Source organism: Mirounga leonina, unplaced genomic scaffold (genome assembly GCF_011800145.1).
Source record: "Mirounga leonina isolate KUSES-001 unplaced genomic scaffold, KU_Mleo_1.0 Mir_127, whole genome shotgun sequence".
Classification (NCBI taxonomy): Eukaryota; Metazoa; Chordata; class Mammalia; order Carnivora; family Phocidae; genus Mirounga; species Mirounga leonina.
In genome coordinates, this window is record NW_023270316.1 from 64,839,182 (window position 1) to 65,127,539 (window position 288,358).

At 38.1% G+C, this 288,358-nt stretch overlaps 5 protein-coding genes and 1 long non-coding RNA gene across 27 annotated transcripts; 3 read left to right on the forward strand and 3 right to left on the reverse strand.

Annotated features, from left to right (window-relative positions):
- Positions 1–6,930: 6,930 nt before the first annotated feature.
- Positions 6,931–46,461, forward strand: SUPT20H (SPT20 homolog, SAGA complex component). Of its 17 annotated transcripts, none has more exons than XM_035003510.1 (26): positions 6,931–7,097; positions 9,180–9,276; positions 12,167–12,202; positions 12,873–12,931; positions 13,200–13,266; positions 16,087–16,213; positions 17,185–17,288; positions 20,303–20,419; positions 20,644–20,697; positions 23,649–23,788; positions 25,482–25,638; positions 25,733–25,789; positions 27,641–27,712; positions 28,353–28,510; positions 29,831–29,857; positions 30,414–30,446; positions 30,998–31,115; positions 31,623–31,725; positions 31,872–32,030; positions 33,728–34,034; positions 34,559–34,713; positions 37,585–37,640; positions 40,684–40,803; positions 43,500–43,605; positions 45,073–45,176; positions 45,945–46,461. In XM_035003510.1, the coding sequence occupies exons 2-26, from the start codon at positions 9,274–9,276 to the stop codon at positions 46,080–46,082; spliced, it is 2,577 nt and encodes an 858-aa protein (XP_034859401.1). In that variant the 5' UTR covers positions 6,931–7,097; positions 9,180–9,273; the 3' UTR covers positions 46,083–46,461. The 17 variants fall into 17 exon arrangements, 16 of the variants coding, with proteins under 16 accessions (XP_034859401.1, XP_034859410.1, XP_034859406.1 ...); XM_035003507.1 differs by having other exon boundaries at positions 6,938–7,097; positions 16,084–16,213; XM_035003508.1 differs by lacking the exon at positions 6,931–7,097 and adding an exon at positions 7,133–7,170 and having other exon boundaries at positions 16,084–16,213.
- EXOSC8 (exosome component 8) lies at positions 46,373–53,546 on the reverse strand. The gene is made up of 11 exons (XM_035003533.1): positions 53,444–53,546; positions 52,293–52,329; positions 52,077–52,140; positions 51,442–51,515; positions 50,191–50,236; positions 49,318–49,423; positions 49,191–49,236; positions 48,311–48,407; positions 47,703–47,823; positions 47,156–47,262; positions 46,373–46,586 (listed from the first exon to the last, which is right to left on the reverse strand). Exons 1-11 carry the CDS (start codon positions 53,458–53,460, stop codon positions 46,471–46,473), a joined length of 831 nt encoding a protein of 276 aa, XP_034859424.1. The 5' UTR covers positions 53,461–53,546; the 3' UTR covers positions 46,373–46,470.
- Positions 53,547–54,717: 1,171 nt separating this feature from the next.
- ALG5 (ALG5 dolichyl-phosphate beta-glucosyltransferase) lies at positions 54,718–90,755 on the forward strand. 2 transcript variants are annotated; one of them, XM_035003531.1, is made up of 10 exons: positions 54,718–54,845; positions 58,008–58,179; positions 58,575–58,621; positions 60,130–60,198; positions 61,886–61,978; positions 66,409–66,522; positions 76,950–77,009; positions 82,744–82,895; positions 88,442–88,527; positions 90,565–90,755. In XM_035003531.1, the coding sequence occupies exons 1-10, from the start codon at positions 54,780–54,782 to the stop codon at positions 90,678–90,680; spliced, it is 975 nt and encodes a 324-aa protein (XP_034859422.1). In that variant the 5' UTR covers positions 54,718–54,779; the 3' UTR covers positions 90,681–90,755. The 2 variants fall into 2 exon arrangements, with proteins under 2 accessions (XP_034859422.1, XP_034859423.1); XM_035003532.1 differs by lacking the exon at positions 61,886–61,978 and having other exon boundaries at positions 54,725–54,845.
- Positions 84,889–106,132, reverse strand: LOC118009504. Its single transcript, XR_004678952.1, has 4 exons — positions 105,899–106,132; positions 105,700–105,794; positions 93,335–93,447; positions 84,889–85,555 (listed from the first exon to the last, which is right to left on the reverse strand). It is a non-coding gene; the product is annotated as an uncharacterized LOC118009504 (long non-coding RNA).
- Positions 106,133–106,379: 247 nt separating this feature from the next.
- SMAD9 (SMAD family member 9) lies at positions 106,380–178,658 on the forward strand. 5 transcript variants are annotated; one of them, XM_035003537.1, is made up of 8 exons: positions 106,387–106,443; positions 115,798–116,003; positions 154,989–155,625; positions 160,226–160,489; positions 164,114–164,224; positions 165,951–166,172; positions 172,798–173,054; positions 177,834–178,658. In XM_035003537.1, the coding sequence occupies exons 3-8, from the start codon at positions 155,214–155,216 to the stop codon at positions 177,975–177,977; spliced, it is 1,410 nt and encodes a 469-aa protein (XP_034859428.1). In that variant the 5' UTR covers positions 106,387–106,443; positions 115,798–116,003; positions 154,989–155,213; the 3' UTR covers positions 177,978–178,658. The 5 variants fall into 5 exon arrangements, with proteins under 5 accessions (XP_034859429.1, XP_034859428.1, XP_034859426.1 ...); XM_035003535.1 differs by having other exon boundaries at positions 106,404–106,443; positions 115,791–116,003; XM_035003536.1 differs by lacking the exon at positions 106,387–106,443 and adding an exon at positions 106,778–108,501 and having other exon boundaries at positions 115,791–116,003.
- Positions 178,659–191,920: 13,262 nt separating this feature from the next.
- Positions 191,921–200,898, reverse strand: RFXAP (regulatory factor X associated protein). The gene is made up of 3 exons (XM_035003540.1): positions 200,117–200,898; positions 195,590–195,697; positions 191,921–193,395 (listed from the first exon to the last, which is right to left on the reverse strand). The coding sequence occupies exons 1-3, from the start codon at positions 200,597–200,599 to the stop codon at positions 193,285–193,287; spliced, it is 702 nt and encodes a 233-aa protein (XP_034859431.1). The 5' UTR covers positions 200,600–200,898; the 3' UTR covers positions 191,921–193,284.
- Between the last annotated feature and the right edge of the window lie 87,460 nt (positions 200,899–288,358).

Here is a 288,358-nt window from a genome sequence, read left to right on the forward strand (position 1 = left end):
TAAACCAGCAGTCAGATCTAGAGGCTTCATTAGATTTAGAATCAATTTCTGGTTTTGTGAAAATATTTCAAAGAGAGTAACAATATGAAATGTATCACATCAGGAGGTACACAATACTTGATCATCTCACTTGCAGTACTATTAAGATTGATCAAGTGTTGTCAGTCTGATCCATTTTATAAAGTTCCCTTTCAACCATCCACCGAATGGTTATTTGGCAAACGTTAGTTATTATTTCCTTAGCCATGTCCAGTCTACTAATAGGCCCATCAAAGGCATTCATTTATTTTATATATTTTTTGGTCTCTAACATTTATTTTTGGTTCTTTGTTAGGACTTTCATCTCTATGCTTATATTGTCCATCTACTCTTGAATGCTGTCTACTTCATCCCTTAGAGCCCTCAGCATTTAATCACAGTTTTGTTTTGTTTTGAAGATTTTATTTATTTATTTGACAGAGAGAGAGATAGGGAGAGAGGGAACACAAGCAGGGGGAGTGGGAGAGGGAGAAGCAGGCCTCCCGCGGAGCAGGGAGCCCGATGTGGGGACTCGATCCCAGGACCCTGGGATCATGACCTGAGCCGAAGGCAGACGTTTAACGACTGAGCCACCCAGGCGCCCTAATCACAGTTTTAAAGTACCAATCTGATAATTCCAATATCCATGCAATGTCTGGTTCTGATGCTTGCTTTGTCTCTTCAAACAATGTTTTTTGTCTTTTGGGATGTCTTCTATCTTTTTCTTGATTGCTGGACATATAAAAAGAACTGGTGTAAACAGACCTTTCATAATGTAGTAGTGAGATTTAGGGGAGGTGAAGCATTCTACAGTCCCATGAGTAGGTCTCAGTCTTTCAGTGAGCCTATGCCTCTGAATGTGAACTTCACAAGTGCTTCTCAGTTTTCTGCCCCCATCCTCTCATATGTGGGATAGGATGGCTAGAGTGGGCTAGAGTTGAGTATTTCCTTTCCCCCAGGTTATCTAGGCTCTGATAAAACCCCAACAAGTTAGGCTCTGGTTAACGAGTTTCCTCTGAGGGCAAGCCTTACTAAGAAGAAGAGAGTTCTTGGGCGCCTGGGTGGCTCAGTTGGTTAAGCGACTGCCTTCAGCTCAGGTCATGATCCCAGGGTCCTGGGACTGAGTCCCGCATCGGGCTCCCTGCTCTGCGGGGAGCCTGCTTCTCCCTCTCCCACTCCCCCTGCTTGTGTTCCCTCTCTCGCTATGTCTCTCTCTGTCAAATAAATAAATAAAATCTTAAAAAAAAAAAAAAAGAAGAAGAGAGTTCTCTGGTTTATTTTCAGATGGCTCCTTTTCCTCTCCTTCTGTTGGAGCACAAGATTTTTCTCTGATATTTACTGTGAGAACCTTGTAGAGTTCTTGGAGGTGTAAACTTACAAAAGTGTGAGGGCTGCCTCATGACTCAGTCCCCCTGGAGCTTTTAAGTGTCAGAATTGTCCACACTGAACCTCCAGCAATTCATCAATTGCAATTCAGGTTTCCCTACCCGGGCACTGGTTCCCATGGAGGTTGCTGCTCCAATACACTGTGATTCTATATTCACGTGTCAGTCTCTCTATTTGGCGGGCATTATATGCCCTGTGACCTCACTTCTCTTGCAGATCTAAAAAGAGTTGTTGATTTTTCAGTTTGATCATCTTTTTATTTATTGTTGGGACGGAGTAGCCACTTCTGAGCTCCTTATATGTGGAACTGGACTTGTTATTTCCTAGAAACATTATTTTCTTATGGGTTGCAAAATGGTGATATTATTATCATTCCTCCCTCATTTATTCATTAGACGTTTTCCATAAAAGTTTTTCTTCATCAACAATTTGGTTACTCTGAATTTCAGTTTATGTAGGAAAAGTAGGTTAATTGTTTTGCTTTTTTAACCATTATTTACCAATTTCAGAATAATGAACTGGTGTCCTAGCAATTTTCAATGTGACTAGTGAGCTTTTTTTTTAAGCAATATTAAGAATTCATGTATTTTTAACATATTTAATGAGTTTCAATCCATTGCAAACACTTTTTAATTGTCTTGGTGCTCCAAGTATTTCTTCTTTTGCCAGTAGGAGCCATTTCAAGCTGGACACTATATCACTGCCTGCAGAAACACATACATACAAATACATGCACATACACACAAAGCCAAAGGATTCAGAATATACAGGCCTTCCCCTTCTCTCTAAGACCACATTTAGTTTCCCAACTGGTGGACATATGTTACATCCACTCACATTCCATTGGCCAAAGCAAGTCATACGGCAAAATGCAAAGTCACTAGGGTGGGGGAAGTATATTCTACCCAAACTGAAGCCATGACAAAAGTGAAATTTTTTATTTAAAAAATTGTGAATAAAACTATCTACCACACTGGGTGTGATTATTGGTTTTATGTGTCAGCTTTGCTATCCACCTATTTAATCAAACACTAATCCAGGTGTTACTGTGAAAAGAATTCTGTAGATGTGTTTTTCATCTAAAATTGATTGATTCTAAATAAAGAAGATTACTCTTGATGATATAGGTAGGCCTTTTTCAATCAATCTTCATAATACACAAAGGCCTTTACAGCAAAAACTGAGGTTTTTTTGGAAAAGAACAAAGTCTCTCTCAAGACTGCAACATCAACTCCTGCTTGAGTTTTCAGTCTACCACCCTGCCCTACAAATTTCAGACTTGCCAGCATTAACAACTGCATGAGCCAATTCCTTCAAATGAAAGAATGACCTTAACCAAAGCAATTAGACAAGCGAAAGAAATAAAAGGCATCCAAATTGTAAGGAAAAAGTAAAACTATCTCAATTAATAGATGCTATGATTCTGTCTATAGAAATCCTAAAGAACATACACACGTATACACACACACAATTATTAAAGCTAATAAATAAATTTGGTAAATTTGCAGAGTACAAGATCAACACTCAAAAAATGTGTTTTTTTTTTAAATACACTAACAATGAGTAACCCAAAAAGGAAATTAAGTGATAATTCCACTTGTAATACCATCTGCTATGGACTGAATTGTGTCCCTCCAAAATCCATATGTTGAAGCCCTAATCTCCAATTTGATTGTTTTTGAGATAAGGCCTATAAGAGGGTAATTTAAGGTTAAATGAGGCCATAATGGTAGGGCCCTGATCTGATAGCTTAGTATCCATAAGAATAGACACCAGAGTACACCCTGTCTCCCTTTCTTTCTCTCCTTGCCCACTATCGAAGGACCAAGTGAGAAGGCAGCTATCTACAAGCCAGGAATAAAACTCTCACCAGAAACCATATTGGCCTTGATCTTGGATTCCCAGTCTCCAGAACTGTAAGAAAGAAATTTCTGTTGTTTAAGACACCCAGTATGTAGCATTTTGTTATAGCAACTTAAGCCGATTAAGATAGCAGTCAAAATGATGGAATACCTAAGAATAAATTTAAGGAGATGAAAATTTTGTGTACTGAAAACCACAAAACATTGCTGAAAAAAATTAAAGAAGACCTAAATAAATGGAAAGACATCATGCTGGAAAACTGACTATTTAACACACCAATATTTGTCAAAGTTATCTACCAATTCAATACAATCCCTATCAAAATCCTAGTCGTCTTTTTGCAAAAATGGAAAAGCTGATTCTCAAATTCATATAAAGTTGGAAGGGAGCCAAAACAATATTAGAAAAGAAGAACAAAACTGGAGGACTTACACTTCCCCATTTTAAAACTACTACAAAGCTACAGTAATCAAAACAGTGTGGTACAGATTTCTTCCTGCTATCCAAAAATAGAGTTCCTATGAAACCTTTTATAAACTGAAATGGCATAGAGTGAAGAAGCAATTAACATTAATTTACATGGAAAATTACAATTTTACATGGAAAAACAATCTCTCTCAGGCTTTTCTGATACTTTAGAACACATCTTGCTAAATGGATACACAACATAAATCAAGATTAAGCACAGATGCTCACAGACACTGTGCAAAGCTATGGTGACTTGATACTGAGATGTAGTTGTGCTTGGTTGTGCCACTCTTGCTGCTCAGGGTGCATGCTGCCTCTATAAAGGCTCACTACAAAACAAACGCTGAACGCTTTTTTCTCTTTCAATATTTTGTCATAAAAGCAAAAATTCTTTTCAGATTTCTTTCAATTAATGAAAACAGGTACTAATGTAGGTCTTTTGTAAAAGCAAAGTGGCATAACACAAATTTTGAAAAGATGGGGATACCTACACTGACACAGGATAGGCATAAAGACCAATGGAGTAGAATTAACAGTCCAGAAACAAACCTATACATGTATGGCAAACTGATTTTTGATATGGAGGTCAAGACCATTCACTGGGAGTAAGAATAGGCTTTTCAACAAATGGGTCTGGGACAACATGCAAAAGAATGAAATGAAATCCCTATTACACAACATATACAAAAACTAACTGAAAGCGAATCAATGACTTAAATACATGAGCTAAAATCATAAAACTTTTAAAAGAAATCCTAAGGGTAAATCCTACAAAATCAAAATTAAAATGGAGTCACTTATGATGGGGACAAAATGGTGTTGGTCAATGGAGGCACATTAAAGAAAAACAAAACTTAGCCTTACCTGACAAATTGTAGTTAACTTATGGCTCCTCTCAGAAATCAGCCCAGGACAGTGATACCCCCAAATGCCAAGTCTGTTCATGCCATCTTTGGACTTTCTTTTTTCTCTGACTCAGCTACCCTGACACAAATAAGAAGACCAAGCAACCAATCAACTGAAAAAGTCAAATAACTTCCATGTTTACCCCATAAACACCTTTTAACTTGAAACTCATTGCTCTCTTAGTCTTGAGTTTCCGAGTTTACAGGTCAAAACCACTGCAACAAACTCATCTTTCTGTTTTATTTTACTCAGTGTACAGAGTTTGGTTTTTGACAATCCTTATGAATTTGGATTTGGCAATGGGTTTTTAAGTATGACACCAAAAGCACAAGCCATAAGAGAGAAAAATAAACTAGGCTTCATCAAAAATTTAAGTTTGTACATCAAAGGACATTAGCAAGAAAGTGAAAAGACAACCTACAGAATGGAAGAAAATATTTGCAAATCATATATCTGATTAGGGTCTAGTATCCAGAATACAGAAAGAATTCATAACTTAAACAACAAAGACAATCCAATTAAAAAATAGGCAAAGGACTTGAATAGACAGTTCTCCAAATATACACAAATGGCCAACACGGACATGAAAAGATGTGCAACATCACTAGCCTTAGGAAAACACAAATCAAAACCACAATAAGATACTATTTCCTACCTACTAGGATGAGTATAATTTTTAAAAAAGAAATTTGGTGAGGATGTAGAGAAACTGGAACCACCACATATTGATTGCTATTAGTATGTAAAATGTCTCAGCCATTTTGGAAAACAGTTTTATCAATTTCTCAAATATTTAAGAGTAGAATTACCATATGACCCAGCATTTCCACTCCTAGGTATTTGATAAGCTGTCTCCATGATTCGAGTCTGATTTGTGGGACATGTATCAACCAGTTGTAGCAAGGATCCTAAGTCAGTTTACAAAGAACTGTGTATCTGGATCCCCCTGGATATCTGATCACCTTCAATATCTGATCAAACTCTTAGTCCCCACCCTTGGTGCCTGATCAACCTAATCTGCCTTCAGTCAGAATCCCAACAAGTCAGTTTAGACAGAATGCCCCCTGACCCTTATTATTTCCTGTTAAGAAACTTCCGTCCACTGCTCTCCAACTCTGCTCCTTGGCTATAAATTACTATTTGTTCATGCTGTATATGTGGAATTGAGTCTAGTTCTCTACTGAGGTCTCTTTCCCTCTTTTGCAATAGTTCCCGAATAAAATCTGTTTTTACCACTTGAACTATGTCAGGCTCTGATTTTCTTTTAGGGTGTATTACCCACCCACCCCCAAATTGAAAACAGGACTCAAATACAAAACAAATATTCATAGCAGCACCATACACAATAGTCCAAAGGTGTAAATAACCCAAATGGCCATCAATGGGCCAATGCATAAAACTGTGGCATATACATACAATGGGACAGAATACAAGCCATAAAAAGGAATTAAGTACTGATACTTGCTACAAGGTAGATGGACCTGGAAAACATTATGCTAATTGAAAGAAGACAGACACAAAAAAAAGGTCACATTTTCCATTTTGGGGAAGTATCCAGATTAGGTAAATCTAAAGACTCTGAAAGTAATTGGTGTCTGCTGAGGTCTAAGAGAGGGAAAAATGGAGAGTTAATACTTAATGGGGGTGATGAAAATGTTTTGGAATTAGAGTTGGTGGTTGCACAACATCATGAATGTACTAAATGCTACTGAATTATACTCTTAAAATGTTTCATTTTATGTTCTGTGAATTTCACCTCAATAAGAATAAAGTTTATACCCAACAACCAAAGTTGTTTAGAGGTGCAGAACTGCAATTAGACATTGTAATGTAGGCTGGTTATTTCCTTTATGAATTGTTAGGACTCCTCAGTGAGGTTGCTTCTGTTTGTTTTTTGGAATTTTTTAAACATTAAATTCACTGGCATTTGATATACACTATCGAGGGCTGAATGGCTTGAACTATTAACTGTAGAAATGGTGAAGTTCCCTTTCCGTTTGGATGGGCTGAGAATAAAAGCTCGTTCCAAGACTCTTTCACTCCAGAAATTCAGAAGGGCACCCTATCTTCCAAATAGCCACATCCTACCTCGCATTTTACGGGGCTGGATGCCGGGCCCGCGAAGGAGCTTGTGCCACCCCCCCGCCGGGCCTCAGGCCCCAAGGTCTTTGTGGGGACCCGCCCCGGCGACACCAGACTCTGGCGCACAAGCCTCCTGAGTGCCGCCCGACCCTCCCAACTCCACCTCTTCCGCCTGCGGTCCCCAGCTCGCCCCGCCCAGCGCGCCAATCGGAAGTGCGGGCCCCGGAACAGGCCTATGGCTGAGCTGCGAAGCTCCCGCGAGGGGACCTACGGAACGAACCTGCAGCCTGCAGCGCGCGGCCCTTGCCCGCACGTCGCGTTCCGGCCGAGCCAGACGCGCCGTCATGAGGCCAGCGCGGCGGCGTTCCGCACAGGTGGGCGGTGGCGGGTGGGAGTGGCGGGCCCCCAGCGACGGTTAGGCGCGCGAGATCTTGGCCGGGGTCAAAGGTAAGCGAGCGGCTTCCCGAGTGGCTTTTCGCGGCTTTCCACAGAGCCGGCATCCCGCAGAAGGAAGGTGTTCCCAGAGACGGGGGTGGACTGGGCTGAGCCCTCGCACCCCGGGTAGTCGCCTTAGTTGCTTCTGGCAGTGTTTCCAAGCAACGCTTTTCGCTGTAGTTTGACTTTTGGATTCCAGGTACGGGTATTTCCGGAAATTTCCAAGAATTTCGCGTAGCGCTTTGGGGGAGGGTTTCTTGGTATCCATATTGAATAAAGGCTGTTCGCACTGCTGTTGAGTTGTGGCGATATGTTGGTAAAGCCTAAGTTGTTTCAAAAACAAAAAAAAACCTCGAACAGTTGAAGCGTCAGGTCGATCAGGAAAAGCAGTGGAATCGGTTGCTAGTTTTACAGTTGGATTCATTACTGGTCCTTGCCATGGTTACCGGGAGTTGAGAAATAAAGAGCTAGCTGTTCCTGGAAGCCATCTCCTGTAACCATCGCATCAGGAGGGACTGCGTTTTCCTGAGTACCATACATTAAAGTTCCTGGTAGGAAAATAGTGATTAGCAAGATTTTCCGAGTTAGATTTGAGTATAGTGTACGAAGGTTGGGAACCATGATATGAAGTTAGATCAAAATTAAGGGGGAAAAATGTACATTAGTCTGAGCAGAATCCGATTTAAAATCTAAAAACGGGTGCTGGATTGAATGGTCTGAAGGTCGTGAGCTTTAGTAGAAAGAATCTAAGATTAAAAATTTAGAGGTCTGAATTCCAGTCTGTTGTGTGGTCTTGGGAAATTCCTTCGTTTTGAGTGCCTTATTTTGTAAAATGGAGACGGTAATTACAATGGTTTTTTCACAGGGTCTGGTAAATGCTGTACGCGGTCATAATGTTTGGTTTGTAAATTGTATACGTAGTTAATGGCTTTTGTCTGTAATAAAGTTGGGAAGCCTTTCTCTTCCCATCCTTCTCCCCAATTTAGTGACAGAGATTAGAGTCATCACATCTTGCCTGTACCTGGTGTCCTTCATCTTTAGGTTCAGTGGTCAGAAATTTTCACCTTAACTTAAACTTATATTAAATCCATGAGCTGTTGGAAGGTAGGATTAATGTCTTACTTTTTAAATTATTATTCCTGGAACTTGGATGGTGCCTGTAATTTTTTGGTGTTTTTGGTTTTGTTTTGTTTGTTTCTTAAACCCAAACTGGCAAAACCTAAGCTTTGGGTTTACCAAAAACAAAAATTTCACATGGAAAATACTGTTTTCTGTCACTTGAGGATGTGGTTTTTATAGTTTAGTGGTGTGTAGACACACAAATTAGAGGGAGTTAGGTAAAATTAGCCCTTGCATCACCTGGAGGTTTCAAAAAATTCTGATCCGTAGGCCCTACTCCAGACCAGTTAATCAGAATCACTGCATGAGTAGTGTATACTGCATGAGTATACCACTTGTTAAAGCTCCCCAGGTTATTCTCTTGTGTAGCCAGGGTGAGAACCCATGTGTTAGAGGAATGAGATTCTTCAGCAATGTATCCAGTTTGCTTGAAGAGGGGAAGGGCTAGAGGGACTGGAGCTGTATCTGCCAAATGTAGCTTAGGATATTTGGGGGAATATCTTCAGAGGACTTTTATTAGCAGGTGTGATGAAATGTGTGATTTGTAAAGTGAACTGTACAGTGATGCAGGTTAGTGGATAGATTGTTAGAATAATCCATAGGAACAATGACAGTAGCAACAGTGGTGATGGAGAGGAGAAATTTGAAGACATTTATTCTTTTCTCTCCTGGATGTTAAATTTTTTGAAGAAAGCAAGTAATGATTATAATTTACCTAGTTAAAACTGTACTTTTCAACAGTTGGAAAGACTGTGATATGTGATTTTTATTGTTGCTGATTATTTAAAAATGTGTTCAAAAATTTCTATTTCTCAAGTAATTTTCCTTAATAACGAGATAATCTGATTTTTCTTAATCACTTTATGTTAATGTGGGGGCTTTTGTTGTTTTTGCTTTTTTAGCACTATAAGATTGATATTAAAGACATGGTTTTCACCCCTCTTCATCAACGCACATAAGTTATCTCTTCTTTTTGGACTCCTATTTTATACCACAATGGTAAGCTGTAGCTCATTATGTTCTTATTTGTGTTTTAGAGTGTTCTCTTTATCTCTATAAAAATATCTGTATTACAGGTACAGAAATACTCATGTATGCCTAAGTTACCCTACCTAGGAAATTACTTAGCGCTCACCTGCAAAATCTTCTCTAGAAAATAGGGAGCTCATCTCTCAATTCAATGTTATAATTATGTCTAACTTAAAAAGATAATTTGTCTGTCCTTATGTTTGTGAAGCATTAAAAAATATTACTTCACCTGCCACAGTCAAATCACTGGCAAGGAGGATGGGTATAAATACGAATGACTTGGAGGGGGCACACGTTTCTCATATTTTAAAGTTCCTCTTAATTTAGATTGTTGTTGTTGTTTAAAAACAAATGTAACCTGCTTACCACAAATAGCATTTAAAGCAGCATCAATGTTAGCCTTCTAATGGCACATTTCTGTTCACTGACTTAACAGTCGTTAAGCATACTTGGGGCTGGGCATTTACCTTTTGCCATGAAAATATTTAAAAACAAAGGGGAAAAAAAATCACTTTATTGTGTTTGAAAGAAGCAGCAGCATTTAACAATGAAAAAATAAACACTGACGACAGTCCTGAATAAACCTTTGAAAACGTTTATCCTCTCTTCTGATCTTGCCTATCCACCACTGCCTCTTAGAGAAAAGTAGAGCTGTCAAAATGAGGAGCTGACCTCACTTAAGATCTCGCATCCATATTAGCTATCACTTTCCTCTCAAGTGTTAGAAGGAGGTAGTGAATAAATGATGCTTATAAACATAAGCAGTTATATCTCACTAGAGCGTTTGAAGTTTTGATTTCAGAGGATGAGGCATTTACTTGAGAAGACTAACAATAGGCAGTTGTCCTAGAGTATACATTTGATTGTGTTTATTATAATTTTTTATATGAACTTATTTTAAGATTTTTTTTTTTAAGATTTTATTTATTTATTTGACAGAGAGGGAGAGATAGTGAGAGCAGGAACACAAGCAGGGGGAGTGGGAGAGAGCGAGCAGGCTTCCCGCTGAGCAGGGAGCCCAATGTGGGACTCGATCCCGGGACCGTGGGATCATGACCTGAGCCGAAGGCAGATGCTTAATGACTGAGCCACCCAGGCGCCCTATTTTAAGAGTTTTATGACCAAAAGAATTAAAAGAACCTTATATATTTGTTAAAAGGGCATATTTAGAGTTACAGTTTTGTGCAGGAAAGTGGTTTATACTCGAGAATCTCATCTTGAATCCTGGGAACCAATTTCATTAGGAATCTGCTGCTTATAAGATTATTTTCATAAATTAAATTGGTATAAATTTATTTTAACTGAACTTTTTGAAATGATGGTGTATTTTAGCCTTTTTTCACTTTTACATTTTAGATGTTTGGTAATGTGAGTGGTTTGTTGTTGTTTTTTGGGGGGGGTTTTGTTTTGTTTATTGCAGTCTAAAAAGACCAGCTATTTTTGTCATCATATGAATCCTCCATCCCTAGAGCTAGGGTGGCAGGGTCACTTAAATCCTTCCATGATTTCCAAAGGCTGGCAGTATTTCTTTTTCCCATTGCTTTCTTGGGATTTTGGTGGGTGCTAGTTTTTACCCCATAGAATTTAGTAGGTAGTATTACTGCAGTCTACAAAATAAAATAATTTAGGCCCTTGTTAATAAAAAATGAAAGTTCTCTGCCTCTCAGTGGAATTAAAAATTAAAGACTATCACTGTGAATGAAAAATACTGTAACACTATATGGTACCCAAACCATAAAATTAGAAAGAGATATCATTGGTGTTAAATTTACTTATTTAGGGGGGCCTGGGTGGCTCAGTCAGTTAAGCGACTGCCTTCAGCTCAGGTCATGATCCCAGGGTCCCGGATCAAGTCCCACATCAGGCTCCCTGCTCAGTGGGGAGACTGCTTCTCCCTCTGCCTGCTGCTCCCCCTGCTCTTGCTCTCTGTCGAATAAATAAAATCTTTAAAAAAAAATTTACTTATTTAAAACCTAGTACTCTTTATTCTTAGATATCATTACAAAAGAAAATTTTACAAATGAGGAAAACAGAGTTTACCTTCTTCTTCTCTTGCCTTGATAAAAGGGTCTCAAAGAAATGGATGAAGGGTGGGAATCTGTTCTTTATTTTCAAGCCCGACATGCAGTAATAAAACTATTATTTCATTAATTTTAGATGCATTTTCTTATACATTTTAATATTACTGAGTCAATGAGTCTACAATTAAGGACATCTTGCAGTTGTAATTGGCTGCCATTTTTTCTTAATATTACCTAGGATACTGATGCATACTTACAGTTGATGGTATCTTAAAGTCATTGAAACGTGGTGATGATAGCTATCATTTATTGCATTTCTACTGGGCACTGACCTAGAAACCTTATATTATAGATTCTCTGCATTAAGATAATAGGAATTTCTAAATTGGTGTTAGGTACCAGTATAACAGCGCCCCCGATTTTTAGGATTCCTAGCAAATTGGGAGAGTTAATCTTTGCTTCACTTTAAGTGCATACTTGATGGCTGTATATTTTCCTGAATGGTGTTCTTAGAATGTTGAAGAACTTGGAAGTTTGTAGAATGGTAGTAGTTTCTATATCCAACCATTGGCTATGTATTAGCCTCCATAAACACTAGCCAGAGAAAACCATTTTAGCATTTCTTATATAATTTATTGTCATAATTAGGTGCCCAAGACTGACATGATTTTTCTTTGTAATATATCTTGAACATAAAGTGGGGTGGGTGGATATAAAATAAGGGAAAATATGTTAGACATGTTTTAGAAAATAAAAACATATATAAACATTTAACTAGAAGTGTTATATTATTTTTTGTGAAAATAACTAATACCAAATACACTATTTACTTTTTACAGCAACAAGCTTTAGAACTAGCTTTGGATCGTGCTGAGGTGAGGTGTGACTAAGTTACTAAGTTGAAATAGTGTTGTCTTAATTAACAAAACTCAGTTTTAAGAGATGTTTGTATGTGGTTCTCAAAGGAGTACATTAACGTAATTTTAGGATAAGTATGCATATAATTTTGCTATAAATAAAAATACTTTGTGATGAGGTTTGGGTCATCTCTTATTTGGAATTCTTAGATAATGTAGAATAAAAATTATTGAACAAAGACATAGAATTTCTAAAATTATGTTTTCCTTTTTGTTAAGTTTTCTAATTGCTCAATTAAAGGGGAAAATAATTCAAAAATACATGGAGTTTTTGCAACTGGATATGCTGTGCATATTCTGAACAACCATAAAACATTTTGAAAATAATTCTGACCTGTGAAATCACAGTTCTGAAACTATATGATTTTGCTTATATCATAGCAGTGAAATATTGTGTTAAATTTTAGAACAGTTTAAATTTCACTTGTTTGTAACATAAATTTAGACATTAAGTAGTTTAAGGTATGAGTAGTTAAGGTATATTTTAATATGAATCAGAGACTTGAGTGACTAGTTTTTTGGTTTTAACACATGTTTTAGGTATACTTACAATAGAGCTGTTCATACAATAGAGCTGTTCATGCACTAAGCAAAAGGCAAGCTGTTTACATAAACTTTTCTTTTTTAGTATGTCATTGAAAGTGCCCGACAGAGACCTCCTAAAAGGAAATACCTGTCTAGTGGAAGGTATGAATACTTAATTGATCGATATCTTTGATTATTGAAAATATGATGATAGCTAGCACTTACTGCATTCCCTCTAGGCACTGTGCTAGAAATGTTAGAGGCACTTTACATGTATTAGAAATTTCTAAGTTGATATTAGCTACTATATCCAACCCCACTTCACCCCCAGTTCGGGGGAAATTGGGGAAAATATTAGGGAAAATTTCAAAATAGCATTCATTTTATGATGATTATAATAGTCACATTATTTTGTTTCATTAAATTTTAGAAAATCTGTATTTCAAAAACTTTATGACTTATATATTGAAGAATGTGAAAAAGAGCCTGAAGTTAAGGTAAGTATAAATTTTTTATGTTATTATTGCTTTTGAAATGTAGAGGAAGAGAGACATTCGAAGGAGTTAAATTTGAAGCACATCATGATTTATATTTTTGTGAGTGAACTAACATCTTTTCCAGCCAAGCTAGCCAATTCTGCAGCTGACCCATAACCTTGGCTAATCTGGCACTGGGTAGAGATCACCTGCTTAGGTAAGAGAGGTGAACAGTGTTTGCCAAGTAACGGAAAATATTTCCTTGAGAAGCCCAAAGAAGTGAAGTCACTGTGTATATTATCTTTTGCTTCTTTTCCCCCTGATAAGTGATTTGTAGGCCAAAGGCAGGAGGAAAAAAGTAGCTGTTTCCTCAGGGTGATTTGTACTGGAAAGGTTATAAGGACGTGTAGGAAATTCAGGTATGATAATAAAAGATGAATTTGGTCACAAAAATTAGTTCAGGGCTAGGTTAACTTAACTCATTTTTATTTAGTATAAAAGTATGGGCAATAGAAATGTAACAAGTTGATTTCTTGATATCTTTTGGATTTGGGGGCTATAAGAGCCTTAAAAAGCTCTATGAACTTCTTTAATTTAAAGATGAATACCATTGTGCTCGCTATGGCAGCACATAAGCTAAAAATGAATACCATTTGGGGCTCTTCAGTGGCTCAGTGAATTAAGCATCGGACTCTTGATTTCGGCTCAGGTCATGATCTGAGATTGAGCTCCGTGTAGAGCCTGCTGAAGATTCTCCCTCTGCCCCTTGTGCTCTCTCTCTCTCTTAAAAAGAAAAATACCTTTTTACCTTTTAGGCAAAAAAATTAGTGGAATGCCAATAATATCTAGCCTTTAAAATCTTAACATGGGGAAAAATGATAAGTATTGAATAAATCTTACAGTACGTTTCTCATAAGTTTTGTTGAGGTATAATTGATGTACAATAAATTGAACGTGTTTATTAAAGTATATATTTTGTAAGTTTTGACATGTACACCCATTAAACTATGACCACAGTCAGTATAACGAACATGTCCATCATCTCAGGAACAGAACTAAGGATACATAAAAATTCTAAATTGGGGTTAGCAATCATTATCTGCCAGCTGAATCTAGCTGAAACACTGAATGTTTTTGTAAATGAAGTTTTATTGGAATCCAGCCATAGCCATTCATTTATGTCTTATCTGTGGCTGATTTCAAGGTACAATGGCAGAGTTAAGTATTTGCAACACAGACCATACATAGCCTGCAAGCCTAAAGTACTCTCTAGCCCTTTAAGTAAGAAATTTTCTGACCTCTGATTTTTTGCTCACCCCAGAACTAAGTAGGAACCAACTTGCTGTCTTGAAAGGATACTCAGTCCTGTTACAATTTATCTGTTCTGTCTTATGTCAAATTAGAAGGTTTGCTCTACACTTGAAAATACTTTAAAATTTTAGTCTCTCTCTACTAATCTTTTTCTCTTTTTTAAGTTTTTTTTGTTTTGGGTTTTGTTTTTTTTGTTTGTTTTTTTTTGAGAGAGAGAGTACGCAGTGGGGAGGTGTAAAGGAAGAGGGAGAAAGAATCTTAAGCAGATTCTGCGCTGAGTGCGGAGCCTGACACGGGCCTCGATCTCAGTGATCCTGAGATCATGACCTGAGCTGAAACCACGTCAGAGGCTTAACCAGCTGCACCACCCAGGTGCGCCCCTCTACTGATTCTTTTTTAAATAGTTGTTGATTTGCTCATTTTTAAAAAATTTTCAAAATTCTGGGGGTTTTTGTTCCATGGTTAAAATAAATCAATTTATCATTTGTCTTTGCATGTAATTGTATATATTACATGTTTAATGTAAAATACTTGGGTTTGTTCTTTGAGATCCTGCAAAACTATTCTATTGACTCAATTTTTTATAAATAAAATTTGATGAAATAAATTGTAATATCTATATATGCGGGTTTCATTTTAAAACACATGCATTTCTAAAATAATGGATTTTTAGGTATGTTTATTGTGTTTCCTGATTTTTTTTTTTTTTCTACAAAATAGTTTCTAGGGGTGCCTGGGTGGCTCAGTTGGTTAAGCATCTGCCTTTGGCTCAGGACATGATTCCAGAGTCCCAGGATTGAGCCTCGCATCAGGCTCCCGGCTCAGAGGAGAGTCTGCTTCTCCCTCTCCCTCTGCTCCTCCCTCTGCTCATGCTTTCTCTCTCACTCACTCCCTCTCTCAAGTAAATAAATAAAATCTTAGAAAAAAAATAGTTTCTAAAGAGCTGTTATATTGAATTTATAGGAAATTGCTTAAATTCCTTATTTCTTCTTACCAGCTAGGTGTCTTTGAGCCTAATGTTACAGCTAACTAGAGCTGTTGAATTTGTTTGGATCTAATTTATGCCAGAAAATATTTTAAAAAGTGGACACCGGTAACAGTACAATCAAAGATGATACCCCAGTTTCTTTATGTGTAGACTTATACTTAATAGAAACTAAGTATATGACGTGTATGTTTTATATATTTGCCTTCATGGTTTTGCATTTTATTCATTTAAATATGTTTGTTATATTTTGCTTATATGCAAAGACATGTATTTTATGTATCAGTTTTCGTTTTTATATATCACTTTTTTACTTATGGTATGAACTCATTTGTATAAAATGTAGTAATAGACCAAAATTGAGTTTACATAGATGTGTCTTATATTTGGTGGCTGTAGTGTTTGTGACTCTTACCCATATATTCAGGATCATAATGTGGAAGGAGCACTAAAAGATTAATTCAGGTCTGATTTTGTTAAATCATAGCATTTTTGTTAAGGTTACGCCAGATTATTTTCATGAGCTCTGCCTCTTTTTAAAGCAGAAATTAAGAAGAAATGTGAATTTGTTAGAGAAGCTTGTTATGCAAGAGACATTGTCCTGTTTAGTGGTCAACCTATACCCAGGAAATGAGGGATATTCTCTGATGCTCAGGGGAAAAAATGGATCAGGTAAGAACCTTCAGAGAGCTGCAGCCACAAAAATCCCTTTGCAAGAAAGGATGTGCTGTCTTTTAGAAGTAGTTTTTTAAAGTGCAAAGTGGTCTGTCCCTCAGATCAGTGATGACTTGATAAAGAAGACATGAGCCCAAATTTTCCTCTTTTTGAAGTTTTGTTAGAAAGTATCTGTAAGATGATTACCTTCATGCATATGCACTTGAAGAGAATTCTAATTGAGATAGGTCTTTGAAGTTAAATTATATAAGACCTAACCTTTAAATAATTGACACAATTTTCTTTCTATTGCTATTTACATTTTAAGGTAGCATGAGGTGTTTTTCTACTGTATTTTGAGTATACTCTTGGTTCTGAAACCTTTAAAATAAAGCAGATTTGCTGCCTTTTGAATAACTTTCTTATTTAGTAACATTTATTTCTATTAATGTAAACTTGAAAATAGTTTTGAAATGTAAGCACTCTTAGATTTCACTAAAGAGACATCTAGAAATTTGATATGGTGGTGATGATGTGAGTCCAGTTAAGGATTTTTTTCTTTTGTTGATAATTATAAAACGTAACAGAGAATTTTCTTCTTTAAGTGACCATTTTTCAGATGAGATAGCAAATTATCATACAGATTTTCAGATTAGATTAAGTAGCCTTCAAGGGACTTTCCGTTACCAGTGTTGGAATTTTATCGTATTCTGATTATTGTACTGCTGGCTGTGATTTGCATTATGTTGTTATGCCAGATTTTTTTCCATACTGTGTTGTGGGTTTTCTCCTTTCTGGCCTAAAATTGTATACAGTTCACCAAGTCTTTCAGTAGTATGTGAAGTGATTCATTTATAAGACTTAAATAAAGAAAGACTTTTGAAAAGCCTTTGGGATTTGTTCTTTTTTTTTACGTAAACTCAAATTATGCAACTAAGCTTTGCAGTAAGCCTGAACATTTTTCAGAAACTTTGTGTTTTAATATTAAGATTCTGAGACCATTCGACTGCCTTATGAAGAAGGAGAATTGCTTGAATACTTGGATGCAGAAGAATTACCTCCTATTTTGGTTGATCTCCTAGAAAAATCTCAGGTACAAAATTTTTCTCTTTAAAATGTCGTTAGAGAGGCACCTGGGTAACTCAGCCGGTTAAGTGTCTGTCTTCAGCTCAGGTCATGATCTCAGGATCTTGGGATTGATCCCTGCATTGGGCTTCCTGCTCAGCAGGGAGTCTGCTTCTCCCTCTCCCTCTGCCACTCCCCCCGCAACCCCTCCACCCCACTCATGCTCGTGCGTGCTCTCTCAAATAAATAAAATCTTGGGGAAGAAAATAAATAAAATGCCATTAGATTTGTCAACTCTGTGGCATTTATTATAAATGATACTTAGTTCTTGATGGTGCTTAGAATGTGAAGTGAGACATTAGGCATAGTTATATGGTGTAACCCATTTTATTATGGGATACTCACCTTTTAGGCTGTACTGAAATGTGTAGATTTAGTTAATTCTTCTAAAATTGCTTTAACAGTTAGCTCATTTGTTGGAAATCTGTCTATACCTAAAATCAAGACTATGGGAGAAACTATTTACTCTTTGGTTTCACTCCAGCAATACTATGTACTTAGGAGAAAGAATAGAATTTCCATTTTCTCCTAGTCCTAGTCAACTGCATCCACATCTCTTTTCACACTTTCTGCCTGCCTCTCTGTTCAAGTGGATGAAGTATGCTATACCTAAGAAATCTCCTCTACTTGTATTCTGGTCACTTTTCTGTTCTCATCTTTTTTTTTTTTTTTTTTTAAGATTTTATTTGTCAGAGAGAAAGGGGGGAGCAGCAGGCAGAGGGAGAAGCAGGCTCCCTGCTGAGCAAGGAGTCCAATGTGGGGCTTAATCCCAGGACCCTGATATCATGACCTGAGCCAAAGGTAGCCACTTAACCGATTGAGCCACCCAGGTGTCCCTTCTGTTCTCATCTTAATTGATCTCAACAGAATTCAATGCAATGACTGCTTCCTCCTGGAAACACTCTTCTTTTGTCTTCTGATACATCACATTCTGGCTTTCCTCTTCTCTCTATTCCTTCCATCTTCTTTACTGTCATCTCTGTTCCCTTCATAAATGTGTGAAGGTTTCAGGGTTCAATCCTACACCCTCTATTCTTTAGTAACATTCTGTCCCTGGATGATCTCAACCAGTGTTATGAGTTTTAAAATGACTTTTAATCCCTTTGCTTATATATCTCTCCATGACTATTCCATCAAGCTCCAAACTTATATTTACTAGGATATGTAATAGGTTCCTCAAACTTAACATGATGAGAACAGAAATTTTTATTTCTTACCCCCCAAACCAGTTTCAGTCTTTGTAATCTATGACCCTGCTTTCCCCTTTCACAATCAGTCCATCAGCAAATGTCACCTGTACCTTCAAAATACATATGTTCGTGACCTGCTGTAATTACCTTGCTGAACTTTTTGCTTTCATTCTAAAACCCCAGAAATCAATTCTCCACAGACGGCTAGATTAAGCTTAAAAAACAAAAAAAATTGGAAAAAAAATATTCTCAGCTTAAAATCTTCAGTGTCTTCTCACTGTACAAAACCCCTGCGACCTTGTCTTCATCTCTTGATTCTCATCCCTACTCACTACGCTGCAGCCATCCATTGTTCTTTACATACATAAACATGCTAACCTTATTCCTACCTTAAGACCTTTCATCTGCTGTTCCTTGTGTTTGGAATGATCAGTGCCGGGTGTTTGGCCCTTTTGTAATTCAGGCCTCACCTAAAAAGTCATTCCCTCAGAGAAGTTTTTATCTGAAACCACAATCTAAGTTAGCTCCTCCCTATTTTATTTCCTTTCTAGCATTCATCAGTATCTAAGATTATCTTATTTCTGTATATGTTTATTGCCTGTCTTCCCACACTAAGAGCAAATGTTCTCCCACCACCACTGTATCTGTGAAGCTTCTTGGATAGTGCCTGGCATATAGTTCACATTGTCGTGGCTCAATAAATACTTGTTAAAGAGAATGAGCATAATAACAACTCATAGCAAAGTAAGTCCCCAGTAAAAGTTCTGAAAGGGCGAAAAAACAGTATTATAAGTGCCTATGGCAGGTTGTGATTAGCAAGACTTGAGTGAAAAAGGTTCTTACCTTTGGACTAGAAAACAATATGTTTAGCTGAAAATTATTATTTGAATTTATAGTTAGCTTTCTTCCTTTTATTAATAAAGTCATATTTATTGGAAATCTTAGCAGAGCAAATAGTAGTCGTATCCAGAAACTGAAACTCTGGCAGAGTTGATTGACAATTTGTAACGAAGACAAAATTCATAAAAATGACAAAGTTAGCAAAGTATAGCTGTGAGCCAGTGAGCATCAAGAAGAGCATTTCTAGTGATTTTTAACATTAATAGTATATAAATGCCAAAACTCAATCCATAACTAGAATTCATTAAGTTGATTTTAAACTGCTTTTTTTTTTTTTTTTTTAAGATTTTTTATTTATTTATCTGAGAGAGAGAATGGGAAACAGAGAGCATGAGAGGGGGAGGATCAGAGGGAGAAGCAGACTCCCCACTGAGCAGGGAGTCTGACATGGGACTCGATCCCGGGACTCCAGGATCATGACCTGAGCCGAAGGCAGTTGCTTAACCAACTGAGCCACCCAGGCGCCCCTTAAACTGCTTCTTGAGTCATAGTGATGAACATAAAATAATTCCTTGAAAAGTTTATATAGTGGTAAATCCACCAGTAAGGAAGGCCACTTAAGATTATGTGAGTGGCGGGCGCCTGGGTGGCTCAGTTGGTTAAGTGACTGCCTTCGGCTCAGGTCATGATCCTGGAGTCCCGGGATCGAGTCCTGCATCGGGCTCCCTGCTCAGTGGGGAGTCTGCTTCTCCCTCTGACCCTCCCCCCCTCATGCTCTCTCTCTCTCTCTCTCTCTCTCAAATAAATAAAACCTTTAAAAAAAAAGAGAGAGATTATGTGAGTGGCCAGAAGTATTGCATAAGGATGTAAAGAACCTGAAACATTGAATGTAAGCACTCTTATGTAGGCTTTTAAAAAATGACATTTACTTAAGTGTTTTCACTCAAAACAGGTTAATATTTTTCATTGTGGATGTGTCATAGCAGAAATACGTGACTACAGGCAGTCCAGTAATATGAAGTCTCCTGGTTACCAAAGTAGGCATATTCTCTTACGACCAACAATGCAGGTAAGGAATGTTTAAGTATTTTAGGGGCACCTGGCTGGCTTAGTTGGTGGAGGAGTGGGTGACTCTTGATCTGAGTTGTAAGTTCAAGTTGGGAGTAGAAATTACTTAAAAATAAAATCTTAAATAAAGGAATTTTAGTTTTTATTTAGAGTTTTACTTATTAAATATCTTCATATGTTTCTGTGTCTGTATATTGTATTTTTTTTAATTTTTGTTTTTTGTAGACTTTGATCTGTGATGTACATTCAATAACAAGCGATAACCACAAATGGACCCAGGTTAGTTGTTTTTTAATCCCAAACAGGCAAATAAAGGAACAATACTTAACATTAAGCTAAGCAAAAGATATTTTAGTCGTAATTTTATTCAAGAGTAAATTTGGGGATTCCCCTTTATGAGCTGTAGAAATCGGGGGTCTCTTCATCCACGCGATAATCGCTCAAGGAACTAAGCAGTTCCATCCCATTTGCTTTAGGACCATGGTGAAACAGGGTCAGGCTGACCTGATCTGCCCAACGTGTGAAACTTAGTTTTTTATCCCCTCTCAAATAGAAGAAAAATACTTGTTTTTATACCATGGATACAAATAGATACTGGTTTTCTATAATCTAGGATTCTAAAGCAGGTCTAGCCTGTCTTTGCCGTTCACACCAGTTGTAGCGCTAGAACTTTGAGACTAGCTAGTTAACTCTCCAGTGCTGGCTCAGTATATATTTGGTGCCCACTCACAAGAGTGTTGACTTATTTCTCTGCTACTATAGAGAGGAATAGTTACTAAACCAAAGAAAATATCAGTAATGAAAATTATCTGCAAAATGTGGTTATGAATAAGATGTAGTCATCAGTAACTGTCAAGTGTTGTGTTTTAGTTTGAGCTACAATCTATTCGCATGCAAGGTTAAAAGCTATCGAAAGAATATTCAAAACCCCAAAAAAAAACCCTCATTGGTCACCATAAGAGGTTGCTAGGGTGTTAGTTTCTTATTCTGAATGTTGATGAATAAAGGGAGAGATTGTAGCCTTTTATTCTGCTTTTCCTGTATGAACTGTATGTTAGATAGCCAAATAGTAACTAGGAGGAAATTCTTCAGGAAAATTATCTTGAAAGTTTTCACCACAAGAAAAAAAATTTTTGTTGCTGTGGGTAACTAGACTTACTGTGATGGCCATTTTGCAGTATTTACAAATATCAAATCACTTGTGTACCTGAAAATAATATGTCAGGTATGCCTCAGTAGAAAAGAGGGAGAACAAACAGAATTTTCCTGGTACAAAGTAAATGTTAGTAGAGGACATTTCTTACAGGCAGATGTGTAGTTTCTGTCTTTGAAAAATATCACCTGCATTCTTTGAAAACTACCACCTATATCTTTACACAGTTTATTTTTCTTAATTTCTTTCATATAATCATGGATTTAGAGTTAACTTTTGAGAATATAACACAAATATGCTTAATAATGATTTATTTAAGAAGGTTCCAGTAAGAATCAGGAAGTATAGAAGACAATTTAGCATTAACATTTCTGATATTGGTGAGATTTGAATTTCTTTGGGTGAGATGCATACAAATGGTCTTTGTAATTAAGGATTCCAAATAGCAGAAATTTTTAGTTGTGATTTCACATATTGTAGATACTAATAGTATTTCAACTTAATTTCCCTTCAGTTTTATACCATTAAATGTGGATGTAGGCTCCATAGCATTCCTGCCAGATGGGTAATCTTACTGTGTGGAGTGCACAATTGAAGGTGCACTCCCTGCACATATATAGGAATAATATATAGGAATAATTCCAGCTAATAGGTATAAAAGAAATAAATGATAGATTTTTTAAAAATCAATTTGGAAGTCTTAATGAATCTAGACAGATGTAATTCTTAGGTATAAAAACCATTAGATTGTAGGTTCATAGGAATACTTATGATGCAGAGATATGACTAACCCCACTGATGTAAAAGTGGGATAGTCAGTCATTGTATTCCTCCTGGTATGATGCAAGAGAAAGTACACAATAGTACCAATAAAGAATTCTTGTCTAAAAAAACAGAACCAGAATTAAATTAAGCTTCTAGATCTAACAGTTTACAGGGAATTCGGGGAAATAAAAGAAACTATTAAATGACATAAGTATAAGCTGAGGAAGCAGCCAGTCAGATCCAGTTAAAGTCCGCAAGGAAGTAGTTGCTCAAATCCAACAAACCAGTTGCATGAGAAAAGGGGAAAAAAAGTTGGGAGAGGGAGGTGATAACATTACAGAACAAAAAAAGATGTTTAAAACAGATAAAAACCAGGTATCTTTGGCCTTGTTTGAGTTCAAATTCAAACAAACCAACTAAAAATAGACTCTTGAGATAATGGAAAATTTAAAGCCAGACTCTATGTTAGAACTCCTTATCAGTTAGCAATGCGTGCTGAAGTATTTTCAGACGAAATAATACAACATCAAAGATGTCTTTTAAATTACTCCAGCAAAACAAAAGCGTAAGTTACAGAGACAGTTGTTAATGAAATTGAGTGTTGGTACATGGGTGTCACCACACTTCTGCTTTTGTGTATGTTTGAAAATATCCATAATAAAAAGTTGAAGTATTGAAAGCAGCAGTGTTTTTTTTGCAAAAATCTTACTCAGCAATAGTATTGATTGACTCATTTGACCATAAAAAATGTAGTTGTTGCTACTAAAATATTTCAGTGATTAAGCCAAAAAAAAAAGCAGTATTCCTTACGTGATACCAGTAAAAGACCTGTATACACTTTGGAATTGGGTAAATAGAGTTTACGCAGTATTAGTGTAATCATTTTTATTCTTGTAATGAAGTTAAGCTATGTATAGAATGGGACTGTTAATCTCTGTGTTATTGAAAGTGCTGTGATCTTTCATGATTCTGTAGGCTTTGTGGGAGCGGATGATTTTATCTGTTTTGTTCACGACTTAATCCTCAACTCTTAGAACAGGGCCTAACAGTAGGTGCTCAGCAAATATTTGTTGAATTAATGAATAGGCACTCTTAAAACTTGACCATTTTGAACACTGTACAAATTACTGAATTTCCATTAATGGTTTCATTATGCTGTCAAGTTTTTGAAGTTTACACAAAGGTTGGAACTTGAAATACTGTGTTTTATAGTAGTACATAACAGAATTCCAAGGAATATTTCTAGATTAAGAGATATATGTGATTTGAAAAACTTAAATCTGTTACTGACATATGCTCTTACACATTTTAGGAAGATAAACTTTTGCTTGAGAGCCAGCTGATTCTAGCTACAGCAGAACCATTGTGTCTTGATCCTTCTATAGCAGTAACCTGCACTGCAAACAGACTGCTTTATAACAAGCAAAAGATGAACACACGCCCAATGAAACGGTAATTGCCTTTGTAGATAGGTAAACCGAAAGATGCTCCTAGGCAAGTAGCTTTAAATTTTGCTCTTTATGGTATCTTTCCCCTCTAAAGTATATAAGTGCTCTGACTTCTTTTTAAATAGGATTTTAATGGCTTTATATTACTTTTTTTGTGTATTAGGTTTTTTAATACTGTCTGCCTTATATTGAAGTGGTGCATTCTGTGCATTTTGTGAAAGAACAAACTTCTAAAGTTTAGAGTCTGTTTACCAAAAAGAGGCTGAGAAGGAGACAAGTATAAACAATAATTCCTTTATTAATTACTAATAACCAATAACCTATTTGTTTTGTTAATACTCCTTTTAAAGAAATGATTTGTAATTTATTTTTGAGATATGATAAAACATGTCTGACAAGTCAGTTTATAACCAGATGCCTTTTTATACCATGGTAATTTGTCTTTAAATGTTTTAACTATCTCTTTTACTTAATATTAACTTGGACTACAGTTATAATTGGTTCATCATTAAGTACTTCTGACATAATTGTTTGAATTGCCCAGTTTGGATAATCTTCAAGTTTGGAGGAGTTCAAAACCTATCCATTTTTTAAATTCCTTAATTTACTATGTAAACAACATACGCTGAGAAAAAGGTACAGTTTCAGAAATGATGAAATAAGTCCATATAATATTGTCAGCAGTCCTATAAAATCTCTTTGTATCTCTCTACATCTCCATGCCCACTGATAAATTATAGTTAAAGTCAGCATCATCTTCCTACTTGACCGGTCTTCCTGCTGCTATCTTTGCTCCTTTCTGATCTATTTGCCACGTAAGCAAACTGGAATAATCTTTTAAAAACTTCAAAGGAGATTATGCCACTACTTAAATTTCCCTAAAGCTTCCCATTGTACTCCACATTAAATCTAAACACGTTACCACTGATCTGTAAGGCCCCTTTCTCACTCTCTGACCTCATCTATTATGTGGATCCTCATGTTCTAATCACACCTATTTTCTGGTTTTAAAACAAATTAAGTTTTTAATTCTTTTTTAGTTTTTAAATTCTTCTTTGTGCTTCAAATACTCATTCCCTGATCTTTTTTCTTTTTTTCTTTTTTTTTTTTAAGATTTTATTTATTTGAGAGAGAGGGAGAGAGCACGAGGGGTGGGAGGCAGAGGGAGAGGAAAAAGCAGACTCCCCACCAAGCAGGGAACCCAGCACGGGGCTTGATCCTAAGACCATGAGATCATGACCTGAGCCAAAGGGAGATGCCCAACTATTCAAGCCACCCAGGTGCCCTCCCTGATCTTCTCATAGGCAGTTCCTTCTTGCCGTTCATGGCTCAGCTCACACATCATTTCTTCAGAGTCCAGTCCTTCCTTTCTCTTACCTAATGCTGCCCTCTCTGTCACTGACTCACCACAGGACCCTGTTTTGTTTTGTCTTTTTCCTCCTCCTGATCAGTGCTGTCTGAAATGATCTTACCTGTTTACTTGTAAATGTCTATTTTGCCTTTGGACTATCAGCTCCATGGTAGCAGGAATTGTTTGTCTTGTTCATTTTTGTTTTACCAGTGCCTGGGATTTTGCTTGGCAAGGAATAGTGTTCTACAGATACTTGCGATTTACATATATAATGCTTACTGATTTGAATCCAGATTTATTCTGAGTTTCTTTTATTTTGTTTAGTTCAACTCTCTTAATATTTCAGGTGTTTCAAGAGGTATTCCAGGTCCTCTCTGAACCGGCAACAGGATCTGTCCCATTGTCCACCTCCTCCGCAGCTAAAATTACTTGATTTCTTACAAAAAAGGAAGGAAAGAAAAGCAGGTCAACATTATGACCTCAAGATATCTAAAGCAGGAAATGTAAGTATGTGTTTTTTAAATGAAGCTTATTATTATGCCAAAAGCATTGCTCATTTTGAATTTTCAGCATATTAATACTGTTTTTAATTTTCAGTGTGTAGATATGTGGAAGCGGAGTCCCTGTAATTTGGCCATACCTTCTGAAGTGGATGTAAGTCAGTTCATGAATTGCACTTATTTTCATATAAAGTTCCTAAATTTAACTAGTAGCAGCTTATACTCTGGGAAAACAAAGACTTGTTTTAAAAACAGAGTAATGTTTTTTTTTTAAATCAATTGCTCATTTTTAGAATATTTTAGAATATTCTTTCACATTTACTTGTGTAAGAATATAACACCTTAATACATCTTTGTATTGCTTTAAAAGGTCTGTGTTTAGAGTAGGAATATAATAACCAAAGAATTTTGAAATATGGAAAAAGATGGTACATTATTACATAATATGTATAAAATGTATTCTTTTTTCATAATATTCCATTATAATTTCCTGATAATGCTGCTTTTCTCAAATCAGTGACCAAGATTAGGAACTTTGCCTGTTACTCTCTGCTGATCCATAATATTCATGAGCTATAAATGATCAAAAACATGAAAGAGATCTTTTGATGACTAGTCCCATATTTCTTTTACTTCCCTATTCCTCCTTTGTTCCTTTTTGTTTTTCACTCAACTCTTTATAATTGGCTAGTTATTTTAACTGATGTTTGTTTTTCTTCTGCATCCTTCTTAGGCTAGCACATGTACTATTCTTATTTTCTGAAATTAAGAGAAAAATTTCTGAAAAGCACAAAGCCAAAACCATCAGAAGTACACTATGTATATGACTAAAGGGAATATAAGCCACATTATTTTTTTTATAACTTAATGTGTTTCTGGAGGAATGCAGCTTGAGAAGAGATGTTAGTGTAAATATCAAAGGGTGGGATCTATTAGCTTTGGAGGGTAGACTGTATATCTAAAACAGTGCTTCTTGAACTTTAATGTACATCCTAATCACCTTGGCTTGCTTGTTAAGATGCAGATTCTAATTCAGCAAGTCTGGGCTAGAACCGGAGCTGCTGCAGTTTTGCCAGGCTCTCAGGTTGCATGGTACTGAGGTCCACAGCCTACATCTGAGTAGCAAAACGCTAATACAAAGTTTCTCAGTCTGAGTTGATCAGAAGAATCATCCAGAATACCAGATAAATGTAGATTTCAGGCCCCACTTCAGACCTTTTAATTTAGTCAGATCTCCAGGGAAAGGACATGGAGATCTGAATTTTTTATCAATTTCCCGGGTGAGTCTGCTTTATCGTAAGGTCATGGTTACCAGGAAGATGAGAAAATTTGATTCACACAGACTAGTAGGTGATAATACAGAATGTATGGTCCATGTCCAATTAGAAAAGGGAAAAGGTTCACAAAAATTTTATCAACTTTAATATAACTTCCCTAGTCTTCCTCCGGTTTTGTCCCAACTGTCCATTAAAACCCAGCCATAGGGGGCATCTGGGTGGCTCAGTCGGTTAAGTGTCTGCCTTCAGCTCAGGTCATGATCCTGGGGTCCTGGGATGGAGCCCCATGTCGGGCTCCCTGCTTAGTGGGGAGCCATTTTCTCTCTCTCTCTGTCTCTCAAGTAAATAAATCTTAAAAAAAAAAAAGTGATTTAAAAACCGAGCCAAAGGAAAAGATCTTGGTCCTGATTATGTCTGTATCATTCCAACTTCCCTAAAGGATAAATGTAATATCAGTTTATGGGATAAAAAGAAAAGGCATTGTCCAAAACAGCTGTGTTTATTACGCCTATTTAATGACAAAAGAGATTCTAATCGTGTTTTTAAAACCAATTGGTTGAATTACTGTATCAGGAGAGTTTTAAATTAAGCATAAACAGTTGGTGATACTAGCAATTCAAGAATTTTTGTGCTTGAAACTGTATTGTCTTGAGGAATTACTTAGGTTTTTCTCCTTGGTCACAATACTGATTCCATTACATCTGCTGTCTCTTGATTTGATTGTTTAGGTGGAGAAATATGCTAAAGTGGAAAAGTCCATCAAATCTGATGACTCACAACCAACAGTCTGGCCAGCCCATGTAAGTCCATCATTGCAGTCTTCTTTCTGATGAGGCTGTTTCTGAATTTATTAAACATAAAGTGCCTTTACTTTAGATTTTTTTTTTTTTAATTTAAAGGACATTCTGGGGATTTAGTGAATTAGAGGAAAGAATAGTTGTTTAGTTTTGTTTTTCATAAAGTATGGTTTCCATTTTAAAGGGCAGTTGTAATATATAACTGCATTTTTATTTCTGTTTCAGTTGCATATTGGTAGTTCTGATTTGTTTTCTGTTTCTAATTAGTTATATTCTAAGGATGATTTTAAATGTTCTGTATAATTTTCCCTAAGTGCAGTAATATTTTTTATATGTGACAAATAGATCTGTCTTCAAAAGTTTTACCACTTTAATATTTAGTATTTGCATTCATATGTTCACTATATGCAATTCTGCCATATTTCACTTGGGCTTGGTTAACTACCCCATTGGACTCTCATTCTTAAAGTGCTATGTAAAGAAGAATCCTGGGCTTTATTCTCTTTGATGGTCTTAAACAGGTCTATAGTCAAAATGTGATGTGTCTTCATATTGACAGATACAAGTTAGTGTGTCGTTTATTTTGTTAACTTTGATTATGTATTTACTGAAGAAGGTATTTATCTGGGACACTCTTTTTCAGGATGTAAAAGATGATTATGTATTTGAATGTGAAGCTGGTAATCAGTATCAGAAAACAAAGCTGACCATTTTGCAGTCACTTGGTGATCCACTTTATTATGGTAAAATACAGCCATGTAAAGAAGATGAAGAAAATGACAACCAGGTGTCTCCATCCCAGTGAGTTCTGTTAAATACATGTAATTGACAAAATTAGGCATCAGAATTTATCTAGCAATTACTGATGAACCATTAATGAATAAAAACTTCCCTTTGGGGGTTCATTTGTTATTTAAGTACTCCAATTAGATTTGTCAGTGGACAAAAGTAAACCTAAATTACAATAACCATGTTGTCCAGGAGTTATTTAAAATAATACCTTTTTAAAAACCTATGGTGTAATTATTTTCATACTTGCTTTAAAGGATATATCCTTCTTGTTATATTTATGTGTTGACACTTGTGACTTCAACCTGTGAGCAGGAAGTTGAAGTGTTTCTGAGAAGTAGTTTGTTTAAATGGGTAGCAAGTTTACAATAAACGAAGAAGCTGTTAAATGTACTTGGTATTGCAGCACTGCATGTAAGGACAGAGACTCAGTGCTTAATGTAGTTATTGGCTATAAAAAAAATACACATATTTGATCTTCTAAAACTTATGGACTGTATATTTAGTACAAGGTAACAGTATTTTGTTTTTATTGTTAGTTTGATGATTTTGTTTTTCAATCAAGTTGATGCTGTTTCAAAAAGAAGAAACTACAAAGAGGAGCTCAACAGAAAAAAAAGCAGGGGCCAGGCCTATGTTAAAATTACTTATATAAAGTCTTTACTTAACACAAGATGCTAATTGCAACTATAGCAGAAATGGATTTTAAAGAACAACCTCACCAATATCTAAGTAAAAGTTAATGGGAAGAAATAGTTTCAGTCAGAATCATTTGGTAATTTTTTCACATTAGCAGTTTTTGTTGTTGAATACTACGTAGATCAGATGTTTTGATTACCTGTGTTTTTAAAAATCTCCCCCTTTAAGACGTACATTGGTCATTTTAAATTACAAACTTTTCTCAGACACAAGGAGCTATGTTCTTTTTCTCATTTAAAAAAAATCAGTTCAGGGGTGCCTGGGTGGCTCAGTCATTAGGTGTCTTCCTTTGGCTCAGGTCATGATCCCAGGATCCGCTCCCTGCTCCGCGGGGGGCCTGTTTCTCCCTCTCCCACTCCCCCTGCTTGTGTTCCCTCTCTCGCTATGTCTTTCTGTCAAATAAATAAATAAAATCTTTAAAAAAAATCAGTTCAAAAGCCAACTGATTAGATCTAACAAGAAGAGAATTGAATTTTTTGCCTTTACATCAGGGAGTTGCTGCAAAAATACCGCATGATTTGTTACTTCCAGTCATTCCTCCATATTCATAAATTACTTGAGTTAATAACTATGAAGTTAAAGTTTGAGCTGCATTAACCAAGTTTTTTCTTTTTTTTACATTTTATATTTCAGCTCCTCCACAGATGATCATTCAAATTGGTAATTAAAAAATAAACAAACTCACTATTTTAATCTGTTAAGAAATCATATAAATGTCAAATTCTTTAAAAAGACTTGTTAAAGACATTTTATTGAATTGGCAATAAACTACCTTCCCTGTCTAAAATATATTCTAAGATCTGCTCTGTAGACATTATTAATGACTTCAGAAATCAAAGGTTAAAGTGAGAGGAAGGCCAAAGGCCTTGCACACAGTAGTTCAGTGAATTTTGCTGTAGGGCAGACACTTGCAAGGATGTATAGCACTTGGTAACTTTGAGCCCAGATTTTGTTTTGATACATAAGTTTTATGCCAAAATACATCTCCCTTAAATTAAATCAGCCAAATTATTCACAGGATATTTATAATGCATGCAAAACTTGGTCATTGCTTCATAAGTTTAAATGTATGTAAAAAAAATTTTTGTGATATCTTTGTAATTTGACACATTTTATAAAACTGCAGTCACTAAAATATGGAAGCCTTCAAAAGTAATCCCAAGGTTCCTTAAGACAACTCTTAACATAATACTTTTCTCTCTTTTAAACATTCCAGGTTTATTATTGGATCAAAGACTGATGCTGAGAGGTAAAAATATTTGTGTCTTTATCTTTAATCTGGATGGATATGAAAAACTTCACTTTTATAGGACATAGTACTCCACTAAGAGTCACAATTTTGATTTTATTTATACCTTAGGTATTATTAGAATTTTTTATAGAATTAGGAAAATAACACAATAATGTTTAAAATACAGTGTATTTTAAATAAGAAAGCATAGATATATCTATGGTAGCTAAGGAAAGTAATTTCTAAGTAGTACTTTAATCAGAATGTGAGTGAAAGTCAGTGAGTAATTTCTTTGGCTGCTTATTGGTTAAATAATCCCTGTACTTTCTGTATTAAAAGGAAGATACTGTATGTTTAGCTTGTTTATTAGCAAAATGTTTTGAGCATTAGCTTGTCATTAAAAAGATTAGAAGAATATAATTTTGGCACAAACATTTTAAATTATCTAGTTTGAATTTTTGTGTTAATTTTGATGGAAATTCTTTTATTAACAATTATTATTTATTTCCTATAAATTTTGTGTTTAGAACAGTTAGCTAATCCTTACTCATTTACTCCTAATATTCCAGGGTAGTCAATCAATACCAGGAATTGGTCCAGAATGAAGCCAAATGTCCAGTAAAAATGTCACACAGCTCTAGTGGCTCAGCCAGCTTGAGTCAGCTTTCTCCAGGGAAAGAAACAGAAGTATGTTTGATTACTTTTTTGTGCCTAATTGTTTTTCAGGGAATCTGAGAAATGTTTAAGACTATTTTTTGAGGGATGGGGGTATTGTGTAGTATTTAACTTTCTGTAAACTTTCAAGTATACAGAAAGGTAGAGAAAAGTATAATGAACACCTGTGTATACTAATCACCTGGCTTCAACAATTTACTCTTATCCCTGGAAAGATTTAAGAGTGGAAGCTTTGCCTTCAGTTTACCTTTCTGCTCTTCTCCTTCAAAGTTTTTCCCCATCCTATTACTTAGAAATCTTTCCTTCATCCTTTACATATGTACTGTAATTTGTTTCATGGATCTTCTTATGTGAAATTGTATTTTTTTTGTAACATCTGTCACACCCAACCTCTAACACTAAGAGTACTTTGCAGGGTTTTAAAGTGTGTGTTCTCATCTAGAAGCTATAGTGGTATTAATTTATGAGTTTCTGATTTGAGCTTAAGTTTAACAAGTATATTCAATGTCCGTCTCTTAGCAGCCCGAGACTGTGTCAGTTCAGTCTTCAGTATTGGGAAAGGGAGTAAAACATCGACCTCCACCCATCAAACTTCCTTCAAACTCAGGAAGTAGTTCTTCAGGTATTATATTCTTTGATTTCTGTCATCTGGAGTAAAACACATCATACAGTCATAATCTTTTTTTAAAACTATACTCATATTATGATTTACTTAATTCACGGAATTTTGAATTATAAGTGTAGGAAATAACTTTTATATTCTTCTAGGTAACTATTTTACACCACAGCAGGCCAGCAGCTTTCTTAAATCTCCAACTCCTCCTCCTGCTTCCAAGCCACCAAGTCTTTCTCGGAAGTCATCTGTGGATCTCAATCAAGTTAGCATGCTTTCTCCAGCTGCCCTGTCACCTGCCAGCTCATCACAAAGTGAGTTATAACTTAAATTCTTCATTGGCTTTTTGCATTAGTATTTCTTTAAAAAGCTATTTTTTTTGACCAGTGAAATATTGAAATCTGAATGTACTATGTACCCAAAATGTATAAGTTTTGAGAAGCTTCAGGCGAATCTCTTGTTAATTGTATGTATTATGTGTTTATTGTAATTGTATTTGTTTTTCTGTATCTGTGTATGCACTGTGTGTATACCTTACAGATTTACAACCTACACATCTCCTTAAAAAAATAATCTGTTAGTTGAATGTGGCAATAAGATTCCAAAATATTTTTTATTCCAGTGTTCCCTAGGATCATGTTACATTTTATGTAAACTATGTAGCTGATATGAAAAAAAAGTCATAAGAGTTGTTGCTGCAGTCCTATTTTTGTATATGTAAGAAACCAACTAGTTCCAAGGTGGTGATAAACTGAAAGCTGATTTTTCAAAAACACTCCTACACTCTTAAAAATTGTAATCAGTTACTAAAATGTGGTAATAATCATAAGGCATTATTCTGAAAATATTAAAACGTAATTTTTACTAAATACTTTTTTTTTTAACATCAAGAAAACTTATGCAAGAATTCTAGCATTCGATTGGGATAATTTCTTCAAATTAGAGTTTTCTGAGATATTTAGGTATCAATTTGCAAAAAAGCATTCCAGTTTTTTAGATTTTTTTATAGATAACTAAAGTGTGCTTGAAAGTTTTAGTACACTGCACAGTGATAGGGTGGTCTTCGCCTTAGATATAAACATCTTCATCTTGATAGCTCAAAAGGTGTAATTTTTCTGCCTTCTTGTTTTGCACAAAGAAAAATTTATAAATTTCCTGGAAGTCTTATTCACACTTCTTATGTTGTGGGTATGGATTATGTTAATCTACTGCACACAGTTGTTACTTTAAGTAAGGGTTGAGTGACAGCTTCTGGACATTCACATTTCTTTCCTTTCTTTCTGCAGGACATGAAAGCTAAAAAAGAAAACACCTCAAGAGCTTTTGGTTTTATTTTTTTGGTTTTTGTTTTTTGTTTTTGTTTTTTGTTTTTAAAAAGTTGATAAACTGTGCATACTTCATTCACAACAGATTTTCTATACATTCTTACATTTAAACAGAAGTACACAGTTACTGTTAAAGATGCAGTATTATCTATCAAATATTTGCTTTATTATTGTGTTTTGTAAATTTGTTTGTCAGGATAAACTTGATGTGTTAGGAATTAAACATGTACATTTAGGTGCCAAGTATGATTGTTAACCATATGTAATTAAATATGTTCAGAGTTTATCTCAGACTGTTACAGAAAATAAGCAATATTTTTAAATGAAGTTCTAAATTAGTGAAATCGTAAATAACAAAAATTAATTTGAATTCCTCTTAAACTTTTTAGGCCAAAGGTAGCATGTAGGAAATTAACTTTTAAATGGGTATTGTGGTAGTATACAAATGTATATTTTTACTGTTACTGTAATAGCATCTCTGATGGAATTTTTAGGTGATATACTGCATCCTTAATTGTAATTGAGTGTAGCAACACTCATGTATCATGTGTAGAAATTAACACTTGCAGTTAACTGCTTAAAACTGGAACAAATTGTCAGTGCTAAGTAAGATTCCATTAACCTTATTTTAAAAAGGACTGGCCATTTATAACAAACTAGCAATTTTTATTTTTCTCAATGAGCAGGATCTGGAACTCCTAAGCCATCTACTCCTACACCAACCCCTTCATCGACCCCACACCCTCCTGATGCTCAGAGCTCAACTCCTATTACCCCTTCAGCCACCCCTACTCCCCAAGATTCAGGCTTCACCCCTCAGCCCACTTTGTTAACTCAGTTTGCTCAGCAGCAAAGGTCTCTGAGCCAGGCAATGCCTGTAACGACCATTCCTCTTTCCACCATGGTAACATCCATAACTACAGGAACCACGGCCACCCAGGTCATGGCAAACTCTGCTGGACTTAACTTCATCAATGTAGTGGGCTCTGTTTGGTAAGTTTGCATTGATGCCCTGATTTTGTTTCTTTGTGTGTGTGTTTTTGTTTTTGTTTTTTAAGATATTCTCATTGATCTAAATAAATTCTTATGAAATTAATAAATTGCATATTTCTGAAACTGAAAAACAAATAGTTTAGATATGGATAGAAACTATCTCAACAAGTATGTTTTAATTTTAGGTAATTATGTATTATATGCACTAACCTGATACTACTTCACATTGACAGCAGTATAGATTTTCTTGTTTATCCTCAGCATTACCATATTTTAATCCCTTGATTAATGCTTTTACTCTTTCAAATTATATTTTAAACCTTGATAAATATACAGTACTTAATTTTAGATAATCTTACTGTTACTCTATAGCATAAAAATGAAACAGAGCCCTAAAACTGATGTTTAAGACCAAAATACCTAATTGTTTGTTTAGTAGCTTGTTTTTTAATCCAAGGAATTATTATGTGACTGAAATTTTCTTTTATAGTGCAAGTTTAATGCTTTGTCTTATTCTCCCGCAGTGGAGCTCAGGCTTTGATGAGTGGTTCAAACCCTATGCTGGGCTGTAACACTGGTGCCATAACTCCTGCAGGAATAAACCTGAGTGGCCTTCTACCCTCAGGCGGTCTGCTACCAAATGCATTGCCCGGTGCAATGCAGGCAGCTTCTCAAGCAGGTCAGAATATTGGAAATAATAACCTCTAAAAAATTAAAGTACATGCTAATACAAAAATGTCATTTTAAGCATATTATATACACTTAATGTCCTTATTTCTTGAAGCATTATGTTGCACTATTTCATTTAAAAAGCCCTTGAAGTCCTGATATTTAAATTAAAAACCATTTAGCAATTCAATGAAGAAACTTGGTAAGTTTTTGCAACTTATGTCTGCCTTCCAAACATAAATTAATTTTGATAACCTTGTTGTCAGTGTAGTCCTCCTTTCTCAGGTAAAAGAAATACATTTTAGAAACATAGATTGTATGAGAAAGGCAACATAGAATGGCAATAAAAAGCCTAGACCCTGGAGCCAGACTGCCTAAGTTTGAAATCGCAGTTGTGCAACTTACTGAATAGTATAATCATGGGAAAGTCACCTCACTTTCCTTGTCAGTAAAACGGGGAAAAATAATGCTTTGCCTCATAGTTGTGAAGGTTAAATAAGTAAATACAGATGATGTATTTTAAATTGCCTGAGACATAAGCATTCAAAAAAAATTGCCATCCTCATCATAAACAGTGATAGTTTCAATGCAGTAGTAATTACTATTACATGTACTGGAAAATAGTTCTAACAACTTTATTTTTTAATGTTTAAAATAATGTTTTGTAATATCTTGGAATAATCCAATTTCGTACTGCTGAGAAAAAACTTAGCAGGAAAAACAAACTTGACATAGTAAGAATAATTTATCAGAAAATTTCTGAGTTATGAGAAGTCAAACCTAGGGAGTATAATTTAAGCAGGTAACATTGCTATGACTTCCTAATTCTAGCTGATGATCTCATTTTAATGTTCATAAATGTTAATGGCAGAAGCTCTGGAGATGGAATCAAGTGTTGAATTTAGGGTGCTTATATTTACCAATTAGTTATATGTGGCTCCAGATGTTCACTGTGGGGCCTAAAATAAGTCACTTAGTTTTTCTCCCTTGGCCTCAGTTTCATCTGTTCTAAAGTGGGAGTAAAAATATCTAACTTTAGATGGTACTTAGGAGACATTAATGAAGTGATGTGAAAGTGCCTTTAATAAGCCATAAGCATTAGATAGATGTCATTCATTTTTAAAGGAAGTTATGGGGGTGCCTCAGTTGGTTAAGCTTCTGCCTTTGGCTCAGGTCATGATCTCAGGGAGGATCCTGGGATCAAGCCCCACGTCGGACTCCCTGCTCAGTGGGGAATCTGTTTATCCCCCCCCCCCGCCCCCCAGGCTCCTGCTCTCTCTCTCTCTCAAATAAATAAATAAAATCTTTAAAAATAAATAAATAGAGGAAATTATGTCATATCTTTTCATAAGAATTTTTCCTGATGAGTAATACCAATACTGTAATATTTTAATGTGATTATGCTTTGATACCATCACCTATGAATGTTCTGCCTTTTATCTTTTTTTAATTCAATTATCTGCTGAGAGGACTAGATACATTTTAATTAATGTTCAAGTTGGTATATTTTGTTGGCAGAATATGCACATACTTTGAGACCATGGCCTACAAACTACAAGAATGGTTATATTTTTAAAGGTTTGTTTAAAAAAAGAGACAATGAAGAGGAAGAATATGCCACAGAGGCCATATGTGCCCCACAGGGCCTACTGAAAAAGTTTGCCAACCCCTGCTTTATGTGCTCTGTTGCATCACATATTTTGGGGACTAAGTTCAGGAGTAACAGCATTGTTTCCTGACTTTCACTTTTGACAAAATTCAGTGTTCTTTAACATTGTTAATATTACCATTTGTATTTGAAAAAATAGCAAACAGCACAGGGGTTCTTGGAGATAGGATTATTATCCTATACTACTTAGCACTGAGAAATTTAAGTAGATGTCAATCCCTGAAATGTATTTGCACAACAGTGACAGTTTTATTATATTCATGGTGTCTGCATACTTCCTGATTACTTTCTCTAGCCAAAAGTCAAAATAGTGGTAAAAGACGTTATCATTTCTGAAATAATAGAATACAGCCATACCTTGCTTTATTGCACTTTATTTTTTTTTTTTTAAGATTTATTTATTTATTTGAGAGAGCAAGAATGAGAGAGAGAGAGTACATGAGAGGGGGGAGGGTTAGAGGGAGAAGCAGGCTCCTTGCTGAGCAGGGAGCCCGATGCGGGACTCGATCCAGGGACTCCAGGATCATGACCTGAGCCAAAGGCAGTCGCTTAACCAACTGAGCCACCCAGGCGCCCCGCTTTATTGCACTTTAAAGATACTGCATGTTCTCTTACAAATTGAAGGTTTGTGGCAACCCTGCATCAAACGAGGCTGTTGATGCCATTTTTGCAATAGCTCATTTCATATCTCTGGATCACATTTTGGTAATTCTCATAGTATTTCATATATTTTCATTATTACATTTGTTGTAGTCCTCTATGATCAGTGATTGTGACTCATTGAAAACTCAGTTAATGTATTTTTTAACAAAATATTTTAATTAAGGTACATTGTATTTTTAGACATAATGCTATTGCACATATAATAGACTACAGTGTAGTGTAAACATAACATTCACTGGGAAATCAAAATTCATTTGACTTGTTTTATTGCAGTACTCACTTTATTGTAGTGGTCTGGAATTGAACCCACAATATCTCTGAGGTATGCCTATAAAATGTACATCTGGTGCTCCACATCTTTGAATAAGATCTTAGTGTTAATAGGTATTGATGAATTTTTTTTTGTTTTTTTATTTTAAAAGTACAGAAAAAATAACCACATCTATGCAGAAGGTACTTAAAATGTATTTATAGATACCAAAGTATAAAAATATTTTGAAGTGTAATAAAATTTAATTCCCTCTTATAACCATGAATTTTATTTAACAGGTGTTCCATTTGGTTTAAAAAATACTTCAAATCTCAGGCCCTTAAATCTACTCCAGGTAAATGTGATAAATTGGCTTTTGATTGAAGTTTTTATGTTTGATATCTTTTTTTTGATGTATATCTGATCATATAAGCATTTGAAATGTTGAAATCTGTTCGAAATCTTCTAAGGGTGTGGTTAATTATTGCTTTCTTGTATGATCACGTGGGAAGCGGATAGAGAAAGAATCTGTATCCTACATACCACTCTCATTGGCTCCAGCACTCTGCCTAATCGAGCACTAGCTGTTCCAATGGGGAGAATTGACAACTACCAAGGGGTACACTTGCCTACAATAGCAGTAATAGATATACTTAGAAAATAATTCCTCTTTAAACAGGCATTTTATGTATGTATATGTATTACTGTTTGCTTGAAGAAAAATTTTAAAAACAGGCAGGTGTTCTTTTCCTAAGCAGAATGATTTCTTAGAACAATGCCAGGCACCTTATAGTTGTTCATTAAATGTTCGTTAGGTTACAGTTTGTGTCTAATTATGAGTCTTTACTTACATGTCATCAATGTTAGCATATAAAAAGATTGAAAGTGGAGAATTTAGTACACATTGTGAACTTAACAATATTCTGGGTGTTACGCTAGGTCCTTTAATTTAAGGATGAGGTCCAGTATAAAGCTACCAGGTTGGAAAATGAGTGGGATTGTCTACAGAGAACCTTTAGAAAAGATAGACATGAATGTGTGGACACAAAATGGCAGAGCTTTGGATTATTAGGAAATAATAGTACCAGACAGGTGGTACTGGGTGGCTCAGTCGGTTAAGCATCTGCCTTCGGCTCAGGTCATGATCCCAGGGTCGAGGGATCAAGCCCCAGGTCGGGCTCTGATCATCAGGGGAGCCTGTTTCTCCCTTCTGCCTCCTGCTCTCCCTACTTGTGCCCTCTCTCTCTCTGCCAAATAAATAAAATTAAAAAAAAACAAAAACAAATAAAAAAAAATTAATTGGTCCTTATAAGTCAGTCATTGCAGAATTAATTTCATATAGTACCATGTGGTCTCAGGTTTGTGTTCAACTCTGGGCCACAAGGAAAATGTGAATTGTTTTAGTAAAATATGATAAAGAAACTAAGGTCTTAAAAAAAAAAAAAAAAAACAAGTACCAGACAGATCAACCCAACCTGGTTTTCAGGAATAACAAATCAGGAAATGTATTTTAAGCCAAAACTTAAAAAACATTTGTTACACAAGATGCACACAATGTCTATATTTACAGAATGTAATCGCAGAACAGTCCGCTTGTAATATGGACAGACCACGGATCACATTGGTTTATTTAACCAACTTCCTTGCATATTGGTGTTGGAAATGAGTGGAATTCCTTAATAGCACTAATCATAAGGAGTAAGGCTACAAGTAACAGTTGGCCTATGCTAAGTCCAGATTTATATAACAATGAGGTTTAGAGATACTGATCTGAGGACACCTTTTTTTTTTTTGGCTATGCAGACCTAAGCGTTTTGTAGTTGGGTATTTATTTGCTTGGACTTTCTCTTAAGGACTTCAGAGTGCTTGTACAGTAGTCCCCCGTTATCTGCAGTAGATATATTTTCAAGACCCCCAGTGGGTGCCGAAAACATGGATAGTACCAAAACCCTGTATATACTGTTTTTTTCCTCTACATACGTACTGTTAACCTTAAAAATAAAACTCAGTTATTTTACCAGCAAAATTGGCTTATTTGGGAATAACAGAGAATTGCAATTTGGGCCAAGCAAGCTATGACAAAACCATTGGCAAGTTCAACAAAAGAGAGGAATATTATTTTATGATGGAGGAGGAGGAAAGTGGAGAGGGTTGTTTTGAATGAAGTCCATTGGAGAAAAGCAAGAGTTCAGGCTGACGACAGCTTCTTGTTGGCTGAGTTTCAGGAGTGGTCGATTTCTTGTTGGAGATGCAGTGTACATCTTTCCCTGCTGGGGCCTGTCACTGACGATTTTTTCCTATTGAGGATTCTTTTGCTGGGATCTGTAATTGACAATCTTCCTATAATTGACATTGAGCTTCCGGACTCTAGTTAGTCGTCTCTATTTTCACAATACCTACAATGAAGTTTAATTTGTGAATTAGACACAGTAAGAGATTAACAATAATTAATAAAATTGAACAGTGGTAACAGGTACACTATAATAAAAGTTAAGTAAATAATGGTCTCTTAAAGTAAGTACAGAGTACTGTACACTCTTCTTGTAATGTGAGATGATAAAATGCCTAGGTGATGAGATGAAGTGAGGTGAATGACATAGGTGTTGTGATGTAGTGTTAGGCTACTCTTGACCTGACCATGTCAGGAAGATCATCTGCTTCTGGACTGTAGTTGACTGTAGTAACTGAAATCAGGGAAAGCAAAACTATGCATGAAGGGAGATTACTATAGCTTAAACCCCTATAGGATAAGTGGAAAAACCATTTATTTCCTGATGCATTTGAAAACCATAGTTTTAATTTTTAACATGGAATTTTCTGGATGCTTTAAAAAGTGTTTGGTTTTTTTTTTTTGTTTGGGGGTTTTTGAAGTAATTTAGGTACAGAATGACAGAGCAGCAAGTAGTACTTCTGAACTAAAAATACGGATATCTAATGTACTTCCATTACAGCTTTGGAATTCCTTACTGTGTTATATAAAAATCCATGCATTTCTGGTTTTTGGTAAAGCTAGAACAAATTAGAGAAGTTTTCTTAATATGTATATCTGATTATCACCAGTTTCTTGTTTATACTTTGTAAAGCATTTAATGCTATTTTATACTGATGTGTAAGAAGAGTTAAATAAAAGTAGTATGTACATTTGGATAGCTAACTATTAAGCAGAATCATGGATGTTTGAGATTACTTACATATTTGAGAGCCCGAAGTAATAGCAATTAAAAATTGTTTTTAAGAAGATTTTTTTTTTAAGGGCAGGGATATTGGTTTGGTGTGGTTTTCATCCACCTGTTTCCTCAATCCACAGAAGAATGCCTGACACATAGTGAATGTTCTAAAAGTGTTTATGGAATAAATAAATTTAAATAATGTGAAAAGAGCTAATTCTTCTCTAATAGCTTCCAGGTGGTTCACTCATTTTTAACACTCTGCAGCAGCAACAACAGCAGCTCTCTCAGTTTACGCCACAGCAGCCTCAGCAACCTACAACTTCTAGTCCGCAACAGCCAGGGGAGCAGGTATGTGCCTTCCAGCCTTCCATTTGCTTTGTATTACAGAATTGTAACTTTTTTTTTTTTTCCCAAGCATATTTGGCATGGTTTTAGTTCAGACAGACAATTCCTGTTCTGCTTTTAGTATCAGTAGTAGTGATAGTTATTGGGTGCCTATTTCAAATTCTTTTTCTCTTCCTATAGCCCATGCATTTTTTGCATGTCATCATCCTTCTGTTTGCAGTGTTTTGTCTCTGTTGGAACAGAGATGTCCCTATTATCATGAAGCTTAGGGCAAAGGGAAGATAGACACAAATAAATATTTGTATATTGTTAAACATAATGAAATTGAATAAGAACTGCAGTAAATTAAAGGAGAAGGAGGGCGCCTGGGTGGCTCAGTTGGTTAAGCGTCTGCCTTTGGCTCAGGTGATGATCTCAGGGTCCTGGGATCGAGCCCCGCGTCGGGCTCCCTGCTTAGTGGGGAGTCTGTTTCTCCCTGTCCCACTCCCACTCTCCCTGCTTGTGTTCTCCGTCTCTGTCAAATAAATAAATTAAATAAATAAAGGAGAAGGAACTACAAGTTTTTCTGAACCTTTGCTACACTTTGGGATTATCTGGGAACTGACAATAGTGATTCTTGGGTCTCACTCCCCAGAGTTTCTCAGTTCACAAAGATTCCCCAGTTAAGTCTTGGTTAGGTAAAGCTCATCCTCTAGTAGATTCTCAGGAAGGGCACATGCAAAACAGTTTCTCTTTATTCTTTAACACATGAAGGATTACTTGGCTGGATATAAAATTGTTTTGCACTTTTTTTTTTTTTAATTGTAAAATACACGTTAATACATAATTTGCCATCTTTGGTAAAATACATGTAATATATAATCTGCCATTTTCATCATTTTAAGTGTGCATGTTAAGTATATTTTTATTGTTAGACAACGAGTCTCCACAGCATTTTCATCTTGCAAAACTGAAACTCTACCCATTAAACAGTAATTCCATATTTCCCTCTCTGACTAGCCCTGACAACCGTCATTCTCCTTTCTGTTTCTCTGCATTTGACTACTCTAGGCAGTGCTTGTCTTTTTGTGACTGATTTACTTCACTTAGCATAATGTCCCCAAAGTTTTTCCATGTTCTAGTGTGTGTCAGAATTTCCTTACTTTTTAAGGCTGAATAATATTCCATTGTATGTATATACTACATTTTGTTTATTCATTCATCTTTCGATGGACATTTGGATTGCTTCCATCTTTTGGCTGTGATGAATAATGCTGCTATGAACATGGGTGTACAAACAGCTCTTCAGGTCCCTGCTTTTCAGTTCTTTTGGATAATACCCAGGAGTGGGATTTTTAATTTTTTGAAGGATCTGCGTACTGTTTTCCATATGGGTATACCATTTTACATTCTCCCCAGCAGGGCACAAGGGTTTCTGTTTCTCCATATTCCTGACAAGTTTTGAGACTTGTTATTTTCTGGAGCCTACCATCCGCATGAATGTAAGGTGATAGCTCATTGTGATTTGCGTTTCCCTAATTAATGCTTTTGAACATCTTTTCATAAATTTGCTGTTTGTTTATATATCTTCTTTGGAGAAATGTCTACTCAGGTCCTCTTGCCCATTTTTTAAATCAATATCCAGGGAAATCCTCTCAAGATAAGGGTCTTGTAACTTTTGAAAAATGTTTGACTTATGTTATTTACTAAAATGTTATTTCAAACACTGTTTTAGGTGGTAGCAAAGGATGTCTTTTTCCGAGTGAAAGTTTTTAGTTTTGATGAAGTCTGGGTTATCAATTTTTCTTTTATGTATCATGCCTTATGTGTTGTCTAGGAATGCCTCACCTAGCCCTGTGGCCCAGAGATTTTCTCCTTGTTGTCTTCTAACAATTTTGTAGCTTTTCATTTACATCTGTGATCCATTTCCAGTTAATTTTTGTATAAGGTTAACGTTAAGGCTTAGGTCAAGGTTTATTGGCAGGGGGCGAAAGGGATCGGTGTTAAGTTGCTACAGCACTAGTTGTTGAAAAAGCCAACCTTAATCAGTTGAATTACTTTTGCACCTTTGTCAAGATGTATTTCCATGGCTCTCCGTGTTCTCTATTCTCTTCCACCTATCTGTGTATCTATCCCTGTGTTGGTACCACACTGTCTTGATAAGTGTAGACTATATAGTAAGTCTTAAAATCAGGCAGTGTGATTCCTCCCATTTTAGTTTTCAAAACTGTTTAGCTGTTCTAGATCTTTTTCTTTTCCATCTAAATTTTAGAATCATCTTGTCTATAGATATAGAGGAAAAAAAGAACCTGTTAGGATTTTTAGAGGAATTGAGTTGAACCTGTAGGTCATTTTGAAAGTGACTTTACCATCTTTACTATGTGAAATTTCCAGTCCATGAACACTTTGTTACTTTTTTTTTTTTTAAGATTTTATTTATTTGAGAGAGAGCAGGAGAGGCGGGGGAGGGCCAGAGGGAGAAGCAGGCTCCCCACCGAGCAGGGAGCCTGATGTGGGACCTCATCCTGGGACTCCAGGATCATGACATGAGCCGAAGGCAGTCACTTAACCAACTAGCCACCCAGGGGCCCACTTTGTTACTCTTTTTACAAGACCTAATCTAATGTTGGTATTTTTCCTCATACCAGGGGAAAAAAATTTTCACCAACTCAAAATTGTTTTTCTTTTTGTACAGTCATGTATTTTTTTTTTTTATTCAGGGTTCTGAACAAGGTTCAACCAGTCAAGAACAGGCCTTATCTGCTCAGCACGCTGCTGTTATTAACCTTGCTGGAGTAGGAAGTTTTATGCAATCACAGGCAGCTGGTTGGTATCTTTATACCTTCATATGTTGAATTTACTAAAAATAACTGATCACATAGGGATCTCAATATTTTAATTATTTCTTTTCCTTCTCTTAGGAGCAGTAACTGAGGAAAAAATATGGTTCTATTTAATGCATGAACTATTAAGTTGGTTGATGGCCCTGAGATTTTTTTTGTTAATTTGACAGTTGATTAAAAATGTTTTCACCTACATATATTAATAGCAGTTGGGTTTTCCTCACATTACAGTTGGTAAAATTTTATACAGTTATCCAACTTACTAGGAAGCTACCAAAGCTGTTAAATCTTAGTTCTCCTGGGTTATTGAGACTGCATTTTTCTTGATTGCATGTCTTTGGTCTCATTGTAGTAGCTTGCAATTGCATGAAAATCAAGACTGGTCAGCATAACTTTTATAAGCCACTTTTATCATTTGTCAAAAAAAAATGAGATTATACTAAATGACTGCTCACCACTTCCAGCAGTAAATGGCGAACCAAAGATTTACCATTAATGAAGATACCTTGTCACTTAAAGACAGTAATTATAACTTTACATTTAATTAAAGTCACTAAGCCACATGTATAAGTAAGCTATGATAGAGTTTGAGGATTGAGTGAACACAGTGTCAACATTGTGAATTATCACTGGGCTTACTGTCATAGCTCTACAACTCCCAGTGTCTGAATTTAGAATAATCAGGGTCTTAACATAATGCCGTACTTCGAGCTTGTGAATTTCCAAATGGAAATTTGTGATCATAAACCTTTACACTCAAGTTAAAAATCTTCTAAAGTGGCTGTTGTACATTTTAGTGGAAAGAATTCTAGGCTGAAAAATCATGAGAATGTTTCTAGCTCTAGACCTGTCAATAATTACTTTTGAGTGAATCACTCAGACCATCTTGGCCTGGAATTTTTTCATCTGTACATTGAGAGGGTTAAACTGATTACTCTGGCCCCCCTCAGCTTGAAAAGAAATAGAATATTGAAGTCTCAGTTCACCACCATTGTTGGCTAGTAGTGTAGTCTGAAACTCATTGCAGCATCTTTTGTTTAAAGCATTTGTCCATCAGTTTTGTCATAACGGGAGTTTGGACTTCTCCCCCTCCCTTTCTTACTTCATTGATTAGATTTTAAAACAACATACTGTATTTTACATTTTTGCAAGAAAGCCTTTTCAACAAAACAGCACTAGTATCAAACTTCATTGTGTGGAAGAAAAGGGATACAGTGCTTTGGCACCCGGGCACTCCCTTCCCTTTCATATCCAGGAGGTTCTGTAATCAGTGGTACCCTCAACTAACAGGAGACTATACTAAATTTATTCTGAAATGTCTGTGATTTGATACTTAAGATTAATCATACTGATAACTTTTCTATTATTTCATTTTCTGTGTTGTCCTTTTCTAACCCTGGTAGCTTTCAAACTTTTTGACTGGCCTGCTTTCCCCTTCTCCTCTCTGTAGTGTTGTCTCAGCTTGGCTCTGCCGAGAACAGACCTGAGCAAAGCCTTCCTCAGCAGAGATTCCAGCTCTCCTCTGCCTTTCAACAGCAGCAGCAACAGATACAAGTAATCCAGCAACTTCACTCTGATTACATTTTTAAAGATACTCTGCTCCAAAAGTACTTCAGCATACCTTACTCTAGTTTTATTTTACTGTCTTTTAAGACTATACAATAGTAGGTAAATAATTTAGCAAATTTTACTTAAAAGTCTGACATTTTAGCCAGTCAACTTGGAGCACTGAACAGATCTTGTACATTTAAGCCATACTCTTCCTAATTTAAAATCTTTCATGAAGTGCTGGTGGCACATTAACATACATTTTGTAGTTTCCAGTATTTTTTGCAACAGAGACAGTTGTAAATGCCAATGGTTAACTTTTTGATAATGTACTGCAGAGAAAGGCAAGTATAGCAGTGTTCCTATTAGTAAATGTCCTCTATCTGTTTTAGAAAAATGTTATTCCATGATTGTAGGAAGTCTGCATATTATAGTTGACTATCTTTGGTATGCAGGGTGGTTTTATATTGCTATAAACTATCATACAACAAAATAGTAACTGAAGTTGCTGAGTTACTACAGTATAGACTGGCAGGGCAAAGTAACAAATATTTTTGAAGTTTACCAAGAACCCATTTTTAAAGCCCTCAGCAGCAGGCTTCTGTGCCACTGGTGCTGTTTGACTGTGCATTGTCTCAGTGTGATATAGTCCCTTTTTGTTATCTTGGTGCTTTCTCCCTTTCAGTTTTGTTGTTTTCATCTCTCAGGAAAAGCACCTTTCCATACTTACCTACATTTAACATAACTTGACTTTTTTTCCCCTCCCTTTTGCAGCAGTTGCGATTCTTGCAGCATCAAATGGCTATGGCAGCAGCAGCAGCACAAACAGCTCAGCTACATCGTCATCGGCATACAGGCAGCCAGTCAAAAAGTAAAATGAAGAGAGGCACGCCAACCACTCCAAAATTCTGAGTCTTGCTTTTCTTTTTTTTTTTTCTCTTTTTTAAAAGCATAAGAGCATTGAATCAAAGGATTCTGAGTTTCTACTTCATTTTTTGGTTTTGTTTTTTTAAATGTGTCAGTATTTTACATTGCTAGATGTACAAACTTTATACAAAAGCACAACCCTATGATTTTTCATTAAAAACAGGGAAATGGTTTAACGAACCATTAGGGTTGGTTTGCCTAAGTCATTGCTTTTTAAAAATGGTTTCACTGTACATACTACATCTGGAAGTGACCTAAGAAATACTAGAAACATCTTTCTGAAGAATGTAGTTTGATATTTATTTAGTATAAAAGGTTTGTGCACAGTGTAACAAATACAGTTTTTACAAATCCGTTTTGAAAATGTGGTGGTTTATTTGGGTTTCATACTCTTAATTACTTCATCCATCAGTTTTTTTACTTCTTTGTGTCTGGTAACTGCTCGACTCATACAGTCCTGAAGTTTAGCTCCAGTCAGCCCACTTCCACCTGAAAAATTATTGTGATAACACTTTAAAATGTCTGTTATTTTACTTGTTTAAAAAAAATAAATAAATAAATAAAAAATAAAAATAAAAAAATAAAAAAAAAATCAACATCAAGTTATAATACAAAAAATTCAATAATGTAAGCCAGTGAGACTCTTTCAAGATTTGCAAATTCTGTTTTAACAAGCCCTGCCAAGTGAGTCTGATGCATACCATAAGTTTAAGAACCACTGGCAGACAATATAAAAAAGTGAGGAATTTGAGATAACAAACTGCAGTAAACAGTAAAACCTCTCACATTCCATTTGGCCCTCCCTAATACAAAGAAGCTCACACTAAGTTTTTATTTTACATGTTTAGGGTTAAAATGGAAGAAACAGGGCGCCTGGGTGGCTCAGTTGGTTAAGCGACTGCCTTCAGCTCAGGTCATGATCCTGGAGTCCGGGATCGAGTCCGCATCGGGCTCCCTGCTCGGCAGGGAGTCTGCTTCTCCCTCTGACCCTCCTCCCTCTCATGCTGTCTCTCATTCTCTCTCTCGCAAAAAAAAAAAAAAAAAAAAAAGAAACATGCCTGGTTTGTGAAGACAACATAGCTTGCCTTCCTCATCCATTACTACTGTTAAGGTTCCAGTTGCCAGATGTTCCTCCTCTCCAGTAGGGTCAACTATGAGCAGAGTGCTATTTAAAATACAAGAAAAATATAAATTATCAATCCATGGAACAGTACTGATGTCAGATTTAAGCCCTAGGACAGAACTGGTGGGAAACCAGAAAAGTTAATAGCAACCTAACATTCTACTACTTGTAAGAATCTTTACCTTTCAAATTTATGAATATATTAAAGAAGGCAGCCTAAGGTAAATCTTCTGTGAAATAATTAACATTACACAGGAATAAGAAAACCAAGAAACAGAACACAAAATTCATCATCCAAATCAGGATGGTTTTGAAAGTATGAGGCTTAGCTAATAATTCTGCAGGGACAACAGTTATAAACCTAGGTGTCCAGGGCAAACTAGGATGTACAGTCACTGTGGGCATTTCCTGAAAAGTTAGAAAGCTGAGTAACAATCCATTACCTTAATTACATAATTTTTTTATACATCTGATTAACTTACTCATCAAATACAGCAAAGGAAGTTGCAACTGGATGAGTTCTAATATTCAAATAACTTTTCTTCTTTAAATTAACTTCTGCTAAACCAGTTTCTTCATTTATAGTAACTTCTGGCAGCTGTACTAGAAAAAGGCAAAAATGTGAAGTAAGTCACTGTAACAAATACAGGTTTCTATGCTTTATTAATTCACTTTTCCCTCTTTAAATTTTTTAGAAGTATTTTTTTTTTTAATTAGGACCAATAATTGGGGCGCCTGGGTGGCTCAGTCGGTTAAGTGGCTGCCTTCAGCTCAGGTCGTGATCCCAGGGTCCTGGGATCGAGTCCCACGTCCGGCTCCCTGCTCAGCGGAGAGCCTGCTTCTCCCTCTCCCTCTGCCTGCCACTCTGCCTACTTGTGCTCTCTGTCAAATAAATAAATAAAATATTTTTTAAAAAATAAATATAAAAATTAGGGTAATTAAGGTAAATTTAGTGGAAATAAACTTTAAATTTAGAAACGGATGAATGATCACTTAATATTAACAAAAACCTTTAAAAAGTTTGATACAAAGTTTAACAAAACTGAGTATTCTGACAGAAGGAATGGTGCCTTTTATTAAGGTTGCTTACCATTTTTTAAAGCTGCTAACAAGGCAAATGCACAAGCATCCAGGATGTTCCCATCATAGTCAAGGCAAATGATATCACAGTACAGAACCCAAGAAAGCTAAAACAGAATTTACACAAAGTGTAAATTAAAGGCCTTCTGGTGGGTAGAGCATGGTATTTGTTTCAACTCACAAACCACAGAATCCTTGGTTAGACAAGCATGATGATCTTCAAGGCTCAAAAACTTAAAAAAAACTCTACAAAGTATATAACCAACAAAGTAGACGGGTTTGGTTTAAAAAAAAAAAAAGCTGGCTTTTAACTACCAAGCTGACAAGTGACATCTAGATTTCCATTGAGAGCTACAGATATAGAAGGAATTTGCATTCTTGCTAAGTTAGCAGATCAAAGAAATGCTTTTGGAAGTCCTAAATGAAGTGCAAAACATACTTTCCCACAGAAACCTTAATATATGAAATGGCTAGGCTTTACAATGCTAATAAATCTGTATATAATCGAATAACAAAAGCCTCTAGGTCCTAGTCAACTTAGTTCTAAATTTTAGACTTAAAATGTATAGTGTCGATTTACCCTAAACACATCAGCTGATCAGATACTAATCTATATGGAATAAACAACTGACTGAATTATTTGTTGGAAACCGGAAAAAAGTTACCTCAGCTTAAAAAGTAGCTCCCAATTAGGTAATAAATTACTCAAAACTTTTTTTTATGAAATACACGGTTTATTTAGATAGTTACAGAGTAAGCTAGATTTTTTAAAAAATAAATTCCATCTTAAGACATTCATATTTAAGGCCACTGGTTTAACTTCCCTGTTCTCTTCCCCTAAAAAACAATTCAGAATTAATAAAACCTCATAGTTTCTTTATTCATCTTACCTTTCCTGTAGAAATGCATAAGTCCTCTTTCTGAATTATCTGTGAACTTGATTTAATAATAAAGCACAATAAATTAAATGTCAAAAACTATGAAGATGAATGATAGATGTTATCAGGATGATCTTACTTCTCAATGACATCTGCAATGAACTGGCTAGCCACTTGGGCCTCTTCTCCAGGAGGTCCAGACCGAAATCTCGATGAACACAGAGGTGGTAGATCCACATTAGGAACTGAAAGAAACACTCTGCAGCTATTAACTAAACTTCACATCTGGTTTATGAAAGTTTTATTCTCAATCCACTGCAAAGGTGACTGTAGCCATAGATAGGATTTGCCAAGTGGAAAGCATTGTAATACACCAATTATTTCTTTTCTGGTCTTTGTAATACTCTCAGGCTTAGATAAAATCTATTTCCAACTTTTTTTTTTTCCACACAAATACCAAAAATATAAAAAGCATCTATTAAGGAAGGCTTCAATCCCCAAATCCTTCAGAAAAAAATAAGATTTCTTCCAATATACCCCAATCTAACAGCAGATAGCCTTTGTACTCATACCCAACTGATTTTTTAAAATTTTAAAAAAAACCTTTTTTTTTTAAATGTTGGTACCTACCATACAGAAATTTTTAAAATGTTGGCACCTACCATAAAGAAAAGATGGTCCAAGGCAAGAAGAAAATTGCATAGTGGTATAAATGAATATTTATGGAAACAAAAGTCTGTGATTACAACCCTTTCCTAAGAGATTCTGTTTTCTTGGTTGATGACATCTGAATGCATAAACAACTGATCAAAGCTGAAAATGTTACAAAATTCTCTTTATCTTGCTTATTAGGCTATCTTCTAACTAAACTTTTCAGGAATCTGCTTCATTCCAATATATTTCTGAATCTTTACATTTTCTTCAATTCAGCTACTAGGTCTGGACTACAATATTATCATTAAATGTGTTATTAAAGTATTTGTATTAAAATTAAAAAAACCATTTAACTTACCAACATATCCTTTATCAGGGGCATCTGTGGGTGGTGCTGCAAATTCCTAGAGAAGCAAACAAATGTTTCAAAGAAGCTATTCGATAATTGTGAAGACAGCTTAGCAATCAGTTATAGAAACCTGCAGCAAAGACCATCTTAGCCATCTACTGTGCTTATTAGGGTAGGGAGTCCTACTGGGCTATAAGGACACTGGCACAAATCCTCATATTAGGTCTGCAAGGTTAAAAAGGCAGCATAGCTTAGTTGCCTACATTCTAGTGCTACTAACCAAAATTATATGGGGCTCTTTTAAAAAATATAGTAATTGATTTTCTTCCTCTCATTTAGTAGCAAAGAATCTGAATTTAAACCCAAGGTGATCCTTACACAGCCAGACTTAGGAAGTGATAAAGTGGTAAGAGCAAAAGCCTGGGACTCACTGACCTGGTTTGAATGTCAGACCCACACTTTTTTTTGTCTGAAGGACTTTAGTCAAATCATAGAACCTCTTACCATTCAACTTTCTCATCTGCAAAATGAGAACTTAATATGACCTACTTTTAAGGGATTCTTAATGAGGGTCAAATGAGATACTGTTAATGTCCCCAGCATAAAAGGTGGCACAATTAAGTGCTCAGATCATATTGTCAGATAATCACCCCAGCTTTATCACCCTGAGGAAGAATCTCAACTTAGGTTACTTTAAGTAATTCGCAGTGCAACATAGTGAAAAAAGCACAAGCTTTGGAGTCAAAGTTATATCTAAGTTCTAGTTATGTTCCTGGACAAGTTACTGAACCTCATGTAAAACAGAAGACAGAAATTATACTTCAACTGATTGTTCTCATGATTAAACTGGTAATTCTGTAATAAAGCATCTAATTTAAGGTGCCTGGAACATAAAAGGTACTCAGTAAACAATGGCTCTTATTCCCTCAAGCTTTTCTCGGGAGCAGTCTTAATTTTCTACATTATTTGCACAGATTAAATGCTATCACTGGATAAAAGGATGTCACCAAAAATCTCAATAACAACCAAATTCTTGAAAAATTAAAGGTAGTGAGGATTTTTTAAATGGTTTCATTTCAGCCCATTTGATGCATGTTCATAAATTAAGAGTCACTGGACTTGGGTCATTTTAGGAAATGAAGGATACTAAAAAACTGACACCTGACTGCCTGATCAACAGAAATATAGGCGTAAATTACAATCTAATAAGAACATGAAGCTAATTTGGTAATTCGAATCTCAGTAACATATTAAACCTACCGCCTTAATTCCACAAATTACTGTAGTATTTCCCAGCTTCACTAAAGCGGAACCATCTGCAGTACTAATTGAACCTGAAAAGATAATAAAATGAAAAAGTCCATGGAAAGTTTTCATTTTCTACATAAAATTTTATGTTGCTATATATCTCAGTTGCTTATGAAAATTTATTCCTAGCTCAAGTCTTTTTTAAATGATGTAACTTTTAAAATTAGTGTTTTAGGAATTATTCACCTATTCTTGAATTTGAATCATTTGCATTCGGTCACAGAACTGTCCTACAGAAAAAAATCTCTTGACACAAAATCACTGGATTCCCTTAGGTATGGTAGAATTTGGCTCAAATATTGTTTAAATGGCTCAGGCTAAAACTCAAGAATGTCATACAGGTTAAACTGGAAAATTTTGTGTTTGCAACAGAAAGTTTAGTAAGTGTAAGATATAAGAAAACCATGTCTTGGAGGTTTTGAAGGAAGAAAGGGAGGAAAACACTTTACAGTTACTTTAACATTTAAAAAGAACATGACAACTGAAACAATAGTGAATTTAAAAAACATCGCAAATAAAATACATGAAAAAACGAGAAAGTCTGAAGCAACTTCAGCATTCTATTTTAGAACTCAAAACATCCTTACCTATGTTGACAGTTGTGGTTCTGAATTCACCAAGTTCTCTTCCATCAGGACGGCAGTTCTCTTTCTAAATAAATTTACATGAAAGTAAATTACATCTACATTTATATTTTACACACACCAGGGAAAACACATTAAACCCCGTTAATTCATATAATTTGAAAAGCACATGATACTGTTACCAAAAGGTACAACCTGTACATAACCACCTTTACTCACCAAAAATCTCCTGTAATACTCCAGAGGTTCCACAGTTCTGAAACATGTTAAAAATATATCTGAGGTAAGTTAATGAATCTTAACATAAATCCAAAAACTGGCAAAGATCTTAGGAGTGTGATGATGCAGCATAAATCTCCCCAATTTGAAACTAAGTTTCTTTCATGAATTCTGGACGTTTATGTTGCCACATATAACTACTAAAAAGAGGTACTCTTGCAGCAATAATCACACTCAACTGCTGTCCTTAACTCTACCTTAAACAACTACAGGTTGGAGCCCAAAGCCTTTGGGCATCTTTAAAAGAATTAATCCAGTTGCTAAAATAATAATGTCACTTTCGCTCTGAAGCAGGGATTCTTAAGAGGAAAAAATTACATCTTTATTTTCACTATCCTGTAACTGGAATTTAGCATATTCTTCAATTATGATTGTGGGCAATAAACCTTTATAAAATATTAGTACCTGCAACTTTAACAACCACAGAGATTAAATGTTTCCGTTTTTACTTTATAGTTGTCGAAGCTTACGTGAAGACTCGTACTCGTTAACTTGGAATTCCAGGAGTTTTAACAGTTAGACTCCCCACTAGAGTTTAAGAATGTTGTTCAAAGAGCACGTATATATCACTGTATCAAGAACTCGGCGTCAATACAATTATTTTCCTTTGAAATCTTATGTACTTTATCCATTTAAAAACTTGACTCTGAGAACAAAAATCTACAGGCTTCACCAGAGTGGCACAAAAAAGGCTAAAGTAAAACCTTCCGAAGAAGGCACAATCCTTTTAGAAATAAATCACGGAGGAGAGGAAGCACAAGGTGGCCTGGGGTTCTGACCCAACACTTTTGTAAAAGATTACAACGGTGTCCCCCGGGGCCGCAAGTCCACTACACCAGGCCACAGGCGCTTGCGGCGGGTACTGAACTCTACACAGTCCCTTCCATCTCCCCTCTCACTGCGGAGAAAAAGCCCCCTTTCCTTTCACTCCGACCACCTCCAGGTCCTTCCGCCCGTCGCCTGCTGCCGTGAGGGAAAGAAATGGGACTCTGGCAGGGTGGCCTCCAGGTGAGAAATATCCCAGCGAAGGGTTAAAGGAAGCCTCCAACCACCAGAGTACAAACACGAGCCCGCCCGCCGCCAACACTCACTTGAACCCGGCCGCCATCTTCCCGCCCGCGCGCGTGCGCCTCACGGGCCGCGCGCTTACGCCGCCTCCAAACTTTCGACAGGGACGCCCGCGCCTCTTCCCGCTGCTTCAGACGCAAAGGGCTGGGCGCGGCGGAGGGGGGGGGCGCTGGTTCCCGGCCCGCCTTTGCTCCGAGTGCCTCTAGCCCCGCTCGCGTCTAGGCGTCTTTGCCTTGGATGCGTCTTGACGAATCTGCTATTGGGAAAGAGAGTGTGTCTCTTGAGAAACAGTCTGGTAGTTCAGGAGTTTAAGAGAAAACCGACCTCATTGCCAAGAATTGAGTATTGAGTGTGGAGCATTATTCCAAAGTTTCCGCGTCCTTTTCCCGCCTCCATCTTAGGCTGGGCCCTGGGCTTGCCTCCTCCCAAGTAAAGGACTCCCTGCTCAGTCACTGGAGAATTACGTAAACTTTCTGTGTGCTCATTATCCGCACCAGGTTACACTTTGCAGGCCCCCGGAGCGGGCTCCAAAGGAGCCGCTTGTGTTGTAGGCTGTGTTGTGGCTCAAGGCCTCCCCACCTTCCTCCTAGGTAGGGTTGCCAGACAGAATACAGGACATCCAATTAAATTTGAATGTCAGATAAACAAAGTAATGTTTTTCCCTATGAGTATACGCCAAATAGTACATGTTATTAGTTGTTACCAGGGGCTGGGGGCAGCGAAGAATGTTTTAGACATAGATAATGGTGACGGATGCAGAAAAATGTGAATATAATTAGTACCACTGTGCACTGTACCGTTAAAATGGTTAAAATGGTAAATTTTATGTTGTATCACAGTTTTTAAAAACTCGTGTAATATACCAAAACCTTTTTTTTTTTAATATTTTATTTATTTATTTGACAGAGACACACAGAGAGAGAGGGAGCACAAGCAGGGGGAGTGGGAGAGGGAGAAGCAGGCTCCCCGCCGAGCAGGGAGCCCGATGCGGGGCTCGATCCCAGGACCCTGGGATCATGACCTGAGCGGAAGGCAGACGCTTAACGACTGAGCCACCCAGGCGCCCCCCAAAACCTTTTAAATGGGTGGGTTGTATGGTGTGTGAATTCTATTTTAACAAGGCTGTCAAAAAACTGTCTACTGCTTACCTGAAGTTCGAATTAAGTGGACATTCTGTATTTTTACTTGCGGATTCGGTCAACCCTACAGTGGAACGCAACGCCTTGCCGCGAGGGGGCGGTGTGGGCGGCGGGCGCCAGGCCGGCGCTGCCCCTCTGCCGGCGGGAGGCGGGGCTGCGCGGCCGCGCTTCCGCATGTGTGTAGGTGCTGGGCAGGGCGGCGGCGACCTGGGCATGGAGGATGAGTTGGCTCCTGCTGCAGCTGGCGGTGCTCGGCGTGGCGCTGGCGGCCGCAGCCCTGATACTGGTGAGGAGAGGGATGGGGGACCGACGCGGGCCTGGGCTCCCTGCGGTCTTGGAGATTCGGCCGCCACGCATCCTCCCCTCTGCACAGCTCACTCTTCGACGTATCCCTTCTCCCAAACCTTGACCCCAGGATTTCCTCTCCTAGAATTTCACACCCCCTTTCTTCCCTTTATTTTTATTTCGGAGCTTTACCTCCCTCTGTGCCCAGACCCTTGTACTTTTGTTCACTGTGGGACGTGCTCACCCAGTCTCCACTCGTCGCATGGTCCCCGGACCTCTGTCCACCCGCCCTGTCAGTCCCGGCTTCCTGTCAGTCTCCAAGACTTCCTCCCGGATCTGCAGCCTATGCAGCTCCACCCGGGAAGGTCTTGAGCCCTCAGGATGTGTGTGCTCCCCAGACTCATCCTTTTCCTGATGTGGTTAAGCAGATAGAAGGTGGTGACAGGGCATTGACGAGAACCATCTGTTACCGATCGGAATAAATCAGTGGATCCAGAAGATCAGTAGCGACACAGTAAGACCAAGACACACAGGCCTAGTGTTACCATATGTCGGAGTCGTTACGTCCCCAAATTAAACATCCTATATTCGCTGCCTCTAAAGGAGGCAGTACAGTAGAATTCAAACTCGGATTTTCTTTGCCATTACTCTGGAAGTAGAAACATTGTAAACACTTGCTGATCCATTAGTAATAGACAGTTTGCCAAGTGAGCTTTCTCCCATATAATTTGGAAATAGCCTGCCATCCAGTTCGTACATGGAGAGGTTTCAGCTTCCTCGACACCCAGATGGGCCACCTTGATAGCACTGCTAGGAAGGCCATTCTTCCATCTTGCCAGGTTTGCAAACTCACAGTGTAGAAGCAATTTAATAGAGAAAAACCAGTGTGTCCTGACTTCTTCAGTGATTTGTTTCTGGGTGAGAAAGGGGTTTTTTCAGGTTTTTGAGCAAGTCAGGTTGTTGGTGGGGCAGAATTTTGACAGAATCCTAGATTGAATCTGCTTGTTAAATCTCTGTTAAATCTCTGTTAAATGGATGCATTATGAGGGTGTACTGCAAGTATTTGATCCCACTAGCTTGAAGTGATTATAAGAGCTACCATTTATAGAGGACTTATAATATGCTGGGTGTTGTATTCAGTGTTTAACGGGGGTTATCTTGTGTATCTTTAAAACAATGCTGACATAAATGTTATCATCATTAGCTTCATTTGATGAGGAGACTGAGATTGGAGAGTATGTATGTACATATGAAAATTATATTATGTATATTAAGTATATTATGTATAAAAATGTCACACAGCTAGTGGACCTTCATTTGTTTAAAATGCCAGAGCAGGAAATCATTATTAAAAAGAAAAAAAAACCTAGTTTCATATATATCCACTTTCCATACATACTCTTCCTCACCCCACTTCCTTTCTGAATTATTTTGAAGCAAATCCAAGATCTAACACTTTATCTGTAAACCCTCAACATTTATCTTTAAAGACACCCCTTTTTATATGTAACCATAATAAAGTTATAATGGATTCTTAAAAAATTTTAACCATTATTCAATGATTTCAAACATCCCGTCAGTTCAGATGCCTCATGTATGTTTTAGTATAGTCATTTGTTCGATTAAGCATTCACACACACTTAGCACTGTGTTGATGTCTCAGGTATCTTAATCTGTAACAATTTGTCCTTTTTTTTGTTTTCTTTTTTTCCCTTGTCTTTAATAAGTGGTCATTTGTCCTGTAGAATTTCTCACACTCTGGATTTTATTGATTGCATCCCCTTGGAAACTTTTAACACCTTACTCTGTCCCCTGAATTTCCTATAAACTGGTAGTAACATTTAGAGACTTAATCAAATGCATGTTTGAATTTTTTAATCAAAAAAAGTATGTGACTGAGGCTGAATACTTCCTCTTATATCATATTGGAAGGCTTGTAATATCTGATTTTCTCTGGTGTTAAGATGGATCCAGGGATTCAGGAATTTTGTTAGCCTGACTCACCAATTGTATAGTTTGTCAACCTAAATCCATATTTCTCTGGGGGTTGCAAAGTGCAGATTCTAATTGTATAATTCCTTTTTCATGTATTACCTAGAATTCTGTAATGAAAAAAATTTCATTCTCAGCTATTCAATTACTCTGAAATATCTTTCATATATAAAAGGTAAGTTTTATAAAAGGCAAGTTTTCAAAATAATGAGATGATTCTCTGGCATCTTACAAAGAGCACTGATACCTTTCAGTAGGAAACTGAATTTAGAAATCACAATATCTGGACACTGGGGTGCAGAATAGGAACTCTTAACCACTAGTCAGGATACTGCCTCCATGCTCCTACTAATCAAAGCAAATTCAATTTCAGTATGTACCCGATGGAATATTATAAATGGTCACCACATTAAAAATGAGTAGCATTCCAAAAATTTGTGAATTGACTATTTTAAAAGCAGAAAGTGTACCACTAGAAACAATGTTACAAAGAATGGTTATTTCCAAAGCTAGTTCCCAAATAAATATGGAAGGGGGCTATCTAATGTTAGTAGTGAATGGTGCCAGAGCCTACAAGTTTGATACTTTACTTCAAAAAATAATGTATTCTGAATTCAAATCTGGGATAAGTGTCAAGAATATTCTTAAGCATTACTGGTCCCTACTATGGGGATAGAGGGGTCTTCCTTTCATACCCTGGGTCAGTCTGGTCCTAGATGGGAGGTCCGCCCTCACTCCATACATTCCACCTGCACTGTGAACTTATTCTCTGTCACATATAGGCTCCAAGTAGGAATGGGACCTCACAGTGTGTTTGCCAGGGATTGGGGGTTCAGGGCATCTTAGAGTGGATTGTACTTCTGTAGTGACTATTCCCTATTAGATCTAGGATGACAGAGGCCTGAAGATGACAGGTGGGAAGAGACAGGGAGCCTCCTAAGGCATTAGTTCCTTACCAATGGAAGAAAGGACAATAATGAGTTCCTAAGTAAGGGATTTGAATTTTGGTGTCACCTCCAGACCACTGTTAATGGATTAAAAACTGAGAGTAAATATTCCACCAAAAAAAAAAAAAAAAAAAAAACCACCACAGAAATGATGTATTCTTATGTAACAAATCTTAAAAAAAAAGTGAACATAGCATAATTTCTTGTTAACATCCTGCTTTTAGATTTCCTTTGTTGCATTTATAACTGCTACGAAAATGCCACACCTCCATCAACATGAAGAAGAGAGGTTCTTCTTAAATGCCAGAGGACAGAAGGAAACATTGCCCAGCATCTGGGACTCACCTACCAAACGGCTCTCTGTTGTCGTGCCTTCATACAATGAAGAAAAACGGTGTAAGCCCGATTTCATTTTTTGGGTAAGGGGTCACTGGGAAGAAAAGGAAATTTAAAGTATGGACTTTACTGTCTTTGCCAGAACGTTAATAGATGTGGGCTATGGTGAGTGCATAGTTCATAAGGGGAAATTGTAGTTCATAAGAGGGGAAACAAATACTAGCTGTAAAGGATAGGGTCAGCATCATGAAGTCATAGGCCTGAAGTGTTCTAGAGAAGCAATAAGCCAGATGTGAACAGAAAACAGACCTTCCAGATGGGAAAGGCCACTGAAGGAGAAGTCCCAGAGGGACCTGTTAGACCATTCAGACTTTTTCCATATGTAAACTGCATGCTTGGTGCCTTGGCAAATTGTTTTCAAAAGCAATTTTTCATACATTTTTTTTTTCTTTAAGTGCCTGTAATGATGGATGAAGCTCTGGGCTATCTAGAGGAGAGACAGGTATCGTGTTTTCTCTTTCAATATGGTGTCTCTAATTTAACCTACACTAGATCACCAACTTGTAGATTGCAGGCTAGATCCTCTCTGAGAGGCAGTGCCAGCCAAGCCTGGGTCATCAAGGTCACCGGGCCTCCCATGCTCAGCTTGCTGCCTGCTGTCAGGTGTTAGCAAGCAAGCCCAGCACGTGGCTCCCTGCCTCCAGAAGCAGGTGGGTGAACCCAGAACAAACAGAAAGCTGAAATTTGTTATGGACCCTCCCGCCCACTTTTTATCTTCTTGCCTGGTGATGTATTTAAAATTGAATATGTCTGCAGACTTTGTGTGGTCACACAATGCTCTTTTTACTTTGGTGACTTTTTATTTTTTTTTTAAAGATTTTATTTATTTATTTGAGAGACAGAGAGAGCATGAGAGGAGAGAGGGTCAGAGGGAGAAGCAGACTCCCCACTGAGCAGGGAGCCAGATGTGGGACTCAATCCAGGGACTCTGGGATCATGACCTGAGCCGAAGGCAGTCGCTTAACCAACTGAGCCACCCAGGCGCCCATTTGTGACTTTTTAAAAAGATGTTTATTTGAAAAATACTTAAAATGAGAGTGAAATGATTCTTGTTTTTCTTTATTATTCAGAGGAGTTCCCCTCATTTATTTTCTCTTTCCCCGCATGAGGAGAAGAAAAGTAATATGTGTCCTTGTTTTATATCTAAGCAGCTGCTATTGGAATCTTCTTGGAGAGTTTAAGGAAACAAATGAGCTTTGTGGCTGGTTCTTTTTTTTTTTTTTTAAGAAAATTCCTTGTTTTGATTTACTTTGGTTTTAGGCTTTACATGTAAAAGGAAGATAGAAGATTCATTAAAAGAGAGGGGGCCACATTCAAAACTTGAGTTTAAAGAAAAGAGGGAGAAAGGGGCACCAGGCTGGCTCAGTCAGTGGATCATGTGACTCTTAATCTTTGATTTCTGAGTTCAAGCTCCATGTTGGATGAAGAGATTACTTAAAAATAAAATCTTTAAAAAAGAAAAAGTAAAAGAGGGAGGGAATGGAGCCTTTATTACATATGAGGCTTCTATCTCTTCTATGATGTGTGTTAACCACATGGATGAGAAAACAGGCCAGGAGATCATAAGGCTAAGAAATAGTGTAGCCAGGTTAGAATTACATGTTCTAATCTCCAACCTCACAGACTTTTTTCTCATACACATTTGTAGCGTCTCTCAGAAGTGCTTAGCACCACAAGCACCTGGCTGCTCCCACCGATTTGATGGGGGGTTGGGGGAGAGGTGACGACACACTCACGGATGTTCAGTTCGTGTTTGCCTTCTGCTCCTGTCCAGCATCTTTCCTCCTTTTGGTTCTTGGCCTTTTTATTTTATGTGGTTTGTACACTTACTCATATTCATGTTTATACGTATCACACTAAAACAATTGTTATTTAAACTCCTTGCAATTTTATCAGAATTCTTGATGACATTTATGCCAAATTGTGGTATTTCATTTTTGTTTCTTGCAGAAGCAAGATCCTACATTCACTTATGAGGTGATAGTGGTTGATGATGGCAGCAAAGACCAGACTTCAAAGGTAAGTTGAACTTGCTTTTAGGATTGCCAGTAGGTAGAAAAAATAGAGTACTTTAGCAGATGTAAAGTCTTATTTCCACTCCTCAGAGATTGCCAGAACTGTGCCAGCACACTCTATTCTTACAGCGTGGGTAGTTAGAAAGGCAGAGGGATTTCACCTATGGAAAGCTGGAAAATATACCTGCTGTTCCACCACTCCATAAGACCAGGGAAGCTCTGAAGATCACCAAGTCGGGAGAAAACATGCACAATTCACCATGGCCACTGGGAGCCTTCTTTGCCTACCAATATATGATTCCTTTTTCCTAAGCACAATTTTTTTCTTTATGCTCCACCTTGCCTTACAATTTCTAAAGCAGTCATGCAAATAGAAAGATGCCTTCATATCTGGCACTGGGTATCAGATATGTCCTTTGTCATACCTCCATCTAGATTTACCCATGGGATGTAACAAGTGTCTTAAGAGCATGGTCCCCTCCCAGTCCTGCATTCTTAGACCTATAGCTACTGAGCTGCTAGAAAAAATAAAAGCTCGTCTGCCAGGAGTGAGAATAACTTCACACTCCCTATGGAAATGAGGGTCAAAGGAGAGAGTATTGGGGCGCCTGGCTGGTCAGTCAGTAGAGCATGCGACCCTTGATCTTGGAATTGTGAGTTCAAAGCCCATGTTGGTCATGGAGCCCTACTTAAAAGGGGGGTGGGGGGCGCCTGGATGGCTCAGTTGGTTAAGCATCTAACTCCTGATCTCAGCTCAGGTCTTGCTCTCAGCGACGTGAGTTCAAGCCCCGCATTGGGCTCTACACTGGGCATGGAGCCTATATAAAAAATAAAATAAAATAAAAAATAAAAAAGAGAGAAAGAGGATGCTGTTGATGAGGAGAGATAAGATAGAAAAGCTGTGTGGAAAAGCAAAGGGTTCTTACTTTCCTTAACTTCTCTTACCACAGTGGATTGATGCCTAATCGAGTGATGAAAAGACATACACAGCAAATACAGATCACCGTTTCATGGCTTTGATTATAAATCAAAAAGTAATGGCAAGAGCACTTGGGTGGCTCTGTGGGTTAAGCGTTCAACTCTTGGTTTCAGCTCAGATCATGATCTCAGGGTTGTGAGATCAAGCCCCACATCGGGATACACACTCAGTGGGGAGTTTGCGTCCCCTCTCCCTGACTCACACACACTCTCTCTCTCAAAATAAATAATCTTTAAAAAAAAAAAAAAAAAAAAGTAATGGCAGTTGAGTGGAAAGATTTTGGGGAACATGGTCCAGGATATGAAAAACAACTCTGGGTAGTAAGATCAGTTGCTGACAAGTAAACAAGTCGTTAAGCAGTACGAGGGGGGTGGCAATCACAAGTGTGTACCAGTCGATCAGTGCATCGATTTTATTTTCTCTAGCAGCTCATTAGCATAAATAAAGGAGGCCGAATAAGAAAGAGCCACTGCCTGTTCTGGTGGTACCTCTGCAGGAAAGCAAATTGTGACTTCAACCTAGTAGGTCATTACTGGTTCTTGGCACCAGGAATTCAACAACTCTGGGCCACTAAAATGTACAGTGAGTATAATCTAGTCACAAGAAGAAAGCAACTGGAATAGCAGTATTTAAGCCAAACTCAGAAACGCAGCTTATGTCACTGTCTTGGAATCCAAGTTAATATTATTCTGACTTTTATATAATTTGACAGGTAGCTTTTAAATATTGCCAGAACTACGGAAGTGACAAGGTACGAGTGATAACGCTGGTGAAGAATCGTGGGAAAGGCGGAGCTATTAGGATGGTAATACATAGTTTCAACATTTGTATCTAAAATATAAACATTTTTTTAATGACTTCTTTTGCAGACTATAGTACATTTGCATTTTATAGCTAGCTAGTTGAATACCACCGTTTCAAGATAGTGGTAAATTAGTTTTAGTAAGAACTTAATACAATTTTGTATATATAATGTGATCAAATCTTAAAAATCATGCCATATCTATAACATATTGGGTAATTCAGGAGACTGTGCTTATTTTAATCAAAGTTTAAAATGTTACCATTCTAAGTAATGGCAGTCCGGGCCTTATTGAACACGGTGTCATCAGAAACCCTGCCTCCTAAGTTTGCACTCCCTCTTCCTCATGCTCACAAGGTGACTCCTGGAGCACTAGCCATTACACCCACATTCCGGACAGGAAGGAGAAGGGCAAAGGCAGAAGATATATGCTGGCTGGTTTGCCCCCTTTAGGGAGCTTTCCCAGAAGCTGCACCCAGTGACTTACTTAATGCTCATTAGCCAGAACAGTGTCACAAGGAAAGCTGAGAAATGTTTCTTCTAACATGTTCATTTCTGACCTAATCAGAGATCCATTAGTAAAAAAGAAGGAAAGAATAGATATTGAGTAGGTAACTAGCAATTTCGGGCATGTGTCAAGCAGACTTGACAAAGGAGATGTCACCAAAACCAAGCCTCCCACAGTGATGAACGCTGGCTTCCACTTGGTTATTCCACTTGATTGGTTATTTTGAGTAAATTAACCACTTCAGCATAATTATCACATTTAATCCTCCTCATGTTGTCTCATGAGTTAGGTCCTATTATTTCAATTAGGTAGATGAGGGAAGTGATGCATAGGTAGGTAAAGTAACTTGCTCAAGGTCACATAGTTACTAATAGATAGAATGAAGATTTATTAGGTTAGTACCCTGAAATCCACACTCTTAACCTAACCTCTCTGATAGTGTGTGGGAAAAGTTGAGAGAAGAGCATGCCAGTCAGCAAAGTAAGAAGACAGAAGTCAGAACTCTTAGAATATGTACTGGGAGCAGTGAGTTTGCTCTGACTGGGTCATAGGATATGCAAAAAGGAGAGAAAAGAAAATAGGTGGGGCATGATATATCATGGTGGCCTTTAAATCTATCCATCCACTTATTTATTCAGCCAACACTGGAGTGCCTACTACATGCCTAGTACTTCATTAGAGATACTGAGATGCAGGTCAACCAGGGCCGCCTGGGTGGCTCAGTCGGTTGAGTGCCCGACTCTTGGTTTTAGCTCAGGTTGTGATCTCATGGGTCTGGGATTGAGACCCATGTCAAGCCCTGCATGGGGGCTCCAAACTCAGCGGGGAGTCTGTTTGAAGATCGCCACTCCCTCTGCCCCTCTCCCGACTTGAGTGTGCATGCTCTCTCTCTCTCTCTCTAAAATAAATAATTTAAAAAAAAAACAAAAAACATTGTATCCTTAAGGATATCGTTTAGTAGTGTTGTAAACACTGTAATAGAAGTATATGCAAAATGCTGGCTTCGCCTCCATCTGGGGGAGCAGCAGCAAAGACTTCCCAGAGGAGGTAAATTCTGCACTGAATCTTCAAGGAGGACTAGGAATTATCCAGGCACAAGTTGGGGCAGGGAGCTTGCAGAAGAGGGACATGACCAAAGATATGAAAGAAAGTGTCACAGTAAGGAGCTGCTAGTGGTGCCTTGGGTTGACTTTATAGGGATGAGGTCAGAGGGGGAGATGGGTTCAGACCCTGAACTTTTAGGCTAGGGACGTTCTGACTCTGACCTCAGACAGAGTGACAGTGGCCAGCACGGTAATGTAAGCAAGGTGCAAGGAATTGTTACCTGGATCATGATGGTGACACAGCAGCCAAAGAGGAGAGGACAAATGGGGGGGGAGGGTGTTAAAAATGAGGTAGAATTGTATCAGGTGATCGGGGAGAGGAATAATTTAACTTTGGCCTTGGGTGACTGAGAGGAGGAGGATGTCATTTATAGGAGGAATGAAACACTGGTGGAGGAGCTGGTTTAAAAGACAGTATCATTAATTGAGTTTGAGCCATATTAAGCTTGAGATACCAAGTAGTGGTGTCCAGAAGAGCGTGGTAGAGTGTGAGTACTTCACATGCATCAGATGATAGCTGAACCTGTTAAGGTGACAAGGAAGAAGGTATAGAGAAAAAGGACAACCGGAAACCAAGCCTCGGGGAAACGAAGCATGTAAGGATGAGCCGTCGGAGCAGTGAGAGGGGATAGGGTGGGATTGAATGGAAAAGAATGGGAGGCGCCAACATAGGCTGCTTTTTCAGCAAGTTGGGCAGTGAAGTGAAGGCCATCGTTGGTACAGTGGAGAGTAGCAGTCATTAAAGAACCTCCTTTAAAAATAATAAAGTGGGGGAGGGTATGTGCTATGGTGAACACTGTGAACTGTGCAAGACTGTTGAGTCACAGATCTGTACCTCTGAAACAAACAATGCAATATATGTTAAGAAAAAAAAAAAGAAGAAGATAGCAGGAGGGGAAGAATGAAGCGGGGGAAATCGGAGGGGGAGACGAACCATGAGAGACGATGGACTCTGAAAAACAAACAGGGTTCTAGAGGGGAGGGGGGTGGGAGGATGGGTTAGCCTGGTGATGGGTATTAAAGAGGGCACATTCTGCATGGAGCACTGGGTGTTATGCACAAACAATGAATCATGGAACACTGCATCAAAAACTAATGATGTGATGTATGGTGATTAACATAACAATAAAAAATTTTAAAAAAATAATAAAGTGGCTTAAACAAGATTGAAAGCCAAAGGCATTTTTCCATAATGCTAAATAATTACCCCAGTTCGCTCTTAACGTCTATCTTTGAAAGAATCCTTTGGTTCTTTTTTTTGGGGGGGGTGGCTTTTTGTCTAGATGTTAAATAAAATATTTTTATTCTGCTTTTTTTTTTTAAAGATTTTATTTATTTAATCATGAGAGATAGAGAGAGAGAGAGAGAGAGGCAGAGAGAGAAGCAGGCTCCCACAGAGCAGGGAGCCCCATGTGGGACTTGATCCCAGAACCCTGGGATCATGACCTGAGCCGAAGGCAGACGCTCAACCATCTGAGCCACCCAGGTGCCCTTTATTCTGCTTTTTCACCTGTATTCTAATGGATATGATTTTTTTTTAATTATAGAAATTAGTGGGTTTATCCTGTAGAATAAATGATCAAAATTTTGTCTACATTTCTCTTATCTATATTCATACTGTTAAGTGATATCATAGGCTATATTCTCCTATATCAAACCATACATATATTTATACTTAAGAAACAATGAATTCACTCAAATGGACCATGAATTAAGAGTTTTTATTTCCATGTGAAATATACACTCAGTCATATTCACAAAAAACCAATCAATTCAATATTGAGAGGCATAATTTTGCTAAGTGTCAGATCCCTCAAATAACATAAAATAGTATTTGGATATATCTACATTTCCCAAAATTTAGTGATATTGCATATTTCTTTATTCAGTAATTAATTTAAACTAATTTAGATTCCAGGGGCACCTGGAATAAGGTTGGTTAAGCGTCTGCCTTCACCTCAGGTCATGATCTCATGGTCCTGGAATCAAGCCCCATGTCTGGCTGCCTGATCAGCGGGGAGTCTGTTTCTCCCTCTGCCCCTCCCCCCTACTCGTGCTTGCTCTCTCTCTCTCTCTCTCTCAAATAAATAAAATCTTTAAAAAAAAAAAAAAAACCTTTAGATTCCATAATAAAGAATACTAAAGACCTGTCATCTTAGGATGTGTTTCACAGCAAGTTTATATATATTACATTTGTTCAATCCACCCATAAATATGCTCTTCATATGCTGCCCTAAAATAGCCCGGATACATATACAATACATATATAACATATATGATAGCTATTTTACTTTTTTTGTTTTTATTGATGTAGGACATCTTTTTTTTGTCCAAATCTATTTTCTTACCATATTTTATAAGGTATTAGTGGTATGATCTCACAAAGTTTTTTTTTTTTCTTTTTTTTTTTTAAAGATTTTATTTATTTATTTGAGAGAGAGAGGATGAGAGAGAGCACATGAGAGGGGGGAGGGTCGGAGGGAGAAGCAGACTCCCCGCCGAGCAGGGAGCCCGATGTGGGACTCGATCCCGGGACTCCAGGATCATGACCTGAGCCGAAGGCAGTCGCTTAACCAACTGAGCCACCCAGGCGCCCTCACAAAGTTTTTAAAACCATTAAATAGGCATTAGATATGTTTGGAAGGATCTTATCAATGTAATGTGTTTTCAGGGAACTTTGGCCTCCTGCCATTTCACACCTAATATTAGATATTAGACTATCTAATATTAGCTGTTTTAAGTAAAGCAAAACAAACTGACATGTCATTGAATTTAACCTTAATTTTAAGCAACTTTCTTTTAATTAAAATGTTTAAATACAGGGTATATTCAGTTCTCGAGGAGAAAAGATCCTGATGGCAGATGCTGATGGAGCCACAAAGTTTCCAGATGTTGAGAAATTAGAAAAGGGACTGAATGATCTACAGCCTTGGCCCGTGAGTATAAGAATATAGCTTAAATGATCTTCAATCAAGAAAACAGGTAGTCTAAAGTAACGTTAAAATGGAATTTACATATAAATTTAAAAATTGGTGCTTCTACATTGGGGAGGGTATGTGCTATGGTGAGCGTGTGAATTGTGTAAGACGGATGAATCACAGACCTGTACCTCTGAAACAAGTAATACATTGTATGTTAAAAAAAAAAAAAAAGAAAGAAAGAAAAGAAAATTATCTCTGAAAGCATTCAGAGATCATTTTTAATTTAAGTATTGGAATGACAAAGGCCTTAAGGAGTCCATGGCCACTCGGTTCATGAAATCTTAAATATAAAAGCCTATTAACACTAAAAAAAAAAAAATGGTGCTTCTTCTGGTGTGAAATTCCTGTATACAGCTCCACAGAAAAGCTAATCATTTTATTATAAACATTACCGATGGTCTGAGATTTACTTGACAGTTATTTATTTAATATTTTAGCCATGTCTCTTGATTTTCAATCACCACTACCAGAGTTTTAATATTTATTATATATTCAGCTAAGGCTTTTATTTAAGAGCATAGACTGAGCCTCCCAAGTAAAGATGTGAAACGAAACTGGATCACAGAACGCTTGTTTCTGATGAAACAAACCCAAGCAGCAACTGCTCAGAAAAGATTATGTGCAACTTCATGCCATAAATTTCAAAAAGTGGAGATTGACTTTCACTCAGCATAATGCATTTGAGATTCATCCATATTACTGTCTTTATCAATAGTTTTTTCCTTTTAATTGCTAAGTGATATTCCATTGTATGGCAGTATGACTGTTTATCCATGCAACTGTTGAAGGACATTTGGGTTGTTTCCAGCATTTGGCAATTATGAATAAAACCAGTATCAACATTTTGTTTAAAAAAGAAAGAAAAAGTGGAAGTTAAGGAAAGAAAAATTCTGGTGCCATTTCCACTTTTTAAAGGCCATTTAGAAAAGACAAATTTAACCAAATTCTGAACTTTTTACCAAATAATCCCAATCTGGAGAGAATCAGCCTGAGAGAATGAGTAAGCACCGTTGGACAACATTAAACAGTACACCTACCTACCATCACACAGAATTTCAGCAGAAGCAAGAAAAATTGCTAGAGCTTGCTGTTTTCGGGGCTTCAAGATAAGTTTAGGGCACAGATCCATGTGACTAAATCCATTCCTCAGTGGAGTGTATCTTTGTATAGGACATGACAAAATCTGTCAACAGCAAGGAACCCAAATAACCCAATAAAGCTATATTGAGCTTTAGGGGCACTCCCTCCCTCCCCCAGGTATAATATTCAGGCCTTGAAACTCTAGTTCAGAGGGGACAAACAGGTGCTACACAAGGTAAAATACAAGTCACCCCTGCTATCTCATTCGTGAGCCAAATGGCATAAAGCAAAGAAGCAATTACCATTAATGTATACCACAAAATTTTTTTTAATGTTCCCAGACCCAAAAATAACCTCTCTCAGGCTTTTCTGACACCTTAAGACACATCTTGCTAACAGATACACAAAATAAATCAGGATAAAGCAGCGATGCTCACAGACATAGTTCAAAGCTATGGTGGCTTGATGCTGCGATGCTGAGTGTGGTTCTGGGGCAGGAGCTTGGCGGGGCCCGTCTCACCGCTCAGAGCGAGCGCTGCCTCTGCAGTTTGCCACAACACAAATGTTGAACGCTGTTTGTGCTTTTTGCTTTTTTTTTGTAAAAGCAAAATTCCTCTTCATATTTCTTTCAGTTAGCAAGAACAGCTACTAATGTTGGTCTTTCGTAAAAGCAACATGGCCTAACATGAACTTTTGAAAACGGGGGGATACCTGTATATCAAGGAAAATTCCCTTGTACTGTACGAGAGCTACCCATGTTAGTCATGACAAAACAAAAGAAATGTCAGCTACGCCAGCATGTTACTATAGAAAAAGAATTGAAGTTTCATACAAAAGAAGGATAAACTCCAAATGAAAGCAGGTATAATCCAAGAAAAAGGATAAAATTGCATGAAGGTATTTTTGCTCTAGAAATAATGAAAATAAGAAATCAGCAACACAGGCATTGGAAAGAGAGATGACAAAACAACAGAATGGTATTAAAAGAGAAATTACAGAAATAAGGAAGCAAATTGAGAGCCAAAATAAGATCAATAAATAGAACTATCCATGAATGAAATAGACCTAATTTAGAACTAATTATTATTATTATATACTTGTTAAAATAATCCCTGTTAACTGAATAATAAAAAAAAGCAAAACCCCCAAAAGCAGAACATTTAATAATTAAAAAACCTCATCTCCTTCCTAGAAATAAATATGTATTTATTTGAATTTCATGGATTTTCACAAGTGTTCCATTTCTCCTTTCACCATCACCCACTTCCCTTTTCTATCTAGTAGTTTGTCTTTAAAGACACTAAATGAATTAACTAATATAATTCTTAAAAGAATTATTTCTGAAAATATCCCTTTTACCTGTGCTATTCAAAACAGTAGCTACCTGCCACATATGGCTATTTAAATTTAAATTAATTAAAATTAAATAAAATTTTAGTTCCTCACTAAATTTTAAATTCTAGTTCTCACTGGCCACATTTCATATACTTGTGACCAGTAGCTATCTTATTGGCTAACAGAGATATAGAGCATTTCCATCATCACAGTTTTGTTGGACATTACTGCTTTATACCATACAATATGAAATAATTATTGGATATGTCACATGTTCACTATTACTAAAAAAGTATTTCTTCCACCTCTTAGTGAATCATGATAAGCTAAAAGAAAATCCAACTAGGGCGCCTGGGTGGCTCAGTTGGTTAAGCGACTGCCTTCAGCTCAGGTCATGATCCTGGAGTCCCAGGATCGAGTCCCGCATCGGGCTCCCTCTCAGTGGGTTGTCTGCTTCTCCCTCTGACCCTCTTCCCTCTCCTGCTCTCTGTCTCTCATTCTCTCTCTCAAATAAATAAATAAAACCTTTAAAAAAAAAAAAGAAAAAAAAATCCAACTAGTACAGTTGTTGGGTTTGATTTTCTAGGTCTCCCAAGAGACCCCACAAAGATTTGGTAAATGTTTCTTCTGCATTATGCCTTTAGCTTGGGGGGGCCATGAGTGGGAGGGAGGGTGGAAGGTGTCAAATTATTTGCAGCTGACTTTATGTCATTCTGCAGTAGGGCAAAGAAAAATGATGTAGCTAAAGTTACAGGGTGAACGAAACAATAAACAGGAGAAAAATCTGAACCTTCTGTGAATCCAGTTTCCTTTATACAACTCTGAAAAGGAAAGGAGTTTTGATGCCATCTTTTTTCCTTATCATAATCCAATTTACTGCATTGTTACTGTAAATGTTGAGTTTTAAAGAACTAAAGCATTTGATTATGATTAAGCATTTAATTCACAGCCTTGGTCTACAGCACAGAAGGTATGCCTAATTATTTAAGAGTATCACAACTCACTTAAATGAATTTAAACTCTGTTAAGAATTTTTGTCAGTATGCATCCTATAACTCTTTTTGAAGGAGATGGGAAGGAGGCAGGTAAGTGATAAAGTTTCAAAAAATGATTATTTTTGAATTGGGATCCCTGTCTACTCATCTTTCTGATAAAGCTTATAAGTAGCCAGTCATTGCTCTCAGAAAACTTGCACTCTGAAGCTAACATTCATAGAGGAATTAGAAGGAATCTTCTTAATTATCTAATTCAGGTGTTGACACACTTTTTCTGTAAAGGGCCATAGAGTAAGTATTTTCAGCTTTAAAGCCATATAGTCTCCGTTGCAACTACTCAGACCTGGTGGTAGCACAAAAGCAGACCCAGATAATACATAATTGAATGATCATGCCTGTGTTCCAAGAAAAATTTACTCACAAAACCAAGCAGCAGGCCAGATTTGGGCCATGGGCTATAGATTACAGACCCTTGGTCTAATTCCATCATTTATCCAATATTGGAAACTTTTTATAGCTACCACGTGATCTTTCAGTCTCTGCTTGCATAGCTATAGTGATGCCCAAGCAGCCCATCGATCTCAGCTCAGTTACAGAGTTCCTCTTTACATTAAATGCAAACATGCCTCCTTTTAATCACCCCCTTTAGTTGGTTCTGTTTTTCAGAGCTACACAAAGTAGTCTCTTGTACTTCTTTGTGACAGCCCTTTAGAGAGTTAAAGCTGCTTTTCTTTCTTTTTTTTTTTAAAGATTTTATTTATTTATTTGACAGAGAGAAACACAGCGAGAGAGGGAACACAAGCAGGGGGAGTGGGAGAGGGAGAAGCAGGCCTCCTGCTGAGCAGGGAGCCTGATGCGGGGCTCGATCCCAGGACCCTGGGATCCTGACCTGAGCCGAAGGCAGACGCTTAATGACTGAGCACCCAGGTGCCCCTAAAGCTGCTTTTCATGTGGCTTCTCTATTTTGGGCTGTCAGTAGTTCTTTCAAGTTTTAAAATAGCATTTTTCTTTTTCTTACCATCCTGATCATTTTCCACTGAGGATGCTTCAGTTAGTGTGGATCTGGTTACCACATTTACATAGTTGCCTCGTATCGCCAACTCTTCGGTGTGCATTGCCATTGCACCTTGTCTTCCCATCCTCCAACTGGCACAGATGCATCCTCAAACTGTGTTTGTTTTGCCTTGTTTTATTTAGGAATGTAAATGTGACTGTATTAAACATTAGCATGTTTGATTTCCATTTGTCAGGGTGTAGGGCTTTTTTCCTATCTTTAATGCAATTGCCATTCTGTTCTCAGTTCATTTAAGTCACAAATTTGATAAGCATGACTTGTATATGTTCCCTTAAGACATAATAAAAATTGGCTAGAACAGTTCTGGAAGTAATGAAACAAGAACATGAGTTTCAAAGTAGTCAAATCCTGTAATGACTACATGACTAACTCACTAGATGGCAGTAGTTAACTTAAATATCTTCTACATTAGTGTATTGACTCCAGGATGTTTGTAATGGCTTCTAATGTTTTCTCAGCAGATATTATTTTTAGTTGCAACAAAAAGAAATTTACTACTACTTTGTGCTTGTATTTCCACTTACAGTTCTGCTCAGATTATCCTTAATGAATTTAGAAAAGTTGCTAGCAATTTCTTCTCTCAAGAAGGTCTTTTAAGGTTTTAAACTAGACATAGGTCATTTAAGTAGAGCTTTGTATGACACACAAATAAAATAGGGATTTATATTTAGTTCCAGATATTTTATCTGTGTTATCTTTTTTCTTTAAGTCCCAGCTTCTCAATTTCTTAACCAGTAGTTATGCTACCTCTTTTAATAAAATATGCTTGGTTTTACAGTAATATTTCTAAGCAAAATCTGTGATGATCACTTGTTAGGTGGCTTAACTATAAAAATAGAATCAAAACTCCCTAAACAAAATAGTTGACCGGAAATCTGCACTCCATAACCATATCTGTTGAGTTTGTGTAGATTCATACAATATTTTTATAGAACAAGTTGAAAATAAGAATCAAGGGGCGCCTGGGTGGCTCAGTCATTAAGCGTCTGCCTTCAGCTCAGGTCATGATCCCAGGGTCCTGGGATCAAGCCCCACATCGGGCTCCCTGCTCAGAGGGAAGCCTGCTTCTCCTTCTCCCACTCCCCCTGCTTGTGTTCCCTCTCTCGCTGTGTCTGTCTCTGTCAAATAAATAAATAAAATCTTTAAAAAAAAAAAAGAAGAATCAAAAGGTTTAAATAATTCATATCCATTGATCCAATAATACATATCCCTTGACACAGCTTTGAGAAATTTATCTTAAGGAAATAATTAAGAATGTGTATAAAAATAAATTTTCAAGGATTTTTTGCTTTAAATATATTTATATTTAATATATTTTATTTTTTTAGTTAAAGGAAAAAATTAGAAATGATTTAAAGTGTTAAATATTCATTTACACAGGTTAAGTATTCATTTACACAGGTTAAATTCATTATCATATAGAATGCTATTCATTATACATAATTAAGTGAAAAAATAAATTTTAAACATCTGGAGAGATATATATATGTATATATATCGATAGCTATAGCCATATCTAGTTATCTATCTAATAAATAATGTGCTAACATCAGTTGTCTGTGGATAGTGGGACTGTGGGTATCTTTTCAAATTTTTATTTTCCTTTAGATTAATTTTTTTTAAGTTATCACTACACCCAACATGGGACTCAAACTCACGACCCCGAGATCAAGAGTTGCATGCTCTTCTGACTGAGCCAGCCAGGCACCCCTTATTGTTTGTTTTTAACAACGAATGTTTATTGCTTTTGAGGAAAAAATGGGGATAGGATTTTTTTTAAGTCAAAACATAATTTTTTAATAAATAAAACTTTTTCTTAACTCAGTACTTCACTTTATATGCTATCTACCTCATTTGGAGTCACGTTTGCCTTATGGAGTACCTGTGTCAATTCCCATTTCCACTTCAGTATGTTTAACTTTGGGTGCGGAGTTCAAATTGCCTGTGACCTTGGGCAAGTGAATCCATCCACCTCATTTTCCTCATCACTGACATACGGACAGTGAGCCTGAGTTCATAATTCTGAGGTAATGATTAAAATTTTTTAAAATGTATGGTCGGGGCGCCTGGGTGGCTCAGTTGGTTGAGCGACTGCCTTCGGCTCAGGTCATGATCCCGGAGTCCCGGGATCGAGTCCCGCATCCGGCTCCCTGCTCAGCGAGGAGCCTGCTTCTCCCTCTGTCCCTCCCCCACTCATGTACTCTCTCTCTCTCTCATTCTCGCTCTCTCAAAATAAATAAATAAATCTTTAAAAAAAAAAATGTATGGTCAAGTGTTTAGCATATGTTCAGCACTCAATAACCATTACCTCTAATTATTAACATTAGTCTTCATGCTTGATTTTCAGAGATAATTCTAATGTTACTGTTTATAATTGTTCATATGAATTAGATATACCTAGTTCTTCTAGTCTGTTCCTTTTAGTCTGTTTCCTCACAATTCCTTGCAATGAATTGTGAGGAAATACTTAAATGGAAAAGTACTAGGTAAGAAAGATTCTGATGGAGCATTTCTTTTTTTTTTTTTTTTTTTTTAAGATTTTATTTATTTATTTGACACAGAGAGAGACAGCGAGAGAGGGAACACAAGCAGGGGGAGTGGGAGAGGGAGAAGCAGACCCCCCGCTGAGCAGGGAGCCCGATGTGGGACTCGATCCCAGGACCCTGAGATCATGACCCGAGCCGAAGGCAGACGCTTAACGACTGAGCCACCCAGGCGCCCCTCTAATGGAGCATTTCTTTCTAGAAGACAATATGGTACCACTTTTTACCACTTTTAAAAGTTAGCTGTCATAGTAACTGAAGTATTCATTTTTCAACACCCACAATAAAATTAGTGATATTCTGAAAGAGGCTTAAAAGAAAGATACTTCATGTTTACATACATTTTCTAATATTACCCATTTTAAAAGCAAGAATATCTTTTCCTGAGGAACAGCTAACTGTTCTAAAAGCTGTTTAGATGAATTCCTTTTGACAGTGAGATCAGTCCCAGCGATTCAGTTCTTACATTAGAACCGTAGATATATAAACTTCTCCTAAAAGCCTTTAGGGACTTACACTGAGAGAAAAAGATTTTAAATGAAGGCTTTTCTTTTTTTTGTTTTTAGTTTAATTAAATGACATTTTATTTTTATTTTTTAATTAAGTGACATTTTAATTCTACTCAGTCTCTGAAAGATGGGAGGGGCTCTTTTTTTTTTTCCCATCTAATACTCAGTAACATTACTGCTCTTTTTGGATTTAATGTTGAAGCTTATTTGCCATAAACAGTCTGAACTTTTTACATGGTTCTTCCTTAAGAAAAGCATTCTCTCCCTTCCTGAGCAAAGTATGTCTGCCAGAAAAAGAGAAGAAATTATTCCTACTACTAAGTAGTAGGCAAAGTACGTAACCATAATTTCCAAAAGAAAATATAATGGCCACTAAAATTTCCCCCAAGTTTACCTTTTTATTATAAAGAAAAGGAAATTAGATCACATGTGGTCGTATTTTCCTCTTATAAAATTAGCAAATTTAAAATGAGAATAATTAGAACTGGCAAGCATTTGATGAAGTAGTCAATATTATACCCATTTAGTGGTAATATAAAGAGCCTTTTAAAGAATAATTTGGCTCATAAACATTTAAAACATTCATACTTGCAGTTTAGTATTCTGTTTCTATGACTTTTTCCAAAGAAGGAAATCCAAAATACAAATTGAGTTTTATACTCAAAGATGTTCTTTTGGGCACCGTTCTAAAAGCATGAAATTAGAAATAGTCAACACATAGGCAAACAGTGAAAGTATGGTAAATCTTTATGGTGAAATATAGTATTGCCCTCACCATTGACACAAAAAAGAAAGACAGACATGCAACACTGCTGTAAGTTCTTGAAAAGTAAGCCTGAATTTTATCTTCTAACAACCAGTTTACAGGAAATATAGAGGACAGCGGAACATGATAAATGTCACCAGTGTGGGTACAATCAGCAAAATCCAACATCGAGGAAAGTCTACAAGACAAGTTACATAGTTTCTTCAACAAATAAAGCAAAAGAAAAAAATTAACAGAAGTAGGGGGGAACACACAGGTAAAAGAAACATCAGCCAATTTGTATGAATTTTATTTGGCTCTTGATTCAAATAAAATATTTATGAGATAATTGGACAAATTTGAAAACTGTATCTGATGGTATTAAAGAATTATTAATGTTTTAGTTGTGATAGTGCTATTGTGATTGAAATATACAGCAATTTATAATGTGATGCCTAGAATTTGTTGGGTGGGATAGTGATGAGGGGCTTTAGAGGAAGCAAGATTGGCCATGTATTAGTTTTTTGTTTTGGGGGGTTTTTTTCATTTTATTTTCTTTAAATGTACTGATAATTGTTGAGCCAGGTTATGGGCACCATATTGTAAACACTGATAGGTTTTATTTGTACTGCTTTTGGGATACATGTGATTAAGGATGTTTCCAGGTGTTTAAGAGCTATTTTCACTTCCTCTTTTATGAACACTTTGTTCATAACCTTTGCCTCTTTTCCAACTGAGTTCTCAGAGTACTTTATAATAATTCGTAGGGGCACTTCAGCATTTTGGAAATGATCCTTTTGTCTGTAATATAAATTACAAATATTTACCCCCAATTTATGTGTCTTTTAATTTTGAATATGCTTAGATTTTTGTTTTGCCACAGGTTTTTAAAAATTTATTGTTGAATCAATTTTTCTTCTAGATTTTGTGTACTTATGCTTTCCTTGAGATCATTTTAAAAATTATTCCTGATATTTTACACTTAAATCTTTGATGTATCCAAAATATATCCTACTATTTAGTATGAGGCTCAGGTTCAGCTTAATTTGGTTTCCAAGTAGCTACCCAGATGTCCTACAGCATTTATTGTTCATCTTTTGCCTACTGATTGAAAATGTCATCTTTAGCATATTCTAAGTATCCATATTTGTGTGTGTGTGTGTGTGTGTGTGTGTTTCTGGCCTTTCCATTCTGGTCCATGGATTTATCTATTCACATTCTAGTACCTTAGTTTTAATTATTATAGCTTTATAATATATATTCTAATTCTTAGAATTTTCCTGGCTCTTCTGGTTCTTTATTTTTCAATATTAACTCTAAAAATTAGCTTATCTAGTTTAGTGAAAAATTATTTTGATATATCTATTGGTATGACCTTAAATTTAAAGATTAATTTTAAGGAGAATTGATTTTTGATATTGTCATCACATCTACTCATCTATGATCATGGGATGCCTTTCTATGTGTTGGATTCTTTTGTTTCCCTTGGTAGCTTATATATGTGTTATTTATTTAGGTATTGCCACATTTTTTGTAAAGTTTATTTCCAGAGTTTCCTTTCTTATTGATGTTACAAATACTGTCTTCCATTATATTTTCTGATTAATGTTTATACATATGAAGACTAAAGTATTATATATATCTTCATTTGCGCCCACTCATCTTCTTAAATTCCCTTAATATGTGTAGTAGTTTTTCAGTTGATAATCTTGGATTTTACAGAATGTAATGATTATGTATAATCATACCATTTACAGATACTTTTTTCTAATACCACTATTTTTCCTTCTAACTATGTTAATACAGTATTTTTAATCAGAGGAATCATTTAAAATAAGAATTTTCAAGTCGTACATGCCCCTGCTATTTAGCCCTGAATATTATCCTTTTAGTAAGTATAATTAGGTTTCCTGAAGCTGTATATATTCTGAACACCTGAGTAAACCTTTAAAGATATTTAATGTGACTTTTTAAAAAATCGGTTTCTAAAAAATGAGACACTCTCATTGAAAATAAGTATTTTTATTGATTATATTTAATTATTAATATTCAAATAGAATATTCAAATACTGAAAAATCATTTTATTGCTTTTTCCTCAGGAACAAATGGCTATTGCATGTGGATCTCGAGCTCATTTGGAAAAAGAATCAATTGCTCAGGTGAGGCATTCACTGACAGGCATGATCAGCAGGGTTTTTTTTCCTTTTTTCATACTCATTAGCAAAAAAATAAGCTTTTATGTTTAATCTCATAAAAATGAGCTTCCTTTCAAAGGAAAAAAAAATTTTTTAATATCGGAAGGTTCGTGAAAGATAAGCACATTTAGGAATTGAGTTTTTGTGTTGTTGTTTTTTAATGAGTATACAAAAAGGATGTAGACTTCACTTTGACTTAGGATGCAAGCAGCCCTTTTTTATTTTTTTTAAGATACAAGAGTTCCCATTCAGTTCTGATATAAGGCAAACTTTTCTAAATGATACATTTTTGAACCATTCAACTTGCCTTTAGTGTTTCTCATTTTGGCACACTTTAAGTACTATATTTTGGGTTTCATTTAAAGTTTTTTTGTATTGTTTTGTTTTTTAACTTTATTCCTCTTAGAGAAACACTGCACCTTAAAATTTAACAAGTTGTGACTGCCTTCAATGAAGATGTTAAATTCTTCATTTTGTAATTTGTATATTAGGCTAGAAAAGCTGGAGTAACTTGGGAGGAAAAAAATATATTAAACAATTATTCTGTGCAATTTTTTAAAGTTACTTTATTTTTTCACTTAAAAATCTGGGTCCAGGGTTTCAAGGCCAGTAGTTGTCCATTATATTCTTAATGGTTCATCTACTAGAATGGCCAGATAGATCAAGAATAAAGCAATATTTTTCAATGCAAGGTCAGAATTGCCTGGGGAGTTTTGTTTTGTTTTGTTTTAAACATGCATATTTCTAGGCCAATCCCAGACACACTGAATCCAGACTATAGGGATAGACCAGGAATCTGCATTTTTAACAATTTCCCAGGTCAACTTTATGCATACCAGAGTTTGAGAACCAGTGGAATAAAAGGCTGAATCTTTCCCTCAATAATTCTGAAGTAAGATATAAAGAAATTATATATTTTTTTCAAGATATACTGATGGCAAGGTCATAGAAACCTCTTAAGGATTATGCTCAAGTGTGGAAACCTAGATTCTTCTTTTCTTAAGAAATAAAGTATTTTAATATCTTCAGCGTCTGATCCAGTGTTCTGTGTCTCTGTGGACGCTCAGTGGTATTTGAAAAAGGTAATCTATTAACCATAAAGAATATCATACTATTAGAAATTAAAATTGAAAGACTGCTTAGAGGTTAGCTAGTCCAGCTTCATCACTTTACTAATACACAGGGGATAAGGAAAGGAAAAGTGTATGTCCAAGATGTTTACATTATTTTATAATTACAAAACAATAGAAACTATAAAATACTAAATTCCAACAATAGAAAATATTACAGATATTTCTCCTGGATGGAATATCATGCAGCAAATAAAACAGATGATAATGGAGACTATATAATAACATGGGAAAATACCCAAAGTATTAGGTTGTATGAAAAAAAGAATATGGTATTGTAAATACAGCTTAATTATTTATGTAAAAATATCAGTGCAAACAAAACACTTAAGACTAGGCTAGTATTAATTTAATGGTTTTGTGTATAATTTTTTTCCTTTTAAAAAAATATAGGCAAAAAAGGATAATCTCTTTGGTGAAGGAAAAAATGATATGGCAAAATAGGAAGCAAGAGAGTAATAATTAGGAAGCTAGTGAAGTAATCTCTAGGCAAGAGATATCTGGGACCTGTATCTATTGTTCGTGGCAGGAGAAAGGAACCACGTTTCTGGTTTTGTTTTTAATGGCGTAAATTCTTTTCATTTAGAGCTTCCATTAGTTGAGAACTGAATTTTTCCTACTGATAGTATTTAAATAAGACTGTGCTATGGTCTAAATCTTTGTATCTAGTACTGCTTTTAGTCAGACCTCAAGGGATCTATCCCAAGATCTATGTATTTATCATTTATTTTGTCATCCATTCATCTGTTCCTCTCTCTCTAAAACCTATTGGTTGATTTAGTGCCTTTGAAGCCCACAGAATCAGCTGCCATTCTGTAGAAGGGAAGGATAAACTGATCCACTGGCGAGAAAGCAGCAGTTGTCCACTGCAGATGTTACACATAACTGCTGCTCAGTAGGCTTGTGGTTCGGGTCCTGCTTATTGTCATAGAACCCTGCCTGCCTTATAAAAGGTCATCTCCACCTGCCGCAGGACAGTGCTGTATGGCCTTCCCTTCCTGAGCCACTCCAGTTGTCTCCTAAGGTGCTGTACATAGTCTAACCCCTTGCATGGTCATCAGTCTGTAGACAGAAAATTACAAAAGAATCGATCCATAGTGATAGGGATAGTGAGCAGCAACGTCAACAGCCTAATTGCCTCATTTTCAGATCTCTCTTTCCTGAATACTTTTAGACATATCCTCTGTTAATCCTACCATCTGTTCTGCTGCTCTCTCGGAAGACAAACATGATACAGCACCGCTGGACTCCTTACCATCGTCAGTGTATCCATATGCCCATGTGTGCTGTATAACAGTTATAACAGGAACGTTTCTATTGTCTGGGTATTCTTGCATCTATCATTTTTAAAGGATTCAAAATTGAACCCTTGAGTGTTAATTTGATGTCTTTAGATTTTCTTTGAAGAGTCTTGGCTTATGTCTTGGGACTTTGAATTTATTTTAAGATCATGAAAGTATCAGTCAGCTTTCAATTTCACCTGAATTCCTTGTTTACATTTCATCAACATTAGAGAGATTATTGTTAATATTGAAGTAGTGAATGTCTTTTTCTTCATATTTTTAAATGTCTACTTCAGAAGTTTATATAATGTTACTCTATGACTTTGTTAGTTTCATTGAACTAATTCTGTTCCATAATATATTTTTAGATGTCTTGTAAATTTTAAGATATTTTGCAAGGTTCTAAAAATTAAAGGGACAACCTCTTGTTTGTAGTTTACCTTGTTATGCTTTAAATATGTTAGAAACCAAATAAGGTCTTCGTGTGAACTCCATGTGTTTCTGGTTTTTTAAAAAATAACCATTATCCTAAAGGAAACAAAAGTCTTCTATTAAGATCCAAGCAAAAGTAGTCGTGGGATATTTTCATTTGGTAACCAGTAAGCTCACCTAAGTCACATTAAAAATCATTCAAGGAGAATAGTTTATAGGCATTATTTTTTCTACCTTTTAATTTTAATTTTTCTATCTTTCAATTTCTATTTGTTCCTTTCCTAAGCATAAATGCTCTTTTGGAGATTTAATCAGTCAACCAGTATTTATTGGAAATATTTTATATGGAAGGCACTGAGCAAGCTGTTGTGAGATTACCAAAGTATTTTAAGATGAGGTTTCTGCCCTATCTGCTTAGAGAGGTAAGACCTATTTACATCAGAACATAACTAATGATTCTAGGTGATAAATGAGAAGTGCTAGGTCCTTTCAAAAAGTTTGTTTTACAGTTTATAAACATTTTGCCTAATTGCTCTCCAAAATGGTAACCAATTTATATTCCCAGTAGTGGAGTACTCCCATCGCTCCATATCCTAACAAAAGATTTAATTCTGTGATTCTTTTTAGTGTTTGCCAGTTTGATTGGTATAACATGGTATCATGCTATAGTTAAAATTTGGTTTTATTGGTCACTAATGAGAATGACCATTGTTCTATATGTTTAAAAGTCTCTTTTGTGTCCTTTTCTGTGAGCTGCTCTTAGGCTCTGTCCAATTTGCTTTAGAATTATACTCTTTATTTTTTATTTCTGAAGAGTTCTAAAATGTTATCTTTCTAATGAAGAAAGAATGGATACTGATCATTTTCAATTACATGTACTGCAGATATTTTGTTTTACTGTGTTATTTGACTTTTTCCTTTTTGACACGAAATATAATAAAAACACAGAGAAGTACACACACACACACACGCTTAAAAAGAAATTTGTTTCACATACCTTATAGATAAGTATTTTATTCTTCCTTCCCTTCCTGCCCTATATAATACACAAGTGAAATTGTGGTCAAGAGGTTAAAGGGAGCTCTCAAGCTTTCATCCTTTTTTATTTATTTATTTATTTTATTTATTTATTATTTATTTATTTATTTTTTTTTTTAAGATTTTATTTATTTATTTGACAGAGACAGACACAGCGAGAGAGGGAACACAAGCAGGGGGAGTGGGAGAGGGAGAAGCAGGCTCCCCGCAGAGCAGGGAGCCCGATGCGGGACTCGATCCCAGGACCCTGGGATCATGACCTGAGCCGAAAGCAGTCGCTTAACCAACTGAGCCACCCAGGCGCCCGCTTTCATCCTTTTTTAAAAACATTTATTGAGTTCCTGTTACTGTCTGTGCCAAACACTTGGCTAAAGGCTTAACTGTTATCTCATTTAATCTTTATAATTACTTTGTGAGGTGGGCATTTTCTTTCCCATTTGATAGATGACGAAAGTGGGATGGAGAGAGTCAAAGTAACTTGCTCAAGGTCACCCTCCTAATTATTAATGCAGCCAGGATTCAAATACAGGTCTGCTCAGGTCAGTGGCTTTCTCTGCTTTGTCGTGTTATCACCGCTTAGTCATGGTTCTGTCATCTCTGGATGATGATAGAAAAAGCCAGTAAATGAAGAATGATACTAAAGATTACAGTTCTCAAAAGCAAAATCCAAAAGGAGGAAGGGAAATATTAAATAGTATGAAATAGTAAATGTTCTACATAGACTCTCAGTAGGTTGCCAATGTCCACATATAGTGTATCATTCCATGGATCTATTACGTTATAGAAAAAAAATTTTTTTTTTAGATCCTTTCTTTTAATCCTAAACATGAGAGTCTTGAATACAATGATAATTCATGATCTATTATTCTGATGTTTTAAAGTTTGCAATACTTAATAAATATTGGAATATTATGTCATGTTCTACTAATAAAATTAATTACTAATAATATGAATACTCAGGATTAAAGAATACTTAAGTTGAATATCCAAAGTATTAAGAAACTTGAAAATCATTAAAATATATTTATCAGATATCTGTCATACCTAACTGGAGAGACTATTGTTTCAAATTCCTTCTCAGTCTGTGACTTTTTGACACTTTGCTGTACTTCTTTGATCAATATTCTCATTAACTAGACATAGAACTTTAGGTTTAAATCATAGTGTTTAATATCTCCAAGATATTCCAGTAACTGTCACCTTTTTAATATATATATATATTTTATTTATTTGAGAGAGAGCAAGCAAGCACAGTGGGGGGGGGGGGGGGGGGGGGGGGGTACAAAGGGAGAGGGAGAAGCAGACTTCCCACTGAGCTGGGAGCCCAACCCAGGGCTCAACCCCAGGACCTGGAGATCATGACCTGAATCGAGGGCAGCCGCTTAACTGACAGAGCCACCCAGGAGCCCCAGCTGTCACCTTTTTGAACCTGAAATATATCTGGGCAAAGAGGCACAAAATGTGTAGATGAATGAGGTGCTCTCCTTGCTCACAGCAGCCCAAAAGAGTTATAGTATGCTCCTGGTAGATTAAAGCCCTGACCTCTCACAGGTACTGTGATTCTTGTCTGATTCTTCTTGAACCTGCAGGAAATGAATAATTATTTCCCTGGTACCTCTGCCCTGCTCTAAGCAATAGGCATCCTCAAAGTTTCTGTAATATACTTTGCCAGTGAAACTAATGAAACAATGGTGTTCATATGTAAGATCTACCCAGCCAATTAAATATTGAAATGCAGTTTGTCTACAGCCAGGTGTTTTCAATTGTCCTTTACAGATTAATTGAAAAGTCATTTATATTTTGTCTTTGTTTCAGCGTTCTTACTTCCGTACTCTGCTCATGTATGGGTTCCACTTTCTGGTGTGGTTCCTTTGTGTCAAAGGAATCAGAGACACACAGTGTGGGTTTAAATTATTTACACGAGAAGCAGCTTCACGGACGTTCTCATCTCTACACATTGAACGATGGTGAGTTCCTAACCGGATGTACTGGGCATGTCTTACACGGCTGCTATTCCAGGTCATGAGAAGCAGCCCTATATTCTCAGAATGAACACTGAGGTTTAAAGAGAATTGACATGTATATATGTAAAGGTAATCCATAGCTTTATTCTTTTATGGAGTTGGATCTTATTTTCAAAATCTCAAACTAAACATAAGGCATAGAGTTAATTTATTCACCTTAATTATGGACAGTACAAATCGAAAGGCCTGAAAACATCCTGTTTCCTTAGGCTTCTGTATTTTCCTTTGAAGAAAAAAAAAGCTCAGAAATATCAGAACAGAAGAGGGCACCCATTTTCTTTCCATTCTTTCCTTTTTAGTAGTAAGTTCCCTCTCCTGCCTGTGACCAACCAGTCTTTCGACCTCTGCATCCCCTTCTACCTCCTTAAGAACTTCATCCTGTTCGCTTATTTGTCTTGTCTTTTCCTGTCAACCATATCTTTCCCATCAGTTTTTAAAACAAGTTGAAATTTCTCTTGCCATTAAAAAAAAAACCCTCTCTCCATTGACACCCCCCCTCCAGCTCCAGCCTTCTTTCACAGCCAGTCTTTTCTTGAAAGAGTGCTCTAGGTCTTCTGTTTTCTCTCTTCCCACTCATGCCTCACCCCACCTCAATATGGATTTTCCCCATCCCTCCATCTCAGCATCTAGGGACCTCCTGTCATGAAACCCAGTGGTCAAGTTTGATATGACCACTTAGTGTCTTAATGAACCCATCAGCAGTGTTCCATACTTCTGAGCGCTCTCTCTTGACATATCCTGGTCCTCCGGGTTGTCATTATCCTAGAGCTCACCTCAGCTCTCTGCCTGTTTAGTGAATAACACTGATAGACAGAAGCTGTCCCTTCATTTCTCTTCATCTTCCCACCACCATCCAGGACACCATCATTGCCTTTGCTGTAGCCCAAGGAGTCTTTTCAAAAATTAAAAGTGATCAATCAAATGCACCTCTTTTGCTTAAAATCCTTCAGTGGCTTCCCAGTGCCTTCCTGTGGCCTTTAGAGGTGCTGCATAATCTGTCTCCAAATGGGGACCCTTCCCTTCTCAACTTCTTTTTCAGTTCTTCCTTAGAGCAGCCAACCCTTACTCTCCAGACCAGATCATCAAGCTATAGTTAAAAAACTGGGCAGGCAGGTGCCTGGTGGCTCAGTCGGTTAAGTGTCTGCCTGAAATTCAGCTCAGGTCATGATCCCAGGATCCTGGGACTGAGTCCCACATGGGGCTCCCTGCTCAGTTGGGAGTCTGCTTCTCCCTCTCCCTCTGCTACTCCCCCTGCTTGTGCTATCTCATTCTCTCTCTCTCTCTCAAATAAATAAATAAATAAAATCTTAAAAAAAAAAAATTACAGACCTGAGTATGGGTTATGCTAAACATTAAAGATATACATAATGTTAAATATATAAGTGTATACATAATCTCCATCCTCAGAACTGTATCTCATGTAAATTCTTTACATTTAATATTGAAGTATAATTGGACCCAATTTATGAGTAATTTTAAAAATAGATTCCTTTAGGGGCGCCTGGGTGCTCAGTCAGTTAAGCATCTGCCTTCTTCCACTCAGGTCGTGATCTCAGGGTCCTGGGATCAAGCCCCGTATCAGGCTCCCTGCTCAGCAGAGAGTCTGCTTAAGATTTAATCTCTCTCCCTCTGCCTCTCCCCCTCACCGTGCTCTCTCTCTCTCTCTCTCAAATAAAATCTTTAAAAAAAATGGATTCCTGGAAATGTACTTTCTTCTGATGAATACTTATTTTTTTTTTAAGATTTTATTTATTTATTTGAGAGAGAGTGAGAGAGAGCATGAGAGGGGAGAGGGTGAGAGGAAGAAGCAGACTCCCCACTGAGTGGGGAGCCCGATGTGGGATTCGATCCTGGGACTCCAGGATCCTGACCCGAGCTGAAGGCAGTCGCTTAACCAACTGAGCCACCCAGGCACCCTGATGAATACTTATTTAAAATCAGTGTTATACATGCTAATAATTTAAAGTCAGTTCCATAAGGCTTATACTAAAAAGTCATCATCCCTTGCCCCATCTCCCTCTGTCCCTAATTCCTACTTCCTAACTATAGTCACTCTCAACTCTCTGCTATTTTTTTGTGGTATTTGCTTTCATATTCAAAATAATGGGTTTGCATAGCCCTGTCTCCTTTTTTCAGTTTTAGATACTACTTTCCAAAATAAATCAACAGATAAGTATGTAGTTCTCTTAAACCCCTGTACACCCTCACACGTATCCTCCTAAAGCAGTTTCTACATAATTTGTGGTTAGATCACAACTGATTGGTATAGCTGTGTGAAGATAATTCGTATTTGAGCCATAGTATGCAATATGATTATATTACCTGTCTTGTACTTTCTGTTTTCCTGAGGATAATAAATATCTGGAGTTTCTGTCAGCCACTTTACTATGGACCTGTCACTTAGGCTCACACTCTGTGCGAAGTAGAAAGTATCTCCCTATGTTCCCATGCACCAGATCACGCATCAGTTTCACCTTTTTCTTGGAGACATCTTGTTGGCTCTCACCTTTCTAGTTGTTCTCTGGTCTGCTGCACAGTCCCTGTTCTTCCTTTTCCTTGGTTTGCACCCCGATTGCAGTAGAGCACATCCTCTATTAAACTTCCTAAACATTGGAGAAAGAAACCTTGAGACCCTGCGTGTGAAACATACCTTTAGTCTCCCCTCCCATTTGCCTAATAGCTGGAGAAAGCATTCTAGGTTGGAAGTCATTTTTCCTCAGGATTTTGAAAGCATTGCTCTATTGTCTTTGGCACTCAGTGTTTCTGTGGAGAAGTCCAATTCTGACAGTAATCTGAATCTCAATTCTTTGTCTATGCATGTTGTTCCCAGCTCCTTTTGGAAGCTTTTTCTCCACAGTGTTTTGAAATACCATGATTTCAGGGACTTAGTGTGGCTCTTTTTCATGCATCTTGTCAAGCATGCAGTAGCTACTCCAAATCTGCAAACCCATACCCTTTTTCTCTTCCCTCCTATAAAACAGATGTGGAACCTCTATCCTCACATGTGTCTAGTATGGTCCTGAAAAGCTCATCGGAAGCTGTGTGCATGATCAGAGAACTCTGATCAACTGGTCGATGTCACTACAGATTAAGTAGCAGGGCCACTTGGTGTGGGAAACTCCCAGCTGTCATTATCTTTTGGGCTGGTTGTTTTCACAAAAGCGGGATCTCTGGATTTCCTGCCTGGGAGATAGGAGCCTGGCTGCCAGCATTCACAGAAACAACCTGAGCAAAAGAGAACCTCCTAGAGATTTTCCGTGAGTCCTACCTTTTGAAGCCCCACCTGCACCACTTGCAGACATCATCTGCAGCGAGGCCAGTGATGCCGGAGCCTTTGGGGGACTCTGCGGTACCCATTCGTCTGTTCTAGGCTTCTCCCATTGTCACAGCCTCCGTTTCCTAGTTACCAGTTGTCCAGCTACTTTCTAAGTTTCATATTTTTTTTATTACTTTCATCCCTTCTTTGTTCTTACGTGTTTATTCCATCATTGTTGTTTTAATTTTAGTGGGATTTCAGGAGGGAGCCAGGAGGGTATGTGTGGGTCTGCTGTCTTTAACAGAGCATCAACACGCTCTTTGTTCTTCAGAAATATATCTGTGAGGTCACAGCTTTACCAGGAACTGAGTAACAAAAGAAAACAGTGGTTCTGCCCTCCCTACATCTACAAAAACACATGAAGGCATCTGAGTTGGAGACTAACCCTTATACTGTTTCTGTACAATAGCATAAGGCTCTATCCAGAAATACTTGGTATTTTAATTTTGTTTTCTTTGGTAACAGATTAGTCTCTTATAATATGGTGATGTGAACTACGCATTTTTTTTAAGTAAACATCTTCATGTCTTAAAATGTTAAAAGAGGAAGATAGAGTAAAAGTAATAGTAGAAGACGAATAGCCCTTTCAATTTTTTTAATATAAATTCAATTAATCAGTGCTTTTTTCCCCCACTCCTTCCTACTCATCATTCTCATGTTGTTTTATGTCTTTGATAAGTCACTATATGCTGATATCCTTAGAACAATACTTAATAATCTTGTTCAGATTATTGACTATCATTAAAACTAATTCAGCCTTTTAGGTATTTTTTGTTTTGTTTTGTGTTAAAGGAGAGGATTAAGGGTTAACCAGGCTTAATAGTCAAATAATTTCCTCCTTTCTTGAGTGTCCCAGGCTAGTTAACAGAAGTTTTACACAGTCTTTTTAACAACACAAAGAACGCTTTTGTAGATGGTTTTATCATCTTAAGTAAATATTTTATTAGGATAAGAAAAAGCATTAAGTGTTTTCTAAAAAAAATAGTTTTCATATTGAATTATCCAAATACTTGGGATTTAAACTAGTCACAGAATGGACAGTAGTAGTTTTGTGGCCAAAAAGACAAAGCTCCCAAATTCAAGTTGTCTGGGATCAGGAAAATCAAATAGAAGTGGGTTTTAGGTATTTTTTTGTTTGTGCTAATATTTTAAAACCAACCCCTGGAAGTTTGAAGTGTGTTCCATGCAGTCTAGAAAGTGGGGGGGCAGGGGTTTGCTTAACAGAGCAAGAAGAAAGCAAAACAGTAAAGGCCTCCAGCGCTTTTGGTTACAAGGGCATGAAGAAAGTTTAATAGGTAGTGCTGTTTCTCTCCCTGAGCTCACTGCCACTGAGAGGAAGAAACTGGTTTCAGAGAATTTGTAAGCAGAATCCAAGAAAACTTCTAAGTCAGGGCTCAGAAACTTTAGGGAAAGCAGATTTCACCTAAACCAAGGGGTAACTGAGGAGGAGCTTTCAGAGCCTTTCATAGGGAGAAGGAAGGAGGAACTGGGAATTCAGACTAGAGATGATTTTAACAGTGTAAGTTAAAATGAGACAATATATCTAATTCCCATGTATGTATTTAGTTATACCCAAAGAGCATTTCAGACTACTCTAAAGTGGCTTTTCACTTCAAAGGCTGGTAGTACTGTCTTGCCCAGAATGGCATGGGGAGATGAAAAGGAAAAAACAAGGCCGTAGGCAACCCTGTATTTAAAAAAGAAATTGATCCTTTGGTGGTAGATGAATGTAATCAAGCAACTCTAAAGTGATTGACAACATTTTTCTCCAAGAGCTGCTCAGAGTTCTGTTTTATCAGCTCTCTGAATCAGTTGAAAATGCTATCAGTTCTGTACCTTGAGCTAGTTAAGCCTGGGATTGAAAACCATCAATCTTGAAAATTTGCATGATTAAATTTTCTCTTAGAGCCCAACAGGCCAATTTTACCTCTGAGAGTTTCTGAGTTATGATAGAGACACTATATTTCTCATTTAAATGTTATGCAGTGACACACTATTTACCTTGAAGCTCCTAAACTACTTAACCTTTTATTTGACCTTCTATGAATCTGACTTTCAGTTATATAAGCTATATATCTGCCTTATAAGCTTCTGTAAAACATGCCAAGGTAGAGATTTAATTATACTCTATTTGTCTTTTTAAAAATAAAAATCAATATATTTTCTGTTTCAGGGCATTTGATGTAGAATTACTTTACATAGCACAGTTCTTTAAAATTCCAATAGCAGAAATTGCTGTCAACTGGACTGAAATTGAAGGTGAGCATATTGTTCATGTTACAGCTGATCTTAAGTGGGGTGGGGGGTTGGTGACAATACAGTTGACCAGTAAAGTAAGCTGGCTGCCCCATAGGGCCTACTCAGCTGACCTGACTGAGAGGGGCAGTTCCATAGAGAGTTACCCTCCTAATCCCCTCCACCCTCCAAATGGCTTACTGCCTTCTCCCTGCAATCTCTTCCTGGGTCTTCAGTAGGCCGACTACCTGGCCCAAGAAATTCAGTAAAACTTCTGCAGCAGACAGGATCATGGCAATCTGAGGCTAGACACAAGGTTGATCAGTCTTTTGAGATAAATTTTGTTTGTATCACCTTTTATTTAGTATGGTCTTATTTCATTACTCAGTAGGTATTGAGTACCTACAAGCCACCATGCGGAGCTAAATAAGGAATTATAGTTGTTTTTACTCCAAATGCCCACAGTCCATTCAGAGCCAGTATATATATCCAAAAAAATGTGAAAATCTCTAAGATTTCTAATAATGAGAAATCTGTCGTGATTCTTAATAATTCCTGTTTGAAAAAGCTTAGACTGCTTATAATTTTAGAACTTAAAATATATTCTAGTTTTCTCTTTACTTACATTAGAATGCTCCAAAATTAATTCACAGTGTGGAAGCAGTTAACAATCACCTGGAGACTTTCAGAGTCACCCCGCCCCTGCTGAGCATGGCCTCCTCCCAGAAAGTCTTTGTTGTAATATGCCATTATTGTTCTGTAACTGTGGGTGTTTAGGGACAGGAGAAGGTCTGGGGATCATACAAACTATATAGTCTAGAACAAATTCAAACCTCTTGGAGTCTTGCTGAATCAAATTTAACTACTCTCCATAGTAGCTGCTGAGATCAAAGGGGATTGAGAAGCCGATAAAGGACTGCTCAGACTTAGAAGGATCTGCTGTGTTGATCTGTGTTGATCTATGTCCAGCATAGACTCTGTGGGAAATTGAAGTGGGAGAAAGTAAAAAATGTGTTTCATATTTACATCATTTGCTCATGTGCATTTCAGAGATAGTTATGTATTACTTTTCATTAATGGGCACTCAGTGAATAATTTTGTATTAGTCATTCCCAGAATCCTTGGCCATATACCCTCAGTCCCTCCTCCCTATAATAGGGCCAACTGAAATCTCCACAACTTAGATCCTTCCCAGTTTCATTTAACTTCCAAGATGTTTTGTTTGTGTTATTAGAGAAACGACTCAATTTAGCTTTGAAGATGTTTAATTCTTTTGTAAATGATTCAAATAAAATTAAGGTAGATGTGTTAATTTGACTATGGTAATCATTTTACAGTATGTGTATAGAAATATATACATTGTGTATATATGTATATATATCAAATCCATACATTCTGTACTTTGAATATATTTCAATGTTATTTGTCAGTTATACCTCAATAAGTGGGGGGGGGGGGGGGAAAAGAGGAAGGAGCTAGAGTATTTGGGCTTAAATTTAGAAAATTGTCAGTGATTAGTATTTTGATATTGGCCATGACCCTTCACCATCCAATACCCCAGTTACCTGACCTGCAGTCTACTCGTGACTTAATAAAAAAATTCCATGGGATAAAATCAAGGAAGACAAGCTTTTAAAACATGCTCCAGGAGGCAGACCTCCTATAGTCAGCTGGCTTGGCACGCTGCCATTTGGCAACCACTGGACAAGATGTCCTAGCTAAGACTGTGTTTCTTTTAGCTGATTGAGAATCTTTGGGAGAATTAGAATAAAAGTTGGGTTTTTGTCTTGGATTTCTTATCCCAGATTATTAATTTATATTGTGTGTGGAGACTGAAAAGTAGCGTGTAAAACATGAAAATTTGTCCTAAAAAATCATTTTTAAGTGTGTAGATGGAATTAAATATATACATAAATACATACATGCATACATAATATAAAAAATAAGGTGACTAGAAAGTCACAAAGGTCATTTGACTGACCTAAAATGTAATTTTAAACTGATAAATTTTCTCCAGAGTTTATTTAAGTTAATTCATTTTTAATTATTTTTAAATCGCAGGTTCTAAATTAGTTCCATTTTGGAGCTGGCTACAAATGGGCAAGGACCTACTTTTTATACGACTTCGATATTTGACTGGTGCCTGGAGGCTTGAACAAACCAAGAAGAAGAATTAGGTTATTTGCCATCTTTGTATCCTTATGTATCAGTGTCACACATTTCATTTGAAATTAAAATTTTAAGTAAACCTATGCCATTGTCTGCCTTTTGGTAATTTTAAGAATTAACCGCCATGGGACGCCTGGGTGGCTCAGTTGGTTAAGCGGCTGCCTTCGGCTCAGGTCATGATCCCAGGGTCCTGGGATCGAGTCCCACATCGGGCTCCCTGCTCGGCAGGGAGTCTGCTTCTCCCTCTGCCTGCCTCTCCCCCTGCTTGTGTTCTGTCTCTCTCTCTGACAAATAAATAAATAAAATCTTTAAAAAAAAAAAAAAAAAAGAATTAACTGCCGTAACTAAAAATGCTTATACCTCTTTTGGACCAAAAAAAGTAAGGTATTTGTAACAAAGTCAGATTTTCTTTTGCTTTGGCAATTTTGTTTATTTAGATCAATTATCATTATGATTCTGAGAAATACAACTTTTAAACAGAAGAGAAAATCAATTATTCTTACTTTAAAGTACCTGTATAATTTTCATGAACTTAAATATAACCACAATCATGTATCTATGCTCAGAGATTTAAAAATCAAATTAGCATATGTTTATATATAAATTTATCAGTATTAAGTCCATATTTCAACTTCTTAAACTCTAGAAAATTATGTTAAAGGATGTAGGTTCTGTCACAAAGGCATCTACTTCCTTATATGGTCTTATTTCTCTCCTTCCCAATTTTACTGACGCACACTGCACTTATTCTCTTACCTCTGGGCAACACCTGGCTCTTGAGTTCATGTTATTAGAAACTGGAAATTCTTTATTAAAAAAAGTTTTGAGGGCGCCTGACTGGCTCAATTAGTAGAGCATAGGACTCTTGATCTCGGGGTTGTGAGTTCGAGCCCCACACGGGGTGTGGAGATTACTTAAGAAAAAGAAAGGTGGGGTTTTTTTTGCTGTTTTTTGTTTTTAAGATTTTATTTATTTGAGAGAAAGAGAGTGAGCATGAGAGGGGGGAGGGTCAGAGGAAAAAGCAGACTCCCCACCAAGGAGGGAGCCCGATATGGGACTCAATCCCGGGACTCCAGGATCATGACCTGAGCCAAAGGCAGTCGCTTAACCAACTGAGCCACCCAGGTGCCCAAGAAAAAGAATGTTCTGTAATATTAATAAATATCTACACTTTAACATCAGAAGCCTGTTTTTGATATACTATAAAGACTAATGAATAGCAATTATAATTTACCCCTAAAATTCAGAATCAGACTGTTTCTGATGTTTTAGAAGAACTAATAGCAATATCTAACATTTACTGAGTGCTTACTGTATGCCTGCCACTGTTCTAAGCACTTAGTATATAATGATTCACTCGCTTTTATAATGGAAGAGGAAACTGGCATAAAGTGGTTACTTACCCAAGGTCACATAGCTAAGAAACAGTGTGGAGTCGTGATTCTAGCCCAGGTAGTCTGGGTCCAAAGCCTACACCCTAATGACTATGCTACCTCAGTTTCTGAAGCTATGAAAATTGGAGATAGAAAAGTAGAAAGTTTCAGAAGTACACTAAATAAAACATTTTAAAGACAAGACTTAGGGGCGCCTGGACAGCTCAGTCAGTTAAGCATCTGCCTTCAGCTCAGGTCATGATCCCAGGGTCCCGGGATCAAGCCCCGCATCGGGGCTCTCTCCCTCTGCCTCTCCCCCAGCTTATGCTCTCTCGCTCGCTCACTCTCTCTCTCTCTCCAATAAATAAAATCTTTAAAATAAATAAAGACTTAAGTGAAAAAGTAAATAAGCTGAAAAACGACTCCTCCCTAGTAGTTTCAACAACAGTGATATGATCACATCTGCAGTAGACAATAAGTTCCTTGAAAACAGAAACCATTTCTTACTCACATTAGTATCCCCAGCACAGTGCTTAACCTATAGTAGACACTGCTGATTAAGTGAATAAACAAACTTCATTTACTACCAGATTTTAAGAGCTTAAATTTAAGTCCCTGAAATGAAGAGAACAAAGCAAGGCTTATGCAAGTAGAAATGATAGAAAGCCAATAGTAGAATGATCATGAGCATTTAAAAGCGTTTAAAGTACAAACCTGAACCAAAAATAAGATCCTTCATGAAACTATAATAAAAATAAAATAATTTACAGGCATACCTTGTTTTATTGTGCTTCACAGATATTTCATATTTTTTTTACAAATGAGAAGTTTGGTCACCCTGTGTCAAGCAAGTCTCGGTGCCATTTTTTCAACAGCATTTGTTCAATCCATGTCTGTCACATTTTGGCAATTATCACAACATTTCAAAATTTGTCATTATATTTGTTACGGTGATCTATGATCAGGGATTACGACTCACTGAAAGCTCAGATGATGGTTAGCATTTCTTAGCAATGAAGTAATTTTTAATCAAGGTGTGTATTTTTTTTAGATATAATGCTCTTACACACTTAACAGACTACAGAATAGTGTAAACATAATTATTATATGCACTGGGAAACCAAAAAATTCATTCGACTGACCTTATTGCAGTATGTGCTTTACTGCAGTGGTCTGGAACCACACCCACGATCTATCTGAGGTATGCCTGTATGGCTCTTTGCGAGCTAATGATAAAAATGCATATTTGAAACATATAGGAATTTTAAGAGGGAAGTATCAATACTTACGTGGTTCATCCATGAACACTATTAAGAAAGGGTTCTGATATCCTTGATGCCAATTTACCTTTCTAAGCCCATATTCACCTAGGATAACAGCATAGTGTAGAATCAGAAGCACTCTGTAAGAGAAAATGTAGTTTTTGTTGACATTACAGAGCCTGCTAACAAAAATAAGCAGCCATAGCAAAAGTGAAAATATCAGCTACTATTATTTTACCTATGTATAAGAAAGTTTGATAAGAATTTTAAATGCAGGGCGCCTGGGTGGCTCAGATGGTTAAGCGTCTGCCTTCGGCTCAGGTCATGATCCCAGGGTCCTGGGATCAAGTCCCACATCGGGCTCCCTGCTAGGCGGGGAGCCTGCTTCTCCCTCTGCCTCTGCCTCTCTCTCTCTCTCTGACTCTCATGAATAAATAAATAAAACATTTAAAAAAAAAAAAAGAATTTTACATGCATTAGTCTGATCAAACAAATCTATCATATAGGAATAATTACCCACATTTCAGAAATGAATAAGTAGGCTTAGTCAAGTAATTTGCCCAAGGTCCCACTAGTAGCCAGTAGTTGTACTTCCTCTAAATAAAAAAAACAAATAGGAAATATAAAGGATCATGGGACATGATTAAAACTGAGAGGATAAGCTCATTACTATCAGACAACTTGACCATTTATTTTCTACCTTCTGACTTGTTCTTACAGAATATTTAATATGGAGGTTGACTTAAGGTTACATCTAGATGATAATGTGTTTGTTGGCATCTGTAATTCCATGTCTCTCCATAGTTATGTACTCCACCATTCATGGTTGATTCTCCAGTTCTATTTTCCATTTTCTTTATTGAATTATAATTTCCTTAAGAGAAGAAACCTTGTGGGGCGCCTGGGTGGCTCAGTTGGTTAAGCAACTGCCTTCGGCTCAGGTCATGATCCTGGAGTCCCGGGATCGAGTCCCGCATCGGGCTCCCTGCTCAGCGAAGAGCCTGCTTCTCCCTCTGACCCTCCCCCCTCTCATGTACTCTCTCTCATTCTCGCTCTCTCAAATAAATAAATAAATCTTTAAAAAAAAAGAAGAAACCTTGCCTTTTATGTGTGTGTCTACACAGCATCCTAAATTGTGACTGTTCAATAAGGTTTTCAGAAAGTTAATGCCACCATTTCAATTCATTTGTCAAAAAAAAAAAAAAATTACAGGAATGAGTTTATCCACTTTATTTCAGCTAAATCCCCTGAAGTAGCAGTCTAGGAGGCTGTTTTGTTTTTGTGCAATCTCAAAATCCAGCAAACCCACAAATTAATGATTTTATTGTTAATCCAATAAAGGACTCTATGAAGTGATACATTTGTAATTCACCCATTTTGAATAAAACTCTAGGTAGTATTTTGATCGTCACATAAAAGCAGTATCTTTACAGATTTGATCCCATCTAGATGTTCTTTCTGTACAGAATATAGACGGATAGATACAAATAACAGATATATAGATTTTTTTTAAAAACTCATCCCAGGATCACTTGATACAGTGATCGAGTGCTCTACATGTGCAAGCAAAACAGATCCTATCCTTGCCTTCTGAGGATTTTGCATTTTAAAGACATGATGCCTGCAAATCTTACCTGTAGAACCACACGCCTGTAGGCATTTGCCTGTCTTCAACTTATAAAGCCAAGCCAGCTTAAAAGTCAGTTGTTTGGAACCCATAAGGTGTTTCCCATGAAAATAGTATCAGAAAAGTATGGTTAAGTCCTTGCAGCAGTCTGAAACATATATAAGCCTAGAATATACCTGAACTACCCTGCACTAGTCCGTAGTAATACCTAACCATGCTTTGCAATGCCATTTCTGTGGAGAAACTGTTTCCCATTTTCCAGGTGGGAATGCCAGGGAATTATCTCTACCCACAGCCTCTAGGAACCCCAGTGAAAAGTCAGGCACACCAGCATGGGGTTCAAACCTCACTGCAGCTTCTGCAGAGGCTGTGGGCAACTTCCCCTACCTGGGAGGGTCCGATGGGGAAGGGCAAGGGCTCCTATGGAAATCAGCAGAAGCCTGCTTCCAGTGCTACATCAAAAGGGAGACAGTCCTACAGAAATGACTGAGGGCAGAGAAAGGACCAGGAGTGACAGCAGCGATCCTCATCTGAGAAGTATCACAACGCACCTCAGAAATACAGCTGGGAAATGAAGTTATGTATACTACCTCTCTGACCCATGAATGTTGACATTAACAAGATAATGTGCTCACACATCTGTGTGCGTGTGCGTGTACATGTGTGTATGTGTGTGTCTGTGATGAAGGTAGAGGGCAGGTGATTGTCAATGTAACTCCTTCCACTATGAGAACAGGGACAGTAAAACCTAGGCCCCAAAAGCCATAGTGCCCACAAACATGCTCCAACCGAACAGTGGTATGAATTGAAATTTGAACCCTCCAAAATAAAATTGAAGAGAAAGTACAAGTCCTTAAAGTAACAATATATATACACTGTCAAGTCTTTAGAAAAAAATATCTTTTGGGGCGCTGGATGGCGTAGTTGGCTGAGCATCTGGCTCTTGGTTTTGGCTCAGATAATGATCTCAGGCTCCTGGGATCAGTGAGGAGCCTGATTGGGATTCTCTCTTTCCCTCTCTCTACCCCTCGCACTGTGCTCTCTCTCAAATAAATAAATAAATCTTAAAATATATATATACATTTTATAAATCACTCATTCATTCTATCATTCACTAAGTACATGCATATTGAATGCCTAGCTTCCAAGCATTGTTGGGTAGATTTATTATACAATAAGGAGAAAATCAATTGCAGTGCCACATTTAAAATGTGTCTACCCTCAAATAGTCAACTTGGAAAGAAAATGTGGCATTTATATAGTAATTCAAATAATGTAAAATCAAGGGGCCAGATATGTTCTGAGGAAAACTAAATCTTGCAGTTCAAAATTAGGAGAACTTTCCCTAAATTATTATATTTCTATGGGGCTCTCCATGCACAATGTACAACTTCGATGGAAGTAAAAACACCTCCATCTGGGAAGATAGTTTATATCCTCTCAGTTCCTTTTGCTCTTTGTCATTCTTCTGAAATAAACTTAGAATAGCAGTCCTACTCATTTATTGTTTTCACTGTATTCCTTGAGATCTAAAGAAATATTTTCTCAAAAATTTTAGTGGAAGGGCCAGCTAAATTGGGATAATTATTCTATTGCAAAAAAATTAAAATAAGTACTCCCACTTCTGGAAAGGTGGAGTAAATGACTTTATCTATCTCTCTTGCTAAGTACAAATAAAACCCCTGGACATTATATATAAAAGAAACATAAGTAGACTCTGAATGGTGCAAGAAGAAGGCAGACTGTCTAGGGACCTTGAGACATATGGAAGGACATGGTGGTGACTTCCTTGGGTTTTCTTTCCTTTTCTTTTTTTTTTTAAAGATTTTATTTATTTATTTGACAGAGAGAGACACAGCGAGAGGGTCAACACAAGCAAGGGGAGTAGGAGAGGGAGAAGCAGGCTTCCCGCGGAGCGAGGAGCCCAACGCGGGGATCGATCCCAGCATCCTGGGATCATGAACTGAGCCAAAGGCAGATGCTTAATGACTGAGCCCCTCCTTGGGTTTTCTTTTTGTCTCATATATCCCAGACTTGTAGGTGAAGCAGTCACCTAAAAATGCTGATGGGCACAAACAAAAAAAAAGTCCCTAAAATGCCTCTCTCTCTTGCCAAAAGACCATGAAAGGAGCAAGGTCAGCAAAACAGAAAACCTTCAGACAGTTACTGCTCCATTCCAATCAAACACTACAGAAAAAAATGATGACCCCACCCTTGCTAACAACAGCAAAGGCTGAATGGGGAGCCTAGACTGGTACCCTCATGAGGCTGTAATAAGGCTCCTGAACACCCTTAGCAGGGTGAAGTCAGAGAAGGCCAAGTAGGGAGCAGGACTTTCATTCCCACCAGCCAGTAATGAGTCCTCTACATCATGACATCAGTGGAGATCAGCACGGAGCCTCTCTCACTCCCATCCCCTCCTCACTGAGTAACAAGCTGCTTCACCCCCCAACCCCCACTGAGATGGTGTCAGAGGAGGCCTCAGTTTCTCTGGTGGTCCAGCAGTAATAAAGCCACCCTTACCATAGTCACATTGAAGACCATGTAGCCAGAACTCCCATCCCTCCAACAGTAATAAGTAGCCCCCCTTTCCTTTTGATATCTATAGGGGCCAAGTGGGAAATCTGTACTTACACCTCCACCTGACAATATAACAAGACTCCCCCTTCCCTTGCCAGAGTAGTGTCAGAAAAACCTAGCTAATATGAAAGGTTTAAATGAGAGCCAGAGTCTAAGAAAACATTTTAAAAAAAATGTCCAGGTTTCAAGAGAAAATCACATGTCAAAACAAGAATCAGAAGAATCTCAACTTGAATAAAAATAATCAATAGATGCCAACACTGAGAATACAGAAATGTTAGAATTATCTGACAATGATTTTAAAGCAGCCATCATAAAAATGCTACAATGCAATTATAAGCATGCTTGAAATTAATGAAAAAACAAAAAGCCTTAGCAAAAAAGAAAAAAAGAAAGAAAGAAAGCAAAAGAAAAAAGAAAAGAAAACAAAAGAAAATCTCAGTAAAGGAAAAGAAGATCTCAAAAACTAAATGGAAATTTTAGAACTGAAAAACACAATAACTAAAATAAAAATTTCAGTGGATGGCTCAACAGTAGAATGAAGGTGATGAAGGAAGGAGTCAGTAACCTGAAAGATAAATAGAAATTTCTAATCTGATCAAAAGAAAGAAAATAAAATGAAAAAAAAGAAGCCTCAGGAACCTATGAAACTATAAAAAGATCTAACATTTGTATCATCAGAGTTCCTGCAAGGGCTGAAAAAGTACTTGGGGAAATAATGGCCAAAAATTCAAACCTGGCAAGAAACATAAACCTACAGATTCAGATTCCTTATAGGATAAACTCCCCAAAGACACATCATAATTAAACTTCTGAAAACTACAGACAGAAAACTCTTGAAATCTTGAAAGCCATCAGAAAAAAAATGGCATGTTACCTGTAGTGAGAAAATAATCAGAATTACAGAATTTACCATCAGACACCATGGAGGTCAGAAGAATGTGGCACAATATTTTTTGAGTGCTAAAAGAAAGGAACTATCAACACAGATTCTTATACTTAGGGAAAAAAATCCTTCAAGTATGAAAGGAAAATCAAGACAATCTCAGATGAAGATGAAGGAAAGCTTAGAGAATCTGGTATCCATAGACCTACCAAAACAATAGCTAAACAAAGTTCTCTAAGCAGAAAGAAAATATTAAAAGAACCTTGGAACATTAGGAAGGAAGAAAGCTTATGGTAAGCAAAATATTGGTAAATACAAAGACTTTCCTACTCTCCTAGACTTTTAAAATTATGTTTGATGGTGAAAGCAAATATTGTAACTGTCTGATGTTGTAAATGTATGTAGAGGAATATAAAACACAATTATATAATTATAAATAAGGGAGGGCAGAGGGGTTAAGAACAGAGGTTTCTGTAATTCCTTCTAACTGGTAAAATAATAGTAGACTGTGATAAATTATGTATACATAATGTAATATCTAGAGCAATCACTAAAAAAGCTGTACATAACATAAATTCAAAAAGGTTACAAATAAATCAAAATGGAATTCTAAAAATTGTTCAAGTAACTCACAGGACAGCAGAAAAAGAAAACAGAGAAACAAAAAAACAGAACAACCATACAACAAAAAACATAATAGCAGACAGGCTCTAACATATGAATAATATGTTACATTAAATGCAAATGGTCTAAATTAAACAAATAAAACACAGAGATTGGCAGAGAGGATTTAAAAACATGACCCAGCTATATAGTATCCACAAGATACTCACTACAAATATAACAATATAGACATATCTAAACTAAAATAATAGGAAAATATATATCATATAAACCTGAATCAAAAAGGAAAGCAGAAGTGGCTATCATATCAGATAAAGTGACTTTAACTCGAAAAAATTACAAGGAACATTATATAATAATAATAAAGATTCAACCCACCAAGAAGACCTAGAAATCTTAAATGTGTATGCCACAAACAAAAGAGTAACAAAATATGTGAAGTAAAAATTGATAGAACCGAAAGGGAAAATAGACAAATTATAGTTGGAGGCTTCAATACTCCTCTCTCAAAAAATGATTTAAAAAATACACATAGGGCGCCTGGGTGGCTCAGTCGTTAAGCGGCTGCCTTCGGCTCAGGTCATGATCTCAGAGTCCTGGGATCGAGCCCAGCATCGGGCTCCTCACTCTGCAGGAGGCCTGCTTCTCCCTCTCCCACTCCCCCTGCTTGTGTTCCCTCTCTCGCTGTGTCTATCTCTGTCAAATGAATAAATAAAATCTTTTAAAAAAATAAAAATAAATAAATAAATAAAAATACACATAAAGTCACCAAGAATATAGAAAACAACACCATCAACTAACAGGATCTAATAGACATTTATAGAAAACTTCACCCAGCAGCAGCAGAATATACATTCCCTTCAAATGCTGATTGAAAATATATCAAGATAGATCATATCTTGCACTATAAAACAAACCTCAACAAATGAAAGAATTGAAATCATACAGAGTGTACTCTCCAATACAACAGATGAAACTAAAAGTTAACAGCAGAAACAGAACAGGAAAATCTCCACCTAAACACTTGGAAACTAGGGGCACCTAGGTGGCTCAGTTGTTTAGTGTTTGCCTTCCACTCAGGTCATGGTCTCAGGGTCCTGGGATTGAGCCCCGCATCGGGCTCCCTGCTCCATGGGAAGCCTGCTTCTCCCTCACCCACTCCCCCTGCTTGTGTTCCCTCTCTTGCTGTGTCTCTCTCTGTCAAATAAATAAATAAAATCTTTAAAAAATAAATAAATAAACACTTGGAAACTAAACAGCACACTTCTAAATAATGCATGGACCAAAGAGGAAGTCCCAAGGGAAATTTTAAATATATATATATATTGAACTGAATGAAAATGAAAATAGAACATAACAAAATTTGTGAGACACAGCCAAAGAAGTGCTGAGAGAGAAGTTTATAGCACTCAATGCATACATTAGAAAAGAGGGAAAGTCTCAAGCCAATAATCTAAGTTCCCACCTCAACAACCCAACATAAGAGCAAAATAGACCCATAGTAAGCAGAAGGAAGGAAATGATAAAGATAAGATCAGAAAGCAATGAAATTGAAAACAGAAATAAAAAATAGAGAATAGCAGTGAAACAAAGATCTTCTTTGAAATGATCAGTAGAATTGGCAAACCTCTGGCAAGAATGACAGAGAAAAAAGAGAAGATACAGTTATCAGTATCAGGACTGAAAGAGAAGGTATCACTACAGACCCTACAGACATCAAAAAGATAATAAGGGAATACTATAAACAACTCTAAATTGTTTAAATTTGGCAACTTAGATGAAATAGGCCACCTTCTTGGAAAAACACACAGTACAAGGCAAGTATGAAACAGACCATTTGAATAGCTATAGCCCCACACTATTAAAGAAATTGAATATGAAATTTAAAAAATTCAACTTAAATAATTTCACTAGAAAATTCTACCAAGCATTTAAAGAATTAACACTAATTCTACATACTCTGTTCTAGAAAATAAAGAAGAGGGAAACACTTCCCAACACTTCCCAATTTGTTTCATGAAATACTACCTTGATATCAAAACCAGACAAAGTACCAAAAAAAAAAAAAAACCTACAGAACAATAGCGTCCATGAATATAGACACAAAATCCTTAATAAGATATTAACAAATAAAATTCCTCTTTATGTAAAAAAAATTATACACCATGATCAAGTGTGGTTTATTACAGGGATGCAAGTGTGGATCAATATTTGAAAATTAATATAATAATCATGTATAATAAATAATACATCATAATACATCATAATATATAAAAAAAGAAAAATTATCAATTACTTCAGAAAAAATTTGGAAAGTTCAACATCCAATCATGATAAAAACCCTCAGAAAAATAGGACTAGAAGGGAACTTCCTCAACTTGATAAAGTGAATCTGCATCCACAGATAACATTAAATGTAATAGTGAAAAAAAATTATCATGCTTTGTTCTAAAGTCAGGAACAAGGCAAAGATGCTCACTTTCACCACTCTTATTAAATATAGTTCTGAAAGTTCTTTTTTTTTTTTTTAAAGATTTTATTTATTTATTTGAGAGAGAGAGAATGAGAGACAGAGAGCATGAGAGCGAGGAGGGTCAGAGGGAGAAGCAGACTCCCTGCTGAGCAGGGAGCCCGATGCGGAACTCGATCCTGGGACTCCAGGATCATGACCTGAACCGAAGGCAGTTGCTCAACCAACTGAGCCACCCAGACACCCCTAGTTCTGAAAGTTCTAATCAATGCAGTAAGGCAAGAATGAGGAATAAAAGGATATATTAGGTGGCTGAAGATCGGGAAAAAAAAAAAAAAAGGATATAGGTGAGAAAGTAGAAAATAAAACTGTCCATATTTGTAGATGACGTGATTGATTGTTTACATAAAAAATCCCAGAGAATCTTTAAAAAAGCATCCTAGAACTAATAAAGTGAGTTCAGCAAGGTCACAGGATACAAGACAAACATATAATTATCAATTTATTTATATATACTAGCAGTGAACATATGGACATGGAAAGTAAGACAACAAAAGCAAAATAGACAAATGTGACTACATAGAATTTTAAAATTTCTGTTCATCAAAGGAAATAATCAAGAGTGCAAAGGCAACCTATAGAAAGGGAGAAAATATTTGCAAACCACATATCTGATAAAAGGTTAATATCCAGACTATATAAGGAACCCCCACAACCCATCAAAAAAAAACCCAAACAGCCCTATTAAAAAATGGGCAAAAGACTTGAATAAACAATTCTCCAAAAAAGATATACAAATGGCCAAAAAGCATATGAAAAGATATTCAACATTATTAAAATTAAGAGCAAGACAAATCAAAACCACAATAAGCTATCACATCACTCTCATTAGGATGGCCACTATTAAAAGAAAAGAAAGTAACAAGTGTTGGCAAGGATGCAGAGAAATTGAAACCCTTGTGTATTGTTGGTGGGAATGTAAAACGGTGCAACCATATGGAAAACGATATGGAGTTTCCTCAAAAATTAAAAACAGAATTACGATATGATCCAGCAGTCCCACGTCTGGGTATATACCCAAAAGAATTCAAAGAATTCAAAACAGGATTTCAAAGAGGTATTTGCACACCCATGTTCACTGCAGCATTATCCACATTAACCAAGAGGTGGAAGCCACCCAAATGTCCACTGACTGATGAACTGGGTAAAGAAGATGTGGTATATAAATACAATGGAATATTATGAAGCCTTAAAGAAGAAGGAAATCTTGTCCTACAACATGGATGAAACTCGAGGACATTATGCTAAGTGAATACCACTCACAGAAAGACAAATACAATATAATACCACTCATATGAAGTCTCTGAAATAGTCAAAATCATAGAAATAGAAGGTAGAAAAGTGGTTGCCAAGGGCTGGGTGGGGGGACTGAAGAGGGAAAATTAGTGTTTAATGGCGATGGATCATCAATTCTGCAAAATGAAAAAGTTCTAAAGATCTGTTGTACACAATGTGAATATACTTTACTGAACTGTATACTTAAAATGGTTAAGAAGATTAAAAAAATTTTCAGTCTCATCTAGTCCCTAAAGAACATGTTACTAAACAACAATTTGAATGAATGGATGAATTTGATTTATTCCAATATTCTCCTGTGCCCATATCACATCTGCTCACTTTTCAATTCAACTTCAAGTTGAGGTGTAGTGGTTAAATGTCTGGGTTTTGGAGTCAGGCAGACTGGAGTTTGAATTCTGAGTCGGACACTTGGGAACATTTGGTTATGCCTCAGGTTCTGCAAAATGGGATAATAATTCTCAACCCGAGATGTCACGAGGGTGAAACAAGATGATGTGCATAAAGCCTAACCTGGTCCTGGCAGGAAGAATCTCACAACAGGAGATAGCTTTCACTCTTCACCACCAAATCAAGATGCTTCAGGACTCCCTTGTTGCAATCCCAGAATACGTATTTGGTGATATTCCTACCTACTAACATTATCTTGTCTATGGCCATACCACCCTGAACGCACCCTCTCTCGTCTGACCAAATAACATTATTTTTCCTATTTATCCAACGAGTTTGACTGTTCTCAGGAACACTGGGGTTTTCATACGTAAACCTACTATTCTGCACAGAGCAGGCATTCTGGACTGCCTTTCCAATACAGCTGTCCTCTGCTGCAAAGCCAGCACCCACAGAGCTGCCTCCCCCCAGACTGTGGGTATGGGGGTTCTTTGGCTATGAGGTAGTGGTCATTCATCCTCACTTCTCAAGATGTAGCTGAAATTTTGTTTCTGTGTTGATTCCCTGACACCTCCCTTGTGCCTTCACCCCTAAATGACACACAGAGTTACTGCATGATAATCACTGACATGTGTGTCTTTCCTAGTGAGACCTAGTTTCCTTAGGACCAGTGCTCTGTGTCCACGTGATTAGTCCAGGCACCTGTGCTCAGGAAAGTGTCTAATACTGGTTATGGGCTGAATGAAGGCTTGAAGAGAAGTTCAAGGGAGAGTCAGAAAAAGTGCAGAGTTAGGACAGAATTACAGATGAAACGTACGAAAGAAACCAGAAGTGGAAGGGGTCCGTAGGCAACAATTCCTAGTTACGGCTCCGAGTGGAACCATTATAATGCTAGATCAAACATCAGGTACAGCAGATGCACAGAGCAGAATCTTGGTATCCATGGATTACTACAGCCTTTGTCACAATCAGGTCCTATGCTGAGCATCTAACGAGCGAAAAGGACGGATCCTCTCATGGGTAAGGACACTCCTCCTCCTATCCCTGTTCTATAGGTGGCAGGAGCTCATGTTGCACCAAGTCATTGCAATTCAGAAAAGGGGGAGCTTAGTTTCACCGTGGTTTTCAGGTCTTGAACCAAAATTTTACTGGCTGTTCCACTAAATCACAACCTGTGACTGAGTCTCACCCCTCCTATGATTCCCATTACATAGTTTTCTGGTGAAAGTTCTAGCAAGCCTAAGATTGCAGCTAATCAAGAAGAAAAAAAAATCCAGCAGAGTCTGGATTTCCAGTTACATGGATAGTCAGCTTCTGAAAAATGGAATGTCAACACTGAGCCTTCTTTCCTGGAGTGGGCCTTTTCTTCTTGGAACTCACCAGATCTTATTGTCCTTGTATATAATGGATCTATACTAGGTTTCAGGAATAAATGATAGGAATTGTATAAGTGACAGGCTAACTTCTAGGTGCCAAAATTTCTTGGTATGTAAATGATAATGTACAGAAAAAGCAGACTACACACACTCAAAGAATCTGCAAATCCAGATCCTGCCAAGAGCCAAGGGAATTCTGTGAATTTAAAAAGACTCCATGCCAGAAGCATAATCCAGCATTGCAGAGGTTGTAGTTTCTTGCTCTGCGTTGTGTCCTCAGCATTGTCTAATGCACATACAGAAACTGAAATAGTGACTGGGCCGTTTCTTTTCTCAATAGCATTAAAAACAAAACAAAAAACAATGTGAGCCACAGGGTATTCATTCTGAGGACCTAATTAGTTTACTGTCATAAAGGGCACATCAAGCACAATCTGTAGCTTTTTAGCAGTCCAAATGTTTCCTGGTGTTGCACACCCAGCCTGGAGCAGCGGTGGAGGTAAATGGGCCAGGTGTAGAATGAGGACTTAAATTCGAGTTTAAGGTTCAACCACAAATGCTGTTTTAAACAAGGTCATCGCTCAACCACAAAAGTACGATAATGCAAAACTGGCATCCGCCGGGGAAGAAAGTGCGTGTGAGAACTAGAAACAAGCAGTTAAATTCAAAGCCTTGCATTTACATTTCAGGGGTGTCAAGGCCTTCTGGAGGCCTTTTCCATATATAGGAGCAAAAGGAATACTGTCCTCTTGTCGCTTAATGCTACCTCTGCCTCCGCAGTTAAATGCCTTTTCCGTGAAGAGGTACTGGCTGATGGGGAATCAAAGGCCATCGGTATGTTGGTGGCATTGCCTAAAAGTATTTTGAGTGGGTTCTAGGAGTCCACAGTGACCTCAAAAAACAGGCTACCTAGGGGGTAGCCAGCCCCTGAGGCAAGAAGGTTGTACATTAACGCTGTTCAGTGCATATCTTTATTAGATTAGATAATATTATATTATTATATGCTAGGCTGTTAAGCAAATAAATACACATAAAGAAATGACAATCTACATAATTACACGACTAGTTTTTACCACCACTCACCACTCACAGTGATTAGATTTTCTTCTGCCCATGCCAGTGCAAACCAGTTGCTCTGGTGCTGTTGATGGGTGTAATGATCCCTTTAGTCTGAAAAGCTAGTAAAGAACAAACGGCAAGTAAAAGCAACCATCGGGGCCCAGAAACGTGTCAGAAAAGAGTGGCTGGGTGGGGGGGTGGGGGGGGCAAAGGGGATCCAAACCGATTTGTTGGTCCTGTATCTCTCGCTCTGGTAACAACCCTCCTTGGCCTCAGGCTCCAGGCGGACACAAGAAATGTCAGGGGTGGCGGGAGAGAGAGAGAGAGAGAGAGAGACGCGAGGTGACCCGCTGGCCCGAGCCTCCTCAGCACGGCCCGCCAGCGGGGCTTAGTCACCCACAGACGCTAGCCTGGGGTCCCGCAGGAGGACCAGGGGGGCGGCGCAGGGCCGCGCCGAGGCGCCCCGGCCGCAAGTTTCCGCGCACGTGGCCGCGGGGCGGGCCGCGCTCCCCCCGCCTCGCGGGCTCCGGGAGCGGCCAGGGCGCGCGGCGGCGGGCGGGGGCGGACCCGTGCGCAGGGCTCCTGGCCGCTTTCCAGGTCGGCGCACTAATACGGGCGATGAGGCTTCGCGGCTCCAGTCTGACTGACGCCGGCTGGGGCCGCCGCCGCCGCCGCCGCTGCAGCCGCTGTCTCGGTCCCCGCCGCCGCCGCCGCCGCCGCCGCCGCCGCCGCCGGGCCCTGCAGCCGCTGGGCGCGCGCAGCCACGCAGTGAGTGCGCGGCGCTTGGAGCGGGCGGCTCGGGACCCGCGGCGGGGGTGGGGGGCAGCCAGACCTGGGGTGGGGGAGGGATGAGTGGCATCGTGGGGACAGGTAAGAGATGCCCTCGCCGGCGCGCGCTGGCGAGAGCGTGTGTGTGCTTGTGCGGCTAAGTTGTTCTTCCCCGACGGAAGTCTCCGAGGCCCGTTGGTGTGTGGCTTGGTTCTTTGTACTCTCCAGCCCCGTATTTCTTGGTGGAGCCTGTTTGGGGGTGGGGTGGGGCCGGAGGGGACAGCTCCGGAGAGTTGGCCGCGCGCCCTCCGGCCGCCGCAGCCGCCCGGGCGGCGGGCACCTGGGACCCGGAGGAGGATGCTCGTGCCGCGGCGGGGGCGCCGGGCGAGCGCGGCTGTGGCCCAGGGCGTGGGCAGGGATGCGCGCTAGCTCTGCGGCACCCGGGCTGGGCGCCGCGCGGGGGTCGAGCACCGAGGACAGGCGCCGTGGAGACGCAGACTCAGAGCTGAGTAACCGTTTGTTGTGGCCGAAAGTGGGGGGCTGTGGAGAAATCGGGGTGGAGGGTAGTAATTGTGACTCCGCTGGCCTCCCTGGCCTTCTGTCTCTTAGGCTTTTTTACTCTGCTTACCTTTGAAGCTCGCGAAGTGGGAAGAAAAAAAAAAAAGTTAGGAATGTTGTTCAAGTGTCTCCGGGCTAGCGCTTGGATTGTGTTGGGAGCTGGGATGTTTGTCTTTTCCTTCGCCTGCCATTCGGTGCCAGCTCTCCGCAGAGGGGAGGGGGGCGAGGTGGGGAACAGATACAGGAGACTAACTGACGCCAGCATTGTGATCGGAAGGAGGAGCGCGGGGGAAAACATTTTCATGGATGGCTAATCGCTGACAAGTCTTCCCGTTACTGTTCTTCCTCCTCCCACCCTTGACAGTGGAAATTTCAAATGATAATTTAGAAATACTCCGTTGACTTGTTTCTGGGTTGGAACTGGTACTCCTGAAAAATAGCCTACAAATAACATATCTAGTTTCGGAATCAAGTTGCATGTAAATTATTTACCCAGTAATTAACAGTCGGATGCACACCCACAGGACACTGTGGATTGCTTTTAATGGATCCAATTTACAAGTGTCATTACAGTGGTTTGCCAGATTTCTCGGATGATCTTTTGGAAGTGTGGTCTAGCAGGAATAATAGAGGATAACTGTCAAGTCATGAGGCATTTAATAATGCTACTTCCTTGGCCATAACTGAGCAGAGCTTTTGGGGCATCCTTCTGAGTGAGTGAAATGTTCATGCTACGAACAGATCTTCTGCCTTAGGAGTCCTGTTGGTGTGAGGGAATGCCATTGGATGTTTATATTTTTAAAATAGCGATCTATATTTAAAAAGGAAGTAAAAGTAAACCCCAAACACATTCTCCTAACTCCAAATACACTAAGTGAGTCTTTCTATGCTTGTAGGAAACCATGAACAAGATTTTGGACTGTTTTCAAATTTGTGGTTATCCAAGAAGGACACTGCAGATAAGAAAATGATGTAATAGTTTATAAATAAGGAGCATTTTAAATATAATATGACAAAAGTTTAAAATAATATATCAGAAAAAGAACTTTTAGTGATGATAATTGCCTTCATTGATGGCAAGACAACTGTCTTTAGCAGACAGCCTTCAGCCTCTTAATCTATTCTGACACAACCAACTCCCATTTTTATGCTTGACTGGCTATCTTTGTCCAAGTTGTTTTATGCTTCAGCTCTGTGGTTTTAAGCTATGTTTAAGAGAATGCCAGCATATTCTTGATCTGAACAAACTCATTTTTATCAGTACAGTGTTTACTAAAGATCAAAGGTATAAACAAATTTTAGGTTAAACCCCTAAGTACTTTATAATTCTCACAGCTTTGTCATCAGTATCTTAAAGTCAGCATGAACTATTTGGCTTTTCTCTCTCTAAAATATTTTTCTTTTACTTCTATATCTTCAGTTAATGGCTAATCAGAGAATGTTCACAGATATCAACTACTGCATCCCTGATTGCCCAAGACATGGAATGAGAAAGAAGAGGTTTTTTTTTTTTTTTTTTTAATGAAACCTTGCCAAGGATATATATAAGTAATAAACAACTGGCAAATTTGTTTATCCTTTCTGTGCATGTGGTCTGTTGGAGGAGAAAAAAAATCTGTCAAGAAATTACTTCATAAAGATTAAAATATTCACTTTCAGTGTTACAAATAGTTTAATTCTGATTAATGAGTGCAAATTCCTTTGGAGAGCTGATGTTTCGGGAGGGGTCTGTAGCACTTAGGTAACTAGTTTATATCTAACATTCTCTTTGCAATATTTCATCATATTCTGCTTTATTATGTCAAAAATAATACTTATCCACAGAGTGTACTTTGCTTTAAGGGAAGGTAAAGGTTATGGAAAATGAAGACTTTTTTTTTTATTGCAAAACATACTAATTACATTTTAAGCCTCTAACAAACCTTAGTGCAGATTTTGTTTATTACTTCTAACATTTGGAGAGGAATTCAGAAACAGGGAAGTGTCCAGAATAAAAGAATAAATGTAGCAGTACATTGAAAGCATGAATCTCTTCAAATAGTTGTAATTCTAGGCTGTTTGATTTATATTTCCTTGGTTATTGTTGCTAGTGAGTTGAAAAGTTATTCTAAAGCAAAAAAAAAGGGGGGGGCAAACAGTAAATTCATAAGTAGTTATAACAGTTTGGGCATGCTTTATAGATTTCTTTTTCTGTTAAGCTCATGAATGTTCATGTCATGAGTAGTCACGTAACAAAAATAAACAGTTATCCCTTGGCAACAAACTAACCTTTTAAAATAAATATTCCTATAAATTTTGTCTTAAGAAACGTGTGCTAACTAAAGTTTAAGATTTCACAAAATCTGTTAGCATCAGAAGGTGTTAATCTTGCCAGTGGACTGCATCCTGACACTTCCATCCCAAACCTTCTGGAACACCCTGTACTACTCTACTGTGGTGGCAGCCGCAGGCTGACCCCAGACCACTTTTCCAGGTTTATCATCCCACTCCTTCCAGATTTTATGCTGTCATTAAAATAATGAATTATAATTTCCCGTCATGCCCTGGCTTTTCTCTTCTCTGCATCTTTACGCATGCTAAGGCCTAGAATGCCACCCCCTGCTTCCCAACCTAGCATCAGATCCTCAGATATATCTGCGTCTTCCTCACGTGCTATGGTCCTGACCAGGTGTTGCCTTTACAGGACTTTTTGATGGCCCTTGTCTCAGGTGTGTCCTCCTCTGAGCTGCTACGGCTCTTTGCATTTTCCTTTCCTTGTATTAAGTTACTCATGTGCTAATTTATTTCTTCTAATCAGTCAGTGCTTTCAAAATCTGTGAAGGAATGGACCATGTTTTGTCTATCTTTTTCATTCCCCTAATGCCGACCACAATGACCAGCATAGTGGTCAGTCAATAAATATTAATTAAATGACACATCTATCACTGAACCCATGTTTTTTTCTGAAACAAAATCTGTAAAAGAGTTTCCCCCATACAGTAGGTCTTAGCGGTCCATCTTTCAAGAAGCCAGTGTTGAACTTGAGCTGAGGACTTTGTTCAGAGGCTGTGGAGAGCTAGCCCTGAAATGCCTCTGGTCCAGTTGAGCCTCTTCTCAATATTGTGGCTGAGCATTACAGTCAGGAAAGCTTATGTGATACTCATTGCATTAGCAATTTTCCATATCAGATTCACTAAATACACAATGGAAACCATTTAGGGGGGGAAAAAAAAACCAACAACAACAAAAAAACCAGATTCTAATGTGATATGGCTACCACAATGAAACTCTAATGTGATTCCACAGAAAATCGCTAACATGATATGCTGACCCCTCTCCCCATCCCCCATAGCTACATAAAAATTGATACCATTTTTAGTGTATATGTTTCAAACTATGCTCACAAAAGAAAAAGCAGACTGCTACTGAGATGAGCTTCTGTTTTGGTCAGGTTGGATGTATGAAGGGTCTTCTTATCGGCCTTGTCAGAGAGCTGAATCTCCATTTTGTGCAGTGTTCATTGTATTAATAAGCAATACTAAATCATTTCTTAAAATGCATCATACTCTGTTAAGTGACTCAGAATTAATAGATATAGTGTAATGTAAAAAATATAATTTGTGTATAAATATCGTGCCTCTATAATACATTCAGTTTTACAGTTTTAATTGGGAAGTCTAATTAACTCAAAACCAATTTTCTAAGACTCTAAGAGACACTGACATAAAATTTAAATTCAGAACTTAAGATGAAATGCAGAAATAGTAAGAAACAAATTACAAATGTATGTGTACCGTTCTGTATCATTTTAGAAGTCATAAACACTGAAAAGATTTTGGTTCTTCCCCTTCATTCTCTAACCCATATTTAATTCAAAGATAAAAATTTAACCCAAAAAATAAATGTAAAGGAGTCCTACAAAATCTGATTTTTCCTGTAAAGATAATTTTGATTTTCTTTTTGGGGGGGCGTACTAAATATCAAATTTTCTCTCTCTCTTTTGTATTCAGATTACCGGATATCATTGGTGTCGTTGCTTTAATATATGAATTTCCCTTTGGGGATATGTAATATTTAATATTTGGTCACTTCCTCTTCCCCTTTTTCAAATTTAATTTTGAAGGACTATAAATGGAAAACATGTATTCCTCAGTCATGAAATGGGTTTAATGAAAAGCAGTCTTTGATTTATTAAACACTGAGATCACTAGGGATGATCATTCATCTTAGAATTCCAGTGACCTGGCAAAAACTCCACAGTTTTCGACCACTGGACAAATAATCTGTAAAGTGTACATGTGCTCTGGGGGCCACCCAGACAGGTTGACATTGGAGATTCCTTCTGAAACAGCTTAGAGGGAGGCATTGGGAGTAATGGAGGTGTGAACACTGTGAGTAGCAACAGCTTACTTACATTCACCGCGCCTGAGAGTGCTTCCCCAGGGGGACTGGGCCGTGAGCCCACTGGATCCCAGCCCCGCTTTATCCTGAGGAATATCTTCTTCCAAGTAGCCTAATATTTTTCACTTTAATCTGTTAAATTGCTTGGAAGCTGATCAAATGTAGATTTGCTTTGGTTAGTGTGTATGTTAACTCTATGTTTTGATTTGATTTGATGAAATGCAGAAATTGTGACATGGGTAGGGTAGGAGATAGATCCGGAACTGTCATTTGGGACCGTTTATCAGAAGCCTTGAAGGAGTTTGTCCTAAGTATTAACAGGCTGTGGAAGGTCTGGAGCAGATTTGCAGATTTTTTTTTTTTTTTTTTTTAATGCAGAGTTTGATGGATGGTGAAATTCAACTGAAGTGCTGGGAGTTGCTTTCTGAATTCTTGTATCTAAATTTAACTGACTTGGGAGCCACACATTTCAGAAATTAACTCCTAAAAGGATTCACAGATTCCATCAGAGTTTTCCATCTCATGGTAGAATATTTGACTTCTATTCATGTTTCATTATAAATCCACTAATCCACTAATTCATATTGCTTTTTTTCTTTGCTGGGAATCACACAGGAGAGTACTGGAGTTTGGCTGGCATAGGAAGAGGAGTTCGTTGAAAAGTTTGTACATCGGGACGGTTGTGAGGATCTGAGACACGTTAGCTTGGACAAGCTTACTCATGCCAAAGGCACACATTGCTTACTTGAGTTGGTGTTAGCAGTATTAAAGGTGCCTGTATTAGGAGTTCAGAGGGTCTCAGTGGGCTGGCCAGGGAATCTGTCAGCACTCAGAACACTGTTTCTCTGGGAAAATGAATTCCAGTTTCCAAATGACTACCCAGAAATTGGCACAACTTGTTCATTAAGTGGCACTGCCAAGGATTAATGGTTATGATGAATGATAGGAGATTATTGTTACGGTTATGATTAATGGTTATGATTAATGATATGAGTGACTATTAGAAGCCAGTGAATGTGGAAGATGAGAAAATGTGTTAAAGCTAAAAAGAATTTAGTTCTCCTGTGGTTTTCCTTCACTTGTTGGTGCATTGATACCATTCTTTCCCTGTTTTCTGGTGATAGTAGAATTTCACTTCTAGGAGCAAAATTTAGATTAGGTGTTTGTCATAGGGAAACCTTTGTGTACAGAAATGCTTCCCTTGGGGCTTATTGGTTAATTGTGTTTACACAAAACAGTCATTAGGTGTTGGCCGTGTTTGCAAACAATGGCAAGTTGGTGCCTAGGTGTTACTTCAGAGGAGTGGCACTTCCTTTCTGTTGTCATTGATTTAAATTGCTTGCAAATACACATTTTAAATTTTTTTCAAGATATTGTATGGATTAAGTTTGGGATTTTAAAATGTGATCTTGTGGATGTAGTCATTGCGCTAGAAAGTGGGACTTATAAGTTTGGGGGACTTATATAGGTTATTCATTCAATCATTGTTTACTCTGTGCCTATTGTAATTACACTGCCTACGAGACCCCAAACCCTAGGGACCATATAACAAAATAAAGTACTAAAAGAAAATAAAATCAGGACTTCATAGCCTAATTAGAAAGAGAGAGGTCAGGAAAGCAAATATCAAAATATTTATCCAATAGTTTCTTTATGCAAAAAAAAAAAAAGTAATCTATTTGGATTTCTCTATATTTTTCCATTTTTACTGTGTGTGAATTTTGAGTCACTCTTGACAAAGATACTTACAATGGTCCCATTTGGGGTTTTAGGACTCTAAATAAAAGTGAAATACAAAGTGTAAGGGGAATAGAGATTCTTGCAGTAGGTGCTTGTTTAGAACTGAAGGATGCGGAAGACATCCCTGGGCCTGGAATTGTACTACTGTGTCTGTCAGGAGAAGAGCTTTTGCTTCTCTGGCTTTCCCTCTTACCCTCTACTGGTTCAAGAGTGAGTGTGCATGGCCCCTCCTACAGGAAACCGCCCCTGGCCCTTTTAATAGCAGTTACAATAATGTATCACCTGTCTGGCAATAATGTGTTTAGATTCTTATCTCCCGCTGTAGACTATACTATTGGAGAGGGAAAGGACCAGCGCCTGGCGTAGGTCTCTGGCTCATCCTTGATACTTGTTACATTTAGTTTCTTCCTTCAACCACCGTCCTTTCTCTTCCCTAACATATTTTGGTGTTTTGTAGAATAAGGCAGAAGGAAGGATAAGGCATTTGGATTTTAATCTGTAGGCAAGAGAAAACTATTAAATGTTAACCTGTGGTCAAAAGAGAAATACTAAAGGGCTTGAACAGGAGAATCACATCATCAAAGATGTGTTTGAAAGAGACTGAAGACAAATTGAAGGGGCGTGGTGCTTCTAAATAGCCATATGGACACCTAGCAAAGCTGGTGAGATGGTGTTGACGCATCTCCACTGCTTCATGAATATCTTTGGCAATTAAAAATCTGAACTACCCCAAATGGCAATCCTTAACACAGTTACGAGTGATTCTTCTCCATCAGTTTATAACCTCCACCACTCAGGCAGCCCTTGGCCAGGAAACTCAACCTCCCACAACACACACGCATCAATAAAATGTTAAAAAAATTACCCACATACCATTTAAAAAAACATTTAAAATATTATTTATAGCCATTTAACACTTTGCAGGTATTCACGTCCAGGTTAGTGTGCTATACAACAGCACCTTCAGTAGAAAGACTATTAAATGCACAGGAAGGAGGGAATGCATTATATGCTTCTGCCTGTCCAAGGAATTTGTTATATTACATCAGCAAAGCAATGGGCTGTAGGTCAAAAGGTAGCCTAATTACATGGGCTTAATAATACAGTAGTTAACGTGATTGATAAAGCTGGATTTTACCTTCATTCAAGCAACATTTATTGTAGTGTTAAGACTGTTCAGACCACTCTGTGGCATGGCCTGTGGCCTTGCCAAGGGGCTGGGTGTCTCTGGGGAAAACAAGTAACAAATGTAAGGAAGGGAGCGTCCTCTGTGCTTTCATGAAGGTATATGCCAGGTGCTGGGGAAGCTGGGAGGAGCTGTGGAGAGCTCGTTAATGCTGCTGCCTGGGGCCGTGGGGAAGGTTTCCAGGATGTAGCTGCACACAGGCCTCAGGGCAGAGGGGAGGCAGTGAAGGACAAAAGGAATGAGGAGGATTGATGAGAAGGGAATGTAGTTTGAGGAGAAAGATTGTGAACCAGAGAAGCAGAACCTGGTTTGAAAGTGACGCTAAAAGCATTAAATCTTACCCAGGATACTGTTTTTGTTTTTTCAGATTAAAATATATAAATGCATGCACATAGTAGAAATTTGGAGATGGGGTGCCTGGCTGGTTTCGTCAGTGGAGCATGCAACTCTTGATCCCGGGGTTGTGAGTTGGGGCCCCACGTTGGGGATAGAGATTACTTAAAAGAAAAATAAGATCTTTAGGAAAAAAAAGAAATTTGGTGACAAATTTATATATACACATATATGTTTTTGACAAACATTTTAAAGCACAAATAAAATACTTTTAATCCCAACCCCTGGAAATAGTGTCCCATTCTGCTTCAGTCTCACAGCAGGATATGTCACTAAAGAGTGTGACAGGATCTGCTCTGGACTTGGAGTGACAGGGCATTAGGGGCCCAACAGGGAGGGTAGTCTCTTGGGGGGTGGGTGGATGGGGGAGGCCCAGTAGGACAGAGCTGCCTGCATGGAGCAGACCCATTAGGGACGTCTGGGATGGGGCACAGCTACGAAATATGTAAGAGGGTCCATCCATGAGAGTTAATGACCTATTGAATGTGGGCTTGAGGAAGAAGAGGAATAAGATTTCCATGGGGTTTTTCTGAGTCTGTTTCTCACTTGGGCAAGTTGTTGGGAGTGGTGCTACCAGAAAATATGGAATGCAGGAAGAAAAACTGGTTTAAGAAAGCTAATAGGTTCCATTTCTTTCTCTTTAAAAAAAAAAATAGTAAACTTTATTTTTTCGAGCAGTTTTAGGTTCACAGAAAAAATTGAGCGAAAGGTACAGAGAGTTCCCATATGCCTCCTGCCCCCCCCCCCATGCATAGTCTAAGGTAGTATGATGTCCTCCACCAGAGTGGTTCATTTGTTACGACTGATGAACCTACACTGGCACATCATTATCACTCCAAGTACACGGGGTGTTGTACATTCTGTGGGTTTGTGCAGCTGTGTCATGTGCACATAATACTATCAACCACTATAGTATTATGCGGAATGGCTTTAGTGCCCTAAACGTCCTCCCTGCTCTACCTGTCCATCCCTCCCTCTCCCCAACTCCTGGCATAGAGTCCATTACTACATTGGAACGTATTGCATTTAAGGATCCTGGAGTGTGGAAGTCAGTGGTGGTCAAATTTTAATTAAAAAAATTTTTTTTAAGCCAACAGGGCCCTTTCATCAAAGAAGCCTCACTAAGTAAAGCTGAATGAGGCAGGGCTGCTTTGGTGGATGGTGGCTTCTGCAGAGGGACAGAGTTGAGGCTTTGCCCTTCCCCTGGCATCCAGCTCCGCCCTGCTGCTCTCTTGTCGCTGCCACTGACTGAGTCTCTCTGCTGTCTCCAGAATTCTGAAGAACACTGTTTACAGACTGCACGGTAAGCAAGTCTGGAGTTGGAAGGAAGGGCTGGTCATTCCCAGAGGCAGCGACCTCAAACTCTTGTGCTTCTGAGACCTGCTGTCTGTTGTTTGCTTGTATTCCTCTGTTCGGCTTGTTTTGGTCCCTTTCCTTGGGGTCCAGCTGCCAGCTTTGATTTCACTTTGCTGTCGTGTGCCTCCTTGTAGCTTCTCCTCTTCCTTCTCCCAGTGTGCTCTTCTGGTTTGCTGTAAACTTGGAAATCGTATAAACATGCTTGTTTAAACGTAGCCCAAAATAGCTGCAGGTAGGTCCTGTGTGATCTTTTCTGTACAGACTTGGTAACACCTATTTTGACAGGTGACAAAACACCTTTTTTGTTTTGTCGCTTGTTCTCAATTAAGTTTTGAGATGGAACTGCTGGATAGTCAAATTTTATACAGTGGTCACCTCATTTCTGTTTGGGTCCCTTTATCTTCTCGCCTTCTCCCTCTTCCTGACTGCCTGGAATTATACAGAAGGTCTATATTATGGCCTCAGAAATACCTACCCACCAGCTCTGCTCGGTGAATAGTAGCATTTCTGGGAAGAAAATGTCATAATTTTGATTCCTAACGCGATGCTAATATGTTGAGATAGTTTTTCTTTTTATGTGAACATTTATCCTCTTTTTTTCTCTTTTGCCTCTGATCTTTTTTTCTGAGATTCTTTTACTTTTTCTTTCTTTTTTCTTTTCTTTTTTGGCACTTTTTTCTTCTACAATAAGGCACACAGGAGGAAAAAGCAGAAGTAGAACTACTTGTTAATAATAAAAAATAGTATCGTTACATTAGTTTACAGTTTTCAAACTGCTTTTGTACACTTCCTCTCAGCATGAAAAGTAGTGATTTTTGTTTCAGCTTTGCGGAAGAGGAAACAGGATCCAAGTGGTTAATTACTTAAAGGTCACACTTAGTGATGGAGCTAGCATTCAGACTCAGGTCTTCTTCCTCCAGATAGTAATTATATCATGTTGCATCTTGTTCCTGGAGGCACTAGTTACCTTGTTACATTGACATTCTAGCTGAAAAATCAAACTAGATGAGTGGTCGAGAAACCATATCCCGGGGATTTAGGTGAACGTAAATCAAGACTTTCCCGGTGGCTTATTCGGTATAAATGCGAATGACGCCAGTTTACCTCAGCACCTCATGTCGTGAGCACAAGGCTGCCTATTGTAACCCTGTCTTGGTTTAGGCAACATATATCATTTTTAGTCAGGGCCTTTTGTTTTATGTGAAATTCAGTATTAATATAAAAAGAAATCAAGCTGTTTTTAGAGTTCTGTTTTAAAATGAGAGTGCACGTGTGCTTTATGCACTATGAGGGTTTTGATATATTTGTGGGCTTTTATTGGATGAGCCTCAGGCAGTCATTATGTAGTGACTCTGGGCCACAGTTCACCCAAATCCAGAAATGATGATAAAAATTAACTTCAAATATTCTTGTACTTTGTTATGTACTGTAGAATAAATTTATTAACCCAATAATATTTTCATGCAGCAGGTTCTGTTACATTCCTATTCCGGGAGGGACCGTAAAGTCAGTTTTATGAAAGAATGAATTTCAAAATCTGTGGACCCTCTAATGGATTTGAAGGCATACAGATTTTGGAGTATTAGTAGATTTTAATACAACTTTAAATATCAGATGTGGGGTGCCTGGGTGGCTCGGTTGGTTAAGCATTGGACTTCTGGTTTTGGCTCAGGTCATGATCTCAGAGATCAAGCCCCACTTTAGGCTTCCTGCTCAGTGCAGAGTCTGCTTGTCCTTCTCCCTTTCCCTGCCTCACCTCCACCGCTCCACCCCCACACCCCCCCACCCCACGCACATGCTCTCTCTCTTTCAAATAAATAAATAAAATCTTTAATAAAAATAAAATCTTTAATAAATAAATAAATACCAGATGTATTAGTGCATGAAATGACTTATATTTCTGCTTTCTTTCAGAAGGCTCACGGTTGTTGGATCTATAGGTGTTTGTTGAATGGAATTATTTGCTTTGAAGGAATTTTATAGTTTATAATATAAAAATAACATAAATTCCAAGAAAATAAAGCTCAATAACATTGATTGACAGTTTGTAAAATTGCTGTTGGTTGATTCTGGGATGGAAAATAGATTTCATTTAAAAAAATAATCTTTCTGGACATTGTTCCATAATTTCCCCTTTTTCTTAGTGTAGAAGCAAATGATATTTTAAAAATAGTACTTCCTTTCTCTCCTAAGCTACAACCATCAGAGAAAATTGATATGTTTACATGAATCAGCATTAAGTGGAAGAAAGGATCTGAAAGGCAGGCAGAATGCCAGGGAGTGCACAAAACTATGCGTGTCCTTCAATGAGTATGGGCTGTTGGAAGGAGATTCTCCTATATAATTAGGCCTGGGGAGTGTGGGATTTCCTAGCATTCTATGTTATGGGGGATTCTAATTTCTTTCAAGGCTTCCATGTACCAATGGCACATTATTTTCCATCTCAAAATTAGATTAAAAAAAAACAAAACTTCAGGTTTTGGTAGAGGGAGACTTTATTTGTAAAAATCCCTTGAAGGTAGTGATGAAGCAAATTATTATAACATTTGGAGTGCGATTTTCTTTATTGTGGTAAAAATACAGGAAATTTACCATTTTTACCATTTAAGTACCAAATCAATAGCATTAAATTCATCACAGTGTTGTGCAACTATCACTACCAGCCTTCTCCGGAATTTTTTCATCCTCCCACGTTGTAACTCTGTCTCTATCAAACAGAACTCCCCATTCCCCTTTCTCCCAGTTCCTAGTAACCTCTGTTCTACTTTCTATCTTTACAAATTTGCCTATCCTAATTACCTCCTATAAGTGGGGTCAAACAAAATTTGCTTTTTTGTGTCTAGCTCACTTTATCCGTATAACATCTTCAAGTTTTATTCATTATGTAGCCTGTATGAGAATTTCCTTCCTTTTTAAGGCTGAATAATATTGCATGGTCCACACCTACCACATTTTGTTTATCCAGTCATCTATTGATGGACGCTTAGGTTGTTTCTCTTCTTTTTTTTTTTTTTTAAAGATTTTATTTATTTGACAGATAGAGACATAGTGAGAGAGGGAACACAAGCAGGGGCAGTGGGAGAGGGAGAAGCAGGCCTCCTGCTGAGCAGGGAGCCCGATGCGGGGCTCAATCCCAGGACCCTGGGATCATGACCTGAGCCGAAGGCAGACGCTTAACGACAGAGCCACCCAGGTGCCCCAGGTTGTTTCTCTTCTTCTGGCTGTTGTGAATAATACTACTGTGAATATTGGTGTACAAGTATCTGAGTACCTGTTTTCAATTCCTTTGTGTGTTTCTATCTAGGAGTGCAATTCCTGGGTCATTTGGTAATCCTACATTTAATTTTTGAGGAGCTGCCAAACTGTTTGACACATTGGCTGAGCCATTTTTTATTCTCACCAAGAACGCACCAAGATTGTCCTTTTTCCACATCCTTGTCAACACTTTTAAGTTTCTGTTTTGTTGATAATAGCCATCCTAATGATTGTGAAGTGCTAATCTCATTGTGGTTTGGATTTGCATTTCCCTAGTGACTATTGATGTTATGTTATCATGCAATCATATTGTTGACCGTTTATATATCTTCTTTGGAGAAAAGTCTACTCATAGTGCTTTGTCCACTTTTGAATTGTATTGTTTGTTTTTTGGTTGTTGAGTTATAGGAGTTCTTTATATAGTCAGGATGTGAATCCCTTATCAGCTCCATGAGCTACATGGAATGCTATTTTTAATGGCAAATTTCTAGAAAATCTTGTAAATATTTTTTCCACCTACTTCGGTATGTGATTTTTTACATTTAAGAATTAATTCTGTGGAATTTCATAACATATGGTCATATAAATAAAGGGAATCACATATTTTAAAAAATGTTTTGCTTTTAAAGCCTCCCTGTCTTAGATCACATTAATTTTGAACAAATCAAGGTTAGATGAGAGGATATCTAGCCAGCATAAGAGGTAACAGTTCAGTATGTGGTATAACTTTCAGTGACACAGCATTTAAACTGCAAATGAAATTAGAAGGGAGAGTTGGCCTTTGTAGGTTTAGAAATTTGCATCACTGAAGAAAAGTTAGCTGCCATCTCTTAGAGTCTGTTTTTCCCCCTCAGTGTCCTCCTCATTTAAAAGGGTTCGTGAGAGTTGTAACACCTACATTAAAAATAGGAATTTTTAAGACTTGGTTCCAGTTCCACTTTTGACATATTGATGTATTGATAGCGTTGAAAATCCAGCAGCAACTAAACCAAAAACTAAAGACATGAAAAAACAGTGTAAGACCTTTTGAACAGGAAAAGGATGATAAATATTTTTAGTCTCACTTATATGTGGAATCTAAAAAAAAAACACAACCCAAAACAGATATACAGAATATTTACGTGGTTGCCAGAGGCTGGGGATGTGGTGTGGGCAAAATGGGTGAAGGGGACCAAATGGTACAAATTTCCAGTTATAAAGTAAATCATGGAATGGAATGGAATAGAATGGTGAGATAGTTAATAATACTGTATTGTATATTTGAATGTTGCTAAAAGAGTAGATCTTTTTTTTTTAAGATTTTATTTATTTATTTTAGAGCAAGAGTATATGAGCAAGAGAGAGAGCATGAGCAGGGAGGAGGGGCAGGGGGAGAGAAGAAGCCGATTCTCCGCTGAGCAGGGAGCCCGATGTGGGGCTCCATCCCAGGACCCTGAGATCATGACCTGAGCCAAAGGCAGACGCTTAACCAACTGAGCCACCCAGGCGCCCCAAGAGAGTAGATCTTAAAAGTTTATATCACAAGAAAAAAATGGTGACAGATGTTAACTTGACTTATTGTGGTGATCATTTTGTAATATATACAAATAGTGAATTATTATGTTGTGCATCTGCAATGAATATAATGTTTTATGTCAGTTATATCTCAAAGGAGATTTTAGGAAGAATAGATTAGAGGAAAGAAAGAACAGGATTAGAGGGGAATGACCAGGAGTCAATTTCAAGAAATGAAAATCTAGGAGAAGTGTCTCACCTACTCATACTGGGGGCCGGTTAATTCTTTGTTGTGGGCGCTGTTCTCTGAGTTGTAGGATGTTCAGCAGCATCTCTGGCTTCTATGCCCTAGATGCCAGTGGGACCCACTCCCTCCAGCCAACTTGTAGCAGCTAAAAATGTCTCCAGAAGTTGCCAAGAGACTCGCAGGGAGCAAAGTCATTCCTCATTGAGAACCACTGGTCTAGGGTGATGAGAGCCTGAGCTGAGTTCTAACAGCAGAATGGTGATGAAAAGGAGGTGGGGGGGGGGAGCGAAATTTTGAGTAGAGGAGAGGAAGAATATTTCTGGCAGTTAAAATTTATTAAACATCTACTATTTCCCAGGCACCAGCACTAGGTGACATAGTCATTTAAGATAATTAGTAATAAATATTTATTAAATGCCAATCTGATGCAAAGGGTTGGAACTACAGAGATGAACAAGACAGTCAGGTTCTTAAAGACTTTGTCATTTAGGGGCGCCTGGGTGGCTCAGTCGTTAAGCATCTGCCTTCAGCTCAGGCCATGATCCCAGGGTCCTGGGATCCAACCCCGCATCGAGCTCCCTGCTCAGTGCGGAGTCTGTTTCTCCCTCTCCCGCTCCCCCTGCTTGTGTTCCCTCTCTCACTGTCTCTCTCTGTCAAATAAATAAATAAAATCTTTCAAAAAAAAAAAAAGACTTTGTCATTTAATAGAAAAGAGATATATGAACAAACAAAAAACAAATTATGATCCAAAGTGAAAATAGTCATGTGTATGAGGTACTGACTGAGAAGAGAATTCCATCTGGGGAAGTCACAGAGGCCTCTGAGACCTGAGCTGCATTTGAAGGATAAATAGCAGTTTTGCCTGCTGGAGTGGACTTTGCAGGGGAGGTGGTGAACTGCCCTCTGGTCATTTTTTTAGTCGCTAAGATGAAGACCAAGTTGAGGGAAAGCTCTTTCCAGGCTGTCACCATTGTCCAGGGAATAAAACTCCCAGACCATAATTAAACCTAGGATGACTGCTTGGGGCAATTGTGTATTTTCCCTGAGGCTTGAGTAGAGCAATTAGCACCTGGCAAATCCCAGAGATATGCAGTTTTAGTGCTAGTTTATATATTTCACATATTGTGTTAAATCATCATCAGCGCCAAGAGGATAAGGAGATGCATATCTAAATCCCACAATAAGTCAAACTGCCAAATTATATTGATAACACTTTGTTGATTGTGAACCAGTTAAATAAGAGGCATGTTTGCATCATGTGGTTAACAGTTTCTTTATTAACCAGTAGGTGTACTGTAATGGAACCTAGAAACAGATGGAACCATATGGCTTTATTTGTGGAGTGGCCATATATTGTTTAATCTCATGGCAGCAGTATTTGCTATTATGTAAGAAAAATAACAATTATTCAGTAGAAGTTTATATAATATATATTCAACAGGAATGATCTCTTCATCCTTCCTTAATGATTTACATTTTAAAAATTTTGCAAATTGAGGGGTGCCTGGGTGGCTCAGTTGTTAAGCGTCTGCCTTTGGCTCAGGTCATGATCCCAGGGTCCTGGGATCGAGCCCCGCATCGGGCTCCCTGCTCCGCGGGAAGCCTGCTTCTCCCTCTCCGACTCCCCCTGCTTGTGTTGTCTCTCTCTGTCAAATAAATAAATAAAATCTTTAAAAAAAAAAAAATTTTGCAAATTGAAAAAAAAAAGTAATGAACACTAAAGAAAATTTGCCAATGCATTTATCGTAAGCTGCCCTGCATGTACTCTAGCCCTGCTCTTTCTTCACTGGCTTCGGTCCCATTAGTAACAATAGTGGTCAGACTTGCTGATGTCACTACCCAGTTATTTAATTTGACTAAATGTGATAGATGTATTTATTTAAGATTTTGTTCAGAATTTTTTTTTAAAGGTCAGTATGGTACTTTTGCATTTCAGGGAATGTTGTGTGATACGATTGTAAAATTACATTAACTTATCAGGAATACTTATTTAAATATACTAAAAGCTGTGGAGACTCTTGAGATAAGATGCAAAAGCTATTTGCCCTTCCAATTCACAGAAAACAATTCGTTGTTATTCATTCTGTTTCATCTTATCTGATGGTTTGTTTTTGAAAAATATAAAATGTTCAACATGAGAGTAACTACATGATTTTTAGTTTTAGTACATTTGAATTGCTAAAGACTGACTCACACACCAGAAAGATACTGCTGCTCATGCCCTCCTGCCAATATGGTTTTGAAAGGGTCCCTTGGCACTGGAGCTGAGGCCTTAAATGGCCCCTCCTTCCTGCCCTTTCAACTCTTCTTTGACAGGAATTGCTCAGCCATGGTTATCTCGTCCTCTCCTCACCTCTCCTCCTCCCACTCCCATTCTTTTCTGGGAGCTGTGAATGACTCTGTCTTCTCAAGAGCCCATTCATTCATTTAGCAAAGATTAAACACCTACTATATGCTAGGTTCTATTTTGTGTGCTGGGGTACAGCGGTGGGCAAAAAATTCACATCCTAATAGAGTCTATGTTGTGGGGAGGAAAAAGAGACAATAAATAATAAAAATAAGTAAAATACAAAGCAGTCTTGAAAAGGGGGGACAAAGGTGGAAGGCTCACACTTCCCAGTTCGAAACATCCTAGAAAGGTACAGTCATGAAAACTGTGACATTGGCAAAGGATAGACATAGAGATCAATGGAATAGAATTGAAAGTCCAGAAATAAACCCAAACATTTGTGGCCAATTGATTTTTGACAAAGGTGTTAAAACCATTCAGTAGGGAAAGAATAGTCTCCAACAAATGGTGCTGGGACAACTGGATAGCCACATGCAAAACAATGAAGTTGGACCCCTACCTCACACTATTTCCACAGTTAACTGAAAATGATTAATGACCTAAATATGAGAGCTGAAACCATAAAACTCCTTGAAGAAAACAGAGGGGTAAATCTTCATGACCTTGGATTTGGCAGTGGATTCTTAAATATGATACTAAAGCACAAGTAACAAAAGAAAAAGTAAATAAATTTGACATCATCAAAATTAAAAACTTTTGCGCGTCAAGGAGCATTATCATGAAAGCAAGCAGGCAACATACAGAAAGGGGGAAATATTTGCAAATCACATATCTCAGTATCTATATATCCAGAATATGTTGAAAAAAACCCTCTTATAATGCAACATAAAACAAACAACACAATTTAAAAACGGATAAAGGGGAAGGCCCTGGGTGGCTTAGTCGGTTAAGCAATGAAGCATCTGACACTTGGTCTCAGGGTTGTGAGTTCAAGCCCTGTTTGGGCTCCGTGCTATGCTGTGGAGCCCACTTAAAAAATTAATTAATTAATTAATTAAAATAAAATAGGTAAAGGACTTGAGCTGACATTTCTCCAAAGAAGATATACAAATATACATCAAAAACTAATGATGTAATATATGGTGATTAACGTAACATAATAAAATAAAATTTAAAAAAAAAGAAGATATACAAATGGCCAGTAAAAATGTGAGAAGATGCTCAACACCATTAATCACTAGGGAAATCGAAATTAAAACACAAGGAGATGCCACTTCACACCTACTAGGGTGGCTGGAATAAACAAACAAAAAATGGAAAATAACCAGTGTTGGTGAGGGTGTGGAGAAATTGGAATACATGCATTTCTGTTGGGAATGTAAATGGTTCAGCTGCTGTGGAAGATGGCTTGGCAGTTTCTCAAAATGTTAAGCATAAAATTATGAGCCAGCAATTCTCATATACCCCAAAGAATTGAGAACAGGGGCTCAAATAAATACCTGTACAAAGATGTTCACAGCAGCACTATTTATAATAGCCTGAAAGTAGAAACAATTCAAAGGTTAATTAATGGTTGGATTGATGAACAAATTGTTATATATGTATGTATACACACACACTCAATGAAAAAATATTAGCCATAAAAATGAATGAAATACTGATACTTACTACCTTGTGGATGAACTTTGAAAACATTTCAAGTGAAGGAAGCCAGATACAAAAGGCCAGGTATTGTATGCTTCCATTTATATGCAATATGCAGAATAAGTTAAATCCATAGAAATAGAATGCAAATAGAATATTACCAGGGCCAGGGGCTTGAGGATGGGGGCAGGACCAGGAAATAAGGAGAAATTGTTGAATAGTTATGGGTTTTTACTTTGGGGTGGCGGGAATGACTTGGAATTAGAGGTGGTTGCACAACATTGTAAATGTACTAAATGCCACTGAATAGTTCACTTTAAAATGAATGATTTTATGTAATGTGAACTTCACTTTAACAAAATCTGGAGAAACAAGTAAAATATGTAGTATGTTAATCTTAAGTCTGCTCAGGGAAAAATAAAGCAGAAAAGAGTGAGAGAAAATGAGAGAGAGCTTCAATTTAAAATAGAGGGGACTAGGGGTGCCTGGGTGGCTTGGTTAAGCAACTGCCTTCGGCTCAGGGCATGATCCCGGAGTCCCAGGATGGAGTCCTGCATCGGGCTCCCAGCTCAGCAGGGAGTCTGCTTCTCCCTTTGACCCTCTCCCCTCTCCTGCTCTCTCTCATTCTCTGTCTCAAATAAATAAAATCTTAAAAAAAAAAAAATAGAGGGGACTAATGTAACACTGCATGTTAACTAGCTAGAATTAAAAGAGAAACTGAAAAAGAGGACATTTATCTTGATGAACACAGTAATGTACAGAGTAGTTGAATCATTATTTTGTACACCTGAAGCTAATATAAAACTGTATGTTAATTATACTGAATTAAACATTAAATAAATTAAAAATTAAAAATAAAATAAAGGGGGGAAACAGGGAAGGCTTCTCTGAGATTACAGGAGTAAAATTCTGAAGGAGATGGATGAGGGAGAGAGCCCCGTGATGGAAGAGCATTGTAGAAACAGAAATGCCCTGGGGTAGTTGCAAGGACGGCATGTTCAAGGCAAAGAAAGAGGCAGTTGTGCCAGGAGTAGAGAGAGCAAAGGAGAAAGTAGAAGGAAAAGAGGTCAGGGAAGTAACGGGTGGATGCTCAAGGAAGGGTCATTCCAGCATGTCACCAGGGTTGAGAAGTATAGTGCTGCAGGGTCTTGTAGACCATTGGAAGGACTTCAGCTTTTATTTGGAGTGAATAAAACCTTCAGAGGGTTTTGAGCAGAGAAGGATCATGAAATTGACTTATGTCTTAATAGGGTCAACCAGGCTGTTGTGTTAAGATCAGACTATGAGGGGGCACCTGGGTGGCTCTGTTGGTTAAGCAACTGCCTTCGGCTCAGGTCATGATCCCGGAGTCCTGGGATCGAGTCCCACATCGGGCTCCCGGCTCGGCGGGGAGCCTGCTTCTCCCTCTGACCCTCTCCCCTCTCATGCTGTTTCTCTGTCTCTCTTTCTCTCAAATAAATAAATAAAATCTTAAAAAAAAAAAAAAAAATCAGACTATGAGGACCAAGTGTAAAGGCAAGAAGACCACTTAGAAGGCCATTATTATAATTTAATAAAATGTTGTCCTGACTCTGCTTTTTCCATACTATACAATTTCACCCAAGCTATCATTTCCTTTCCCCCTTAAGTGCTGATAAGTTTGGAACTAAATCCCTTTGGTTCAGCCTTGTCCTCTGAGCTCCAAATCCTGTACCTCACTGCCTACCAAAATCCACTTTGATATAGTGCTTTTTTACTGACCCTTACCCGCCTTACCAGCTCAGATCCAGTATATCCAAAATAGACCTCATTGCATCTATCTGACCCCCAACTTCAGTTCCTCCTGAATTTGTTAATGAATGATATACCATGTGCCCCAGAAATCTGGACTCTTCCTAGTCTCTGAATCCCATCAGTTAAGACTTTTTTTATATTCTAAATTATTTTATTTTTTAAAAAAGATAATAATATGGCATTTTTCTTTTATTCTGATTATATGATGAAGCATGTTGATTTATTTTCAAATGTAATACCAATCTTGCATTTCCTGTGTTAGATCCCACTTGGTCATGAGGTATTAAACTTTTTAATACTGCTGGATGAGATTTCTTATATTTTCTTAAGGATATTTACATCTATGTTCCTGAGTAATATTTGTGTTTTCCTATGATATCCTAATCAGATTTTTGTTTCAGGATTATGCTGGTCTTATTATATGAGTTGGGAAGTTTCCCTCCTCTTCAACACTCTGAAAAATTTGTCTTTCTGTTATTTCTTCTTTAAACGTTTTATAGAATTTGCCAGTGAAGGCATTTAGGCTTGGTGATCTCTTCCAGGGAAAGTTTTTAGTTGTGAATTCAATTTCTTTAACAGATATAAGGCACTTCAAAATTTCAGCTTCTTTCTCTGTAGATCAAAAATTAACTATGTTGTATATGTCCGTGTAGCCCACACCTTTGTTAAGACATAGGACATTTCCATCATCCCCAAATGTTCCCACTAATGAACTTTGGATAAATAAATCTTTGTAATTCAGGTTCTGTATGAATTAAGCAATTATAGCTAAAAATGCAAATGTAATATACCTTTTTTACCAATCACATGTTAGCTTTATTTCATTAACATTTAAAAAAATAGGGGCGCCTGGGTGGCTCAGTCATTAAGCGTCTGCCTTGGGCTCAGGTCATGATTCCAGGGTCCTGGGATCGAGCCCCGCATCGGGCTCCCTGCTCCCTCTCCAACCCCCCCTGCTTGTGTTCCCTCTCTAGCTGTGTTTCTCTCTGTCAAATAAATAAAACCTTTTTTAAAAAAATTATAAAAAATAGGAAAAAATTGAAATTAAAAAAATAGAAATTCTTCTAGATTACCAAAACAGGTTATCAAATTCTGCATTTTTGGGGGGGCAGGTAAACAATTTTTATTGTAACATTATTTAAAATAAAGATAAATGGGAAGTAATCTAAAAACCAAAATTGTGAAGCAATTGCATTAGAAATACAGACGTACTATATACATCTGTTAACATCAAAAATGTGTGATAAGTTTTATTATATATTGTTGTTGTTTTATTTATCTGTGTATTTAAGTTTTTATTTAAATTCTAATGAACGTATAGTGTAATATTGGTTTCGGAGTAGAATTCAGTAATTCATCACTTACATGCAACACCCAGTGCTCATCACAAGTGCCCTCCTTAATGCCCATCCCCATCTAGCCCATCCCCCACCCTCCTCCTCTCCAGCAACCCTCAATTTATTCTCTATAGTTAAGAGTCAAATTTATTTTAGAATTTCTTCTCAGGTTATCCCACATTCCTTAGGTTGATGCCAGTTTTAAAACAGGTATGAATATATTTTAGGTTTATTGCACTGTAGTGGACTTATTTGATTGGCAGGTTGGGCTTAAGCTGAAAATGGCTTTGTCATAAGACAGAATACTATGCAGCAATTAAAAAGAATGAAGTAGGTTTATATAATACTAACATAGAAAATACTCTCAAGCAAATTGCAGAATGATTAAGTATTTTTAAAAATTCAAACTCATGCTATACTTTTTTGTAAGTACCTATCTGTGGATGAATACGCAGAGTAAAACACCTAAAAATAAGTTCAAACTTGTAACAGTAGTCAAATCAAGAAGTACATGAAGATTTGGGAATTGTGGTTGATGATCAGATGAACTTTAACCTTATCTATAATGTTTTAATTTTTGATAGAATAGTAGCTTGATGTGAAACTTACATAATTAGAACTGTAAAGTGACTTAACTGATTTACATATGACTAAAGGCAAAATGCATCTAGGTTTTGGTTTTGTTTTTGTTTCAGCAATTACTCTGAAACTCTAGAAAGCCAGCTTGTAAAATCTGTACAGGGAGGGCCTTAAATGTGTTTTGTTTTGTTTTTCCAAATTATGGCACAAGAAAGTATTACAAATGAAGCAAAAATGCAACTTAGAAATAAAATTAAAAGTTGAATATTACTCTGACTACCAAAAAACTTTAAAACCAAAATATTTAATAATATGAAAATGTTTACAATATATCATTCATTGAAATAGGCAGAATATGAGACATATCTATAAACAAATGCTCTTTTAAAATATGTTTATTTATAAAAAAGATTTAAAAATTCACAAAAATGTTAACAATGATTATTATCTCTGTATGGATGAACAGTGGTTATTTGAGCTTTCTTTTTCCATTTTCAGTTTTTTTTTTATTCGTGAACACAAATTGTTTTTTAAATCAAGGAGAGAAAACTCCCTTTCTATCCCAATTAAGGAAGGAAGGGAGAAAGAAAAGAAGGAAAGGCTAGACAGGACAGGGAAGGTAAGAGAAGATGGGAACTTCTTAGCATTTGCAAACATGCTGCAGAGAGTTCTGGTACATTTTTATTTTTTTAAATTTTTTTTTAAGATTTTATTTATTTATTTGACAGAGAGGACACAGCAAGAGAGGGAACACAAGCAGGGGGAGCAGGAGAGGGAGAAGCAGGCTTCCCGCAGAGCAGGGAGCCCGATGCGGGGCTCGATCCCAGGACTCTGGGATCATGACCTGAGCCAAAGACAGACACTTAACGACTGAGTCACCCAGGTGCCCCAGTTCTGGTACATTTTTAAATGAGAATGTTAGTAGAGATGTGTGTTAGAAACCTGGAGATTTGTAGAAGAGGTTTGGGAGGGATGGAGAGGAAAAGATGGTTTTGAAAGATGTTTAGAAAGTAAACAGTCCACAGGATTGGTAAGAGGGTGGGTGGGATTGGAACAAGAGAATGAGGGAGAGGTCGGTTTTCTCTTTTTTATATTTGTCAATTTAAAACCAAGTCATTTCAAATCTATTTTGTAACTGCATTACTCTTTGATGTGGGTAGAACTCGTGATTCTTCTTTCTGTGGCAAAAACTCATGTCTGAGCCCTTTGGCTTTTGCCAGGGTGGTTCAAAATAACACTAAATCACAGAGTTTCAAGCTGCCCAGGAAAATGCTATTTCTTTCAAGTGGATTAATATCTAAGTACAGAAATCATGATCCAAATCCTTCTATTATCTTCATCCTAAACAACTGCCCTGGGTAACTTAAAAAAATAAATAAATAAATAAAGCACTAAACTTTCTATGCCCAGATTTCAAAACTTAATGTGCAGCCATTAGCAGAGTAAGTTCCCTCCCCCTGATTATTTAAATCCACAGTAAACACATCTTTCTCTGGAATTCGATTTCATTTTCATTTAACAATAATCTAAATCCAAATTTTTAAAGATTCTGTGATTTTTGAGCAGAATTATGATTTATGTTACACCAGTGGTGATTTTTGACACAGAGGGGACACCTGACAATATCTGGAGACATTTTTAGCTGTCACAGCTTGCAGAGGGGTATGCTGCTGGCATATAGCGGACCGGGGATGCTGCCAGACCGGACAGCCCCACACACAAACCGTTAAAATCAAAGGGAGAAAATGCAGTAGTGCTGAGATTGAGAAACCTGTGTTAGACCCTTAGGGGAGCTTAGTAAGGGATATATATCCAGAGAATTGCAATATTGTTTATAGTAGAGGAATAGTTGGTCTATATGGATGTAGAGCATTGAGATGCATTAGAAAAAGGATGACCTGGGAAACCGAGGAAGACGTAGATTTGAGGACTTAAGGTTGATGGAGTGATAGAGGGATCTAGCTGGTTAATCTGACCTAAGGCCAACAGTGCTGGCTGGAAGTGACTGCAGGAGATGGGGTGGGTGGCAGCTAGGCCGCTTGGAGTCCCTCACTCCCAGATCATGCAGAGAACGTTGACAGCCGTCATTGCCACGAATGTGAAAGAGAGAGTGATGTAAATGAGCTGATCATAAATCATAGCCAAGGAGTGTTCTTGGGGTGGTAAATGTATCAGCAAGGGCTTAGATTACTGCCATCTTTTTATTTTTTATTTAGTTATTTATGTATTTTTGAGAGAGAGCTCGCGAGAGTGCACGAGACAGCATGAGCTGGGGGTGGGGGCCACGAGAGACAGAGGGAGAAGGAGAGAGAGATCTTAAGCAAGATCCACACTCAGCACGCTCAGCACAGAACCCCAGGCGGGGCTCAGTCTCAGGACCCTGAGATCATGACCTGAGCCCAAATCAAGAGTTCGACATTTAACCAACTGAGCCACCCAGGCGCCCCTCACTGCCATCTTTTAATGGGTTGGCTCAGGATTTCTAGGGAGACTTCCCGTGGAGGTGAAAGGGATCACAGACTCAGAGGAGGTGGGTTCTCTGCTAGGACCTGAATTAGTGTGAGGTCACACGGGGTGAGGGACATATAGGAAGGATAGAGCATCATGAGCAATGATAGGGATCACATTCAGGTAGGGAATCAGGAAGACTCTATGGATGTGACTGAACTTTGAAGAGGGGAGATTGAGGTCAGGAAGTACAAAAGGCGAGAATGAAGACAGAGGGCCAGAAAGGGCTAATAATCCATAACAAATAATTAACTCTTAGATGCTCACTCAGTGTTCCATGGGTGGCTTGTAAGTTTATAACTTGTGTTTAGTGGATGCTTAAGAGATGCTTGTTCTTAATCTTTTTGTTCATTGCTCTAAGGCTCTTCTGATTGTAGATTAGGATCTTTTCTTTTTCGTAATCTTTGATTGGCCTTTGGTTCTTAAATTTTGATCTGCTGAGAAATATCATTGTTAATTAACAAGAGGGACCATGTTATACATGTCCTCTGAGATTTTGTTTTAAATTAAATACTTTATTATGTAATAGTTGAAACTTTCGAAAGAATATTTGATGCATGTATAAAAATTATGAACACTATGATAATATATGGTAATATAATAACATAAGAATCAACATTACTAATGCTACATCTTCCTGTTGTGCTACTCCTTTGCTTCAAGTATTTACTATCTTGAATTTTGCGTTTTCACTGCTGATAGTTTAGCTATAATTTATTCACATACATATGTGTCCCCATGATATTTAATTTTGTTTTTAAACTTGAGAAAAATGATTCCATGCTCTGTGTAGTCGTCTAGGCTATACTTTCTTTCTCATTTGACATTATGTCTCTAAGATTAATCCTTGCGGGTATAGTTAATATGTTTTTATTACTATATAATATTCTGCTGTGAGATTTTATACCAACCCTTGACATTTCAGACAAAATTAGGTTTTCAACAAGAAGTCTGTTAACTTGGCAAACTAAATGAGGATATATTAATTATTTATATATTTAATTATTTTTACATATGTTCTAATTTTACAACTAAAAGCTTCTTGCTAAATAAAGTGCCAGGACTTCAAGAAGACTGGAGAATACTGAGTTGTCCTATACTCTGTTGAGAGTTTGCCTAAAGATGTCTTCACATTTTCTTTGCTTAAAAGTACATCTTCCTTGTTATTCTCTTCACTTTGCTGCTCAGGTGTGCAACTATTGATCTATCTCAGTTGTGGCCTTGTGCTTGATTATTTTATAGTTAAGCATTACTGAGAAATTATCTGCTAAGTAAACGTTAAGCATACTGAGAAAATAGCAATGTTGTCCCGAGTAGTAGGACACATTTCATTCTAAAACGACTGAAATTTTTATGGACAGTTGATGATGTCAATTTTAAAGCTCAAAGGATTGGTTAAATGTATATAAACAGGCTGTTCAACGAAAAGTTTTGGTTCAGTCTTGTCAAAATATGACCTTATAGTCCCAGCCTTAAATCTAAGACTGCATTAGTAAGAACTTTATTTAGCTCGTTTGTAGGCCTTGCCATCATTTTAAGGTGGAGAATGTCTTTCCTGGTATTTTCCTTACGCTTGTTAAGGTAGTGCTTCTGTATGCTGGTGCATCCCTTCCTGGCTTTTGCTGTGTTTCATGATTCGTTAGCATGTAAAAATCTACCTGTTAGTCTGGATGCAGTAACTAAATCTACATAGGAAGAATTTTTGCTCAGCACAATGATTAACTTCTTTATTCATGGCTATCCTCTTGGTTTATGGGTGCTCAACTGTAACCTTATAAGCACTTTTTTTTTAAGATTTATTTATTTATTTGACAGAGAGAAACACAGCGAGAGAGGGAACACAAGCAGGGGAAGTGGGAGAGGGAGAAGCAGGCTTCCCGCCGAGCAGGGAGCCCGATGCGGGGCTCGATCCCAGGACCCCGGGACCATGACCTGAGCCAAAGGCAGACACTTAACGACTGAGCCACCCAGGCGCCCCTATAAGGCACTTTTCTTATGCTTATCTGATGTAGGTGTCTCCAACTTCCCTACAGCTTAATCTTTCAAGTCACTGGTACAATCAAGCTTCATCATCCAATAATGCCATTTTGTATATATTTCAACAAAATTGTCATCATCATTGACAGAAATTTTTACAGCATGGTCTTGCACTCTGTCATTATTTTGGGTGTTTGTTTTTCTGGCTTGAGAATATACAGAGCTCATTACAATCGATGAGCTTACTTTTTCTCCGGCTCAGATTCAGTTTTTTGTTTTGTGTTTAGTTTCTGGAATTCTTTCTCACAGTGAGAATCCACACTGTACATCTAAAGAAGCACTTGCCTGCACAGTGGGAAAGTGGCAGTTAACACATGGGATGTGGGGTGGAAGGAGAAGATGAATTTCCTTGCAGAAATACTAGGACTCTAGTTGGTGTCCTGTCCTCAGTTACACCATGTCCACATTTGCAGAGCATTCCACCTGGAGAAAGCGTAACAAGTTGGAGCAGCTCAAGTTCATGCTCTAGAATACATCCAGCTCTGCTCTAGGAAACGGGAAACAGTCCTCTGGGTATCAGTTTCAACTGTGGGTCTCACCAGACTGTACAGTGAAGAAAACACATTGCTTCTGGGCTGGGCCAGAGTTTTAGACCCTCTACGATGAAATGACTCTGTTGCCACCTATGTTTAAAATAAAGATAAAATAAAACAACACCCTTCCATAAACCATTTAGTAAAGCCTAAAATAGCCCCACAAGTATCCTTCATTACATTTTTAGGACTCTAAATATTTTGAAGCAGTTTAGTGGCATTGTATCCTGACTTAAATTCTTTTAATTCCTTAGGTAATGAAGATTTTTAATCTGGGAAACTACTGTGTAGTTTTATGACTCACACAACAGTACCCAGTGCACTGTAGAGACTAAATCTAAAAACTTTGAAACTTACTTCAGGATGGCTTCGCAGAGGATATTTTTAAGAGTTGTTTTTTTTTTTTTTATAAATAATTCCTACTTTTTTTAGTGCACCTAAGCACGAGGGAGGGTAGTAAAATGTTTTTGGTAAGTCATTCATTCTTCTGTAGATTGGTATTTCTCAGAGGAAATGGGAAAGAGGAACAGTGAAAGGTCATTTGTTGTGTTTAAAATAATTACAGACTGGACTTATGAAAGTTATTAAGAAAAAATTTTTTTAGTATGCCTCATATGCATTACTTGTGTGTTGACGTATGAGAGGCTCTGAATGAAAAATAGGGAAAATGTAGGAAAAAACATGTTTCGATCATCTGTGTAAGGTGGCTGTGATGTCCTAGTCCTGCTGTGCCACGTGATCACATTCCCCCATATTTGGGCTGAACTGCATTTTTTGAGAGAAAGAGGGAGGAAAGGAAGGGAGATGGGGGGGGCAGGGAGGGAAGAAGAAAGGGAGGGAGAGAGAATATGAGAATGGAAGTTTGTATTTGTTGAAGGGAAGCTCATTTCTGTTGTTCCTAAACACTCCTCAGGGTTAAAAAATAACATCCAAGCTGTCCTGAGGTGACTTTACAACAATGAGAAGGTGGAAATATACCTCGTTACTTACAAAACCAATTTTAAAACATCTATTTTTTAAAAAAAAGGGAAATATACCTTTTCTAGATTTGTGCTAAGCTAGTCTACATGGATATCATCTGATATTTAGAATATCAGAACAGTACAGCTTATCTGTTTTCTGAAGGGATGTGCTGGGAACATTTTTTTAAAAAGTGGCTTATTGACTACATCAGTAAAATAATACTATATTGCTTACAAAAAAGCTGGAACAGTTATAAAATTCTTAAAGTTTTAAGGTTTGGTGTTTTGATAAGCAAAGAGTTTTACTGATTTGTTCCACAGTTTGCTAACAAAGGTATTCTTTAGTGCCCAACAAAAACGCTTAGATAAGGTGGGCAGAATATGTTTTTAAAATTAGAATTATATTTTAGAAGTAGTAAGGTAAAATGAGTTACATTACATTCAGTAATGCAATGATACACATTTAATTCTACTAAAGAGTCTAGATTGTTTCTGACTAAAAAATTAGGTATGTTTAGAAGTAAACTTTGTGAAGTTTAGCAGTTAATTCTAGGAACTGCAACATAAAGAACTTGGTAAATATGTGTGAAATGGAAAGATATTTATTCCTGAAAAGCTGTATAGGAATCAGATTTTTCTAAATTGACTAATACTTTTATATTTATTATGATTCATTTTGTCAGACCAATAGTCTTTCTCAAATTTATATTTGTGGTAAACCCAAATTTTCATGGGTCAGGATTGTTTGGAGTAAGGACACCTTTAAGATGCCTTGTATTGCTTAAGACCTGGTTTATTCTTGCTGAGGTTGCTAAGGGACATAAAGTTTGATTTTTTTTTTTTTTTTAAGCAGCAGTTATTCGCCAGTATATAAACAATTCAGTAAAAATAGATTCCTAAGGATCTTCAATTTGTAATTGATAAATCATTCATGCTGAAATAGTTGGCCTTGATTCTTATTCTCCTTGAGAATGTGGAATGTTTTATAAACACATTAAGAGTTACAAATATAGAGAGAAGAAAGAATTGCGCTATCAGTAATGCAATGATACACATTTGTGCCTAGTGAATTTTTAATCAAAGTACTCTAATGCAAATAATAAAACACATTAGAATTGGGTATAAATTAAGAAGAGGCTCTAGCAATCTGTTTGGGTCCTGCTCGGAGTTAAAAGCTTACTTCGTTTTTATAATCTTGGCTCTCTGCTGAGTTCTGGCTCTGTGGTCCAAGTTTTAGGACAAGTGTGAGTGCTCCTGATGATTGGGTCATCCCTGTTTGGAAGATAGTTGCCACCTACTGTCTACCTGGGAATGCAAGACTGATTTTGGGAGTGAAGGAAACATGGAACCACATTTTAGAGTGATAGTACACCACTTTCTGTATAGATAACAGCAAATCCGGTCTTCCTAAAATTTTAACAGGAGCCGAACCAAAATATGGGAGTCCCTCAGAGAGACTCATTATATGGTACTGTTTACCACATAATACTTCTTTATTAATAAAGAATAAAAAGTTTATACAGAAAGAAATTCAAGTATGAAAAATCAGTGCTCGGAATAACAATGGGCAAAATACTTTCCGCTTTTCTATAGTTCACTTCTGTTTTCTGTTGGGATCTTTCTGACTCTGGAGGTATTTTGCAGTTGACATAAAATGCAAAACAGTACAGAAGTAACCTGTCTTTCACTCTTCTTCCAGCCACCAGTAGTTCTTTCCCCCAAACAATTGATGTCAGTTTCACGAGTAATCAAAGTATTTATCTCCAGCCCCTTCCTCTAAGCTATTATATTAAAGTGTTCAAAAGACAACCAAGTTAATCACATCTTTCGGTAAGGAACACAAATACTGTGTATTATATCTCAGAATTTCTTCTGTCTTCCTGACTGCCAAGGGCTGATGAGTAGCATGCGCATCACACAAAAAAAACCATTTGTAGCTGTCATTTGTTTCCCACCTGAGGGTACTGCCTATTTCAGAAGCAATGTGACCAACTTATATTTTGAGAGTTTATTGTAGTGATATTTTTGTGACCCTTATAGATAAAATGTCCAAGCATGCGCTTGGCTGTCCTGCTTCTTTATCCAGCTCTCGTCACCTCTTGTATCATAAAGGGGAAAGAGCCCAGTGCTTAGAGGAGCCAGGTTTAAGACTGGGCAATGAGCAGTGTTCATTTTCCAAGAGTAGGTCTGTTTTTTTCCCTGAAGTGCTTTGGAGTAGGACCCTAGGAAGTCTTTGTTGTCAGTCATGCTGGCTGACAGGCCTCTATAGGAGCATGACTTTTGTTTTGTTTTCCTTTTTTTTTTTAGAGTTTTTTTTTAAGATTTTATTTTTTGACAGAGACAGCGAGAGAGGGAACACAAGCAGGGGAAGTGGGAGAGGGAGAAGCGGGCTTCCCACGGAGCAGGGAGCTCGATGCGGGGCTCGATCCCAGGACCCTGGGATCATGACCTGAGCCGAAGGCAGACGCTCAAGGACTGAGCCACCCAGGCACCCCATGACTTTTGTTTTCTATCCCATAGTTCAGAACACACTCCTGCCTTCGCATTCTCTCCCTACTTCCCACCTTTTCCTTGCTCCTCAAATCTCTCACCCCTGCTCCTCCCAGTCTTACTCAGACTTCACCAGGACATTAGAATCTTTCAGAGGGAATACCCCCATTCTTCCTGAGACCAGATGGACAGACCTGCACTGTCCTCTTACTCTTCTCTTCCATCCGTGGTCCCACTTCCTCTCTATCTTTTGCAACATGAGTATCTCCTTTTTTCTGATTAATTCTTCATCTGTAAGATACTCTGTAGAAGCCCCGTTTTTAAAACAAAACAAAGCAGCACAGTCGTGATTCTATCTTCCTCCGTAGCTACGACCCCATTAGAGCTCCCACGGTCTCTCACCGGAACTTTACGAAGTCTTCTATTTGGTTTCCCTGCTTTCCCTCCCATCCCATTTGTTCTCCACAGGAACTGCGATTGTGATCATTTAAGAATACGTTAGATAGGGGCGCCGGGGTGGCTCAGTCATTAAGCGTCTGCCTTCGGCTCAGGTCATGGTCCTGCGTCTCGGGAGGCCTGCTTCTCCCTCTCCCACTCCCCCTGCTTGTGTTGCCTCTCTTGCTGTCTCTCTCTCTGTCAAAAAATAACTAAAATCTTAAAAAAACCAAAAAAGAATACATTAGATCAGTAAACTTATTTGTTTTTTAAATCCATTCAAGGCTCCCCTTTGTACTTAAAATAAAACCCATTTTCCATACACTGGCTTCCAGGTCGAGCACAGCTGCCTCGAGCCCTCGGGTCCTGCCTCACCTCTAGCTGTGCACCTCCTTGCCCACTCCTCCCTGGCTACACGGGCCTCCCTTCAGTTTCCCAAGGGTACCGAGTTCTGCCCACGCCTGTGCCATCCTTTTAGATCTTTTGCCTGGAATTCTCACTCCACAGCTTCTAGGGAGGCTGACACTTCCTCTTCCTCTCGGTTTAATTATTGTTTCCTCAGTGAAGTCTTCCCCAGTGGGTCCAAGAAGGGCTCTCGCCCATGCTTTGCTCTCTCCCAACACTATGTGTGTCTCCTGCATTGTACTTTATGGCTTGTTAATATTTGCTTGTTTAATATTCAGACAAGACTCTAAGCTCTGTGAGGACAAGGACCATGTCTGTTTTTTACCATTAGGCACTGCCTGGCACAAAGTAATTGATGGTAGGTATTTTTCTTGAAATATACAAATGAGTGAATGCTGGCTAACAAATGAAGTTTGGCTCTGGTTTATGGTTTAGATACAGAGCTTGTTCTTTTATAACAGAAAGCCAATCCTTCACTTGAACTGCATGTCCTTTTAGAGTCACATTATTCTGGAGACTGAAGAGTCCTTGGAGGGCTTTTATCCTGCCTTCCTATCATGCATGCCTCTTCTGTCATCATCCTCCATTTCAGTAGAGTTCAGACTCAGCTCTGGGTTCCTGTGCTCTCTTGCTCCCAGTCTAAGCATTTGGCAGGGGAGACACCCATTGTTGCTTTCCTCCCATCTCCTTTGGGCACCACTACTTACTAGTTGTGTGATCTTGGAGAAGTTACTTAATTTCAGTGTGCCTCAGTTTTCTGAAATATGAAGTGGGGTTATAATAACCACACACAGCTGCTGCAGTGATTCAGTGAGGAAATGCATGTGAAAACTTATAAGCCCACCATAGCCCACCATAAGCCCACCATAGCCTCTGCTTTGTTTTTATTATTTCCATTAACTCTAGTCTTTAAAAAAATATTCATATTGTAGTAAAAGTACACGTATCGTAAAATTTACCATCTTAGCCATTTTTAAGTGAACAGTTTGGTGGTGTTAAATACATTCATAACATTGTACACCATCATAACGTTCATATTACCGTGCAACCATCACCATTATTCACCTATATAACTCTTTTTATTTTGTAAAACTAAAAATCTATACCCATTTAAATAACTTGCCATCCCTCCCCACCATCTCCCCCCACAGCCTCTGGCAACTATTACTCTACTTTCTCTGTGAATTTGACTACTCTAGATGCCTCAAATAAATGGAATCATATAATATTTGTCCTTTTGTGTCTAGCTTACTTCACTTTGCATGATGTCTTCATATTGTAGCATGTCTTAGAATTTCTTTCCTTTTAAAGCCTGAATAATATTCCATTGTATGTAATATCACATTTGTGTATCCATTCATCCATTGATGGACATTCGGGTTATTTCTCTCTTTTGGTTATTGTGAAAATGCTGTTGTGAATATTGGTTTACAAGTATCTCTTCAGATCTCTGCTTTCCATTTTTGGGGGGTATGTACCCAGAAGTGGAATTGTTGGATCATATGGTAATTCTATTTAAAAATTTTTGAGACATTGCTATACTGTTTTCCACAGTGTCTATACCATTTTACATTCCCACCAGCAGGTGCACAAGGGTTCTGAATTCTCTTCATTCTTGACAACATTTTATCTTTTCCTTTTTTTTTTTTTTTTTGAGAGTAGCCATCCTAATGGGTGTGAGGTGGTATCTCATTGTAATTATGGCTTCCATTTCCCCAGTGATTAGTGATGTTGAGCATCTTTTTTGTTGTTGTTGTTAAGATTTTATTTACTTGAAAGAAAGAGTGCACGAGAGGGGTCTAGGGAGAAGCAGGGAGCCTGATGCAGGGCTCGATCCCAGGACCCCGGGATCATGACCTGAGCCAAAGACAGACGCTTAACTGACTGAGCCACCCATGTGCCCCGAGCATCTTTTTATGTGTTTATTGGGCATCTCTTCTTTGGAAAAATGTCTGTGCAAGTCCTTTGTCCGTTTTTTTAATCAGGTTGTTTGGATTTTTGTTATTGAGTTTTAAAAACTCTTTATTCTGTGTATTAATCCCTTTTCAGACATATGATTTCCAAATATTCTCTCCCATTTTGTGGGTTGCCTTTTTATTTTGATGCACAAGTTTTTAAAATTTTCATGAAGTGCAGTCTATTTTTTTCTTTTGTTGCCTGTGCCTTCGGTGTCATGTTCAAGAAATTGTTGCCAAATCCAGTGTCATGAAGTTTTTGACCTATGTTTTCTTCTAAAAGTTGTTTATAGTTTTAAATCTTATATTTAAGTCATTGATCCATTTCGTGTTGATTTTTGTATATGGTCTGAGATAAAGGTTCAACTTCATTCTTTTGCATGTGGATATTCAGTTTTCCCAGCACCATTTGTTTGCAAGATTGTGCTTTCCCACTGAATGGTCTTGGCACCCTTGTCAAAAATTATTTGACCATATATGCAGTGATTTATTCCTGGACTCTCTGTTCCATTCCGTTGGTCAGTATGTCTGTCTTTATGCCAGTACCACATGTTTTGATTTCTGTAGTTCTGTAGTAAGTTCTGAAATCAGGAAGTGTGAGGCCTCCAGTTTTGTTCCTCTTTTTCAAGATTATTCTGACTATTCAGGGTCCCTTGAGATTCCATATGAATTCGAGGATGAGTTTTTCTGTTTCTACAAAAAACTTCCTTGGGATTTTGGTCAGGATTGCAATGAATCAGTAGATCACTTTACAAAGTATTGACATCTTGACAATATCAAGCCTTCTAATTGATGAACATGGAATGTGTTTCCATTTATTTATGTATTCTTTCATTTCTCTCAACAATGTTTTCTAGTTTTCATTTGTATAAGTCTTCTACTTCCTTGGTTAATTCCTAAGTATTTTATTCTTTTTTTCCTTGAATTTCAAAACTGATCATGTTTTATTAAAAAACAAAACCATGAGAGACGATGGACTCTGAAAAACAAACAGGCTTCTAGAGGGAAGGGGGGTGGGGGATGGATTAGCCTGGTGATGGGTATTGAGGAGGGCACGTTCTGCATGGAGCACTGGGTGTTACACGCAAACAATGAATCATGGATCATTACATCAAAAACTAATGATGTAATGTATGGTGATTAACATAACAATAAAAAAATTTTTAAAAATGGAATGTGTTGTGATACACATTGAATGTGCTTGTATTTTACAAATACAAGGATCTTCCCTACATGTTCAAAAGTAACATATTCTGTTTAGCCCATACTAATACACAGACTTCAAATTCTTCTAAATCCCACTGCATGAATATCTCTCCCCAGTCAGGCTTTGTGTGAAATCAAAAGATTCCTTGGGGTCTATATAATAATGATATTTTTTTTTTAAAGATTTTATTTATTTATTTGACAGAGAGAGACACAGCGAGAGAGGGAACACAAGCAGGGGGAGTGGGAGAGGGAGAAGCAGGCTCCCCGCAGAGCAGGGAGCCCGATGCGGGACTCGATCCCAGGACCCTGGGATCATGACCTGAGCCGAAGGCAGTCGCTTAACCAACTGAGCCACCCAGGCGCCCCTATAATAATGATATTTAGATCAGGGTGGAGAACACAATAAATTCCTAAGAATACACATTCTCTTGTGAGGAATCCATATCTTCATCTGTGACAGTGTTGCTGGAGATCCTCAGATGCTCACATCTCTACATTCTACAGTGGTTATTGATGTACTCACTGAGCCAGGTCCTAGAGGGCCTGTTGGAGGGTGTTATACTCAGCCATGATCCCTTCATGTCCGTCACCACAGGAGGGACCAGAGGGCCATGAGCACCAGGGGGCCGATGATGCCCTCCAGCGTCTCCTCAAGAAAGGGCTGGAACCCGGCCTCACTGAATGTCATGGGGTCCAGGATTATCTTACTACCAAACTCATATATAGCCTCATTCAGCTCACTGAGGCCCCTGTGGCCTTTGGCTTCATCAGTGGGCAAGGTGGCTTGAGCAGCATTGGAGATGCCAGCAGTGGCCTCCTGGACCTTTATAAACACATAATCTCAGTTGGCTCTTTTGGCAGCAACATTTGGGCGGTGGAGAAACTCTTAGGAGGCTCTGTGCCGCATTGTGGTGTTCTTCCACCAGGGCTACCATCTCCTCCCAGCGGTGAGGGTCCTTTTCTTTGTGTCGTCTTCTTGCTGCTACATTAAGTTTCACCTTCTCTTTCCCCAACTCTTTAAAGGGATTGGCAAGGTCTTGCTCATTTGTAGCATTTTTGACAGCTTCCAGGGCCTCCTCCACCTGCTGCACAGCATCTAGCTAAGGGAAGAATATTTTCCTAATGATTTTGAAGAGGAAGGGCTTCATCCTACTCTTGGAAACTCTGCAAACAACCAAGCACTTGGGAAGAATGGAAGCAACACGACAGACAAGATAAGAGCAGCAGGTTTCTGGTGGGGGCTGAGGCCTCTGAGTATTTAGTTCTGTTTGGTACTATTGTAAATGGGATTGTTTTGTAATTTCCTTTTCAGATTGTTCATTGTGAGTGTTTAGAAATTTTGTGTGTTGATTTTGTATCCTTCTACTTCGCTGACTTTAGTTATTCTAACAGGTTCATTTCTTTGTTGATATGTATATGTGAAATCATTGGAGTTTTCCATATAGAAATCAAATCACCTGTGAGCACAGATAATTTTACTTCTTCCTCTCCAATTTGGATGCCTTTTATTTCTTTCTTGCCTGATTGTTCTGGCTAGAACTTTCAGTAGTATGTTGAATAGAAGCGACAAAAGTGGACATCCTTGCCTTGTTCCTAATTTCAGAGGAAGGCTTTCAGTCTTTCTTTCCTTTTTTTTTTAAGATTTTGTTTATTTATTTGATGGAGAGAGACACAGCGAGAGAGGGAACACAAGCAGGGGGAGAGGGAGGAGAAGCAGACTTTTGCCGAGCAGGGTGCCCGATGCAGGGCTCGATCCCAGGACCCTGGGATCATGACCTGAGCCGAAGGCAGATGCTTAACGACTGAGCCACCCAGGCGCCCCGAAGGCTTTCAGTCTTTCACTGTTGAGTATAATGTTTGCTGTGGGTTTTTCATATATAGTTTTTATTGTTTGAAGTAGTTTTTTCTATTCCTAGTTTTTTCAGTGTTTTTTTAATCATGAAAATGTATTGAATGCTTTTGTTGTCAATTGTTGTCAAATGCTTTTTCTGTATCAATTAAGATGATCATGTTTTTTTCCCCCCTTCATTCTGTTAATGTGGTATATTACAGTGCTTGTTTTTTGTATGTTGAATCATCCTTATATTGCAGGAATAAATCCCACTTGGTGATGGTGTATAATCCTTGTAATGTGCTGAATTTAGTTTGTTAGTATTTTGTTAAGGATTTCTACATCAACACTCATAAAGGATATAGTTTTCTTGTAGTGCCTTTGTTTGTCTTTGGTGTCAGGATAATGCTGGCCTTATAGAATGAGTTAGGAAATGTTCCCTTTTCTTCAGTTTTTTGGAAAAGTTTGAGAAGGATTGGTATTAGTTTTTCTTTAATGTTTGATAGAATTCCCCAGCGAAGCCAACAGGTTCTGGGCTCTTCTTTGTTGGGAGATTTCTGAGTATTAATTCAGTCTTCTTATTAGTTATGGATCTGTTCATATTTTTTTTTTTTTAAGATTTTATTTATTTTTTTAGAGAGCGAGAGAGAAACAGCATGAGAGGGGCAAGGGTCAGAGGGAGAAGCAGGCTCCCCGCTGAGCCGGGAGCCCAATGTGGGACTCGATCCCAGGACCCTGGGATCATGACCTGAGCCGAAGGCAGACGCTTAACCATCTGAGCCACCCAGGCGCCCCATCTGTTCATATTTTTTAATTTCTTTGTTAGTCAGTAGATTTTTGTTCCTAGGAATTTGTCCATTTCATCTAGATTATCCAATTTATTGGCATACAGTTGTTCATAGTATTCTTAGACTCTTTTTTATTTTTGTAGAATCAATAGTATGTCTGCCCCTTCATTTCTTTTTATTATTATTATTATGTTATGTTAATCACCATACATTACATCATTAGTTTTTGATGTAGTGTTCCATGATTCATTGTTTGCGTATATCACCTAGTGCTCCATGCAGAGCATGCCCTCTTTGATACCCATCACCAGGCTAACCCATCCCCCCACCCCGTTCCCTCCAGAACCCCCAGTTTGCTTCTCAGAGTCCATAGTCTCATGGTTCGTCTCCCCCTCCGATTTCCCCCCCTTCATTCTTCCCCTCCTGCTATCTTCTTCCTCTTTTTTTTTTTTTTTTTTAACATACACTGTATTATATGTTTCAGAGGTACAGGTCTGTGATTCAACAGTCTTACACAATTCACAGTGCTCACCATAGCACATACCCTCCCCAATGTCTATCACCCAGCCACCCCATCCCTCCCACCCCCCACCACCTGATTTTAGTAGTTTGAGTCTTCTCTTTTTTCTTAGTCCATCTAGCTAAGGGTTTATCAATTTTGTTGATCTTTTCCAAGAACCAACTCTTGGTTTTGTTGATTTTTTTTTCCTATTGGTTTGCTGGTCTCTGTTTTATTCATTTCTACTCTAATCTTTATTATTTCCTTCCTTCTACTAGCTTTGGGTTTAGTTCATTTTTCATTTTCTAGTTCCTTAAATTGTAAAGTTAGATTGTTGATTTTAGATCTTAATTTTTAATGTGTTTTTAGCTATAAATTTCCCTCTTAACACTGCTTTTGTTGCATCTCATAAGTTTTGGTGTTTTGCATTTTCTTTTTCATTTATTTATAAATATTTTCTAATTTACCTTGTGATTTCTTCTCTGATCCATCGCTTGTTTAAGAGTGTATTGTTTAATTTCCACAAATCTGTGAATTTTCCAGTTTTATTTCTGTTGTTGATTTCTTTTTTTTTTTTTTAAGATTTTATTTATTTATTTGAGAGAGAGAATGAGATAGAGCGAGCATGAGAGGGGGGAGGGTCAGAGAGAGAAGCAGACTCCCTGCTGAGCAGGGAGCCCGATGTGGGACTCAATCCCGGGACTCCAGGATCATGATCTGAGCCAAAGGCAGTCGCTTAACCAACTGAGCCACCCAGGCGCCCTCTGTTGTTGATTTCTAACTTCATCCTGTTGGGGTCAGAGAAGATACTTTGTATGAAATCTATCTTTTTATATATATTAAGACTTAATCCGTGGCCTAACATATGGTCTACCATGGAAGATGTCCCATATGCACTTGAGAAGAGTGGGTGTGCTGTTGATGTTGGGTGGACTGTTCTGTAAATGTCTGTTACATCCAGTTGGTTTATTGTGTTAAGTTCTCTGTTTCCTGTGGTTGTTCTATCCATTATTGAGAGTGGGGTATTGATGTCTCCAACTCTTATTCTAGCACTGTCTTGTTCTCCCTTCAGTTCTGTCAGTTTTTACTTTATAAATTTTGCTGGTCTGCCATTATTTGCATAAGTGTTTATAGTTGTTATATCTTCTTGCCATATATAGTCTTTTATTAATTATATAAAGTTCTTGTTTATCTCTTGTAAGCTTTTTTGATTAAAGTCTACTTGGTCTAATATTAGTACAATTAACCCTGCTCTCTTTTGGTTGATGTTTGCATGAAATATCTTTTCTCAACCTTTCATTTTCAGTCTGTTTGTGTCTTTGGATCCAAAGTGGGTCTCCTTGGATCATGTGTTTTTATTCTCTACTCTTGTGCCAATCTCTGTCTTTTGGTTGGCAAGTTTAACCCATTTATAGTTAAAGTAATTAATGATAATGAGAGACTTCCTTCTGCCATTTTGCTATTTATTTTATATATGCCTGATAGCTTTTTTTGGTTCCTCATTTCCTGCATTACTCTCTTCTTTTGTGTTATGTTGATTTTTTTGTTAAGTGAAATATTCCTAATTCCTCTCTAATTTCATTTTGTATATATTCTTTAGCTGTTTTCTTTTTGGTTACCATTGGAATTGCTTTAAACATCCTGAAGTTATGACACTCTAATTTGAATTCATGCCAGGTTTACTTTAATAACATACAAAATTCTGCTTTTTTATTGTTCCAGGCCCATCCTTTTCAGTTGTTCACAAAATTACATCTTTATACATTGTATTCCTCAAAACATAAACTAATACTTAAGTGGATCAGTCTCTTAAATGATACAGAAAGCTACATGTGGAGTTGCAAGACAAAGTTACAGTAGTGCTAGCTTTTAGACTAATATTTTTTAAAAAATATATATTAGTCTCTTAAATCATGTAGAAAACAAAAAGTGGAGTTATAAACCTTTGTTACAGCAATGCTAGCTTTTACAATTGCCCATGTGTTCACCTTTATTTAGATCTTTATTTCTTCATATGGCTTCAAGTTAGTCCTTCATTTCACCTTGCAGGACTCCCTTGATCATTTCTTTTTCTTCCAGGACAGGTCTAGTGGTAATGAACTCCCTTAGCTTTTCTTTATTGGGATGGTCTTAATTTCTCCTTCACCCTCAAAGGACAGTTTTTCCTAATATAAGATTCTTGGTTAATAGTTTTTCCCTTTGAGCACTTTGAATATTACTGGCCCATTTTGCATCCCTTTAGTGAATTTTTCATTTCTGTTATTGTACTTTTCAGCTCCAGAATTTCTTTTTTTCTTTTTTTTTTTTTTAAAGATTTTATTTATTTATTTGAGAGAGAGAGAATGAGAGACAGAGAGCACGAGAGGGAAGAGGGTCAGAGGGAGAAGCAGACCCCCTGCTGAGCAGGGAGCCCGATGCAGGACCCGATCCTGGGACTCCAGGATCATGACCTGAGCCGAAGGCAGTCGCTTAACTGACTGAGCCACCCAGGCGCCCTCAGCTCCAGAATTTCTGACTGGTTTCTTTTTAGGTTTTCTATCTCTATTGATATTTCCATTTGTTCATATGTCATTTTCTTGAATTTCTCTAAATATCCCTTTAGTCTTTTTTTGAGCATCTTTAATATAGTTGAGTCAACATCTTTGTCTAGTAGATCTGCCATTGGGTCTTTCTCCAGAACAGTTTAATTTGAATGGGCCATACTTTCCTATTTCTCTGTATGCCTGTGATTTGTTGTTGTCAAAGCCTGAACATCTGAATCTGATGATGTGGTAAATCTGGAAATCAGATTCTCTTCCTTTGCCAGGGCTTGTGGGTTTTTGTTATTGCTTTTGGTTTTGTTTTGTTTTTTAATATTGTAAGCTGTTTCTGTGCCAAGGATCAGCCTGAGGTATAAATTCAAGGTCTTCTCAAGTCTTCTCTGAGCCTGCTCCTTTCCCTAGATATACATAATCACTTTCTAATTTTCCCCAAATATGCAATTGCTTTTGAATATCCTAGCCTTTAATGTCTGGCTCCTGAAAGAAGAAAAAGAAAAAAGAAGGGGGGGGGGAGTGTGCTGCCCCTATTTAAATGCCCTGGAAGTCACTTTAGCCAGAGGAGGAGAGACTTGCAAGAGTGTGGGGTAAGTACAACTGCAGTGGCTACCCTCCCAAAAAAACAGCAGTCAGTGGTCAGAGCACAGATCCCTGATGTTCGAAGGATAGGGTCCATTTTGCCTTCCCTGGCTCCTACAAAGTGAGTGCAGGGTGCTGCAGGAACACATGCACAGTTGCCTGCCAAGGGGTAGGGTATTGGTCACTGCTACTGAGGTAAGAACTGAAATTAACCCAAATTAGCCACATTTACCATCCAGCCCTTCCTGTGGAAGCTGTAATCCTTCAACTGGTTCTAGAGTTCCAGAATAGTTACATTAATACAGATCTTTCTAGTGTAATAATCATCATCTAGATGGGGAGACAGATTCCTGGTGCTTCATACTCCAGCATCTTTCCAAAACCCTCCGACTCTAGTCTTTTTAGGGCTTTCCTCCATCTTAGAATAGTCAACAACTCTCTTTAGTCCCTTCAGCTTGTTCCCCTTCTCTCTCTTACCTTCTTTTCTTCTTTCTTCTAACTCAGTGCTTTTTTTTTTTTTTTTTAACCTTTCGGAGGTCCCAGGTTCTGTTAAGAATTTGAAGAAATATACTTATGGACTGTCTCTCTAGAAAAATCCATATATGCACAATCACTCAAAATGAGCAGACAATTCAGATGTCCAATAGATGACCTGAAGTCCCACCATGGCCCTCTTGAATAGAGCTTCTTTTATAAAGATACATCTCTGTCGCTTCCTTTGGTACTGTGGTCAGAGGATATTCTCTCCTGCAACAAGAAGCTAACTAGACTGTGAACAGGAATTGCCCTCTCACGGATTTGTAGGAAAACTCTGAATACAGCTAGAAAAGCCTCTTTCCCAGAATATGAAATCATGATACCATTTCCATGTTTACACAACTGATATGTTTATCTGGTGACACTAAACTGGTGCGTGTATGGAGTAGTTATTTATACTTTACAAAGCAAACTTGTAATTGCCATTAAAACACATAGGGATGACAGACTAATTTAAGTGAGGACAAAGTCAAATTAATGAAATAAACATCCAATGTATTTGAGTGTGAGTGTGTTTATTACTATATATATATATAGTTATAACTATATATAGTAATAACTATATATATAGTAATAACTATATATATATGTGTGTCAATAGGGATAATAAAAGCCAACTATTTTCTAGATAGACATTTTTTGGATCTGTTTTTATACTTTTAAAGCACCTGTTATCACCATATTAATTATTAGTATACAAAAAGTGCTTATAAAAGTAGTCAAGGAAACAGTGTTTTCCTGTAAGGAGATTAAATGTTCTTTTGGCATGTGTGTTCTAGTTCTGAATTTGGTTAATACACTGTTTTATAGAAGGGATACCATGGATGAGAGGGTCAAAATTGGTAAGATTAAAAAATGAAGGGTGCCTGGGTGGCTCAGTTGGTTAAGCGACTGCCTTCGGCTCAGGTCATGATCCTGGAGTCCCGGGATCGAGTCCTGCATCGGGCTCCCTGCTCGGCGGGGAGTCTGCTTCTCCCTCTGACCCTCCTCCCTCTCATGCTCTCTGTCTCTCATTCTCTCTGTCTCAAATAAATAAATAAAATCTTTAAAAAAAAATAATAAATAAATAAATAAATGAAAATGAAAAAAGCAAATAATGAAAGAATAACATTTTGTCTTGGTGAGTGTTTCTGGAGTGGGCCCTTGCGGAATGGACAAATGCCTCCTGATCCCCTGGGCTGACTATAGCGTACAACCTGGTAGATGAAGTAGACTTTTCTTGGCCACACTGACCAAGAAGCAGTGCCCATGAAGGATTGTTCAGAGGTTCTTTGTGTACAGTGCATAGGCATGCTCCAGGGCAGATAGCCAACATAATCATCTTAAATGGTAATTTTTTGAATTTTGTTTTCTTCAGAATTAAAATCACCAATTGACTCTTCTAAGGAGGCCAGTAATTAAAAATAATCTTGAGTAACTGCTAGCAAGAGTTTGATTTAAACTGACAGCTTAAAAATGAAAGGTTCGTGTCTCTCAAACTTTTATCCAGCCTGGCAAACTGGATTTTAAGGTAGAATTATGTACAGTTAAATCATGGTGTTTGCATGTGGTCAGTGCTGCTCTTCTTTTAAGTGGTCCTGTTTATTTTAAAAACTTGAAAATGAGAAGTATTTTTGTTCCCTCATTTGGGGTTTATTGTAAAACTCATATGCCCGAAAAAGAAAGTCCTGTTTCATGCTGTGCATGAAGTGGACCACGAGTGAACCAAAAGAGAGATGGGCATGGTTCTTTTGTCCTTCCGTCCACAGAAGGCAAGCTCTAATGGCCAACAGATGGCATTTGTGGAGATCTGGGGTGATGAAGTCCTTGATGAAGGTGCTGCAAGTGATGTCAAACACAGTAATGCCAAGCATACATTTTCACTCATTCCTTCGTGGCAATAAAAACAATGCTAGAAAGAAACAAAAATCTGGAAAGAAAAGTGAAGTTCATGTGGTGTTGGTAGGTGACATTTGCTATAAAAAGGGTCAATTTGACAACTGTGGGGGAAAAAATTGTTGTTTTGCTCTGCTCTATAGAATATAGCTTCATGAGTGAAGGTTTCAGTCTCAGACTGGACTATTCTGGGGGTCGGTGGGGGAGGGGAGTAGCAATGTAGCGTCAATGGCAGCTAAATGAGTCACACTGTCCCACGTGTCAGGTACTGCCAACAGCCATGGAGTCAGCAATTGCACTACTGGGTATTTACCCCAAAGACACAGATGTAGTGAAAAGAAGGGCCATATGCACCCCAATGTTCATAGCAGCAACGTCCACAATAGCCAAACTGTGGAAGGAGCTGAGATGCCCTTCAATAGATGAATGGATAAAGAAGATATGGTCCACATACACAATGGACTATTACTCAGCCATCAGAAAGGATGAATACCCAACTTTTGCATCAACATGGATGGGACTGAAGGAGATTATGCTAAGTGAAATATATCAAGCAGAGAAAGTCAATTATCATATGGTTTCACTTATTTGTGGAACATAAGGAATAGAATGGAGGACATTAGGAGAAGGAAGGGAAAAATGAAGGGGCGGAAATCAGAGGGAGAGATGAACCATGAGAGGCTGTGGACTCCGGGAAACAAACTGAGGGTTTTAGAGGGGAGGAGGGTGGAGGAATGGGTTAGCCCGGTGATGGGTCTTAAGGAGGGCACATATTGCATGGTGCACTGTGTCTTATATGAAAACAATGAATCATGGATCACCACATCAAAAACTAATGAAGTACTGTATGGTGACTAACATAACATAACAAAACAAAACAAAATAGAAAAATTTAAAAAAACAACAACCTTGGAGTCATGGAACTCTTGCCCAGACAGACCCTTACACTGAGGGTGAGCACCCCTTGATCTGCAGATGAGGAAATGAGGGGGCCCAGAGAGACCACATAGTTGGTTTGTGGCAAGGGATAGACAGTTTTCTTAGGAAAGTGAGAATTTAATCACAAAAAGAATTAGTAGAAAATTATCCTAATCTGCTAAGTTAGTTTATTTTTTAACTGTGACCTAAATCCTTCTAAGTGCAACTCAGTTATCATCTCCAAAATCCTTCTAGAAGCCCCAGGCTTGGGCCAAGGACTCTTCCTCGTGTAACCACCTTTAGCATCTCTCTTCCATAGCTCTTGTTAGATTTTGCAGAAATTATCTGGTCAGGTTTTTCTTTATAAATCCTTCACATACATTCATCTTTATAGTCTGTTTTGTTTTTCATTCTTCTTTGTACATTATAGGAATAAAGTAACTATAAGCAATATTAACAAACCCCCTCTTATTTGTGGAACTGTTTTTTAATAACCTCCCTGGGAGTGCTCTCTTTTACTTATTAGGGTGAGCCTGGGCAGTGGTGTTTTCGGGAAGTCATGGTAAGTTTGAGCAGATAGTCTATGGGCATTGAAATTATCTGACAGTGGAAAGCTGTTCTGAGCCAGGTTGACACTACTAAACAAGCTTGCAGGGGGTGCGGGGGTGGGGGGGTGGTTGGCTACACTGTTGATGTCAGTGTGATGGCCAGCTGGAAATAAACAAGGGGCCCTTTGTTCTACTAGTGGCGAAAACTTTATATGAGTGAGAATGGAATAGATTAATGAGCCTTAAGTGGTACCCTGGACAAATAGGAACTGAAACCTTAGTGAGAGTCCAGGTCCGATTCACTCTTTGAATTTACTTTTTCTATTAAAAAATATATCAAACATAGGAGCAAGTGTAGAGAATATTATTTGAACATCTGCATACCCACCCATCAGCTTTACTAAACCTTAACTTTTTGATATTTTCTATCCTCTTTCTTCCATACCCAGAGGCTGTTAAATACTCTGAGATTCTGAATTTGACTCATTGGGGTCTCCCTCCATGCCAGGGCCTCTGTGTAATGCAGCAGGCACTGGGTTTTGTAGCAATAAAAGCATAGTTCTGGAGCCACTTGAGACTATTATGAAGATTCCAAATGTGGCAGTGAGATCAGACTGCAGAGCCAGGGTTCCACAGACCTTACATTCTTGACCAGTCTTGTGTGTTTCCCCAAGGGATGAGGAGAGATGGTGGCCCAGGAAGTCACTCATCAAGGTGAACCTCAAACACACATGGTTTGAGGATCTCTGGTTTAAGGGTAGTGTTTTTCTGTCTTTCTTGATTGTAACCCACAGTAGCAAATTGCATTGCATTGTGCATTGCCAGTTGCACGGTGACCCTCAGCATATGCGCGTGTACGTCCATACACACTCACACAGTGCACATACCTGTGAATGAAGGTGTTAATGAAATAATACCCTTTCTTTGTAAGCTGCACTGTAATATAGTCTATTTTGTTGTACAAAAGCTATTTTGTTTGACCAAGCTGATTTCACGTGTCATTAATAGATAGGAACCCATGGTTTAAAACAACAGTGAACCCCGGTTTAGAGAACCGTTATTTGTCTCACGGAGCAAACATTTTTTTAAAGGGTGTATTTGGTTTAACGTTGCTGAACATTTTATAAAAAGCTTTTATCTATCCCTGACCTAAACTTAAAGCTTTATTTCACAATTTATTCATAAAAGTCCCATGTAAAACTAAGCAGATTCGAAGCTCTTTGGGGGTTCAGGTTATTCTGCATCGTAATCCTAATCCTCTCCTAATCCTCTTCAACCATTGCTTTAAGGCAGCCTTTTTTTTTTTTTTTAAAGATTTTATTTATTTATTCATGAGAGACAGAGGCAGAGGGAGAAGCAGGCTCCCCGCGGAGCAGAGAGCCCGATGCGGGACTCGATCCCAGGACCCTGGGATCATGACCTGAGCCGAAGGCAGACGCTTAACCGACTGAGCCACCCAGGTGTCCCAAGGCAGCCTGTCTTGATTAAATAAACAGAACTTGAACACAGTGACTTAACTATTTTTTATAAATTCGGGATCGTTAAGCCACAAAATCAACCTTTCCAAATAAAACTGAGTATAAGTCAAACTGCCAAGTGAGAAAACCCAGCTCTCAAGTCTCCTTTGCGTCAGAGTTTACCTCTCTATACCATGCTAAATAAAGTCTATGTGAAGAATAAATGCTGCAGGTGTTGCTTTATATTTATCAAACTCATCAATTTGTGTGTAACCCGGCTGACATCCTCCTCCCCTGGGGGTGCCTGGCACCGATCATGACAGCAGGGCTTTATGTAGCACTTTTGTTGGGAGAAGTTTATATAAGATTTTTTATTTACTTATTTGACAGAGAGAGAGCGAGAGAGAGAGGGCACAAGCCGGGGGAACAGCAGAGGGAGAGGGACAAGCAGGCTCTCTGCTGAGGAGGGAGCCTGATGCAGGGCTCCGTCCCAGGACCCTGAGATCGTGGCCTGAGCCAAAGGCAGACACTCAACTGACTGAGCCACCCAGGCGCCCTGGGAGAAGATTAGATAATTGTACTCAGGTACAAATTTCTGTCCAGGGAAGCAGAAGAGAAAATGATACTTACTGCATACTAAGCAAGCAATCGTTAGAGATTTCAAGCTAGATTGATTCTAAAATACTAAAATGAGTTTGCTTGCTCTAAAATGTTACAAACAGGTACTTTAAATGCTAATAAGGTTGCTTGGTTTCCAAAATCTGGAAAGAGAGGGTTTTGTTTCAGCCAACTATTTCACAGAAGAAGTTTAGAAGAATATATATAAGTGGTGAGATTATTAGTGTCCTAATTTTTTTTCTATTCCATTTATATGTATTTGCCAACAGTGAAGATGGATTACTTGTACGGTTCTACCTCAGGAAATTTAAATGGGACTGTTGAATAACTGGGAAAGAATGTCTCCTTTGGATGACAGGGCCAAGAAGCATTCAACTGATTTTCAGGCAGAATAACAAGTGTGACAGCAATACTTTTTTGTGTACATGTTTATGTACCATGACTGTACACACAGAGAACTTCTAAAAAATACAGTTCTCAAACTTTCTGGTCTTATGACGCCTTTCTACTCTTAAGAATTACTGAGAACTTCAAAGAACCTTTGTTTATGCAGTTTAAATCTATCAATCTTTACCATTTTGGGAATTAAGACTGAGAAACTTAAAAATATTTATTGATTCATTAAAAGAGAATGATAAACCCATTGTATATTAACAAAACATTTTTATTTAAAAAACAGTATTTAAAAAGAATTATTGAAAAGACTGTTACAGTTTTATTTTATTTTTTTAAAGATTTTATTTATTTATTTGAGAGAGAGAATGAGAGACAGAGAGCATGAGAGGGAGGAGGGTCAGAGGGAGAAGCAGACTCCCTGCCGAGCAGGGAGCCTACAGTTTTATATCTCTGCAAATCTCTTTAATTTCTGGTCAAGAGATGACACTTGGATTCTCATACCTGTTTTTGCATATCATCTGTTGTGATAAATTTTTTTAAGTTGAAGAAAAGATAGGACCTTGGGGCCCCCAATGAGAACTCTCTGGTCCTTTGAAAACCACTGTCCTATAAAGTAGTTTAGAAGAATATATATAAGTGGTGAGATTATTAGTGTCCTCATTTTTTTTCTATTCCATTTATATATATTTGCCAACAGTGAAGATGGATTACCTGTACAAACTCTAATTGAGAAAGGAAGAAGCCTGCGCATGTTGAGGAAAGATTATAGAGACCCTCAAAATCCAGGCAGAGAAGTTTATACTCGGGAAAGGAAGGAGCCTCTGTAATTTCTTAAATAGGAAAATGACTCGGTAAAAATTGTATTGGGGAGTAAATTGATTAGAATGGGAAGAGAGGAGCTACTTCAGAGGTTGTTGCAGTAATCCAGGAGCATGGTGAGGTGGGCTAGGCCTCACATATTGGTGGAAATGGAGAGGAAATTTCAAAATCTGAAAGACATTTTGAAAGCAGAATTACCAAGACTTGGTAAGGCGATGTAGAAAGGGAAGAGTCAAAGATGACTAAGAGTTTTTAAGTCTAAAACATTTGAAGAGTACTTTCTCCCTTATATCCGACCTTTAATTTTTTCTGAAAATTATCCCAATAAAGCTAATTAGGGTTTTGTCTTGCTTTTTTTTTTTTTTTTTTTTTTTCAGAGTTGGCCAGCCCCTTGTAGAGCCTAAGAGAAAGTCAACCCAGTTCCCAACTGCAATTGGTCAGTTACTTCCAGAAGAAAAGAAAGACCTATGACATCCCTGGAGAGTTCTTACCTATGACATCCCTGGAGTGTTACTTGCTGCAATCATCCCTCAGGCCCTGCAGGCAATAACGGGCTGTCTATCCAGTTCCTGTTTGCCTTGGACACCTGCAGTTCACCTCTTATGCACTCCAGCACCCCCATCAGCTCCCTCTTCTCCTTCACTAGCCCAGCAGTGAAGAGACTGCTAGGCTGGAAGCAAGGAGATGAAGAGGAAAAGTGGGCAGAGAAGGCGGTAGACTCGTTAGTGAAGAAATTAAAGAAGAAGAAAGGAGCCATGGATGAGCTGGAGAGGGCCCTCAGCTGTCCAGGGCAGCCCAGCAAATGCGTGACAATTCCCCGGTCCCTGGACGGGCGGCTGCAGGTGTCCCACCGCAAGGGTTTGCCCCATGTCATTTATTGCCGAGTGTGGCGCTGGCCTGACCTCCAGTCTCACCACGAATTGAAGTCGCTGGAGTGCTGTGAGTTCCCATTTGGCTCCAAGCAGAAAGAGGTGTGCATTAACCCCTATCACTACCGCCGGGTGGAGACTCCAGGTGAGTTTTCTCCCTGATAATCACGGTTTATTTTAAAAATTGAGAAACTGTATCCCAGTTGATGAGGAGTGATGGGGCATCAGCAAGACAAAGACCCCCCACCACCGCCACCAAAAGAAAAGGAAGAGGGAAAGGTTCAGTTTTGAGGAAGTAATCCAGACTTTTATAGTCAGAAAAATCTAGAAAGAAGGTACTTTCAGTATACATGTAAGTTTTGTGTGATTTTGAAAAATGAAGTTTGGATGTATTTCAGAGTTATCATCGTCAATGTTTTTCTAGTTCTTGGGGTCTTCGAAGGTCTTAATACGGCCTTGATATGATTAACTGTAAAAAATAAACATCCTCCTTCCCATCCTCTCTCCCTCAATGAAACCGGACTAAGCTAAAGAAGGGTTTTCGCTGCCACTCTGCGCGAGCTCAGGTACATGGAAGTATTTCTCCCTGGGTCTGCAAACAGCCGATGCAAGAACTGCTGGAAATCCTCCTAGGAAGGAAAGCACCAGGGGCTAGGAGGGATTGGCAATCGTTCTTAAATGTGGCTTTAAATGTAAGAAGGTATCGTTCTGAAACTCTTCACACACCCATATGTGTGTGCGTGGGCACATATTTCCCCCCCTTTTTGAAGTCTGGTGTTACCTTTGTCCTTCACACTGGCTGTAAGAGTTTGACTCCATTTCTATTTGGATTGAGTGTTCTTGTGGCTACAGGAATGCAGGTTTTTTTTTTTTTCTAAAGATTTTATTTATTTATTTGAGAGAGAGAGAATGAGAGCGAGCACATGAGAGGGGGGAGGGTCAGAGGGAGAAGCAGACTCCCCGCCGAGCAGGGAGCCCGATGCGGGACTCGATCCCGGGACTCCAGGATCATGACCTGAGCCGAAGGCAGTCGCTTAACCAACTGAGCCACCCAGGCGCCCCAGAGATGATTTCTTAATGAACATTTTTTTCATTGGGTATATTCTGAATGTTTAATATAACTCAAATCTTTGAAACAAAAATTTCATAGTTTAGGTTTGAGGTTCCAAAATGAAAGATGGGTGGAGATTGTATTAATTTTAAGGTAATATTTAAGCCATCCAGGATTTTTTTATTCCTAACTTTGATTTTTTTATTAGAAAAAGCAAATTTATATTTAACTTTCTGGCCGTGTTTAAAGTAAATATTTTGAGAACAGTGAGGATGCTAATATTAAGTGAGTTTACTGGGTTCCTAGTTACCATAAAGCTTAATTAAGTTTTGCATTTGAAATCCAAATATTTTGACACCCCCACCCCTCATTTTAGGACCATTGAAGGCTGCACTCTGATTTTCTTTTTACTCACACAACCATTTATATCATTTATTTAAGTTCTTTTCTAACTATCTGTAGTGAAGGACAAGTTTTAATTTTTAAATTTTCAATCCTTTAAATATCAATACTTTTGTAATACAAATGAATTACTAGACAAATGAAATTTTAAGAAGACTTACAAATGCAAGTCTAGGTTTGTTTTGTTTTTTTACTATAACAATATATTTTATATCTGCATTTTAACAGATATAAAATTACTCTGTCAAGTTGCTATTAAAGTTTCTAAACGTTCACTCTCAATTTCAATACTGTATCTTCCTTGACTGGTACCTAGCATCTGGTTAAGTGTTACCAGTCCCCAAATCTCACTTTGCATGGCTTGTGTCTTGTAGCTTCTATGCAAAAAGTGTTTTTGTAGTGTGTGATGATTTTACTCTATGTAACTGGAGCTTATTTCAGCAGTATAATTTCTTCTTTACATAAAATACCCATATATAAAAACCACATGACTTTTGAAAGAGATACAAAAGCTTTTTCAGCTCTGCTTTGCACCCCATATGCGGAGTAACTCCTGCCACTGTTCTCCCCCATGTAATGCTTAGTTGTTAAGATAGTGTTATATTTAAAAGGTGGCATAAAATTGAAACCAATGTCTGTAATCTCACTATGTCATATTTGTAAGCAGCAGTTATGATCTAGAAATAGAATTTAATAATTAAGAATAGCTATTGCTATGGATTGAACGTTTATGCCCTCCCCTCCAAATTCATATGTTGAAAACCAAAAATGCTTAAGGTGATGGTACTAGGAAGTGGGGGGCTTTAGGAGGTGATTCAGTCATGAGGACAGATCCTTACGAATGGGGTTAGTGCCTTTCTTAAAGAGGCCCCCATCTTAAAGATCCCTCATCCCTTTCCACCATGTGAGGGCACAAAAGATCACAGTCTGCAGCCTGAAAGAGAGCTTTCCCCAGAACTCCGGCCTCTGGAACTGTGAGAAATACATTTCTATTGTTTATAAGCCACCCACTCTATGGTATTTCTATTATAACAGCCCAGATGGACTAAGACAGCTATGTTTGGAGTGGAAGTATTTAAAAATATGATCAGGGCAAATCTAAGGTAAACTAGCCAGTCAAGCCAAATAACAACCAGGATGATACCATCGGTTTTCTTTACAGAAATCACTGCCTTTGGTTTTACGTGGATGGTAAAAATACGTTATGAAGACATTTATTTCAAACAAAGAAAACTAACCCCCCTTTTTTTTTTTTCTTTTAATGTCTCAGATCTCCGGCCCATGAAGAAATAGAAGTCTCTGCATTCAGAGGGTGTGAGGCATTATGTTTAACAATGTTAGGAATACACTATAGATATTTTACGGTACAACTGAAGTCACAGAGATTATTCCAGTTCTTCTTCATCCAAAAAAGAAAAATGAGTGTTTGTTTGAACCATGTTAGCATTGTGAGGAAGAAGTGTCATTGCAGAAGAAGCCATATACCATTTACTCTGTCGGGCCCTCCTTTTCAGACTATTCATGAAGCAGGTCGTCTTTTTACTCCTCCATATTCATGGAACACATAAAAGGAAATGTGACGGCTTATCATCCAGCTCATTTTTGGATGATGATGTTGAGTGTTCTGTAATGTCATATATTACACACGTAGATGCACATACTGGCTTTTAAAGGGGGAAGAAATAATTTGCTTCTCTGCCACCCTCAACTGTGGTCGTTAGTTTTAAAACTTGTCATTTACCTGTTTGAGTTTATTTTCTACCTGTAGAACAGAAAACTGTTGCTTGTTAAGAAAGAGGTAAATGTATGATGGCGGGGAAGTGGTAGGCTTTGTGACCGATGTTATTGTGATTTTGTCGCTGTCGTTGTCATCTGTTTATTCCAAAACATTTATTTTTTATGAAAGTTTTTACCAGTACTTGCATGTGGTAACAAATCAGTAGTGTTGTTAAAAACAAGAGCTAGCCCATCCATCTCCAGAAACAACCTCTTTTAATCATTCTTGGCTAGTTCTTTTACATGTCCCCTCCATTATCACTAAAAATTACGGAGATAACTCTAGATAACATATTTATACACCTAGACAATATATTTATACATTAATTACTAGAAATTATGGAGGTAATCCTACATAATATGCTTATATATCTGTTTCTAAACTTTTCACCTTGAGATAATTTCACTGACTAATATAAAAGATTTAGCTAACTTATATTAACTTCTTCACTGTTTTTAAATCTCTGATATCTATATTTTAGTTTATGGTTTATGTTATTTTTTGGCTATTGTACTGGTTTCCATCATAGGAGCTGGGGTAAGAATTATTTTCCCTTAGAAGAGCTTTGCAATTGCCTTTGACCACTTCCTCCCTGTTTTCTCTGCTTCTCTTTCTGGAACTTACGTTGGTCACAGGTTGCAATTTATTGATTATCTTCTTTCTGCCAGGCACTGTGACACTTTAAAAGTCAATAGGAACTAGGAAGGCCTGGATAATACTTGCCATTGAGAATTGCATCCATTCCTAACTTTTTGTATATAGATTCAGGATCAAAAACACTTTTTTTTTTTTAAAGTATGGAACCCAGAAGAAACATACATAGGGCTTTATTTACAAGTTTTCTTATTGATGCTTATCTTTTATTTATTCACTTTTATTACGCTCTGTTTATATTTTACTTAATAATTTTTAGGTAACTTTAGATCTTTCTGGTAAAGACAAGTAGATGATTTTTTTTTTTTTTTTTTTTACTTTAGCAGCACTACTGAGCCTGAAATTTAGGCTGGCCGTCTGAATAATTCAACGTGTCTCTGAAAGAAAAATATTCTGGGCATCACTTAGAAACCAATTTTGCCTTAAAAAAAGAACAAACCACTTTATTGGCAGAATCAAAGGAAGACACAAACAATTAGGCCTGCAGAAGGCCAGATAATAGGGCAGCTCTGGTAATTTCTGTGGTAGGAATGAATAGGCAGTCCATTTAGAGTGCTGACATCAGAATGATTCTCCTCTAAACTTTTTACTGTGATACTCTGTTTAATATTCAGTTTGCAAGAAGAGTGTTTAAGAGCTAAACATTGGTGTTTAGCTTGCTTCACCAGCTCACTTTCTGGGAAATGATGGGACCTTAATTGGCAGTTTTACAGTAAGCACAAAGAATAGTGGATGGGCAGTTCCCAGAAAACAGAGTTTTATCATGAAAAAATGGACAGACACAAACAGCAAGCATCCACTGGATTTTGTGCCAACGGGCCAATGCTCAGTTCTAATCCACTGGGTCCTTTCTCATCCTAGTGCTGCCACCTGTCCTCGTGCCAAGGCACAGTGAATATAACCCCCAGCTCAGCCTTCTGGCCAAGTTCCGCAGCGCCTCCCTCCACAGTGAGCCTCTCATGCCGCACAACGCCATCTATCCGGACTCTTTCCAGCAGCCTCCGTGCTCTGCCTTCCCTCCCTCGCCCGGGCCCGGGCACGTGTTCTCACAGTCCCCATGCACCGCCGGCTACCCTCACTCCCCAGGAAGTCCCTCGGAGCCAGAGAGCCCCTATCAACACTCAGGTCAGTAAAAGCCATTGTCCGTCCACATGGGGTATGAGCCAACACGATCAATTACGGTGGGACCATCATAATTACAATCACTCTTACGTTCATACGGAGCTTTGCCGTTTACATGGCCATGTCCTGTGGGCCTTCAGACCCTGCCCTCCTCTAAGATCAGGGCCATCTGGGAGCAGTTATTCTGGAGCTACAACATATCTTTGCTCTGGTTTCTGGTTCTCATCCTCTGGAAGAAGCTAAATGGGTTTGAACAGCGTCTCTGGGAATTTCCAGGGATTTTTTTTTTTTTTAAGGTAGCAGAAATAAGGTTATAAAATACTTCTCTAACCCAAGCAAGAAGACTTGGCCTGAGGGCAAGCAATGTGAGGGGTCCTTGCTTGGCCTTTTTTCTGGCTGTCTCTTTGAATAAACACAGGAAGTCCCTACCTCCAAAAGAAGTATGCCTAACTTCACTGGGGCAGAGTCAGGGCTCCCCTAGCCAGTGCAGTCTCCTTTTGTGTTGTGTGAAGTCAGCACAGCATCCTGAAGATGGAGCTGTTCAGTAAACGCTTGCTGAGCTGAAAAAACCTATGGAAGGGAAATCCTGTGCCAAAGGGAGAACCAAGCACATTGTCACAGTTCCATGTGCTGCGACGCCTGTAAAGTGGGTCTAAGTTAGATCATGAAGAAAAGATTTATATGCACCTCAGGAGTGTGAGCTAAACCATATCCTGAGTGACAAATTCTCCGAGGCATGCATAAGCTCATTTGGTGCTAGATGTTACAATGTGCCTCCTCATTCATGTGTGCATATATTCCTTTATTTAACAGCTATTTATGGAACGTTTATTATATACAAGCATTGCCTTAGGGAGCTGAAAGGAGGATTAAAAGATTGGTAAAAATTGTCCCTGTCCTCACAGAACTTACAAAATGTGGGAAGACAGAAAAGGAGTTGCTGCCTCCTTTCTGAGTTAGTCAGTTCTTCCTTTTGCCCTCTCAGCGATACAGCAACTATATTCATACACATCTACTCTTGTATTTATCACACTGCATTATATAATTCCTCATTGTATATCTCCCCCATTCGACTGCCAGTCATCTTCTCTTTTACATGTGTTGCACAGACCCTAAAACACAGTAGTTGCTCATCAGTTGATTGCCGAGTAAACGAATCCCCACACAGGCATTTGGAACTGGGCTAGAGCTCAGGCTTATAGCTGTTGATGTTACTGAGTCAGTGAGTAATGACTGAGCACCTGCTAAGTGCCAGGCACTGTGCTACTGCAGGGGGTACAATGATGATTGATTCTGACAATAGTTTCTGACCTTCAAGAGGTAATAACTGTTGAGAAGAATCATGTAAGTAAGCAACGAGGCTGTCGCGGTCCGGGCAGGTAACGATAAGGACGTGAGCTAAGGAAGGGATGTGGGGATGGAGAGAAGACAATGAATTTGAGGAGGTAGACTCCTCAGGGGTCATTCCACACGGGGAGAGGGGGAGATGGTTGCCGTCTTACAAGGGGCCGGATTCACCGAGAAAGGGACACAACAGGGAGAGAAGTCATTTGAAGACAGAGCCGTGGCTAAGGGACAGGAGGATAATTATGTCACAGAATACGTATTTACTTGAAACCTATCTGTGCTATAAAGATCACCTGTACTGAGCTTGTCTTCCTGCACTGGTGAAGCTAACAGGTTGATATTGTTCCCTCTTCCCACCCATGAAGGATGGACCCCAACACCCCTGCGGAAGCTGGTTAGTTTTCATGGAGGGAATGGCTCTTTTAATTTCAAAGAAAATAATTCTTTTCTGAACGATTAACAGCAAAATGCAACCTGAATAACAGACCCTTAGATGAGTGAGACTAAAAGGAGATTCTGAAATTAATTGGTTCAGCCCCTTAATTTTTTTTTACCAGCTTTATTGAGATATAATTCATACATCATACAGTCCACACATTTAAAGTGTGCAATGTAGTGGTTTTCATACATTAATTTTTAAAGTTGCAGTAAGATATATATCATATAAAATTTGCCGTTTTAACCATTTTAAGTGTACAATCCAGTGGCATTAAGGACATTCACAGTTCTGTGCAACCATCCCCACCATCTATTTGCAAAATTTTTTCATCCACCTAAACAGAAACTCTGTACCCATTAGCAGTAGCTCCCAATTCTCCCTCTCCCCCCTCCTCCAGCCCCTGGCAACCTCCAGTCCGCTTATTGTCTCTATGAATTTGCTTATTCTGGGTACCTCAAAGTGGAATCATGCAATATATGTCTTTTTGTATCTGGCTCATCTCAGTTAGCATAGTGTTTTCATAGTTCAACTATGTTGTTAGCCTGTGTTATTTACTTCATTTTTGTGATTGAATAATATTCCATTATATAGATATACCACATTTAAAAAAAATCCATTCATTGGTTGATGGATATTTGGGTTATTTCCACCTTTTGGCTAGTGTGGATAATGCTGCTCTAAACACTGGCATGCAAGCACCTGCTTGAGTCCCTGCTTTCAGCTCCTTTGGGCATATGCCTAGGAGCAGATATGGTGATATGGTAACTCTGTGTTCAAACTCTGAGTTTTATAGATAGACATACTCAAGGACCTGCAGAAGAGCCACCTTGCTCTATACCTTTTCCACTAGGCTCGTAGTTTATTTTCTCACAAGGAAATGCCTATCCATGGTCACACAATGTGGTCTGTTTTAGAATTGCCAGCAGTGCCTGGCAAATGTACGTGGCTACACCCAACAATTGATCTCCAGACTCAGAATTTCTGAGGGTGGGACCAGGAATTTGCATCTTTAACAAGTTTCACTGGTGATTTTTATGCACACTTAAGTGTGGGAACTACAAAATTCAATTCAACAAAAGCAGACTGATTCAACTTTTCATGTCACTGAACTCAACCCACTGCTAATGTAACAAGTCGATTCTGAACTGACATTAGGAACGTATACAGGAGGGCTCAGTTATTCTGAGGTTCTCACTAAAGAGTTTTCCCTCTCCTGCAGGAGTTTTTATTGTGTTGCGAATTACTTTCTGATACGAAATTATCTACTGAATGCACAGCATTTGCCTAACCATGATCACTGTCCAATTACAGGAACTGATATTTGGGGAGGGGAGCCCTTCTCCGCATGCTTTGGGCACAAGGTTATAATCAGGTTTCAGCTGTTGTGCATTTTGGGGGTGTATTTGGAACAATCTCAGAGACAGTGCATCCCTGTGGCCGTTGTACAATCCATGACAACGGGAATTTAAAAAACTAAGCTCAAAGAAGGTTTGGCTTTCTGTTTTGAAAGCCAGACAACAGACCCCTGCACTATTGAGAAAGCTAGGAGAATAGCTCCTTGATTTGAAAATCTTATCATGCAGTCACTGGAACTTAAAACTCTGAGATAACTCCTAAGTCAGAGGGAAAACTAATCAACCGTTTAGTGAGGGTGTCAGGACAACCGATAGCTTCTGTGTGACACAATGTCACTGCAGAATAGCCTTATGACATGACTGGCCTCTCTCGAGCAATAACCCTATGTACCAAGCCCAGGAGTTTCACAGCAAGAAAGGTTGGATCTGACTGTCTTTGTGTAGTGTATCAGTTTGACATGCTTCTGTTTTACTGCTTTCTTTTAGTTGACACACCACCCCCGCCTTATCATGCCACAGGAGCCCCAGGGACCCAGAATGGCCGACCCGTAGATGCCACAGCTGATAGTCATTTAGTGCTGTCAGTGCCTAATGGAGGTAAATTTGTAGATGAACAGCTCAATGTAGCTGTTTTCCAAGAGCATTTCCTATTACCCCAAAACAAAACAAATTAAAAAAAAAAAAAATGTGCTAGCCTGCTATTTCACATGTCTTTGAAGGGGCAGATAGCATGGCTTTGCATTTTAACTTTGGCGTTCCTCAGCACCATAGAGTGAATGTTTGTTTATCATCCTGGTTACTAGAATAAGTTAATTTTTTATTCTAACCTAACATTTAGACATTTGTAGTTCTTGATGTTTAGTACAGAAATGGGTATTTGAGTTAGCAATTTTGTCCCAGTTGTGTTTCTACTATAGTTTTGTAGTGGTGTCTTTGATTTAGCTTAGAGGGGTGCTCTTAGAAATATACATAAATATGTAAATAGGGTTTTTACAGAATTGTATCTGTTTCTTAAAATAGGCTAGGTAAATAAATGTTGCTCAGTCTTTTTTTTTTTTTAAAGATTTTATTTATTTACTTGACAAAGAGAGACAGTTAGTGAGAGCAGGAACACAAGCGGGGGAGTGGGAGAGGGAGAAGCAGGCTTCCTGCCGAGCAGGGAGCCCGATGCGGGGCTCCATCCCAGGACCCTGGGATCATGACCTGAGCTGAAGGCGGACGCTTAACGACTGAGCCACCCAGGCGCCCCAAATGTTGCTCAGTCTTAATGTTCATATAAACCACAGGGTGATCTTAGGCAAATGTAGATTTGGAGTCCTTAGATCTGGGGTGGGATCCAAGAATCTGTATTCCTCACAAGCTCCCAGGTGAGGCAGAGCCGTTCAGGAACCACACTGAGTAGAGAGGGTCTAACGGAGCTTACGATTTCAAGTCTGCCGGGGGTGAAGTCTTTTGTAAGTAAAGATCCTTTTGTAAATCAAATAATAACCCCTAAATTTTTCATAAATTTATGTTTTAGTGCACATAGGAACACACTGTAGATACAAATATTACAAGAATATTCAAAGAAAAGAGAGCTAATATAATCAGTCAAAAGACAGAGAAAGAATGTGGGTGGCAAAGAAAGAACTCTGAACTTTGGTTGGTTACTGGCAATTTACTTAGCGTTGAAAAATTTGACGTGAAAACATAACGTTCATGGATTTCCTAATGAAACATAAAGCTGTCTTTAAAATATTTTATGACATAGAAGTATTTATGACATATGTATACAATGGAGAATGTGACTCTATGTGGAAGTTTTTTTTTCTTTCTTAAATAATTTAAAGTCCTGTCCAGTGTTTTTGATTTGGCTTTCATCATATCCAAACTATCATTTTTCATCCTTTGTTAGAAAATGATACTCTTGTCACCGGGATTCCGTTTGGTCCAGTGACAGTAATACCCTCTCTTTCACATGTAGAGAGGAGGTGACCTGCCCCCTTCCTTGGGGCTGTCTCCTCTCGGGGTGATGGGATTTACATTGATCTGTTCATAGCGTTGTTTGTCACACCCTCCCAATACTAATACATATGAGTACAGATGCTCTAGCCATGGGAGAGTCACAGGGATCGGGGCCTCTGTGCCTCACGTGTGGTGACCAGATGAGCTCACCACACAGATCTTTCATCAAGTGACAGGTTTGGAAAGATCACGAAGAGCATCCTCGTCTGGCAGCCACCTCTCCTGGTTAACAGCATGAATGTAAGTGTCCAGGTGGGATCGTGAGATGGGAATCCGGGCATGACGGGAGTGATGTGCTCTCTGGTTCTTTTTCTTCCAGACTTTCGGCCAGTTTGCTATGAGGAACCACAACACTGGTGCTCAGTCGCCTACTATGAACTCAACAACCGGGTTGGGGAGACATTCCAGGCCTCCTCCCGAAGCGTGCTTATCGATGGATTCACAGACCCTTCAAATAACAGGAATCGATTCTGTCTTGGACTTCTTTCTAATGTAAACAGAAACTCAACAATAGAAAACACCAGGAGACACATAGGAAAGGGTAAAGGCAAATATGTCATTCCTTTATGTGTTCTTCGGAGCTAAAACGTGGGGAGAGAAACAAGCCCCGTATTGCCCGCGTAACCTGGCAGGCTGGTGGCAGGGGGTGAGCTGGCAGAAGGTACAGAGGCTTGCAGCCTCGTGGTCTCTCTGCTTCTAGGGTCAGCATAGCATCTTTCGGCGGGTGGCGTAGGATAAGTATTATGAAGACAAACAAGAGGATAAATATGAAAGCAGGATGAAATTATTAAATAGAAGTATCATGAATTAATGTTTGAATTGCCTTAAAGATGCTTAAATAAGGAAACTTCAGAAGAGGAATTCTGGCGGGGTGATTATATATATCAGGTAAAGTACCTTTGGAGATTAGAAGCTAGGTAGTGAAAATCATGACTATTTATGTAGGGAAACCTTTGGTAGTGATTGGGGTTCTCCTGTGGTCAGGCATTGTTAGGAAGCCAGATGGACACAGGTCTCCCTGAGGTCTGGCCAATGAAGTTTTGAAGTCTGTCTCATCGGTGTGATCAACGGTAGCAAATCCCAGCTGAGTGTGAGGTCTCCTTGTGTATCTTTAAATCATCTTCTTTGTATTAGAGTAGCTGGTAGTGTTCGATACCTGGTTGTCCACTATTCTGTCAGACTACCGTGCAATCATAGTTATACAGAACCTTTAGCGTCATTCTATCTTTTCGCTCTCCATCCAGCCCTCAGGCCACCTCAGGAAGGTAGACACAAATCTTTTCTTTTAGATTTCCAGGGCAGATTCATTATTGTACTTGGTGATACATTCTAATATTCTTCCTAACATACCACCTAAATGTCCCCTGTTATAGAAAACCTATAAGCCATTGATTAGAAACAGGCTAAATTTATTCATTGATGTTCTAATGGTGATATTTATGTTTATTTATACCCTGTATTTTTCCATAATGGCTTTGAGGTGGCTTATGGGAAACCTTTGCAGTGAAATGATAAATGAAAAATAGAAAATCAGAAACTGGGGGCTGAGGGCAGCAGGGAAGGAGAACACAACTAAAGGTTAGCATTGTGGTTGCGATTAAAATTGTGCTCTAGGTTTCCTGACAGGGAGGACAAAAAGTGGAAACACAAAGGTAGTGTAATTTTTATCCCAAAGAAGGAAACATAGCCGTTCTTCAAAGGAAATACTTTCCCTTTGACTGAATTCTTAAATAAATTTCTCAGTTCCTACAGGTTTACTTTCAAATGATTTTTATAAGAATCTTCAGGTGAAATCTAAAGGCAGAACATTAAAACATAATATTGTGGGGCTGTGTGCTGACGGGTTTTGTTTTCTAGGTTGGTCTGTGTATGAGACTTTGGCTAATGCCACTTGGTCCAAAGATAGAATTCAAACGCGAAAGGAGTGTTGAGTGCCTTCTGCGAATCTTTCTGCAAGTATCTTGTTAAAAGTTCTGCTGATGCGGACATGGGAGTTGAGGTTCTGTGTGTTACTGGCTGAGAGCTAATCCCCGAGTTAAGAAACCATAGGAACAAGAGCTAGGACTGACGGCCTCTTATGAAAACCAGGACATCCACCTAAGTGCTCACTGGATGAAAGGGCACTCCACCCTCTTGTGGTCCCCACTGCGAAGTCCGTATTCTCAGAATGCTGTTTTGGAAGTGCTTTACTGAGAAAAAAATAAAGTTAGAGGAGCTCTAAGCCATGCCATAAAGCATGGGGAAAAATCAGCTTAGAATATTTTTAAAGGAAGAGCTATCAGTCTTTACGAAGTCAGGGGACTGTTTCTAGGGTGCTCCCTTGGATTATTTGGTTCTGAGCAGCATGGCTTCCTGAATAAGTTTGCAGCAGAATGCCTCCTAGATTAGTGAATAAGTTAACTTGTTCTTTGGAGTTAATTAATCAAGACGCTTAGATTTTGGAGATAGGCATTCATCTCACAAATCTTTGTTGAGCATCTATTCTTAGCCAGACTGTCCCACCATTAGGGATGAAACATTAGGGATGTTTCCTTGGAATCAAAGAAACAAAACAAAAACAAAAACAAAAAAATCTGGCTTTCATGGGTTACACATAAGTAAGGAAAGACAGAGAAGGAAAAATGTTATATATGTCTAAGGATTCGTCTAGAGGAAAACACAGGAGAGGAAGAGATTGGGGAGAGCTTGTTATAAAGTAGAATGGGATAGCCAGGGAAGGCTTTCCTAACAAGGTGACATTTGAGCAGAAAGAGAAAGAGGGAATTAGCCACATGGAGGGGGAGCTTTCGAAGCAGAGGGAGCAGCAGGTGCAAAGGCCCTGAAGCCTGCCTGGTATATACCTTGTAAGAAGAGCAGGGAAGCCAGGGTGAGTGGAATACAATGGGTAAGGAATTGGGGAAGTCGTAGAAGAGGGGATAGGACCAGGTCACAAGAGTTTACAGATCTGAATTTTCACTTTAAAAGGATTCCCTTTTAAAGCTAGTACAGTAAAATTAAACTGTTTAGTGGGGGAAGGGTGAGAGGTTTAAAAACACGCACGAAAGAGAAAACTGAAAGGTTCTATAACAAATGTTAGCTTTGATTATTTCTGGGCTGTGCCTTTGTGGCTGAGTTTTATTCTCTGCATCTCTGTATTTTCTCAGTCGTCTCTCGTGGGCTTTCTTGCTCATGAGAGGATGGGCGGGGTGTGGGCCGTGACCTGTCAGGGCAGGCCTGGATAGCTGCAGCAGTGCTGAGAAGCATCTCCGTGCAGCCCAGCCCAGCAGAGCAGCTGAGTGTGAGTACTGAGGTGGGCCATTCCGTGGAGTTCAGTTGGGCCCCAGTCTGTTTGCTCATCATATTGTACAAAGAGATTTAAAGTTTTCAGGTTCAGATTTGGGGGACTGACCTTGCCTCCAGCCTAGCGATGGCTTTGTATGGCTTTGTACGAGGAGCCTCTTTCTCTAGAGAAGCTACTGCCATCTTCTGGAGAAGCTTTATAATGATGACATAAATCCTGGAAGGCTATGAGGCACACCCTTGGAGTTGTGCAGTGCACAACCGCAGGCATCGTTCTACTGAGGGCCTGTCCTCTGAACCAAAGCCCTGGCATGGATCTGGAAATCTGTGCTTTTATATTATTACTTTTCTCATCATACATTAAAACATTATTTATTTTGGAAAATGTCAAACATATACAGAAGTGGACAGAATCGTGTAATGAATATTCATATCACCCTCTCCAGCTTCAGTAATGATTCACAGTCTGTGCATTCTTTTTTTTTTTTTTTTTTAAAGATCCCATTTATTTATTTGAGAGAGAGAGAATGAGAGAGAGCGAGTACATGAGAGGGGGGAGGGTCAGAGGGAGAAGCAGACCCCCCGCCGAGCAGGGAGCCCGATGTGGGACTCGATCCCGGGACTCCAGGATCATGACCTGAGCCGAAGGCAGTCGCCTAACCAACTGAGCCACCCAGGCGCCCCCAGTCTGTGCGTTCTTATCCTCTATCTCTCCACAGTACTTTTGTGAGAGTATTTTAAAGTAAATCTCAGACTTCATATCCTTTCTTCATAGATTTGAGTATTTATATATTTATATAAGGGATTTCTAAATAAAAGTACCATTATTACACCAAGAAATGGGCACTTCCTTAAAGCTCTGAATGATCCTGATATTCAGCCGTGTTTTTAAAATGGTATGCAGAAGACAGGGCAACAAAGGCAAGGGGGAGATCGATTACAAACTCATGATAAGGTGTTGAGTTTGTGCCAGGAAGTTTGGGATTATTCTAAGGGGAATGATGAGGCACCAGAGTCTGAGCAGGGCGATGGGGTAATGAGACTTACATTCTGTGCTGGTATTTGTCCCTTCCTCCCAGTCAGCATTCCTTCCACTCTGGGACTCTAACTTTATCTTTCTTCTGTTAGAGTCCAGAGCCTCAGAACCGTCTCACCAACCGAAGCAACCCACCTTCCTCCCAGTCTTTCCTGTCATTTCTCTGTCTCATTCAAGACTATGGAAGAGGACCCAAAGGGAACACACTTGCAGTCTGACTTAGCAGACCCAAATGAGAACCACAGTGTCTCTGGCCCTAAGTAACCACAATACAGGACTCCACACTCCCTCATCTTATAGAACACAGGCGGCAGTCACACACAAATGGGAAGGCTGGGTAGAGAGGGATGCAGCCCAAGAGATGTTGGAAGAGCTTGCCTGAGGACCACACTGCCCAGGTCCTCTTTGGCATCTCAGGAAGGGCATTATCCTGTTGCTCACTGTTCTCTATGGAGATTTTGAATCTAAAATACAAGTCGTTTAAAGCCACTGTTTTGGCTTATCAAGTGGATGCAAATAAAATATCTGCCTACTTGACTTTTTTATTTTAAGATTTTATTTATTTATTTGAGAGAGAGAGCCCAAGAGGGGGTAGGGTCAGGGGGAGGAGGAGACTCCCTGCTGATCAGGGAGCCCAACATGAGACTCGATCTTGGGACTCCAGGATCGTGACCTGAGCTGAAGGCAGTCGCTTAACCGACTGAGCCAGCCAGGCACCCTTGACTTTTATTTAGATGCCACTGTCTCTAGCCAAAGCCCAGCCTCCTTCACAATGGGGTTGAATTCCACCCTTGTCCTGCCCTTCAGAGCCGACTCAGGCCTCCATGTGCTCATCCCATTGACTCTGCCCACTCTTTTTGCTCAGGGCACTAAATTCCTGCCTGTCTGCCCAGGCTCTTCTCTGCTTTCCTTATTCTGCCTGTGGTTGCGGATAATACTTTCACAGGGTTGAAAATCATCCCCTAAATAAAGACCAGAGTCAGATAACAAAAATCCTATCGATTCAACTTAGGTTCTGGGAGGATTATAAATTTGAAGGTCCTTCAATTCAAATACATCCTGAACACTGGGCCATCTCATTCTCTGGCTCTTTCCACCTTGGCTCACCCTCTTTTTGAACAACCATAACCACCGCAGGGGCAGACCTTCCCCCCCGGGAGCTCGTGGGGACTGGGAAAGGAAGTCTGCTTGTATTTGCCCCAGCCTCCCCTCCAATGGGTCAGTGCAGCTGGTAGCCATGTCCCAGCTGGTGAGGAGCATCCCGCCTGGACTGAGCATCCAGTGCCGTGCTTCAGCTCTGTGACTCCTGACCAGTCTCCTCAGTGACGTGGCTGGAATACGCAGCGCTGAAAACCATTCTTTTCTAAAATTCTATTAAGGGAAAGGAGATGGGAAACGGAAACAATAAATATGCTGGGAGGCAGTCACAGCTAATGCACTGTCGCCTCGGGTGCTCCTGAGAGCCTGACAGGGGCAGCCGGTGGCTGGCGCTCTCAGTGAGGTTTTCTAAATGCACGGCTATGCAGAAGCCCCCAGAGGTCTGTGAATTCTATTATTTAAAAATGGGTATTTTCAGTTTGAGGGGACCCAAAATCTATCCATGTGCGTGTATTCTGGATCCTTTCTGTGAACCCCTTGTGACCGCATGGCGATTGTATTTGCAATCACGTTGACCCCTAATGCTGGAGAATTTGGTTTCTGCTGAAAGGCTGGAGGAAAACTGCTGGGATTTAATGTTCACTAGACTAGAACATCTTCATTTTATCTAACCCCAGTCCCTTAAGGCTATAAATGTATGTTAAGTCTTAAACCCAGACACTTGGGGGAGAGAGTCAGCTCAGGTTTAATCTGGAGTGAAAGTTAGTATGGGCAGCATCAATCTCAGGGTGGTGTTTTGCTTTTTAGTCCAAAAATGTGAGGTAAAGTTAAAATAAGTGACATTTTGATGATGAGTCTTTATATCTGAAAAGGTGGCAAGAATTTCGTTGTTTCTAAGTAAAATACAGGCATTATTTCTGTGATCTATAATAGCAGGTGACAAGTTCTAAAATGAAATAGATCTCTTTGAGGTATTTATTAAGACAAATGGATCCGTAATTGTTGTTGGAATAAAATGTAAACTTCATTTATTGTTTCCTCTGAAGTGGGTTTAGTGTATGCACGTCAGTGACATTTCCACGATACTATCTGTGCCCAATTTCTATTTTTGGTTGATACATGGACCCAAAGGACTCTGTGATGTTTTCTGCATTGTGTATTTACTTTGCCTCTAATATTGTGAGCCCTTACTCTTGGAGTGAATAAGCGTGAGATTGAGAGTGACAGAAGGAGCAGTACAAGAGAGCCTCAGTAATCATTGTAAACATGGGGTGCAATCCACTTTTAAATGGATTCATGGGAAAAAAAAACCACAGAGTATCATCAGAACAAGTGGGCATTCGATCACACTTCTTTTTTTTTTTTTCTTTTTAAAGATTTTATTTACTTATTTGAGAGAGAGAGAGAGCATGAGAGGGGGACGGTCAGAGGGAGAAGCAGACTCCCTGCCGAGCAGGGAGCCCGATGCGGGACTCGATCCCGGGACTCCAGGATCATGACCTGAGCCGAAGGCAGTCGCTTAACCAACTGAGCCACCCAGGCGCCCTCGATCACACTTCTTACTACGGCTGGTGATACTAAAATTAATTCATAATTCATAATTATAAAGTTATAAAGGCATAAACAAATTGGGATAGAAATTAATTTCTCAATAGATCGTCACAGACCTTGAGGTTGCAATGAGAAGGGAATGGTGTGAATCCTAAACTAAATAGGCTGCTGGTGCTTGAGGCATGCTGTGTTTACCTCGCAGGGGTGCACTTATACTACGTCGGGGGCGAGGTGTACGCGGAGTGTGTGAGCGACAGCAGCATCTTTGTACAGAGCCGGAACTGCAACTATCAGCACGGCTTCCACCCGGCCACCGTCTGCAAGATCCCCAGCGGCTGCAGTCTCAAGATCTTCAACAACCAGCTCTTTGCTCAGCTGCTGGCTCAGTCAGTTCACCACGGATTTGAAGTCGTCTATGAGTTGACTAAGATGTGCACTATCCGCATGAGCTTTGTTAAGGTGAGGCGTGCTTGCTTTCAGATAGTAAGCTGGAAGGTGAAAAACAACATAAAACAACCCCCAAAGCATTCTTTGGGTGCTGTGGCAGCTATTCCACCCGTTCAAGTAGGCAACCGGGTTTTTGTTGTTGTTGTTTTGGCGGGGGTTTCTCTTGGAACTTGGCTCCGTTGTTTCCAAGAAGAGCTCCTCCAGGAGTATCAACTCTCTTGTTTAGCAGTTACAAGGAAATTCTTAAGCGTTTTACTTTTGAAGGAAGAACAAGTTAAGGTAGTAATCGGATTTTTTTTTCATGCAGAAGATGAAGTGACAATGATAATTTTAGAGGATTTGATGCCGTTTTTTTTTCATCTCTCAAATTCCTGAGCACTGCTGTCTCTCAATAAATGTTGTTGAATGTATCTGAATTGAATACAACATTGCCCTTACTCTTAGCATACAGGCCAACAGAGGAGATCATATTTATAAATAAGCTACAAAATAGACAGTGGTGGCTCTAAGACAAGCTAGTGTACATTAAGTGCTGTTATAAAGGCATAAACAAATTGGGATAGAAATATTATGTTGTGTATGATTAACTCTGAGTGAGTAGTAGATGTTCTGTTTATGAATATTTATCGAATTTCTCAAGTTAGATCTTACTAACGTTAATGTGAAGGTTTCGGAGAACTGAGGAAGTTAGTGGGAAGGAAAACCAACTGGATTTGCACGCTGAAGTCTTTGGCTGTTCCATCTCTTGCAAAGCACTTGCAAAAAGTTCTGATATTTCAAATCTGAGCTTGTTTATCAAACTCTGGCATTTCCACGATACTATCTGTGCCCAATTTCTATTTTGTGTTGATACATGGACCCAAAGGACTCTGTGATGTTTTCTGCATTGTGTATTTACTTTGCCTCTAATATTGTGAGCCCTTACTCTTGGAGTGAATAAGCGTGAGATTGAGAGTGACAGAAGGAGCAGTACAAGAGAGCCTCAGTAATTATTGTAAACATGGGGTGCAATCCACTTTTAAATCTGCCGCATATCCATCCAAGAAATCAGTATGGCTTGTTCCAGGTTTTTTTCAAAGTAAAATTTATTAATTCTTTAAGATTACCATGAAAAAGAATTGTCCTATTTTTCTATACTCTAATTTTTATTGTATTTATAATTTTAGTAAATATTTTAAAAATAACATCAAGAATATAGTTTCCAGTTAAGAAAATGGCTTTTTGAAACCATTTCTTTCATGATGACAAAGCAAATTTACTGCTAAGCTTTAAAAGCATTTTTATATTGTAAAGCTATTAGCAATTACCTGGAAATCTTTCCAAATGTTCTGATGCTTTGGGGCCAGCAGAGGGCATTAAATTGCCATTAACGAACAACCATCTGACTCACAGTTATTTTTTCCAGGTCCATGTTTTTAAATTAGGATGAAATGCCAGTACGTCAGGGGTAATTATTTCACTCACATAAGCTTGCATAGACAGCTGATTGTCCTAAGATCAGCTCGATCTATTTCATAAAGCTATACAATTCACAGAAAACAATAATACTGCAAATATCACAACAGACAATCAGTTTAAAAGAAATTTAAAAGTTCTCATCATGGGGAAGAAATGTGTAAGTATGTGAGGGGATAGATGTTAACTAAATGTATAGTGGTGATCATCTTGCATATATCCAATCATTACGTGTACACCTAATACTAACACAGTATATATCAATTATAGCTCAACAAAACCAGGGCGGGGGGGAAGAGAGTACATATAAAAATAATGTAAAATATCTCATTAGTAATTTCATATCAATTATGTATTGATAGGATAATATTTTAGATAGATCAAATTGAATAAAACATTATTAAAATTAAAAAAAAAGAAATAGGACTAAAGACTGGTGGCTACCACTGAGATATGATGGACTAGATCATCTTTGAGGCATCTTTTATCTTTGATTTTTACTGATTCCAGGACTCAGTCGGTCAGTCAATAAGATATTATTGAGCGCCTACCATGGACCACACCAGGTGCCATTCTAGGCATTGGGATACATCACTGATTCCTCAAGATCTCTGCCCTCATGGACTCAGTATTCTATAGGCAGAGACAGGCACTAAACAACAGCTATAATAAAGAATGTGAATGGAAAGAGAAACATAGAGCAGGATATGGGGAATTGGAGTGCTGGGGTAGGGGTGGGTTGCAAGTTTTAAAAAGATGGGCATGGTGGGCCTCCGTGGGGACTTGAAGGAGACAGGGGAGTTAAGTCATAAGGGTATGTGGAGGGGAAGCAGTAGACACAGAGGAAGGGCAAACCACACTGCAAGAGCTTACCCCCTGACATTTGTAGGAGCGGGGAGGCCAGGGTGCCGGAGTCAGGAGCATGAGTCAGGGAGCCGGGGGTGGGGCTTGGGGGTGTGAGATCCACCGCAAGGATTTCAGCTTTTACTCTAACAAGATGGGGAGCCCCTGAAAGGATTTGAGCCGAGAATTTCATAATCGAACTTATATTTTTAAAGGATCACTATAGCTGCTATGTGGGTTGTAGATACTGTGCAGGCAAGGATGGAAGCCAGGAGACCAGCTTGGAGGCCATTGCAGTATTCAAATGAGAGCTGAAGTTTGCGCCCACTAGGAGGAGCATTCTCAGAAGGTGTAAGAAGGGGAAGGATTCTGAGTTGCACAGGTGATTCCATGGGGGTGAGGGGGTAAGTGAAAGGAGGAGTTAGAGAGATGAAGTTGCCTCCACCCAGGAGGGAGAAGATGCAGGTGGGTCAGGTGTAGATTGAAGATTAAGACTTCAGTTTTAGTGAGAATAACTCCGTGATGTTTGACACGCATCCACGCGAAGATGCTGAGTAGACAGATGTATGAGTCTGGATTTAGGGAGAGAGGGCTGGGCTGGAGATGTCAATTGGGGAATTTAAGCGTTTGCACAGTGTTATCCATGAGCCTGGATGGAATTGCCAACAGTGTGAGTTTAACAGAGAAGATCAGGGCTTCTAGGACGGAGCCCTAGGAAGCTTCAACCTTAAAAGATAGGGGAAAAGAGAAAGAACCAGAAAAGAAAACTGAGAAAGAGTAACCAATGTAGTAGTAAAACTAAGTAAAAGTAAGGCGCTCTTTAAACCAAAAGAAGAAAGTATGTTGAGGAGATCACGTACTGCCCAAGGAACAGGAAGACTGAGAGCTGATCATTAATTTTAGCATGTAGAGGTCCTTTTTGATCTTAGCAGGAATAGTTTCATTGAAGGCTGGGGTTTAAATGCTGATCAGAATGGAATTAAGAGAGAATGGAAGGAGAGGAATTGTCCATACAGCCAGTACGGACAACTCGTTTGAGGGTTTTTGCTAGAAAGGGGGTCAAAAATTTGGGCAGTAAGTGGTGGGAGTGTTAGGGCCAAGAGAAGTGTTTTGAAGATGGGAGATATTTCAGCATGTTCCTATGTTGATGGGAATGATCCAGCAGAAAACAAAATATTGCAGGAGACAATGGGGAGATTTGCTGGAATGATGTCCTTGGGAAGGCAGTGGAGCCTTATGCACAACTGGATGGACCGGCTTATTTGGAAGATGGATAATCTGTGGTGAGAAGTAGAAAGGCTGAGTATGTTGGCGCAGGTGCTGTGGAAACTCTTCTGATTGCTTCATGTCTCGTTAAAATAAGATGAAAATTGAGAGGAAGGCAAACCATAAGTGATGCTGAACTCTGAAGAAACAAACTGCTGAGGGTTGCTGGAGGGGAGGTGGGTGGGGGATGAGGTAACTGGGTGGTGGGCATTAAGGAGGGCACTTGATGTAATGAGCACTGGGTGTTATATGCAACTGATGATGAATCACTAAATTTTAGTGATGAATCACTAAATTTGAAACTAATAATACAGTATATGTTAACTAAATTGAATTTAAATAAATATTTTTTTTTAAAAAAGGTTATCATTCACAAACAGACTGGGGAGTAGGTGTTAGACGTTTTAGGGAACAGAAGCAGGAGTGAGCAGTCATTTGGCGTGTGGGGGGAGTGGGAGAGCACAGGGACTGGGGGAGTGTCATTCATTGCAGGTGGCATCAGAGATACACTTGAGGCTTGTGGTCACGAATGTAAAGTGTGACCAGGCAGCATGGTTGTGTTGAAATCCAATTTTTTAAGAACTACAGATAATCACTGTTCCCAATAACAGTGATGTGTTATGTCTCTTCATTTTTAAAATTACTTGTCACTGATGTATAACATACAGAGAAAAAAGATAGACCAATTTATTTTTTTATTTATTTTTACTGTCTCTCCCACGAATGGTAATAAATTAGAAATTGCCAAAAGTGAGCCAAAAAGAGAGAGAGGAGAAACACGCTTTGTTAGCCAACCCTGAATAATCAAGAGCGCCCTCACTTCTGTCTTTACACCTTTCACATCCACTCACTGGTCTGTAGTGAGCATCTGTTTTGTGCAAAACACTGTCTTCAGCAGGAAGGGATTGAACGTAAAGTCAGGCTCCTTCCCTTGTGGAAGAGAAAATGATTTGCCAGTGTTTCCAACGTGCCTAGAGACCAGACCTCTCTAGGTCCGTGTATTGAGCTGTGAGCTCAGAGGGAATCCTTTGATTTGGACTCATCTTCGGGTGTCTGGGTGATGCAAAAATGGTCCTGTACTTACAGGAAGGTGGAGCGCACGCTCTCCCGGCTCTCAGGAGCTGCTCTGGGGTGTGGGCTCTGTGTGCACCCACACCTGTCTCGCACGTCTAGAGGCTGACCTGGAAGTCTGGCCCCATCACTCTTGGCTCTGTTCTTGCTTTCCAGGGTTGGGGAGCTGAGTATCATCGCCAGGATGTCACAAGCACCCCCTGCTGGATTGAGATTCATCTTCATGGACCACTGCAGTGGTTGGACAAGGTTCTGACTCAGATGGGCTCTCCACATAACCCGATTTCTTCAGTGTCTTAACAGCCAGTCATGTCTTAAGCTACATTTCTATAGAATAGATGCTATTGCAGGCAGTGGCTTATATAGCATTTCAGATCTGCAATTAACTGAAGTTTCTAAGTACATAATGTAAATACATATAATATATACTATTCGTATTTTTTATCACCGGTTGTTTTGTGCTAGAATTTCTAGTTAACCTGATGCCAGTACAACATGATTAGAAAAGCAGTTTTTTCGTGCCTATGCTATAAGAAGAAGCGGCTTCTTTTGTGGGGGGAAATAAATGAAAGGCAATTGCGTCAATAGAATTTGAAAAATGTTGGCAGGAAAAAGAGGCAGCATTAGTCAGCCGTGTCATTAAAGGCATCTGTGTGGCCTACCAGAAAAATGTCAAAACTGTTTATATCTTACAAATCAGGGTACTAGCAGCACTAGAGAAAGTGACACTTTCAGACAAAAGAAAGCAGTCAAACCTGTAACATTCAAACAATCTCACTTTTAGTGCTATTGGCAAGAAGAAGAAGAAAAAAAAAGCTTGTAAAATTAATTATGTAAGATAAGTCACGTAAATTATTTTATTTCCCAAGTTGAAATACCTATAACTGGACTGTTGTGCTGATATTAATGGTACATTTGAAACAGATTTAAACTGTGATTGGAAAAGAGACTGTGAAGCTGGGAGTCATGTTGCCTCATGATCTACCACTGTAAAAATAAAAATAATGAGTCCAATACATGGGAAGATTCATATGAAAATAGCATGAAATGAGCTGTATCCCCAAATTGCAAAATAAAACCAGAACTGAGTCCGAGAATCACCCAGGGAGACCTCCACATCGGAAATCGGGCCCCTGTTTTCCTGGTTATTCCAGTCAAGCAATCTGGCTGATGTCCGAGTCTGCATAGTGAGCTAAAGGACCATGTGTGTAAATCCTAGGTGGAGAAAAAGCAGTAAAGTAAGAGGGTTGGACAAAAGCATCGTATGTTTAATCACACCTTCTCACATTCCCACTGGAAGACTTCGTGGCGAGGGCATTCCTTTTGCCTTATTTCCCCTACATGTTGGCACATACTATTTACAGATGACTAAAACAGTGGTGAAGCCTTTGGGAAAATCTGGACACATTGCTGGGGTCAAATTTATGAGTTATATAACTTAGTGTCTCGATCTGCTGGTCACAGCTGGTAGCCTCTTATAAAGCTGAAGCGTCATACCTGGAAATAACTTCCCAAATAAAATAATAATTTCGTAACCCCTATAATTTCTGGGGAGCAGTGGTACTGAAGAGTGGGACATTTAAAATATATATGTACGGTATTAAAAACCTGTTCTTATTTACTCTTGGATGATAAAGAGAGGAGAGGATAATTCCCCACATTTCTAGGTACTTTCATATATAAGTATGTGTGTGTGTGTGTATATATATATATATATATATATATATATATATATATATATATATAGTTCTCACCCACTGAACACTGCAATGCTTCGAAAAATATTTCACACCCTCTTAAAAATGTATAATTTAAGAAGGTAATTATGCTTGTAACAGACGGTACTTCGGTAATCCAAGAGGTTTCTTCATTTATGCATTCTATCTCAACTCTTTTTAGCATTAGAGCACACAATAGTTGCTTCTCATTAAATTGTATTCAAGGTAGACATGATCCTGTGAAAAAGATATATACGAGTGAGCTCCTACTGTCACCTCCTGTAAGGACTAGTGTTACCTAATAGAAACTTTCATATATGCAATAGAAAGTAGTACATTCTACGTTAAAACTAGGTGGTCCATTTAGTGTTTAGAAAACCCCGTAGTTCATTGGTTCCACTATGTATTGTGCCCCTATACAGGCCGGATACAGTGTTAGGTACTGTGGACTCAAATGTAAACCAGAGACAGCCCCAGACTCTGGAGCTGAGAGTCTTGTTAGGAAACCTGTGTAGACATCTTCATGTTTCAGAACTTTTAAAACAAAACAAAACTTAACGATCTTTCTTCCGCTCGAAAAAATGTAACTGATTTCTTAATTATCTCTATTTTGAAACTTATTTCCCTTCTCTTCTGAGCAATCAGGTAAGAGATGAAGTCTTCCTTGGAGAAATTCTACTTTTCTTCAGTGCCCCAAAGTTGTTTGTTTTCTCCCCTTACTTCCCTATTTTCCAGTTTTTTTCCCATTTCCTCTTTTCTTGGAAAAGGCATTAATACGGTGAGTCTTCCTCACATGAGTACAGCTCTGTGAGAGCATAAGTACACATGGTTTTTGCTCCGGAGACCTAACATAGCTTTCTTGATCTCTTCACAAATGCTCAAACTCATCCTCTGATAACCTTATACCTTTACAGAATTAATCATAACTGGTCACTTATAAATTACATTAAAAAAAAAATAACAAACCTGGATGTTCATGCAGGTTTGGTAAAACCAGGACAAAATATTCCAGTGAGCCTGTGTTAATCCTTTGAAAAACAAATGATTAAAGTGGTACATTTGCATCATCACCGGTCCTCTCTCACCAAAAGTCCGAATTAGGATACGAGTGAAATTCAGAAAAGTTAACCCTCCGGTCACTGTAACTAGTCACGTTCTCATCAGGCTTTTAACATTTTTGCTGGCAGGAATTGTCCAAAGTTGTAATGTAGCATTTTCTTTCAGACTTCCACGTTTGCTCATGTAGCATTCATTCCTTTAGATGGACAATCCCCCCAAAATGTAATAGCATTCCTTTATAGGATAACTAGCAAAGTGGACATGCTAAGCCATTTAAAGGCACCAACAATGCCAAACATTTTTAAGGTTGCCATGGACAAGGGTCGTGCAATACAGAACAACATTTTGGCCTGCTCTGAAGACCCAGAACATTTGTTGTGTTGTTCAAGCCTGTTTTCTGTTCTTTTTCTGTTTAAAAATTGAGATGTGAGAAGTTTGCTTTAGTTAGATGATATTTTACTACCTGCCAGTGCTTTGGAACTATAAAGATGTCACTTTTCAACACATTTACCTTATTTTTTTTTTTTTTTACATCCAGTATAAATCAGGAAAAGTTGAACAACAACATAGCACTAGCACTTAGAATCCCCTTTTCATTGTCTTCTAAGGGATTAGAAGCAACAACAAAAGCATTTTCTAAATATCACCTGCTAGACTTTAAGCACCTGCTTAACTTTGAATGTGTCCTGAATATTTGGTATGTATATTCAACAACTAAAGCAAACTATAATGTGCATTCCAAATTTGTCTTCCCCTGTTATGATTTAGCAGTTGAACTGTATGACAAGACTAGGGGATCCTGACATATGTTCAAATTAATGTAACACAAACCAACAAGAAAAGAAACCATTTCTATTTAAGTAATGCTTTTGATGATCATATCTAGGCTTCAATTATCCTTCAAATGCACACTTATACTGTTATGTGATTGTTTATAATAAACAATACTGTACCTATATGGTTCTGGCTCATTTTTCCCTACAAACATCATAGAAAGGTCACTGTATATGGGTCTTTAAAGTGATTTAAACCATCTTATTTTGAAAATGAGATGCTTTTAAAATCCAACATGCTATACAGAAATTAGGTAATGGTTTTGAATTAAACATCTTGGTATCCCTGGCATTAAGTATAGAATCTTGGAGATATTTTGTGGTAATTTTAGAGAGGATATGCATAGAAGCTTTTTTTCTGGATAGTGGTAAATATTAGGTGATATTGCGACATATAAGAAGGAACAATTTTATTATTGTAAACATCTGTTCATTGTACATATATATTAAGTATCAGGAAAAGTGCTAAAGATGACTAGTGAGGAAAAAGTAAGATAAAATCCAGGAGGAAGTTCTCAGTTCCCTCCATTTCCTTTTAGTCTTAAAATGGAGGGGGAAAATATGTAAATATTTCAGGAAAGCTTAGCCTTCTCATTAACTTGATCAAGGTTTTCCTTTTTAATTTTTTTAAGAAATGCTCCCTTTATTCAAAAGAGGTATTTGTCGACTGCCAAACTATAAACAAGCGAAAGGCTATTCTGGTTCAGTTGTAGGTGGCGATTGTGAGACCTCCCGTTCAAGCTGTGAGTTTATGGAGAACAGTGATTATGTCTTGTCTGCTTTTGCATCTTCATGGTTCCCGATCCTGTTCCTGCCTCTGATATTTGGTATTGGCATTTCAAACACTCACTAGTACAGATTTTTTTAATATAGCATGCCATAGACATACAAGAGAGTCTTTAAACAGTAACCTATTTTAGAGAAGAGATATTTTCATCCTAGAAACCTGTGCATATTCATTTATCAGATTGTTCTTACACATCAGCCACTGTAGATAATAGAGCAGGCACTGAAGATGAAATGGCAAATAACACCGTTTCTGCCTTTAAAGGGATTTGCAGGTTTGTGGAGGAAGATGAATGAGTACGCCAGTCAAGGGCAGTGCATCATTGGTTGTGGCAGGTTGCGCTCCATCAGGCCGTAAGGGGCTACCTGGGAAGGCTTCTGGGCCAATCCCGCTTGTCTTCCTTCCCATCAGTTCCCTGAGCAAGTCACCCAAGACCTTCCTGAGCCAGGCTGGGTGCCTACTCTCTGTGCTGCCATCATACTTGTGCTCCTCAGTGGTCAGATATTAATTCCTGCACCGCACTGTTTACTTGTCCAACTGTCTGCCAGACTGGGAGCTCTTTAAGGGACAGGATTGTATCTATTCATGTTCATCGTTTTCCGGCTATTGTTTAGAAAGGCATTTGGGGTTCGTATTGTAAAAGCAGAAATGATATTTGTTTCCAATTCCCCTTTTTAAAAAATCAGCGTATATTTCATTTCTCTCTTTTTTTTTAAAGATTTTATTTATTGGAGAGACAGAGCAAGCACAAGCAGGGGGAAGAGGCAGAGGAAGAAGCAGGACTCCCGCTGAGCAGGGAGCCTGACCTGGGGCTTGATCCCAGGACCCCGGGACCATAATCTGAGCCACCCAGGCGCCCCTCATTTCTCCTCTTTGAAATAAAATAATTGCAAGCCTCCAATTGCATGCTGTAGCTGGTGGGGTTAGAGAAACCTGCTTATGATTTGGTTTGGGAATAGGTTCTCAACTGCACTGCTGTAGCAAAGAAAGGTAGCTTTGACGGTTAAACAGTTACAGTTGTGTTTATGCCAAGCGCTTATTTTCAAAATGTAGATTTCGGTAAAGATTAGGAGGAAGCCTGAGGAATTCTGATGTGGCTCTAGCATTGCGGTGCCAAAGCAGCTGTAAACAGTGTGCAAACAGTGAGCAGGGCCGGGCGCCAGTAAAATGTTATGGACACCGAAATTTGAATCTCACTATTTTTCACATGTCATGAAATGTTTTCCTTTAGATTTTCTTCCACCATTTAAAAATGTAAAAACTATTCTTAGCCTGCGGCAGAACAGAAACAGGCTGTGCTTCAGATTTGGCCCGGGGCAGGGTGTCATAGTTTGCCCAGTCTTGCTTGGAGGACTGAGAGGCCACCCTGAGTTTCCAACCCCAGCTGTGCTCCCCTCTGTAAGCCGCCTCATGAGACACCCCAAGCCCGACCAGCAGAACCCTCAGCTGAGCTTAGCCAGCCCACAGCGTGTGGGCAACAACAACAACAAAAAGGTGCCTATTTTAAGCCACCATGCTTTGAGGTGGTGTGTGTGGTGTGTTGGATAACGGAAACGGTGCTCCTCACCGTCGTTCTTATGTTTGGAATGTTGATGAGACCTTGTCTTTGATTCATCAGGAGGCCTCAGGTGAGAGTTGCTTCTTCTCACAAAGTGCAGCCATGCCTATTTGGGAGCACCTCCCGTGTATTATTGTATGGTTGCTCCTCTGGTTCTGATCAGTATCCTGGCTCGAGATGATTTGCCAGTACATCAGCTATGTAGGAGATGTTCAGAATACTTGCATCTCTCTCCTAGACTACGTGGGAAGGCTTGCTGTTTTGGTTGCTCGAAATAGATCAATCCCTGCTTCTAATTATTAATAGCAGAGGTGAGCTATTCCATTTCCCAGCGAGGGTACAGTGTAGACAGGAAGGCAGCACTGGCTTCTGAGGACCCTGCTGTCCCTTTGCTGATGTGTTGGTGACCCCAGCATCTGACCTTCCACTTGCATCTAGTAGAGTTCAGGGCCAGGTGCTTGTTGGTCAGAAAGCACCCAGCCTTCCTCTCCAAAGTGAGCACCTAAGAGTTGCTCCCTGAGTCTCAGTTTTAAGTTCTCGTACTGGTTTAGGATAGGCAATGCCCATCCTGGGCAGGGGCTGTAGTCATTTTCCAATTGCAGACAAAGCGGAAAGTGTTCGAGAAATAAGATATTGGATGGACTTTGTGCCCTATTTACAGGCAGCAAATGTCTGGGACTAGTGAGTATAGGACAGTTTCAACTGTTGCTGTTCACTGGTGTGAAGGAGAAATAGAAAGACACGGGAAACAGGAACATATCGTTTCAATGTAAGGAAGAGAAAAGGGTACCTCAATATGAGAGGAATGCTTGGCTTTTTCTCACTTTCCTGGACACACGGGTCCACTCACTAGCACAAAAGGCAGGGTGTTCATGCCATGAAGTCTATTTTATTTTATTTTTTAAAGATTTTATTTATTTGAGAGCGAGCACATGAGGGGGGAGGGTCAGAGGGAGAAGCAGACTGCCTGCTGAGCAGGGAGCCCGATGTGGGACTCGATCCTGGGACTCCAGGATCATGACCTGAGCCGAAGGCAGACGCTTAACCGACTGAGCCACCCAGGCACCCCTTATTTTATTTTAAAAAAAAAATTATTTAGAGAGCGGGAGTGCGAGCAGGGGGAAGAACAGAGGGAGAGGGAGAAGGAGGGGGAAGAATCTCAAGCCGACTCCATGCTGAGTGCAGAGCCCGACACCGGCTGGATCTCATGACCCTGAGATCATGATCTGAACTGAAACCAAGAGTAGGTCACTTAACTGACTGAGCCACCCAGGCACCCCCCATGAAGTCTCTTTTAGAAAGAAAAGGCCAGCTTTGTAAGTATAATAGGAGCCTGAAAAAAACGGTCTCTGAGCACTACCCTGCTAAAAACAAACCTGAGTTTTCATAGTAGCAGACAACTTTTGATGATCTTAGAAAAATACTGATTTCTGTAAGACTCCGATTCCCTCACTTTCTGAAGGAAATGATGTTGTTCCAGTTACAATCCCCCCACAGATTATTCTAATCAACATGATGGGGAAGTTCAGGTATGTACGTGTATTTTTATATAATTATAATAAGTAGTAATACCTTTTTGTGCAAATGCTTAATATTAATATAATACTATTAATATATCCTGTTTGTTACTAGATCTTCAAAGGCACCTGGTATAAAATCTTACTAGTGCTGGCTGTGGTCTCCAATTTGAGGACAGTAAATGATACAAGGTGCAGTTATAAGAGAGGAAAACAAAATCTCACTAGTCATAACTTCTCTTCTGGTTGTTTCTCACATCTTAAGAAAGACACAGGGAGCAACTCTCAGGTGCTCACTTTGGAGAGGAAGGCTGGGTGCTTTCTGACCAACAAGCACACATCTTACGTGTTTCTATATCACTTCCCTCTTCATAGCTTTAGAGGGAAGATTTGTTTATTTTGCTGCAGTATACAATAACAAAAAACCATTAATCTCTAATGCTTTAGAATAATACAAATGATTATTTGGAGGGTAAGTAATAAATGTTAGGATAATACAGGAAAGTAGTCCGTGTCCTGAGAAGGAGATGAGATTAACTCATCTAATTATTAAACAGTTCAAATATCTTCACTAAGATAGTTTTAAAAACATGTTAACTTTAAAACTCAATAAAAGCAGCATTTTAATCAGATCTTTTTCTATAGTGGGGCAGTTCAGCCCATTTTAAAATAAATCACTATCTTTTTTTTTTTTAATAAATTGCTATCAAAACAGGTGAATGTATGTGTCATTCAACAGCATCTGTTGTCATGATTATAATATTCATTTTCATAGCTAAAGAAAATGAGCTGAAGGAGTCACAATGATAAAAGAATACTAAATTTTCCATGTCAAATACACAAAAGAAATTAGGACAGTTTGACAATACCTGTACTAATTATGTTTTCTAATTCTAGAAAAAGAAACAGGAAATTATAAAGCAACAATCATTTGAAAGATCCCAAATTGGATCTTTTAAACCAACCCTGGAAACCCAAAAGCCACAAAATAAATATCAGATATGTTAAAATATATAAAAACTAAAACCTTGTATGGCAAAATACCACAAAAGAGGTAAGTAGGCAAATTTTAGATTTGGGAAGCATTGGGTTTCCTGCTCAGCAAAGAGTGTGCTTCTTTCTTTCCCTCTGCTCCTCCCCGCCCCCAACTCGTGCACACACTCTCTCTCTCTCTCTCTCAAAAAAAAAATCTTTTGAAAAAATTACAGGGTTAATTTTTTCAAAAGATTTTATTTGTTTGACAGAGGGAGACACAGCGAGAGAGGGAACACAAACAGGGGGAGTGGGAGAGGGAGAAGCAGGCTCCCCACCGAGCAGGGAGCCCAATGCGGGTCTCAATTCCAGGACCCTGGGATCATGACCTGAGCCGAAGGCAGACGCTTAATGGCTGAGCCACCCAGGCGCCCCAGACAGGGTTAATTTTTATAATATTCACCAGACTTTTGCATACTGAGTAGAAAAAGGAGGCCTAAATATATGACTAGTTGATTCACAGAAGAACAAATCTAAATAATGAACAAGCATGTATGAAGAGGTACTCAAACTTTCCACTATTGAGAGAAATGTTAATAAATGTAACAATTAGCAGTACATATCTATCAAGGAAGAGTTAACAAAGAACAGTAATTCCTGCTGGCAAAGATAGGAGGGAAAGAAATTCTCCCTTGTTGCTAGTAGACATTTGCAGTGCTAGAGCCTTTTTGGGGGGAAAGACATATATCTAAAGAAAACACCTATCTATATATTTCCCTCCACCCAACAATTACAAGAATCTATTCCAAGGCCATTGAACCACCAGTACCTACCAGTACATAAGGATACACTACAGGGAGGCGGCATTGTTCATAGTGGCAGAAAACTGGACACCAAGTGAATGCCATCAACAGTGGAATGATTGAATGTGATGACACATTCCTATCATGAGATGCTCTAGAGCCATCTAAAGGAATGAATCAGAGCTAGAGAAGTGACTTGGGGGGACTTCTATCTACACAGTACTGGAGCACAAAAAAGTAATATGCTGACGTGTAAATATGCCCACATTTTTATGTAACTGACAGCTGCTATATGTGTGCCTATGTGTGTTTAAGATTTGCAAAACAGAAAAAAATAAGGAAGAATACATGCTAGGTTGTTGACATACTGGAAGGTGGGCAGTACGTGGAAGACTGAGGGTGGGAAGCCAAAAAATGAAACAAAAGGGAGAACCTAAACCAGAAATCCTCAGTATACACAATATGATGACATTGATGTATTTATATAAAATTATATGTGTGCGTAGAGAAACTTGAAAAAATTAGCATATATTGAAGTGCCTACCGTGTTTGAAACTAGGCACTTAGAAGTGTTAGCTCCTACTTTAGCAACAATATTCTACTGTGGGCAGAGCATCATTTTTGGAGACAAAATTTAATTCAAGTCTTGGCTCTGCATCCAACAGACCTGTTTTACAAGTCACTTCTCTGAGTTTCTTTCCTCATCCAAAAACAGGGACAATACTTACCATGTTTTGAGGTTCAAATGAATTAGCATATGGAAGTACTTTCTAAAGTAGTATAATTAAGGTGTAAATAATATTTGTCTTTTTTTAACATGTTCCAAAACTCAAGGGTTAGTGTACAAAGGCTTTATTTATTTATGATAGTGCATCTACTGTCAAATGTGAAGTCCATATTAAAACTGCACTGGCCTCTGGACGAACCATGAGAGATGATGGACTCTGAAAAACAAACTGAGGGTTCTAGAGGGGAGGGGGGTGGGAGGATGGGTTAGCCTGGTGGTGGGTATTGAGGAGGGCACATTCTACATGGAGCACTGGGTGTTATGCACAAACAATGAATCGTGGAACACTTCATCTAGAACTAATGATGTAATGTATGGGGATTAACATAAGAATAAAAAAAAAAAGACTAGTAAAAAAAAAAACTGCACTGGCCTCACCATGATTACATACATACACGGCTCACACGACTTACAACAGTGTGCAGTAAGTAACTTAGAGTCAGAAGTCCTGGATTTGAATACAGCTAATTGTGCAATCTTGAGCAAGTGACAACCTCTGCAAGCTTGCTTCCGCATCTACAAAATAACTGTTGTGCATACACTGTGGGATTGTCGGAAGAGTAAGTAGCTGGAATTGTTTTTGAAAATTATAAAATGCTAGAAAGTCATAAAATGCTAGAAAATCATAAAATGCTAGAAAATCATTGTCATGCTGTCTTTAGATTATAATGTATTTCTTTATGCACCTCCTGGAGGGAAGTTTACATTTGGGCCTCAGAATGGATGGTAGGAAACTACAGGGGGAAACTGCACTACAAATAAGTGCTAAATATATGGAAATGAAGATTTATTAGTAAAAACATTTCTTCCTGTAAACTGAAATAGAAAGCAAAGGAAAAAGCATAAACAGAGTACTCTTCTTAATTTGTAATAAGATTTCAGTTTGCAATAAAAACATTTTCGAAAAAGTTATCCATGCACTGGTAAAAATTCAGGCAGTACAAAAGATTATTTTGATAAACGATGGTCTCCTAACCACTGAACTCCCCCATTCTGCTACTCTATATCATCAGTGCCCCAATTTTGCCTTATGGAAGCAACTCCCAGTTTTGTATACAAGCTTGTATGTGTGTATAAATATATTTTTATATATAATTTCTGGTAAGATTGTTAGAACCTTTCACATTTGCCTATTCATAATTAAGTCTGACTATAGACCACTTAAAATTTTTGGCCAATATTGCCTTTGACTATTCTTTTGAGGGCCATCTGGTTGGTCATCTTCTTTTTCTCCACAGTAGTTTGGATTAACTACTTCTGAAGCAAAAGATCTATTTTTTAGTTTTCTTTCTTTTGTTATCACTTTTTAGCAAGTTTTTGCAATACTCTAGAGCTGATGAGCTGATGAGCTGAAGTAAATCACTGGGTTTCTCCCTGAAGTGAGCCCTCCTGGAGTGATGTTTCTGTCATTAAATCCTGCAGGCTTGTTTACCCACCCTTCTGAATCACACTCAAGTAGAAGCCTGGGAATGGTCTTACAAGATTTCAAAGAGCTTGATTTACTGAAACATATGTTATTACGGAGTGTTAATAACATTGGGGCCATCGTTAACCCATTGTGATGAGTACTGCTAGTGTCCTAGCTTAAATATCTCATGCTCCCTCATTCTTCTGACACTTGACTGGCAGTCTCATAGAAAACCCCATTCCTTGTTGGCCTCGTTTCTCCTCTGCTCAGCCTGAACTCTGTTACTGAAAGTACTCTCTCAAAAGCATCCTAATCTCGTCCTCTTCTTCCACTAAATGAACCTGAGATCAAACCTGCAATACATCTTTCCTACTACAATGGCTGGTTGAGCCCCACAAAATAGTGTCACGTAACTGCAGAATGCAGAATTATAGAGTCCTGGCTTCCAGTATGCCAAATCTTTAATGCCATTCGGCAGTATTATTTAGGCTATAGTTTCACCTGCAGTATTATTTAGGCTATAGTTTGGCTGCATGTAACGAAGACATCGTAATAATCAGGGCAGACATAGGATATTCCATTTCCCTTGCAGGTAATCAGTTTCTGGCTAGGATGGTAGCTCTGCTCCTTGAGGCCTTCCAAGGACACAGGTTCCTTCTCTCTTGTTCCCTCATCCTCAGTGAATTACCCACATTTGGCCTACAGGTGATCTGCTGCTTGGTCCACATTCTAAGGAGCTAGATAGAGGGAGGGGGAAAGTGGGCTGCCTGCTTTCTTTTAGAGGGCACTAGCTGGAAGTTGCACACATCATTTCTGCTTCTACCCTACTGGCCATTAACTTACTCACGAGGTCTCACTGAGCTGCAAGGGCAGCCAACAAATAGTCTCAAAAAAAAAAAAAAATTGACATACAAAATATTGAAAAATGTAAAAATCACATGTATATGATGTATAAAATGTTTAGTTTGCTGAACTTTCATTAACAGAATACACATGCATACCCGGCATATAGGACAAGAAGAGTAATACCAAAACCCCAGAAGCATCCTCATGTCTCCTCCTGGACTCTGCCCCCTCCCAAGGCTAACCACGTCCGAATTCTAACAGCAAGCTTCACCTGCATTTGTACTTTGTATAAATGGAATCATCCACACATTGTGTCTGGATTCTTTGGCATGGTATTATATGAGAATCAGCTACGTTGTTGTGTGGCTATGTTCCCAACACAAAATTCTATTACTATGAAAGAAGGGAAAAACAGATTATCAGGGGATTATTGACAGGCTACTAGCTATTAGCCATCTCACTGACTTCATTTATCTTCCTAACTTCTCCCCGTTTCCTAAAGCTTTTTATCAACTCTTCCACTCCCCCTTGGCAGTTGACTTCTGACTTTGTTGGAAAATGTGAATTCCTTTATGCTGTTATTACTACGAATATACCACATCTATATTTATTATATCTCCTTTCCTCTAGCCTCAAACAAACTGGCCCAGCATTACTTCTGCCATATTCTGTTAAAGCAGTCACAGGGCCTGCCCAGATTCAAGGGGGTAGAAAAATAAAATCCCGTTCTTAATGGGCCACATCACATAAGAGCATGTGGAGTGGGAGACCCTGTAGTAGCCATCTTTGGAAAGTACAGTCTAGCACACCTAGCTTGAAAGCATTTGTACAGCTACTAAAAACTATAGTAACCATATCCAGAACTGTGAGATAATAAAAAATTAATAAACCACTAAATTTTGGGGGTCACTTGTTAAGCAGCCATAATTATATAGCTAGGTGTATCAGTTACCCGCTCTCAAGAATGCTGCATAACAAATGACCCCAAAACACTGTGGCTTACTATCATAAACAGTTATTATTGCTCACAAGTCTACAGGTCAGCTGGCTCATTCTGCAAATCTGGGCTAGGTTTGGTTGATTTGGGCTGGGGTCAAATGCATCTGCAGTCAGCTAGCAGGGTGGCTGGGGGAGAGCTAGTCTAGCATGGCCTCACTCACACGTCTGGCTGTTCACCACGGCAGCTGAGTAGGGTTCTAAAAGATCAAGTGGAAGTGTTCAAAATCTTCGGAAATCTACTCAAAGCTGGCATATATTATTTCTTCTGCATTCTATTGGCTAACACAAGTCCCAAGGCCAGTCCTTCAGATTTAAGGGGTAGGTGAATAAAGTCAACTTCCTGGTGGGAGAAGCAGAAAAGTCATATTGTACAAGTCTGGAGTACATGAAGGGATAAACAAGTGGGGATACACTGCAATAAATCTACCCAAAATAAGTAAAAACTGTACTGTTTTAATGAGCTGTCTGTAAGCATAAACTGAGATATTTATATTTACAATTCAATCCCTCTTATTTTAATTCAGCACTCCCTGGCTTATTACTTTCCCTCTTTTCCTATCCCTCCTATTACATTTGAAAGATAATCTGATTTTTTTCTTTTTTCTTTTTTTTAAAGATTTTATTTATTTATTTGCCAGAGAGAGGGAGTGAGAGAGAGCCCAAGCAGGGGGAGCCACAGGCAGGAGATGCAGACTCCCCACTGAGCAGCGAGCCTAATGTGGGCTCGATCCCAGGACCCTGAGATCATGACTTGAGCTGAAGGCAGATGCTTAACTGACTGAGCCACCCCAGCGCCCCTGATTTTTTTTTTACTATAAAAATTAACTTATACTGTAGGGATTCGATAAAGCTCCAACACCATGAGTAAGAGAACTAATAGTTAATAACAAGTGTAAATGAATTCCTTTGCATACAGAATGAAAAAACTAAAGAACAGAATAAGTGAATCAGACAACTGAAAGGTCTACAACTGGACTTTAATGAATAATTTTGGTAAAATCTGTGGTTTTGCACATTTACACAGGTACAAAACACACATAAAAGATGAACAAAAAGATTCTTTCTCTCCTTAAGTACTTCTTAGAACAGCCTTGACTAAGTTTAACTTGATATATATTTCAGGGCTTAAAACCCAAGAAATGAACACATTTTTGCACAGTTAAAGAGACATAAATTTATTATCTAACATTGGAAATACTCTCTTGACATCTGATTTGTTACTCTTATTGGAAGGTATGTCTTTTCAAAGTTTTCCTAGGAGACAATACAAGAAAAAAGTATCCATCCAGATTATCTATCATCATTCTTTGAACATTACTTTAAGAATAACACAATCTTAAATTTGCTCAATTTTTAAAAACATTGACAAAATGTTGGAGCGTTATTGTTACTTTCAGAATCTCTTTTTGAAAAGGAAATTCGTATTAAAAAATTGTTTTTGTCCTGACATTGGTGGAATGAGATACATCTATACTGCTCACAAATTCAACACACAAGTCTGCTTTAAAAGAGAGAACACTAATAGGTAACATGAAATGAGAGGCCAATTTTAGGAGATGCTTTCATTCCAGTGTACTTAGTTAACCCCTCTCCTAGGTTTTACCAGCACATCTCTGAAAAGAAATGCACATCCTAATTTCACAGATAATTAACAATGATCATTTTCCTTATACATTTAAAATTCGCTTACCTCTTTGACAGCTCCAGTCTTAACTGTAAAGAAAAAGTTATTTCAAGAACCCAATTTTAGGTGCCCCAACTACATTTTACCATCACAACTATCAGTGTTTCTTAAGAGGAGGATTATTGACACTGTGGGTGAGATAATTATTAGTTGTGAAAGGCCATTCCAGACACTGTAGAACATTTAGGATTCCTGACCCACTCACTAAAAACCAGGAGTTTTCAAGATCACTGTGACAACCCAAAACATGTTCATCCATTTCTGACTGCCCCTTGATAAGAACCACTGAACTAAATGATCAAAAATTAATATCTATTAACTTTGTGACTTCCACAGAAAGTAACTGCTTCATTACCTTCAGTAACGATGACTGAAGAGGAATACTTTGTTTAAAAAAACAACTGTAATTAAATGTTATTTTGGAAAGGTAAGCTGTTTCTTCAAATTCATGGTAATCTGAAAGGATTAGATGCACAAAGTGCAATACTTATTTATCCCCAAATGCACAAATACATTTACAGGAAAATGACTGTTTATGTTTTACTGGCATATCTAACCCCATTTATCTTTAGTATAAAAATATGTCCATCTTCTATAACAAAATAAAAAACATGTGGATCTTCTTGATAAATTCCTTCACACTGATGTTCCTGGGAACTGCTGCTGTCTTTGCTCCAAAACTTGCTGATTTAATAGTTGTTGCTGTTTCTGTAAAAATTGCACCACTTCTGGACTTCTTAGTAATGACTTGAAAAGAAAAAAGAAAAAATATATTTATTAACATTATGCTTACGGGACTAGATTGTCTTCATGCTATAAAATTACTCTGATATGTCTCTATACAAGGCACAATATGCTTACAAAACAAAACACACCTGAATTGAATTCACACTTGCACCTGATGCACTGTGTTAAAGTGCAAACTAATAATAATAAAATTTGATGTCATACATCAAAATACTAAGACCTAAAGTAATGGGTGAAGCCTAATCTTATCGGTGACTTTGTACACAAAGGAAATGCTTTATGTTACGCCAGCATATATACTATCTCTGAAACATAAGAGCAAACAGCCAAGAATAGCACTGGCCCAGGATGACAGCAAGAAAAACAAGGATATGAAAAGGGGCCACATGTGAAAATAGCAGTTGGATGCCAGTTTGGAAATCCATGTAAGGATTCAATTTCTCCCACTAGCCTATTAAGTCTTTCTGAAGAAATTAAAAAGAATGTGTGTGTGTGTGTATACATATATAGGTATTCATAAAAGTAGTATTAGCACATTACAAAAATTTCAGAAAAGACAGAATATGATCTAAAAAAAAACCAATAGTTTTGTACATGTACCATTTCTAAATACAGTCATATAACAAATATAACAGACTATAGTTAATATGCTTTTACTTTAATAAAATACTTCTATAAATTGATGAGGGGAAAAAAAAAAACCTTGGTCCCCCAAAATTAAAAAAGATAAACCAAGCGAGGTGGAAATACTATCATTAAACACTGATTTTAAAACTTAACATTAGAGCAGGGTACATTTTCTAGTTATTTGTTTAAAACTTATTTATTGTCAACTATACTTCAATAAAAATTATTTGAAAAGATGTACCAATATTCTATTAAGTGAATGCACAATAATCTACTCAGCTTTTATAAAACTGTTGAACATTTAGGTTGTTTTAACTACTATTTTACTATTTGTGATAACTACATTTCTGGCAACATCTTTATGCTTAACTTTATCCATATATAGGGTTTATTTCCTGCTGAGCTAAAGGAATGACCATTTTATTTTATTTTTTATTTATTTATTCATTTTTTTAAGATTTTTTTATTTATTTGACAGAGAGAGAGATAGCGAGAGAGGGAACACAAGCAGGGGGAGCGGGAGAGGGAGAAGCAGGCTTCCGGAGGAGCAGGGAGCCCGATGCGGGGCTCAATCCCAGGACCGAGATCCTGACCTGAGCCGAAGGCAGTTGCTTAACCGACTGAGCCACCCAGGCGCCCCAAAAGGGATGACCATTTTAGAGACTGCTGATACCACTGCCCAACTGCTTTCTAGAAGTCTGATACATATACGATACCACCAACAGAATGAGAGTGCCCATTTCATGAAACCCGCAACATCACTGTGATGTCTTTTAAATAATTTTCATTTGTTGTATTGTTTATTGTGATTTTTACTGATATTGAATACCTTTTCACATCATTTAATGGTAGCATTTCTGCTTTTAGTCCTGTTTATATTTTTTGCAATGTACTTGGAGCCAACATTTTTTCCTCGTCAATTTATATGAATATTTTGTAAACTAAAAATGTCAACCACATTAACTATTAGTGTCTTATATGTGTTGCAAATATTTTTCCTATGTTAGTTTGAAGTTTGCATTTTTACCACCATTTTTGACTACAGTATTCATTTCTTTGTAATTCTATTTCTTTTAAGCTAGAAAAAGATTTTTAAGTCTCAATTCTATTTTTTTATTTTAATTTTAAGTATCTTTATCAGGAATTTAGTTTGATGTGTAGTGATATGATGAGCTAAATTCTCTTTGTCTTAAAATTATTACCCAATTATTTCCTTATTTATTGAAAAATCTCTCCTTTTCTGACCGAAATCTGATGACTTCTAGCAGATTTAGAATAGAGATCCTTATTAAATGTTGGTCTCATTCTACTTCCATACCACTAACGCATTTGTCCATAAACCACAGAATTCAGTACAAAGTCTGTTTTAAAACCCCGTTTTGCTCACATATTCAAGGTTTAGTCAGGAATAAAGGTTTGTCTTGGGAGAGCATTATGAGATTCCAGTGTGTACCGGCAGAGAACAATCAATTCTGATGACCAGCTGAACAAATTTTAAAATCTCAAAAATCTAAATAATTTTAACAACTTCTGATAATAAATTTGTAAGTACTTTACAGATACTTACCAGTCTTTTTTGATTTAACACTTGTTCTAAAAGAGTAGGTCTTGCAGGACGATCCCCAAAGGTTCCTGTTCTTTGTTTAACAATGGAGAGTATATTATCTGTACTTTCCTGGGATAAATGATAAAAATGCAAACAGGGTTAACAATTAACATAATATAATAATCCGTTATTGTACGCTTTCAATGATGTAATGAATGGGTCCTCAGCTTCTCTTCCTTCTTGCCCAGTCCCTGTGAAACTCTGGGAAAATCCCTCATAGATAAAATGTTGGCACTTAATTTTAGAGAACACTCCTCACTCCCTCCCCCTCCAGTTTCCAACCTCAGATCTCCAGTCTCTTGAAGGTCTCAAAATCAATAGTGAGGCAGAGGTGGGAGGAGCAAAGAGTTACTTGGGAGCTATTTTCAATATTACAAAAAGTGCCAAGTGGAAATTGAACATTCTCTTTAGATGCAGCTATCCAGGCCAAAACAAAGTTTGCTTGCCTTTGGATGGAATACATAAACTCAAAGGCAATTTACATATTGCTAGAGACACTTCGATAGTTTTTTGTCCAGTTAACAGCAACAATTAAACAGGGGGGTAGACAGTAAAATATTAAAGAAGCAACTGATAGACAAAGTTTTCAAAATTTGGAAGTCACTAGGAAAAAAATGACAAACTGGCTTTGAAAAGACTGGAAAGCACTGGTATAAATAATCTCCTGCCACTGGTATAGACAAAATAGCTAAGTCCTAAAAAGAAAACCGTACTCTGAGACATCCTTACCCAAATAAACTCAGCAGCCCTAACTACCAAATATGTATCTCCAATTCCTTGACAGAATCTTAAATATTCACAATTTTCCTGGCATAACCAAATACTGTAGTTAACTGAGATATTCTGACTCTTATAAAACCACAATACAATCCTGATCACATCCAAAAATGCTAAGCAAATATAAAACTATAGATGTTTTACCATAAAGCCATGTCATATGTAAATTTACTCTTCTCTCTTTGCTCTTCATTTAGATGATTAGAAGCTGTTTTCTTCTCTCGACCTCTCTCTCTACTGGCCTCTGAGTTCTCTTAGAATATCCACTTTCTCTCTTTCATTATGGGAAGTTTATCAGCCCAATGTGACAAAAATGTTCAATCCCTAAACATTTTAGGCCACGAAATGTAAAAACAAAAACAAAAAAACAAAAACAAACAAAACTGTAAAAAGAGCATTCTGATACCTAAAGGAAACAAAAATAATTTCTTCCTCTCTCCCCATAGGATCAACTATGTGTGGCACTGTTTCATTTTTATTTGCACAAGAAATGGAACCATGAAACTGACTTGATGGCAGAGTACCCTATATTCTCACAACCCCAAATAAAGCACTATGCAGATTCACAATGTTAATGTCACAAAATCACAGAAACTTGTAGTAGAAATAACCTTGAGTCAGCTAGTCCAAACTTCTATCATTTTGGGATTCCCTTTTCAAAAATTTTCAACACCTTTTGCCCTAAGGAGTTTACCAACTTTTGAGGCATCCCGTTTAGTTTTAAATAAATCCAACATTTAGGTAAGCTTTTATTTTGACTGAGCTGAAATATATATCTCTTGTGATTTTTACTTAAAAGTCCTAGTTACATAGAACTATGCAAAATAAACCTACTGCTTCTTCCAAATGATAGCCTTTTAGATATTTAAGGATAATGATCACTCCCATAAGTCTATTCTTTTATCCCTAGTTCCTTTATGTCTCTCCTATAGCATATTTTTTAGATGCATGGACTAAATGTCATATACATTTGTTCCTTATTTAACTTGATTTATGTAAATGATTTTAAATACCTTTATTTCTAATCTTGCTTTTCACACTACAGAAGACCCCTATCACCACTTATCAGTCCTACTATAATGATCTCCTAAAGAATCTCTAAATCTATAGGCCTCAGCTGTAATCCACCCCATTAGAGTATAGCCCCTGTTACTTCCTAATTAGAAACTTCGTTTGAAGACTCCAAACCCAAGTCCTATAGTTTGGTATTCAATACCATACAAAAACTGGCTACAAATTCTCTTTCCGAATTTATTTTCCATGAATTTTCCACCTAAATATTCTGCTTTAGTTAGAATGGTCCCCTTGCTTCTTCCCAAAAGTGTCTTCTGTATTCCCACTTCCTTTTCTTTACTAAGATGTATTTCTCTTTATCTACCAAAATTTTAAAGAAGCAGTATAATATGGGGATAGAGTGAAGGCTCTAGAATCAGATTGCCTGGGTTTGAATACTTGCTGGCTGTATGACGTAGGCCAAGTTACTTAACCTCTCTGTGCCTTAGTTTCCATGCATGTAAAATATAGCATCTATGTACCATTGCTGAAGGGTGCGAGACTCCATTTACAGCTTAGCACAGTGCCTGGCGTATAAGAAACTTAGCTGATTAAGCTTAAACTATTAGCCACCCTTTCTGGCATATACTGAGTTATATTTTCTCTGCAAAACCTTTCCAGAGTATCTCAGCCTATAATGATCTATCCTCCTCTCCACTATTAAAATAATATTATACAGTTGGCCCTTATTATATCCTGATGGTAACTGCTGGTTGTTTTCTTTACACTCAGTTCGACAAAGACAAAGACAGCTCTTGAAATCTCCTCAGAACTGGTCAAGTGTCCCATAACATAAGACAAATGGTATAGCAGGGTATTAATTTTTGCTTATAGCAGTTAATTCTCTTTCCTAAAAATGTCATGCAAATTATTTTAGAATAAGCAAATTATTTTAGAATAGGAAAATCCTTTCTGTGGGAGGGGGAAGGGGAGACTTAATTCAGTATCTATTTGCCTTTTATACATGTTCCTCAAACTGCAGATGTAAAACTGGACAGTTAAAAGAAGGTAGCTATAGATAAAGTACTTCTTTTCTTGAAAAGAAGTATATTCTCCCTCTGTGAAGAATTCTGAAGTGAATTTGGAATGTACAGAGAACAAACAATGACCCTCACTTTCATTCTGTAGTAAGTGAGATGATTATTTCCATAATTACTTGTAATACAAGATTTGATAAAATATATTTTACAAGGATGTGGATACAGGTCTTAAACCTAAGATCCACAGGGGTCCTGAACTCTATAACGTGTATGCAAAATTAAATACCTACCTACCTATGTGTATTTTTCTGGGAAAAGAGTTCATTAGGTTTTATCAGATTCTCAGATAGGGCATTTTACCCTAAACAGATTAAGACTCAATGGGATAAAAGCAGACCCTAATCAGTGTGAATGAAGTGTGACATGCTGATGACTATAAATTTTAAAAATTTAGAACATCACATTTTAACAATTCTAAAGTCTAAAATTTTAGCAATGAGGCAGCTGTTCAAATCCAGCAAAAACTAAGAAATTTAAAGAGTTTTAGAATACATCCTAGGATAGCTTTCAGTTTAAAAAATTTTCTGGATCATTTTTAACAAGATTCAATTTTTCAATGAAAATGTACTGAGGGATTATAGCTTTTATTAAAAGGAGGAAAGCGCACAGGATGAAACATCTGCTTATCTATAACAACTTCAAAGTATACCACTAATAATGACAATAGTAGCTAAGATTTCCTGACTTTTACTATCTGCTAGACACTGTGTGAACACTCAATATGGAATATCTCACATATTCATTGCAACATTATGAACCAGGTACCATTTTAATACCTATTTTACAGATGAAGAAGCTGAGCTTAAGAGTTTAATAACCTGTTCAAGGCCACACAGCCAGCAAATGATGGAATGAAGATTTATAGCCAGAAGTCTAACACCAAAGCACTGGCTTTACCCTTCAACACAGTTCAAATCAAACATTCCAAAAATCTTCCTGAGACTTACACCCCATTATTATTCCATTTTCTTTTCTAGGGGCACTAAGAAAAGGGCTAGTGAGAACAGGGTACTAAGAACAGAGATACTGAGAACAAGGTATTAAAAGTACAGGGTACTAAGCATGAGAGTACTCAGAACAGGTCTATTAAGTATGAGGCTACTGAGAATAGAATTACTGACAACAGAGTACAAAGAATAAGATTAACCAAGAACAGGACACTAAGAACACTGTACTAAGCATGGGGTACTAGTAACAGTTTACTAAGAATAGGGATACTGATAACAGTATGCTGTGAATACGGTAATGAAATCAGGAAGAGATTACCTTCTCCAAATTACAATTTCATGTAGGTTCCTAAGTCTCTTTGCCTCCTCCTTTGGCGATGAACCAGCTCCATCACCTACTATCTGTCCTTCCAGCCTATATCCCAGATCTTTGAAATGACAGATCTGCTGATGTATATCACATCATTTCCACTGACATTTACTCATCTATTACAAGGGTGCAACAGAACTGTTAAGGCTTTGCACATGTGTTTATAAACTTTAATTTAGGACAAGCACTCACTCTCAACCACAAGTCCAGCCCCAGCATCCTGGCCCATATGGTTCGCGGTAAGAGTGGAGTTTCTTCTAACCACCTCCCACTCCCCAAGACCCCAGCTAAGGTCTGATACCTCCAGTCTGACGTTTCCCGCGCTGCCAGGCTGGGCGGACCCACTGCAGTTCAGGGCCTGGTCACTTTTCTTCTTTTTGTACTTGTCCTTGTACATCTTGTTGCGGTGTTTCTTGCACATCCAAGGCTTCCGCTGCTTGGCCACCTGGCTCGTGGTCTCGCTGCAGCCCTCGAAGGTGCAGGTCTTGCTCATGCTGCCCCCGCCGCTGCCCCGTCTCCGGGCTCCCCCGCTGCCACCCTCGCCCCCAGAGTGGGTCTCCTCGTCCTCCAGATCCTCCAAACTAGCGGTGCTCTCGCCTCCCCCCGGGGCGTCGGAAGTGTCCAGCAGGTCGGCTTCGTCCTCTCCTGCCTCCTCCTCGCCAGCCCCCGCCACTTCGCACAGGTACCTAATGGGCTTGCCTGCACCGGCGCCGTCCCCCAGGGCCGGAGCCTGCCTCAGGACGCCCTCGGCCGCAGAGTCGTCCTGCCCTCCGCAGGGGTGCATCACCAGCAGGGTAAACTGCGAGCCCGGGGCCGGGACGGGAGCTGGAGCCGGGGCCTGGCCCAGAGCAGGGGCGGGGGCCCCGGGGCGGAGCGCGCCGCTGGCAGCGCCCGGCCCCGCACCCTCGACAACACCCTGCACCTCCGTGCTGCTGACACCTTATGGGGCTCCACGACCCCAGCCCTTCAGCACCTGTAGGGCCCAACGGCACTTCGCAAACCAAAGACCCAGGACACGCGACAGGAAAAAAATCTCCGGCTCCGCGAAGGCAGCGCGACTGCGCCTGCGCGCGAGCTTTTCCACGCCGGGTGCCTTTCAGGGAACTCGGCGTCTCTGAGGGGCGGGGCTGAGCCTCCAGCGGAGGAACTGACTGCGCATGCGCATGTGCGGCTCTGGCGCTGGCGGGGGGCGTAGCGCTTCGCTAGCGCCGCCGCTGCTGCGGAGGCTGTGTGTGAAGTTGAAGCGGCCGGGGCGCTCGGTAAGGCGGAGCTTTTTTGCTGAAACCTAGTGTGTTTAAAACGTTTCAAAACACTTGTGAACTGGAACTCCACAGGGTAAATTAGGATTGTTCCTGAGCGATTTTGTGACCTGTGGCGTTCGGACGCTAATTATCATAATATTTTGTCCCTAACTGCCTGAAGTGGGAGATGTGACGCTGGGATGTGGTGATGTCACAGCCTGGGACCGCTAGTCAGCAGTCAGGGACGGCAGAGGCGGCCTATTTGAAAATACTGTAGTGGAGAAGGAGTGGGCCAGACTTGGGCCAGAGTTCTGTTTGTGTTGAGAGCCAAGTGATTTGTTCTTGATAGATTTGTCTTTCTCTCCTGGAAACTTACTTATTTGATTTTTAATATTTGTCCTTTGCTATGACCGCTGAGGTAAGTCTTTAATAACGTTTTCATTAAATACAGTGAAAATGTGTGAAAAGCAACAATGAATGACAAACAGAAAAAAAAAACCAATAAATGATCTATCATTTTTACCAGTGGTTGCACAGTTGCTGGTTGCTAAATCTTAAATTAGCCGAATCTCACGGGGGAACCGATCACGCCAGGTCTTGAACGAAACTGTCAAGTGGTTGTGCTCTTTCCGTGTTTTCCTGCCTCCTTGCCTGGTCGGGTTTTGCATTCCACCTGTTGCTAAGGAAAGCAATGACTAGCCAACAAATGATAAATCCACTCACATTAAGGTGTTTGGGTGTTGATGTGTGAGTAGATCGCCAACTGCCTTCAAAGAGAGGCACAGTGGATGGGAGAAAGTTTGGAATTCGACAGACCTGGGTGGCACTGTCCCGTGTGACCAGGCCTAGTTAGTGACAGCCTGTCTGAGCTTTGGCTTTCTCAGGGGTGAAAGGGGCAGTCAGTGGTGTGCTAGACCAGGTCGATGAGAGCCAGTTGTTAAAATATCAGGAGTTTGGGGCGCCTGGGTGGCTCAGTCGTTAAGCGTCTGCCTTCGGCTCAGGTCATGATCCCAGGGTCCTGGGATCGAGCCCCACATCGGGCTCCCTGCTCCGCGAGAAGCCTGCTTCTCCCTCTCCCACTCCCCCTGCTTGCGTTCCCTCTCGCGCTGTCTCTCTCTGTCAAATAAATAAATAAAATCTTAAAAATAAAAAATAAAAAATAAATAAAATAAAACCAGCTGAGGGATGCCTGGGTGGCTCAGTCGTTAAGCGTCTGCCTTCGGCTCAGGTCATGATCCCAGGGTCCTGGGATCGAGTCCCGCATCGGGCTCCCTGCTCTGCGGGGAGCCTGCTTCTCCCTCTCCCACTCCCCCTGCTTGTGTTCCCTCTCTCGCTGTCTCTCTCTCTGTCAAAGAAATAAATAAAATATTTTTTAAAAAAGTATCAGGAGTTTAATGAGCTGGAGGTTAAACAATTTCATTATTAAAAATTAAATTATATCAATTAAATTATTTTAAAAACAGAAGTTAAAAACCTCAAAACTCATCACTTTCTAATTGTTTTCCAATGTTTTACTCTTAGCCACGCTTGTAAGAATATTTATGTCTATTGTATCTGTATGTGGAAATACTATGGAGATCTTGATGTGATACTGCACATCTCTTCTCAACTCTGCATTCGGTGATGTCACATTGGTTGCTTGAAACTAGCCATGGTGAGAGTATTTACACTATGGAAATTGTCAAATGAAACAAAGCAGAGCTTGATTTACTGTCAGTTGTCTTCAGACTTAAAGTGATAGTAAAAGTGTTAATGAAGATTAAACTTAAAATGTTTGATCTGTAGCTGTCACATCGTCAATAGCTTCCCAAAATTGAGGAAATATTCTTTCAGTATTTGAAAACCATCATGATTTCAGCAAAGTAGCTGCTTACATCACTGAAGAACAAGTGAAGTCCTGGCATACATCTCATTGTTTCACTTTTATCTTACTCATTAATATAAATAAAAATATCAGCCAACATTCATGCCAGAACTACACTGTCAGTAATGTGACTAACTTCTTTGCTGATTTGGATAAAAATCAAGCATTTATTTATAGTTTGAATTCATGACACTGCTGTTGGTAAAAACTGACAGTGGATTTTGCAAGTAGCAAGTCACACTGAAGTGTGGGTGTATGGAATTTACAATAGTCTTGTGATTTTTATCATTATTTGTAAATCATGTGCTAAGCATTTTTTCTATCAGTTAACTCTTTTTTAAAAGTTTACCAGCATATCACTGAGGGCAGTGCTATTTAAATCCTAGTACAAATTCCTCTTATGGTATTCAATAAATGACAGCAGGGTTGTTTTTTTTTTTTTAATTTTATTGAGAGATAATTTACATATGAAGCCCACCCATGGTAAGCATACAACGTAATGATATAGGCCAGCAGGGACCAATTGACACCTGTAGTACTGCTTTAATATTCCATTTTTCAATGTTAATGTAATTTAACTCTGACTTAGGCTTCTTCCTTTGCTTAAGAAAATGATGTATGGAGATGGGTATTAAGGAGGGCACTTGTGATGAGCACTGGGTGTTATATGTAAGTGATGAATCACCAAATTTTACACCTGAAACCAATATTACCCTATTTGTTAGCCACCTAGAATTTAAATAAAAACTTGAAATAAAAAAAAGAAATTGATGTATGGTTATTTTTTTTTTTTTAAGATTTTATTTATTTATTTGAGACAGAGAGAATGAGAGAGAGCACATGAGAGGGGGGAGGGCCAGAGGGAGAAGCAGACTCCCCGCCGAGCAGGGAGCCCGATGCGGGACTCGATCCCGGGACTCCAGGATCATGACCTGAGCCGAAGGCAGTCGCTCAACCAACTGAGCCACCCAGGCGCCCATGTATGGTTAATTTTTATGTGATTTGTAATTTAAATAAATTATTTTACACCTAGAACCAGAGTTCCACATCTGTTTTCCTCTATTTCAAACTCTGTAGACTAGTTCACCTTCTCTAGCTTATTTTTTCTTCCTTTCTTGCTTTTAGACAACAGTTTTATGCTTTCCTGAGAAGTAATATATGCTGTGTGTTTGGAGCTTAGGAAAGGAATCATTCTCATTTCCTTTTTTCAGTCACCCTAGGTGTTCTTTCAAACTATGAAACTTGGTGTTCACAGAGTACCAATTTTCACCAGAAGAGAACTTTATCATTGTTATCACAGCATAGTAGAGTGGTCTTAAAAGCAATTATAACCCTCATTTTTATCTAAGAATACTTGTATGGAAATAAATCTTTAGGTCTTGGATTTTATTTTATTATTTCAGAGGAAAATAAGTACTTAACTGTACTGTACATCATGTTTGTGATATTGATTGAATGAATATTATGATCATTACAAAATGATAATTTTCAACTCTACCACTTCCTCTGTATTTATGAGTTGGCATTTTACTGTAAGGAAAAGCCTTCCCTTTTACTTTATATATTTATTGTTTATATACTATCAGTATGGGCTCATGGATTAATGTTTTCTTTAATAGATTGTAATCTCTTACTTACCTTATTGATGTTGCTGCTCAAATTGTTCTGGATTTGGCTGGACTTCCTAGATTTGGCTGGTAGTAGTCCTTCAAGCTGCCTCCTATATCCTTTTGAGCACTCCCTTGCTCTCTGGCACAAGAAGATATTCCAGACGTGTCTTGTACCTTCCCAGCTCCAGTCCATTTCCCTCTCTTAGGATCTCTGGTTCCTTTTCATAGGGGATGATATCTAGACACCAAGATCTGGGTGCTAGATGTGCTCCTTGTTCCTAGGCACTTTTAGCAGTTAGAGATAAAGGGAAAAAATCCAAATATGTATATATTTATACGTATATATCTATATCTAATCATGAATTCATGCTGATTACTGATAACTCCAATTCAGATACTAGCCCCAGTAGTCTTTCTTGCCTTCCCCCATTCCACATTAGTATCTTCTTTCTTCCCAATGAGAACTCTGTTGATGACACGAGTCATCATGACATGAGAAATTTGTTCATGGCAATCTATATTTCATGTTATATTTTATATTACTTTTTTATTTAATGAGTTTTTTAAAAAATAATTTATCCTTTACTTCCAGAAAGGTAAAAGGCATAGTAAGAAAATAAAAATGAGCCCATATTTGTATTTCTTGCATCTACCAGTCCATACATAATGCATGACTACAGCAAAAAACAGACTATGCTTAGACTTCCAGATATATTGTTTGCATTTTGTTTAGGAGAGCCAGGAGATAACCTCCTTTGAAAGATGATTTCAGAGAGTTGCTGGGTAGTACTTTGATAATAACAATATCAGTGTAAGAGTAGAGGACCTTTAAAGGAGGAAATATTCCTGGATATTAGTGGCTGACGTTTTGACTTTAGTCAGAGGTTAAATATCTATGTATTTGATCTTTCATACCCCAAATCACCCTTGAATCTAGTCTAACATAAATGTCACCAAATGTATTACCTAAATATTAATAAAATACAGAACAGCAGGGAAATATCTACAAGATGACCTCCTCTGGTTCCTTTACAACAATGAGAGTTCCTCTATCCCCTGTGATATGTACTCGTAACACTTGTGATGTTATCAGATACACTACCAAGCTGAGTCCTCATTTGAACATATGCAGGGAAACATTTTTAAAATTATTTCTAAGTAATTCAGATAAGTTTGGTGTCGTGCAAATTGTGTGACTGGAAGAACAATGAGAGGCAGGACTTGATCTATGTGAACATAGAGCTAGCAACTGGACCCATATGCTATGGCAGTAAAAGTCTGGATTCCATTGAGAAAGAGGCTATCTTCTCATCCTTCTTGAGCTATGTGTGGAGATGGGGAGGATGTAAAAAACTCCTGGAGGTTTCATGATTTAATTTAAATTATACAACTAAGTTGTTTTTCTAATTCAGATTTTTTAAGATTAACTGAAATAAGGCATTGCACCCCATCAATTTATAGAAACATTACTTTTTCCAGAGATGAGAGATCTTCAGAAGTATGGGTAGGTTACTTTATCAAAGGTCCATTCTAGTAGATAATTTTTAGACAAAACAAACAAACAGCATTCTAATGACAGATTAAAGAGGCTAACTCTGGTAGCACATGTATGAAGTAATGTTTGTTCTGAGACACCTCAATCTGGTGGCATTAAGCTCTATTTTGGAATAAGTCTTAGCATGACAGCTTCATCAAGGGAGTCTGAGGTGATTTGAAAGGACACATGATATATAATAGGGAACTGGGGAAAGAGTCACAGTCACATGATACCTGAAACATGCATTTCACCTGTTGATGTAATTACTGTTGGTAGTACCGCTAAGTTTATGCCTAAAAACACAGCATTCTGGTAAATTCTGTCTTACACAATTCCCATCAAAAAAGGGAAAAAATACATGTTATGTTTATAATTGCATATGCCATATTCATAACAGGAGAGAACTTCTATTTGACTAGCTATTGATGGAAACCAAATCTGTGCTTATGATTTGACACATTTGATAACTAGAATAATTTTCCACAGATTGGTTTCTGGCTCCATACCTTTCAAACCATTTTTCTCCTTCAGTGTCTCATGTTAAGAGCCATAGGATGATGTCCACCAGTATATTGTGAGAAAGCCCCTAAACAAAGAAGGTAAGAAACCTAGAACCAAAGCGCCTAAGATTCAGCGTCTTGTTACTCCACGTGTTCTCTAGCACAAACGTCGGCATATTGCTTTGAAGAAGCAGCGCACTAAGAAAAATAAGGAAGAGGCTGCAGAATACGCTAAACTTTTGGCCAAGAGAATGAAGGAGGCCAAAGAAAAACGCCAGGAACATATTGCCAAGAGACGGAGGCTGTCCTCTCTGAGAGCTTCTACCTCTTGAGTCCAGTCAAAAATGAGATTTTCTATGAGTGACAAATAAATAAGATCAGACATCAAAAAAAAAAAAAAAAAGAGCCATAGGACACATTTGTCACATTTATATTGTACTTCAACCTCTGATCGTACAGGACTTTCTTGATGCCCAGTGAGTCAGTACAGTATAGGCAGTAGGAACATTCCTAAAAACCTCTGCTAAATGGGAGAGTGGGAGAGAGAATGAGTTAGCAGTCCCTTGACTATGAACCACACAAATATATCCCACTAAACCCAAACTAATTGTATCACAACTCAACTTCCCCCACATGTCTAGAACCTCTTCAACACCACCCAGCACAAGAAGAAATGTGACAGGAGGAAGGTCCAAGTAGAAAGAAACAGGGGTCTCAATTAAGATTAAACCAGTTACTTTCTTTTGCAAATTTTACAAAAACATATGCCCATGTCAATACATTGCTGCCTGCCCTCCCAGCCTTACAGGAAGAAAGGGAAAGACTTGGAGCTTAGCCATCATCATTTGCGTGTAAATCCACCTCGACTCATAAGTACTTTGTCCAGATAAGTACTTTGCCTCTCAGAGAAGAAATCTTCTGAGTTTAAGGGTCCACTTAGGAGGATTGGGTTTGGAATTACCTTAGAGAAAGGATTACCTATTATCCAAGCATTTGAAAACATGATTGTGCTGGCTTCTCATCATTGGAGCTCATCTTTACATTTTCTTTCTTTATGAAATCACTTTAAGATTTCTTTTTAATAAGCTCCAAAAGAATATTATTCCTAAATAAGCAGGAGACTGTGAGGACTGTCTTGTCTCATAGATTTACTGTAAGTATTAAATGACATAAGATTCTAGCACTTAGTAAGTGCTCAATTAAGGATAACATCAGGATAAGCAGTTTGTTAAATGAGCTGAATTGGTAGGGTTTGGAAAGTACTAACATGTTCTCTTGCTACTGTCCTTAAACCTGATGTATCTGCTCTTTCCCACCCCTGGACAATGTTTTGGGAATATCCCATTGTTTCTCTGTTCACTAATAAACGGTCTCATTTTCAGATTTTAACAACCCCAGGAAAGTTTAATATCAAAATTTCATTTTTGGGGCATCTGGGTGGCTCAGTCATTAAGCGTCTGCCTTCGGCTCGGGTCATGGTCCCAAGGTCCTGGGATCGAGCCCCGCATCGGGCTCCCTGCTCCGCGGGAAGCCTGCTTCTCCCTCTCCCCCTGCTTGTGTTCCCTCTCTCGCTGTGTCTCTCTCTGTCAAATAAATAAATAAAATCTTTTTAAAATATTTCATTTTTTTCGGGTGCCTGGGTGGCTCAGTTGGTTAAGCGACTGCCTTCAGCTCAGGTCATGATCCTGGAGTCTCTGGATCGAGTCCCGCATCGGGCTCCCTGCTCGGCGGGGAGTCTGCTTCTCCCTCTGACCCTCCCGACCCTCCCCCCTCTCATGTGCTCTCTCTCTCAAATAAATAGATAAAATCTTAAAAAAAAAATTCATTTTTTCCCCATTTAAAGTTTCTCACCTCCTCCATAACTAAAGGTTGACTGAAGTGTGAAACTGATTGGGGGGGGGGCGGAGGTGGGCAGAAGTGTGCTTGGTTTCTTTATTTTCCCACCCTCCACTTTCTCCCCCATTTACAATTGCTATTTCTGACCCCTCCAAGTCAGGCATAGGGATAAAGGGGAACTTTTGAAGAACAAAAGGTTATGTGGCAGGTGTTACTGTAATCCACAGTTATAGCCCTTCACGTAGCAGATGCCCTAATGCTGGCTTTATTTCTGGTGGGTTCTTCAGTGAGTTCTTTTCTCCTGATTTTGGTGATACCATTTTCATTTCTGCTGGTGGATCAGTATACTTCAGCACACAGGACACAGTCCTTTCAGGATAACTCAAGGCCAGCCACCTTGCCCCATCATGGATAGAAGAGTGGCTGGTTTCTGTTGCTCCTAGCTTTTCATTGTGTTAGGAAGGCAGCTTCAGCCATTTTTAAGGAAGAGTCAGTTAACAATCCCTGTCACCCCCTAATCTCTAGGGTATATGTGCAATTTCTCTGAAATGTTCTTTTTAAGCTCAGCACATTCATCTTGAAAGACGCAATGAGGGAAACACATAGTTCACCAGCAACTCCCTTCAAAAAAGTCCTCTTCAATCTTTTTCATTCTTGCCACACCCTTAACTTCTCTTATATGTAAAGTGGGAGGGATGGGTTTCAGGTTACAGAACCAGTTTGGAACCACATTGGTGTCCTGGCCCCTATGTGGGCACTTACCACCTGTTGTTCTCATCTTTGGGGGCTCACTGGGAACTGTGAGACAACAGGAAGGAAAGTAGTTGTAATTTTGGAAGTTGCAGCTTGTGCCACTTAGATTGTCCGTATATTTTTTTCATGGTCTACTGTTATTTTCTCATTCATCCCTGCCATTTTTCATTCAGGAGGGCTCTAATGCTAAGTCATCCCTTCATCAACCCAGTTTGTTGTACCATTCTCCACCAGCAATCCCAGTCCCTTCAGTTTATGCTACTATCATCATTATTGTCAAATCTGTGCAGACAGCTTTGCATGAATTGCACTAAAGGAGGGAGGTAATAGTTTGAGATAATACTGAATTTGAAAGTAATAAAAGGATAATAAAAATATTTTAGGCCCCTCATTGCCCTCAGAGAGTCCCTACCTGCTGAGCCTAGAAACCATACCATAAGAGGACTAATTTCTTCATTAGTTACGTATTAGAGGACTTTAGCAAAGGGACCTTCATCTCTGAGAAGGAAGATACTACCTCTTAGGAAGACACAAAAGCAGTAGGCAATTGGGCGCCTGGGTGGCTCAGTCGTTAAGCGTCTGCCTTCGGCTCGGGTCATGATCCCAGGGTCCTGGGATTGAGCCCCACATCGGGCTCCCTGCTCCGCGGGAAGCCTGCTTCTCTCTCTCCCACTCCCCCTGCTGGTGTTTCCTCTCTCGCTGTGTCTCTCTGTCAAATAAATAAATAAAATCTTTAAAAGCAGTAGGCAATGAATACAATGATTCCAAGAGGAAAGCTGAGAATATGAAGCTAGATTGGAGACACAGCTAGAACAAATTAAACTGGGAATAGGGACCTTCTGACTAAAAATAATGGACTCCCTATGGAAGTAGTGTGACCAAGGAAAAGTTTGAAATGCAATATTCTGAAGGCTTCCAGGAGGTCTGAGCACTAGAGAATAATCTTGTATAGATGAAGGTGATCAAAGGTCAATTACAGAAATATGTCAGGGAGCTGAGAACATACAAATGGTGACCTGGAAAGTATGCAACACATGTAATTTTTACTCTGGAAGACAGAGCAGGGTGGAATCAACCCCTTGAGAGAAATGTCTCTCTGGAGACTGAACTGAACAGGAGAGTTTTCTGGAATCCATCAAACACATAAAATGAATTGGTCTTACAACACCCAAGCCAAAACACTGACTCCATACCACCCACAGACCTGGTTTCAGTCAAAATACAACTCGAATGTTCCTGCAAGGTCAGAGAAACCCCTTTATCCTGTAGATCAATAGGTCTGCCTCCAAAATTATAGGGGACTTTCTGTGAAAAGTAGAGTACCGAAAACCAATCTTGCCTTCTTTTTAAACTTTGTATGGGGTCAGTCTTCAAGCTAAGCAAATGTCACAGCCTCTTTGTGAGGGAAGAAGGACAGGTGAGAGAGACAAACAGGTAGGCAGCACTAGTATGTTTTTGGATGATGAATGGCTGTTAAGTGTCTAAATTTGGGAAATTTTATTTATTTTTATTTTCTTTAATTCCAGTGTAATTACCATACAGTGTTGTATTACTTTCAGCAGTACAGTATACTGATTCATCAATTCTATACATTACTCAGTGCTCGTCATAATAAGTGTACTCTTAATCCCCGTCACTTATTTCACCCATTCCCCCCCTTCCACCTTCCCTCTGGTCTCCATCAGGTTGTTCTTTATTTTTAAGGGTCTGTGTTTTGGTTTGTTTCTTTTTTATTTTGTTCATTATTTTGTTTATTAAATTCCACATATGAGTGAAATCATATATTTGTCTTTCTCTGTCTTATTTCACTTAGCATTATACTCTCTAGATCCATCCATGTTGTTGCAAATGGCCAGATTCCATTCTTTTTATGGCTAAGTAATATTCCATTGTGTGCCACCTATTCTTTATCTATTCATCTATTGATGGACACCTGGGTTGCTTCCATAATTTGGCTATTGTAAATAGTGCTGCAATAAACATAAGATGCATATATCTTTTCCAATTAGTGTTTTTATATTTTTTGGGTAAATACCCGATAGGGTACTGGATCATATGGTAGTTCTATTTTTAATTTTTTGAGGAACCTCCATACTGTTTTCCACAGTGGCTGTCCCAGTTTGCATTCCCACCAACAGTGCAAGAGGGTTCTTTTTTCTCCACATCCTTGTTAACACTTATTCTTTCTTGTGTTTTTGATTTTAGCCATTCTGACTGGTATGAGGTAATATCTCACTGTGGTTTTGATTTGCATTTCCCTGATGCTGAGTGATGTTGAGCATCTTTTCATGTGTCTATTGGCCATCTGTGTTATCTTCTTTGGAGAAATGTCTGTTCATGTCTTCTGCCAATTTTTTAATTGGATTATTCGGTTTTTTGGTGTTTATATATTCATTATTTTGTTTTTTATGTATTTTGGATACTAGTCTTTTTTCAGATATGTCATTTGCAAATATCTTCTCCAATTCAGCAGGTTGTCTTTTATTTTTCTTGACTGTTTCCTTTGCTGTGAAGAAGCTTTTCATTTTGATGAAATCTCAATAGTTTATTTATTTATTTATTTTTTATTTCCCTTGCCTGAGGAAACATATCTAGAAAATTGTTGCTCTGGCCAATGTCAGAGAAATTACTACCTGTGTTCTCTTCTAGGATTTTTATGGTTTCAGATCTTACATTTAGGTTTTTAATCCATTTTGAGTTTATTTTTGTGTAGGGTATAAGAAAGTGGTCCAATTTCATTCTTTTGCATGTGGCCATCCAGTTTTCCCAACACCATTTGTTGAAGAGACTGTCTTTTTCTCATTGCGTATTCTTGCCTCCTTTGTTGCAGATTAATTGACCATATAATTGTGGGTTTATTTCTGGGCTTTCTGTTCTGTTGATCTGTAGGTCTGTTTTTGTGCCAGTATCATACTGTTTTGATTCCTACAGCTTTGTAGTATATCTTGAAATTACTACAGCTTTATAGTATATCTTGAAATTGAGGTATTATCAGTTTAGTTCTTTTTCAAGATTGCTTTGGCTATTCGAGATCTTTTTGGTTCCATACAAACTTTAGGATTATTTTTTTCTAGTTTTGTGAAAAATGCTGTTGGTATTTTGATAGGGATTGCATTAAATCCGTAGATTGCTTTGAGTAGTATGGACATTTTATCAATATTGTTGCAGTCCATGAGCATGGGATATCTTTCCATTTGTTTGTGTCATCTTTAATTTCTTTCATCAGTGGTTTATAGTTTTCAGAGTCAGGTCTTTCACCTCTTTGCTTAAGTTTATTCCTAGATACTTTATTTTTGGTGCAATTATAAATGGGAATATTTTCTTAATTTCTCTTCCTCCTACTTCATTATTAGTGTATAGAAATGAAATGGATTTCAGTATATTGATTTTGTATCCTGTGAGCTTACTGAATTCATTTATCAGTTCTAGTAGTTTTTTGGTGAAGTCTTAGGGTTTTCTATATATAGTATCATGTCATCTGCAAATAGTGAAAGTTTGACTTCTTCCTTACCAATGCGGCTGCGTTTTATTTCTTTTTGTTATCTGATTCCTGTAACCAGGACTTCTAGTACTATACTGAATAAAAGTGGTGAGAGTGGACATCCTTGTGTTGCTCCTGATCTTAGAGAAAAAGTTCTTAGTTTTTTTTTCACCATTGAGTATGATGTTAGCTGTGGGTTTTTCATATATGGCCTTAATTATTTTGAGGTGTAATTCCTCTAAACCTACTTTGTTGAGAGTTTTTATCAATGAATTGATGTTGTACTTGGTCAAATGCTTTTTATGCATATATTGAAATGATCATATGGTTTTTATCCTTTCTCTTATTGATGTGATATCACATTGATTGATTTGCAAATATTGAGCCACCTTTGCTTCCCAGGAATAAATCCTACTTGATTGTGGTAAGTGATTTTTTTTAATGTATTGTTCATTTGTTTTGCTAATATTTTATTGAGGGTTTTTGCATCTATGTTCATCAGAGATATAGACCTATAGTTCTCTTTTTTTGTAGTGTCTTTATCTGATGTTAATATCAGGATAATGCTGGTTTTATAGAATGAATTTGGAAGCTTTCGTTCCTCCTCTGTTTTTTGGAATAGTTGGAGAATAGGTATTAACTCTTCTTTAACTGTTTGGTATGATTCACCTGTGAAACCATCTGGTTCGGGACTTATTTGTTGGGAGTCTTTTGGTTGCTAATTCAATTTCATTTCTGGTAATTGTGTCTTTTCAAATCTTCTATTTCTTCCTGCTTCAGTTTTGGTAGATTATATGTTTCTAGGAATGTATCCATTTCTTCTAGGTTGTCCAATGTGTTGGCATATAATTTTTCATATTTTCTTATAATCCTTTGTATTTCTTTGGTGTCAGTTATTTCTTCTCTTTTGTTTCTGATTTTGTTTATTCGAGTCCTCTCTCTCATTTTTCTTTTCTCTTTTTTTCTTTTTCTTTCTTTCCTTTTTTTTTTTTTTTTTTTTTTAATGAGTCTGGCTGAAGACTGTATTGCTGTACATTTCCCTCTTAGGACAGCTTTTGCTGCATTCCAAAGGTTTGGAACTGTTCTGTTTTCATTTGTCTCAATGTGTGTTTTGATTTCCTCTTTAATTTCTGGGTTGACCCATTCATTGATTAGTAGCATGTTATTTAACCTCCCCGATACTGGGAGAGGGATCCAACCAAGGCCCTTGGGCTATGGGGCTTTAAATTGCAAGTACAGGGCACCGGCTCCTCCCCTGGCATGGTAAGGAACTAAAATCCAATGTAAATGTGACTCAGCAGAATCTTGGCTCCAGCTCAGCTGGGGACACACCCAACTCTCCCAAGGTGATATCAGAGGCAAGGATTTAATCCTTGTGACTGGCCAGTGTTTATTCCTTATGTACTTAGCTATAACAGATTTCTGTGGAGCTCTACCTGCAAGGCATCCACCTTGGACAAGTTATTCCTTACTTCTTAAGTATAATTTTCTTGTTTGAGCTTCATGTAAGTTATTGATATAGGAGGAAAGGACTCCATATTTCCTTTCTCTAGAATGTACATTATGCTGCTGAGTTGGTGCATTGGATAAAGTTTATTCCTAATGGTTAAGTAAAATAAAATTGTAATTTATATTTTGCTTTGGATATAAAATGTATTTGTATATCTTATAATCTGAGAATACCTAACGTTTCAAATGAAATTATAAAATCATAATTGGCCAGACTTTGATAAAGTCCTAGATGACTTGTCAAGGATGGGAACTACAAGTTATACAGTTTATTCAATCAGTCAGAAATTCTTTTTTTAAAAAACTTGGAGATACAATTTACATACCATAAAGTTCACCCATTTTAAGTATATATTTCAACTTTTTTTTAAGTATGTTTAGAGTTATGTAGGCATCACCATAATCTAATTTTAGAACATTTTTGTCAATTTGAAAAGAAACCTAATATCTGTTAGTAGTCACTCCCCATTCTTTCTCTTCTCTTCCCTCTCCCAGGCCCAGGTAACCACTAATCAAATTTTTTATTGATTTTCATATTCTAAACATTTCATTACTTGGTATCATACAAAGTGTGATGTTTTGTGATGGTTTCTTTCACTTAGCATATAAAAAATTAGTTCTTTCAATAAAATTGTTAAATAAAAATTCAACTGATTAAATTTTAAAGCTCTAATTGGCTTTATTAATTGAGTCATGAATTGGGCAGCATCCTATCTAGCAAGTAGAGGGAAGTTCTAAGGGGCTACAGAAGAGGAAAGGTTTTTTAATGATAGGGAGTGGAAATAAAGAAATTATTCGCGAAACAAACAAACAAACAAACAACCCATTGTTTTAGGCAAAGTCACCCTCCTAAGGGGAATCAAAGGGGTCGGTCAGTAAATTTCCTAGTGCTGACCAGGAAATTCCCATGTTGACTGGTTAAAGGTTATATTTCTGGTGGGTTGAAACTACACTTAGATATTAAGTCTTAGATTACTGACTTGGGACCTTGTGATGTCTATCTTTAACCTAAGTGATTCTGTTCAGAGTGTGTGGTTTTGTTTTTAACAACATTTATTGAACTTGTATTATTTACACAGTGCTATAAGCCTTGAAAATACCAAGATAAATAAGACACTCTTCCTTCAAATAGCTTAGAGTAGTGGTCCTTGACCCTCTGTATTAGAGTTCTCGAGATTTATTATAGAAATGGCTCACACAGTTATGGAGGTTGAGAAGTCCCATGATGATCTTTCTGCCAGCTGGAGAACTGGGCAGGCTGGTGGTGTAATTCCATCTAGGTTCTAAGACCTGAGAACCAGGAGCATCAATGTCCTAGAGCAGGAAAAGATGGATGTCCCAGCTCAACAGAGAGCAAATTCACCTTTCCTCAGCCTTTTTTTTATCTGTTCAGGCCCTCAGTGGATTAGATGGTGCCCACCCACATTGGTGAGGGCAATATTCTTTACCTAGTCTACTGATTCAAATGCTAATCTTTTCCAGAAACACCCTCACAGACACACTCAGAAATAATTTTTTACCAGCTATCTGGGTTATCCTTTAGCCCAATCAACTTGATACATAAAATTAACCATCACACCCTGTAAGACCCAAGGTTGGTCTTTCTTCCATTTTTTTTCTTTGTTTGTTTGTTTGTTTGTTTGTTTCTTTCCTTCCTTCCTTCCTTAAAAAAAATAGTTTGTAAAATTCATTCTCTCCCCCAAAAAGGAATTTTAATTTAATTTAATTAACATTTAACATAATTTACTTATGCACATAGTTTAAAAATCAACATTGTCCTCAGGGGCTGGGACAGGGAGGAATGGGGAGATGTTTAAAGGGTATAGAGTTTCAGTTTTGCAAGATCAAAATGTTCTGGAGATTGGTTGGACAACAATATAAATATATTTAATACTATTAAAATGTATGTTTAAAACAGTTAAGATGGAAAATTTATGTTATATACATTTTACGACAATTTTAAAAGAATCAACATTGTCCTAAATCTAATATAAAAGAGACATAAAAAGAAAGTAATATATAATCAAATAATGTGTGTATCCAACATTTTAATTTTCAGGCACAATTAGGCTGGAAAATATAATGATGTAGTCAGATGCTTTCATCTACTAAAATGAAGGTTAGAAGTCTTCCCCTACAAAGGGTACAGCACAAAAAAGAGCAGAGGCATGGGTGGCCCCCAGAATAGGAATAGTTTAGGATAAGCTAAAACAAACCAATTGTTTGTATGTGATAGGAAAGAGGGAGAAACATTTAAATGAAGTGGGGAAAACATGTGAAGAGAAATTATAGGCTGTCAAGCTGTCAAAGGAAGAAGATGACAAAAAATGAGTTGGCATTATTTATAAATGAATGGTGAAATAATTGTCTATATTATGACATGGAGTAATAGTAAGAGTATCTCAGAAAAAAGATTCCATAATTTATTAAGTTATATACCTAGCTTCTAGAAATTAAAAATATGTTGAAGACTATTTTTTAATAAGCAATGAATAAAAATAGACTGGTAAAAGAAGTAGTCATACAGAGGCTATGGAGAGATTATGCCTCTCTCTGGGGCCTCGATATCAGAGTTTGTTTTTGGAAACAAAACAAGTAACCAAAAAATAAACACATAGTTTCAAAATGTAAGTTTATAACATGTATGTCTTATAAGAGTACTTAAAATTTTTTTAACATATGTAAATATGAAATATTTGAAAACTTTCATTGAAATTCAGTGAGATGTCTATGTTTTAATATTTTGTTTACTGAGTCTATTAAAGTTAGCCTAAAATGTCCTGTCACATCTTTGCAGTTGGTTTTCATGACTTGCAGTGAGCATACTGACTGAAACCACTCTCAACTATATAGATAGCAGGAAATGCTGTCATCATTTGGGTTATTTTCAAATAGGTGGGTGTGAAAGTCTTAGCTGGATCCTAAACCTTTTTAATTAGATGATTAAATCATGGTTTGTCCTCAAGTCCTTTTGAAGATCAATTAATTTCTTTTGAAAATGCTAGCTGACATATTTCACATCTGTTTAAAACCACCCAATCTGCTATCATAAAATGTTAACTGTCTTTGAGTCTAATTATCATTGCATCCAAATGAGAGCAATATATTTCTGAGTCAAGTATCTTTTAATCTGTCTTCATGTTAGATTATACTGCAAAGCTGAAAACTAAAAATCTCCAGTAAGCAAGGTTATTTTTAAGTATTTCATTTGTTGAAAAAGCCACCAGAATTCCTTCAGTTTTAATGAGATTGGTCCCCTTTCCTTAAGGTTTAAGAAGGAGCTCACTGATATAAATGTACCTTTCCAATGGGGAGATCTGACTGTTCCTCTTTACCCATGAGATAGCATTAGTTTAATAGGGTAAGAATTGCTCTTTCCTACCTCCTATGTGAGTGAATATGAAGGATAAGCATCACATATGATGTGTTCTGTTAAAAATGTTTAACATGAATCCAATTAAACCTATAGAATGAGTTTCCTATTTACAGGGGAGAGAGGGAGGAATGAGTTAAACCACATCATAAGGAGACAATCAGAAGCATCCAAATGTGGAATTGTAAAACACAAGTGGCCTAGTGGAAAAAACTCAATGTTATTTATTTTTTTTTAAAGATAGGTTCAAGAAATTTTCTAGATTAAAAGAGACTGGAAGAGTTGTATAACAAACAAATGCAAACTGTGAACCTTGATTAGATCCCTGTTAAAAACAACAAAAAAATAATTATAAAAGGTATTTTGGGGACAATTGGAGACATTTGAAAATGACATTAGATAATTATTCCAAATTGTTGTATATGTGATAATGCTGTTGTGGCCATGTAAGAGAATATCCTTATATGTAGGAGATTTATGCTTGAGAATTTAAGCATAAAGTGGCATGATATCTACATTTTACTTTGAAATGTTTTAGCCAAAATATACATACATACATACATATATATAGGACCCAATCATGGCAAAATACTTAAAATTGTTGAATCTGGGTAGTGGGGATATAGGTGTTTATTGTCCTGGCCTTTCAGCTTTTCTGTATATTTAAAAAATATACATATTAAAAAATAAAATGTAAATTAAAATAATTATAAATTGAATAAAGAGAAGGACCTTTTCAAATATGGCTTGGAAGATATACCTCACTCTTTTGCATTATTTCAAATTTGATATTTATTTTTTCATTTATTATATCAAAAATTCCACAGAACTCCATAATGTGAGCCAAATCTTTTTTTTTTTTTTAATTAGTTAGAGAACCATCTTATTTGGATAAGACATTCAGATTCTTCAGTGACATTTGATAGATTTGGGGTAATCTATCATTGAAGGGATTATTTTTGAACATTCATTGATCCGTGGACTTTATCTCAATAATTCTCAGTAATTAAATATTGCTGATGAGTAACAAAATGACTTTTTTTTTTTAAGATTTTATTTATTTATTTGACAGAAAAAGACACAGCGAGAGAAGGAACACAAGCAAGGGGAGTGAGAGAAGGAGAAGCAGGCTTCCTGCTGAGGAGGGACCCTGATGCAGGGCTTGATCCCAGGACCCTGGGATCATGACCTGAGCTGAAGGCAGAGGCTTAACAACTGAGTCACCCAGGCACCCCACAAAATGACTTTTTAAAAACATTTGGTGCTTCTTTCTTCCTGATTTCCTTTAATATTCAGACTTGCAAATATAGTTATCATTTAGTATAAGGTATATATACAAAAAGCATACTTTTATTCTTCTATTTAGGACATACATTTTGTGAAAAATCAGTTCTTCAGTTTAAGTATTAGATATATATGATGCACCTCAGTTATTTGCAAACTGTGATATTTATAGGGAATACTAATGACACATAATAACTCAGATCAGAACACATTAGAAAGTAGAAATATATTTTTGAAATGAATTATTTCTACATGCATTTGTGATACATATATATTTTTTATAGAATTATATATATAATTTTAAAATCTGACATATAATTGCCCTACTAAGTTAAGAATTTTACTATAGTTATATGAGCAGAAATAAGGAACATTTATAAGAAAAACTGTTTAGTTTTGTAGAAAGCTATATTTCAATATATATAGTTTTACTTTTTAATTATGCTGATGATGACATTCAAAATTGGCATTTATTTTAATGTGAATTTACTAGAAAAATGAACAAACTTATAAAACTAATTACCCAAAGTAATATGTCATTTATTTATCATTTCAATCAGTTGGGGTTTTTTTAACCTATATAAGTTTTTTATTTCACTTTATTTTTTTTTAATTTTATTTTATTATGTTATGTTAATCACCATACAATACATCATTAGTTTTTGATGTGGTGATCCACGATTCATTGTTTCCATATAACACCCAGTGCTCCATGCAGTACATGCCCTCCTTAATACCCATCACCGGGCTAACCCATCCCCCCACCCCCTCCCCTCTAAAACCCATAGTTTGTTTCTCAGAGCCCATAGTCTCTCATGGTTCATCTCTCCCTCCGATTTCCCCCCCTTCATTTTTCCCTTCCTTCTCCTAATGTCCTCCATGCTATTCCTTATGTTCCAGAAGTAAGTGAAACCATATGATGATTGACTTTCTCTGCTTGACTTTTTTCACTTAGCATAATCTCCCCCAGTCCCATCCATGTTGATGTAAAAGCTGGGGATCCATCCTTTCTGATGGCTGAGTAATATTCCATTGTATATATGGACCACATCTTCTTTATCCATTCATCTGTTGAAGGGCATCTCGGCTCTTTCCACAGTTTGGCTATTGTGGACATTGCTGCTATGGACCTTGGGGTGCATATGGCCTTTCTTTTCACTACATCTGTGTCTTTGGGGTAAATACCCAGGAGTGCAATTGCTGGGTCATAGGGTAGCTCTATTTTTAATATTTTGAGGAACTGCCACACTGTTTTCCAAAGTGGCTGTACCAACTTGCATTCCCACCAACAGTGTAAGAGGGGTCCCCTTTCTCCACAACCTCTCCAACATTTGTTGTTTCTTTCCCTGTCCATTTTGGCCATTCTAACTGGTGTAAGGTAGTATCTCAGTGTGGTTTTGATTTGAATTTCCCTGATGGCTAATGATGATGAACATTTTTTCATGTGTTTGTTAGCCATTTGTATGTCTTCTTTGGAGAAGTGTCTATTCCTGTCTTCTGCCCATTTTCTGATTTGATTATTTGTTTTTTGGGTGTTGAGTTTGAGAAGTTCTTTATAGATCTTGGATACCAGCCCATTATCTGTAGTGTCATTTGCAAATATCTTCTCCCATTCTGTGGGTTGCCTCTTTGTTTTGTTGACTGTTTCCTTTGCTGTATAGAAGCTTTTTATCTTGATGAAGTCCCAAAAGATCATTTTTGCTTTTGTTTCACTAGCTTTTGGAGATGTATCTTGAAAGAAGTTGCTGTGGCCGATGTCAAAGAGGTTATTGCCTATATTCTCTTCTAGGATTTTGATGGATTCCTGTCTCACATTGAGGTCTTTCATCCATTTTGAGTTTATCTTTGTGTATGGTGTTAGAAAATGGTCGAGTTTCATTCTTCTGCATGTGGCTGTCCAATATTTCCAGCACTATTTATTGAAGAGACTGTCTTTTTTCTATTGCATTTTTTTCCCTGCTTTGTCGAAGATTATTTGACCATAGAGTTGAGGGTCCATATTTGGGCTCTCTATTCTGTTCCATTGGTCTATATGTCTGTTTTTGTGCCAGTACCATGTTGTCTTGGTGATCACTGCTTTGTAATTTATTTTACTTTAATACTAATAGTTTTATTTTGATGAGTAATACAAGTTTAGCACATCAAGTTCATGATCTTATGACTATTGCATTTAACATAAATGCTGAGTTAAACATGAGTGGAATTTAAAAATACTTCCAGGTGGTAGCCCAAGAAGGTATACATTGTGGTAGTGTATGAGAATGACTGAAGATGAGGAAATACCTCAGATATTAAAATCATTTTCAGTTGTATTCCTGACAGGTAGGCAAAGTTCAGCACCATGTTGAGGAAAGTAAGAGTAACAGAACACTTTTTCATATATCATTTTATTTACTCCCAAAGTAAGCACACTGTTTTGTGTTGTTAAGCTCATTTTCTGAACTCATCTTCTCTACAGATAGAGGTTTAGTATAATCATACCTTTTGTTAAGGGTTAAATGTGTGGAGATGGAAAGTAGTACTGTTTTCTAATGAACTAAACGCACACTATTTTAAAACCAATGACATTATAAAGTTTTAGAAGCAAAAGGAAACTTAGGAATGTCTCTGCTATATATTTTTTCCTGTTTTATTGAGAAATAATTGACACACATCACTATATAAAGTTTAAGACATATAGCATAATGGCTTATTTTGCATATATTGTGAAATGATTACCACAAGAGGTTCAGCTAACATTCCTCTTCTCATATAAATACAATAAAAGGGAAAGAAAGAAGAAAAGAATAAAGGAAAGAAATTTTCTCCTTGTGATAAGAACTTACATGATTTATTGTCTTAATAACTTTCCTATGTATCATACAGCAGTGTTAGCTGTAGACACATGTTGTACTCACATTCCTAGTACTTATTTTTTTTTAAAGATTTTATTTATTTATTTATTTGAGAGAGAGAGAGTGAAAGAGAGAGAGAGAGAAGGAGTGGGGGAGGAGCAGAGCGAGAGGGAAAAGCAGGGAGCAGAGAGCCTGATCTGGAGCTCCGTCCCAGGACTCCGGGATCATGACCTGAGCCGAAGGCAGACACTTAACTGACTGAGCCACCCAGGCGCCCCCCTAGTACTTATTTTTTATGATTGAAGTATAGTTGACATACAATGTTATATTAGTTTCAGATGTACAACACAGTAATTTGACAATTCTGTGCATTAATGCTCACCATGATAAGTGTCATCTGTCTGTAATGTTATTACATTATATGTTACCATCTGTCACCATATAATGTTATTACAGTGTTACTTATTGACTATATTTCCTATGCTGTAATTTTCATCTCTGTAATTTAGTTATTTTATAACTGGAAGTTTGTATTTCTCAGTACCTTTCACCTAATTTACCCATTCCCCCATCACCTCCCCTCTGGCAACCACCACTATCTTCTCTGTATTTAAGAGTCTGTTTGTTTTGTTTTTTAGATTCTATCTATAAATGAAATCATATGGTATTTGTCTTTCTCTGTCTGACTTATTTCACTTAGTATAATACCCTCTAGGCCTATCCATGTTGTCACAAATGGCAAGATTTCATTTTTTTATGGCTGTGTGTATGTAGATATAGATATATATCTCTATATAAAAATATATAGATATGTATACTGCCTCTTCTTTATCCATTCATCTATTGATGGACACTTGAGTTGCTTCCATATCTTGGCTATTGTAAATAATGCCATAATAAACAAAGGGGTGCATGCATCTTTTTAAATTAGTGGTTTTGTTTTCTGGTAAATTTCTAGTAGTGGAATTACTGGATCATATGGTATTTCTATTTTTAATTTTTTGAGGAACCTCCATACTGTTTTCCACAGTGGCTGCACCAATGTATATTCCCACCAACACTGCACGAGGGTTCCCTTTTCTCCACATCAGTGCCAGCACTTGTTATTTCTTGTCTTTGTGATACTAGCCATTCTGACAGGTGTAAGGCGAGATCTCGTTGTGATTTTGCATTTCCCTGTTGATGAATGATATTGAGCATCATTTCATGTGTTTGTTGGCCATCTGTATATCTTTTTTGGAAAAATGTCTATTCAGGTTGCCTGCCCATTTTTGATTGTTGATTTTTTTGTTGTTGTTGAGTTGTGTAAGGTTTTTTTTTGTTTTTGTTTTGTTTTGTTTTTAAAGATTTTATTTATTTATTTGACAGAGAGATACACAGCGAGAGAGGGAACACAAGCAGGGGGAGTGGGAGAGGGAGAAGCAGGCTTCCTGCGGAGCAGGGAGCCCATTGCGGGGCTTGATCCCAGGACCCTGGGATCATGACCTGAGCCGAAGGCAGACGCCCAACGGCTGAGCCACCCAGGCGCCCCAAGTTGTGTAAGTTTTTTATATATTTTGGATGTTAACCCCTTATTGGATCTATCAGTGCAGATATTTTCTCACATTCAGTAGGTTGCTGTTTCATTTGGCTGATGATTTCCTTTGCTGTGCAAAAGCTTTTTATTTTGGTATAGTCCCAATAGTTTATTTTTGCTTTTGTTTGTTTTGCCTGAGGAGACATACACATAAATATGTTGCTAAGGCCCATGTCCAAGAGATTACTGCCTGTGTTTTCTTTTAGATCCCTGGTACGTATTTATCTTATAACTAGAAGTTCGTACCTCTGACCACCTTCCTCCAGTTACCCCTCCTCTCATCCCCTGCCTCTGGTAATCACAAGTCCTGATCTTTTCTTCCATGAGGTTTTTGTGTGTATGTGTGCTTCTTTTTAAAATTGGCTCTAAACTATCATTACTACTGCTCTATTTGTTTAAGCAATGATGTTGGAAAAGTGTTTTTTTCTTTTAAGTAATTTTGAGGGTTTCAAAATTGACAATTCTTTTTTATTCACTGTCAGTAATTTTGAAAATAACACTTTCTCTACAGATTCTTCTGTCGTTACAAATTGACATATGCAAATGGTAAAGCCTCTGTGAGACAGGATGCTTTCATCTACTTGTAATAAAGATTTATTATTCAGTTGGTTTCAACTTTTGTAAACTTCTTAAGGCAACAGTGCCCTGGAATAGAGGAAATCATTTAATATGTATTTTTATCATCTTTGTAGTAGTCTTTTACACAGCTGTTAAGATTAATTTTTCTGGAATATTGTGTAGCATACCATATTTTGTGATCATTTACTTTGCTCTGAAGGAAACAATGAGACCTATCTTCTTTTGCATAGAACATTGTCAAACATTCCAGTGATGGTATTGCAGTTTTCAGTATTTTTCAATATATATATGTATGAAATATATACATATCTTTTCCAATTAGATCAACATGTTCCTTTGTAAAATATTCACTTAATCTTGATGGGTTCGTTAGCTTGATTAGGAAAATGAGTTGGCAAAGAAGGCCCATTGGTGACTATTCATTTGTTCAAATAGCTGTAAAACCCAATTTCAAATATTTAACTGAATATTTGCCCATATTTTAAATTTATGTTTGACATTTGAAATAAGATCCAAACAAGAAAATCTGTAAATTTACTTAGAATCACCATGATTCTATAGCTACAAATACGGACTGATCTAGTTGTATTGTTTTGGTGACTCAAATACCCTCATAGTGCTATTGTCAGTGACCTGACTTTCTGAAACTTGGTAAAGTTCTGAACAAAACCCAAGTACATTTTTTTCCTCAATTTATATAGTAGTTATATTCCTGTGAATTCATTATATAACAGCATGCAATCATATTTTTGGTGATATATAAACCAGAGTTTGAATCTCAGCTCAGATAGTTATAAATAAATTTTTCACCTACATGAAAATCTAAAAGAACATTCAAAAGTTGGACATGATGCCTTTTTTTAAATAGAGGACTGTCTGAATACTGCAAGGTGTTTAGCATCCCTGGCACAGCCTATTGTATGTTTATAGTGCTCCTCCAACCCCCCCAATCTTGTGATAACCAAAAATGGCCCTTATAGGAACCTTCTTGTACTGTGGGCGGGAATGCAAACTGGTGCAGCCACTCTGGAGAACAGTATGGAGGTTCCTTGGAAAGTTAAAAATAGAACTACCCTACAACCCAGCAATTGCACTACTAGGCATTTACCCAAAGGGTACAAAAACACAGATTTGAAGGGGTACATGCACCTCTATGTTTATAGCAGCATTATCAACAATAGCCAAACTATGGAGAGAGCCCAAGTGTCCATTGACTGATGAATGGATAAAGATGTGGGGTGTGTGTGTGTGTGTGTGTGTGTGTATACACACATACATTATAAAATATATGTGTATATATATATATATATATATATATATATATATGCAGTAGAATATTACTCAGCCATCAAAAAGAATGAAATCTTGCCATTTGCCATGACATGGATGGAGCTAGAGTGTGTTATGCTAAATGAAATAAGTCAGTCAGAGAAAGACAAATATTGTATGATCTCCCTCATATGTGGAATTTCAGAAAGAAAACAGATGAACATATGGGAAAGGGGGGAAGGGAGAGAGGGAAATAAACCATAAGAGACTCAAGAGACTCTAATGATAGAGAACAAACTGAGGGTTGATGAAGGGAGGTAGGTGGGGGGATGGGATAGATGGGTGAAGGGTATTAAGGAGGACAGTTTTTGTGGTGAGCACTGGGTGTTGTATGTAAGTGATGAATCACTGACTTATACTCCAGAAACCAGTATTGTTGCACTGTGTTAACTGAGTAAAATTTAAATAAATAAATAAATATAAAAATTTTTTAAATAAAAAAAAAGCGTCCCTTATATTTTCAGAATGCCTCTTAGAGGGCTGTATCACATCTTTTGGTAACCACTGGCTTAAAATGTAATGTGACATATTTAAGAAAAATAAAATGTTATAGGTGGTACGAATGCATGGGTAATTCTATCTGGATGAGTAAAGAAGAGCTTCATAGAAATGATACTTAAGTTGAGTCTTGCAAGATCCATGCAGACTAGGATAAAAGGGCCTATCAGACAGAAGGACTACATGATAAAGTTAATAATGCTCGGAGGCCTGCAAATAGTTCGGTGCAACTGGAAACCAGGGTGCAGGGTTGGGATCTATCAAGAAACAATTCAGGGAGGTACATAGAAACCAGGTATTGGAAAGGCTTACCTTCCAAGCTATTTAGTTTGAGTTTTTGTGTGTGCACGTGTGGAGTTCAGAGTAAGGGACTGACACAGTCAGATTCTTAGAAATGAGTGGATAGAGGGGTGTAGAATAGGAAGCAAGAAAATCAATTGATTTTACTATAGATTCTCTGTTAACAATTTTAAGAATCTATTTTTTAATATTTTCCTGGACCCTAGCTCTCTCAAAAGTGTTATTTTAGTGTACTTTTTTTCCCCTCTCAGATTTTGTATTAGTCTGCTAGAGCTATCATAACAAAATATCACAGATTGTGTGGCTTTTATAAAAGAAATTATTTTTTAAAGTTTTAGAGGCTAGGAAGTCCAAGATCAGGGTGCTAGCAAGGTAGATTTCATTCGGAGGCCTTTCCTCTTGGCTTGTAGGTGGCTACCATTTTGCTTTGTGCTCACATAGCCTATTCTTTGTGCACATATGGATAGAGAGAGTGAGAGCTCATGAGTGCTCAGGTGTCTCTTCTCATTGTGTCCTCACATGGCCTTTTCTCTGTGCCTGCATCCCTGGTATCTCTTCCTCTTCTTGTAAGGACACTATTCCTGTTGAATAAGTGACCCTCCCTTATAACCTCATTTAACCTTAATTATCTCTTTAAAGACCTTTTCTCTTAATATAGTCACACTGGAGGTTAGGACTTCAACATACAAATTTTAGAAGGATACAGTTCAGTCCATAATAGATTTTTAGGATAATTTTGAAAACTTTGGACTCATTGGTTTCTGATCTAATAATAACTAAACATCTTCCCTATATCTGATATCCTCTTTAATACCAGTTAGACCTTATTGCATTTTCCTTTCTCTTTTATACCTGACGGCCATTAAGATATCCTTTTCTGTTTTAATTTCTCTTTAATATGTTTCCTAAGATTCAACCTTACTCTAGGGAAATATTTTCTATCTTAACCTGTCTCTTCCTTTTCTTTATTTTAATTTCTCTTCTGCTTTACGGTGGTACTTGTGGTACATGTTCTTTAGAGACAGCATTCTAAAACTGTCAGCATTTTTATTTTCTTTTGATCAGCAGTAATTTCTTTCAGTTATTTCTCTAGTGTAATCTAAGAAGATGACATATTTTTCAATAATGCCCATTTGTTCTTATTGTTTTATTAATAAAATCTGTCATCCTTTTATGGTTGAGTCCATAATTGTAGGGTGAAACCTAAAATTCAAAACCTGGGTTTGAACTCATGGAATTAACAAATTTGGGGCCAACTTGAGTTTGCATAGTTGGGGTGACTCAAGACTGTTGACAAGCCTCATTTAAGATTAATCTTTCTAAAGTATCCTCTTTTGCTCTGAATGTAGAATAGAATTTGGGAAGTAAGATCTGGTAATACCTATTTGAGCCTGACATTAACAATTTAAAGCTGGAAGCTCATATGCCATTATTCTGTGAAATACATGGAACTTTATTATCTTTGCCAACTTAGGTGAAAAACCATAGTAGAAAGAGAGAAATAATGCAGCCAAAACTCTGCCTCTTTCAAGAAAAGACTTTCTTGAGACTCTAAAGCCTCTCTGCTGGTAATAAAAAATATCCCCTCTGGTTTTGCATCTTTGGTTATACCCTGACTGATATAGGAGAAATAATAATTCTAATATGCTAAAAAAAAAAGCAATCAATTTGGAAGAATGGTTCATTATAGTCAAAGAAAATTCTAAATTAATTCTAAATATCCAAAGTAGACATGCCTTGTCAAAAAATTCAAAAAATATTTATAATATTCTGAAAATATCCAACCAGGGAGGAGGAAAAACAGCTTTCCTTAAAAGAGACTAAAATTAAGTTACTTTCTTCAGACTTCTTTGCAATACTGACTTCCTAAAGATAATGGAAGATTTGTAAATATTTTAAAAGGAGGAAATGTAATTAAGAATTCCTTTCTCAGCCAAAGTAGTTGTTGTGCAGAGACAAAGACCTAGTAACTGCTTGTGTATACCCTGCTGACTGAGGGATTCAAAATTAAGAATTAAAGAGTAGAAAAACCAAAATCAATGAAGTACAGGAACTGAGGCATAAATAACTACTGTGAATGTAATCACAAAATTCAATATAAAACAAAACTATTGAAAATAAGAAACACAGGGCTATGAGAATGAATAATTATATATAAGTAAAATGGGTTCATTCTTCTCATTAACCATTTGAAGCCTGGGAAGAAAGGAATGGAAGTAAAAGCAGATGAAATTCTGCTTCTTGTACAAGGCAGGATAAAAATTCCAGCATCTATGCTGAGGCCTGAAAGAACAGTAGGAGCTGGCCAGGAAAATGGTGACTTCTCTGGTGACAACAGCAGAAGCCCACTCTGGCTGAGATTATAGAAAACAGTTTATGGGAAGGATGTTGGGATTTCATAGAAGCAGTGAAAGGGCAGGAGTGCCAGAAAGAAACAGGCAACACTCTCCCCACCTACACTCCCGTGCTGATACCTGGAGTTTTTATCAAAGCCCCCATAGTAGTCATGTACAACAGATTTGGATTGTAATGAGGCCCTCAGATCCTTGAAAGAATCATCTTATTTCTCCTCTAACAAGTGTTCTCTTGGAAGGACCAGAGATATCAACAATCAAGACAGGAGATAAAATGAAGCATCTCAATCCCTTAAAAAAATTAAGATTGCATATTGCAGCTTCCTGATTTTTTTCAAAATTATTTCACATTTGGAACATCTAGATACCTGAAAATTTCTTTTTCTTTTTAATATGTTTATTGGCTATTTAAAAAAATTTTTTTAAATTTTATTATGTTATGTTAGTCACCATACAATACATCATTGTTTTTGATGTAATGATCCACAATTCATTGTTCTCGTATAACACCCAGTACTCCATGCAGTACGTGCCCTCCTTAATACCCATCATCAGGCTAACCCATCCCCTCGCCCCCTTCCCCTCTAAAACCCTCAGATTGTTTCTCAGAGTCCATAGTTTCTCATGGTTCATCTCTCCCCCCGATTCCCCCCCCTTCATTTTCCCCTTCCTTCTCCTAATGTCCTCCATGCTATTCCTTATGTTCCAGAAGTAAGTGAAACTATATGATAATTGACTTTCTCTGCTTGACTTATTTCACTTAGAATAATCTCCCCCAGTCCCATCCATGTTGATGTAAAAGCTGGGGATCCATCCTTTCTGATGGCTGAGTAATATTCCATTGTATATATGGACCACATCTTCTTTATCCATTCATCTGTTGAAGGGCATCTCGGCTCTTTCCACAGTTTGGCTATTGTGGACGTTGCTGCTATGAACGTTGGGGTGCATATGGCCTTTCTTTTCACTACATCTGTGTCTTTGGGGTAAATACCCAGGAGTGCAATTGCTGGGTCATAAGGTAGCTCTATTTTTAAATTTTTGAGGAACCGCCACACTGTTTTCCAAAGTGGCTGTACCAGCTTGCATTCCCACCAACAGTGTAACACATTGAGATACCACCTTACACCAGTTAGAATAGATACCTGAAATTATTGTGGTCATTTGCTTCCTGTCGTGCAAACCCATGATTTTATTGAGTATGATTGACATACAAAAAGCTATATACATTTAGTACATACAACTTGATGAGTTTGGAGTAAGCATAACCCTTGAAACCATTACCTTAATTTATGCCATAAACATAATCATCACTTCCAAAAATTTTCTCCTGCCCTTATTATTTACTATTGTATGTTTTATACGTGTGTATGATAAGAACACTTAAAATGGTGTAAAGGGTTTTAGGACATCAATACATGAAAAAGTTCACTTCTCACAATGACATTTATATGGTTACAATCAAAAGTTCTTTGAGGCTAAGGATATACCATTTTAGCAAATTTTTAAGTATATAATACATTGTATTATTAACTATAGGTACTATATTGTATAGTAGATCTCTAGGACTTACTCATCTTGTGTAACTGAAACTTTGAGTAATACTTCCCTAAATCTTACCCCTCCTCCTAACCTGTGGCAACAATCATTCTACTCTCTGCTTGAGTTTGGCAATTTCATATATATCTTCTGAGGTAATTTTTCAACTTAAAATATGTTACTACAAAGATTTACAGATCTTTAATCAAGCACTATGTTAATACTATAATATCAAAATACTGTGTTGCATTATTTACAATGTTCAAACTGAATACCTTAAAAGGAAGTAAAAAAAAATGATGTAGCCACTGTGGAAAACAGCTTGGTGACTCCTCAAACCCAGAAGGTTGTTGTGAGGATTTGGCAAATTAATAAAGGTATAGTGGCTATAATTACACCTACTACAAAGCAGATAGTCAGTACATGTTAGCAATCGTTTAATTTTAAATAAATGCAAATCCTACATAAGTTCTTTTAAGAATAACGTCTGCTTATCCTTATCTGTGCAGTTCATTTTTACTTCATGCCTCACCATCTTATATTAATGATTTCTCACATAAAGGTGTTTTTAAAGACATTCACATTTTCTGACATTTTTTTTTTTTTGTCTATATTTTTACACCCATGATTCACAAGTATGAATAAGGAGTGCTCTAAGCAATTCAGATAAAATGCCTTTCTTGGACTGGAATCAGTATTATTTTGCAATTTTTTAATGAGGTTGGCTTTTACTCACAAGTGTGAAAACTTGCTGCAATTCAAAAATTATTCATGTATTCAGATTTTTAGAGTCAGAAGGGACTTTACAATGGTGTAAGGGGTTTTAGGATATCAATACATGAAAAAGTTCAGTTCTCACAATGACGTTTATATGGTTACAATCAAAAGTTCTTTGAGGCTAGGGACATATAAGAGTTTCCTGGCTCTATGGGAACTTTTTGGTCTATCTATCCCATGATTCAATAAATGAAGTTATTTATTTGAATCTTGCCTTGATTTAAGCCCTTTACTAGGAATAGAGAATAAGTATTTGTGACTTACAGTTTTAGCTTACAAAATACTATTGAACAAACTGTTGGCCTACTTTACCTGAGAAGAAATTCTGAGACTGTTTACATGGAACTGTGATTTTAGGTCTTTCTGTATCTGTTATAAATAGTAAAAGCATGGGGAACCTGGGTGGCTCAGATGGTTAAGTGTCTGCCTTCGGCTCAGGTCATGATCCCAGGGTCCTGGGATTGAGCCCCACATCGGGCTCCTGGCTCAGTGGGGAGCCTGCTTCTCCCTCTGCCTCTCTCCCTGCTCATCTCTCTCTCCATCTCTGTGTCTCAAATGAATAAATAATATCTTTTAAAATAAATAAATAAATAGTAAAAGCATAAGGAAAGTATCAGCTGTGACATGTAGTGGGGAGTGTGCTCTCTTCTATGAATATCCAAACAATTCTATTTGGACTTTTATTCTTCCACCTACCATACTCCATTGTAGGGGTTTTATAATTTCAAAAGCACATGTCGGGCGCCTGGGTGGCTCAGTTGGTTAAGCGACTGCCTTCGGCTCAGGTCATGATCCCAGGGTCCTGGGATCGAGTCCCACATCAGGCTCCCGGCTCAGCGGGGAGCCTGCTTCTCCCTCTGACCCTCTCCTCTCTCATGCTGTTTCTCTCTTGCTCGCTCTCTAATAAATAAATAAATAAAATCTTAAAAAAAAAAAAAAGCACATGTCATGTAATTGTCATAAAATCCTTCTGAAGTACATATTATTATCTCCATTGGATAAATGAGAAAATTGAAGTAATCCAGTTAGGTATCTTAGCCCAGTCCATAAAGTTACTAAATGGAATAGGAGGACTCACACCTTCCTACTCCATCTCCAGGGCTCTATTTCCCCACTGCCTCTCAGCCATCATTGCCCCCTTTACACTAAGGACATTTTGATATGCTCCCGTCAGCAATGAGCTCAGTGCTATGCTCAGGCAAAAATACCCAGTGAGTATGGAGGTATGCATGAAGGACAGGGGATGGTGGGCGACTGTTGAGGACTCTGGAAGAAAGGGGCTGGATGAGAAAAAGCACATGGGACTCTTAAGAGTAGTGAGAACTCTTTCTTGATCCTTGTTGCAGTAAAATATAAAAAATTTGGAATGAAGGAAAAAACCTTGCACCTCTAATGATGACATCTCCCCATCTAGACCATCCCCTTAGGAATCCACTGACCTTCCCCTCTCCCTCTCCTCTCAATTACTGTTCCTTGGCTTCTGGGCATCGGGGTGGGATGGATACCTGATATATCTTTTATTGACTTCAAAGAAGCCATGTTGGCAAATGAAAACCAGTTTTATGAAAAAGTGTCATGATAATGATTTAAGGAGGAAAAAAGTAACCCTAAGGGAATAGAAAGGATGTGCAAATGCTGAGATGAACTTTTGGTCTCTATTTATACTGTTCTCTACTTAACCATCCTAGAGACAAAACTTGCAATTGTGAAATCTCACTTCTTCTAACCATTTTCTTTCAGGGTCAGAAGCATGGAAATTCAGTTAGGCAACTAGAAGGGGCACACCATCCCTCCCATCCCATCTGAGTCCAGTAGCCATGAGGGATGTCAGGTCCACTTGGACACCCAAACAGCCTGTGTTGGGAGGTTGAGGCCAGTCAGTTCCATCCGTGCTTCCTGTCAAGTTCCTCCACATCTCATCCTTATCACCTATCATCTCTTATATACATATCCACTACTCTTCAGCTCAGTGCCCCATCCCTCTGACTCTCACACTTTAATGGATCACATCCTCCAACTAGCTACTGGGGAATAATATTCTGTTATAAGGAACACCCTCTGTTTCTTTGACATCTTCATAGAACATTCTCTTCACCTGTCATTCCTACAAGATACCGTATCTTTTTCAGCTCCAGTGGAACTGTTATTCTCCCACACCCAAGAAATTTCAGGCTTGCTGCTAGTGGTGGAGGTAGGATTGTTCAGCATCAACCAGGCTCCTCATTTGCTGATTCCCATTATTTTACTGCTGTTCTCATGTCAGTTCCTGTCCTCTTTTAATGTTTAGGCAATGTGACTATAGTACACCCTATCCCTTCCTCCTCACTCTTCTGATAGGTGGGCCAGTTATCTGCAACCTCCACTGGAGACTTTGGCACTTTATTCATCCACTCCCAACTACACAAACAACCATCTTGGGATAGTTCAACAGCACATCTAGTTTTATGTTCTGTGACTTTAACTCTGTTGATTTTACTTACTTTCCATTCTGGAAATGGCACCCTTAGGTACCCTTCTCCCCACTGGATTTATATCATCATTTGAATTTTCCATTTCGAATTTCTTAAACTCCAACATTCCACACTCTATCAATCTGCCCTCAGTAAGTTTCCCAAGAGTTTCTTAATTACTAAATTCAAAGGATTCTTTTCAATGCTTAACAGCCCTTTCTGCTGAATGTGAATTTCTTCTTCTTGAAATGCCCTTTTCCTTTATACTACTTAGTTGCTTTTTCTTCTGTCTCTTAGGCTTCCCCTTATCATTTCTGTTACAGGCCTTTCTATGGTGTTCCCTGGCTTTCACTGTGACCTTCCTCTCTTCTCATGTCACGTACTTTCTGACTTTTCTCCTCTGCTCTCATAGCTCTAATAGGCATGTGGATGCTGGTAACTCCTAAATTATCTTCAGCTCAGTAGACCTTTCCATTAGGTATTCATACATGTTATTGTCAGATCTATATCTTTCCATGGGTATCCTACAGCCACTCACCTTAAGCATATCCCACACTAAATTCTTCATCTTCCTCCCCAAACTCACTTCTACTTGCTATTTCCAGTCTTAGTTGTCAGCACGTACCTAGTCCATGGAACTGAAAATGGGGAAATTGTTCTTTTCCTTTCTCTTTCCTTCTCCCTCCCATAAACAATGAGTCATAAATCTATCCTGTTTAATTCCTCATATATTTTTCTATTTTTTCTTCGATTTTCTTTTCATCAATTTTCTGCACTGTTTTCCCACACTCCACCATCCTCCCAACACCAGCCTAAGTTTTCCTGCACTTTTCCTTCTTTTCTTAATAATTCTTTATTCCATTTTGGTTTGGTTGCTGCCTTCTGTAGGCTTGGTCTGATCTATCCAGGAAAGAAAGCTGTACTCGAGACTTAGCCCATTACTTCAGCACCCACTATTCCCAGAGACCAGGATCAGTCCTTGGATTTGTTTCATTTCAACTTGTTCATTCCTGCAAGTTCAGGAATCTTACCAAGGAAGGGGCCTAGCTTCTTTTAATCTGGGGTTTTATGATGACACTTTATGTAGTTTTTATATCATAGCTTTGATATTTTACCCAAATGTTTACATTTTTCACATTATACAGTAAATAATAAATACCATATGGAATAAAGAAGGAATAAGTGCATTAATTAAGAAATGTTTAATGTAACCAAATAAATTTAGCTCTTTATTCAAATACTAGCATAGGAACCCAACATGTAAAACCAAGAAACAAGTAGCTATCCTGGGTAAAACCCAAACATCGAGTTTCCCCATCTCCATGGATTCCCAAAGGAGTGCTCAGAGGGCAGTTTGAAAGCTGACCTAGCAGAAAGAAAGCCAAGCCAGAGGGCAAAGAGTTTTAGTCTTATCTCTGAACTTAATTCCATGCTCTCTATTGTCTGACCTATGAAGTATAAATTAACACTGCTTTCCCCACCTGCTTTTTTGGGGTCTTGGAGGAGTTTAAAAAGCATCTTTGAATAAATACTTTGTGAAGAAAATTAACTAGGCAAATGTAGGGCTAAAATTAATGCTTTATTAATTAGAAATGAAGATGAGAAGTTTTTGTTTTTGTTTCCTGTATGTCACCCTTTGGAGAAATGGGAAATGGGAATTTAATTAGTTTTTATACATTTCATAAATAAAGGAACTTTAAGAATTAAGAAACATGACCCAGTTTCCATGGATAGCTTCAGGTGGAATTATATGCACAATTTAATCTGTGTATACAATTTGGCAGGGAAGGGATTCATGGCCATCAGAACATTAAGAACCACTGTCTTAGAAACATAGAGACCCTCTCCCTGCACCTTTACCCCCTTTGAGTTTGATGGGCATCCTCTGCTTCTAGTCTACACTCAATCTTAACACCTTGTATGATACTCATCATGGTACCATCTCCATTCTTCCTGTGAACTATGTAATCCTGTTATAGAGCAGTTTTAATATACCATATGTATTAAGGTAGGAAAACAACTAATAGAGTGTAGAAATATGTAAAACAACAAGCATTTAAACAAGGCTTTCTGCTAAAGATTTAATTAGCTGGAAAATACCATAACCAAAGTAATTTATCACCTAAGTGTGTGTTGTTTTTTAATTTGCTCAGTTAGGTCATAGCATATTTTATACTTGTTTCTGCTAAAAGATATATGACTTAATCTCTGATTTTGACTTATAAAAATAAATCTTTACAATTTTGACAATCAGCATTAATTTTTAAAAGATCAAGGATGAACCAGTATTACGTATGATGTCTATTCCTTTTTTCTGTGTGTAGGGGAGCAAGGGGAAGAAGATTCCATATGGAAGTAAGGATCAAGTTTAGACTTGCATAGCCCTTTCACTCATTTACTGTAGGGTTGCACACATGCCCAATCCAGGAAGCTGCCGAGGAGATTTGCAGTTGGAAACCACATAAGTCTGTGATTCTCATGCATTCTCCCAGCACAGCCCACTCCTTAGAGGAACCCTGTAAGTGTATGCACAGTCCAAGGCTTTGCTGTACTCAGGGCAACATCTCATGGAAGTGAGCAACACAAGTATGGAGTGTTTCTCTGCATTTTATTGGAGCAGAGAGGGTGGGATGGAGGATACATTTCTTATAAGTTCTCTGACAAAATGAAAAGTCGTACATTTCCATTCTTGAATGTCTTTAATAACAACCATATCGCAGTGGATCCAGTATGTTTGGTGACTGGTTATAAAGAATATCAAGGTCATAGTTAGGGCTTCATTAATATCCCATTTGACCCATTATGTTTCAAGAATTGGTTGTGAGTCCTAACCCTCACTCTGAGTCTATGAATGTGTGAGTAAAAACTTGAAAATTGATCTCAGCATTCTCTTGCTTTAAAAAATGACAACATGGTACTGGCACAAGAACAGACACATAGACCAATGGAACAGAATAGAGAGCCCAGATATGGACCCTCAACTCTATAGTCAAATAATCTTCGATAAAGCAGGAAGAAATATGCAGTGATAAAAGACAGTGTCTTCAATAAATGGTGCTGGAAAAATTGGACAGCTATATACAGAAGAATGAAACTCGACCATTCTCTAACACCATACACAAAGATAAACTCAAAATGGATGAAAGACCTCAATGTGAGACAGGAATCCATCAAAATCCTAGAAGAGAACATAGGCAGTAACCTCTTCAACATTGGCCACAGCAACTTCTTTCAAATACATCTCCAAAGGCCAGTGAAACAAAAGCAAAAATGATCTTTTGGGACCTCATCAAGATAAAAAGCTTCTGCACAGCAAAGGAAACAGTCAACAAAACAAAGAGGCAACCCACAGAATGGGAGAAGATATTTGCAAATGACACTACAGATAATGGGCTGATTTCCAAGATCTATAAAGAACTTCTCAAACTCAACACCCAAAAAACAAATAAGTCAAGAAATGGGCAGAAGACATGAACAGACACTTCTCCAAAGGAGGCATACAAATGGCTAACAGACACATGAAAAAATGTTCATCATCATTAGCCATCAGGGAAATTCAAATCAAAACCACATTGAGATACCACCTTACACCGTGAGAATGGCAAAAATTGACAGGGTAAGAAACAACAAATGTTGGAGAGGTTGTGGAGAAAGGGGAACCCTCTTACACTGTTGGTGGGAATGCAAGTTGGTACAGCCACTTTGGAAAACAGTGTGGCGGTTCCTCAAAAAATTAAAAATAGAGCTACCCTATGACCCAGCAATTGCACTCCTGGGTATTTACCCTAAAGACACAGATGTAGTGAAAAGAAAGGCCATATGCACCCCAATGTTCATAGCAGCAATGTCTGCAATAGCCAAACTGTGGAAAGAGCCAAGATGCCCTTCAACAGATGAATGGATAAAGAAGATGTGGTCCATATATACAATGGAATATTACTCAGCCATCAGAAAGGATGAATCCCCAACTTTTATATCAACATGGATGGGACTGGAGGATATTATTCTAAGTGAAATAAGTCAAGCAGAGAAAGTCAATTATTGTATGGTTTCACTTATTTGTGGAACATAAGGAATAGCATGGAGGACATTAGGAGAAGGAAGGAAATAATGAAGGGGGGGGAATCGGAGGGGGAGACGAACCATGAGAGACTATGGACTCCGAGAAACAAACTGAGGGTCTTAGAGGGGATGGGTTAGCCCGATGATGGATATTAAGGAGGGTACGTATTGCACGGAGCACTGGGTGTTAAACGAAAACAATGAATCATGGAACACTACATCAAAAACCAATGATGTACTGTATGGTGACTAACATAACATAATAAAAATAAAATTAAAAAAATGAATATAGCACATACAGATTGTTGATTATCTTTTTTTTCAGAAAGTAAAATTTTACCTGCTTTTCAATGCCAGTCAACAAATGGTGTATGCTTGAAGTTACGTTCTTCAGGGTGTGATTTCATCAAGTAATGTAGTGCTATTTGTTCTTCTGACCTTAATGCAGGAGAAAATAGATCATTATTTTGTGAAAGATATGTAATGAGGTATCAGGCTGTACTTTATTTCACTTTGGTATTTGCCCAGATTGCTTTGTGATTATACTTAAAATATTATGGAAAGGGCTAAGAACTGGACTCCTGGCCTCCTTAGTGGTCATTCTGTTCCTTATCATGCTTTATATTCTGTTCTCTCTCTGTTCAGTGTGATGATTTTATAACATGATAAATTATAACATGACAGTGTGATGATATTATAACTCCTGATAAAGGAGTCCTCTCAATTATGGCCTTCAGATATTTGAAGAAATTTTGCTCTTTGGGAAGGAGAGTGATGTCTCTTTATTCCATGATTGCTGTATATCCTTCCTACATTAGATCTTACTGAGAAAGAGATGCACAACCTATATAACATATCTGGCTGATTTCTAAAGCAGTTGTTGCTGAATTACTTTCCCACCTAACTCCTGAGCCCACAACTGCATGGCTACATGTGATTTGCTGGGATTCTCAACAATGGTAATAGTTCTAGGATTGGAATAAGGGATAATCTGTTTTGAAATGTAAAATTTACACTTTTGGGGCACCTGGGTGGCTCAGATGGTTAGGTGTCTGCCTTCAGCTCAGGTCATGATCCCAGGGCCCTGGGATCGAGCCCCACATCAGGCTCCTGACTCAGCGGGGAGCCTGCTTCTCCCCCTCCCTCTGCCTCTCTCCCTGCTCATGCTCTCTCTCTGTATCTCTGCATCTCAAATGAATAAATAAAATCTTTTAAAAAAATAATAAAATTTACACTTTCTTTGGAGCATATCCAGGGAAGAGATAAAGACAAGAGAATTTCTAGTTCTTAATCATAATGAACACCATTTGAGTAAATGCTCTTGGAATCTGGAATCAACGCTTCCATGTGTGCTCAAAAGGAGGTAAATCGGGTGCTTGTAAATCTATATTATATGGGACAATTAGTTTGACCTTTTTTTGTTAGCAAGAGCAGAGGGGGTATGATGCAGTGGATAGAATAGTGGCCCAAAGTTAGGCTCAAGTCTGACCTTCCTAGCTATTAAAGCTTGGGCAAGTCACTTAAAATTGATTGATTGATTGATTGATTCATTCATTCATTCAGGTATCTATTTTGCACCAGCATTATGCTATGACATGGAGACCTTATCTGTGAGATAGGGACAGTAATTTGAAATTAAAATGAGGTAATACATCTGACAACATTGTTTATAATTGAATGCTATTTGTTTTGAATTGTGGTGAAAATAAAATTGAAAAAAATAAAAATACTTTCTAAAAGAAGTAATTGTATACTATAATCCGGCATCATAATATGTCTCATATTATTTATAAAAGATTAATATAGGATAACTTTTTTAAAAAACATTGATTTTTGAGACAATAGCTCTTTTTTTAGAAGTTAGACATATTCATAGGGTAATTCACATTGATGATGCTGGATGCTATTTTCTGAAGTTGTAATGGCTCAACTTTCAGTCCAGGGATAGATACAGATACACGGTCATAACTGATCTTGACTAACATAGGAAATTTGTCTATCATTGGAATCCTAATTTGACTAAGGGGATAACTGTGGGTTCAGAATATTTGAAAATTTACTTCAGGAATTTTAATTGAAGCTCATCAGATTATATAGAGGTAACAGCAGTGTACTTGGTGGGAAAAATTCCAATAGTCTATCATGTTCTGCTACTCTTGGACTGGGTTTGGTCTCATATCAGATTCCAAAATGAGATGGTGTTGTGCACTGACTTAAAAAGTACATTGAACAGAAACAGGAGGTTTTTGATCAATTTAAATGTCATAATTTTGTTTGATGTGAACACCAATGATTCCTTGTTGAACAGTGTTTTTTGTTGTATAGAAGATAAAAATCTGTTTAAAATTACTGTTCTGACTTCCATAATTCTGAAAAATAAGGCTCCAGAACAAAGATTTCAAACTACTCAAAAAAACAAAAAACAAAAAAACCCACCCAGCCTCAGTGTCCCACCCTGAGACACTAGAATGTAAGGACAGGCATGTAGGTAGCAGGGTTGGGCCCTGCATCCATTTACCTTCAAGGGGTCGTCCCGGGTGGTCTTGCTCAAAGGAGGAAGCAGTCCAGGCAGAAGGAAAGGTCTGGTCTACTTTGGAAAGAAAACCAGTGCTCAGGTTGCTTGCCTTTGTTGTCCTACCATAGCAAGTCAAGTCATAAGAATAGATTATAACATGTTCTGTATCAATCATTCCCTTTTATTCACAGCAGCCCCATGTTGTAGATCAGGTGGGTTTTATAAATCTTTCTTTTATAGAGGAATAAATTGAGTTTCTGATTAAGTAATTGATAAACAAGGCTACTAAGTAGCAGGAAAGGGGCTTGCAGTCAGGTCTTCTGAACTCAATTCTGCAGTCAGTTGGCTGCCCAACTGCTTCTCATTCAGCACAGTCATGTGTTGGACATGAAATGGAAGCAACTCCATCCCCTTAGGGAGAATCTCAGAGATGTTTGACATAGAAGCAGGGACTTTGGGAGGAGGTGAGGTAAAAGATCACAAACTAATTTGCCACAATAGAGAATTAATTACCAGTGGTGGGTGAATTGCACATCTTGATAATGATGGATTGGAATGGTATGGACACACCTCTGGAATAATCTGTACACTCTTTCTTCTACAAAGAGCTTTGTAGCACTTTGAATCTAATCAGAGCTATACTAAGGATCTTTTTTGGGAAAAGGAGCTCATCCTAGACATCCTTATATTCAAAAGGAGTGACAAAATACCAAAGACTTGTAACTGAATTAGCCACATGAGCATTTTTTATGAAGAGTAAAGCAATGGAAATGTCCTCCTCCTCATACTGCAGCATTTTAGAGTATGGGAAGATGCTTGTCAATGTTTCTAAGATTTGTGGTGGGAGGTGCAAAATCAATGTACAAACAGACAGCTAGAAATTCTGAATAGGATAGCACAAAAGAATGCATTATACTGAACATGTTGATGGGAAGATGTATCAGATAACATAATACATCTTTTCTTATACCAAATTTCGACAGTCTTCATTATGTGTGCCTATATTTTCTGTTTCTTTAGCTCAGGAGTTGGCAGAATCTATTTCGTCTTAAAAAAATATAACATGTGCAGTCACAACTTTCCATTTAGTGTGTTGTGCTACACATCCAGGGGACAGAGTCAGAAAATACTCAGGGTATTCAAATTAATACCAAATTTTTCCACTTATTAAGACCCCTAAATCTGTCACTCATTTCTTTCTCAGATTTCTCATGTTGAGAAATAACCTTATTAGGTAGCCAAAGGTCTTGAAATTTTCAGTCCAAGTTTGATACTGAGGCGATCTAAAAATCATATTAGAAATTGGTCACATTTTTTCCCTTTCATATATAAATTTCAATGCTTTTTCCATGTCAGCTGACCTTGACCCAGGAAGGAGCACTTCCTGGAACAAGATGACTTATTACTAGTAATAATTTGCTTTTGGAGATGATAGTGCCCTTGAGGGCCCAATCCCTGCCTCTTACTGCATCTTTGTATTTCATACTTGGCCAGCCCTGTGCCTTATATATATTAGATAATATTATAAATGTTGGACATGGCTGAAGTCATCATTTTCTCCAACCCTTTCATACTGGGCAAATAAGTCCCCACAAGGTATCTTTACGTGTGAAGAACTAATTCAGTGAAAAGCTAAATCCAGGACTCCTGTCTCAGGACCTCTAGTCTAGCATCTCATTCACTAGTATGATAAATACCTGTTGGCTCAATAAAGCACTGAAACTGCCTTTGCAAATGTCACAAATGAACTTCTAATTGCCAAACCCAGTTTTTCCATTTCTAATATGCCTCTGTCTATATCCCTGGAACAGAGAGAAAAGAGATATCCCAGGCACAGCCACCCAACTTCCTAATTTCTGATTGGTAAAGTTATTTGTACCATCCCTGTCTGCCTTCTCTTGAGCCAGTGGACATCTATCCAAGATCTATCCTTTTACCTGAGCTCAATTTCATTTCCTCCAGCTTCTTCAGGAACTTCCTCTATCAAGTGTATGCCTTCGTCTGCAGTTACAAATATCTCATCTTTAAATTTGCCTCTGGGCTGGCTATTTACTTTATGGTAGAAACACACCCAAGTTTGATATCCCCTGATCTTGGTGCCCTCCACTTCCACTACTTTTTTCACAATCACCTTCTGAAAAGAGCAGTTTATTCTTCCTGTCCACACCTTCTCCCATCTATGCCCCAGCTCCCTGTTGTGTGGCCTTTCCTTACCTGTCCTGTCACTGACCTTGCTAGCTTTTCTAGTGCTCCAGTCTTTATTTCACTTTTCTTTGACATTTGGCAGTCCTCACTTATTTTGGACAAGTATTATCTGTTTTGGTGGCCCAGCATCTAAATCCATTTCCTTTGGGGAATTTTACACCTTTAGAGGCAGGGCTTGGCTCCCTAATGCTGGATACCTACTCTCTCTGTGCTTTGTCTTCACTGCTTCCTCTCCTATAATGTAGCTATTCCAGATGGATTTGATTTTATACCCCTTGTCTCTCTCTATCAGTGCTTCTCAACCGTTTTTTATATCATGGCCCACACAATAAAATAATAATACAGCACACTGAGAGTAAACAGGAGGGGATTTGGAGGTGGCTGTATGGGAGGTTTAGCAGAAAACAACTTGTATTTTCCTCATATTACATATATATAAGAAAAATAGAATGAAAACCTTCCAAAATAAACATTTTTAACTTCTTATTGAAACATTGGAGTTTGCTTCTGTGACTGTAACTTCTTTACAATAGGTTTTATGCTTGAATGGCTTGCAATTCCTTTTCCCCCCCAAGTTTTTTTTTTTTTAAAGATTTTATTTATTTATTCCCCCCAAGTTTTTATTTAAATTCCAGTTAGTTAACGTACAGTATAATATTAGTTTTAGGTGTAGAATTTAGTGATTCAACACTTACAATGTGTGTTGGTCATTACAAGTGCCCTCCTTAATCCCCCCCACCTCCCCTCTGGTAACCATCAGTTTGTTCTTTATAATTAAGAGTCTGTTTCTTGGCTTTCCTCCCCTTTTCCCCCATGTTTGTTTGTTTTATTTCTTAAATACCACATGTGAGTGAAATCATATGGTATTTATCTTTTCTCTGGCTGACTTATTTCGCTTAGCATCATACTCTCTCACTCCATCCACATCATTGCAAATGACAAGATTTCATTTTTTATGGCTGAGTAATATTCCATTGTATATATACACACCACATCTTCCTTATCCATTCATCAGTTGATGGACATTTGGGCTCTTTCCATAATTTGGCTATTGTTGATAATGCTGTTATGAATATCAGGGTGCATGTATCCCTTGAATTAGTATTTTTGTATCCTTTGGGTAAATAGTGTAATTGCTGGATTATAGGGTAGTTCTATTTTTAACTTTTCGAGGAACCTCCATACTATTTTCCAGAGTGGCTACACCAGTTTGCATTCCCACCAATAATGTAAGAGGTTCCCCTTTCTCCACATCCTCACCAACACCTGTTGTTTCCCATGTTGTTAATTTTAGCCATTCTGACTGGTGTTAGGTGATATCTCATCATAGTTTTTATTTGTATTTCCCTGATAATGAGTGATGTTGAGCATCTTTTCATGTGTCTATTGGCCATCTGTATGTCTTCTTTGGAAAAATGTCTATTCATGTCATCTGCCCATTTTTTAACTGGATTATTTGTTTTTGGGGTGTTGAATTTGATAAGTTCTTTAAGTATTTTGGATACTAACCCTTTATCAGATATGTCATTTGCAAATATCTTCTGCCATTCCGTAGGTTGCCTTTTAGTTTTGTGGATTGTTTTCCTTTGCTGTGCAGAAGCTTTTTATTTTGATGTAGTTGCAATAGTTTATTTTTGCTTTTGTTTCCCTTGCCTCAGGAGACGTATGTAGTAAGAAGTTGCTACAGTCGATGTGAAAGAGTTTACTGCCTGTATTCTTCTCTAGGATTTTAATGGTTTCCTATCTCACACTTAAGTCTTTCATCCATTTTGAATTTGTGTATGTTGTAAGAAAGTGGTCCAGTTTTATTCTTTTGCATGTTGCTATCCAGTTTTCCCAACACCATTTGTTGCAGACACTGTCTTTTTTCCATTGGATATTCTTTCCTGATTTGTCAAAGATTAATTGACCATATAGTTGTGGGTTCATTTCTGGATTTTCTATTCTGTTCTATTGATCTGTGTGTCCATTTTTATGCCAGTACCATACTCTCTTGATCACTACAGCTTTGTTATATAACTTGAAGTCTGGAATTGTGATGCCTCCAGCTTTGCTTTTCTTTTCCAAGATTGCCTTGGCTATTCAGGGTCTTTTGTGGTTCCATATAAATTTGGGGATTGTTTGTTCTAGCTCTGTGAAAAATGCTATTGGTATTTTTATAGTGATTGCATTAAATATGTAGATTGCTTTGGGTAATATAGATATTTTAGCAATGTTTGTTCTTCCAACCATGAGCATGAAATGTTTTTCCATTTCTTGGTGTAATCTTTCTTTCATAAGTGTTCTATAGTTTTCAGAGTATAGATCTTTTTACCTTTGCCTTTTTTATTAGGTTTATTCCTAGGTATCTTATGTTTTTGGTGCAATTGTAAATGGGGTTTATTCCTTCGTTTCTCTTTCTGCTGCTTCATTATTGGTGTTTAGAAATGCAACAGATTCCTGTACGTTGATTTTGTATCCTGCGAATTTACTGAATTTGTATATGAGTTCTAACAGGTTTTGGGTGGAGTCTTTTGGGTTTTTTATATAGAGTATCATGTCATCTGCAAATAGTGAAAGTTTGACTTCTTCCTTGCCGATTTGGATGTCTTTTATTTCTTTGTATCATCTGATTGCTATGACTAGAACTTCTAGTAGTATGTTAAATAATAGTGGTGAGATTGGACATCCCTGTCTTGTTGCTGACCATAGAGGAAAAGCTCTCAGTTTCTCTACACTGAGGATGATATCAGCTGTTGGTTTTTTGTATATGGCCTTTATGATATTGAGGTATGTTCTCTCTATCTCTACTTTGTTGAGGGTTTTTTTTTTTTTATCATGAATGGATGTTGTACTTCGTTAAATACTTTTTCTACACCAATTGAAAGGATCATATGGTTCTTATCCTTTCTTTTATTAATGTGGTGTATCACACTGATTGATTTGTGAATATTGAACCACCCTTGCAGTCCAGGAATAAGTCCCATTTGATTGTGGTGAATGATTCTTTTGATGTACTGTTGGATTTGGTTTGCTAGTATTTTATTGAGAATTTTTGCATCCATGTTCATCAGGGATATTGGCCTGTAGTTCTCTTTTTAGTGGAGTCTTTACCTGATTTTGGTATCAGGGTAATGTTGGCCTCATAGAATGAACTTGGATGGCTTGCAATTCCTCACCAAGACTTTTTTAAATAACTTATTGTATTTAAATTCAATTAATTAACATATAGTGTATAATTAGTCTTAGATGTAGAGTCCAGTAATTCATCAGTTACATATAACACCCAGTGCTCATTACATCATGTGCTCTCCTTAATACCTATTACCCAATTACCCCATCCCCCTCCAGCAGCCCTCAGTTTATTTTCTATAGTGAAGAGTCTCTTATGATTTGTCTCCCTCTAACCAAGACTTTTAAAATGATGATCTCTTCAAATTCTTTATGGCTACCTTGGAAGAGTGAGGGTTCCACAGGGCACATCATCGGATCCTGCTCTGCTTTGGCCACTCTGCAAGGAGTTTCACATTGAAGCTGTTCATGGCTGAAGGAGACAGGAGAACTCTGACCCCTCAAGAATCTACTGGGAAAAAAAATCTGCTAGCCATACTGAAGTTTCTTGCCACAGACCTGCAGCCCATTTAAGGCATAGTGTCATGGACATGCTGATTGGGAAGCTCTGTCTATACCATTTCCTCTCAGCCTTGTTCCTCCTCAGCATACCTGAGGGATGGGTCTGTAACACCTTGACTCACAGTGGCATATCTTTGAAAAACCCAGGGTAATTCTGTTGCATTCCCCAGAGAGACGTTCTCCATACTTCCCTCTCTACTTAAGAATGAGTATTCTACACCCTATCTCTTATAAGTTTTACCCAATCTACTGGCTGTAACAATCACATCTATAGATGATGTTCCCACATACATGTCCAGCCCCAGCCTCTCTCTTGGGCCATTCCACATTTCCTGCTTCCTGAATTTCATTATCATGTACATGTCTTGCCAACATGTTACAGTTAGTGTGTTTCAAACTGAACAGGGTAAGTTTTAGGCACTTATCTAGTATGTTGCCGTAAAACCATACTTTTCAAAGAGATCTTCCTATTGCCAGCTAGAGTTTGTTTTTTTTCCCCCATCTTATATATTTCTACAAGAGTAAACTTCCAAGAATAGCCCTCTGCACTTTCTTCGGGTACTTGTGACTTGCTACTTCATACTGTTGTTATGTATGAACCTGCATTATTGCCCTTCCTTGTCTGTAATTTCTTTTTAGGGAAAACTACACCATAGTTTTCTGTGCCTGCTGCAACAAATTGCCAGAAAGTTGGTGGCTCAACACAACTTAAAACAACTCTGAAATTGTCTCACAGTTCTGGAGGCTAGAAGTCTGAAATCAAAGTGGTAGCAAGACCACACTCCCTCTGGCAGCTCTAGGAAAGAACCCTCCCTTGGCCCTCCTGACTTCTGGTGGCAGCTGGCAGTCCTTAGCTAATGGCCGCATCACTCCAGGATCTGCTCCATTTTCACATTACTTTCTCCTCTGTGTGTCTGTCTCTTGTTTGTTTGTTTCTTTCTTTCTTTTTAGATTATTTATTTATTTATTTTGAGAGAGAGAGAGAGAGCATGACAAAGCACAAGCAGGGGGAATGGCAGAGGGAGAGGGAGAAGCAGGCTCCCCGATCAGTAGGGAGCTTGATGTGGGGCTTGATCTCAGGACCCTGGGATCATGACCTGAGCTGAAGGCAGACACTTAACTGACTGAGCCACCAGGTGCCCCTCTCATATCTTTCTTACAAGGTTACATGTGATGGCATTTAGTGCCAACCCAGATAATCCAGCATAACCTCCCTGTCTCAAGATCTGTAACTTAATCTCATCTGCAAAGACCCTCTTCCCAAATAAGGTAATATTCACAGGTTCCTGGGACTAGGACATGGACATCTTTTGGGAAGCCATTTTTCGATCTACCACAATGTCTTGGAATAAGTGTTTTTAAGAGTCATGAGTAATATTTTCAACTTGAAATATTTTGGTTTGCCTCAGGATTGGTGAAATAGAACTAGTGCTAAATCAGTGTATACAAAGCAAAGATCATACCTAATTCAATGTTCTGTTCAGTAACTAGCACAGAGATATGGTATTGGACAAACCAGCCAGGAATTACCTTATGCTCAGAGCAGAATCAAACCAGACCTGCTTCTTTCAGTGTAGTGGATCTGCATTATCCCAAGATCAGGACATACTCATCCCATAACTCCAAGGGCCATCCTTCTAAGTTACAGTGAATCAAAATTTCTGACACATTTAACACTAATTAATTTTAACATTTTTTTGTAGAAAGATGTTCTGATTTTGCTTCATTTTGTTTTTAAACATTTTTAAATTCTGTCTGTCAAAAACATTGATTTATTCAATTCACCACATAGTTATAGAGTGCTTAGCACTATGATAGATTAAATGGGCAGACAAAAATGAATTATGTACATATGTAATTTAAACAAATTCTGTCACTAAGCAAAACTATGAAGTAGGTAAAGTCTTTAGGGATACATTTCTATTTTCCCAAAACAATTTGACCCTTTAGGTATCTAATGCCTTCATACTTGTGGGACTGTGGGTATATAGAGAGAGGAGTGTCAAACATAATGTTAATATAAAGTATTATATTGCATAAGGCCAAACCCAATAAACTTCTCCAAGAAGGTAGGCCTTTAATATCTTATATTCTAGCTCTCAGTTTTTTAGGCTTTCAGAAGTGGTATTATTTTTGAGAAGGGAAGCACATCGTATAGGTGGTCACACCAAATGGATGGTTACTTCCTCCATGTATAAGTGTAAGCCTGATTCTGATTACCATAATCCATATAAATAATAAGTTAGGAATGTCTTAAATTAGACTTCAGGATTGTATTAAACTGAAGAGGGAAACAAAAGCAACGGGATGAGGAAGTAAAAAGTAAATCCGCTAGTTTATGATTTCAGAAAATTATTGTTCTTTTTCTTTCCTCTTACTAATTGGAAGTTTTAGCACACAACCTTTCTGTTGTACTTGAGCAGAGAAGCAGGAAGATCCATTAGCAATTCGGTAGTGCTGTTAGCAGCCCTGTCAGATTGCAGCTGTTGGCTGCAGCGAGGGAGCTCATAAGGATTTGGAGGCTTCATGCAAGCATGCAGTCAGAGACTTTTGGCCATGTTAGTTCATTTGCATAGGACAGTATCCTAGTTTCTACATCCCGAACCCATTGGGACCTGTGTGTCCTGCTTCATAAGGCATAAATGTACCACTCTACAGTGGTCTGATATTTATTTGGAATCATTATTTTTCCTTTCCCTTTTCTACGATACTGAAAAAAAAAATCAGCTTCTTGCTGATTAGAATCCTCAAATGTCAAGAAAGGGAATCTAGTAGTAATAGAAAAGTAGAATCATAGATGAATGACTCACCAGTGGATGGAAGAATATATGTGTGTAGATTTTATGCTATAGGTTGTTTATATGTCTAATATGGTTAAAAATAAAAGCGAAATTTTCTCTTTACCATAAATGGTTAGGTTTCTGGCCAGTTCCTTAGTGATTTAAATAGGCTACACAATATGCCACATGGAAAACCAAGGGTTTAGCAGCAGAGTGTTCTTTAACAGTCTGTTGACATTAAATCCCTCCCCCCATCCCCATCACTTGTGTTAGGTGAGAACTCTTCATTCACCCACCATTTTAACAAACATTTATCCAGTGCCTATTATGCAGAAGGCATGTGAAAGACAGAAGTGAACAGTCCCTAGAACTGTGGCATGGTCGAAGCACAGGCATGGAAACACAGGCAGGAGGAACCAAGACCAGACTGGGCACAGTGACATCAGCCAGGCCAGGACACCAGGAGGTGCCATTCCCTGGAAGGCAGCTCTTGCAGGCAGTGGAATGACCAAGCGCAGAGACAGCAGGGCACCTTCTAGGGTCTTAACTGGGGGAGGTTAAGGGAGGGAGCTGCAGATTCAGGTACGGGTCAGATTTACAAGCCCAAATCAGGATTTTATGTTATGTTCTTAAATTAACCTGAAGTACTTTAAACTGCTGACATATTTTAAATAGGGAAGTAACATGAGAATTGATTTCCACTAGGAAGTTAAAGCTAAGAATGGCTTAAGGTGCCTTTTCTGACACAGGCAAAGAGAGAAAGACATTTTCTCCCCAAGATGCTTTGAGAAAAAAAAAGGTGCCAAAAAAGTTTGGAAAACAGTTCATATTAGATCCCTTTTTTGGAGATTCTCTATTCACATTAGCCTATTAAGGGACTGTGAAAAGCTGGTAGCAAACAAATCATTCTAATTTTCTTTAAGCCAGGGTCTTTAAAACTTTTGAATAATAATAATAATAATAATTGCAAATTAGAGGAAGAGGGCTTCCCTGGTACCTGAACTCTATGCTTATATTCATGACTGAATTAGGAAATCCTACAGGTGGGTTTGGGTAATGACTGATGAGAAATCTTAGCATTAGCTCTACTAAAACTGAAGAGATGACAGGATAGAGGACAGATATTGCTTTTCTACCATGTACACTGACCAGTGCTTTCTAACTAGATCATCTCTTTTTATAACATATTTAAAAGCAAATGCAATATTCCTATTTTCTTTGGCATCTAAATATTGTCTGTGTTTTACAATTGTTTTTGTTTCCCCGGACATGTTTTTTAATAAAAATGGAAACTTCTATTTTTTTTCAGTAAAGTAGAAATTGTTTAGTCATTTTAGTAAGCCTTGGGAAGTAACTACATCTGTTACCCAAAAAGTTATGTAGTTGGAAAAATAAAATCCTGATTGTATGAAACATTACTTTTGGCCTGGTGTATAGTGGTACATCTCCTTTAGGCTCAATAATATGGTACACTTTTGATGTAGGAAAAAACATTTAGCATTGTAATCAGTTCTTTGATGTTGAAGGCTAGTATTGAGAAGGACCCCAGAGAACATTAATTCAGACCAAATGAAGGGAGTTGTGAAATGATGCTAAATCTTCAGATCTAGTAAGTATGGTTCTTTCTGGTCCTTTCCTCTTCTCCCTTGTTCTTTCAAGATCTACTTCCACTCCTGTTGACATTTTGCTCTCCCCCTTTATTCTTAGTGGTTGAAGAAAACTGGACACTCATCCTTCTGTGTCTCATTTCCTATCTCTGCTGTTGGAGAATAGCTAGAGAAGGGCTGATGTAGCAACATAGAGGGGCAGTCTTCACTTTGCTCCTGTAAGCTGTAGCATAAATTTCTGGGGAAAGGAATGAAGACACTAGTGTAAGTTGAAATTCTGCCACTAACTAGTCATATGCCAATCGTGTCATCCTAGTGAGATGAGGTTTCAGTTCTGTAACTAACCAACTTTTTGGCCTATTTTTGGCAATTTTTTCTTTGAAATACATTTAATGGATGCCTAACTTTGTACTTTTACTTATCCATTTAACAAATATTTATGAAATACCTACTATGTGCTAGCATTGTTGAGAGGATATAGAAATGAGCAAAATGATATGGCTTCTGCCCTCATAGAGTTACTTTCAAATGAGGAGATTTTAAAATAGTGGCAAAGCAAGGGTTCTTCCATCCCATATTCCTGTTTTATTTCCTCCCTTTGCTTTTAAATTTTGTTTCCTAGCCAGCAGAGCTGCCGGCATTAATTTTATTTGAAAAAGAAAATGCATTAATATTAATATAAGAAGTTACTGTCAGAATATCATTTTCCTTTTAAAGGAAGAAAGAATTCCTATAACTCCTGTATCTGGAGATTAGCATGCTTGCTTTAAATATGAAATGACATTTTATTGGTTTTTCAGTGTTTAAACACTAGGATACCATAGATTCTAGCAGCAGCCTTTTGATGTTTCTTTTTCTTTGTAGATTTATCATCAGACATATTAAATATTATCTGTCTTCCAGGTGATCTTTAATAAAAGGAGACTATTGTCTTTGAGGTTTGCCCTAGGCATAGAATAATATTTTAAGTTGAGAGCATTGCAGAGTTTTAAACTTTATTATCTTTTAAAAGAATTACCATATATTGTATATCAATGTTAATAGCATTTAATTCCAAAGATTTCAATTAAAATAAGATCCCAAACATAGAATTTGGGAGGAGAAAAATGAGCAAAGTTTACTTATTTTAATTCATCATGCTTAGGCTCCAGATCATGGCTCAGCAAACTTGAAGATACTTACTACATTGAGCCTGTCTGTGGGTGGTATTAGGCATGTGGGTAGACTTCCCTTTTTTTCTGTACATTATATCAACGGAGTCTTTTGCCTGAATGCAGCTCTTTTTGCAGCTTGGGAAAGGTAGTATGGATTTTCCTACTGTATTCACTGAGGCATGCTTATCAGTTATCAGAAGTTCCACTTAGCATTTACAAATAGGGCAGCTATTGTGAAGTTGAAAACACCATGGGGACAGAATTTGGGAAGATGGAGAAGGGCAGGTTAGATGTCAAGAAAAGTCTCCATGTTCTAGAACATGTTGGTGGTATATTCCAGGGTGCCCAATGTTTGTGTCTTTCAAAGAGATACACAGGACATAATGCCTCCATGTCTTAATTCCAAGGTAGACTTCCTTCCCTCCTTCCTTTCTCCTTTCACAAGCAGTAATTGAACATTTGCAGTTGTGCTGAGGAGGAAGAATGCTCCATCATCTATCCATACCATCTGACATTCAGATGTACAGACATTTTAGTCATATACTCTTTTTTATTATTTTATTATTATTTTTATTGTGGTAAAATAGACATAACATAAAAGTTAACCACTTTAAGGTGCACAGTTCAGTGGCATTAAGTGCATCTACATTGTTGTACAGCCATCTCCAGAACTTTTCATCTTCCCAAACTGAAACTCTATCCATTCAGCAACAGCTTCTCATTCTCCCCTAGCCCCAGCCTCTCCAATCACCATTCTACTTTCTGTCTCTATGAATTTGACTACTCTAGGTACTTAAATATTCAAATAAGTGGAATGATACAATATTTGTCCTTCTGTGTCTGGCTTATCTCACATCACATGTCTTTAAGGTCACTCATATTGTAGCTTGTTCAGAATTTCCTTCCTTTTTAAGGCTGAATAGTGTTCTGGTGTGTGTGTGTGTGTATAAACTCTTGATTTTGGTTCAGGTCATGATCTTGGGGTCGTGGGATTGAACCCCGCATCAGGCTCTGCGCTCAGCGAGGGGTCTGCTTGTCCCTCTCCCTCTGCTAATCACCCTGCTCATGCTCTTATTCTCTCTCCCTCTCTCTCTCAATAATCAAACAAACAAACAAACAAACTCAGTTTCTTTCCATCGTTGTTTCTAATGGTGGTCATAGTAGAAAAATACCTCACAAAGACACATATATCCAAATTGAAGATGTACATTGTTGGTTATGCCTGCTCAATCACAATGCTGATTTTTTAATTCCATTCACCAATTATGCAAAGATTTTAGTTATAATCACCCATGAGATGTCCATCTTCCATGATATCAATCAGTTGTTTATGCAAACTCATTCAAAGGTCCTGAATTTTATGTATTTTTGTAAGTGGGTATAGATTCACTGAAATTCCACATGTGGACGATTTGAAACAGTTTTGAAAAATTTATTGTCAACTTTTAAAATGTGAGCACATGAGAGAGTTGTTACAGGTGGCATACATTATTGTCAGTTATATGATCATTTAATAATGGAAATAATTTCAAACATCCATTGTTCAAAATACTCTCCCCAGAGTATGTTTATTTCAAGAAACTGTTATTTTCTCATTATCAAAATGGCAGCTTTACCTTGAAAGAAGTGATTAAGGGTATTTACGTCTTTGAAAGTATCTTCCAAACACCATATTCTTACAGCTATTTGTCATCCCAAAAGAGATGGCAAATTTGGAGCATGGTACTTTATATAAAAAAGATATGTAATGCCTTTATATTTAACAAATCTTTGATGTATTTTGTCACAAATAGAGAAAAAAAACCCTCTTTGTCATTCAAAAGATTACCGTGGTTATTTCTCATGTCATTACAAAGTATTGTACAAGAGTCTTTATTTTAAAGATCTTGTCTTCATGGAAAGTTAGCTACATTTTTGACATCTCTAGCACTTGGTGCACTTCTGGCTTCAACTTCTTTGCCGGAACATCTTGACCATGAATGATTTAGTGCAGGATTTCATATGTGAAAATGTTTCTATGACTTCATCCCAGAATATTTTTTCTTCCACTTAGAGTAGCCATTCCGTTCCATTAAGCAAAAATTTTCATAAATCATTGTTTCTATTAAAGAAGTTACATTGAGAATATATCTTCTTTGGCATATGTTTTCCTTTAGTTGTTCATAAGAAAATGAGTAATTTTGTATTTCTTTTTTAAACCAGGCTAATAATATCATAAGCTGATTTCTTAGCAATATCTTTACTTTTTTCTGTCTATACAGAAAACGTGTAGTATATAACTTATTTTAATGCTTATTTCTTTACATCTTCAGCAATGTTTGCTGAGAATCTTTCAGTTACATTTGCTGATAAAGGAATGCATTTCAGTTTGCCTCCATAGTGATTTTCTTGTATTTCAAGTATTTTTTTTTACCATAATAGGAAGAATAAGTATTTACCCAATCATAGATGGCTTTTTAAAAATTTTTAATCTTTCAGTATTAGGCAAGGAGACTCAAAAGAGGCTTCTAAACATTTTCATTAATTGTAGTGAAGTTTTGTGAAGTGCTGGATTGACTGTTGTCTGACTTCACCCATGGCATTGTGGGGATTTCACTAGAAGGAGTGGGTAGGAGAGCACTCCCCAAGCAGAGGAAGGAGCAGATGCAGAACTATGATTCTGTGAAAAAGGTGGGCAGCTTGGAAACCTGTGAATAACTCTGCTTGATCACCAAAAGATGAGCATGAGGGTACCATAGGTGATGAGATTGAAAATGACAGCAGGAGCCAGATCTGAGGTTTTCTTTAGGTGGAGCGTGCAATGAAAATGAAACTTAGCCCAGGTTCTTTATCAAACAGAACCTAGGTGAGGATTAAATGCTAATGCTTTCCTGGAGAGGTAATATGAGGGCAGTGAGTCTGAGGGAAAGTGCAATAAGTCAGGGAAGGATGGGAGGTAACACAAGGTCTTCATTATGAAGCTGGCCATCACTTCACAAACAGAGCCAGTTTCTCAGCCACATGAAACAGCTCCAAATAGGCTTTATAGAAGAGTTGTGCCTCAGAGCATTCCATCAGAGGGTGTATGGAAAGAGAATTTTTCTGCTAGAATCTTCTTCTCTCTTGTCTCCCGTTGAACAGAGCTAATCCATGCGGTATTAACTAACTTCTACTTTTGGAATGCATCATTGGGACCTTCTAGAGAGCCAGATTGTATGCCTTGCAGTATGGTGCTCCATCTGAGTCTGGAATTGGTCATTGTGGCAGTGGTTGAGACAGAACAAATAGTCAAGGGCTAATTGACAGGTGAGGCTGAGAGAATCTGAAGCAGTACCTAAGATATGCCCAGTACAGATGACCTTTTGCGCTCCTCAGATATGCTTGTGACCTTCCACTATATGTAGCTTCTTTGATATAATATTGGGCTTCCATTGTTGTGAGAACAAATTGCTCTTACTGCTTCCCCACAGAAAGGAAGAACAAATCAGTCAGTCACAGAATTCCCCCCAGGAAGGTAACTTGTGATTTCCAGAAAGAAGGCAAGTAGGTTAGTGAAATAAGCTATAATCTCTGTACTGGGGCTGGTTCTGAGGCTCTATTGATATTTATCATCTCTCTCCTCTGTCACACATTTTATACTTCCCTCATCCTGGGCCAACTTTAGCTGGTCTATGTTGCTTTCTTGGTGAGGTGACCTAGAACTTCAAGTCGTCTGACCCTTTGTTTGCCCTGTACTTTTTAGGTCATGGTTGCTGCATTTTTCCATTAACCACTAGCAGTGGGTATGTAAGTACTGAGAGAGACCCAGTGGATCCCTTGGATTTCAGACATTATCCCCTTTGAAGCCATTCTGTGGTGGTAATACCAACTCTTTAATTAATTCAGTAAGACAGTAAATCCTTTCCTTACCTGTTGGACTATTGGCATTAAAGCTCAAAACGGTCAGGTGGTAGTCATAACTTTAAGTTCAATGGGACTCTTATTATATACAGTAGCAGAAGTATCCCTTTTCTGGGAATATTAATTGGGAAGGACCTTGGATTGCAGGGAGTAGAAGCACAAATACTATCAATGGACCCCTGTGTTTGATGATGAGGGGGCAACTTGAACTTCTCTTGCTTCCTGAACCCATGTATTCTTATTGTTATATGGTACTATATATCAGCTATTGATTTGGCCAGTATACCACTTCTTGGAAGACATCACTCAAACCCCACAAGATATTGGATCCATAGTTTAGCCTTCTACAGTCTGTTTGTCATTCTTTTAGTCTGGCTGCTTCTAGATGGTGGGGTACATAGTATTATCTTTGAGTCTCCTGGTAATAAGTCCACTTTTACACCTCTTTGGCTGTAGAAAAACATCCCACAATGGAGCTAACATTGTGTGGAAAACATGTTGAAGGATAAAGCATTCTATAAGTGCTATGATGGTGATGTTAATAGAGGCACTGTAGGTAGGAAAGGCAACCACATATCCAGAGTATGTATCAGTTTTGGTATGGGTTAATAATTACTGTCCTTCCAACGTGGAAAAATTAACTTGCTGCTAGGTAGGTTGGATGACATCTACAGGGATGATGATATGCTGAGGGTACATCTTTAGTCTCTGATGCTGGCACATTGGCCACTCCTAAGTGGCAGTAGCTAGATTGGTCATGATGACAAGAAGACCTTGTTATTAGGCCCATGCCCAGTCTTCATCCCTGCTACCCCATCTACTCTGTGGCTTATTGCACAAGCACTGGGCTGGTCAAGGAGACTATTCAGGGTCATGATGTCAGACCATCTTTCAAAGTCACCCACATTTGGGGCTATAATATGGTAACTGTCCATTTCCAGCTATACCAACATAGCACTCTGACACACACTCTGACACACACTAGTCCTGTGTCTTCTTCCTCTGAGACTTAGTCAGCCTAGAAATGCATGGGTTGAAGGAGAAGCATTGATGTAGTATAAGTGGGTGGCAGGGAGTCTGAGCTGACAGTAATTTACTCATAATTTTGGACCTGCTCCAGCCCCATCACAAACGTGCCACTTCCATCATACGGTAGATTGCTGCTGTGTCTATCCAACAGTATAATTTGGTGGATCTGAGAGCCTGCTGTGTTGTACAGAGTCCACACTTCCTCAGTCTGCCCCAGTGATTGATCATAGCAGAGATAGTAAGGCAGGTCTATTCCTAGGAGACAGGGATTCCTCTAAGAGGAGATTTTAGCTTGAGGACTTCTGGTGGCCCTGCCAGCATTTCCTTAGAATTGCACTGGAGTCTAAGACGTTTCTATACAACCTTCCTTCCTTCTTTCTCTCCTTCAGTCAGGATCAGATCTGCAACACATGTTTAATTGAATCTTGGTATTTGCTTCTTGGAGAACCTGGACTAGCATGTGGTGCTTCATCTGAGCCAGGAAGTGGTGGAGGGGAGCTAGAAGCTCCAGGCCTTGGCCTAAGGCAGAAGGTATCTATAGGCATGCATTAAGATGTTTGAAGTAGTTGTAGTTAAGGCAGAGCAGGCTGCAGAGGCCTGGAAGACAGGGAGGCTGAAAGATCTGGGGGGGTGCATAAGATATGTCCAGTGTAGAGGGTTTTCAACAGCAGAATGAGATTTACAATTTTAGGCAGATCACTTTGACAGTGAATTGAATGGACTGGAAAGGAGCAAATATAATGATAGGGAGACTGGTTAGGAGACAATATTCTAGGCAAGGGATAATGAGTGTGTGAACTCTGGTAGTGACATTGAAAAGGAAGATAAGGGGATAGGTAAGGCATTGAGAATGGAAGAAGGGGATAGGGACTTAGTGATATTGAGGTCAGACAAGGGGGAAAGAGAAGAGACAAAGCTGATTCTTCAGCTCCTGGTTGAAGAACTGAGAGGATAAAGAATACAATAGGAAAAAACCCTTTCTTTTTTTAAAGTAAAGCTTTTCTGGTTACACTGAGTAGAGTTGTCTATTTACCATCCATGTTAGCTGTGGGATGTATAGATTTGGAGCTCAGGAGCTAAGGAGAGAGTTTGAATAGCAGATGCAGATTTTGGAATTCTCAGCCTTAAGGAGAAGCTGGGCAAGGGTGAAATTGCCCAGGCAGAATGTGAAGAGAAGGGGCCTCATGATGGAAGTCTGGGGCTCATCAATGTTTAGTGGAAGGATTGATGGTGAGGAGACCAGGGAAGAGAGTAGAACTGAGATGTAGCAGGAAAACTGGAGTTCTAGATGCCAAGGGTGTAAAGAACCTCATGAAGAGAAGGAGTCATCAATAGTGTTGGGTACACTGAAGCAGTCAAACAAGGTAAAGACTGAAAAATAGGCACTTGTTCCTATTAGAGGTCTTAACAAGATTTCTAATCCAGGCAGGAGCCAGATGACAAAGGGATTTGAGAATGGAAAGAAAGTATAAAAGCAAAGATGGAGAAATGTGCTATTCTTTCAGTGAGTCGAGTGGGAAGTGGATAGGCAGAATTCAAAGAGGGCTTTCTTTGTTTTCTGTTAATTTATTTTTTTAAGATGACTGAGACATGTGCACATTTCTAGACTAATGGGAAAGAGTCAGCAGAAATGGACACGTGGAAGTTACAGGTGAGGGAAGAGAGTAAGACAAGGTAGGGCTCAGATAATAAATTTCTGTCTGTTTTATGACAGTCTCTAGATGATGAGAGAGAGAGAGAGAAAAAGAATTTCTTCTGAATGAGCTTCTTGATGTAAATAAACTCATACATTAATGTCAGGTACCAGTCTTCAGTTCCTAGAGGATCCTGTGCGTCTACAAAGAACATGGCAATGTCTGACTCAGTTGGAGAAATCATGGCCTCTGCTGAGCATAAATGAAATAATCAGGTTGAATCTGCATAACTCATCCATAAAAAATTCCTGTAACAATCCAGTCCTATTTCTTCCCAGGTCTCACTGCCAATGTCTCAAACAATGGGACAGACATTTTATTAATCAGAGAAAAAGTTTACCTAAAAACTCACTGTAAGGAAAGCTTTAGTCTAATCTCTTTAGTCACATTTCATTATGACAGATGTGTCTCATTGTAGGCTCTTATTTACATAGCACACAGACATATTATCATTACAGATAATTAGTCTCAAAAGCATTAGTTTTTAAAACAATCAAGTTCTAAATCTCTCATTCATCCATCAGCATGTTAAGGAAAAATATGCCCCTTCCCCCATTTCTGCTCAAGCTCTTTGTCCTTCTCATGTTTTCAAGTGGAGGGGAAGCACCCAGAGGTTCAGATGAAGCTATTGTTCCAGCATTCTAAAACTGCTGACATTCTTTTCTGTGAAAATAATTGAATCACCAAATTTGATGAAAGTTCCCCGAAATAATCAGAAAACAGATTTTCTGTAAAGTCTATGAATACAGCTATTAACAAAATGAATTTTAAAGTCAAAGGAAAATATCTTGGATTCTTTTCAGCTTGACTGTTTCTTCACTGAGAAGTATTTTAATAATAAGTTACTGCATTTTGACAAAGATATGATACATAGGGACATTTTTGTAAAAGACCACATTGAGATGTGAAAATATAAATAATATAAACTTGTCTTGAATGTCTTCTAAGATTTTACTTCACAAATATACACTAGAAGGGTCAGTTATTCCATTTTACAGTATATTTTTTGGTAATGCTCTTCTGGTTAAGCTCTAAGGTACTGCAGTACTATACTATTTTAGTGGAAAGTTCTTTCCTAACTGGGATTAGAAGTGTGTGTGCAGGCCACTCAGTATCCATTGGGTAATTGTTGAATTAAATTTCTGCAGAGGTAGTCATTTACAGATACCCCTATTCAGAAATTGTTTTCCTTTGAAAACAACAGGAATATTAATATATAGAGATCTACATTAGAAACTATAGGGAAGGAAAAATGAAAATGTTTAGAACACGTTACTGGAGTTACCGAAGGAGAAAAATGTAGGAAAGGTAATATTTGGTGAGATAATGGCTGATGATTTCCCAGAATTAATGAAAGGCATGAATCTTTAGATGCAAGAATAATAAAAATTCCCAAGCACAATAAATAAAATAAGTCTACATCTAGTCATATCATAATGTCTTGAAGATCTTAAAAGTAGGAAGAGTTAAAGTTGCCTATACACAAGTTACTCTTAGGTTCTCAACTTCCAATGAGCCTCAGAATCATCTGCAAAGTTAGTAAATAAGCATATAGGCATGTCCCCACTATTTTAAGGTTCTGATTCAATTGGTCTAGGATGGGATCTGAGATCTACATTTCTTTTTTTTTTTTTTTTAAGATTTTATTTATTTATTTGAGAGAGAGAGAATGAGAGACAGAGAGCATGAGAGGGAGGAAGGTCAGAGGGAGAAGCAGACTCCCCGCCGAGCAGGGAACCCGATGCGGGACTCGATCCCGGGACTCCAGGATCATGACCTGAGCCGAAGGCAGTCGCTTAACCAACTGAGCCACCCAGGCGCCCCTGAGATCTACATTTCTAACAAGTTCCATAGACCACACTTCTGGGTGGCACTATTAATTAGTGAGAGGGCTGACTTTTCAACATCAACAGTGGAGAGAGGTACTAAGATGGAGAAAATTATTTTCAAAATGCTGAAACAAAAGAATTGTCTATATGGCAATACATACCTAGTTAAAATTTCATTCAAGAAATGAGTATAAAGGACAAAATAAAGACATTTTCAACAAACAAATATTGAGTATTTATTACCAATAGACCCTCTTTAAGGGAGCTTCTAAAGGACTTTAGGAAGAAGAAGAAAGAAAGATGTGTGTGAAACGCAAGAAGGAATGATGAGCACAGTTTAACATTGATAACTCTAAAATGTGTCTATGACAAAAATATTTAATTTTGCAGGTAACAAAGTTAAGAGAGAATTAGAAATGGGGTAAGAATATCTGGTGAGTTGAATGAGTTTAGGTAAAGCTTTCTAAGATCTTTTTGTTAGATAAGGGTGGACATATTAACTTTGATTTTTTTTTAAGATTTTATTTATTTATTTGACAGAGAGAGATGAAGTGAGAGAAGGAACACAAGCAGGGGGAGTGGGAGAGGGAGAAGCAGGCCTCCCGCTGAGCAGGGAGCCCGATGCAGGGCTCGATCATGACCCCAGCCGAAAGCAGACGCTTAGCCTTGACTTTAAACTATCTATAAATATTAAGTTTCTAAAAAGTATCAGTGAATAAAAAATATGATGAATAACTTAAAAATAAAATGTATCTACCAAAAACTTACAGCAAATATCATCCGTACTGTTACATTGTTAAAAACATCATCTCTTTTAAAATCCATGAGACAAGGATGCCTGCTACAGAAGCATCAAGTCAACATTGAATTGGAGGCCCCAGTTAATAAATAAGAAAAGAGAAAATGATATAAAGATATAAAGATAAGAAAGAAAGAATCAAGTTGTAATTATAGATAATGATTGTCTACATTAAAAAAAAAGTAATAGCACATTATTATCATTGATAAGGGACACCACGTTAGTGCAGGTTCCTGTCCCCAAGTCAGCAGAAGCTATTGTTATGCCCTATGTTCCTGCTGGGAGATGGAGGAAGGAGCTCCCTGTTTTTCAGTATTTATTAGGTCTGGGATACCCGTTTTTTGTCACTGTTTTCCAGACGCTGAATTACTGTCACCGTGACATACAGGTTTCAATAAAGCTTTGCAAAGATAATGGGGAAAAAATTAGTAAGGGACATCAGCAAGTTCACTAGATACACATTCTATAAAAAATAAATTGCATTCCATATAAGAAATAAATATTTAACACATATGGTTAAATAAAACATGCCATTTAGAATAGCAAAAAATACGAAGAATTAGAAGTAAATCCAACAAAACATGACAGTGACCTTAGAATGTTCAGATTAAGTCATAATATACTTGCTTATGTTAAGACATATATTTCATAATTGTGTAGTTATCTCCTAATTGTTTGCTTTGCTCAAGACTGGTTGTCTATCCAAATAAAACTTTGTTCACATCAGGGACTGTGCCTTCTACTTGTCACACTATACTGTTCTGTAATGTACAATGCTACGATATCTTTAAAAATGCATTGTTACTATGAGAAGTTTCAAGTATGTTAATCCAATTGAGTTTGTGCATATATGGGGGAAAATAATGGAACAAAAATAAACCATCTGATATTTTGGGTACAGTTTTTCTATTATATGAAAATCATTTGGAAAGATACCTCTTTATAACACTCAAAGCTATCTGGGGAGAAAAAAGGTTAATACAAAGACAATGGTTAACATAGAGTGTGCAAGATCATCAAACAGATTGAACACTTGCACATACATGTAAGCCAAATGCTGTTTGGAGACTCCACCCCCACTCCTACCAACTCTCCCATGCATGACCTTTAATAATAGGCCTTTCTGGTTTTCTCTAGATTTTTCACAGTATCTGAAGCCTACAGGGATTGATGTCTGTAATACTTTAGTTTCTTCATTAAACAGAATTTTGGAAATAAAGGTTATATGAAAAATGAAATTCCTTCAAATAATACTGGGCAATTAGTGTTTTTGGTTTTTGTTTGATTTTTGAAAGCTGTTCTCCATCTCAGGTAGAGAGATGACATAAATTTTATGAAGGTGACAAGTAAGATAAATTAATCACTTTAGTTTGGTGTGAATGTTGTGGATTGTAATTAGAAATGTAAACATTATTAGTCTAGAAAAAAAGAAGTGAGATTTACTTTCATCTTGTGGTCCTCTCCTGTTCATTTCTATGAGATTCTGAGATTTTCTTGGAGAGGATGGTTCGGGTGTTTTGGGTTTCTCTCCCAGGCCTGTGGTGTTCAGTGCTTCTCATCTGTTGTTGGGGCTGAACTGAAAGCACCATGATTTTGAACATATTTGACTGTCACACCATGAAAGTAGATAAAGGACATCTTTGAGGCTAGTTATATCTGTGGCCCTCAGCCAGAAGAGGCCATCCTGGAGAACTGCAGCAGCCCCTTAATGGTCAGCAGTTCCTTGCCAGCTGTGGAGGTTGAAAGGCAAATGGGCTTTGAAGGCACAGCAACCTGAAAACTGCTTGGTGACCTTTCCTGCTGGGATTCTCCCAGGAAGAGGCTATCGTGGGGAGGGAGCAGAGAGGCTTGGCCAGTTACTCCTGATCAACACACCTTTGCTCTTTTTTTAATTTTTTTTCATCTTTTTCAACCTCCGCTGCAAGCATGAACTTTGAATTGCATTTCATTCCTATTTCTGTTATAGAACCAAAATAACATGGCTTACATTTTCTTTATGCAAAATCTGAGGTTATTTGGGAAGCAAATAGTTGGAGTGGCCTCCTGGGTAATTTGAATAAAACGTAGTGCCTGAGAGATTCTGTTAAATGGAAAATTATTATTCACTCCTGATCAGTTTCCATTTTCATTTTTACTTTAATTACTGAGCTTCCTTTCTTTGAAATCAAGTCTCTAAAACAGGCCTTAATTATCCGTTTTTAACTGTAGGAAGACTTATTATTCAAAGAGCAGCTAGCAATCCAGAAAAGATGCTGTTTTGTTCATATTTTAAAGTGTTAGTCAGAAATATTTCTTCTAATGGGAATATTTTGTACAAAAGGCCACTAGACCAAAAGGTAGACAGCTGAAAGAATAAAGATTTAAAGTAAATCTGTAACAGAAGAAGATGACTAAATCTTCTGAACTCTTGAGTGGCATAATCCCCATGGAGTAAATGAATTAAGTTAACATAATTAGAATAGAAACAATCTTTGCATTCATACAGCATCTTATTTTTTCTAAGATCTCTTTTTGCCTTATATCTTAAACAAGCGATTCCTCTACCATAAGCACTCCTAAGCCTCTCTAGTCTTTTAAGAATCCATCTAACCCTCTTTATGTGCTTCCCTAGAAGTGATTTTCTTTGTAAAATGAGACTTTTTTGATCTATAGCCTTAAATTGCAGAACTGTATCTAGCTTGAGGTATAAAAACATCATTTTCCTTTTAGTTCTCTGTAGCCTGGTTTATAAAGTTTGTTTGCCAAAGAAGTTTTAGGAAATTATAATTTCTGGAAACCTTTTAAGTAGAAGAGACATTTTATCTCTTGTTTATGGTTTTAATGTGGTTCTGCTGGAAGGGAAATGTAAGAGATAGACATAAAGGTATCTTTGGAAAGAGATGATGAAAATTAGTTGTAGGGATGTTGTCCCAGGTATTGATGGTATCTGTAGGTGGTCATGTCCATAAGCAGACAGAAATCAGAACCAGAGCTTAGTAGAGAGGTCAAGACTTGTATATAGGACTAGTCCATGCAGGAATATAGTGGTTAAGGTTGTGAAAGTGAAATATCTGATGAATGAGAAGAGAATCAAGGACATATCTAGGGTGAAGGAGGAGGAAGAGGGGAAACCCATGTGAGAGTCTGAAAGGCGATGCTTAGAAAGGTAGGAGAAAAGCAAAGGAGTTGTGGTGCCCTGAAAGACTAAGAGGAGAGCATTTCAAGAGCTAGGATAGATCACCTAGGTTGAATGGAAACTGAAAATAAGGCACTGCATTTGGTATCTTGATTTTTTTGTCATCGTTGTCATCATTGACACTAATGTCAAGTGATTGGGGTATAGGCACCTGTGCATATTTGTGGATAGACTGGAAGACCCCAATAAAGAGGGTAAAGATGACTATAATGTTACAAGAACGACTCAGAGAACATGGAATTTTTTTAAGTAAATCTTAGAAATGAAGAAACTTTATTTCTTCATTAGAACCTTAGAAATGAAGGCACTCATAAATGGTTTTCTCATTAAAGTAGAGGGGATGTATTAAGGAGGGCACATGTGGTGAGGGGCACTGGGTGTTACACGCAACTAATGAATTGTTAAACACTACATCAAAAACTAATGATTCATTATATGTCAGCTAATTGAACATAATAAAAAAAGCAAATAAAGAGGATTTTAAAAGTTCAAAAAATAAAAAATACAAAAAAGTAGAGGGGAAAATAATTCTAGCAAGAAGGTATTTTATTGGGAGGTGGGGAGTAGGGCTAAGGAAAGCAATGGAGAAGAGGTGACATTTGGGTCATCCCTCTTTCGTAGCGTCATGTGTCTAGCTATTTCACAACCAACAGTCATCAGGGATTTGCTTCATCAATAAGTAATAACATGCTGCTAACTCTTCATTATCAAGACCTTTCTCCATAGCCCCTTCTGACTTTTCTTTGACACTGTTACACCAGTTACCTCAAGATTATCTATATCTTGTCAGGTAAACAAGGATCATAAAAAGAACATTCAAGAAAAGGAAACAGTATTCACTAAAACAGAGTTAGTAAAAGGCAACATAAAGGCCAGTATGGTTGAAGTACAGGATATTGGGTTGGATGAATGATTAGAGGTGAGCACAGAAAAGTAATCTGAGAGCTTAGTAAGGAAGCAAAAGGCCATACTAAAGAGCTTGGATGTGATTCTCAATGGGGAACTCGTGTAGATTTTCCTTCTATGGGCACAGTGTATGGTATTGATTGTGCTGATGGTACATGACAAGGTAGGGTTCTTCAGGGGCTTGGAATGGGAACCATGAATGGTTGGGAGTTTCTCAGCATGTTGGGGGCTAGAGGTAAGGCAAGGACTTCCCAGAAGCTGAGAGGAGCTCTCTACCTCAAGGCTTTTGGGCTTGTTGTCCAGGGGAATCTCACTCTATGGAACCATGTGGACCATGAGTCATCTACCACCTGGTTGCTGTAGTCAAATTCATACCTACAAATAAGCTTACCCAAGTGGTCATTGAGGGCAATGCCAGGCCCTGCATCAAGGTAGAGGAGTGGGTGATTCTGTTAAAGTCATGGGAGACAATCTAGTCTTCGGTGTTGCTCAGGATTCTCTTATGGAACCCTCCATCATCTGTTCTACCACATTCTTGATGTAGAACTTAGCAGCTTTCTTTAGATGGTAGGTCAGATCCATGACAGACTCTTGGCAGTGCCATTGGTTACAAGGATGATACTCTGGGCAGCATCATGACCATCACATCATGGTACGCCAGAGGGGACACCCACAGTCTCTGGGTGGATTGATGGCATGGACTGTGAATATGAGTTCCTTCACGATTTGAAAGTTTTATGGATAATCTTGGGCAGGAGGGCCATGAGATTGGTAGCTCAGATGGCAATCTTGAGAGAGTTCTCATGTTTCTCATTGCACATGGGAATTCCCATTGCACACATGGGGGAATCAACAGAAGGGACAAAGATGAGGATTTTTGACGTTCCTTCAAGTGAACGTCAGCCTTCTCAAAGACAGTAAAGATACCAAGGGACTTTACACCAACATCACCCCACTTCATGTTGGTGCGGGTGAGGGCTGATAGAGATTTTTTTTTAAAGTTTTTTTTATTTATTCATTTGAGACAGAGAGATACAGAGAGAGAGCATGAGCAGGGGAAGGTGCAGAGGCAGAGGGAGAAGCAGGCTCTCCACTGAGCAGGGAGCCAGATGTGGGACTCGATTCCAGGACCCTGGGAACACGACCTGTACCGAAGGCAGAGGCATAACCATCTGAGCCACCCAGGCGCCCCTAGAGATTTTTAATTTTGTATGCATAGGACGTAGTTTATGTGCTCCATGAAGTTACTCACAATGATGACTTCATTGGTATGTGATAGATGAGGAGGAGAGTTTGTCAGAGGAACAAGTATGGAGTTGGGGATGTAGCTGAGGCATAGGAGTACAAGGTTATTACTTGGGAAGATGACATCATCAAAAGTGTCTCATTTCCTGAACAGACCTATAACCACTAAGGAAATTGAAGCAGTCATCAAAAATCTCCCAAAAAACAAAAGCCCAGGGCCAGATGGCTTCCCAGCAGAATTCTACCAAACATTTAAAGAAGAATTAATACCTATTCTTCGGAAACTGTTCCAAAAAATAGAAATGGAAGGAAAATTTCCAAACTCGTTTTATGAGGCCACCATTACCTTGATCCCCAAACCAAAGACCCCATCAAAAAGGAGAATTACAGACCAATATCCTTGATGAACATGGATGCAAAAATTCTCACCAAAATACTAGCCAATAGGATCCAACAGTACATTAAAAGGATTATTCACCACGACCAAGTGGGATTTCTCCCTGGGCTGCAAGGTTGGTACAACATCCGCAAATCAATTAGTGTGATACAATACATTAACAAAAGAAAGAACAAGAATCATATGATCCTCTCAATAGATGCAGAAAAAGCATTTGACAAAGTACAGCACCCTTTCTTGATCAAAACTCTTCAGAGAATAGGGATAGAGGGTACCTCAATATCATAAAAGCCATCTATGAAAAACCTACAGCGAGTGTCATTCTCAATAGGGGAAAACTGAGAGCTTTCCCCCTAAGGTCAGGAACGCAGCAGGGATGTCCACTATCACCACTGCTATTCAACATAGTATTAGAAGTCCTAGCCACAGCAATCAGACAACAAAAAGAAATCAAAGGCATCCAAATCTGCAAAGAAGTCAAACTCTCACTCTTTGCAGATGATATGATACTTTGTGTGGAAAACCCAAAAGACCCCACCCCAAAACTGCTAGAACTCATACAGGAATTCAGTCAAGTGGCAGGATATAAAATCAATGCACAGAAATCAGTGGCATTCCTATACACCAACAACAAGACAGAAGAAAGAGAAATTAAGGAGTCGATCCCATTTACAATTGCACTCAAAACCATAAGATACCTAGGAATAAATCTAACCAAAGAGGCAAAGAATCTGTACTCAGAAAACTATAAAATACTCATGAAAGAAATTGAGGAAGACACAAAGAAATGGAAAAACGTTCCATGCTCATGGATTGGAAGAACAAATATTGTGAAGATGTCAATGCTACCTAGAGCAATCTAGACATTCAAAGCAATCCCCATCAAAATACCATCAACTTTTTTCAAAGAAATGGAACAAATAATCCTAAAATTTGTATGGAACCAGAAAAGACCCCGAATAGCCAGAGAAATGTTGAAAAAGAAAAGAAAAGCTGGTGGCATCACAATTCCGGACTTCCAGCTCTATTACAAAGGTGTGATCATCAAGACAGTATGGTACTGGCACAAAAACAGACACATAGATCAATGGAACAGAATAGAGAGCCCAGAAACGGACCCTCAACTCTATGGTCAACTAATCTTCGACAAAGCAGGAAAGAATGTCCAATGGAAAAAAGACAGTCTCTTCAACAAATGGTGTTGGGAAATTGGACAGCTGCATGCAGAAGAATGAAACTGGACCATTTCCTTACACCACACACAAAAATAGACTCAAAATGGTTGAAAGACCTCAGTGTGAGACAGGAGTCCATCAAAATCCTAAAGGAGAACACAGGCAGCAACCTCTTCGACCTCAGCTGCAGCAACTTCTTCCTAGAAACATCGCCAAAGGCAAGGGAAGCAAGGACAAAAATGAACTATTGGGACTTCATCAAGATAAAAAGCTTTTGCACAGCAAAAGAAACAGTCAACAAAACCAAAAGAACCAACAGAATGGGAGAAGATATTTGCAAATGACATATCAGATAAAGGGCTAGTATCCAAAATCTATAAAGAACTTATCAAACTCAACACCCAAAGAAAAATAATCCAATCAAGGAATGGGCAGAAGACAGGAACAGACATTTTTCCAAAGAAGACATCCAAATGGCCAACAGACACATGAAAAAGTGCTCAACATCGCTCAGCATCAGGGAAATCCAAATCAAAACTTCAATGAGATACCACCTCACACCAGTCAGGATGGCTAAAATTAACAAGTCAGGAAACGACAGATGTTGGCGGGGATGCGGAGAAAGGGGAACCCTCCTACACTGTTGGTGGGAATGCAAGCTGGTGCAACCACTCTGGAAAACAGTATGGAGGTTCCTCAAAAAGTTGAAAATAGAGCTACCATACAATCCAGCAATTGCACTACTAGGTATTTACTCCAAAGATAGAAATCTAGGGATCCAAAGGGGTACGTGCACCCTGATGTTTATAGCAGCAATGTCCACAATAGCCAAACTGTGGAAAGAGCCAAGATGTCCATCGACAGATGAATGGATAAAGAAGATGTGGTATATATATACAATGGAATATTATGCAGCCATCAAAAGGAATGAGATCTTGCCATTTGCAACGATGTGGATGGAACTAGAGGGTGTTATGCTGAGCGAAATAAGTCAGTCAGAGAAAGACATGTATCATATGACCTCACTGATATGAGGAATTCTTAATCTCAGGAAACAAACTGAGGTTTGCTGGAGTGGGGGGGGGGCTGGGAGAGATGGGATGGCTGGGTGATAGACATTGGAGAGGGTATGTGCTATGGTGAGTGCTGTGAATTGTGCAAGACTGTTGAATCACAAATCTGTACCTCTGAAACAAATAATGCAATATATGTTAAAAAAAAAAAAAGAAGATGATAGCAGGAGGGGAAGAATGAAGGGGGGGAAATCGGAGGGGGAGATGAACCATGAGAGAAGATGGACTCTGAAAAACAAACTGAGGGTTCTAGAGGGGAGGAGGGCGGGAGGATGGGTTAGCCTGGTGATGGGATTTAAAGAGGGCACGTTCTGCATGGAGCACTGGATGTTATGCACAAACAATGAATCATGGAACACTACATCAAAAACTAATGATGTAATGTATGCTGATTAACATAACAATAAAAAATTTTTTTAAAAAATGTAAGGTAAAAAAAAAGCATCTCATTCATGTGTCCTATTTATTCATTATTCAAATGAGTGGATTATGTTGTGAATGAATGAACAAATGTGATAATTTTTGAAGTGAATGAATAAATGTAGAAGTATAAGAAAGTTTTCTACCCAGGAGGTTATAATCTAATTTAGAAACATCTGACCATGACATAATAAAGTTTTGAATTGTGTGGGGAAAAAATTAGAGATAAGGTAATATATAAGAAGGTGCTAATTATATAGTCCAGGTAGGGTAATTCAGACAGAAAGTTTTTTTTTATTTGTTTTTTGTTTTTGTTTTTTAATACAGGAGGGATCACAGTCCCTAGCATTGCATGTTCTAGGTTTTCAATATTCAGGAAAGAAAAGAATGACTATTCATATTGCCAGAGGGTAGGAGTGTTAGACCATGAGATTTAATACAGTATAAAAGAAAAAGGGAATCCCTTCCTAGGCAGTAGGGCCAAAGGAAAACTGTAAGTAAAGGCAGTGGGGGGGGGCAGTGAAAATTAAAGATGTACTTAAAAATCTCATGGTGGGGGAGAAAAGGAATGCATAGGCAGTTTGTAATATACACCTGTTTATGAATATTTCATGCATGTATGTGATCACCACCAGGGGGCGAATTCCTTTCCTTTTGCAAAACTAGCTGCCAAAGAGGAGAAAGTGCTTCCACCAGAGCCAGTCAAAAGAAAAATCCCTGATCTGTTTTCCAGAGTCACAGAAGGTATTAAAAGTCCCTCCTTTTGCCAATGGTAGGTTTAAATAGGTTTCTAACATTAATTGTATTTCCCCACGGAAATAGTGCCATAAATAATGGTTAGATTTTGCAGGTTGATTCCAAAAGCATATATTTTAACTAATTTTTGATGTAGTTAGAAAAACAAATATAAGCCATTATTAATGTAATTATATATAATTATAATTATATATGATTATAATAATGTGTATATATATGTAATTATAATAGTATTTATAATTTTTTTTTAAAGATTTTATTTATTTATTTGACAGAGAAAGACACAGCGAGAGAGGGAACACAAACGGGGAGTGGGAGAGGGAGAAACAGACTCCCTGCCGAGCAGGGAGCCCGATGCGGGACTCGATCCTGGGACTCCAGGATCATGACCTGAGCCGAAGGCAGTCGCTTAACCAACTGAGCCACCCAGGCGCCCAGTATTTATAATTTTTATGGAAAATTCTCCCCAGTACAAACTTTCAGCACTCAATTCATTTAAATCAGTGATGGCCTGTTACTTCAAGGCATTAATTAAATGCCAAATGAACAGAGGTATGTATTCACCCTTAATATTTTCCTATCTTCTGAAATGTAGGATTACTTATTAAAGAAACATTAAGGATTTACCAATACAGTTCAAGATAACCTACTTTCCCTTTTATGAAAGAATAAAATGTTCAGCTTTATTTTTGCAGGTTGACAGAAAGAGACCAGCCTCCCCTCCCTTACCATCTCCAAGCACTTGATCACCATTGTCTGGAAATAAATTATAAAATTTCCAGGTCAGGTTAAAAATGAGCTGTACTGTGCTTATCAAAGAGCCTCAGACTCTGCAAATACCCTCTGCATCACAAACAGAAAGGCACATTCATTATACATCCATATTTTCAGCCTAATTTGTTCCCAAAGCCAACACAGGTAGAAATTCCTGTCATTAACATTATCTTCAAGTGGGAAAGACAGACACTATTAGCAAGGTTTTTTTACCTGTCTTGTAGCAGTGCTCTGACATTACAGCCAAATGTGATCAAGGCCTATGGCCCTCCTTCTCACCTCAAGACCCTGCCCCTCTCAGATTTCAAGATCAGTGCTTGCTACTCTCTCTGCTAAAAGCTAAAACCACTAATGAACATTGTGTACCTAGTTACACCAATGGAGTAAACACTGTTTGTTTTATCGAAGTACAATTGACATACTATATTATATCAGTCTCAGGTAATGGCGTTGTGATTTGACAGTTCTGCATTACTCATTGCTTACCATGATAAATGTAGTCACCATCTGTCACCATACAAAGTTATTATAATATTATTGACTACTCTCTATGCTCTACTTTTCATTTCTATAATTTATTTATTTTCTGATTGGAAGTTTGTACCTCTTAATCCCCTTCATCTATTTTGCTCATTCTCCCTACCCATCTCCCCTCTGGCAATTACCAGTTTGTTCTCTATTTAAACTGTTTGTTCATTTGTTCTGGGTTTTTAAAATTCTACATATAAGTGAAATAATATGGTATTTGTCTTACTCTGTCTGACTTATTTCACTTAACATAATACTCTCTAGATCCATCCATGTTGTTATAGATGGAGAGATTTCTTTCCTTTTTATGGCTGAGTAATAACTCCTCTGTGTTTGTGTGTGTGTCCTCTTATTTATCCATTCATCTATCAATGGACACTTGAGTTGCTTCTATATCTTGGCTATTGTAAATAATGCCACAATAAACATAGCTAGTATATCTTTTCGAATTAGTGTTTTTGTTTCCTTTGGGTAAGTACCCAGTGGTGCAATTACTGGATCATATGATATTTCTATTTTCTAATTTTTTGAGGAACCTCCATACTGTTTTCCATAGTGGTTGCACCAATTTGTATTCCTACCAACAGTGCACGAGGGTTCTCTTTTCTCTACATTCTTGCCAACACTTGTTGTTTCTTGTGTTTTTTATTTTAGCCATTCTGACAGGTGTGAGGTGACATTTCATTGTGGTTTTGATTTGCATTTCCCTGATGATGGGTGATGTTGAGTATCTTTTCATGCATCTGTTGGTCATCTGTATGTCTTCTTTGGAAAAATGTCTATTCAGGTCACCTGCCCATTTTTTTAATTGAATTGTTTGTTTTTTGGTGTTGAGTCGTATAAGTTCTTTATATATTTTAGATATTAATCCCTTATCAGATATGTCATTTGCAGATCTTTTTTCATTCACTAAGTTGCCTTTTTGTTTTGCTGATAGTTTCATTTGCTGTGCAAAAGCTTTTTATTTTGGTATAGCCCCAATAGTTTATTTTTGCTTTTGTTTCTTTTGCCTGAGGAAATATATCTGTATATATGTTGCTAAGGCTGATGTCCAAGAGATTAATGCCTATGTTAAGAAACATAGTTCTTATTCATTCAACATCTAAGACCAAATTTTCCCTTCGCTGTATCTTTAGTAGGAAGCATTATATATCCAAACCCTATTCCTATAAAGGGAGACTTGTTTACTATGAATAATGACTCATCATCCAATTTGGGGCTCTAGATGAGGGGTTATAAAACTTGATGCAGGCAGAGCCCTCAAGGGTCAGACCTGAATTTGTATCAGTGTTGTGTAAAAGTGCATTTTTGTGGAAGACTCACCATAGTTTCATCAGATTCTTAGGTTGATTACTCCAAAAAGTTTAACCACCACTGATCTAGATTCCCTATTTCTCTTCTCCTCTTCCACCCTCTCCCCATCCCAATTTGACATCTGATTAAGATCATCCACTCTAGGATTAGAAACACAGGAAATGAAAGCCTGATTTTTTTTTTTTTTTTTTTTTTTTTTGCCACTTAATAGCTATGTAACTAGGGTACATTTCTTAACTTCTTTGTCACACAGTTTACTCATTAAGTGGGATGGTAACTAATTGCAACTGCCAAAGCATGTGGGATGTTAAATGAGATACAACATTAGTTCTAAATTTGAGAGTGCAATCACCTGGGAGGGATTGTTAAAACAAAAATTACTGGGTCCTATCCCCAGAGTTTCTGATTCAGTAGGTCAAAGACAAGCCTGAGGAATTGCATATCTAACAGGTTCCAAGGTGATGCTGATGCTGCTGCTAGTCTGAGGACCACAATTCGAGAACCACAGCTTCCCTTCTGAAACAGTCATGGAAACAGTCATTAGACCATTTCTTCGCCCATCACCTTCTTACCAGGGTAAATTCTGTTGCACTGTTGCACAAGCCTTCATTACATCATCTAGCTTCAAAAGTTACAGCTCAGACTTTCAAAGCTGGCATGCCTGCTGGGTTCCATCCAGCCCTAGTAGTTAGGAAGAAGATGGTTTTTCACAGTTTACAAGGAATACTGTCTAGTAGAAATATAATGCATGACACATATATAATTTGAAATTTTCTAGTAACCACCTTTTTGAAAAGGTGAAACTAATTTTAGTAGTATATTTAATTTAAACTAAAATATCATCATATGATAAAATATTGTCATGGTAACATGTATCGGTGTAAAAAATTGAGACTTTTTTTTTTGTACAAGCCTTAGAAATCTGGTGTGTGTTTTACATTTCCAGCACATCTCAGTTCAGACTAGCTGCATTTCAGGTGCTCAGTAGCCACATGTGGCTAGTGGCTGCTGCACTGGATGGCACAGTTTTAGAGTATTTGTGAGTGGGAGAGATCCAGATTGTCTTATACGTGTTCTTAGAGTGTACTGGGCTCTTTGTGTTACATATTCTTCTGTTATAAGAGTAGCACAACCCCTCAAAAGGCCAGGTGCCATTTTGTGAGACAGTGGAAGTCCTGGGTCTGGGATATTGTAATAGAAAGTCACGTGTTTCTCCAGGCAAAGAAACCATCCTTAGGGATCTGTTATGATGCTTTTAAAATATTCACATTTCCAATATTAAGCTTTTCTTCCTTGAAGTTAAATTCACAGTATACACATCAATCTGATATTCTAGTCAATTCTAGGAGTGATGAATTAGCTGCTTTTCCTTCTTCCTAGGAGGGACTCTAGGAGACCATTTTGAATAGAGATCTCCAGGCAAATTTCCATGTGTGTAAATGAGAGTCACCATCTTCCAACTCAGCTTTTTCCCATACGCAGGCTCTAGTGCTCATACCTAGGAAGGCAGTACCTGGGATGAAAAAGGCTCCCAACCCTAGAGATTTCCACAGTGGATGTGGTTGAGTACTAAATTAATGAAGATGCTCGGTCTAAATTCACAATTTGTAGTCAGACAACACTGAAACTTCTTTTAGTCAATTATATTCATTTCTGCTCAAGTAGTCCTTACCCCATGATACATTACCTTTGTAAACATCTCAGCTTGAAAATCATTTTCATTTTGTCTCTCCACCGCCAAGTATTTAGGTTCTATAACAGAATAGTTGTGCTTTTTAAGTTTTTGAATCCTACTGAAATCCCTTTTGAAAAGGTGACTATATTTCAGAAGTATATTTCATAGAGTATATTTTAATGTCAGATGTTTTGGATTTGCTATGGGATCACTGAAGTTATGCCTTTAGTTGAGAATAAGACATGACATGTAATGTGTCTCTGACTTTCTCTACCGAAACCTCTGACCACATCAAGTCATTTTTCAGATACATGGCTCATCAGGGAAAGACAATATGAAACTGAACAGTATGAAACTACTATTCTCCAGTGGTGGGTGGAGACATGTTCTATGGAGGTTGAAAGGGGGAACTGTACTTCAGGGGGAATTGGTCTAAGAATCAAGAGTTTGGGTGGATGTTAATCATTTATTTCCTTTACATAGTTTCATTTATTTTATAGTGATCAGTCCCTAAAACAAGTTGGTGTCACATGTTCCACATTTGGAGAAATGTATTTTTTAAAATAGACAGCTTATTGTAAGAAAATAAGACTTACTTTCTTACTTTCTCTCTTGAGAGAAGTTTCTAGGCAAAAGCTGTCCCCCATCATCCCCAGGGAAGCCAAGAAGAAGTCAGGTATTTTTCTGTAATTTTATTTGAAGGCAAGGTGCCTCAGCTGGCATCTGAGCTGCATTTCTATTTTTCTATAATTAGCAGAGTAACTAATTGACTATTAAAAATAGTCAAATAGAAAATATTCTGAAATCTTCTTCAGCAAGTGGTATTTTAGAATCTGAAAGATACTTTGCCAAATGCAGTAGATGTGGTTTTGAAGTTTTACATAAATTAAAATTTTGTAAATTAAATCACAAATGTCAATTTTCATGATTAGAATTGAAGTGTTACCTTAATTTTTAAATGATCTTTAATTAGCAGTGGTTACTAACTTAGCCACTCTGCTCATTAATTATTAATCTCTCACAACTCTATCTCTATTTTAGTTGTAAACAAATATTTTAATCTATCCAAAGTGATGTTGTCTAAAATAATACTTCCATAATCTTTTAGTAAAGCCAAGAGATCTTTATAATGGAAATTAAACCCTTTATTTTATCTGCTTTGTAATTTAGATGTCAAAACATTAGATTTATATAGTAATTACTTTGCTCAAAACCTTTAATGGGACCATCATTGCCTAGATTTGCCTAAATTTAATCAACTTCTTAATCCCACCACTTTCCTATAGACCCTCCTATTCAACCATACCTAGTGTTCTCATGTTCCCCCACTCCTCAATTTGCCATACACACTATTCTCTTTCTACAGCCAGAGACACTTTCCCAGATCTTCTCTGAACAAATCATTTTCTTTCTTATAGATCCATCTCAGCTTTTCTCTTGATAGTGACCGTTTCAGCTTCAGGTTGGATATTCCCTCCCTTAATCTCACAAGGCAGCTATCATCTGGACCTCAGTCATGCTACCATGAAGTGCTTTTTGGCAATTTGTATTCATGTCATTAATAAAGCTACTCACTCTACAGATATTCACTGAGCCCCCACTATGTACCACATAGTGGTGTTAGGGCTGAGGGTAGAGGAGTGAGCAAGATCATTTATCTTCATGGACTTTGCAGTCTATCTGGAGAGATAATCATTAAATGACACCAGTTAAAAAAATCTTACAAATATCTATATATAATAACAATTATGAAGATGCAATGAAGTAATGCACAGGGTGCTAGATATGAAGGATCTTGTCTTAGAGAGATGGGGAATAACCCCAACCCTCGTCCCCTACTCTGATAAAGTGGTGTTAAACTGACAGTGACAGATTGGAGTTTGCCAGGTCAGAGGTCTGGGAAAGCTATTGAAGATAAAAGCAATGGCCTGGGCAAAGGTCTAGAGGCAGGAAAGAGCTAGTGATAGGAAGAAGTTGTAAACTCCCTGATGACATCTCCCATCCCTTAAATCTCTTTGTGTCCTACCACTATGCCCTTCTCTGTTCATAGGGGGTTCTTACTTGCCATTAACATAGTGATGTTGGTTACACTGGCATTTCTTGATCTGGGAATCAGGATATAATTTTCTATTCTAGTCATTTTTTTTAACCCTGGGAATAAAGAGATATGATAATTTTTTTAAAACCCACCCTTTCATCTCTTGACCAGCCACTATTCAGCACAGCAATGGAATTTCTTGAGAATCCAAGCCCAAATAATCACTTCATCATATGAAAGCCTAATTATGGTGTATAAATAGATTCCACTTAACAGTTTTAAGAGAAGAAAGTACACTATTTGCAAATGGTTACCAAATAGGACATATTTTCTTTATTCACCAAACTTTAGCAACAGTATTGGTTTAAAAGGAAGTGAGGAAAAATACTGAGATTCTTTTGGAGGTGCACAATATGTTCTCCCTGATAGTGATTGTGCTAGAAAGAGAGTCCATATTTATTTGTATTTTCTAAGGCCATCTATAGGAATAGGTAGTGTTCAGTTAAAAAAAAAAAAAATGAAGTGCCAAAATACTACTACTATATGCTTACTGCTGTTACAATTTATTTATGCCATTATAATTTGTTCTTTGAAGTGATTATTTAAATACTTTTATATTGAGTGGCTCAGGAAAAGAAATTCTTCCCAGTTTTATAATCAGAGTTCTCACTCAGTCACTCATATTACACTGGACTTCTTGACATGTTTCTTAAACTCTTTGATAACTGCTCTGGGCAGTTAAATAAGAAACTTCCACAATCTCAAAGCAAGGCATCATTTTCTCTTGCCAGTTTCAATAAGGTTCACTCAGGTAAGAAATCTCTTCAGTTTCTTTGTGCCTTCTGAGAAAGAATTCCTAATTCATGTTGAAAACTTTAAATGGATCGCTTAGATGGTTTTACTCATGGAGAAGGAAGCCTTTGATGGATCCAAACAAGAGCTTTTTCTCAAGACATATGAGTTCAGGTGTCACAGCCAAGAGTGATAATGAATGGGCTATGACGGTTTACAGGCTGATGAGTGCTTTAGGAAGCATAGGAAGGAGCAACAGTTTTACTCGCGGGTCAAAGAGGACTTCAAAGAGGAAGCAACATTAAGTTAATTTTTGGAAGATAAAGTTCATCAGGTGTACAAAGTAGATGAGGGCTGCCCCAAGCAAAGAGAACAGAGGCACAGAAATCTGAAAGAAGTGCTTTAAAAATTACAATTGTTTGGAAAGGCAGGAGTTCAGAGTACATGTGGGGTAGGGTAGAGTGGGGTAGAAGGTAAGGATGGGAAGGAGCCAGGTCATGAAGGACCTCATTCTTACAGAGGAATCTAAATGTGATCCCTCAGATAATGGGATTCACCAGTCAGGGGAATAATGCTCCTGCACACATTTTAGAAACATCACTTAGAGTCAGATTGACTGGAGGAGAACAAGACTGAAGGCATGGAAACTAACTAGAAGAATACTGTAATAGTCTATAATGGAGATGACAGGGACATGAATGAAATAGTGGAAGTGGCAGGAAAAGAATAGAAAATATTAGGAAGGTTTTTAAGAAGTAAACCATAATGTGGCAATTGATTAGATACAGAACATGGGGAAGAAGGAGAAGTCTAGAATGGCATTTTTATCCACTTTGTCTTTGATTGATTTTGCATCCCTGTTTCTTAAAATCCTCCATTAGCTTATTAACATGTATTGAGGGTCTATTATGTGCCAGGTGTCATACCAAACACGGAAGATACAAATTCTTTATTTAACAAATATTTCATGGGCACCTGCTCTATGTCAAGCACTGTTCTAGACTCTCAGAATTTAACAATGAAGGAAACTGACAAAATCTTTTGAGACAAGCAAAAAAAAAAATACACAAACAAAATGGAGAAATAAATGTTTCTCTTTATTAACTTGACTGGCAGCAGGGGAGATGCCTTCTAAAGCAGCTGCTTTGAAGTAACTAAGCAGGGACAGAATATTATATTGTTAGAAGGAGTCAATCTATGAAGAGGTAACAGAAATTCTGACAATAAAAACTAGAGCACAGTTTCAAGCATCTTGGCATTCAAACGTTAGCAAAACAGGATATTAGTGATGTATGTGGGCACATGCAAGAACAAAAGGACTCCAGGGCACCTGGGTGGCTCAGTTGGTTAAGCGACTGCCTTCGGCTCAGGTCATGATCCTGGAGTCCCGGGATCGAGTCCCGCATCGGGCTCCCTGCTCGGCAGGGAGTCTGCTTCTCCCTCTCCCACTCCCCGTTTGTGTTCCCGCTCTCGCTGTGTCTTTCTCTGTCAAATAAATAAATAAAATCTTAAAAAAAAAAAAAAAAAAGGACTCCAGCAATTTCCCTCAGAAAGGTGTAAGTGGTTATTTCTTAATAACGTGACCATAACATAAAGCCAGGTAGAAGGGAAAAGCCATCCATGAGACCAGGGAAATTCAAAAGAGTTTTATAAAACACAGACTTTCAAATTCTTGCTCTCGTGCAATTTACCTCTAGTGCATAAATATATGATAAAATAAGTCAGTACATTATATAGTTTGTTAGAATGTGATAAGTGTTACAGAGAGAAATATAAAGCAGGGAATGCAAATAGGAAACCTGTGTGTGTGTGTGTGTGTGTGTGTATTAAGTGGGCTGATCAGGGAACAACCCACTGAGACAGTGACAGATGCAAATAAGAAAGTGTGCCTATCTTCAAGAAGCTCAGTGTCAGGGTGCCTGGGTGGCTCAGTCATTAGGCGTCTGCCTTCAGCTCAGGTTGTGATCTCAGGGTCCTGGGATTGAGCCCCGCATCGGGCTCCCTGCTTGGCGGGAAGCCTGCTTCTCCCTCTCCCACTCCCCCTGCTTGTGTTCCCTCTCTCGCTATGTCTCTCTCTGTCAAATAAATAAATAAAATCTTAAAAAAAAAGAAGCTCAGTGTCCTGGACAAGTCAGACAAGTGCTGTACCATTGTAAGACCTTCTGTATTAGGGGAATGCATCCATTGGTATGGGAGCTCATGCACTGGGCACCTAACCCAGTTGGGATGTGGGGGGATGGTTAAGGAAAGCATCTCAGATGAGGTACCACCAACCTGAAAAGTTGAGCTAGAGTGAGTTGAGTAAGACAAAGGATATGAAAGATTTCAATCCAGGAAAAGGAAGCATCATATGCCAAGGAGTAAAGGTATGATGGTTTGGAACTTTCAGGGAACTTCCAGTAGCTTAGTATAATTGGAGAAAAGGGTATGTGTGGAGGAGTAACAGTGATGAGGAAGGAAGGACTGGACCATGGATGGAGTTGAACATCACAACAAGGCATCTGGATTTCAAATTGAAGGCAATACACACAGACCTGTGTGTATGTGTATGTATAATCACTGAAAGATTTTAAGGGTTGAAAGGATTTTAGGCAAACAAGTATTTGTTTTTAGATCAGGCTAATGGTTATGTTAAAGATGGATTAGAAGAAACTAGGGAGGAAAAGAATACTATGGAGTTAGAGAGACCAATTTAGAGGTCATCAGTAAATTCAGGCAAGAAATGAGGAATGTCTTAAGAAGTTAGAAGCAGTGGTAATAGGTAATAGGAGGCAAATCCAGGAGCTATTTAGATGATTTTTGTTGACAGCTCAGACTTTCAGGCCTAAACTCCATCTTCCCAACCTTCACCTCAGGTGCCCAAGGCTAGAAGCCCAGACAAACTCTTCCACCTCAAAACCACAGACTTGATGAATTGGTCTCCCTGTCTCTGATGTTACTCATGTAGCTGCTCAGGAACCACTGCCTCCTGTAGTTTATGGTATAAATCATTCCATTGAGCATGTACTGTGTGCAAGCATTGTGCAGAAGGATAGGTAAATGAGTAAAACGTAGTACTCACCCTCTGGAAGTTGAGTGGGAGGGCGAGACAGATGGGCGAGCTGATAACCTCCATAAAGTATATTATGGCAAGGGTATAAGACACTGACTAATGGAAAGTAGGTGCTCAGTAAATATTTGTGACTTCACAAAAAAAAAAAAAAGTGCTGTTAGGATATGAAGGAAAGATGCCAAACTCTGCTTGGGGAAGCTAGAGAAGGCTTCACAGAGAGAAAGACATTTGAACTTGGTCTTGAAGAATGACTATGTGGTTGCCAGGCAGTGTAGGATGGCATTCAATTAAGACATGCATAGTCAGCTATGAAATTATTTTTCTTTTTAGAAATCTAGTTTCAGTCCACAACTATACTCTGTTACCTAAATTCAGCCTTCTGATTAGTCAGGAAGGAAATGATTTCATTCTGAAGGCAGAGACATAAATAATCACAGAAAACCAAAAATATAAATGCTATTTATTCTGGTTCTTTTGTTAATATATAATTAACATTTAAAATAAAAATTCAGGGGGGAGCTAATTCTAATATTTGAAATTATTGAGGAAATAGATTGAGGAGAGTCTAGGGAAGGCCTATGTCTTCTTTAAGTATCTGATGAACAGGACTCTAAGAGTTCAACCAAGAATCCCAAGTTCCATTTCATTCCACATCAGCCATGTCTTTCCTAAATGAGTCAAAAGTATTAAAACAGGCACTAAATGTCAGTAGCCCTGAAAGGGTGCCATCTGAAGTAATGGAAATTCTTGCAGGCAACATGACCACAGGAATTGAGCCCAGGCTAACAAATGACATAAAAGAGTTGGGGATGACCAAGGCTTAAAGTTTCCACAGCCATAAGCTCCCACATAATTTCTTCTCTTTAGCTTCTTATCACACTTAAAATAGGGCACAAATTCCAAACCAACAGTACTTTTCTGAAAAAACAGTGAAAACCAGCCAGAGGCAAACATTGCATTTTGGTTAAAATTGAATGCAGTTCTAAATGCTTCTCTTTGACTGAACCAGTTATAGATTTGCATTTGCTAAAGATACAATGTGAGAATTGGGTTTGTAGTAAGAATGCTAGTAACTGGTTCTCCAGCTGCTGACATTTAGCCAGAGATAAACCATTGTGACCTCAGAGCTAAAGGACAGGTACATACTCTACACTCAAGGCCTCAGTAAGTATTTAGGTCTCCTACTTGCTTTGCCCTTTCCTAGATTATGTAGGGAATCAGAAAGAAATTTAAGATGTATTTCCAAAGAGGCCCCAACAAAGAACAATTAAGTATACTATCTATCTCCTTCCCAAATACTACCTAGTTTTGACTTTGTTTGCCACTGGCAGGAAGGGTGCCCAACTGGGACTGGAAGAGTTAGAGAACACTCTGGAAGGTGTAGAGCTTACCCTGGCCTTGGAGGGGTGGAAAAGGAGTTGGGAGGGGGTTGGAGGGGAAAAGAAGGCATTCCAACTGGTATGGAAATGGCGACAGGACAGGATAGGCACGGGTCAAAGATGAGAATGGCCCTGAACAGAAAGGAGATGGTTATGTTCAAGAGGAGAGTGCCTTGGAGTGCAGGAGTATAAGTAGTATAAATATAAGTAGGAATGGAGCCAAAATCTGAAGCTGCACAAGGAATTAAGACTTAATGTAGCAGACAATAGGAGCCATTGTAGGTTCTTCAACAGGGCCTCAACATGGTAAATTATGCATGTGTTTGGAAGATTGATCTGGCAGCACAGTAGAGAATAAACGAGACATGGAAGAAAGCAGTTTGCAGATTGTAGCAGTTTTTGAAATTATTGTAGTTATTCAATTCCAGTTGATCATGTGGTAACAATGAGAATGGGGAGGAAAAGGAAATTAGTTTATTACCTCTCATTATCCAGATATCACTCCTTGAAAACATTGGTGTGGGGGGGGGATTGGAGAAAATTGGTGTTTCATTAGGAATCTCAGAATAATTAAAAAAGTTTATCCTCTGAACATTTGGGAATACAACACGATTTTCCAGTGTTCCATACCTGCATCATTTAAAAATGTCTGGCTTTGCATTCCTGTCAGTGGAAGCCTAGACAGGGAGCATAGAAGCCAATACGTGTGGAATGCAGACTTTCCAAGTCAGAGAAGAGGGAAATGAGGTAGCTGGCGTTTCTGTGACAGAGAGCTACGTCTTGCAGAATTTGCTCTTACCTGGGGCTGGACTCCCAGTGCTGTCTCAGATGGCACTTGTAGGACATGAATAGAACAGGTAAACCCTGCTAAGCAATATCTAAATTTTCTACAGGTTTACATTTCTTTTGACATAGCCATAGGATTTTAAGCCCATTGTATGGTTATATTTTTTAAAGAGTTTCTTAACATCTTTTCTTCCTATGGCTCTGTCCTTACTCATTGGATAAACACCAAGTTAGAAGAACAAATTTCCACATTTCATTCTTATTTTTATGCATCTCATCTTTTTTTTATCCATGAACATATCCTATATTATAGCAGCATGAGAATCATCACCATATTTTAAAATAACTTAATTTCTATAATGCTCAATAATCTATTTCCTTTTAAGCATAGTATTAAACTATCAACAGTGAAAGGCTTGTGCCATTTATGGTGAAGAATCAAGAGAAGGCCATTTTAGCATGCCTACTACAAAATTGTCGTTGATTACCAAAATTCAACTTCCATTGCTGGCTTCATTTATTTATTTAAATAAATAAATGATAAATATTATTTTTTAAGATTTATTTATTTATTTATTTATGGGAGAGAGAGAGAGAGAGAATGAGAACAAGCAGGGGGAGCAGCAGGCAGAGGGAGTAGCAGACTCCCCACTGAGCAAGGAGCCCCATGGGGACTCCATCCCAGGGCCCTGGGATCCTGACCTGAGCCAAAGGCAGACGCTCAACTGACTGAGCCACTCAGGTGTCCCTGATAGAAATTTTTTTAGTATATGTGCTGCCGAAGCAAGCACTGATAGAAATTTTTTAAAATAAGATTTTCTAACTGAAATTAAGGAACACTGATGACCTATATTTTGATAACACCCTTAATATAATTTCTTTCCTTTTTCCACAAACAGTTGAGTGTCTCTTCTGTTCAACAACATGCTTATTGTTGGTGATGCCAGCTTCAAAGGAAGAGGTGACGTCCCTCTTGTACAGGGCTGAATCTCAGCACTTGATCTCATTTCCTCCCATTTTCTCTGGGGTCCTTCAAGGATTAATTAATTAAATCCTTCATTCAGGCATTAAACAAACATTTCTGAGACTCTATACACAGCCCTCTGCTAGGTTTGGAGTGTGCCACCCATTGGGAGAAAACTGTGTTGGAGGAGGTCATCGAGAGGAGGATGTGACCTTTGGTTGCCTGAGAGTTGGACCCAGGTAATCAGAGGACCCCAGCGTCTTCACCTGTCCTTGGGGTGTGCATTCCACCTGCCTTCCCCGCACTAGATGCTGCCTCAGGGACACAGCCTTAAGATAGTAAGGTATTGTTGAGACCATCTGGACGGTACATGACTGAACCCAGCTAAGGCCTCTGTATAAACTTCCAGCAGGCAGATGTGGAGATCTACTCATCTTGCAGCCTCCAGGACAAGACTCCTATGTTCCCTTACTTACTTCTTATTGCTTATGAAAGCTGCTACCTACCAGTCTGGAATGGTCTGCCTCTTTCTTTGGTCTTTCCTTGACCTCCCTGCATGGGGGCCAGTTTGTAAACCAATAAGTTATCTGCTTTCTGGTCCATCTTCTGCCCCTCCATCTCAGCAGACTTCTCCTCAGCCCATCACTCAACCAGCCTCCCCCACCCCCCACCCCGCCCCATATGAGACATAAACGTCTATGCAGCCCTCCTTGGACATCTGCTTCTACTTTGCAGTCCTTGTTCCATGACACCGTGTTCTCCTGTTCCTTTTTTTGCATTTCAGACAATTCCATCTTAGCCTTTTTGGTGAATTCCTCTTCTTAAGTGGTGTTTTTGTTGTTGTTGTTGTGTTGTTTTGTTTTTAAACCCAAAGTTTAGTCCTCAGCCTTTTCTCTGCTGGATTTGTACCTAATCCCTAAGGATCTCATTCATGCCTTCAGCCCTGAATTCCCCTGAACTCCAGACCCATATTTCTAGCTGTCTTCTCAGAACAGAGACATTAAAATGGAGATCTCCAAATTCTTAAGGTCTAACCATGCAAATCTCCTTCCCACACTCTTATTTCTTATCATCCATTGGGTTACACAGGCCTGCCTCCTTCTGTAGCTTGTACAGTTCTTATCACCTTGCTCTTCAGCAAGTTCCCACCAAGATAATCTTTGAAAGCAGATCTCACTGAACATCTCTTTCTGTGACAGACAGAGCTAATAATCCCAACCACATGGAGTTTTCATGAAGATTAAATGAAATTATATATAACATTTTATATAGTTCCTGGCCCATAGCTGATACTCAGCAAATGTTTGTTTCTTCTTTTTCTTTTTTCCTTTCCTTCTCCTCCTCTCCTCATCACACTGTGAGCAACCTGAGGATAGGGTCTACACCTATGTAATTATTTAGTGAATCATAGAACCTGTATAACAAGGACCTAAAAAATAGACCCTCTAAATCTGTGTTTAAAAATCTTTGAGGCTAGGGTACCTGGGTGGTACATCTGCCTTCAGCTCAGGTCATAATCCCAGGATCCTGGGATCAAATCCCACATGGGGTTCCCCGCTCAGTGGGGAGTCTGCTTCTCCCTCTGCCCCTCCTCCCCCACTCGTGCTTGCTTGCTCTCTCTCTGACACACAAACATAAATAAATAAAATCTTAAAATAAAAATCTTTGAGGCTGCCAATCTTTTAGCCTTTTGTATTCCTACTTTCAGAAGTACAAAGAAGTACAAATTTAGGATAAATTCTATACAGTTGTTGCAGTAAATATACATTAAGGTTTTTATGTAGGGTGTGTTTTCACATGTATTGGGAACAGACTAACCTCTATTAGTGCATTTAGAACACAATGTGCGGCCCACATTTCTAACATTCACCAGAGTTCTCAATCTGCCCATTGTGCGAGCCAAAGTATTTCTTATCCTTAATTTTAATGGAGTCTTATATTTTCATCAATTTGCATTACTTCAGATGCCAAGGTATAAATTATTTTTGGTAAAATATCATTTTCCTGTGCGGGGAAAAAAGCACTGAGCACTAAGAGCATAGTTCCCTCATGAGCAATTATTTGTTGTATTTTAGTATTCACTATGACAATGTGGACAAGTGTGGCTGAATTGTGACCTCATGCTGAGAAAAAATAATGATTCTAGATACCTGCAGCTCCTAAGCAGATATTTTCTGATTCTGCAGAGATCTGTCTATTCAGTGTTTTCCTAATTTAATTGTGTGGTGTGTAGTGGTTAATTATGTTCATCTTCTTTGAGCAAACAGGTGTACTAGCTTAAGAAGCCAGGTTGTAAGCTGGTGAGTCACAGAGCTTCCTTTGACAAAGAGAAAGTAGGTCCAAAAGAGAATTAGCGACAGTTGGGGGCACACACAGTCAATAGCAAGGGCATGGAGTGAAGTGTTTAATAGCTCTCTAGCCTCAAAAGAAGCTAAAAGGAATAGATCCAAAGCCTTGGGTAGCTTACAGGTCAGAAGAGCTGAAACACTGAGAAAGGCTACCCTGAGCTTTATGCAGTTAAATGATTTGGAAAAGCCATTTAAACTTAGACCTTTTTTCTTGTTTTCACTTGTTTTATGAGGTATTGTGTAGCTTATAAAAAAAAAAACATGTAGAAGTAAATTGTATTTGGTTTTGTTACTCTAAATTCAGTATTGAAATATTAATGTGCATGAGGAAAATTTAATTCTGTTTTTCTTAGATTAGCACTTGTTTATTTGTGGACCCTTGATTGAAGGTATCTTATATGCTAGGCCTAGGGCTGTGAGGATAAACTGCAGCTTTGCCTGCAAGGAGCTCCACGTATCATGTGTGAGAGGAGACACATGAACCAACACAGTGATGAGTGCTGTGTATTCCAACAAGGGGAGGTATAAAACCTATAAGGGATGCCTGACCCCTCCTGGGAGGGTCACAGAAGACCCCTGGAGGAACTGACATCTAAGTGAAAAGGTAAAGGATATCTATATCTATCTATCTATCTATCAATCTATCTGACTGACTGACATCAGGGATAGGGAGAGGAATTGGTGTTTCCAGACGTAAGGAGCAGCATGTGCAATGATCTAGGGAAGAGAGAGAAAAGAAAGAGAGAGACAGAGAGATTGATCAATTGAGATTGATTGAAATTGCAAGTCCTTCCTTCCTTCCATATTCAGGTGGGTGGAACACGTGGGCAGGACTGAGTGGGAGGACCCAGAAGAAGGCTGGGATAGTAAGAGATAAGGAACGGAAGGACCATGCCTGAAGGCCTTATAACCAGTAGAGAAAATTTATCTTTATTCTGAGTTTAATGGAAAGTCACTTAAGAATGGTAAATGATGGATTAGATTTGCATTTTCTTAAGAGTACTTTGGCTGCAGACTGTAGAATGGATTGAAGGGGAATGAGAGTGGAAGTTGGAAGACCCAGTGGGGAAAAGTAGCCTGAAAGAAAACATGGAATTAAGGGAGAAGTGGCTGAATTCTAGAACCTATAGGCCTGATGGTCAGGATTTTGTGACTGAGTGCCAGTGAGGCAGTAGGAAGAGTCAGTAGGTAGAGACAAGAGATGGGACAGGTTGGGGGGCATTGGCAGGAAGATGAGGAATTTAGTTTTAGATTGCTGAGTTTAGGTCAGGGGAAAGTTGGATTATAGGTTGGCTGAGAGTCATCAGCAAGAAAATGGAAACGAATTCCATGTGAGTAGGTATAAGTACATAGAATGAAAAGAAAAAAGACCAATGGCAAATATCTGGGGGACACTGATATTTAAAAGAAGAGTCAAAAAAGAAAAAAAGATGCAGAGAAAGGTATTGGAAAACAGTGGCCAGAGGAATACCTGGGGAAAAAGGGGTTATAAAGCAAGAGGATGAGAGAGTTTTGAGGGGGGATGTTCAACAGTGTGTCTCATGCTGCAGGGAATTCAGACAATGGAGCAACTGAGACATGTCTGCTGGATTTAACAACAAAAAAGTTGGTGACTGTCAAAGAGCACAACAATTTCAGTCAAAGGTGTATGTGTATGCAAACAACAGAGTGTGGTAGATTGAGGAGTGAATAAAGCCAAGAAAGGGGAGGCAACTCTTTCATAAAGTCTAGATGGCAAGAGGAGGAGAGAGAGTGAGAGCTAAGATCCCCATTGCTGCCTTGGACAACTTGCATTAACTCACTCAAGTGCCTTCCTAAGGACCAGCTTTTATCGACTGGATAATTTCCCTCCACAACTGCTCTGCCTCTTCATGGCAAACTTGGTCTCCCCCTACCTCCTGAGTTATGCTCCCAAGGTCTCATCATTTTTCCTACCTGCTCTCTCCTTCCCAAGTTAAATTAGGACAAGGGAGGCCCATCCAGAGAATAACAGTGTATTATAAGGAAATGAGCACTTTTTAAAAATACTACTCTTCATAGATGATGACATTCTTTGGTTAAGCTATTGTGTCAAATCTGAGATACTGAATGTGGCATTAATGTAGGAAGAAAGAGTGTTATTAAGATCATATTTTAGTTATATTTTAGAACAGAAGTAGTACTAAGAGTAAGACAAAGCCATTCCGTCACCAAAGCAAACCTGATCATTCTAAATTTTTTTTATCTTGAGATAGTGAGCTCTGTCACAAATGATTGGAGCGTGCATACTGATTTCATAAGTCAATTTTTTCCATCAGTGCTTTCTCATGTCAGTGTAATTGTAAATCAAATCCTATGGAGAAGCTTTTTGTAGATTGGGGCATAAATGTCCCCTTGGACCTTAGTTCTGCTGGGATTACAAGTCAGGACAGTTGTAAGTAGCCCAGGGTGTAGGAGAACAAGCTAGCAGATGTTGCTGATTCTGAGCACAAGGTAGACAAGTCCCTAAGTGAGAGGGCTATTTGTCCCTGGGAAAAGTTGAAGAAGCCAGTGGAATCCATGGAGGAGAGGAAACTTTGCAGTTAATGAAGGATAGCATCAGAAGGAAGGGGGAGAGAGGATGTGGTAGAACACATTATTCTCACAAATTGGAGGGAACCCAAACCAGAAGGCAGCAAAATCTCTAAAGGGGAAAAGGAATTCAGGCAGAACTGTGGATTTCATTCAGCCTTGTAAACATAAATTGTCTGCATGGTCACTGAAGCAAAGAGTACAAATAAGCTTGAAATACTTTGATATTTATATGGAATGACTGATTGAGAGCTGCAATAGTACAGACAGAAAGAAAAGTTTAAAGTTCCAAAAATGCCAGGTTTATTGAACCGAATAGGATCCTTTTTCCTGTTCCACAATTTATTGGGTTCTTTGGCTTATTCCTACTTTCCTCGTGTCCTCATGAACATTTTCTTGGCATATGGTATGCCCTGCTTTATCAAACTATTTCTCAATTCAAAAAGTCAGTGATCCAAGCAGTGGTTACATATCTTTCAGTCTGACTTCTTTCCGCTCACTTTTCTAAGCAAGAGAATATTTGTTACAGTTTCCACGATGAAATAGAACATTGGAAAGATCCTTAGAAGCTCTCCAATTCAAGTAGTTTCCATCAAGTTTTTAGATGGTGCCCATGAAATCACTGTGGATCAGTTTTGCTCACAGGTTTAAGGGCTCTAAAGCTGTTCTTCTGGGAGTATAGGGAATTTGTTTCTGCGTGGTTGGTCTGTCTTTCACTCCCTCATTCATTCTTTTTTTTTTTTTTTTTTAAGATTTTATTTATTTATTTGACAGAGAGAGAGGCAGGGAGAGAGGGAACACAAGCAA

What these genes read in the sequence shown, in the direction of transcription:
- RFXAP (XM_035003540.1), bottom strand. Translation starts at nt 200,599, where the DNA reads ATGCACCCCTGCGGAGGGCAGGACGACTCTGCGGCCGAGGGCGTCCTG. An exon ending in CGGGAAACGTCAGACTGGAG is followed by an intron (nt 195,698 to 200,116) that starts GTATCAGACCTT and finishes CATTTATCCCAG; the next exon opens with GAAAGTACAGATAATATACT. An exon ending in TGTTAAATCAAAAAAGACTG is followed by an intron (nt 193,396 to 195,589) that starts GTAAGTATCTGT and finishes TTTCTTTTCAAG; the next exon opens with TCATTACTAAGAAGTCCAGA.
- EXOSC8 (XM_035003533.1), bottom strand. An exon ending in GTTAGCAGCTTTAAAAAATG is followed by an intron (nt 47,824 to 48,310) that starts GTAAGCAACCTT and finishes GCCTTTTTCTAG; the next exon opens with TACAGCTGCCAGAAGTTACT. An exon ending in TCCTTTGCTGTATTTGATGA is followed by an intron (nt 47,263 to 47,702) that starts GTAAGTTAATCA and finishes TATTTTAAATAG; the next exon opens with CACTCTGCTCATAGTTGACC.
- SUPT20H (XM_035003507.1), top strand. An exon ending in AACACACGCCCAATGAAACG is followed by an intron (nt 23,789 to 25,481) that starts GTAATTGCCTTT and finishes TTAATATTTCAG; the next exon opens with GTGTTTCAAGAGGTATTCCA. An exon ending in GGCCCTTAAATCTACTCCAG is followed by an intron (nt 37,641 to 40,683) that starts GTAAATGTGATA and finishes CTTCTCTAATAG; the next exon opens with CTTCCAGGTGGTTCACTCAT.
- SMAD9 (XM_035003538.1), top strand. Translation starts at nt 155,214, where the DNA reads ATGCACTCCAGCACCCCCATCAGCTCCCTCTTCTCCTTCACTAGCCCA. An exon ending in GAGCCCCTATCAACACTCAG is followed by an intron (nt 160,490 to 164,113) that starts GTCAGTAAAAGC and finishes GCTTTCTTTTAG; the next exon opens with TTGACACACCACCCCCGCCT. An exon ending in GCTGTCAGTGCCTAATGGAG is followed by an intron (nt 164,225 to 165,950) that starts GTAAATTTGTAG and finishes TTTTTCTTCCAG; the next exon opens with ACTTTCGGCCAGTTTGCTAT.
- ALG5 (XM_035003531.1), top strand. Translation starts at nt 54,780, where the DNA reads ATGAGTTGGCTCCTGCTGCAGCTGGCGGTGCTCGGCGTGGCGCTGGCG. An exon ending in GCAAAGACCAGACTTCAAAG is followed by an intron (nt 60,199 to 61,885) that starts GTAAGTTGAACT and finishes ATAATTTGACAG; the next exon opens with GTAGCTTTTAAATATTGCCA. An exon ending in TCTCTACACATTGAACGATG is followed by an intron (nt 82,896 to 88,441) that starts GTGAGTTCCTAA and finishes TTTCTGTTTCAG; the next exon opens with GGCATTTGATGTAGAATTAC.